This window comes from Typopeltis vanoorti, chromosome 1 (genome assembly GCF_054136105.1).
Source record: "Typopeltis vanoorti isolate ZY-2024b chromosome 1, IOZ_Tvanoo_1.0, whole genome shotgun sequence".
Classification (NCBI taxonomy): Eukaryota; Metazoa; Arthropoda; class Arachnida; order Uropygi; family Thelyphonidae; genus Typopeltis; species Typopeltis vanoorti.
This window is the reverse complement of record NC_143549.1, coordinates 166,737,987-167,026,344: the sequence shown is the minus strand read 5'-3', so window position 1 is coordinate 167,026,344 and position 288,358 is coordinate 166,737,987. Positions and strand designations below refer to the sequence as shown.

Below are 288,358 nucleotides of genomic sequence, written 5' to 3'. Positions count from 1 at the left end.
AATTTTAGTGTTGAAGAAAACAAGTCACTGAATCTTATTTGTTTATGTTTGAAGCTTTAATTTAAATGGATTATGTTTATTTATTTGGTCAGTTTTCCAAAAACAGAAAGAAACCTAAATTCAATCAATTAGCAAAATATATAAAGATTACCACTCAGATTTGCGGTTCTAAATCATTTGTGTCAAATGCCTGAGAAGCTGAATGAGAAATCGATAGCCACCTCTTAGTGAAATGTGGGGATTCTAAACATCAACCTTTCAGGTTGATAGCCCAGAGTCCTTTTGTCTTGTTTAATTTAGCATCTTGAACAAACATACTTCCCTTCGATAATAATTGTTAAATCTAATATATCAGAGTTCTGTTTTCTTTGCAGTCCATAAGCTCATTTGTTTATAAACGCATCAAATTCTCTTTAAAGTTGCGCTTCCATTCCTTTCATGTCGAATCTCTTCTTCAAGGAGAACTAAAAATTATTAGCTAACACTTTCTGTTCTGATCAGGTGTCACCTGACATTACAATCTCCAGCATGATACTGTAGAAAGGCGAGCACATCTTAAAGACATCCATCTTCGACAATTTCCAACTACTCACTGAAGTACATGCTTAGAAAAGTCTTCTTAAGATATCTATTGAGATTAAATCAAAGCGTAAAGATTTAATGCTATTCTAAACTAGTGCGTATATCACCAAGAATTGAAATTCTAACGGGAATGACCAGATGAATATGCAAATGAACTACTCTTGAAACATTACAATGATTAAAAGACCAAAGCTTCTTACGGAGGCTTACATTGGCAATGAGCTGAAAATAGCCATTTTAATTTGTTGATAACGCATCAACATTAAATCTTGCATCAGTTCGTGGAAAATGTCATTGTTTCTGAATGGCTGATAAACACTGAAGACGCAATAGGCGAATCATGTGTCAAGAAATCCAATTAACCTACTTCTTGATGGTGTTCAATAGAAGAAAGACGAAGTCATTTGTCTGTGATTAGACTCTTCGCAGATTAATCAAGTGAGACTCTTGAAGAGTGCAGACTAGGACGTCAAAGACCTTCGTCTAGCGTCCTTGAAAATAATTAGTCTTCAAAGTAGTCAGACATATGAGTTAATTAAGAACTTTCTGGTAAAATTAAGATTTAATTAGATGAAATTTTTAAAAGAATTGTAGGAACGATACCATTTTCTTGTTGTAAGAAAACTAAGATTACATTTGTTATATTTATATTAGACTAAAAATCTTTATGACTGATTATTGTGTGAAATATTGTACGCATATACAATACTAGGTCTGTTAACTGTGTGTGATATATTTCCTGAATGGTCGGTTTTCCTGTTTTGCAAGATAAAGAATCTGATTTTCCGGCAGCACTCGTACGAAGGCGACACGGTTGAATGATGCTTCCTTATGAGTAAGTCAACGGTGTTGGCAAACGCATCTTGCAGTGTTTCGATGCAAAAACGGTTTAACTGCTCAGGTGGTTTCTTTTTTACCTCAGGAAGCAGAACATAGAGTTTTTCAACGTTTAAAAGTAGATGAATATCAGTTAAGCATGATGATTCTTCAATTTTGAAAGACTTATGCTATTAGATTACTAATATTTTACGCATTTATTTATGGGAAACATGTTTATCAAATAAAGACCAGTAAAGTAGAACACTAAAAACTGTTTCTTCACCATATGATATTTCTATAAGAGTTTATAGAAAACATGGCTATGATTCTAAATCCTAAGTACTTCCAAGATCTAATTCATTTTCATTTCTTTTACCTCCCAAGAGGGAGGTAAAAGAAATTAAAACTCTTTATTGTAACTCTTTTTTTTTCCTGAATACGATATTGAAACGCAAGGTTTCAATAATGATTGTTAATCCCAGCCTACACTCCTTGTTTCTCGGCCATTCCAGGAACATTTAGGAGGTACATAGATGAAGAGAAGATGCATAAATGAAGTGAATGTAAGATTATAATCGCCGAGGATAATAGTTCTCAATACTTGTTATGACACAATTAAATTTAACACATTATATGTAAACTTTGTTATTTGTAAAAGATAAAGTGTTAATTCTTCTAAATAATTAGCCTGAAATGTATATTTATGTAATAACAGAGATGACCTCTAACCTTTTCCCCTATCCAATTTGAACGACAGCGTGCCCCCACACATATTACACACCACGACTTAGAAGATTCTGAGTTGGTATCATACGACTAACTGACGTGATAATCGATTCAGAAATGCGTGTTCTACTAAAGGAGTTCAAACATCATTAAAATCATTAAAATAAGATTTTATAGAAAATATAGCCAAACGTAAACACTTAATCTCTTCTAGAGTAACAGCAAATAACTATAACATTCTTTAACGCGAGAAAGATTTCCAGAATTAATACTAATATGTACTACTTTGTATACTACTAAGTGTCATTAGTTCGATTTTATTTAAATATAATTTCTGCATAATTATTATATTGCGTTGAATTCTATTATCATGGAAAGTTACAAAAACAGATTAAGAATATTTCGGCTAAAATCATCTTTGTGAAAAAGCAAACCACTGCTTTTATTGTTAGCCTTCATACTCTGCATGCAATATCCCCTGTTTTGTATTTAATTAGAAACTTGAGTATTAAATTAATTACATAGTATATTAACTTAATAATTAGTTAATTTAATTAAATGCGATTTAATTAGATTAGATGTTAACTTTACATTAAGAACGGATGCTCACTTACCAGAATGAAAACTTCTGAATTTCTTCAAAAAAGAACTGTCGTTATCTAGACTGTTATGTTGCAAGCACGTCGCGTTTTTTTTTTTAAATTTATCACCTGGAAGCAGTTCTGTATTTCATAATGCAAAGTAAGAGAACAATAAATATGTAGAACTTTATGTCGATGGATACAATCGAGTAATGTAACACGAATATGTTTAAAGCTAAAAGAAGCAGATTAACAAAACCCATGACAAAGAGTGTACCCCAAACAAACTGTGGATCGTACTCTTGGAATACATAATTACGAATGACCAAGAATACCTACCGTTACGAAGTCCAAATATGGTGGTTCGCTTTCTTCAAAAAATATTAATATTAGAAATATATCACAGGCATTTTTTAAAAATGTTAAAAATCATTTTCTTAAAAAATGATTTCATTTCTTATTGTCATCGGAGATTTTGTAGTTAGACACAGGATCCACTTGTTGTTAAACTATTATTCAAATTAAACGGAGATTGAATCCAACATTGTTTCAAACCGGAGTCGGGAAACTACCCTTTCTTGGCAACTCTTATGGAAAAGTATAAGTTTGGCATCATTTCAACCTGAATAGTATGGGGTCACTTCTGACAAGATCAAGATCAAGATAAGATAAGGAATCGTGACGTGGATGTGTATCATTATCAGATGAAGGTAAGTGATGTAGTTTGTTAGTGGATAAGGATTCGTGTTGTGAACAAAACAGGGGTAGAGTGAAAGGGGAAGTGATGTCAGTGTCCTGGATGTCTAAACATCCAGAACACTGACATCACTTCCATCCAGGACACAAATGTAGGTAAGTAAACACTGACATCCAGGACACAGATGTAGATAAGTAAATTATTTGCGTATGGTGTTATGGGTGATGAGTAGTGATGAGGAGTAACCTGCCCTGGGGAAATTCAAAATACTTTCAAGTTTCATGCAAAGAAAAGCCGGACGGACTGTCAGGAAAAGTAGTGATAAGATAGAGTTTGGAATTTCGCTGGGGGCCCCCTCATGTCAGACATCACGGGGTGTGTTTGGTTCGCTTAAAGCATTGTGGGTGTTTATAAAGGAAAGGAATCGTGATGTTATGTTTTTGGAAATTTCTGGGGAACATATGTCTCGGTGACATCACGTGGTGTTTTGGTTTCCCTAGGAATTGTGGGTGATGTTTTTGAGATAAGATATCTTGAAATTTTCCCAGGGTGACAAACATCTGTCATTGTCCTCAAGGTTTGTCTTTGGATGTGTATACATGAGAATACTAATTTTCCAATACAGTTTGGGGTATTTCTTTACTGTTAAACACTATGGGAATTCTTAGAGTAGAGTAGAGTCGATATGGCGGCAAGGTGTCGACCTTTTCAGAATAATAACTCAACCACACACATTAGATATGAAAAGTCTCTAGTGTATCCATGGTGATACTCTAATATATGTATCCTATGATTATTCTTATGAAAATAAAAAGTATTCAGTATTAGATTTGGAATTGCACTTACCAAAACATACGATCACAGATCATTGAAATTACAAATGTGACATGCTATGTTTAAGTTAAACAAAAAATATTAACTTACATACCAGAATATGGAATCTTGGAACTATGAAGGTTTTCTGAATATTCCAAATTGTTGATTTTTAACATATATTCATACCACAAAACACACAAATACAAGGTCTGAAATGCAGTTGACTCTTTTTCCTTATAGTTACTATATGGTTCGTTTATTTCCTACACTCGTGGTGGCTCAATCTGTGTTTGTTTGTTTTTTTTTACCCTCGGTAGCTCAATGTGTCTTATCATGGCTAATATCTGCCAGGGTCCCGTATTCACCAAATTTGTGTGTGTACTTGTGAACTTTTCTGACTGGGGGATTGGAATTCTCCTGGTTTTACTTGAGGATTTGGTAATACTTCACACACAAAAATCCAAACTTCACCTTTTTCATGACTCATATCCCCCCCCCCTCTGATGTTTTGCACGGTATTATCAGTTCGGGGTTTGAGTAAATGAGTAAATGAGTGAACTAAATGTTTACAGATAACTCAAACATTGTGAATAGATAGCATTAGACAATTTTCTAAAATAATTAATTACAGGATTCAGTTTCCCCAGTTTTTTAATTCTTTTCTACACCACCCACACATCAACATCAAAGCCACCCACATGCGAAAACATGTCTGTGAGTCATCTGTGCGAAAGTTTCATTTTGGAAGCTCAGAGTAAGGGTTAGGTAAACAGTACTATAAGGAAAAACAATCGAGTCGAGTGTCTTTTCAGTTACTGCAATTCGTTCATCCAGTGCAGCTATCATATTGTGTTGTGGTGTTTTGTGTCCAGTAAAGTAAAATAATGAGTGAACCACAAAAGTCTTTGAAATTTTCTTTCTTCAAAAAATAGTGTAAACTAAATATTGTGAAATATTTTTAGGTAATTACAAGTTCAGAATTTTTTTTCCTTTGTAAATAATATTTCAGCAAAATAAAATATGCATTTGTAAAATTTAATGAACAAAGATGTGTGTTGTTGTGTTTTCCACAGTGAAATTTTTACTCAGTTATTCAGTTTAGAATTTGATATTTAAATCCATAACTTATAGCTTAATGCAATTCTTTTTAATTATTGTAAAAAAATCGCTACTGTGAAATTAATGCCAGGAAAATGGGAAACCTGATTTCCTGTAATTAATTATTTAGAAATTTGTTTAATGCTACCTATTGACATTGTTTGAGTTTTCTGTAAACATTTTGTTCACACACTCAAAAATCCGACCTGTTAGAATTTGATGGTTTTACAGAGAGACAGCAGAAAATTTAAACATTACCAAACTGTTAAAAAAGCTTAGTGTAGAAAAGAAAATAAGGTACATTTTTCTTTTCTTTTCAAATATTTGTACATGATAAAAGTTTAAAAACATATGACTGGCAGTCGAAACTTTTTTTTTTCAAAACTTGACAACACATGCTATTCCATTAGGAGAGCGAAAAAAAGACAGATATGATAGCTAATAATTTAATTGTGTCTTTTGAAATGAATAAAGTACAAATGAATTTTTTTTCTTGTGAAATTTCTTGCCATAAACTAACATTTTTTTTTGAAAATCCACTCAATGAATTAAAAGTCTTATTTGTTCATGGAAGCCTTCAAATATTTCAAGAAACTTTGTCAACTCTTGGAAGCAAAAGGAATCAGGTATTAAATTAATAGCCAGAATTTTAGTGGATAATATTTCACTTGAAAAGTTATAATTTATCTATTATATATGTAGATACCTCCAAAAGACTAGAAAAAACAGTCGTACTTAAAGTACGACTGTTAGAATTTCGTTATTTTACAGAGAGACAGTAGATAATTTAACCCAACATGTTACTAAAACTCTTAACGAGATTGCTGTAGAAAAAAGGTATCATAGTCTGCAGATAAAATCAAGTGACTTGAGTGCGAGTCGAAACTTATTTCACAACATTACCACCCATTCATTCTAGTGTTGGGGGTATTAAAAACAGAGATGAAAGCAAATAACGGAATTGTAGTTTGGTGAATAAAGATGAACTGAAAAGTGACAATTTTGTTATTACATCTGTAGATACCTTCACTAGACTAGAAAAAAACAGTCGTACTAAATTCTAACAATATGACTTAGAATTTGGTTATTTACAGAGAGACATTATATATTTTAAGCCATCAAATTACTAAACTCTTAAAAAGTTTGTTCTAGAAAATAAAAAGGTATTGTAGCATGCAGATAACAAGTGAATCAACATGTATATATCAAATAATACTCACCTTTGGAAGAGAAAAATCAAAAACATTAACAAACTTAATAGCCAGACCCATTCTTCATTTAAATGATACCAAATGATGAAAACAATATGGGTAGGAATTTCAAAACTTTGAAAAGTTGATGAATTTCTTGCTTGCTGTGATCATAATTATTTATATGAAGGGTAAACATTTTATTTTCTGTACAATTTTCTTTCTTTCTTTCTTTCTTTTTTTGATGGTTGGCATTATTGCATATTGTTTTCAAGAAATATGGTAACCCTGCTTTCAAATCCATGTTAAATTTAATGTCTTAATTTTTGTTTAGTTAGGAATGCAAAAAAAACCGTTCATCTCATTTTTGTTACTTAAACTTACTAATGCTAAAGAAAGAAAAATAAATAAATTTCAGTTACATAAGTAAGTTCAGAGCTTTAGAATTAAAGTGCAACTGTTAACATTTGGAGATTTAATATCTCTTAAAAAAGTTTGGTGTAGAAAAAAGAAAGGTGTCAAATACTGTGCAGGTAACACCAACACAAGTTTGGGGAATGAGAAGACAGGATAAATGAATATTCATAGCAAGGTAACAAGAATAAATAGGCACCAAATTTTTTATGGTACTTTCAAAAAAAATGGAAGGTACATATTTTCTTTTCTTTTCACACAACTGTACATAATAAAAGTTAAAATCAAGTGACTTGAGTGCGAGTCTCCCGGAACAATAATAAGTTGGAGTTTCCCGGAACAATAATAATAATAATAATAATAATAATAATAATAATAATAATAATAATAATCATTTAACCCATACATTCTAATTTTGGGGGAATTAAAAACAGAGATCAAAGCAAATAATGGAATTGAATAAAGTACAAATGAACTAAAAGTGACAATTTTTGTTACTATATCTGTAGATACCTTTACCAGACTAGGAAAAACCAGTCGTGGTGAGTACAACTGTTAGAATTTGGTTATTTTACAGAGAGCCTGTAGATATTTTAACCCATTATGTTACCAAACTCTTCAAAAAGCTTGGTGCAGAAAAGAAGGTACATTATTCTTTTCATTTCAAACATTTGTACATGATAAAAGTTAAAAAACATATGACTGACAGTCGGAATTTTTTTTTCTTCAAAACTTCAAAACACATGCTATTCCATTAGGAGAATGGGGAAAAAAAGACAGATATGATAGCTAATAATGTAATTGTGTCTTTTGAAATGAATAAAGTACAAATGATTTTTTTCTTGTGAAATTTCTTGCAACAAACTAACCAGAAACTTTTTTTTTGAAACTCCACTCAGTGAATTAAAAGTCTTATTAGTTCATGCAAACTCTCAAATATTTCAAGAAACTGTGTCAACTCTTGGAAGCAAAAGGAATTGGGTATTAAATTAATAGCCAGAATTTTAGTGGAGATTATTTCACCTGAAAAGTGGCAATTTATTTATTATATATGTAGATATCTCCAACAGACTAGAAAAACAGTCATACTTAAAGTATGACTGTTAGAGTTTGGCTATTTTACAGAGAAACTTTAGATATTTTAACCCATCATGTTACCAAATTCTTAAAAAGGGTGGTGTAGAAAAGAAGAAAAATAATAGGGAAGCTGACATCCTGTAATTAATTATTTTAGAAAATTATCTAATGCTACCTATTGACAATGTTTGAGTTATCTGTAAACATTTCATTCACATACTCCAACCCCCAACTGATAATACCGCGCAAAACATCAGAGGGGGGGGGGATATGAGTCATGAAAAAGGTGAAGTTTAGATTTTTGTGTGTGAAGTATTACCAAACCCTCAAGTAAGACCAGGAGAATTCCAATCCCCCTAATCAGATCACAAGTAGACACAACAATTTGGCAAATACAGGTTGCTAGTGGATATTAGCCATAACAAGACACATTGAGCTACCGTGGGTAAAAAAACAAACAAACATAGATTGAGCCACCATGACTGTAGGAAATAAACAAACTTCATAGCAACTATAAGGAAAAAGAGTCAACTGCATTTCAGACCTTGTATTTGTGTGTTTTGTGGTATGAATATATGTTAAAAATCAACAATTTGGAATATTCAGAAAACCTTCATAGTTCCAAGATTCCATATTCTGGTATGTAAGTTAATATTTTTTGTTTAACTTAAACATAGCATGTCACATTTGTAATTTCAATGATCTGTGATCGTATGTTTTGGTAAGTGCAATTCCAAATCTAATACTGAATACTTTTTATTTTCATAAGAATAATCATAGGATACATATATTAGAGTATCACCATGGATACACTAGAGACTTTTCATATCTAATGTGTGTGGTTGAGTTATTATTCTGAAAAGGTCGACACCTTGCCGCCATATCGACTCTACTCTACTCTAAGAATTCCCATAGTGTTTAACAGTAAAGAAATACCCCAAACTGTATTGGAAAATTAGTATTCTCATGTATACACATCCAAAGACAAACCTTGAGGACAATGACAGATGTTTGTCACCCTGGGAAAATTTCAAGATATCTTATCTCAAAAACATCACCCACAATTCCTAGGGAAACCAAAACACCACGTGATGTCACCGAGACATATGTTCCCCAGAAATTTCCAAACACATAACATCATGATTCCTTATCTTTATAAACACCCACAATGCTATATGCAAACCAAATACATTACGTGATGTCCCTGACAGAAGCGGGCCCCAGCGAAATTCCAAACATTCCAAACTTTATCTTATCACTACTCATCACCCATAACGCCATATGCAAATCATTTACTTATCTACATCTCACAACAACAGCCATCCAGGACACTGACATCACTTCCCCTTTCACCCTACCCCTATTTTGTTCAGAGTGTTCCACCAATCACAACACGAATACTTATCCACTAACAAATTACGTCACTTATCTTCATCTGATAAAAATACACATCCAAATCACGATTCCTTATCTTTCTTGATCTTGATCTTGTTCAAACTGCCCCACCAATCACGACACATATCCTTATCTCTAATCACCACCCATAATTCCATATGCGAACCCAAGAAACAACGTGACATCATACACACAGATGGTCCCCAGAAAAATTCTAAACATTCTAAACTCATGATGTCATCAGATGCACAACCAATCACGTCACAATTCCTTATCTTATCTTGATCTTGATCTTGTCAGAAGCGAACCTCATACTATTCCCACTGACGAGTCCTCAACAAAGGTCGAAACCGGTCTGGGTAGTGACCTCCCCATAATGTATAATATCATAGATGTCTGCTAGGAGATGTGTTTTACATTATGGGAAATACTAAGGATAGTGGTCAGAGTTTACTACACCTTTACTACGAGTTTCCCCTGTCATGAACGGTTTGCTTACGCTTGGATCCGCCGAAACTTTATAGTTTCTATATTCGGCACGAAACTCTTGTAGTTTCTCTATTCAGCTTTGAAATAATGTTGGATTCAATATCCACTTAATTTGAATAATTTTCATCGCCGAAGTGAAGCCTTTTGGCTCTCTTTTTTCAGTTGTTAAACTGTGTTATGATTTCGAAATATGGTAGTATAATTTAATGAAGAAAAGTGCCTAAAAGGTCTCATACTGATAAAAAGCCTTATTAGGAAGTAGAAAAATAGATATTCACGATTAATTGAAATATCGTTTAAATCCATTCGTTTCAATATCCATTCAATGAATAACGTTTCAATGAATTCCATTATCAAGGAATTTTATTCCTTGATAATGAAGTGTCTTGCACTGCTCAAAAGACACGGACTCTGTTCGTGAGTTCGTATAATTGACTTTTATTAGCATATTTTATTAAGGGTTTCAGTGGTCTGACAATTGCTCCTAACAATTGGTTCTCATCAGAGAATGAAGTGAAAATTTCTCTTCGGTTCGAATTGTCTGCGTTCCAATCCGCATTAGGATTCGAACTGAGGATTCAAATGAGAGTAACTTTTACACGGACTTTTTTACTAAGGTTATAAGGTCATACTGCAATGACAGGGCTTTTCTTCCTGAAAAACTAAAGTTTTTCATTCGGCAAAAGAGGCAAACTGGCCGGAGTACGGTCACATTTAACAGACATAAATAGATTGACCTCAGAACTTTAGTTGCTTTGGCTATAATTACAACTAAATCTAAACACATACTGATTACACCCGAGATGTAGGATGGCAGTAGCTTGCTTCTTATTTTTAAATAGTTTGGAAGTACACATTATCATATGTAATACAGAGTGCCCAAAGGTCGTCATATATAGGGAAAATGGAGAAATTGTAACTAAATGTACCTTTATTTACAAAATATTCTCTACGTGTTGGCCACCTCTTTCTACACACAAATTCTTCTCTCTTAATTTTAAAAAAATTCTTAATTTTTCTATGTATGGAGACTTTTGGGACACCCTGTAGTTACACACACACACACACACACACACGCGCGCGCGCGCAATTAAATGGAAATTTACTGTAGAAGTGAAAAAATAAAAACTAATGAAATGAGAAAAATAAATTTAAAAAAAGAAAAATAAATAAGTGAATTCTCCCTTTATTCACAAAAGGATTACAATGTGTGCATTCTTGGTAATAAATGTGTACATTCCATGGTGGATTTTTCCTGTGCGATGGGGATTGGAGGAAATCCAGCAACTTTCACATGAGACTAGTTAACTCACCACTCAGATTAAAACCTCATAAATTCTCTTCATGTTTTAGACGAGATTCAAAAATAGATCTTTTCCAAACAAATCATCCGTTCTTCCGACTCAGTGAGTCATTGCTTTTATTTAGCATATCATGTTTATAATCGTTTAAGTAAATATACAACAGTTTCAGCTCAGTCTACTAGTTTTAATTAACCAAAGTCTCTCGGAAAAGATTAAAATGAATTAAAATTTAGAAACTAGTTCTACTAGTAATAATTTAACTATGAACAAATCCAACAATCACTGGCGTAAAAATAGCATCCTCAAGCAGAACTTATAGGAAATTGCCATTTATAGTCTGTCGATAAAAAGATCCCCTCTGAGACTATCAGTTTAAGAAGTGCAAATATGTGAAACATTTCCGGGATTTTGTCTTCCAACGCGCGGTTGTCATCAGGAAAATGAGACTATTTCGCGTCAGTCATTTTGAATATATCACTTGGGACTACAATATGACCTCAACTGCTCTCTTTGTCAGTCCCAGAGGATCTATCCCACAGAGCAACACATTTGACATTGCTGAAAGGTCTTTCTATATTGGATGCATTTTTTCAAGGCGCACTGATTGATAAGAAATGAAAGAGGCACAGGTGGCATAATAAGAAACCATTTTACTTCTGTATACTCCAGAAATCATGATAGTAAATTACACCAACCCCATATGGGAAATATACGCTGAACAAACACCAGTCTTTATACAAACAGATATCAGTGAGTGGTGAAATTTATGTCCACCTCATGCAAAGTTTAAATTGAGGGTTCTGGTTTGTCAATAAAATACTGAGATTAAAACCTGTCTGATATGTATAAATGCAGCAAAAAATGCCTGTAAAATCATTCATATATGATATTATGTTGGTGACCTTTTTATTGTCAGTAGTCAATGGTAACATAATTTCCTTTAGACATTAATATATTTTAGCAAAATAAAAAGTTTCAATGACAAAACATTGAAAAAAAAATATTTTTTTAATTTTTAGGATTTCAACATAGATTACTTTACCAGTTCTAATACATGGATAATCCATCTGCTTATTAAAAGCCTCCTTCGCTGAGTCGGCTTTGACGAATTCGTTTGGTTGGAAAGATCTAGGTTCCAATCCTGTCTACGACGCAAAGAAGCTCAATGAGGGTTTTTTAGTTCAAGGTGCCTTAGCCATCTCATACTGTGGAAGGGTTTTCCCTTCTCGGAAACTTCGCTTCTGTCAACCAGCAACCAGGAAAAAACTAACCACTAAAATTACTACAGTCCGGGTAGGTTGTGGGTGGTAGAGGATGTCTATAAGGACCGCAGATTATTACTATTGCATCTGCTTAATGGCTATTGTATAAGTGTCGATAACATGCTGATTTAAGAATTAAAATTAATCTAAGAATAACAGATCCAAGCTAATGAAGGTGTTACCAAACTTCAAATATTGCTCATAACCTAATACCTAATAACTTAACTCCAGCCTATTTTTTTGTTAATGTTGTTTTAAAAAGAAATTACGCGCAGTGTGTGTGTGTGTGTGTGTGTGTGTGTGTGTGTGTGTGTGTGTGTGTGTGTGTGTGTGTGTGTGTGTGTGTGTGTGTGTGTGTGTGTGTGTGTGTGTGTGTGTGTGTGTGTGTGTGTGTGAGAGAGAGAGAGAGAGAGAGAGAGCATGCCTGTGTACCTCTGCTCTCATTTACTAAGCAGTTTGTTCATCCACTACAAAAAATTTGAAATCAAAGTTCTTCCGGTTGAAGTGTAATATATAATATATATAATTGTTAAACAGATAAATGTTTTAACATATCGTTTTAGACTTATTGCATAATATTATTTTATGCACAGAGATCTTCGAAAATCCCGCTTGTCTACACTTAGTATACCATGAATCCACATTAATTATGCACACATTTTCGCCAGTGTCTCAAAAATGGGGAAAAAAAATGCATGCCATTACTTAGGTGATTCTTGCTGAGTAATTAAGTCAGCCTGAAGCTGAATTCGGATTAAAGACTGAGTGCAATATGATTTTGCAACCACACTTGCAAATTTCAATGACAATCTGCTGAACAGCAACACAGTCTAACATGATTATCGTGATGCCAAGGTAATCGAATGATTTCAATTTTTTTTTTCTATAGGACCTTTAAAGTCTCCTGATACTCATAATTCAGGTGACACTTGACCCGTCTCATGCCATCCCAGCCTAACTAAAGATCTTCCTTTTTCCATGACCTGTGATGGCCAAGTAACTCGAGGCTTATTAGAAATCTGATTACTACTACGAGAGGACGTTTAATCCTCTCTGCACTGTCTGCTATAGCTGTAAATTGTGCACGTTCTTGTGGCCTTTTTGCCTATTTTTGAGAGATGAATCCAAGTATCGGTGCTGAAACACTCTCTTGAAAAGTGTCTAATAAGGATTTTTCGCTTCCTACATGAGATTCAAGTCCAAGTCCTTTTAACCAAATGACATTGATTGGGCAACTGAAGCTGACACTTTGCCTAAATTGAAAATCTCAGAGAAATAAAGCCTTCTCTGTTCCAATAAACAAACTTCAAAAGTGTTTCCTAATCCACAATCGTAGCAATCAAGCGCTTTTAAACATTTTATGATTTTAGAAAAGGAAAAGTGATATAAATGGAATATCAATGAAATCTATTCATAAAAATCAAAGTTATCGATTGAGAGAGAGAGAGAGAGAGATGGACGTAGAGCTATAATGAAATTAGATTGTTAGAGATCCCTTCAACATTTCCATGTACAGTATTTATACTGGTCCAAAGTATTCTCACAACATTCAAAAATAGATTTTCTTCTTCTTCTTTTTCATTTAACTATTTTTTTTCTTTCTCGTTGATAATTCACGTCCAGAAAGCGTTCAAATTTTTTAAATGGCAACGAAGTGGGAAAGACCTGGTTCGAACCCGAAGTCTTCCCCACTGGAAAAGACTTTGATTCTTGCATACCAGTCAAGCTGAATGGAAAACACAAAGAATAATCAAACAGGACATGTTCAGCTGATTGCTTTTCTGTTTTCGCTTGTTTCTAAGCAATATCTTCGAAATAAGCAAAGCTGAAAAGGATTATAGATAAGCAATAGTAGAGTGAAGTAAAATATCTTTAAAAGCTTGCTTGTTTAATTTTCAGTCTTTTATTAAGTACATTATTGTTAAATAACGATATATTAACATAGCAAAATGGTAATTGATTTGATAATTTTACATAAGTGCAAAATTACTCATATTTTTGAGTGATCAAAGAAGAATTCTCTCATTGTTAGCGTAGCACTATGCAAAAAACGATCTGGAAAACATTTCAGTTGAATTTGAGGGGTGCTTTCACTGCATATTTACTGTACAGTAACGTATGTAGTAAAAGGCAAGATGAATAAAGCAGGATAAAAACAATTAGTGAGCAACATAATGTGAGATAATGCAATGCAAGAGCCCTCCAACTTGAATCGAATGTCGCAGCATATTTTTATTCTTTCAGTCACTGCAGTTGCAGCTGAACACAAGTTCAGCAAACTAGATTACTTTAAAAGTAATTTAGTTTAGTTCATTGTTTAGATTATATTTGGTCATTCAAACATATAATTAAAATGAAATATATATTGATCTTTAATTGACCATGATTTATAAACATCTAATACCAACAAATTTCTCCGACTGGACTGTTCGACTTCTTGAGGGCTTGTAAAGGTAAGAGAAAAAAAAAACTCCAAGTGGTTAGTACAGAGAAAATGGAGTAACACTATCGTATAAATTAAACATTAAAACAGAACGCGTACTGTTCTGTACTAGCCACTTTGAGTTTTTTTTTCTCTCTTACTTATAAGCCCTGAAGAATTCGAACAGCCCAGTCGGAGAAACTTGTTGGTATACGATGTTTATAAATCATGGTCAATTAAAGATCCATATATATTTCATTTTACTTTAAACGTATTTCAGCTCAAGAACGTCTCAGCAGCATCTAACCACCGGCTGATTTTTTAAATTAAAATCCAATTGGAATCTCTATTCAAAGTAACAATAACAGAACTGAAACGTGCATCCACTAAATCCAAGAAAGTCAGCGTAAACATTTATTTCTGTAGCGAATGAAATGCTTCCGATCTGAATTACGGTTATTTTGTTTGGTTAGTTTTTAAACTTGACAAAGAAACAAACAAATAATTAAAAATGCGACTGGATTTGAATTAATCATATCAAATAGTGGAAAATTCGTGATACTTTTTATGGGCGAACAAATATTTAGTTAACCATTGCATAATTATCACATTTTTTTTCTGAAAACTCAGAGAAATAGTCCAATAAAGACTTTGCATATAAAACCCCGGCATTAAAGGTAATTGGATGAAAACCTTTTGGGCAATTCATTCACGATTAGTGTACTACAAAGAACAACACCAGGAATGTAACCTGGCTTTTTTTTTACATTGTGTTCGATCTTCAGACAGACAGACAGACAATTACAAGGTTCTGTCGACGAACATCGGCATTTGCCTTGATATCCGAGGGGACTTGACCTAACAGGACAGGTGTCGGTCATTCTTTGTCGCGTACACTCGCGACACCACTACGCCCCGCTTTTTCTCTGTGGAGATGAAAACGTTTTTTTCATGTAAGAAAACGGCAGAAATAGGAAAAAGAAGGAAAAAGGAACGTGAAACTAGACTTAAAATCTCAGGAAAGATTTTCAATCACGAATTATGAAAGAATAATATAGAATCACTTAAGATAGTGGGAAAAAACACCTTTTAGTTAATTTCTCGTAGTTTTACCGACCATAATTGGACGACAGTTGAACTTCTGAAACTAAGTGCAGTGTAGCAAAAAAGCAATTAACCACCTTAGAAATGAAAAGGATCATTCGTAATTAAATACATTCAAGTTTAATAAAAGAAGGATCAGTATGCATTAAAAATTTTAGGCTAATCTAGACTGACATCATATTCATTATTTCAGGAATTAAAAAAAGCAGTTTTGTTTATTTAGTTATAACCAAACACACTTAGATTCCTTCATCTAGTTGAAATTGCTTAAACAACAATAGTTTGCGAGGAATTTACTGAGTATGAATTAAATCACTAAGAGTAAATTTGAATTGCTAGACATGCGTTGTCCATTTAACATGAAGTTTTAACTATTAAACATTATAGTTGTTTAATATGAGTCACTTTCATTATATCTGTCTGTTTGTTTGTTTATTTTTCTGCTGTGCAAAGTGTGCACTTCCATATGAGTGGTAATATTCATCTGAATAGCTTATAATGTTTTATAAACGTTCTTCTAGTCCTGGATTCGATTTGAATGCATATTTTTCCAACCAGAGGGCACATCCGTTCTTCCAACTATGCTATGAAGGCACAGTCATTAGCATAGTCTCTGGAAAGACCTTGGATTGATTCCCTTCTAGGCGAGAGGAAATTTTTAAGGCTTTTCAACTTAAGGTATAGAATAGTGTTTATTCTGTTCCTTCTTCTCACCACGTAAGCTTAGGTATTGAGTTGCTTAGAAAACAGGAAAATTGCCCAAAAAACATAATTACCGGACATAATTTATCCCAGTTAAATCAAAGCAAAGTTTCTTGATACTACTTTTCTTAAGAAGTTCTAAACCTAAACTTACTGTTGCATCATTAGTAGAACAGCTCAACAATATTTTACAATTTCCGATCAATCTATGAAAACTAATCTTTCAAATCTCTCAAGAAGTGTATTTCGCAGTTGCCGCCAAAGGTTGGTCGATTGGTAGATCCTCTGCTACTAATGGCTCAGTTAAGTAAGTTTGAGCGCGATTAATAGTTAGAAGGGGGTGGTTAGTAGTTGGCACACTCTCCCTCGATGAGTCTTTCGACTCCCTGGAGGTGTCAAATAATAATAATAATAATAATTAATTCACGACCTCTTTGAAATACTTCGAATAGGATTTATCTGAAGGACAAGTAAATAGAACTAACCGACCCCTACTGTGTCGGACATTAATAAATTCTTGAATGAATATTGTACTTCCTGTTATTATGAATCCTACTTAAGGAAGACACGCGTTTAAAATTTCATTAAACCAATACTTTAATGTGTAACAAAAGACAGCGATGGAAATCAGTGCAGACCACATTGTTAAAGGCCGTCATCACATGACATACTCATCAATATTCGTTGTACAGTAAAGATGTTTGATGCTGCGAGAAGATTAATTTTGTGAAAGAAACTTGACGACAGTGGTACTTATCGAAATGCTGTTATTAAATCAGTGAAAGACAAAGGCGTTAGGGTTACGACAGAGAGTGCTAATCAATCCTCCCCTCCTAGGTATTCGGGCGAAAGGCTAGCCGCTCCGACTCGTCAAGGACATCAATCACACTGCCAAATCCCAACAGAAGCATATAAATCAAAGGTGATTTATATAAAGGATCGAAGTTCTAACCATCAAGTTAGATATACTGCTGTGACAAAAGCGTGATCTATGGCTTCCTCCGAAACTCCACTTACCAGCAAGATAAACAAGAAACACAATGAAATTTAAACATTTTCCTTCAATATTCTGTTCTTGACTCGTCTTCTATGCATTCCTATGATGATCCTGGTTAATGCCAACGAAATAAATGTTGACGGAACTCAAGAGCAATTATTACGAGTTCACTGCTGACTTGTTACCGCCATTTATCACCAGATGACACATTATCCTACACTACCTATTAAATTAGGACTGTTTCAAAGCAGAGAGATTTCGGTTGCTCCGTTTGCGAAACTTAATATCCTTAAATCAGTTGTTCCTAATCAACGGATCACTTTTAAAATTTTTTTATGTGTGCAGATTCTTAAATGGGATTTCCAGTCACTGCATAAATATTAAAGGCTGCGTCATTGTGAAAATAACATTGGATTGCCCTTCAAGTAGAATTCTATGGACTGAATTTATTTTCCAGAGAAATGGTACAAGAACAGCTACTACTGTATGTTTAGTATGCAGTTTATAATATGCAGACAAATAATTGATTACTGATGAATACTTAAGACATCTTGATTACTTAAAAAAATTCATTGTCAAAGTGTGGGGAATCAAAAGTTAGTAAATATTACTTCGAAATGAAAATAATTAAAAATTTCGAATGTATTTGGTCTTGATTAATGGGTTTCTGAAATGCTAAATTACGGAAACATCTCCCTGTGCGAAGGGCGGTTGAGGTTAGTCAATAAACGCCATAAGAAACTACTTTATGGATCGATAGATGCACAGAGATGTGGCAGTAATTACTGTTTTGATTAAGGCAAGTATAATTTAGAAGAACAATTTAATTTTCTTCCATTCATGGCAATAACGCTCTCGAGATCGGATTTTAAAAAATTGGGGGGGACAACGTTATAAAATGTGCAACGAGCTGAACAATATTCAGCACCTGTTCCTCCTGACTATAATCGTAAATAACGCTTTTTTAAATAAAAAAATATAATCTGTTTTTATCACTCTATATCATATAATGTGAATGCCTCATTACGTCGATCATCGATGTCGCTGGCTAGTAGGATGATCTTCAGTGGCGAGATGACTTTGAATCGATCAGGAATCTATTGCTTAATCTACACTTTGAAGAGGCTATGGTCGTTATTCTACCTTATATTAAATTGTGGTTAAGAAAGCCATGTTCATGGGCCTTAAGCGCCTGCGAAATATTATTTTTATATTGTTATATAATGGCATCGATTCTCATATCTTTTAATTTGTATTTATTCTTTTTAGACATGAAAATTGAATTGGAGTACTCAAGCTCAATAGCAAGAAAATCAGTGTTTTACGCAGGCGAGTTTAAAATAGTCGTTCTTTCATTCGTTTAGTTTCATTTCATTGAATTCTTTCATTCGCTATTAGAAAGGATAACACTAGAGAAGAGACTTTTCAGAACTAAATAGTCCCAAGTAATTTGCATTATAATAATAGGAAGCCTTACGTTGAAACGTAATCGGCAGCATTTGAAAGAGTTTTACAAACATTTCGAAAGTTCTATACATTGCAAATATGTATCCAGTGGAATCAAGTAATAGTTTCCGATTCACGTGTAATTCACATTCTGAGATAAAACTTCATTTTCGTTCTGAGTACTCTTGTTCCGTCAATTAAGACATCAGAATGGAGAAAAATCTGGTTCAGATCGGATATCGCGATTTTGAAGGACAATGCGAAGTTACACGTTTTACGTGAATTATGTGATTGTATATTGAAAAGTATGGATCATAAGAGCTTCCCGATTCTTTCCCTTACCTTGTCCTGAACTGAACCCTCTAGATTTCGATCCCTAAGTTGGAAACACCGCTCCCTGGGAGATGCTTCCCTATTCGTGAATTTTTTGCTGAAGTTATCCAAATTATAAAGCCCATAAACAAAAACAAGTTTGTGGAGAGAAATACAAAATTTATCCAAACGTTGAGCAGCAGTAATAAGGCAGAATGAAGCTTATATTGAAGGTCTGTCGATGTATTCTGTCGCATAAATATATTTTCTATAACAACGGGAATACAATGTGCAGAATGAGCCTCGTATTTTAAACTCGAATAACGCAATCATTTCGATTTTTATATTGTTTAAATAAATCAAATGTAAGGAAAAAAATATTACTTCCGAGTACGTTGTTCGAATTTTTATACAACGGTTACAGGTTTTTAGTGGCCCATGTTCTGTACGACACCATCTTTAACTGAGATGGTGTCGTACAGAAAGAAATAAACTCTACCTGTGGCATTGCTACTTAGCTATCAACAGCTATGAACTAAGGTAAACGAAATCATCTTGGAACGAGTTTCAGCGATATAATTTTGATTATTTGATTTTGATTAATAATATATAATTATTAAGGGGGAAAAGAATATTAAGGGGAAAAATCGAAACTCGTATATAATTATTTATAGTTTACAGATTTGAAAACATGACTAAGAACAAAAAAAAAAAAAACAGTCGTCGAGAGTGAGGATAACAAAATGACAAAATGACGAAAACAAAATAACAGAAATATCGGTTAAAACAGGGAGAAATATTCCAGATACCGTTGATTAATAAGATAATTAGGCAATAAATGCACGAAATGAGAATCAAAAATCAATAGATTTCGAGCAAGGAGAAGCTCCTTAACGAGTATATAAAATTAATGTTAACATATCATACTGTATTTGTATGGTTTTAGTGTTTTATACTGTGATTATATTGTACTGTATAATCTTCTGGAATACAATATTTGTTTCCAAAACTTACATTCATTTTAAATCCCATCATGTATTACATTAAATACGTATTTAATTCAATACACAAATTTTAATTTAATGGGTTTTAGTGAGAAGAGATATTCTTCGAAATAGCCTACACGGTGTTTAATACTAATCAGTCGAATCTATCATGAAATGTTAACCCTCGTTTTCATTTGCTCACCGAATGTAAACACTTTTAATAAGCCAAAGAATACAAGAAATCTTCTTTACGATCCAGATGATCTTCAAAGAAAGTTATTAAATATATATATATTTTTTTTTTAACCGAAATCAAATTAGATGCTTCATTCAGCAAGCATGAAATGTCTTCTATCACTCCTATATCTATAGGCTACGTCTTAATCTAGACTCATATACGACATCCTTTCCCCATCGCTTTTTTTCTCTTGTAATACACATTGAGGTCGCCTATCAGATCAATACTTGCTCCGAAAGAAGCGAGAAATCAAGGACATTAAGAGGTCGTGTGAGAAAATGTTTCTTTGATGTACCAGAGAATAAGATTAATTACCTTGACGTTACCGAAAACAAAAGATGTGAATAACCTAAAGTCCGATGTAATGTTGTTGAATGTCCATTAAGGTTTTCTATTAATTTGGGAGTATTACTTGTATGATCAGTACATAATATTTTGCTCGTGTATAAGATGGGATTTGTCATAGTAATTTTTTATGTCAATCACACCTATACCACATTTGGTACCATGGATTAACTAATGGTAAATAACTTGGAATCCATACAAACAAAATATGAAAAATTTTCAAGTCATGTCAGAAACGTTTTCAAACTATTTCAAGACTCCAGTAGCAGGGGTGGTTGTGTTCACATCGGCGAATGAAATCACTTAAATTTTTATATGTTCTGACCGACATATTTGATTATTTTTGAATTTTCACTGATTATCAAAGAAACATTTAAGAAATACGAATGTTCCAATTTGAAAGATAACGAGCAGTATGGAGGAAATATTCCTCTTTTATGCTGAAAATGTAGTAACACACATACAAATTGATACGACAGACTTTTAGTAAAAGTCTAGGTAGTATATATATATCTATCTATCCACCCTAGTCATCGGACATTTGAAGTGATTTCAGAAGTTCCGGGTTTGATTTCAAGAGAAGAATTTCCGAAAAGTATTTAACCTAACCTAGCCTAATCACGTGCGTCAGGTTTATAACCTTCGTCGATGAGATTCATAAAAAATGAGAAAAAAAACCAACAGAAATTAAAAGTTGGAATCATTTTTCCGTTGTTGTTGTTTACTGTTATTAACAGCTCATCATTTTAACTATGTGCCGGTGCAATATCCATTCGAATGGCTAAAAGACGTGCGCAAAGATACCATTAAAAAAACAAATTATAAAACTTCAAAACTCCATATTTTTTACAGACAAGAAAAACATCAGCATACATGTTTGTCTTATTTTAATTATTAATTAAAATAAAATTTCTAGGAGAACTCTTTTCCAAAATCGTAATATAATTAGAAAAATACAGACACTCATTCTATCTTTTTTGGCTATCAGATAAAATATAAAAATTATAGGTATTATTTTGGGGAAATTCCCATGTCCTCTTAATATCTGTTATTTTTACGGCTATTTTTTGCCTGTCTTCGTTTAGGAATGTCCCTTATTTTAAATACATTGGCTCTTTACTCAAAAATCTTAGGGTATTATAAGTGTATTTTAAAGGTAAATATATGCAGATTAATACAGCAGAAGTGTGGAGCAAATACAGCAAACAGCAGAAATATAGAGAAAGAAGACATCCTAACTTCCAAACAAGGTATGTGCAAAATTTCTTTCTCTATTAATCTGCATATATTTACCTTTAAAATACACTTATAATACCCTAAGAATCCTTGAGTAAAGAGCCAATGTATTTAAAATAAGGGATACTCCTAAACGAAGACAGGCAAAAAATAGCCCTAAAAATAATATAAAAACTATATCTGAAAAACATATCTCGAGACATTACATGCATTTTTGGTATTTAACTAAATCGTTCGTGCTCGAGTTAAAGAAGCCTTTCTGCCTCAAACTATTTAACTTGGCAGGTTTTATTAGATTTTTATCCAACTTTCTCGATCTGCAGTGACACGTCTGGATCTCGCTTTTCCTCACGCGCTAGTTCTACCAACACAGCTAAAATCTTCGAGCACGTACAAAAAATAAAAAAAAGGAACTATCCGTACTGGACAGATATTTGATACTGGTTATCCGTAATCTACAGTTTCTACCTGAGGGAAAAGTCATGCTTGGCATCTTTAATCTAGGTTACTCTGAACACGACTTGGACGTTAGAGACAGCAGGGATTTTCGTTGCCCGAAGCGCTAAGCCCTCTTGCGTGTAGGATGAAATGTAACTCAGGAATGCTTAACCTTAACTATAAAGTCAGTACAAGTGCATACATATTCGAATTGTGCTAACTGCATATGCTACTAGAAATATAAATATAATTTTTAATATTCTCAATATTAGATAAATAGGATAGATCGAGAATTCTAAAATACGTTAGTAAGATCATCTATTGATTTTTGTTTGAGAATATTAAAAATTAGAATACTATAATGGAAATCACTGATATTGTATAATTATTACTTAATTGATATTATATATTACTATTAGATACTGATATTACTTATTACTATTACGTATCGATAGCACCTAACTATATTATTTGAATACATTTATGCATTTCTTATGATTATTCTAAAATGCTATTGTTCGTCCAAATTAAATTTCAAAATGACACACAAATAAATAAGAACGATCGTACTGCCATCTGCTGAACGTTATTTTTTGTTAGCACAATTTGGCTAGTTAGCATTTAGTGTTTTTGTATTGTTATTATCCTCATGGGCATGGCAAACCTGAGGTTTCTGATGCTGGACCATGCCTTACTTCATGTAATATAGATCTGTTATATTATCTGTAGACTGGTCCATCCTCTTCCTTCCTTGCTTCTTTCTTCTCTTATTTCTCCTTACCCCCAATGCTATTAGAGTATTCGAGGGCTAGGGGTGAATCGTTCCTATCTTGCTACGTCATTTCACCTATTGCAGCCACTGAAGGGGACAAGCTAGCCCCAATAGGTGCCGGTCCCAAACCCGGATAAATGGCGAGGGTTGACGTCAGGAAGGGAATCCGGTCATAAAACTTCACTGCCAGCTCTAGCTGTGATCAAATGAGTCGAAAAGAAAGTGACACAAGGGCTAGGGCGTACCCCTTAAGCGACGCACTGCCACATCGCCCTACAGCTGCGAGAAGTGGACGAGGACTACCGCTTCAAGGGCGGTTGCGGATAAAGAAGCGAGATAAAGAAGTGGAGAGAATGTTGCGAGTGGGAATGTTGAATGTTGAAAGCATGACTGGAAGGGGAAGAGAGGTGGCAGACATGATGAGGAAGAGGAAGTTGGACATTTTATGCGTGCAGGAGACAAGGTGGAAGGGGAAAGGCGAAGGAACTAGGAGACGGGTATAAATAGTTCTACTCTGGAGCAAATAAAGAGAGAAGAAATGGTGTCGGAATTGTGGTGTGTGGCAGAATGAAGAACGAAGCACTGGAAGTGGATAAGAGGAACGACAGGATCATGCGAATAAAACTGGGTCTTGGAGAAGAGCAACTCGTCGTCTTATGTGTATATGCCCCACAAGTTGGCTATACAGCAGAAGAGAAACATGAATTCTGGAACGTGCTAGATAAAGAAATGAGGGAAATGGAAGAAAACGAGACGATGATTGTTGGAGGAGACTTGAACGGACACATAGGGAGACAGAATAGGGACTGTGAAAGGGTGCATGGTGGCTATGGAGTGAAAATTATGAACCATGAAGGAGAGGGGATTTTGGACTTTGCAGTAGCGTTTGAGCTGACAATTGTGAACTCCTCCTTCTGTAAGAGCATTTGATAACATTTAAAAGTGGCAACAATAGTTCACAGGTTGACTACATTTTGACTAGAAGAAAACATCTTAACGCAGTAACAAATTGTAAGGTAATCCCAACAGATCAAGTGGCGCAGCAACACCGGCTGCTGTGCGCAGACGTTAGAATAAATTCGAAGATAAGAAACCTTTGGAAGCCATGGGAGGAAGAAAATTAAGTGGTTTCGCTTAAAAGAAGAGAGTGTGAGGAACTGTTTTAGGGAGAAAGTGTTAGAGAGGATTTCGGATGGACTAGAAAGTGCACAAGACTGGTGGAAACTGGTGGAAATTCAAGAGTAATTCTAAGTTGTGCAATTGAGGTGCTTGGTGAAATATCCGGAAAGATTAGAGAGTAGAAGGAGGGTTGGTGGTGGAATAATAATGTACAAGAAGCAGTGACGGCTAAGAGGAAGGCAAAGCAGAAGTGGGACGAGTCAAGAGTGAAAGAGGACAGAGAGGAGTACAGAGAGAAAAGCGAGAAGCCAAAAGAGTTGTTGCACAGGTGAATGCCATGGCATATCAAGACCTTTATGATCAATTAGAAACAAAGGAAGAACAGAGAAAGATTTATCGATTGGCAAAATCTAGAAATAAGGCATAAAAGGACATCGTACATGTGAGGCAGATCAAAGACTCTGGAGGAAGGGTATTGAGGAGGGATGTGGATATAAGAAACAGATGGAGAATATACTTTGAAGGGCTTTTAAATGAAGAAAATGCAAGGACTCACAGAGAAGATGGTGAGCCTAATGAGGCGATGGTGCAGAACATTAGTAAAGTGGAAGTGAAGGAAGCTATAAAGAGGATGAAGAATGGAAAATCTGTGGGCCCTAACAGGATCCCAGCGGAGGCATGGAAGGCACTGGGGGAAGAGGGAATTGACCTGCTGTGGGACCTGTTAATAAAGTTTGTAAACAGGAAAATATACATGAAGAATGGAGGGAAAGTACTTTTGTCCCCATCTACAAGCGTAAAGGGGATGCTCAAGACTGTAAGAATTACAGAGGAATAAAGTTGATGTCCCACACAATGAAAATCCTAGAGAGGGTTCTTGATGGAAGACCGAGGAAGGAGGTGGAGATTGCAAAGCAGCAATTTGGCATCATGCCTGGTCGATCAACGACAGGTGCTATCTTTGGGTTACAACAGATGATGGAAAAGTTTCGAGAGAAGCAACGGGAGCTACATCTGGTATTTATTTTTGATCTGGAGAAAGCGTATGATAGAGTGCCAAAGCAAGAAGTCTGGAGGTGTCTGAGGGAGAAGAAGGTACCGGAGAAATATGGCAGGTTGGCACAGGAGATGTACAAAAATGTGAAGACAACAGTTCGAACCTGCCTGGGAGAGACTGAAAGTTTTCCAGTGAGAGTTGAATTGCATCAAGGGTCAGCATTAAGTCCGTTCCTGTTTAGTATTTTGATGGAGGTGGTGACGGATGAAGTGAGAAGACTCACCTTGGACTATGTTGTATGTAGATGACATCGTGCTGTGTGTAGAATCAAGATAAGAAATGCCAGGTAAACTGCAAAGTTGGACGAAAGTACTGGAATAGTGAGGTATGAGACTGAGCAGAAGTAAGACAGAATATATGTGTTGCAAAGTGGATGGCAGCCAGGAGACAGATCTGGAGCTGAAAGGAAATGTCATCAGGAAGGTCAGTGACTTTAGATACTTAGGTTCAACAATGAAAAAGAATGCAGAGACTGAGAAAGAAGTGGGATGCAGGATGGAGGAACTGGAGAGAGATAGCTGGAGTGCTATGCGATAAGAGGGTGCGATCAATCTAAAAGGCAAAATCTACAGGATAGTAGTGAGACCAGCTATGACATATGCTATGGAAACTGTGGCCCTGAGGAAAAATAACATCAGCAGGATGGAGGTATCAGAGATGAAAATGCTTAGGTGGATGTACGTGTGACCGGAAAGGATCGTCTGAGAAATGACTATATAAGGGGAACGGTGAAAGTTACGAACTTAGGAGCAAAGATACAGGAGGCAAGGCTGAGATGGTTTGGTCATGTGATGAGGAGGGGGGAAGAGTATGTGGGAAGAAAGGTCATGCAGATAGATGTGCAGGGGAGGAGGAAGTGCAGACGGCCAAAGAAGAGATGGAGGGAATGGTGATGGTGGTGGAGGAGGACTTAAGGATGAAGAACTTGGATGTGGCCACAGCCTAAGACAGGAAGTTGTGGAGGCCCTCCACAAACAGCGACTCTACTTAAGTGGGAAAAGCTGCAGAAGAAGAAGAAGAAGTATTGTTATTAACCAATGAATTGTGGCAAAAAGGCCTATATTGATTAATTTAATTAAACATAAATTAATAAATAAAAAATAGGTAACATTTAGTAGAACTGAGCAAGTGCGTGGGGCATCAACGAAAACTGTGTGCTGAAAAGTTTTCTAAGTGGATGATTTTAGAAACTCCATCAATGAACACTTGTAATTACTTGTATTTTCATATATTTGCAAGAACCTGTATTTACTTTTGATCAATTGAAAATCTTTTGAAAATCTGAATTTCGAGGAGTTGTTATTAGAATCAAATTAGGGAAAAATTCTCCCATTATTTAGAATATCGATAAATATTGACAGTAAAATAAAGCCGTTGGCTTTATTAAATAATAAACAGCTTGAGGCTGTTTATTATTCGAAAATAACTCGAATAATGAGGAACCGAAATTGAATAACAAAATTGAATATCAGCAGCTCTGTTGTGGTTTTTATTATTTACAAATTTAGATGATTTTTTTCACTACGTATTTTACTGAAATTTTATTTATATAAAATATGGAAAGTGTTTTCTGATTGGTATGCAATAAATAATCGCAGGATAAGAGTACTAAATTATTTTCCTCATTGCTACGATGAAAAGGATAAAGGCATGTGTGGGTGTGGGTGGGTGAGAGAGAGAGAGAGAGAGAAAGATGAAAAGGAAGAATAATGAAAATGATTTCTAATTCCATAAATTTATCTGATGATTTTCATGATTAAAATCTTATTATTGTTGTTGTATTGCTTTTATCACAAGGTTTGCAATCAATGCTTTTTCATCATTTAATGACAAATGACATTGAACAAAAAATTATGCAGTATATAATTTCGAAGAAAATTTGCCATGTCATATTCGAAAAGTAATGATACAATTACTCATGCCATTCCCTAATTTATTGAATTAGTGATAATTACATGCCTGTGCCAACAATCATCATATATATGCCAGTAACTAAGATTTCAAATCGAGTGATTCTCATCTCTGAATATGTCTCTCCAAAATGTTAGATCCTACATAAACATGCATTCTTTGATCTTAGAAAATATCTCTGTCTTATTATTCAGAAGAAGCTACAGATTACAACTGATATAACCCAAACGAACTGATAGTCTATCTTTGTCATGTAGTCTTCATCGTGGAAAAATGGAAATAGGTCCTGCGGAGCGACGTTTATCTTGCACAGTATTCAATACTATGATAGTCGAGTCTGAGTTGAAGAAGCCTGGAATACATTATCAATCTTCAATACTTTACATAATGCATCTTTCAAGAGAGTTTCAAAGATATCGCGGTGTTTGACTGCTTACTCTGGTATTGCTCTTAATGACAAAAATCATTGCTGACATATGCGGCGGAATTTTGGAACTCCATGATGTCTACATTCTGGAATTTCCATGGTCTGAAGGCTCATTTAGACCATGGAAATTTGAAATTAAACCATTCCAGCATAACTATGCTTCATTCATTTAAACTCAACATTTGCGAAGTATCATAAGTGAATTCCAGTTACTTCCTGTAGTGAATTGTTTGGAAGCGTTTCACAAACAACTGCTATGATACATGCCCATATACTCTTGATTAAAAATAATTAAAAATAAGCGTTCTTTTAATTTTGAAAACGCACTGTATTACGATATAACAATAATTTTTGTCTTGTTCTGGAAATTACCCATTATTTTAAGAGCTGTTTACAAAATCGAGTTATCGAACCTTGATCTGTATTCTCTCCTAGTGCAATCGTGGAAAAAAAACCTCCTTTATATATAGAAGATAAGAAAATATTTTCCAATGGTAAAATATATATATATATATATATATATGTTTCTTTAAGTATTACGTCATATATAATGCTTTTTGTCCCGTCATGTTCCGTAGGTTAATGCTATTAGCGTTTATTTCAAAAATAAATTCTCGAATTTAATTTCGCATCAACTTAAGTTGCTTAAAAATATTTCAGCGCATTAAATCTATACAATTCATTCATGAGTAGAAAGCTATGAATGTTGATTAAGCTAGTTTAAGCATAAAAATTTGAAATTAAACCACTGTATTCAGAAAACGGCATTTTTATGGATGATAGAAATTATTGTCAAAGTGTCTCGTTCTCTGAAAAGTGCTGCCAGCTGCAGTGTTTTAATTATCGTATAACTGTCTTCTCTTATTCTCTCTTTCATCTGTCTGCAAAATCTGCAAGAGTTTTATTGTTTCGAAACAAATTTAATATTCACATATTGCTAAAACATTTTAGCAATGATAATTCATACGACTGCTAAGTTATGTCTACAAATAAGGTGCAGTAGCTAAAAGGCGGAGCTCCTAAAGAATTATTACTGTGATGGTTTAAGACGAACTACGTACCGTTAAATAGTCACAGAACAAAATATAAAAACGAACAAAACACTTTATTTGCTTGAGCAACTCTTTTAGTCTACTTTGTTGACAATCCCTAAAGCTATCAAAAAATCGTTCCAAGTTCTTATGGGACGGATGTTTTCCTTGTGATTTCTTTGATATTAGTAATGCATTGATCACAATAAGGATATGTCCGAAGGGTAGCATAATACGGACATCCTGGAGTTGAGCATGGTTCACTGATCCAAGAGGCTTTTCTCTGCCATGAATCTTCTCTTCGGACGTTCAACTCATGTTCATTATTGTTTCTTTCTGGTTGCTGCGGTTGTAAACTGCTCCTAGCACTAGTTACAGATGTTCTTCTTTGTGTCATATCCGTCCTGGGAAATGGAACGATTTCTTTTATTATTTCATCTGTCTTGTTGTCACCAGCAGCCATTGCCTTACGAGGTTCGTTAGTGTATATTGCTTCTTTCTGGGAAATCCCAGCCAAGAAGGGTCTAACACCAGATATTACTGTCTCATCGACTACACCCATGGCTAACTTTTTCCATCGTTCCTGTAGACAATCTTCACTTGTTTGTGACAGTTCTGTCGGTTGTGTTTCTTCTGAGGAACTGCTTTTGTTCTGGTGGCATTCTTGGCAATAAGGAAACGTATTCGCTGCAGCAAAGTGGGAACAGGCTTCATTTAAGCAGACAACTTTTTTATCAGACTGATTATCGGATTTTCTCTCGTTTCTTGTTTCTTCGTGCTGTCGACGATGACATTCGGAACAATACGGAAAGGTGTGCTCTCTCTCGATGTGTTCACTGCAGTTTTTATTTCCGCAACGAAAAAGAGATCTTCTTCGAGTTGAGGTATCTTTGGGTAATTCTTTGTTTTCGATGCCATTTACACACGAGAAATGCGCCTTTCCAGCTCCTATTAGTGTCAGGAATTCTTCGATTAAGCATTTAGTTTCTTGCAGCATTGATAAATGTGTTTCAGCCACAGGTATATTTTTGGGAGATGAATCTTCTGACAGTTCAATATTAGTCATAGCGAGATAATCCATTTTAATTTTATCCACGCGACTCTCTTCTTCTGCTGTCAAAAACTGTACTTTATAAGGCATACCATGTTTATCAGTCAGAGGAACCAACAACTTCTCAGAACTTCCCAAAGATATTAAAGAAGAAAAATCGTCTTCGTTATATCCAATCGACAAGGGGCACTTTATGCATTTTGATGACTCCCATAAAAGAGGAAAATATAACCCCGCTATATTTCCAAGTGCAGAAGGACAAGAGGGTGTCCTTTCGCTATTCGCAAAAACAAGTATTGGTCTTCGAAGAACATTAGACAGAACAAAGATGTGAATCGACTCCAGTGGATGATACACCACATGTTTCGGATGAATAGATATAGTAGATGGACTCGCCATTTCACATAGAAGTTTCCATTCTTCTTCCAAGGACACCTATAATAGAAAGTTTTATATATTATTTAAATATGTCTTAAAATGTATAATTTAAGTAATTCAGATATCTTAATCAGAAAATTTATATTTGTATATTCATTCATCAATTTTTACTAATTTCATGCTCAATTTACCCTATTGCATACAAGAAGAGAGTCCTACGAACGAATCCTACGTTTTTTGCCTTGAAAAAATACACAGTAAGAAATATACAAAGGAGTTATAAATCAAAATTAAGAAATCTAGCAAAATAACAGTCACGTGACAAGCATTCCATTTAACTAATTTCAAATATACCAACTAACACAGGATATAATTAATACATAGAGTGATGCATTGATAATATATTAAGATAATTTATCTTGGCAATATTAGGATATAAGGTATTCTAGGGCCATGAGTATTTTCGAATTAGATATCCGTCCTACATCACGTAACCCTGGAAGTATTTTAAACGTCATATAATACCATACTTAAGGAATAAAACTGTTTTCACTTATGCAAATAATACATTTATGTAATTATCACTTATGTTATACCTAACAAATTCTCATACTATTATTACTATTATTATTTTTACAAATATAATAACACTGTATTTTAAGATATGATAATCTATAATATTATTATATTATATAATAATATAATAATTACAGCAAAGATTCTTTCCAGGGTCGGTATTATGCCTATATTTAATTGAGATGTTATGTCCATTCTCCAGTCTCCTTTTCAATGTGCAGTATACATAGTAAATATATAATTATTAATCTATAAGTATTTTTAATATCGAAACTCGGCCTCGAATGAAAAATTTACAAAGAATTCTTGTAATGCAAATACTCAGAATGTCAAAACATACTTTAGGAATGAACGATAAAAAATAAGATATTTCCAGAAATGAATTTCTTATTTTATAAATGTAGGTTTTAGTTTTTATACAAAGCAGAGAACCATCGAAATCTCGAACTTTTATCTAACCTTCGTTATTTAGTACTGATTAAAGAAGTTTTGAATGTAATAAAAAAATCAATCTTATTTCTCCTCGATTTTTTGTTATCGTAATGTTTTGACTCATCTGTAGAGACTTAATTAATTTTTCATATCTGTATTTCGTAAATAAAGGAATAAATAAATAAGACAACTAGAAACAACAGAATTACAAATTTAGATAGCAAAATAAAAGTAAATCATCTAATTTTCCTCTCATATCTTCTTACTCGTTATTTGCTTATATTCAGTTTAATTTGCCTGCAGTTTGAAATTCGAAAATCGATGAATGCCACAGAGTAACACAAATTTATGATGTGTCATTCAGATTAAAGTCATCTGTAAACATTTTGCACTTCTGTCTCATCAAATAAGGAAAATCTAATGTCGTCACCGCATTCCTCAATGCGATGATGTATTCCAATATTTAATTTGTCCCTACTTTTGACAAATATCGCCCCATTTTGAACATTCTAACCTCCGTGACGCTAGATCGATAGAAGAATGAACTTATGGGATCGAATAGAGTTCGATCCACGAGAACAGTCAGTTCCGTAGTTAGTCAACCTTCGAAGCGGATTAATATTTTTCGAACTCAAAACTCGTTTTTTTTAATCCGCAACTTATTACATTCACCTGTAGAACTCTCAAGATTGCACAAAATAATAAGATTAAGATTAGAACCACCAGATGGCTGCAACTGTTGCCATACTGTCATCCGTAAATCTATAAATCGTCGGTAGAAATAAACTCAACCATGAAACGTTTCAGCAAGATAGTGCCGATTATTTTCTTTGAGAAATAAAAATTCATACAGGATTTATTTATTTTTCCTAATGCATTTCTACATCAGGAACATCATTTTCATCCAGCATCGCTTCTGAAGTGATGCTGGATGAATTTACACTCCGATTTATCTTCGATAACCTGTTTTAAAACCATTATAACAATTATGATATTACTAATCTCAATCCATCAGTATTCAAACGTACACTTTTCCACGAAATTCTCTGCGAGTAAAAACCGATCTCAAAACGAAGCCCAAATCACTCCCTACACACAAATCTACTTAAAATCAATTTTCTGTCACTTTTCTAACCATACATTCCTCACGTCATATCTATATATTAAATTAAGAGAATGATCTTATTAATTTTTGCAGGACTTCGCAGCTACAGTTGATAAAAGAAATTCCCCTGCGATTTAAATAACCCAAACAAATCTTCACTTCCCACTAGCATGAACATTGCTGAATTAGCATCCTAATAATAATTACTGTAGAGTACTAATGTTTGTATTTTGAATAACGCACGCAAGATGAAAGCGGAAATTGCAAATTTCAGGAATGTGATAGTTAGAGCTGGCGATATGCTAAACAGTGTACTCACATGAAGCCGAAATGGCATGGGAAAGCCTTAGTCCCAGCAATTATGGTAAATTATGGTAAATAATACTTTACGAATTCTGTGACTACATGTAATTTTATTTCATGGAATTACTTTGAGGCTTAAGTTGGTTTAGATTTAGATTAGCGTTTTACGTATATACAAACCAAATGGTAGGATTATTAAGAGAGAGAGAGAGAGAGAGAAAGAGAGAGAGGGAGAGAGAGAGAGAGAGAGAGAGAGAGATGTCATTTCGTAACTTTGTCATAACAACCAAATAGTTCCAAGAGAAGAGATAAAGACCTCTTTTATAGAAGTCAAATTTAATTGTTAAAATGCTACCGAAAGATAAAAAATATGTTATTTTTTAACTTTCATGTACTTAAAGGCCATCTGAATAAAATTTTGCATAGTAATGTTTCTGAATTTGAACGGGCTTTTCTATCTGTGTTCTTATGCAAAATACTTGTTCCACATAAAATTGGAATAAGAATGTTTATTTAAAAAAAAAATTACGAAGCGATCAAAGTAACATAGATTACGACCGACTAGTAGATTGGCTGGTTTAAAAATTAAAAATTCAGAACAGTAGACCACCTGGTAGGTTTCGGCTAAGGTTAGATGCACTGTCATTCAACTCAATGAACGGATAATCCCTCCCGAAAACCATGTCCATTTAAGATGCAGTTTAGGTTGGCAAACATGAATAGAATATTGACTTTCACGTCCTGAGCAATAATATACTAAAGAAGAATATCCTAAAATTCATAGTTGATTATAGCCAACATTACTTTCACATCTCATTACTTCCGCTGGACTAAGTACATTCTTCAACAGTACAAGATAAAAAACTTTCCTATGTTCATTTTATGTTAGTGAATATATTCTAGACCCGCTGAGCAGTGGGTCTAGAATGTAGAATAGATACAGTAATTACTAGCTGCACGTCATATCATAAGCAGTTCCAGATAGTGATTTATGGCAATGTTTCCATTACCTTTTTCTCAATCTATACTGTTTAAACTATTAGTAGTTGGGCACGCAGTCACCTATTATAGCGATCACTCCTCTGAGAATCAGAAAGCTCAGTTAAGTATAAACTAGAATGTAATTCTTCTTTCTTCTGTCACGTATAATTACACATTTCCTCCATTCCAGCATCCTTCTTCAAATTACTACGAATGTTACTAAGAAGTGTGCTCAATAAATTCACTGTTTGACAGATTTCACCAAGTTCCAAACATTTTACAAAGCATTATTACAAGGTTTTACGTCTGACATAGGAGAAGCGGAATAAATGAAGATTCCAAATATGTCTTGTAATTTGTCTTTTGTGAAAATGAACGCGAGATTGTTAATCTTCAAGACATGAGATTGCTGTTATGCGGTCGATATGATTATCCCCACATTCCCCATTCACACCTAATCCACTAGAGTATGTAATAAACTTTAATGAAACTGTACTAATAATGAAAATCACATCACTAGAGAAGCCGCAGTTGGTACGTTAAGTAATAATGAGTAAGTAAATATAAAGCGCGATTAATTTATTGACATACAATTTATTGCATAAACATCATTTAAATTCATCATGTTAGTTAACTAAACTATTAAAAAGTGTTTACAAATACCTGATGAATGGAGAAAAAATATCAACGTGCCAATTTTCTTTTAAAAAAAAAATCCAAAAACAGTGCTCAATCTATTACCAACCATCTTGAAAATCTATACAAAAAAACTTACTCAAGAAATTATAAATGAATTTCTAATATTAAATGATGCCCAATAACGTTTTAGATCTGGAAGATCCTGCACAGATACATCAATAGAAAATAACACTCCGGTTGTTGTTGTGTTTCATAGATTTACACAAAGTACTCGATAGTATAACATTACATGATATTTTAAATCTAATAGTGAAAAGAAGGAAAAATAAAAAAATACAGATGGGAAACTTTATCAAAGATATTTTTATAGATAATAAATATGCAATAAGCCATTGCAACAATGAAACAAAAGAATTGAAATAAAGAAAGGAATTGCACAGCATGATTCATTAAGTCTTCTGCTGTTTAATATTTTAATTGATGAAATAATAATAGAAAGATAAGAAGATAAATGAATAAAAAATGGATAATAATATAGTAAATCTAATCTAATCTGCTATGCAGTTGACGTAGTAATGGAAGTAGACAGAGAAGATAATTTACAAAGAGAAGTATTCCATTTGCAACAGATTTGCCAAAATATAATATGGAAATATCAAGAACAAAACTTAAACACTCACGACTAGTTGACAAACAATCAGGTATAAGCTGGAAAAAACAGAAAAATAATCGAACACGTGAAGAATTTTAAATAGTTAGAAACATACTAACTCAGAATGAATAACGAAAAATGAAGTGAAAGAGCAAATGCTTAAGGCAAACAAGACTTCTGGTAGTTTAAATATAGGGAATATACAATATAAGAAAATACAAATTTAGATGCAGCGACTAAGACGACACATATAAGTTGGACAGTTAAACATTACTACAAAAATGAAAACTCTTAAGAAAACTGCAGGAAAAACAAAATTTGATAAAATCAGAAATGAAAAAATTTACAAAAAATGTTTGCCTTATAACAAGTAAATGAATGGAGAGCAAGCAGGAAAAAAGGAATGGCAAAAGCATGTGAACGGAATGCAAAAATAAAGAAGAATTAGACAAATATAAAAATGGAAATCAAATACAAGAAGACCAATTGGAAGACCATGAAAACGGTGGCAGATGGATTGCAATAAACATTGTCGGAACAGTTCTGAGACCTAAGGGGAAGAAGAAGAAAAGGAAGAACATCGCTTATTATTGATGCTTGCGTACTCAAGCAGACAATGTATCAAAGTAAATACATTATAAATCACATAAATATGGCCCACGTAATGGAAATCTCGTGTTTGAAATGTATCCATTTTCCCCCAAACAAAAGTATCCAAATATAAATAATAGCTATAGAAACGAAGCACAATGTTTTAAAACGATTGTATCTGAAACAAAGAAAGAAACATACAAACAAAGGCTTAAGGTATGGTTGTCTTCCCAATGAAAAACCAAATCGGCAGACAGGTTCCAGAGCAAAAAATTATGCAAAACGGAAATTGTATTATTGTGTACCTACCAGAATATCAGCTTACATCGGCCACCATTAAAAGTTATTTAGTTCTTTTTGCCCCATTGTCTCAGTTCAAAAGAATTTGTAAGCTTCACGGTTGTCCAATTTTTATTTACTCCACTCACAATTTTAAACCTATGAGTGGTGGGTATACGAGTATACGTAAGATGCATTCTTCATATTTGCGAATTAAATTGGACTAAAAATAGGAGATCTAGAAGATACAGTCCTATACACGACACTCATAAGTACGGATAGATCTCCTATTTTGTTCTTGAAGAATAAGCAGAAACTATAGTTGCCATAGAAATCTTAGGTACTGAGATTTCTATGTTATTTTCAGTCGTCTTAGTTAAGCTGACTAACCTAAATATTATTTTATTACATATATAGATACAATGATATAAGAAATCGAAACTGGCAATGAAATAGAAAGTAAATTTAAATAAGACAAGTTCCTTACAAATAAGAAGTATCCATTTCATAAGACTGTGAAAAATTAGTGAAGGACGAAACTGAAATTCTTATAGGAAAGAATATTATAAATAATCCTAGCTTTAAAGACAACATTGTTTAATATGATTAATATGCATATAATATAGATAGTTAATAAGTAAATTAAAACAAATAAAGAAGAGTTGCTCACCAAATAAGGATATTAAAAAAAATTATCACACAATCCTTATCTTGGAGTACTTCGCGTCCTCATTAAGTAAAAAAATGGAATTTTATTTTATTTTAGTTGTAGTTGGGTAATTTGAAATATTATTTTCACTGAATCAATGTAATTTCTTTCTTCCACAACAGATCGTCACACGATACTTTTACAAGAATCTATTCATAATGAAAGTTTGCTATTTCAATCCTAGTTATATTCATGTCCTACCTTTCTATATAAGTACAATATATATTCATTGTTTACTATTTGTTTTCCTAAAACTTTCCGGAAAAAATTATTGAAAAAATTTCAGGTATAGATTTCCTTTGTTAATTTTATTAGAAAAATAAAATCAACTTTTTTCTGATAACTGTGGTGAATAGGATAAACCTTTACGAATGCGCTCTCTCTCTCTCTCTCTCTCTCTCTGGTCTCATAACTTTAATAGAAAAACATCCGAACACAGATGTATCGCTTGGTTTAATCGATTCCAGAAAGTGTTTGATAGATATCCACCTAAAATTCCCGAAGTAATACTACGAAACACAGTTTTGGAATAAGAGTCAATGCTGAGACTCGATGAGGCAATTTAAGAAATGCACTGTTCTGAAAGAGGGTTTCGGAAAATTGGTTGTCCCGATGATAACTGTTAATCAATGCAGTTTACTATTATCTATCCACTTCGATACATACTCTATTTACAGTATACTGCAGAATCTATCTTGTAGGATCAAGGGGGGTATTAGTCAAAGATAAAAAAAATTATCGATTTTAGCTCCGCCGGTAAAACTACTAATGAGTTGACCTCTCTTCATGCTCCGCTGTAAAAGGAGTAAATTAACTTGAAATAAAATTGCACAGAGGAAAGTAACATTTTATCCAACAGTGCTTGTTGACGGAAAAGTTACCGAACCATCTTTTAGAAGTATTTTTAATATCGATTCCATACAGAAGTAGATGACCCTTTAGCAATTCAGTGTTTTGTTTTGTGAGGCGCAAGTGAATAAAGGGACAGAAGAAATCTATTTCACATTTTTCTTGAATAGTTAGAGAGTGTGGTTATGAGGAAAATGATGAACGTTGTTCCAGAGAACAGACTTAGATGGTAGAAAACAGGCAGAGGAGAAGGAAGTTGGGTTCCTTTATAGTTGAACTGAAAAGTGATGTTGGGAATCGACTGCTTTTATTTTACAGGCACAACAAAAAGCGGAGGAATGATAGTTGCCAGTTCAGTCGAGCAGTGACCATGAAAGTACCTACAGAATATACAGAGTGCTGAAACATTGAGTCTGTGATAGATAATATAAAAAAAAACAGCTGAAGGAAGAACACCAATGAACCAAATTACTCTCCTATGGTGGACAGCATCTAGATTTTAGGGAGGTTTTAGAAGCACCACTCTAAGCATGTGAGCAGTATTCTAAGGATGAGATTTTTGATTTGTACAGAGTTACTAGCTGGTTGGGGGAAAAAAGGTATCGTCTTGAGAGAAAAAAAAACTACTTTTAAGCGACTATAGAAGCTAATGATATGATGTGGCATGTTTACAGTCTGAAAATAAATGTCAGGCTAAGGAGCTAGATCTGGTGATTTCTGTATTATTTTGGGTAAGTATAGGTGACTTGAAATCCCTTTTGCGAGAGAAAAAAGACAAGATTGCGCTTTGGTAGCAATGAAACTAACTGAGTTAACCTCTTTGCATTCAAGAATGGTTATGAAGATCAGAATTTAATGCCCTGGTTGCAGCGACCTTGAAGTTCCCGATTTCTAAGCATGATATGTATGGTTTCGCCAAATGAGCACGACAAGTGGATTGTGATATCATGAGCAAAGCGGTGGATAGGATTAGTTGCAACTGAGAGTAGGTCATTTGTGTATAGGAGAAAAGTAGTAAATAATAGAACAGAGATCTGAGGTACTCGTGCATTGGTGGAAAAACTCGAAAAGTGGGATCGTCCACCATGACAGAGTGATCGACCATAGAAAAAAGCTGACTACTCGATTGCAGATGATTTCAGATAGTCCAAAGGATGACTTACTAAAATGTTGGACATACCAAGAGCGATAACACTTTTTCCAAATTTTTCTATAGCACATATCCAGTTGTTGGCAATGTAGGCTAAGAAATTAGCCATAGATCCAGAGTCGCGGATTCAATAATTGTGGTCGTTGATTAATTGGTAGGCTTTTAGGTAGTGAAGTGTGGGTCCCACGCGTAAGCGTAAATCACGAAGGATAGTTATTTTGCATTTATTACATACTTTATCATAGGCTGAATTATGAAGCTGTGGTTCTTGTTTCAAGTTACCTACAGTATGATGAAATTTTTTCTTCTACATTTTTGTTTCTTCAAAACTGAGTTTGTTTTCTTTTGGTACATCTATTTTTTACAACATGGTTTGGAAAGTTGGCAGGAATTTTGGATGATATGAGGCACTGAACGCTGGTGAGGATAATCTCTGTGAGTTGCTCACAGCAGGTGCCTCGATCAGAAGAGTGGAAGAAGTATTACCATAGAAAGGAAGAGTAGAAGTTTCATTTAGCACCTTTATGCTACCAGAAGACACGATGAGAGAGAGAGAGTGAGAGAGAGGATATTATGTGAGAAACGAAACCAGAACAAGATTATTATTTACTGCTGTAAATTAAGGTAGCGCGGAATTCTAATTAGGTTTAGGCATGCTCTTAGAGCAGGGGTATCAAACTGGGGGCCACATGCGGCCCTCGAGCCGCATGTGGCCCCCAAACCAATTTTGGTAAGATGGTTAACAATAAGCGTTGTCAAGTGTCGGGGAAAAAATAAAATACTACAATTAAATTACTTAAAATTACTATAATTATATTATGCAGGTGTATATATATATATACCCCCAAAATATTATCATCGACATTTAAAAAATTTCCAAAATATAGACATTCACTCCCCCCCCCTCCCAAAAAAAATAGAAGTATTTTGTTTCAACACAAAAAAATTCAAACTAATAGGAGGTCCTGTAAATTTTTGCGATGGTTATTAATGAGACTTCATACTATTTTAGACTGCATAAATATTTGATTTGTTCAAATAATATTTTAATTTCGATTTAATTTGGTTTAAATGCTATATATTTGTAAATATTAATATAATAAAAAATATTCTTTATTTTTTTTTAAGTTGTCATAATCATTTATACTAATATTTCATGTCTTGTAATGACTTCGAATAAATTAAATTTCATTATTAATTTTCCAGTTTATTTTACTCGTGCTTTCATTTCTCTTCGATTCTAATTAGTGCAACTTTTTTTAGTCGAAAAAATCTTTGTGGCCCACTCCATATACACTTTTATGGCAAATGGCTCGCGGTCCAATTGAGTTTGACACTCCTGCCTTAGAGGGTATCACTCACACTGTATGGAGAATAGAAGAAGAAAGAAACTAGAATCGCTGTTTTGGAAACCAGGAATGGATTTGACAACTTCAAGCCTCTAGTAAGCATAGTTGTGGTGTTTCACTAAGCGATGAAGGTCACTACAATCTAGTAGGTCTAATTGGAATCTCCTCTAACTAGGAAGCTCACAGGGTACTACTGAGTCTCTTTTACGGAAACAAGAAATGTGGTGAGAAGGTGGAATTGCCATTTGACAAGGAACAGTTCTAAATTATGCGTCACATACCCATTAGATGACCACTACCAACTGTAGCTATTATAAGCTTTAAATATTTGCGCATATCTCAACTCTTGAGAGGAAATTAGCATCCAAATTCACGCTATTTAAGTTTCCTTAACAACTAAAAAATAGTTTTTTTTTCATTTATGTAGTTATGTAGAGGCAGTCTAAATATCCTTACTCAGTAAAACATTTCCACATTTTGCGTTTATACATAACCTCGTTCCATGTATCATAGCAAATTTTGCATTATGATTCACAGAACGAGGTTAACTAACCATCCAACTGAATCCTGTAATTGTGATGTGATTTCGACCATTTCTGTATTACTCAGCAGTATCAAATTTTATAGTAATATAAAAATGCATCTTCAGAAATAATTTTTGAGAAGAATTTCAAACAGCAGTTACCTGACCGAAGAAAAGAAACTGAACATAAATAAAGATAACAGCAAAGCTGCTATGTGAATTATTATAAAAATGTTTAGGAAAGAGGTTATGTTATTTTGAATTAAGGACAAAGTGTCAAGGGCTATATAGTTGGGAAAGATATTATGTCGATCGATGTGGCATGTTGCTTGTCCGATTTGTGTTTTGTAGGAGTGTTTCTGTCACACTTCCTGAAGGCGTTTAACTTCAGTACAAAAAAAAAAAAAACAGAAACAAAATATGTTTTTCTTTGGAAACAAAGGAAACATATTTCTTGTGTTTATTTTCTTCAAAGAAAACGCGTAAGGGTTTGATGTGAAAGAATTACCTTCAAAGAAACAGAAATCCGTCAGATGTTTTCTAAACAACGTCACAGAGACATCACTTGGATAAAAAAAATGTAAGACAACATCACTAGATTGGCTTTTCTACCGATGCCATCAGTCTTCAATGTGCACTATTTGAGATGAGAATTTATGGATCAATACAATTAAGAATAAATATCTTTATTTGAACAACTCAGTGACTGAAAGAAATTGCACAACTGATAATATTTAATAAATATTATACGAGTGAGGGTGATGAACTGTTAGTATACGAAGAAATAAATAACTCTTCAGAAGCATTTGAAACTGCTGTTACTAAGATCGTCGTCATCATAGTCTCTCTCTCTCTCTCTCTTGCTGTCGCTCTCTTTCTTTTCTGAAGATTCGTGTGTGTGTGACTTAGTTTAAAGAATAATATGACTTGGATTTAAAACAATCAAGAAGGCGACAAACAATTTTTAAATCTTATCTGCTTTATTGTTTTTTTTAATGAAAAACACTTATAATGTTTTTTAAGTTGTCGACTGGATTTGAACCTAGATCTTTCTAACTAAGGACATCATTGATACTATCTGAGCTACAAAGACTTTCGTCATTAGCTGAATCTCAAACAGTTTTGCAAAGTTATATTGTTGATCGAGTGGAAAGTGGATCCCTTCTCCAACTAATAGACTGACAGAAATGGCAGGAATGCTTATGAATATGTTTACGTTAAACATGAATTTCATGGTAGGGAGGGAAACACCACCCTGCTTACTGGAAACCTGAAGTGCCTTGAAAATATTTCGTTAGATTTATGGATAGGATCTAAGAATAAGATAACTCCAGAAAATAAGGAACACCGAATTTTTGCTGATTATATGGTTATAAAGAATTATGAAGGCATGTAAAATTAATTAATTATTGTGAAACATCAGAATGTATGGACTAAAGATGTAAGTTATGTCAAAGGTATCGAATACTAAGTAAATGAAACAAAATGAACTCTGTTATCTGACGGAAATTAGACAAGGCATTAGGGAAAAAATTGTACAGTCACTATCTTTTTATCGTGATATTTACAATATGAATGCATAATCAGAATACTATTAATTACTAATATATTGTCTCAAACAGAGATCGCAGGGAAGATATTTTCCTCAAGAAACTGAGGCATTTCTTTCCGTAAAAGAAAACACGCAAACCGGACAGAGGAACAAAAAATAACAGATATAATACACGGTATTCATAACCTTAGTTCCTCAACCATGTTCAACCAAACCCGAATATAATAATAATAATAAGAAGAAGACTGGATGATATCTGGGCGCAATTTTCTCATCATGAATGATAAGGATAAGGGTGCAGACCAAGTATCGTCCAAGTAAATTAGACGATAGTCATCCAATAACATGCCTACAAACTATGCTTAAGTTGTTCACTGCAATCAGGCAAATTCCATATGCTACTACTTATCAGATAATCAGATTTATCCGATTGAACAAAAAGGCAATTTTCAAAAATCTAGAGGAACAAAAGACCAGATCCTTATTAATAAAATGATTCTCAGATATTCGAAAAGACGAAAAACTAACTTAAATATGGCATGGATAGATTATAAGAAAACAGTCGATTCCCTCCCACACTCATGGATCCTAAAATTACTGCAAATATTTGGAATTAATAAAAACATATTAGTTCCTGGCTGCTCCTATGAAATCATGGAAAACAACTTTACTAGTTAATAATGAATGATTCGGAGATATTAGAATTAAACATGAAATTTTCCAAAGTGATTCCGTGTTACCATTGCTCTTCAACATTTTCATGATACCTTTGTCTATGATTTTGAAGAAAACAAAACTTGGATGTGAAATTCCTACATATAATATTAAAATTTCCCATCTGTTGTATATGGATGACTTGAAGTTATATGGAAAATCGACCAAAATGGAATTTGGTTTAGATAAATGAGCAATTTTGTCTATTAAACGAGGAAAAATTAATGACACTAGCAATTTTAATTTTGATCAAGAGAAATATATATAAGCAATTTCAGCTGACGAACACTATAAATACCTAGGAAAATCAGAAGCCAGTGACATTCTCCACTCGAAAGTTAAACAACAGGCGGCAGCAGAATACACCAAAAGAGTTAGAAATATTCTGAAAATAAAACGAAATGGATTAAACACAATTAGAGCAATGAATTCTTGGGCTATACCAGTGATCCTATACACAGCTGGCATAATAGATTGGATAAAAGAAGACCTGGACAAATTGGACAGCAAAACTAGAAAACTAATGATTATGCATCATGCATTACATCCACGAAGTGATGTTGACAGGTTGTGCCTGCCAAGGGGAATAGGTGGACAGGATCTGCTGCAAGTGAGACAGACTGTAGAAGACACTTAGCTTAAAAAGTTACATCGACAATAGCTCTGAGCAAATGTTTAATTACACAAGAGGATCTTCTAAAAGCAACAGGAAGCAAATCATATTACAAAAAGGAACAGCAAAATAACCGATATGTACGCTGGAAAAATAAACCCTTGCATGGCCAATTTCTTCGAGATACTGAAGACAAAACTGACGTGAACAAGACGTGGCAATGGCTACAATACGGATACATTAAAAAAGAAACAGAAGGATTTATTCTAGCAGCTCAAGAACAGGCGTTACAAACTAATGCAACGAAAGCAAAAGTTTTGAACATCAATAATAACAGCAAATGCAGATTATGCGATCAGAAAAATGAGACTGTAGAACATCTAATCAGTGCCTGCAGTAAGATAACTCAAACTAACTATAAATACCGCCATGATCAAGTGGCCAAAATAATTCAGTGGCATGTATGCAAAAAATATGGCTTTCCTACATCTGATAACTGGTGGTAGCATAAAATATGGACAGTATTGGAAAATGAAACAGCAAAAATTCTATGGGACGTTCTAATACAAACTGATCGACGTTTAGAACACAATAGGCCTGACATTACAATTATCGAACATCGACAGGTTTGGATTATCGATATCGCAGTACCCAGTGATAACAACATTAACAACAAAGAACTGGAAAAAATTACTAAATATCGCGATCTGGCAATCGAAGTTGGTCGCTATGACTTAAACACACCAAAGTCATCCCAATAGTTATCGGTGCACTTGGCGCAATTTCAAAGAAGCTATCTAACTATTTACAGCAATTAAACATCAACGAAGTGACCCCATATGATCTACAAAAAGCGGCATTACTCAGAACAGTCCATATTTTACGACGCTACCTGATGGACTATTCTTAGATTCTTGGGTAGAATCTGAATAGTTCTGTGTCACCCGTAAAATTGTTGTTTAAATAATGTTGTTTAAATCTTGTTTTGACTATGTATCAATTATATGAATAAAGTAATAATAAATAATATAATACTTAGTACTTGTCAAAAAGCAAATGCAAATGTCGTTTATCTAATGAATGGAACAGTTAATAGGCATTGAAATTAGTTTAGGAAATAGGCCGTTTTTAGCACTCTACACAAATGTACTGACCTGCGTCACTATACGAACATGGTGTGGAAAGTTCTGATAAACACCTAGAAAAAAAATGATATTAAAACAACTGATATAACCACAAGAAAGAACACACGAGGATATAAGAACATAAGTTAACTTTATAACTGTAGTACTAGTATGTTCTTTCTTGTAGTATATCAGTTGCTTTAATATCATTTTATTCTGTTTATCAGAACTTTCCAGACTTCCCCCTCCCCGTACGTTTGTAAGTTTAAAAAAAAAGTGTGACTACTACTACTATTACTATGATATTTTATTTTATCTATAAGAAAAACCAAACTATATATATATATGTATAGTGCTAATTATTTATTATATTAATATTTTCATTTAAAGTCATATTCCTAATCTTATTTTACATCCTATATCTCCTAAACATATACAGACAATAGTACAACGTAATGTTTGAATTGCCGTAATGAAAAAGAAAAATGCATTCATTACCTCGCTCTCCAGTTCAAGTTCTGTCAGTTTTTCTCTTTCCCATCTTCGGCGAAATTCCTCTTCCTCACAACTTTTCAAAGCATCCCATATAAGCTTTCGTATAGTGCAACAACTATCCGAAATTCCCCACATTGAGAACGATATGGCGTGACACAAGCTGTTGCCTTCTTCTACAGGAATAAAATATATATACAGTGAGCAATGCTCAATAGCACATCGCCAACGACAGAAAATCGTTAACTTCTCCGTATTTCAAAAGAAGTCTTTTAAAATTATTGATTTACAAAAAATAAAATAAAATCCTATCATTGAAAAAAGATCAGAAACGATAGAACTGAGAATTCGCGTCGTACACAATGATGATTTTGAAAGAATGAAGGACTTAAATATCAACTTTATATATAAATCTCTAACAGTTTTCATTTACAAAGTAAAGCGAGCTCACTACAATTATATTAACAATGTTAATAGCACATATGAACTTTGATGTACTTGCACTTTTTCGAAGTTAATAAACATTGAAAATATACATTTTATGCATAGCATGAACATAAATTAAGCAAGCTATCATTTTACTTTTAAAATATGCTGTTAGAATTCTATAGTAATGACTAATCTCTTGCTGACATCCTGTTAATCGGTATCTCTTTCCTTGCTTCACTGATATGTTTCGCTACAATATAATGAATATTCATACCGTTTGTTCTATCTTGTTGCTTATAGCAAATAACAAACGACAATAACCAAATACCACATTTTAATATTCTGAAAGTATCTAAATTGAAGAATGAACACTGAGAAGCTAAAAACAAAATGAGAGGGCGCTTTATTAACTACTTAAGCTAGTAGTGCTTAATTCATGGCACATTGTGACACAGACAGTATATAATGACCACTAGTCAAGCTGCCAAACCAAACTAATATCTCAAGTTCAAATTTGTAAAATAAATAAATTAATATTTAAATCTGGTTAGATTTATCATTTAACAATAATATAGTATAAAAATTTTAGACAAAACATTGAACTTAGTAAATTCAAATCGAAGCTAATTTATTGAAATTAATCTAAAGAAATATTTCTTCCATTTCGCGGTTTTTGAAATATAGGTTTTGAAAATTACATCTCGATTATTGTTGATGGTTTTCAAATAGATAACTCTTCAGAAAAAAAAGGGAAGAATCTTTATAAGGGCTTTTTAACTGAGTTAGCTGGTCTCATGGGTGAAAGTTTTTTTTTCCCTCGGGAAACTCGAGTTACTTCATCCGCAAGCATAGACGAACATACGTAATTAATAGAAATAAAACATTAACCTCACACAACTTTAGTTTGTTTGGTTTGTAAAACTAAAACAACCAACTGCGCAAAAAAAAAAAAAAAAAATTGCTAGAAGTAAAATATTATTAGCGAAGTTTTATATAGAGAAAACATGAATACATTTAGATTAATATATAAAGTATCACGGTGATAATGAAAAAATAATAACAAATAAAATAATAAAAGTGAAATTAGACATTAGTCGTAAAATCCCGTTCGAATAAATAAAAAAGAAGCTACTAAAACCTTTAAACTTCATAACTATTAATTTACACCATTTGTCTTTTTCTGTAGCTAAAAATTCAATAAAGATTTTACAATACTTACTGGGAACATAAGCAGGAAGCAGTTTACTAAACTTTGAACACCAATTGATCTGCTTAGATATCGTCAATGCTCTTTGGGCGCGATGATCTACAAAATAAGTATCACCCTCTAGAATCTTTGTATCCACAGATTTATCAGGAAGATTGAGAGTGTACTGAGACATGGTGGTCAAATAAGGTAGTTTTGTGGGATCATCATCTTTGAAATGGATGTCATTGCTAACGAGAACTTCTAAATATGAAGCCACTAGTGGTCTTGAATCCCAAAAGTTGCGAAGAGAAGATTTCGTTGTAGGATGCATTTCTGTCACCTACCTGAAAAAAAGGTTAATCATTACACACAGCTGTGCAAAAATACTAAAATTAAGCAACAGACTATTTTATTCTCAAACACATATATAATTCATAAATGGATTCATCACAGTACCGATGATAGCAAAAGCGAATTCAGCTTTGTCCCAACTGGTTAAATGAAAAAAAAAAAAAAAGTTGCGATTTAAAAACTATATATATATATATATATATATATATGAAAAGTTTTTTACCTTCGGGATAATATATATTAAGGATACCAAGTAATTTTATAAACTTGGTTTATTTTTTTTACTAAATTTGCATTATGGGAAATATTAAGAATAGCGATCAGAGCTTTACCCACCTTTACAACGAGTTGTCTTGGTGTTGTACTACCTTTAGACTTGAACTACGTTCAGGCGCAAACTTAACTGTTTTGCTTACTCGGGAGAAGGAGTAAAAAAAACCAAGTTTATAAAATTACTTGGTATCCTTAATATATATATATATATATATATATATAAAGTTTTTTAACTTGGGTATACTATGTTAACGATACTAAGCAATTTTATAAGCTAGGTTTTAATCCTTTTTTCCCAAGTAAGCTGTATTTATTTTTTACCTTCTCCGGAAACACTGCTCTAGAAACCAAAAGTGGAACTTTTTTTCAAGCCACTGCACGTCTCCAGTAATCAGGTTGGTGGTTTCGCACTGGTCAATGAGATTCAGCTCCCACCAGAAGACAAACGCAAACATTCATGCCCACGGCGTAATTCGAACTGTCAGCCCGTTGTTGGGTAGCGGATATACTCTCAGAGCGAACAAAAGTAAAATATATATATAACAGAATAAGTTATTTTAAAAAATATAAATAAAATACTAAGCAAGCAATTAATTTATTTATGCATCACTGTTGGCATCATATATGTGTTCAACCCTAGACTATGGTTTTGAGAAGCTATGAATTATTTCAATTCCTCTACTGCTTCATTCTTAAATAAAATATTTATCTAATGGTAAAGAACAATATAATGCCTTAATGTTATATGCGTCTGAACCAATTATAAAACTAGAACAAATTATAACATAATTCTGCCGACACATGACACTTGTTGTGTTATATATCTTCGGCCTTCTGTTGTGTAGGACCGACTTAAAAAATAATGAAATAATTACATTTTCGAAACAAGTTTCTTAATCAATCTAAGCCAAAGAGCAATGTAAAGAATAATTATGCATAATATATAAACTCAAATATCAGTAATCAGTGAATATTCTACGCCAGTGCGTGCCTAATTCGGGTGTCATATACAGAGTCCTCCGCTTCCGACCACATTTGTTCACCTTTGGAGAGTGATCAGTGAGTGTAAGGAGAAATCCAATCGGCAATCTTTATATGTATAGAACTATCGTTTAACTATACTTGGGTGAAATTCTTGCTAGATCTAAGAATAATAAGAATAAATACGTAAGAAATCGTAAAGATAGGATATAGATATGAAAGTGCATGAAACCAATTATTACTCGTATTCATTTAAAAGATTTAATTCCAAAATCTAGTGTCAATTTTCTATTATTAAATAAATTAAATATCTTCTTCTTAATTTATGTTGAATTTTCTCTTTTAAAGTCAGTATATACTTGACAGGAATTCAGTTTAATTAACTTCGAAGTAACTGTTCCTATTTATATCGTGTTAGGATTCAAGAAGTGTGAAATCAATTGCGAAACCTATAAGATTTTTCAAATGTTAAATCAGTTACTATTCATACAAGTAATTTACTGGTATATTTTCAAAGTCTGAACTCTTACAATTCTTCGAATGACAAGATCAGAGCTGATTATAGGTGTTTGTAAAAAAGTGTTTCAAATTACGCATTAACTATGTAATTCATCAATTCTTTTTATAGAACTGGCTTAAATGTAATTTAAACCAGCCATCTTACTGCTAAAAATGAAAAGTCTTAATTCTCGCCCTTTTGTATTTTACAATGATATATATTTGTTTTCCTTCCGACTTCAAGATGTGGTTAGCAACTTTTGTTTAGAACAGAACAGCCTAGTCAGTACGTAACAGAGTGAAAAACTATTGAAAAACTTTCCTTCCCTGAAGAAATGAGATTAATGAGATTCAGGCTCTAGGACTTTAAACTCAATTGTCAGAACTGGCGATGCTAGGTGCACATCATTATTTAGCAAGTCGAACCGGCTCCCAATTCACAAATGGATTCCTCACACCGACGATAGCAAAAGCGAATTCAGCTTTGTTCCAAGTGGCTAAATTAAAAAAAAAAAAGTTGCGATTTCAAAACTATATTTGAAAAATGCGCAGAATATTTTACCTTAGGCAGGCTGAATCACAGCGCATTATTATACTCCACGACTCTGCATATTATGAGACAGTCTTCCCTCCATATAGCTTCTTCATATTTAAATCTTCTAGGATATGGCCAAGACAGGTGGTCTTTAATATATAATAGGTAGCACGAAAGATTACCAGTACTGTGACCTGCACATGCGAGATTCCAGTCTGAAGTATTTAATTATCGCTTCAGTAGACAGACTTTCTATTATAAGATTTCATAAATTACGTATTCGTCTTGGAAAGGAGAGGTAGTTAGGCGATGATGTGACAGGTAGAAAATAATTCTAAAAATGTAATATAATAATTTTTGTCTTACTTTTTAACAAAATATTACTCGCCTTGTTTCTTATGCAGTTTAACAGTCTATGACACATGAATTTGCAAGAACGTACACAGATGCAAAGTCATTTTTATCATTCTGAGATAACGAATCTCTACGGGATTTTATATACGTTATCAGATAAACATTATTTATCTTCATTAATTGGGGAACTAATTATATTTCCATGGTGTGTGTGTGTGTGTGTGTGTGTGTGTGTGTGTGTGTGTGTGTGTGTGTGTGTGTGTGTGTGTGTGTGTGTGTGTGTGTGTGGCAAAATGATTGCAAAAAAGACGGCAGAAAAGAATAATACAAAAAGAAATCGAAATCATAAAGGTAATAGACAAAACATAATTAGAAAAATGTTAGAAAATATCCAGCAGATATAGTTAGGAGTATATATTAATACCTAGAATTAAAAACTTGAAATGAGTATTGGCAGTTGGAGTGATGACATTCGATAAATATTTATGGAAACTTTAAAACTTTATAGTGGCTACATGCATGCTTCGAAAGGCATGGTCAGAAGATTGAATTACAGATGATTGGAGTATAGCTCTCGTCGAACTAATTAATAAAACGAGAAATAAAACTGAACAGGAGAATTTAAGAGGAATTGTCCAAATTAGTGTTTCGCGAAAGATTTATGCAAATATACCAGAAAAGGCTAAAACTTTAGTCAAAGAGAAACTAGGAAAGAATAAATTAAATTTAGACCTAACAGAAATACTCAGATGACATTTTACTTTAAGACAAAGAGTCAAAAATGCATGATAATATAATGATAATCTCTGTTTAAGCAATGTTGATCTCTAAAACGAATATATTTCAATGTGTTACGACAAAAAATATCAAAACACTACATTTGTATAATGCATGCATAGAATCTTATACAGGGCGATACAGAACTTATACTTTATTTACAAATGAAATCGAAGGATGTACAAAAGAGTGGTTTGATGTTAAAGGAGATTTGAAGCTAATTGAAGTTTAGATGAACAACGTTATTAATGAAAATAATATTTTACCTGAGGTGAATGATGAGATATTAAGCCTAGTTCTTGATGTAGATGATATTATCTGGGAAATAAATTAGCTGTAAATATTCAAGAATTTTTAGTCAGTTAAATAATTGTTGATACAAATTTGATATAAAAATCAGAAACATAAAAACTTCACAAACAGCGAGAGGAAACCAAAAATCAACTGCTGACTATGAAGAATGTAGTTATATGTACACATACCGACCACTGAATTAGAAATTTGTAATATCTAGAACACATAGTGACACATGACCAAGTATTTTCCATATACGCGGCGTAAATGGCATTTATGTACATCTGCATAAAAACTTCTAATTCAGTGGCCGGTATATGTATAACCTATTCTGTAGTTCATATATTTAGCCATTCATTTAATTTCTTTTCATCACTAAATTCAATTTTAGTGGTAATAGGAAATTAAATATAGAAATATATAATAAAATAAGATCAACATGGTGGAAATGAGTTGAAAAAAAGGAAAAATTATATTCCGCGGGAGAAAATCAGATATCAGACAACGCGCAAAATAATTAATATGTGGATTAGAGAGATGTGGGATAGAAATAAAATAGCACATCAAAGACTGGAAATCACGGATATGATAATTCTAAGCTGAGGGATAAACGAATGGCAGGAAGGAAAATATCTGATAAACTTGGCATTATTAATATTCAAAAATGTGTAAGTATGGTCGCATAGACATTCAAACAGAACAGAACAGGAGGGGGGAGGAGAGAAGAAAATGTTTGAAGAGAAAGCTGGCGAAAAAAAATGACCGAAATGCAAGAGGCGCCAAATCGGAGACTTGATAAATAATAAACAATTTGGAAGAAAGTTGTGGATTAGGAAATAATCACGAAATCTTAATACCTGGAATATCCAGAATATATATTATACAGTTGATATTATCCTCTGAAATAAGTGCTGTATTTATCGATCTATTTATTGACATATTCGGTTTTTCGTTCTTCCCAGAGGAAGGTCTGTAGCATAGTCGCTAATGACATTCCCATTGAGTTAAAAAGTCTCTGGTGACAGAGGGTTCTTCTCATGAAATACAATTTAATACAATTTTTATTCAGAAATGCACAGACCAGTCGGAGAATAAATGTAGTTTATGCTCCACTCACAGTCTTAGTTGTTTGGGTATAATCTTAGGTGGGAGTTTCGACCACTGTCTAAGTTATTGAAGGTCTGAAGTGGCCTGAAAAAGTTCCATGTTTAGCATCTAAAGCAGCGTTTTTGGACTCTGTAAAAATATAATACATATAGGAAATAATAACGATAATAAAGGAGTGTTTTACAAAAATCGTCCTTGCACGGTATTAGTGTACTATGGGTTGAAATTTTTGTGGCAGGAGAGTCAGTTAAAAATTATCTAATCTTCGCTTACAAAATACGTATTCATAATCATTAACCATTCATCCATTCTTGCTTGTGATCTCGATTTCTGAATTAACTGTTGCTGAGAACGACTACACCAGTAGTAACAAATGATGCTACTGTGCTATTTTTAAATTTCATCCATCAGAGAGTAATGAAGTGAACGCTGTGTTTGTTAGAGATCATCGCCTTCTCTTGTAATGTTTCCAGTTATATTTCTGTCCTTGGCGCTGACTAAATAGACAAATCTTCAGTGTACATGCAAATAAAAAATGCAAATATCCCAAGAGAGCATACTGTTTATCACCTACTATTTTTATTCGGTAATGTTAAATTATTTCACACACACACACACACACACACACACACACACACACACACACACACACACACACACACACGCACACGATACAAGCAGTGCAGTTTTTAAGAACTACCCAACGAGCTGAATTATTTTTTAAAGAGTGGTTTTGTTCTACAACGCGCATAAAGATATTTCACTAATATCTACATTTGCAGCCAAACGTAAGGAATGATTATTACTAAATTTAATATTTAAGTTTCTGTTAATACGTTTATCCGTGTCATATCATTCGCTATTTTTGGCTGACCGGAGCTCAGTTTACTTTCATTGATGTTCTACTTTTTCATTGACCCAAAATTTTGTAATAAAATGCTTTTACCTGAAATGCAGATATTTCACACTTCGACTATGAACGATTTGTAATTGGAGTTACTCTTCAAGTGTCACATAAATTAGCTAGAGCTGTTTAGACTGGAACCAGAAGTAGTCGACTATCAACCTGTAGTGATAAACCTTTCCATTCCTCTGACTCGTCGAGTTTTTGGAAACTGTTGTCGTATATGGAACTGAAATATTCGTACCATTAGATATGAAATAATGTTGGAGGTGACATACCTGGAAATATTACAATACACAGATTAAAAATGAAGAAAATTCAATTCAGGAATGTTTTGATGACATGATTATAAGAAATGTTTTTCATGTAGCAATTAATCAAATTTTACTGCTTTATTTGGAAAAAGAATAAAAACTTTGTATGAGCACTTAGCAATTCTTATGCAGAATAAACTTCGTGCACTCAAAATCTATGACAAATCTTAAACTTATATCAAGAAAATACTTATTTCCAAACAAAACCCTGTTGTGGTTGTTGTTTGTGATTATTTTAAATCTAATACTATGAGGTAAGCATATCTTGTCCATTAACTGAATTATAAATAATATTATAGTAAATCCAATCTGCTATGCAGACGACGTAATAATGGTAGCAGACACACAGAAGATAATTTACAAAAAGAAGTATTTCATTTGCAACACATTTTACAAAAATATAATTTGTAAATATCAATAGAAAAAACCTAAAACACTTGTGATCAGAGGCAACCAATGAGGTGTATGAATTCATAAGTATTTAAAATTAATTTTAACTACTTAAGGATTCATATTAACTGGGAAGGAATAACAGAAAATGAAGTCAAAAAGCAAGCGCTTAAAGCCAACAAGATTACTGGATTGGAAAAACTTTTATTGGGATTATATTGATCAAGTGTATATAATAAACAACTAAGTTATACCAACTAGTTTCACCAACTAAGTCTGTTGGCATCTTCAGGGTACATAACTGATGTAAGGCACTAAAAAGTAAAAAACTGTTACAAACTAAAATCAACCGATACCAAATTTTGGAATCGGTTGATTTTAGTTATGTACCCTGAAGATGCCAACAGACTTAGTTGGTGAAACTAGTTGGTATAACTTAGTTGTTTATTACATACACTTGATCAATATAATCCCAATAAAAGTTTTTCCAGAGCTTTTTGGTCAAGAAAATTAAACGTTTTTTAACATTTTAAGGTTACTGGATGTTTAAACAGAACAATAGAGGAACATAAAATTAAATATTGCAGCTAAGACAAGTATATATAAAAGTGCAATAAGACCAGTTTTAACTTATGCATCTGAAACAATGGCTGAAACAGTTAAGATCAAACATTTAAACACTACTGTAGAAATGAAAACGCTTATGAAATTTAAAAAAAAAATTGATCAAATCGAATATATGAAGAAATATATAAAAAGTGTAATTCAAAAAACAAAATGCCAAAAGCATGTCAGCAGAATGGAAAAAAAAAAAAAACAGACAAATAGAAAAATGGAAACCGAGTATTAAATGATCAGTTGGAAGACCACAAAAACTGTGGAAAGAGGAACTGCAATAAACATTGTTACAGCAGGTGCGAGACCTAAGACAGAAGATGAAAAGCAGAAGAAGAAGAATTTTAGACGGGCTTTTAGCTAATTCCAAACAAACGATCAGTTCTTTATTTACAGCTCTGCAGTCGTATAAGGGGGCAGGAAATCCTTATTATCTCACCGAAAGCGTTGATCTACACAAATACAAACCAATATATCTCATTAAGTATTTTAAGTAATTTCTTATTTAATGAACTGGAACTTTTAATATTTGAATAACGCTGGCTTTGAAAACTGAATTCATTTAGCCTCAATTTGTCACTAACTGTCTGTGGTTTCCACGAATTCCACTTAGACACAGAATTTTAGGCCTTTAGCAAGTAAATGACTTGTATTACCAAATGCGATTCCATCACTTTGCGTATAAATCCCAGAAATTATCTAAAAGTCCATGTCTGATGTAAAGAACATTGTTTCTGGGTTAAATAAGCATGTGTTACTTTTAGTTGACCTAGAATACTGATGATGTGTTATAGATTTACAATTTTTGGACAGCCAATTACTACTCGGAAAAAAAATTAATTCAGTGTATAATTTGCTGCTACTATAGTGATAGCCTTTAATGTTAATAATTACATTTTTTCTCATATCTCGTTACAGAACCGACGTGTATGGAATGTGGGTTAATGTGTTTAAAAGTAGCAATCAGAATGTATAGTACACCAACTTAATATAGAAGCAAGGGTTAATAATGTATTGAAGCAATTCAATGGCCTGCGAACTGTGAACAAAGTAGGATCATATTATTATATAATGGTTCTTCTCTAGCACCCTCTCGTTACGTATGGGATATATACTAAAAATCTCGTGAGCAGTTAAGCTTAATTCTCCTGTCCCAGTAAGAATTATTGTCGGAGTACGCATCGCAACTGATCACCGTAACTGTGTGCACTTAGCCGCCATGACTTTTGGAACAACCTTTATACCTTTAACAGTGTCTCCTTTCCTAATCTCTCTAATTATTTCCACTTAAAGGAGAGAATATCAAGCAGTGAAGTACGTGCATAGCTTACTTACCAAACAGTTACCGTCACGCGGAAAATGAAGCCCTTCTCTTCTCTTTCATTGTGCTTTGCAATGCAATGGAGGTCACTCGTAACGCATTTCCGTCCCTACAACGCTAAACTAAGAAAATAAACTTACTGGTGGCGACGTTTGTGTGTGTGTGTGTGTGTGTGTGTGTGTGTGTGTGTGTGTGTGTGTGTGTGTGTGTGTGTGTGTGTGTGTGTGTGTGTGTGTGTGTGTGTGTGTGTGTGTGTGTGTGTGTGTGTGTGTGTGTGTGAGAGAGAGAGAGAGTTTCTTGCCAAAAAAGTGTCGAATTTCTACAGACGTAAGAAAAGGAAGAGGATGTTACCGTGCTTATGGAAGATTTAAAACATAAATTCTATTTGGAATGCAGCGCACTAAAATAGAAACAGATGACAAAGAATAAGATACGGCAGTTATTTTGCGAAATATAAAGAAAGTAAAATTAACTTAAATTAAATATTCCCAGTAGCTTGCACACTGATGAGACCACACCCCATACTAACTCAAATTACACTTCACACAGTTTCTAGGATAACATATCGCTAAGTGTCATCCACGACCTTTTTATTTCTATCTGCCCTGCGTGATTGATTGTTTTACCTAGAAAATAGCATTCTTCCATTACCGGTAATATGAAGCTAATTACATCCTCTCGTTTTAACAGTCATGTTTGCAGTGTATCTACTTTTCCCGTATCTCCAATTTCTAGAAATTTTGTAAAGTACCGAAAAAAAAAGTTCATTCCCTTAAATAAAAATTGTCACACGTGTTGAAACTGGTTATTTCGAAGGCTGGAATTTTTCCACATCCTCCGTTGCATACATTGATTGTTCATTTCATCTTCAGAAATCATTTATGTCAGCGTTCTCGACATATTATGACCTACTCTCATGATATATATATATATATATATATATATATATCTCACATTATCATTTTCCCCTGCGCCTCCGTTGCTCAGTCAGTATAGATGAACCCCCTTTGGTCGGAAAGACATGGGCTCGATTCCCGTTAGTGATGTGAGGAACTCTTTCGGGTCTCTTTCGACTAAAGGTGAGTTAGCCAGTCTCATACGGAGGTATGGGGGGGGGGGAGATTTCAACCGGAAACTCGAATTTTTCGTCTCCCAGAACAGGCAAATCGGCCCGTGAACACACACATCTCCAGACATAGGACATACCAGGAGGCATAGGACTAACCACCTTATCCTCGATGCGGTAGCGGTTAAATGAATAGAAAACCCTAGACATCGCAAGGTAAAAGAACATATAAAAAAGGAATAATTTTTCATTCGTGATGCATTACAATGTTATTGTACACAAACAAAAATATTGGATATTAACTAACACACACTACACATTATATGTGTAATGTTCCAGAATTTAATCGTTCTGATTAAATTCTGGAAAGTGAACAAGGAAGTGACATAAAAATATACTGTAATGAATGCCTTCTAATTAAAACGAATTCCATGATGTCTGCTGTACAATAAAATTGTTAAATTGTTTTCATTATGTAATGATAAAGAGACACAAAATATATTCTCTCCCTGGCTGGGAATTTAAACTTAAAGTTTGAAAATATTCTCCTGTAACCTACATGCAATTAATTAGGTAATCATTAAAATACATAATTAAAAATTTAAACATTTTAAAGGAATGCTTTCTTATTGAATCTCTTGTGTCAAGGATTCAGTTTCACTTTAAATGTTACGTGAGTGGTTTTTGTGAGTGTTTCTGCATGACTACATCTCAACTCCGCATTCATTATTAAGAAGAGAAAGTTTTCCAAAGAGCTGAACTTTCTTGTGAAGTGGTTGCTAGTGCAATAACATAGCCTCTTATTTCTTTATAAACTTTGAAAGAGAAAGGAAATAAAAGATAAAAAGGAAAAAAAATACTATATGTATGTAATAAATGTCATGTGTTTCTTCTTCAAGGATATCCACGTCAAGATATCTCATACTACACTAATGAGAGTTCATCTCTTTTTGACTCTGTAAGAGTTCTGCATATTTGGTGATGTTCTCGGATAAGCCATCCAAAAATATTTGTAAATTACAAACTTTTCAGCGCAGTATGCGTTAAAATGATAAAATCAAAAGAGTAGTAGTAGAGTAAGTTGATGGCTGTCATCACCTATTGGTACTATAATTGATCGAATATGTATGTTCTATATCATGATGATGATTTGTGATATTAGTTTTCATAAAAACTAACATTTACGGCAGGAGCTAGTATTTTTTCATACTGGGAATGTCTGCTCTTCTTCACTGACTCACCAGTCTCTATCGTGTAGCACATGCTGTGACGTCTACTCGAATAAAAAAATCCATTATGGATAGCATTACCTCGAGTGTTGAAAGATGCGAATGCGAGACAGTTGTTCGTATTGTCAGAAATCTTGTCAGGGCATTCTTCTTCATTTAAAAGACTTCGTATACTTTCAAAAAAAGCTAGGTAGGTGATCGTTTTCATACTGTAAATCGTTTTCATAGATGACTTCACGTCAATCCATAAACACTATTACGAATTACTGTAAATCAGTAAATACTGTGACTGACTATTCGGTAGGAATGCTTGGGTTTTTTTTTTTAATTTCTTACTGGATTACATTGCTTTACAGACTATAAGCCAGTGCTATCATTACTAAAAGAAGTCCTTTTTGAGGAATGTGTACTTGAGCAGAGTCGTCGTAATCGTAATAAAGAGCCGACATCTTTAGGGGGAAATATGCGATTCGTTACAAAAATTGTAAGAAAATACGAAAATGTATCATCTAAACTGTCGAGCTGAGACACGGAGTAAAATAAAATGTTAAAGGTGTGGCCGGTGTTACAAAGCGAGAGAGAATCTGATTCAATGGAAGCAGCATTTGCTCAAGCTCTATACCCGTTCTTGATTTATTTCTGTTATTATTATTTTTATTTACTTCTCGAAGTTTTCTGAATAATGTCATGCTATACTTCTTTGGATTCTTCAATAAGCAAACAAGAAAACTTCTTGTATGATGAAACCATCAAATAAGCTTATAACAAACACAAAAATGCATGTTAAATTATCAATAATTTTTTATGCAACTCGGAGCTTCGCCATATTTATACTAAAAAAAATATAGATATAAATTGTTTTCTATAAATCTCTCTCTCTCTCTCTCTCTCTCTCTCTCTCTCTTTCATTCATTCTCCAGATTCTACAAATTGTTCCCCTACCGGTTGCGACATAATAATTTCCTCGCATCTGCGAAAAAAAAATTAATGAAATTAATGGTTATATTTTCTAAATAGCACTAATTCATCCCCTTATTTTCATTCAATACACCACAATATACATGTATTTTATGCGATTTCAGAACTTTGAAGTTCGATTACTAAGTATAGCTTGCACACGTCCACTTAAAATTAAGAGGACGTGTGCAATAATCCACACATGTGCGTATGCATTTTTTTCTATTCCTATCGCGATTTCTATAATTGTTTAAAGTTAGTAACATAATTTACTTTTATTGAATTTTGTAATTCACCTATATCTAACAATATCTTACAATTAAACTTACAATTCAATTTTAATTTTCGAATCCAGTTTTGCGATTGAAGTTTTGAATCCACTATCATCTGACACTAAGAATAGGAAATTATTATTCTTATCTGACCATTAATGGATAAGAAATTCTTTATTTGCGCATTGAAAAAAAAATGTTAAAACCATTAGAACTTAAAGTGCGAAGTTTTAGATCCAACAACGCGTTACGGAGGATAACTTGGCTTTAAGAAAACAGTAAAACTAATTCTGGTAATGAGAGAGTGCTTTGCTTTTTGTTTGTGATAATTACATCCACCGACGGCTGTAAACCTATCGAACATGAGCACCATGAGTAGGCTAAGCATAAGATTTTTTATGTAATTCCCACCCACAAAAGGTTGGGAACTGTAGAACATTAGAACCACGAATGAACTGAGAACTTTTTTTATAATATTATTTATTTATTTTCTATTTATTTATTTTCATTTATGTATTTTTAAAGTATAAAACCCCAATTTCTAGTTTTAATAAGCAGGATAGTAGTCTCACACCAGATGATCAAAATCATTTACTACTTAATCCTGTCTTCTTAATCTCCTATGTCTTTCTATGTGATGAGTTGCCAGTTTTCCAGTTTTCTCACCACTTTCATTTGGCAAGTCTTTATAGAATATTTCTTGAGTCTCAGAAGACATTCGCACCCTGCTCTATACAGCCTATGAAGGCGCACAATTTTGTTATTTAAATTAATAAAAAATGTAAATAATAAGTAAATAAAATTACCTCATTCATTCTTCTTCTCTCCCATAGTCCTAAATGGTCCTTTGGGTCATTCGTAGCTGGTAGATGATGTTCTTGTTATCCTCCTTCAATCATCTCGGTCTCTTGCTCTTGATGTCAGTTGACAAAGGGAGGAATTTTTCCATTTTTTGATGTTATTAGTATATTTTAATCGAGGTCGGTCCATAACCCTTGATCCCGGAACGATTCCTTGTAGCGTTTGCTTTGGAATGCCATTAGCCCTCTCCACATGTCCGAACCATTTCATCTGTCTTCTTCTGATGACTGTCAGAATATTTTCCCTTTTTTTCCCGTCTATTAAATTAATCAGTTTTCGAACATTTTCATTGGTTTCGTGAGCAGTATAGGGAATTCTCAAGTCTTCTGTAAGTTTTTATTTCAAATGACAGGAGTCTCCTCTCATGTTCCCTCAATAAAGTCCAGGCCTCACAACCATACAAGAGGATAAAATTCGCCAAAGTGTCAATTAGTCTTAGTCTGGTTGTGATTGCTATTCTGTTATCTCGCCACAATGGTTTTAACTTCTGTAGCGCCACAGTTTCCTTAGCAATTCGGTATTTAATGTCGATTTTGGAGTGACCGTCTTGACTCAGCGTGCTTCCTAGATAAGTGAACTTATTTACATTCTCAATTTGTTTATTATCTATTTGTATCTTTAAGGATTCAATGTCTAATTTTGAGGTTATCACTGCTTTTGTTTACATTTTTAGAAAATTATGGAGACAACTACCGTGTTTGAGTAAAACTTTAGTTTAATATAAACCAAAATCCACATTCGACGTGCCTACCTTTATATTAAGGTCATCTTCTGGAGCATATACAGAGAAACAAGCTGCACTACAATCTACATGGTTTGTTACATGGATTGTAGTGCAGCTTGTTTCTCTGTATATAGTATATATTCTCCAGAAGATGACCTTGATATAAAGGTCGAAACGTTGAATGTGGATTTTGGATTATATTAAACTAAAGTTTTACTCAAACACGGCAGTTGTCTCCATAATTTTCTAAAAATGTATTCGGATCACCGTAAGCCTAAAAGAAAGGATTTATGTATAATCCATATTTTTTTAATGTTCCGAAAATGTGGCTGGTTATCTCTTGTAATTCTTCTTCACTTTCTGCCAGAAGATCGATATCGTGTGCAAAACGTAAGTTGTTTATTCTTAGTCTGCCAACTACTATTCCAGTGTCATATTCATGAAGAGCTTCATCTATGACATATTCCAGAAAACAATTAAAAAGAAGAGGGGACAAGATACATCCCTGTCTTACCCCCGTTCTGCGCTGAACGGTTCACTGCTGTAATTTTTAATTTCAATTCTCATATCAGATGACGAGTAAAGAGATTTAATAATCCTAATGATTTTACTTCATTCATTACATACCACATTAATAACTTAATACAATAACGAGAATTTAATTATTAATAATTACGAGACAATTAATAAATAATTAATTAATAATAAATAAATACTGCTTTATCAATAAGTATTTGTTGTATTTGTCGTCGTCATCGTCTTCCTATCCAGGTTCTAGGCCAAGTGGCCTGTTCCGGACTGAGTCCATCTTCTTCTTGGTCTTCTCCTATTCCTGGTTCCTCTAGGATTATAAGTTAAAATCTTTTTGGTAATCTTTCTCTCTGCATTCTTGCTATGTGGTCTAGCCAGTTTTTCCTATATTTGATCATTGAGTGCTATGGGATTGATTTTAATATTTTTAATTATTTCACTAAGTTTTTCTGTTTACCTAAGAAATTTCATTTCTGGTGCCTGAATTCTGTATATCCCTTTCTACGAAGGTCCATAATCTCACTTCCATATAGTGGTGTAGGTTTGGCTATGTTTTGTAGACTATGAGTCTTGTATGTTTTCTGTACGTAATTAGGTTTAAAGGTTCTGTTAATTACTTCAGTGATTTTTATAAGATTTGTCATCTTAACATCAATATCTATTTCATTTATGTAAGATAGTTTATAGCCTAAGTATTTGAAGTTATTTACTTGCTCAATTATTTTATTATTCATTACTATTTTACTTCAGACAGGGTTATTTCCATAAAAAGCCATGACTTTAGTTTTCTCCGTTGACATTTCTAGGCCATATTGTTGTATAATATTATTTAAATTATAAATTGATTTCTGCAGTTCGTCTTCAGTCTTTCCAAAGATGATCTGATCACCAGCAAAGAGTAGCGTGTCTATTTTTGTATGTCGATTAATTTGGAAGCCGCACGTATTTATTCTCTCAATTTTCGATAATATTGTCCATATATATGTTGAATAATATGGTTGATAAAAGACAGCCTTGACGGACTCCTCTATTGATTTCCACTGAGATATGGTATCATTTTGCATTATTACTATTTCATTATTATGGTATATGTTTAATAAAGCATTGTATAGATGGTTTGGAATGTGATATTCCTTTAAAGTTTCCCATAGTTTATTTCTCAGAATTTTTGTCAAATGCTTTTATATAATCAATAAAAGCTATGTTTGTTTCAATATCGTATTCTCTTTGTTTTTCTATACTTATTTTTAAACTAAAATCTGAATCTATACATGATCTTCCCTTAGGAAATCTATTTTTTTCTTCTCCCAGCTGTCATTCTATATAATATATTAATCTGTTTGTTAACATTTTTGCATAAATTTTGTATCCTGTATTGAGAAGTCTGATGACACGACAATTATTGCAGTCTGTTTTTAGACCTTTTTTTATGATTGGAATCACTAAAGATCTACCATAGCTTTTGGGGGATTTTCCCTCTTTATATATTTGGTTTATACATTTTAGAAATCTGGTGTTAAATTCTTTCCCAGCAAATTTAATAAGTTCTGTATTTATATTATCCTCTCCTGGTGATTTGCCTGTTCTACTTTGAAAGTGTTTTGTTATTCTTCGTATGTATGTAAACTCATCTATATTACTGATGTTATATTTCGGGGTTAGCCGTTGCCCGCGCGGTTAGCCTAGTGGCTTTGCGCTTCGCAACCATATGCCTGGGGAAGGAGTGTCCTAGGTTCGATTCCCGTCCACGACGTGAGGAGCTTAAGGATCTTCTTCAGCCATAGCCAAGTTAGCCGGTCTTGGGCGTCGGCAGCAGGGTTTTTTCCGCCAGTTTATCTGGGGTTTTTCATCCCGCAAGCAGGCAAACCGGCTCCGTGAACACACAGGTTACAGTCATAAAAATACTTACGGCAAGGAAGGCAACGGGAAACCACCTTGCTCATAATCATCTCTCCCTAGAATGGTAGCATATAGCTACCCTCCCCCAGCCGTATGGCAGATGGGAACCAGAAGAAGAATATTTCGGGGAGGATTCTTGTATCAAGGAGTTATCTTGCTTTAGCTTCTGGAAATACTCCTGCAAAGTTTCTGGTTCGATTATATCGGTCTTTGTTCTTTCTTTTAAATCGCTATTCATTTCTTTGAGGATTCTATATGTATTAGGTCTTTGTAATGTAAAATCCCGTTCTAATTTTGCTATAAAATTTTCATGCATTTCTCAATTTTTTTCTACATACTCTCTTTACTATTGCTCTTTTCCTTTTATATTCAATGAATGATTCATCATCCGTCTATCTTTAGATGTAGCCATTGTTTATATGCTGTCTTATTTTTTTTTTCAATTACCTGTTTGAACTCTTCGTCCCATTGTCTTAGACCTCTACCTCTTATCCATTTTCTTTTTTGCACCCAAACTCTCTCTTGCAGCATTTTCTAATATATATTTGATGTTTAACCATTCTTCTTCCACTGTCCTGCTTTCCTCCATTTTACTCAACCAATCTCTAATTCTATTCTGATAAAAGTTTCTGATATTCTCATCATCTAAGAGTTTAATTTTATATAGGTCTGTGTTTCTATTTTCTTTTCATTTGTTTCTTTCCTCCCATCTTGGTTTCCACTTAATTTTCCCTACCAGTAAGTAGTGGTCAGACTATCTCTGCTCCTTTGTATACTCTAGTGTCTATGATCATATTTGATAATTTCATATTAACTATTATAAAGTCTACGATGCTTTTTTGTATTCCTTGTCTGCCAGGTAAATCTGTGAATATCTTTATGTTTAAAGTACAAGCAGGTATTGGTTATTCTATAATTGTTGTATAGAGTAAATGCTCTTAATCTCTTCCTATTATTATTATTATTGTTGTTGGTTCACCTGTCGGTCCTATATTGGGTTTATATCTTTCGTTTGCAACTACATAAATTATACATTAATAAGTTCAATATTCTACATTCATAACTCAGATAGTCTCTGTTTCTTACACAAAATATGTAATTCATTCATAATTTCTATTTAATCAAACCTGTTAGTCCTTTTTTAAAAGGAAAAAAAACAGAAATCGGTCCTATTTACATTTGCATTCTGAAGATGTTTCAATTGATCGAAGGATTGGAGAGGGGAAAAAAATCAAATAAAAGAATGAAGATTCGAAGTATTTGGTGAATTCTCAGCATGTTATCCATTGCATCTCAACACATTCCAAGAAATGTGTGGAATGTGCAGAACTTTAATAGTTCATTCCAAGTCGACCATTAGTTGATGTCAAGTGAAGTATCAGTTTACAAAGGCAATAAAAAATACCAAACACGATTAGAAAGTGTTGTTTACTGAAAATACACAATATAAACGAGGAAACCTTGGCAAAGAAACAAAGTACGTAATAAGTAAACAGAACAGAAAATCTACAAATCTTTACAAAAATGATGTTTTGATTTATTGAACGAGTTGGCTTCATTAAATAATTATTATTTTGACAAATCATCTCTTTATAATAATTGGATAGGTTAGAAAAGAATCACAGTAAATTACCTGTAACAAACAATATCTATGGTATTATAATATTTAGAACTATTGCACAATACAGAATGTTAAATGTGGGAAGTTATAGACTTTATGTTCCCAATTCTAATCAATTAATTAAATATAACAACCATTGGTAAAACATAACAATGTAGGGAATGGATCTCGATGCGAAATTCTTGAATAAAAAAAATCATCACTTAACAAAATCTGGAGATGAACAAAAAGTGATAAAGCTATCTATCTTAATGACAACAACATAAAGGAGCTTCATAAAACTCAAAATAACTGCAGATGACTTGTAGGATATGTTGAATTATTTGCATCGTATTTTAATATGCATGAGTTTTTAACGCCGATAGGAAAAATCGTGCGACATCTTTTTTTCAAAGGCTAATTCATTCTGTGATGTACGACTTCGAATTATGGACTAGAGTTAAGGAAAATGAAAGAGCTTTATTAATTGCTGATGCACGCATCGTACGACCGACTTGTTCTTACTCTTAAGAAGTTTTGGATGACGATAAATCATCTCTATGTGACCCTCCGCTTCGCAATGCAACTATTCACTTGTCATATGCTAATTCTATTTGACTTCAACATATAATTTTCACATTTAACATTCTGCATTTAATTTATGTTTGACTTTGTGAATAAATCACTGTTGCATATTTACCTTGTTTTATAAATGTTCGCCTATGCGTCATTTTAAGCATTAAACACACACTGTTTACAATGTTTTGAGTTTTCGATATCAAATCTACTTTTGATAAATATATTAAAAATGTTTTCTGTACTTGGAAATTCCCTTAAAAAGTTTTACGCTGTAGTTTAGTAGCATTGGTTTCATTTTCCCCACTTAATGTCGTTGTTGTTCTTGATCTTATTTCACCGTTCATAAAATGTGATAACCACTTCTACGATATTCAACCGACTGAGGAACGTTAAACTTTTCCTTAATGCTTTTGTAGCCTGCTCTAGTCAGATATCCAATCGTGTTTATGTGTTTGGAATGTGATGGTGATGGTGGAGAGCTGCATCCATTAGTTTTACAACTACCAGCTGTTTGTTAAGTTGATACTTACTGTTTAATGGCAGTTAGCAGAGGCGATTAAAATAACTCATTCTATAGTGTGTGTGTGTGTGTGTGTGTGTGTGTGTGTGTGTGTGTGTGTGTGTGTGTGTGTGTGTGCGCGCGCGCGCTTGCGTGCGGGTGTGCACACGTTCCTGTTTGTAATCCTATATAATAATTACAACCCTGAATTTTTTTAGCATGCCATTACTTCTAACCAGAGTTGTATCTTAATATTGTTGTTCTCCAGTGACCGTACACGTCACTTCTAATAAAAACAAAAATTAAGTAAATAATTCCGGAGCGAAGTTAACTGAGATAAATAAGTAAATGAATAATCAAAAGAATAGGGATTTCGAAATAGGTCTGGTTTCTCCAGAGGTCATATTACTTAGACGAGGTCGTATTAAAACCTCTGTGGAATAACAGCATGGTCTTCTTTTGGAATGAGCTGGGTTCAAAGGCAGCCTAGGATGCGGAAAACATTTTTAAAAGCTTTTTGAAATGAAAAAGGATAAGGCAGGTTAGACATTTGAATAAAGAAGATTGGAGACTTTTTCTTAGTAACTGGAAGTGTTTTAGAAACAAAAAAAAAAAAAAGAAAAGACAAGCTATGTAAGAACATAACGGAGTTTATGTATTCTTGAACTTGTTACTTACTTTGGCGAATGTCTGAACAATCTTAATCATCTGTCTTTCTCTCTCTCTCTCTCTCTCTCTCTCTCTCTCTTAAATACATAGCTTGGTGTTCTCATCTTGTTCTTATGTTTTAGGAAACTTTGGGTTATTACGCTGTACTATTTTTGATTTTTTTATAGCTCATCTAATTTCAAATCAATATAACATAGCAGGCTTATTTTGTCATGTATGCTGCTTAGCAAAATAAGCATGCTAATGTTCAGTTGATCTGGGATACTATTTATATTATTTTTAAATTTTCATTTTTCCTTTATTTGATGTATAATGATATTTTAATTTCATTCCGTATCATTTTTTTTTCATATATAGGAGTGATACATAACTGTTAATTTTAAGGAAAGAACAACGTATATTATTATATTAATTAAAGAATTTTAATTAATACTTCCAATATTTAGTAATGTTACATTACCATCTTCAGGGAACATAAAAATTAATGAAATGTGCACGCAGGCATTAACACTGAGCAAAAATGCCTGAAGAAAACAACTGAAGTCAGTCCTAAAGTCCTAAAGGCCATCTAGTGGACCAAATTGGGTATTAATCTTGTCTGTTTGGGCTGATGTTCTAAGAATGCAAGCCTCCCATATTTGGGGTAGTCTCATGCATCCAAATTTATTGAGGTTTGGGGAGTTTCTTAAGGCTGAGATTGATTCTAAGAATAATCTCTCATATTTAAACTTGCTGCGGTATAGTAAAGAAGCTTTCTTCCAACGTGGTTTATGGCAGGTGTCCAAGGCATGGTCAGCAAGTCCTGAGTGGCTATAACGGTGGAAACAAATATAATTCTCATGTTCAGATATCCTGATATTATCAGTCCTACCTGTTTGGCCATAGTAAGACAGTTTACGACTACAAGGGACCTGGTAAACTCCAGGTAAGTCTAGAGGAAGTGGCTGGTCCTTGGGGGAGCGGATAAGAGATGCCAATTTTTGATATGGTTTGTAACAAGTTGTCAAGTCATATTTTTTTTAGGATTTTTGTTAACTTTTCAGACGTACCACGAATATAAGGAATACTGACAGATTTAGAGTACTCCTTGTTGTGGAGGGGGGAATAACTGGTTTTAATATTTTTTGGATTTTATGGGGGTTGTATCCATTGGCTACAAAGGCGTTAAGAATATGAATAAGTTCAGTAGTATGGGCATTGTTATCTGAACTGATTAATTAAGCCTTGTTATATAAGGTTTTTATAATCCCATATTGTTGGGAAGGGGGGGATGGTGTGAACGCTGGTGAATGTATGTGTAGGTTTTTTGTAAACTGAGAAAGCCAGGGATCCATTAGGCTGGCGTTACGCCACCTAATGGGTCCCTGAACATTAGGGATCTGATGTTATAATGATGATTAGAACATCAGCTCAAACAGCCAAGATTAATACCCAATTTGGCCCACTAGGTGACACCCTTTAGTATTCTTCAGAATACTAAAGGGTGCCACCTTTAGGACTGACTTCAGTTATTGTCTTCAGTCATATTTGTTTAGTGCCTGAGTGCACATTTCATTAATTTTTATGTTCCCTGAAGATGGTAATGTAACATTACCGAAATATTGAAAGTATTAATTAAAGTTATTTAGTTAATATAATAATTAAAATTAACAATTATGTTTTCATATATACGAGTAGAAAAGTTTTTGATGTCTCACACTTTGATTAATAGATAACTGGGTAGTTTTTGTTCCCTATGACTTGTTTTTATATTATAAAGAGTTATAATATTTATAATAAATGTTTATAATAAGACTATAATCAAGAAATGTAGCAAACTAGAAATAAATAAAAATTTTATTGAAATAAACTGAAAGCAGGCCTAAAATCTAAATTAGGGTGTCAAATTTGAAAAGAAAATAAACTATTATAACTAGGTTAAAAATTCTGAAAACCTTATTAATTAGTGTTTCATTATAATACATAAACTAACGAAACATTAAACTAATGTATGAAAATAAAATAATATTATTATTTTATTATCAGTAAAATAAAATGAATACCACCTAGAATCGAAATCCAAAATAAAAATCAGCATTAGAATTTAAAACATAATGTTCATCTGAGTTCATTCTTCCGATATAAACTGGAAGCCACTTTGTTGACTTTGCATTAAACAAATGGGACAATTAAAGGAAATTTAAATTTAAAAAATGAAATGCCGTCTCCCTCTCCCCCCCCCCCCTTTTTTTTGTCAATTCCAAGGTCTTGGTTGTTATTGTTTTTCTCGAAATGTTTGCAATGAGTGATGGTCAAAAAAAAAAAAAAGAAAAGAAAAGAAAGAAAGAAAAGGAAAAAAGAAGAGACGTCTCCTTCAACTGCACGCGATGATGCAAATGTTTGTGCATTAGCTGTTGTCGTCACCTGCAAGCTGAACAAATCTGCGTTAGCTCAGCCCCAGTACTGTTGCGGGTAAATTATGGTTACTGTCACTAACAGCAAACAAATCGAGGACCCAACAATACAATTCTTCGCAATTCCCAGAGTTTCGAAGGAAAGACTGCAATGTTGCCACAGTTCCATTTAAGACTTTAATGGAGTACTTTCTTGTTTAAATGAAGATAAAGTGGTCCTACTTGTATCTCTAATTAGCTTTCTCCAAATCTCACTCAATATTCTGTTCAGTATAAGTTGCAGTAAATAACCCTATTGAAATCACGAAAAATAAAATTTCGCATTCATTCGGGAGTTCTTTACAGTGAACCAAGAGGTTCGCTCTCTCTCTCTCTCTCTCCTTTTAAACTGAGAATGTTTCTTGAAGTTATTTCTTCGTTCTTAATGATTTCCGAAGAGGAAAAAAAATATGTCACGGTTTAGTAGCATCAATATAATTCCAATTTGATTAAATGCCCTTTTAAATCCTTTCTTCTAGTTGGTTGTTATTTGTGTATTATGCGAACTCTGAAAAAAAAAAAAGATATTCATGCAGTATGAATGCAGTTATTGTTGATTATTCCACTCTCGAAATCAACTATCCAATAAGTCTCCTCAGCTTTTCAATCAAATATATAGAACATTTTCAAATAAGTTCTCAATTCTTTTATGACAAAATTACCATATTACACAGGAGCATATACAGGATGGTTAACATAAGCTGAATTTTCTTAAGGGCGTGTACCACTCTGCCAAATTTTTAGTATACCAAAATGTATACTAAAACATATTTTACACTGATTAATCACTGAAATTTTGACACACAGGTATTTTCAGTACATTGATATTTTTGAATATTGATCACTAATTACAGATAATCGTATAAAAATATTAATTTAAAGAGTGTTAAACCTCTCTCCTTGGAGAAAAATCAAATTCCATATAACCCGCATTCTAGAAAAATATGCATATTTATATGATAGAAAGAATGCTATAAAGTGAAAATCTCACCTTATTTCTTGCTTGAAGCGATAAAAGCGTTTTATTCAACCCGTTCTTACTAGTAGTTATTTACTATCAAATAGCAGATATATAATACATAAACTCCTCGCAATATTAATGACTGAGCTCATAATTACTAATGTTTATTAGCATAGCATCTAAATGGATCTACATTTGTCAGACTGGTTGATGACCAGAGCCCTTACTCTTCAATCAACACGCTGTGGCATGTATATTTGTAAAGGTCTATAGGTGGTCGAAGGTTTCTTCTTCCGGAGTGAGACGAGCACACACTCCGCTTACTGGAATTCTGAAATCGCTTGGGGGGAAAATCCATGTTTAATCTCTGGATCGGAATTCCAGAATTATTTAATCCCTAAACAATCCACAATACTAAAATTATTAAATGTGCTACAGATAACAACATTTTGTGAATGAGATTGACATTTTAAAAAATAGGAAGGTCAACGAATCGTATGCAATAAAAAAAAAAAAACGAAAGTTTTTCCAACAGCTGCTAAAATGGACTTTGATTACTAACTTTATACATCCGGATCATTTGTATCATAACAGATTGCTTGGTTCCTTTCTTACAGAGAATTACAAATCTCCCATCATCGTAATGATCAAATTACAGACCCACAAGAGGTATGCGAGAAACTATAAGCATATTAAACGATAAATTGATATTATTACTAATTTTCTATCAACAATCGTCCTCCAAATTAGGCTTACAAATCTACAATTTAAAAACGAAAAGAAAAAGGATTTCTAATGGAGCTTTATTTCAATTGGCGAAGTTTCCAATCTGACCCAAAATTGATCCCAAAGGAATGCGGTATAGTTATGGATATAAAAATATGTTTTACAATTAACTGATTTTGGAACTTTATAATGATGGACAACTCTTGGTGTACACAGCTAGTTCATCCTTTAAAAAACTTCAACAAATCAAATGAAACTATTCTTGAAGGGGAAAACTGTTACTTATATGACTTTATCTCCATTCAGTTGAAAACACGAGAATTGTTCAATGAGGTTTCAGTTAATTTATCCAGGTTTTTAATTTGGAAAGTGTCACTGGATTTACTTAATTTCTTAGTTCACTCAATTTCACAATGAAGGCGTTGTACGATTAACTGCTCATACAAGGCTTCACAGCGCAGTCTGAAGATTTGCGCTGTGAAGAATTCCTTCGGCTGAATGGAAAGGTCTCGGTGTAAATTCTATCTAGAACTGTAGAACCTTTACAAATTTGTGCTACCACCTGCACATGAGTCCAACTAACTGACCTTCATTGAGTTAGTCAGGTTCGTGTGAAAGGACTTTTATCTCCTGGAAACTGGCTTTTAACGACAAACTAGACTAGCCAAAGACCACATCGTTAATAAAGAAATGTACATCCTTTTCTGTTCTTGTCATCTCTAAACAGAACCGAACATAAAGAGTTCTAAGCGCTACAATTTTTGCTATTTGATCATATCATCTTAGTAGAATTCTTGAAATAATTCTTTAAGAATATCAAACCATGTAGATATTGCTAGAATATCTTCAGTTTCATTATGTATACAATCATTCAGATAAACCCCCATCCAAAAAAAAAAAAAAAAAAAAAAACCTGAAGAATTCTACTGATGAAGATCTCTGCTTCATCTATCTAAGTTCATATGAAGTAGGTGCTTGAAAGACTTATTTTTTGGTTAGCTGCTTCTATGCTGTCTGCATTCATCCTTTAATGCAATACAGTCGGTTGAGAAAGTAAATAACAAGTTAGTCTGACCCGAATGAAACTTACATCAGTCACTGTGAAATATTAATCAGACCTCGTTATCAATTAATGCATTCACGTATGTATTACTCATTTCACTTACATATTTAAAAAGTGTCTCTACAGTAGAAACATTGCAATAAAGTATTGTATTGTACTGTATCGTGAGATTCAGATTTTCACCTTTATTTATTTTCATATTCAGCACAATCATCATCATCATCATCATCATCATAACGTTAATTACGAATATAAACCTGATGATCTGTTCTGGTCTCATTTTTAATCATTACAATAGTCTCTTTTGAGACTATTCTAATGAATTTGAATATAAACAACTAATAATCTAATCCTCAATAATATGAAGAATCGTTGACAAAAAAAAATAAATAAATAATAAAAATCTTTTAATATATGTAAAAATTATATTCACAAAGAAAATAAATAAATTACCCAAAAAATAACTAAACCTTCCCTTCAAAAGTGACCCTTACTAATAAGCTTTGCTTTCTTTTTTTTGTGTCCAATGATGACTGTCATCCAAACCCGTTCCTGCAATTTAAATCTAAAGCTAATAAACTAAACCTAAGAAGGAAGCAGAGATAACAAAACAGATAATTTTATTTATTCATTTTTAGCACAGGAAAACATTTCTTTGATAATAAGAGAAGAAGAAGGAAGAAAAAAAATAAAGATTTCTAAAAATAATAAAGAATTGGAATTGTTTGGTGTGGTTTGGGAATTTGCTTTGTACATGTAGTTAAAGGAACCGCAATATCTGAACGGGTGTTTCCGAATGCGTGAGAACAAATAGGTCGATATTTCAATATTTATTTTTTAGCAAAGTTGAGTACTTGAAGCGCCTACTCCAAAATCTTGGCAGATGGGAATCCGTCCGAAAAAACGCTGCAACTTGTCAGCATCCAGTTTTAAGATTTTAACTTTCAGAAGTTTTTCGAAATTAGGGAAAGTCAGTGACCAAAATTCTAGAAATACCAAGTAGTATTAAATGTGTACATTTTCAAACTGAACTTATTAACTGTTCTTGGAAATGAAAAAAGAATTGACAAAGTGAGTAAGATTGCTTTTCAAGACATAATCTTCTTTGATTAACAGAAAAGTTATATTAATTTTAGCTTCGAAGCAGGAACCAACTAACTTAGTCACTGCTATAATCGCAAAGCAGGTCCTTATCATGCTTTTAAGGGTTGAAAATGGCACGTGACTCACAAGAACTGAGATTTCGTGAGTTCTGGAATCAAGTTGCCTGAAATTAGTTAAAAGAAGTTAAAGACTATTAACAAATAAATCGAAACCGCAGAAATCTACCCAGCCAGATAGTAACTTCCAGGTTGTTAATTCCGTAGAAGAAAAATTTAAATGTCTTATTCTAGTCATTAAATTAGAACTTTTTGGAGACGGTTTTATGCTATAGTTAATTCACTTGTTAGAAAAAAATCCGGTTATTATTAATCTCCCAAATAAGTAAAATCGATCTTTGAACATATACAAGAAATACGTACAAATAAATACTGGTTAGGATTAGGAACACCATCTTAAAAGGCCATGCACTCAATCTCTGGATTTTTAAAACTTTGGTAAAATCATTTTGCACGGATACACGGAAAGGCAAAAACGTTGGGATATAGAATTTTGAAGTTCTACTGACGAGAACGAGTAATTGCAATATGATATTTTACTTTTCAATGAGACGCCTCAAGACAAAAGAATACTTAAAGGTATAGAGCTAACCAACTTATCCTTGAATTATGGTTATGAAAACCAAGGATACTTGGAAGATCGTGGACACTTAAGTGCCTGTTAGAACTTAGAACCACTGAAGATGATCATGATAATGATGAATTTTAATTGGGTTCCATAAAATATTTAATTAAGAAGCCATTGAGAATGTACTTTGATTTATAAATAAAGTGAATGTTAATCAATAACTGTATATTCTCTAAATGATATGTAGCCCTTAAGCAAAAGTTCCTATCGTAAAGCCATTTATTTATACAACTTAATTTATATAATAATTCATGCTTAATATAAAACAGAGCGTATTAATGTTAAAATTTGTCTTCACAGTTTATAAAGGTACTTTATTTTTTATTTATTTCAAAGCAATAATAATAAATTATAATAAAAAATACTGTTATTCTTTACTAATATGACTAACATTTTAATTTAATTATTAAATAAAATAACTATTTGGATTAAATACTAAATACTTAATAATAATAAATTAACTATAATAATTTTAATAAAATAATTCATGATTAACAGATCTCCAGAAGATATGTCGTTTTCTGGTTCCTGAATTGCTTAGTCAGTTTATAGCGCAAAATAAGCGATAATTATAGTCGAGTTTTAATTATTGCTATCATATGATAGTAATAATTCAGATGACAACTGTGCTCAAGAGTAGCTGTTACTGAAATGTAGTCGTCGATTCGTTGCGTTAAAACAGAAATAAAGTCGTCGATTCGTTGCGTTAAAGCAGAAATAAAGTCGTATATGCTTTCATAGTAAAAGTAAAAGGCACGTTTATTATTAAAAATAAGACTTTTGATTGAAATATTCGTTTATATTATATGTGCTCTCAAAGTGAATAATTTGTTGGCACGAAGACTTGTTTCGCCTTCGCATTTAGACTATAATGCCCTATATAATAAATAATTTCTATTGAACATAGAAAATCCCACAAAACGAGCAACAGAAAAACAGCCTGCTATCACCTTTCGCGTATGTGTTTCAAAGTGTCTTCACATACCAAACAAACAGAAGCATTCTATAAATGGATACTTTGACAGATTTTAAACATACTAACAACAGCCAATTTAAAAGGCTCTTATCTACCTTACCATACTGTCTTGTGTTCGCCAACCGGCAAATAGGGTGGAAAACTTTACTCATTTGTAAGCTGGGTTCGAAAATAAGAGGCGGCACTATAAGTGCATATTTATTTTGAATAATTTGATAGTTACGCAACTGACACCAGTAGCCGCCTATCATAGCGTGGTCAGCAGTATATCAAAGTTGATGACCAAAATTTCGATTCGTCCATAAATCAGTAGTGATTTATAAGTCTCGCCCTCTCGTGAGATTTGGCGATGTGATTGATGACGTGTTTGGAAGAGAGGGAGCGGTCTTGTGCACGATTGCGAAGGATTCAATTGATTAGCAATCTTTCATTTCCCACCTTTCTTGATGTTTTCCCCTATTTCAGGATTCAACTACTTGTGATTTGGAACAAGCAGCATACAGAGATGCGTTTTTCCCTAAGGTTCAATTCAGAATAAATTGCTTCGATATATTTCTTTAGTTTTTGTCTTACGTTATGAGAAAATTTAAGATTTTGCAATTCAGAATAGCCAATTTAATTTAGTGTTTATTTGTGCATATGAATATTGCGTGCCAAATGTACACCGCACATGTTTAGGTGTTGAATATTTGACTATTTTATTTGTCATTAATTAACAAACTGGAAAAGAAATAAATTACAACATCTCCAAAATATTGAATGTTGTTTATTTTCATTCCATTCAATTCGATATTTTCATCCTTTCATAAGAAAATGGAAGAACAATATATATATATATATATATATACAGGGTGTTCGGGATAAATTTGACAGTTTCGTAAGGAAAAAGAAAATCTTCTTTGTATCTATTAAATTTAATGAATTGACAAAAAAAAATTACAGGCAGAGTTAATTACAATACTATCAACAAGATTTACTCAAAATAACCACCATTAGCATCGATCACAGCTTCAATTCTGCTTCGGAACCTCGAACAAGCTGATGCTACAGTCTCCCTGGGAAGGGCCGCAAAAACTGTTTTAATTTTATCCATTAACTGGGCTTTTGTATTACTGGAAGTGCGATTGGTGTCTTTTTCAACTGCGCCCCATACAAAATAATCCATGGGGTTAAGGTCTGGGGAGTTTGGAGGCCAAACATTTGGACTGGTGAAGTCGTAGAAATTTTCAGACAACCATTTTTGACTTTTCCCAGAGGTGTGGCAAGGGGCCGAATCCTGCTGCCATACATACGGCCTACCATTGGCTACCCTTGTTATCCAGGGCTTGACTACAGTTAGCAACTCCACGAACAAAGCCCGAATTCCAATGCCAGGGTTCTTCAACACCTGTTCCTGCAGATTTGCGAGGAATTCTGCTGTACGAACGCAATCAGATCGTCTGCTAGGGATCTTTCTTCTTGCTACATCCTCGTAGTCACCATTGCAAGTCTCTAGTTCATGCCTGATTGTTTTTACTGTATTCAGGGAGCATTGGGCAGCAGTCGTAATATCCTTATTTTGATGGCGGGCACGAATCATCATGATACAAGTTATTCTCTTCCATGATTCAGGTGGGTTCCAGCTATCCATCCTTTCTGACATCTTGTATATGAATGAAGAAGGGTCCAAACTTTTAAATGAAGAGAAGTGTGTGTTAATACATGTAACTTACGGAAAAATATAATTAATTATAAATATGTCAAATTTATCCCGAACACCCTGTATATATATATATATATTTTTTTTTTTTTTGAAAATTGATACCGGTATCATTTTTTATTGCCAAGCTGTTTTAAAATATTATCAACGCAAGAGGGCGCTTCAAGCTTTACTGGCAAGGATTCTTCCAAAAAAAAAAAAAATACTTAAAAGGTTCGATTGACATTTATTTTAAATCACTCCATTATATCATAACTGCCAAATGCAATATTCTAATTGAAAGAAGTCCGTCGTCTTTCGTCCGTCCAGAGCCGCAAGTCACGTTGGGTAAATAAGTTATGTATTTTTGTCCTATATTTATACTTACATTTGTGTGTGTGTGTGTTAAGAAGGTTATTCACTTATTTATTAAGTATCAATATGCTGAGGACGGAGAGGTACTGCGAATCATACGTTGCCGGTCCATACACCATATCCGCACTCCAGCTAGAATGATGAGGAAATCAGGATTTAAGATGTTAGTAATGAAAGATACTGAAACGCAGATCATTTGAGCAATCAAAGTTTCTTGAATGAAGAAAACAGAGTGCACTCTCATCAGCAAAACTGCAGGTAGATTTGAGGTTAATGAGAAAAGGTCATTAATGTGTTGGAGAAAGAATGTAGGTAAAAGCAAAGTATAGGAAAGAATTCATCATGTTATGATAAATTCTTTCCTATATGATGATTAAAAGAACGACAGAAAATTGGCAATCCATTCACAGAGGTAATGCTAGAGGTCATAATGGCAGCCTGGGAAAAGAAGAAGGCCTATAAGATAAAATATGAAGAGCAACTATATGAGTTTCACCGAAGTTTTCCATTTCCTATGTCCTGCTGTGCAGCGAGATCGGCCAAATACCTTTAGAAACTACTAAATGGTGAACCTGCAGATAGTAAACATATTGACTTTTAATGACACCCTTCTCCATTATTTCGAGAGCATTGAGGTAATGGCAACAGGATGATAGTTTGAACGCTGACTTTTATAAGGACGTGCTTACTTCCATGATGATGATGGGTATCTGCTAGATGAGAATGACAGCTTGTATATGTGATGTTTTAGTTTTGCAGCAGAAGTTTATAACAAATTGAGGCATGCCACTGGACCAGGAGATGTTAGAATCTAGATCATTGAGGTATTTTTCTGATACTTTTCTGTCGAAAGATCAGAAAACATGAAGTTGTTCGTGCTAAACTGGGAGGTGATTTTCCTCGGTCGTCAAGAGGTCAGCGTTATGCGAGGAATTAGAAGGTTCGACCAACTTTTGAGCAGGGGGATGGGATATTTTATTTGATTTGATGCTTAGAAAATCTAAATTGTGTTTTCTGATGACATTTAGTATTAGTGTTAATATTAAGTATTAATATTAATACAAAAGCTGAGGTTTTTGATATGAATAATTGAAGGTGTGCTGAATTTTTATCTTGTAATCTTGGACCGACTCGAGATCAAAAGGAATCATGGCCTTCATTCCAGCAGGAATCGTTTCAGATATTCAGTTGAAGAAAGTGTTTAGGTCAGGAGAAAGGAAACAGTAAAATAGGTCAGTTGAAAAGCGCACGGAGAAATTTTGGAGATCATCCCAAGGAATACAGGATGAGATTGACTGGAAAATAGATGATCTGTGGAAAGTGACAGGTGCTTATTGCCAAGAATAGATAGAGGAGAGCTGACATCTGTGGTGTACTTGAACAAAGAGAGAGAGAAAGAGAGTTATTATTATTATTATTATTATTATTATTATTATTATTATTATTATTATTATTATTATTATTATTATTATTTGACAAATCCAGGGAGTCCAAGGACCCACCAAGGGAGGGCACATGCTCTACAACTGAATTCTCCACCATTCAATCACCAACTGACTGCAACTATACCAACGCCATCTACCGCCGACCAACCACCACTGGTATTTCCATAGACAATCACAAACATCCATTCCCATGGCGGGATTCGAACTCGCAGCCTTTTGGCTGGAGAGCGGATACGCTATCCACCCGGCCAACCTGACCGGCAAGTTAAGGGTAGGATCAGTATGTTGGGAGAATGGTGAGAGCTGTCCGATATTCAGGCTGGTAGGTGAACATTCTGTGTCAAATCATTACTTAACTGACAACAATTAATTCGAGTTCCCTTATATCTCTGAAGTAAGAGGAGGAAAGCCAGTTTTGAATTATATGTATTGAAGTCTTCAAGGAAGATGATTTCACTGCTTGCATAATAGACTGGAATGTAATTATGCAAGCAGAGGCATTCGAAATTAGGAGAACAGTAAAGACAGCGGATAAGAACAAGAAATTGCGAAAACTCATGAGGTAGAGCATATCATAAAGATGTCATTCGTGAGTTAACAGTCTCTAGCAGTAGAATGTCAGATCAGACAAATACACAAATCCCTCCCTAGGAAGGAATCACGCTAATATATTCGTAGTTAGAACAGTTAGGATAGTTTGTTGTAATTTTCGCTGTATTTATGGTATTTTTGTGATTTCAGTTCTTTTTTTGTGGGTGACTTTTAACCGTAGTGTTTCTGTTGTTTATTATCCTACCTTTCATAGGTGGTAAAGCTAGAAACTTAACAGAACCGGAGCACGCAGTTGTGAAAGGCATGGATATGATTGTCTCAAGGGAAATGCCCAGAATTCCGGTGCGAGTATCCTCAACAGTTTCTAAACTGTAGACTACTACGCCCGCATTACCTCTAGGCACCATTCGGCATAGTAAGTAGTAAGATTATCTACCAGCTGGTCTGTTTCCATCTGCTTGAGTTCTGTGCACTGTTTAGCGGCTAGCCTGCGGAGCAGCTTTATTGCTGTAGCCTCGAATGGAAAGGTCTTACCTTCCTAGTTAATAACAGTGTGTTTTGCATGCCACATCGGTACTGTTTGTCTATCAAGGCCATCATCGGTACTGTTTGTGCGAAGACAGGAGAATCATAAATCGGCGACTCTGCTACTGACATGAAACACGGCAATAGTCATGTTTCATCTCAAGAGCGGTAAGCAGTATGCCTCCAATACCCATTTTAAGCAGACCCCGTTATGAGAGTTACCTACGCTGTAAATGTCTAGTTAACATTTCCTCCAACTGGGGAAGATATGTTGCTTATACTCGTCGACTCGTTGCGCCAACTAGAACTTAGAACCAAATTGTGAGACAAAATATCGGGAAAAGTATTGCGACGTCAAGTATTGAAATTTTCTGAATGCATAACAGAGATGAAAACTGATTATTTGGTCGAATATTTTTATGCAGTTTAATAATCAAATCATTCCCTTAAATTAGTAATTCCTCTAATGCCTTCTGTTCTCGAAGAAGAGAAAAAAAAAAGAGTAGCTGGCACTCTTCTATTTAACTCTTTTATTTTTGAAAATCATTAGACAGTTGTCTCCACCTATTACCCATGGCTGAGATTGAGTACATATTCCCATAGTACTAGAAGAGAGCTCATTACCTTTCTTCTTTTCAGAAGAAAGAATACATTCTTTTTTCTGAAAAGAAAGAATGTATCAATCGAATTATTTCGGTTTTTTGACCACATTTTTATTAAAAAAGACTGTTTTTTAAAACTAAACAAGTACTTAAAAACAAACCCGACAAGTTTCGTTAGTCGTCAGACTAACATCTTCAGGGGTAAAGATAACTAACAGTTTAAAGCACAAACTATAAGAAATTACGAGAAAAAAAGTTCATTTGTTGATATTATGAACATCAAAAAAGTTCGTTTAAAAACCGAATAATAGATCTATGCAACCGTTAATGCGTCAAATAGCATTGTTAGCTGGAAACAATGCTATTTGATGTCGCGTTCTGTGGTTCACTTTCACTCTGTCCGAGGTCTGAACTGGGTAAATTTTTAATAAACGCAGACCGAACTTGATTTAAAATTAAGCCTTGATTTTTGTTGCATTGTGTAGGAATTTTAATCATAGTTGTTGCCTCTTAATTTTCTTGTGAAACAGTTTTTATCAATGTAGGACATGTTTGTTCTGTCCCAGAGTATATCGTGACCAGTAAAAGCTGTGTGAATTGCTAAGTCAGACTTATTTTCTCTCTTTTTTTTGTATGTCCTTTCGATGTTCGATCATGCGGATTTCTCCCGATCTCCCCGTCTGGCCTACGTAGCAGATGCCACAGGAACAGTGAATATTGTAAACTCCTGGTATTTTCATTTTGTGATGTGGAGGTTTCGGAGGATGAAGAGATTTTGATATCTTTTCAAGTGGTAGGAAAGTTACTTTTATGTTGTACTTGAAGAAACGTTTGGCTAATTTATCTGTGACATTCTTGATATAAGGAAGGGTAACTGCGTTCTTAAAGTCTTGTTTATTTAAGTTTCTTGTAGGTGCTGTATTGAGAATTTTCTTAATTAATTTAATTTTGAACCATTCGGTTGTAGGATCTGTGTTAAGTATTGTATTTCTTCTTTCCGCTTTTCTTCTCTACTGGGGATGCTGTATGCTTTATTCCTTAAGATTTTTATGACGCCTATTTTTTGCTTGGGGGGGGGGATGAGGTAACATGAAGGAATCTTCCTGTGTTTGTCGGCTTTCTATAAATGGAAAACGATAATCTGTTTTTTTATTTCATTTATTTCTATAAGGATGTCTAGGGATGGAAGTTTTTTTTTTATTTTTTCTAGTTCCAGAGTAAATTTTATGTTAGGATGTAAGTTATTAAGATAGTCTCTTTAAATGCAGTCAGTTCTAGTGTGTTTCTGGCCAAATGATGAAGATATCGTCCACATAGCGGAGCCAAATTTTTGTTTTGATGTGCCAGTTTTATAGAGCATTATTTTCAAAATTTTCCATGTAGGGTTTGCTAGAGCTGGTGAGAGGGGTAAACCCATTGCTAGTCCTTCTTTTTGTTCCCAGAGTTTGTCTTGGTACAGGAAGAACGTGTTTTTTATGCAATGTTCGTAGAGCTGTACAATGTCTGGTGGGAAGAGATTTTCTAGGATGTTTACTGTTTCATTTCTTGGAATCTTTGTGAAAAGGCTGACCACATCTAAACTCGCTAATATGTCTGAAAGATCGATGTGTATACTTTTACTTTCTCTATGAAGTCTGTGCTATTCTTAATGAACGATGGTGTTTTTCCTATATGTGGTAAAATCAAGTTTGTAAGGTGCTTTGCCAGATTTGAGGTAGGAGAGTCCCTTCCATCTTAGTGGTACATCTCGTTTATGAATTTTGGGAACTCCATATATTCTAGGTTTGATTGTAAATTAGTGGGTGTTTGATTGTAAATTTCTTTTTGGTTCCTCAGACCAATTTATTATATTCTTGATAAGTTCATAGGTTTTGTTGTGAGTTCACCAAGTGGGGTCTCTGTCTAATGCTGTGTAGGTGTTGGAATCTTCAAGAAGGCTTTTCATTTTTTAGTTATAATCTTCTGAGTTTAAAATTACTGTTGCATTCCCTTTGTGTGCTTTGATTATAAGTATGTTTTTGTCTGATTTGAGTTTATTAAATACTTATTTAGTTTTAAAAAACAGTCTGTTTTAATAAAAATGTGGTCACGAAACTGAAATAATTCGATTGAACTTCTTAACCACAGAAACCCCCCCCCCGCTTGATTTTAGAAAGAATGTATATTTAGGCATAAGACTAAACCACCTTATATCCTATAATTATTGCTAATTATAGGATATAATTAGCCAGTCTGAGAAGGTCGTGTACCATTGAAGGTGTCTGTAAGTATTGCGATTATTATTAACGTATTATTTATGTAATACTGAATAAAGAAAGAAAGAAAAGTATCTGATCTCCACTGTTTTTGGTCATTTAACAACCTTCTTAAAGTCAAGAATAATTTTGTGTAAGTTTAAAAAAAAATATTTTTAAGACAATTTTTATACAACTACGCTGCTATCTTTATGCAGGATTCAAATCCACGGCTTTTTCAATATGCACGCAGTGTTTTATCAACGAAAAACTACCAAAGCAGATTTTTTTTTAATATTTTATATGGTATTTAATAATACCAATAGTGCGAGCACTATGGCCTGTTGATTAGATTTTTATGCGATTCGCACCCAAGAAAGGTTATAAGCCTATAATATATTAAGTACCGCGAATGGACTAAGGGGTTTTTAAATCATTTTATTTAATTTATATTGAGCCTCCGTAGCTCAGTCGGTATAGACAAAGTGGGAAAGACCTGGGTTCGATTCCCGTCCGTGACGTGAGAAACCTTTATTTGGTTATGAGACCGGCTAACTCGACTAAAGGTGAGTTAGCCGGTCTCATACGGAGGTAGAGTTTTTTCACCCCTACCTCCGTTTGGGAGACAGAAAATTGGGTTTATCGTCCCCCAGAACAGGCAATCCGGGCCCCGTGTACACACACAGATTACAGTCAAAAATACTTAAGACCCAGCCATAGGCCTGATTCATCTGCTATGCCCGTCCTGAGCCCAGATAAAATTAGGGGGGGTTTGTGATGGTGCCGTATTTCTCCGTAAAAGGGGGCCTCACGACCGTTGTATCATTATCATCATCATCATCATGCCTATTAAGGATTTAGGTCTAGAGTGGCCTGTTCCGGCCTTAGAAGTCATCGTTGAATCTCTCAAGAGGACGTCCTGGTTTTCTTTTTCCTAATGCTTGTACTTTAAGGTTTGTTTTGGTAATATTTCTGTTTTCATTCTTTCAACGTGTTTCATCTATTTATATTTATATTTTTTAATTTTTTCTATTACTGGTTGTTGGTTTAATTCTTTCATAATTTCTTCATTTCTTTTGTGATCAAATAGGGTATACTTTGCAGTTTTTCTCATAAACTTCATTTCATCTGTTATTAATCTTTGTTTGTCTTTTTGTTCCAAATTCTAATTCCAATTCTTTTAAGTGGTGCAAAGTTTTTTTTTCCTATTTCACATTCACCTTTCTCAAATTTTCCTATGCAGGTCTCATTTGATTTTCACCATTCTTTATTAATCTCTCCTTTCGCGGTTTTATTTAGATTTTCTTTTGTTTTGGAATGACTCATTCCGTATCCCAGACTATCCATCATATACATTACAGATAATTTCACTGAAGATAAACTTCAATGAAGGTTGATATTATGCATCTCCATTAATTTTTTTTCGAGTCGTCTTAATTAGATGATTTAAATTAATACGAAAAATTAGGTTCTAGTTTAGGTTGTTGCGATAATTAATAATTTTACTATACAGAATGCATTTCTGAAATGGCACTTTTTTGAGTTTATTCGATCATTTCTTTATTATTTTTCTCCTTCATATGTATGATAGTAAAGTAATTGAGCCTATCAGTAGGATTCCTGAGAAAGGTGATATTATTTCAATGCAATTTAATTATGTTAGACAATTTCCTGGGTAATTAGGAAGAAGAAATAAATAGTCCTTTCTTAAATAATGTTTGACTTCTGTACTTTCTTATCCTATTCCATAGTTTATACAGAGACAGATTTACTTCGCTGTATGAATCTTCATCCATTGTTTATCTCTCTTTTAACCTCTGTGCTGTTATACTGAAGTTTCTTATTTATAGCTTAGATTTCTGTAATTTATTGCTTGCCAGATTACTTCGAAAGAATCTGCGCCATTGTTCTTCTGTATGATGACGTTTTTAATTTTGGTTGCATTGTATTTCTTTAGCGCTAAAAGTAAACGTATAACAACTGCTAGCATAAAAAATCAATGTTTTAAGAATATCCGCATTTAACTTTGCCAGTGTTTTTTTTTCCTTTATTATGAATTCTGCTTCTGTAAAACTAATACCTGAAACATTAGTCACTTAATACTTCATCAATAAAAATTATTACTTAACATAATAAACTACCTCTTTTTTTGTTTTACCATTGGTTTTGTCTTCAGTAACCGAGGCTATTTTACAATAAAACGTTTTAAAGTAATTGAAAAATGGGAAATGAAGTTCCTTGAGGTAATTGATAAACCTTGTCCAAGAAAGAACAATTTAAACTGCTTTATTTTTTCTTCTAAAGGAGAAACAATTTGTTTTGTCTAGACACAAGAAGAGTTTTTTAAATTCTCCTAGGATCTGATATACAAGCCACAAACGAATAAAAGAACGAAGGAAAATGGCAAGATGAAAATTATGATAAAAGAGTTAATACAATTTTGTTAATATTATTAAATCCTAAAATTTATATATGAAAGGGACACGACATAAGAATAGAAGGCATATTTCATCCTCAATATGTACAATACTTGATCTCTCAATTCCTACAATACTTTTGTTTTCAACAGTACATATACAATAATATTAAGAAATCAACGAAAGCTGTTTTTTTTTTCTTTTTATTTGCATTTGCTGTTTTAGAGTTAGCGATCGTTTTCAAGATATTCAGGATTCAAATACTTTATACTGAACTGTATGATGTTTTCCGTCCAGAGTTCTGAAAGTATTTTAAAAAGAAAAATTAATAAACTTTACTTTAAACGTTTCGATCCTGTTTCAGATACATTTCCGCTATTTTGACACTGAAAACGAAATTTATTACGCAGAAACCGTATATAAAAATACACTGCTTGGAAAGACGTTAACGGACACCACCTGTTAGTAAGATACCTCATGCCATGTAGCGAGTCACGTGTTTGTAGCAGGTATAAATTAGAGGAATATGATGCTCCCAAGTCAGTACAACTCTATTCTGGTGAAGTAGCATCCAGAAGGGAACTGACGGAGTTGAAAGGAGAGTTATGATGGGATGTTATTGCTTCTGATCGCTTTTGTTAAGCGAGCAAAGGTGTAGTACAAATGTATGCGTATTTAGGCTTACTGGTTGATTTACACTCATAATAAAATTTAATGAAATGAATACAAAACAAAGAGAAATAATTAAACTGCAGGTGTAATGGTTCCAATATTTCTGATGATATTTCAGAAATACAATGGCAAAATTGTAATAAAACACACAAAAACACACACACAACTAATCTTTTAGTTATTGTTTTATGTATATTATTACAATTATAATATTGTATTTCTGATCATGTCTCTGTGACAGAGACGAAATATTGGAACGATTAAACCTCCTGTTTAATATTTCTGTTTCTGTTTGTGCTGTGTTCATTCCATTAAATTTTATTATGAGTATCGACACACATGCTATTCTCATTCTCACCCTCGCATCGAGTATGGACTTATTTGGGATTTATGTAACTTTAAGCTTTCAGAGATATTAATGAGATTATATTTATTGAAAATGACAATAAAAGCCATCCTATTTAGTGCAGTAGATGGTGTTTCCGTTTTTCGACCGGCCTTGGGTTGAAACTGTGGAATGAATGTTTACGAATGTTTTTAAGGTAGATGATTTTCACCTCTTATGCAGGACCACAATCCTACTTGCCGGAGTCATGAGATGGCTGGGGAAAAATGGCGACTAAATAAAAAATATTTGGTCTCTAGAGTATTGTTTAGGGGACTATCTAATTCTGATAGCCACCCACGGTACTAATGTTCGACAGGTTTACAATCTTTCGTTGGTGGAGTTGTCATATAAAAATAAAACTGAAAAGGTATTCGATGCATTTTTATTAATAACGTAGTAAACAGCTTTCAAGCAGTTCTCGTTTACATGAAAAAATTAGAATGTGATTGTAACTGAAACATTTCGTAAGTCATGAACAGTGGAAATAAAGAGGAATTTTTATCCTAAAGTAAAGCTGCCGAAGGATAAGTGATGGCGAAATTATTCTCGAAATCTTGTGTAATGACTTTTTTTAAAGAAAGCATTTTGCTGATTCAGAAATCTCACAATAGGCGAAAGTTTAAATTTAATGGAATTCAGCTTACTACACGAAATTTTAAAGATGTTATTTAAAATGGTTTAGAAAAATCATAAGGCTCGAAAACTGATGAATAACAAACCTTATAAAAGCATGGGATGAAACGCGTAATTGAAATTCTTACTACTCATATTTCGCTCCTTGATATTAATAATGAACATAGCAAGACGTTTCATTGCAAAGTTATTTTCATGGGAAGGCGCTACAAATCAATGGAATTAAGAATGCTTACGTAATCTGAAGGAAAATAACTGATTTAATGTAGTAAAAAAAAGAAGAAGAAAGCACCGGATACCCTCTAAAAATAAAACTTTCGCCAAACAGAAAGGTTGATTTTATAAAGATAATTTTTCATTTAAAAAAAAAAAATTACAATATTTTGCTCCGTGCTGCCCGAGTTGCTGTAATATGAGATTGTTCCGTTCATTTCTAATTCTAGTTTTACCTCTGTGAGACAGCTTCGTTTATGAAATACTCTCTTATTACAGAATCAACTGAGAATATAAAAACGCACTACATGAAATTATTGGCGCCTGAGGTTACACAGAAATGATCACTTCAGTTTGCCGTGTGCGAAATCCGACTTCTCTTGTTCAGTCAGCATCAGAATATATATGAAATGCTGGAGGTTTATTGATCCGTAGTGGATGCCAAAAGAAGGATAAAAAAAATTCCCCAAAGAGTTCGACGCGGTTACTTGGCATATTTATTGTGCCTTGTCGTGACACTTAATGACATCTGACTTACCAACCTTCGTGAACTCTTTGTTTGGTGCGATTGCTCTTCCTCTACGCCGTATTGTTAAAATGTCTTAGGAAGGCTCGGTCCTAAAACCACATCAATTACTTGTTCCGACTAACAAAGAAATCAGAATGCATCAATTAAGAACCCGTACATCACTTTGCAGTGTTCTTATTATCTGCATGTTGTTTAAAATATTTACGAATGCATTGTTCACCGGACTTAACAGAGAACACAGTATTAATGGCATTATTTTCTAGTCCGTGATGGGATTTTATATGAAGACTCGAAAAATATATACAACTATATAATAATAATAAAAATATAACGCCATGATATAAAAATATCTTATTAAAGAAAATAACTGTGTTTGGAAATATATATATATATATATATACATACTGCTTTCCATAATAAATTAACGAAAATGATAAATTCTAACTGAAAATAAAGTAATAAATATTATATCTTTTTTAAAGAAAATTAAGATTTCTTTCTATTAATTAAAAAAGTATTATAAATGCATGTCAGAATCATTTTAAAAGTCCAATATTGATAAACCCTAAAGAATATTCACAGAAAATTAAAACAAAATTTAGAATTAAAGCAGCCAAAATTAGATGAAATGTATTGACGGGGGTGAGGAGAGTTGTACAAAAAAAGTATTGAAGAAAAAATTATTTTACAGATAACCAATGTATGGTTATGAATGAAACAATTACTTTCAGATAGGTGGAAGATCAATTTCATCTCCTGGTGTGAGGCTACCTCTCCGTTTACTGGAGACCCAAAGTGGCTTGGAAAAAATTCCATATTTGGTTTCTAGAACAGGGCCTCCAGACTAAATGAAATATAAGTAAAACATACAATATATATATATATATATATATATATATATATATATATAATTAATTAAAATAGAAAAAATCTTTGACTCACTCTCGGTACGATTGTATCGTACCTTTAGTGAGTTGGAGTCGCATAAATAAAAATTAAAAAAAAAAATGACGACATTTTCACTTTTTCAAAAAACTTAGCAACACTGGATTCCATTAATCATGTGACTAACAGTTTGTAGTGTCTAGCGTGCTTCATCGTTCTAGTAGTGCTGGCCTCATTTATTCCAAGAACCCAAAATTTACGGTCTGAGAGGAGAAGATGCAAGTCTAGAAGAACGGGAGTGAGAGAACAATACCTAGCCGTATTTTTAAATTTCTTGCAATACCAAATGCGATACAGTGTGACGTCGCTCGATGTCGGTTGGAGGATGACAGCTCTTCATCGGATATTTTTCGCAAAAGTACCCTTCGCAGTTGCGTGGATTTTTGAATGTAGCGAGCAGCGTTGACGGATTATCAACAATATGCATTTCTCTGCATCTCAGAAACAGACCTTGGATCAATATCCAAAGTCTGTTCTGATACCATTCTTCTTTTTGGGGAATTTATAAGATCTCATTTCATGATCTGTGTGGGAGCAAAGTGGTGGAACCAGCTTTCACCAATGGCAGCATTTCGTTGAAGTAACTGCAATGGAAGATTAGAATTATGGCCCGCCGAAGCCAATAAATGAGATTCATTATGACAGCTTGTTCGCAGGTCTATTTGTCTATTAAGCAGCATGAAAAATCCGTTTCACTTACGAAAACCTGTGCATGACTAGCTAACTCAGCTTCAGTTGAAAAATCCTTATAAAAGTTCCTAAATCCGAGGCTGCGAGGATATACCTATCCATGTCGAATCATCATTGTGCTAATCAGTGATGTCTGTTTTTTCGACTTTTAAAATATTTTTCCATCTTTTGATGGAAATAGATGAAGTCGCCCGTAAATGTGAGCCGATTATTATTACTTTTTTATTCAGAATTCATTCACAGTACGTTGACAAAAGTTATGAGCATTCAGCCACAATGAACTGTAGAAATGTCGATATATGCAAGGACTCATGTTTCAATGTAGGCTCATGGACTCATATTTCATTGTGTAGCGAATATATGCTGTTACCATCGTATTTTTGTATTCTGTAATAACAACTAATTACAACCCACGTAATTGTAAGTTTCCGAGGGCTTTATAACATGAGCAAAATAATTTAAAGATATATTTACCTTAGCAGATCAGTTACATCCCAGATGCCGAAAAAAATACTCAATGTGAAAAGTTTTTTACCTTGGGTATAATATATGTTAAAGATACCAAGTAATTTTATAACCTTGGATTTAATCCTTTTTCCCAATTAAGCAAACAGACAAGTAAGTCAAGTTTGCGCCTGAACGTGGTTCAAGACGCAACACCAAGGCAACTCGTGGTAAAGATGGATTAAGTTCTGATCACTTTCCTTAGTATTTCCCATAAATGTACAACACATCTCCTAGGAGATGTGTAGTGATCCCTACCCATAATGTATAACATCATACATCTCCTAGGAGATGTGTTTTACATTTATGGGAAATACTAAGGAAAGTGATGTACTTAATCCATCTTTACCACGAGTTGCCTTGGTGTTGCACCGCCACCACCATCATAAGTCTTGAACCACGTTCAGGCGCAAACTTGACTTACTTGTCTGTTTGCTTACTTGGGAAAAAAGATTAATGTGAGGTTATAAAAGGTTATAAAATTACTTGGTATCTTTAACAAAAATACTCAATGTTCACACTAACTATTTTTATTTATTTGTTTATGAGATATCCGCAAACCAAGGACTGCAAACATATCATCTTAGGTGGTATCTTCATATTGAGCGATCGCAATTATGGATCTATCCATAATACAACACTGGGACTAATACTGCACAGGGGTCCCAAGAACCAAGTGAAGGGAGGGGGGGGAGTTCCCATATATTTTGACTGTAGATCCGTGCGTGTGTTCATGGGGCCGGTCTGCCTGTTCTGGGGGATGAAAAACCCGAGTCTCCGGGTTACCCCCCCCCACACACACATACCCCTATGAGGCCGGCTAATTCAGCTTTAGTCGAAAGAGACCAGATAAAGATTCCTCACGTAATGGAATGGAATCGAACCCACATCTTTCCGACCAAAGGGCTTCGTCTATACCGAATGAACTACGGAGGTTCTGTAAACATACATATAAGCACATTAATATTAATACTGTGGATGTGCAAAGGATTACATAACCTTTTTCAACCAATTCAGGCCTTCATTAAGCTAGGTGATAGTTTCACAATTAGTTCCACCTAAAGACATTCACAACCATCCTTGTCTAAAATAGGGGTCGAACCCACTGCTGGAGAACATAGATATCCATTAGGCCAACCAGTCCAACAAAAACAAACTAGTCTAAGTAAAGCATTTTGTCAAAAAATAACAAATCTTATTAACGTCTCGGTTAATAAGATTTGTTATTTTTCAGCATTAGAATTCCAATTTAGGCAACGGAGAAATTGTAAATTTATATTTTAATATAAGCACACGCTAAGAATGCCATTATTTATTAATGTTATGAATCACTAAATATCAAATTTCTCGGAAATGATTCATACGGCGTGCATCCTGGTCATGTTTTCATATCACTCAACAGTCATTGAACAATATTTGGCAAAGCATCTAAAAGCATATCTAAATATCATTACATAGTCAGTGATCATTTATGTCTAACCCATGAAGTCAAGGATCAATAATTTCTTTCTGGAAATAATAAAGTCTTTTAAAATACTTTTTTTTTCGATGAGCATTATTATTTGCATGCATTCTATTCTCTAATTAGTAATTTTTATTTCATCTCAATTTTAATCACTAAACTAAGTGATTTTATAACATACAATGAACCATAATATATAACGGCTCTTTCTATTCTTTGCGAATTCGACAACAATTATTTTTTCTAAAGTTATGTCTCACCATAAAATTCCTTATAAAGAATCAATCCTTTATCTTAGAAGATTTATTTTATTTAAACGAGACTGAAAGGTAACGACCGGTGATTTCACCGTTTCACTCTCTGACCACTATTGACTTCTCGCCAAACATTGGTTACAATAAATAGAGATAGATTCAAGGTGAATAATAATGCCCACATTGGAAATCGTATGTTGCAAGTACGTTTTACCTAAAGAGTGCTTTGTTATCCTCCGGAGTTGGTTACGGCAAAGATTATTATGATTATTATTATTATTTTACGAACTTTTTAATGAAATTTCCCCTCATTATCAATACAGGGTATAAAGCACAGTGCTCTTTGTGAATCTACAAAAGAGATTTATATTGAGAATAAGTGTGGATTGTTAACTGTTTCGGGAAAAAATTAGAATCTCTCTCTCTCTCTCTCTCTCGACCTATTAAATATCCATCCATCTATCTCTCTCTATCTATCTAGCTATCTCTGTCTCTTATAGCTGAGTAGTTTCCAAGGGAAGGAAACATCTGTAAATGAAGTTCCGGAAAGTGAAGTCGGTCGGATCTAACGGAGCACACAGACTCATGTCGCCTGTCGGAAGAAATGTGTAGCTTGCTGTAATACACGGGAAATTACCAATTAACCTTTCGGCTGACTAGTTAAGTCTCAAGCCTGTAGTAAAGGAGAATTGAGTAAGTTAGGAGGAGAAGAACCTTGTTTTCTTACTCTTTTCTTTCGAGTTTATGAGGACGGGGCTGCTTAAAACATTTTCTCTTTGACACAAAATTACTTATAAATTTTAAAGTTAGTCATCACTAATGACAACATTTGCTTTGCCCTTTTCCCTTTGCTCTCTTAGATCTCAGTTCGAAAGTTTCGTTAAAATATTTATCAGCACTCTTCTTTTTTCGGTAACTTTCGTAATGGCCCACTGATGTCATTCGAAAACAAACAATAAATATGCACAATGTTAACTTCATACTTTTTTAAGTAATTTAATATATGTCCAATTTTGAAGCTTGTGAAAATAATTAGGAATTTTGTGTTGCATCCAATCATACCAAAGTTATCTACTAGTACATAACGAAAGATCTCCGCATGATTACCCTGACGAAAAGTCAAGTAAGCATGAAACATATCGAGAACAGTGGGTGAGTGACCTGGATTTAGCGAATGCAATGCTTCGCTTCCTCTTGGAGTTATGGAAATAAGTCCTCCTCAGAATGATGAGACTATTTTCGTTATTAGAAAATTGCTTTTTGAGCAACTTTCTAATAGAAAAACTAAATCTATAGAACCTCGTTTTTTAAGTAAAAAATAATTTTCTCTAATAATTTATTAGAATAATACTCACTATCAATAAGCTGTGATTATTTGCAGAAGTTACATCATAGAATGATAAAACACACTAGGCAGTTAAGTTTCAACATGTCGAAACTCAATGTTTTCTTGCGGTTCTTTTGTGAATTAGTTAGTGATCTCATGTAATGAATTTTCTGAAATGCCAATGTATAGAATATGCTAAAGAAAGTTTAGTAAATGTGTCAAAGAAGCACTTAAAAATTCTCATTATGCCAACTGTAAGTAAGGATAGTTGTTACTATTATTCTCATTTAATACAAGTCTATTTCTTCACTTGTAATTCTATGAAAATATCAGTAATAGCAACGTCCTTTGTTTAAAGACACCTGAGTTCCAACCGGTCTGGGATGAAAACTTAATAAGGACTTTTGAAATGAAGGTGAGTGATTAGCCGGTTTCATACGGTGGCAGCGTTATTCGTTCCAGAAAATCGGATTTTTCTTCCTGAAAACAGGCAATGGCCCAAATGAACACAATTAACAGACATAACACACTGGTATCATAATCTTACTTACTTCGGCCGAAATTCAAAACTGAAACAGCATTTAATGAAAAATGGTGAAATGAAACAAAATATTGCCATGTTTGTTTAGAAAAGTAAGGTTTGTACTCTCTCTCTCTCTCTCTCTCTCTCTCTCTCTCTCTCTCTCTCCCTTTTGTCCATTTCCTAGCAACTGGCAATGCAATTATTGTCTGGTCAATGGAATGCTTCAAATATTTCAAATTCTTTAACTGATAGCTGCATCTTGTAAATTTTGAGATGTTTTTAAATTCACTTTTTTTATTGATCTAATAAAACTCTGATTTCATAAACGCAATTCTGCATACTTATTCTCCTCGAATGCTGGGATTGTTTCTTATTCTACACTCGCAAATAGAGAATAATACGGTTCGGGAGAACATCCTTTTACAGTATTATTCGAAACAAAAGATTACTTTTTTCCCTTTTACAATTTCATATATTGAAAAGAGTTATACTAAAAAAAACATACCGCCTGAAACTAAATAAAAAAGAAAAAGAGTTCCTTTTAAAATATTCCTGGTAAAAGCAACAGTCTCGGCTAAAAATTCTTATCCATCGAACACACCGTTCAGATGTGTGGAATTACGAACTGATTAAAACTTAGACTATGAGTTTAGTATTTCGACGGTTAATTACGTGTGTTCTCTAGCTGGTTGGCGGTATGAAATACTCCAGTTTCTGAGCTGGGAAACTATTCTGTTGCTGTATGGGATCAGCTAATTTAACTTCATCTGAAAGATCATTTTCATAAAAGTGAAATTTTTCGCATCCTAGACAGGATTCGAACCTGTATCTTTCCCATCGATGTGTGCCATCGATATCCGCTGATCTACGAATATGAAGGCTCAATTTGTGCATGCTGGAATTACTTCGCTTGTCAGTTTATGCACGACTTCCAAATAAGGACCTATTCGCTGTATTTCGTGCATAATAATTCGTATTTTTCACTTCATGATATGCATTGGTACAAAATATATATGGTTCTATTTTAAGTCAGTTTAAAATTATGTTCATCATTTGACATCAGAGTGCTCATCAAGAAGTATAGTCGCTGATCTATCAGTTTCGCCAAAAATATGATATGATAACTCACACGTGCAGGGAATTTGCAGACTGCAGGGTAAACTAATTTAGATGGAAATTTATTGTTTGTAAAGCTTAAACAGAAATCTGGTTAACAGGGGCGAAAGGACACCTGTAGAGAACAAATCTAAATAATTTTGTCTGTCCCTTCAAAGACACCTATAACGTAGGAATGGTGTCTTTGAAGACACTATTTGCTTATTTGAAGACACCGTTTGCTTATCATTTATCTCTCAGATAGATGATAAGCAAACTCTAATGTTATTAATGATTTTGTTGACATAAGACTCGGTAAAGCTATTAGCAAGGAAGGTTGACTTCATGTGATTCATTTTCTGAGACTGTAGCTTCTCATTGCTCTAAAGGTTCTAGATTTTGACAAGGACGATGAAAATGTGAAAGAGCATGAATGTAAAGTCGAATATGGATTTTCTTTCTAAAAACGAAGAAATTAAGGTTACCATCTGCTTGAATCTAGAATGGCATTAGATTATCTTCTTCTTCTACCCCAAGAATGAAATGGATACGATGTTGGATCGGATTATGTCGATCTTAGCGATGAACTCTTGGAGTTCATTAAGGGAACCATAAAGATATCATCCACATATCTGTACCATAAGAACGGTTTAGAAGAGATGATGTTCAATACCCGTTGTTCAAATCTCTCCATGAAGTAGTTAGCAAGTTTGAAGAAACGATAAGACTACTCATTTCTATACCTGGCAAAGCTTATTTTGGCACGTGAAATAGCCGGAGTGAATAACAGAGTTAAAGAGGCAAACAATAAATATCACGGGCCTGCAAAATTCGAGTCATGAAAAGTTATCTGGAAACTATTAACTGTTTCTGATTTATTTTTGACCGTTGATTCCAAATATCTCTTCCATTTTTCTCTATTACGTAAGAATTTTTCACGAAATGGATCTTGGATCTCAATATTACAATAAAAATATCTTTAAAACGCAAAGTAAAATAACAGTATTAAAATTTCCGGTAAACATTTTTGGAATGAAAGTATTGGAAAAAAAATTTAGTTAAAGTAATTAAAGACTAATCTTTAGTACATACTTTATATTTTGTTGTGGTGTCTTTTTATTTTACCTTCAAAGCTTCTTTATGAACTTTTTCTGTGAAATTCTTTTCACGGGTCGTCACTGTGCAACATCCAGCAATAGTCCGCCATCATATTGACATTTCACCTACCCTGATACCTTCTTTCCATCTCCTTGATGTCTTGGTGGAATTGCACTCCTTGCTCTTCGCTGACAGTTCCCAGATTCTCAGGAAAGAAGTCTAAATGAGAGTTGAGAAAGTGCACTTTTAAGCTCCCGATTCCTTGAATTTCTGCTTCCACAATAATATTATAGTTGGGGTCCTTGTGATTTCCTAAAAGTTTGGTCACCATCTCTTTCAAAGCTTTCCACGCTTCTTCTTGCCATCTTTTTTTCAAACAGTTTATCCTTTATAAATTTCCTGATGTCCGGACATAAAAAATACCTTCTTTCGATTTTGCTGTAGATAATCCCGGAAATTTTGCACAGATGTATTTACGACACTCTCCTTCTTTCAACAAAGCCTTGACAAATTGCTTCATCAATCCCAACTTTATGTAAAGCGGGGGTAAAAGGATTTTTTCGGAGCAAACAAAGTTTCGTGTAACACATTTTACTTCCAGGTTCTAATGTGACTCTTTCTGGCTATTCCTTCTTGATCTAATGTTGCTCTCGATCTCGGCCGTCTCACTCGCACAAAAGAGGATACACTAAATACCGGTATTTAGTGTATCCTCTTTCTTGAAGCCATTACAAGAACCACTTTAAACACAGTTCAACGAATTTTAACGAATGACATCAACACTATTACACGACACTACGTAAAAATATTTTTAAAAAAACCGCAAACACATTAAATTAAATCTTCACACTAACTTAGAAAATATGCCGCCTTTCAGAAATATGATAACCTTAGTAGTCAACGACTAAAGTTCAACTAAAGAATCACAGAAGAAAATGTAAGCGTCTGTGACAACAGAAAAGTCATCCGTTATCTCGGCGAATCAGATTCCAAGTAGCCACCTGCACTTTTATCTGCATTCCTCCGTCCCTCCCTCTCCTATCTTAAGAATGAAAAGTTTCGTGGAAATTTCTTTATTTACCATAAAAAGTGACTTCATAAATGTACTTATACAACTAATTAGCTGTAAATAAAGGAGAATGAAAATAAACACCAATGCACTGAATTTAAATCCAAATACTACTAATAAAAACAATAAAATTAGAAATTGGGTAAAATTGGTGGGTGATGAAATATTTTTACTATTTTTTCTGAACTCTGCACCTAAAAATCTATAAGAATCAATTATTACTTCTCAGACAACTTTTCCATTTCAGGCCTGTGTATTTGCAGAGCCTGGGGAAGTCTAATGTGTCATCGAGGGGAACACTGGTGAACAAAAACACACTATCTAAGCTGAACAGAAGATTCCTGGAACGAAGACGAATCTCTGATATCTTTTGTTTCATTTGATAACTGTTCTTAATAAATAAACGGGGTTATTTCCTGAGCATCGAAATTAATTTAGGAAGTGTTTTACGATTTTGTATTTCTTGTAATACACATGTTCAAATATTTATTTTTACCTAACCAAATGAATTTTTCGAAATCTATAAATGCAATTATGTGTTTTAAATTGCACTCCCTTTTTCTTTTTGTTCTAATAATTTTTGATATAATGCTGTACAGAATTTCTCCGAGAATAAAATCTCTTCAATACTTTGAAATTTTGTTTTCTAACATTCTGCTACATATTTTGTAACAGGAATTTAAAAGGCTTATACCTCTACAATTTTTAGGATCAACTTTCTTACTTTTTTTGTAAAATGAAATTACTGTTCCTATCATTTATGGACACTTCGTACTTTTTTTTATAAAAAACAGAATTGGTATTGTTTTAACATAATTAATAAAAATAATTTGCTTAAAATTGTAGCCCATGAAACCTTATAGAAACATTTTAGTTCATGTTGTATGGTGGTGCTGGTTCTCAGAAGTTTCCCTCAGGGGGTCCTTAGACTCATTGAGGAAAGCCTTAAAGTGAAAGCACATGTAACAGTTTCCTAGTATTACTTTATGAATCGTCTGTTGATTAGGATGTTGAATTATGCTAATAAGTATATTAACTACATTAAATTTGCAAAAAACAATCAATAGCTAAACAATATTTCACACATACACATAATATTTCATTCAAGACAATTTCATAAATATCACAAATAAAGGTCACAAATATACGGTTATAATGATATATATATATATATATATATATATCATTCCGTTTTCAGCTCTTTGACCTATCAGATTATTATTACAATTTGCTCAAATGCGGAAACATCCGTCCTATGATGTAGAGTAGAAATTTTAATTGGTTTCCGGTAATCAAGCAGTTGTTGGTCAAAAAATTTCTATACCGGGGTCCGTTCATCTTCCTGATCATCTCGTAACATTGCCGCAACCATCGTTGGCCATATGCATTGTCTTTGTTGTTCAACGTAACCCTACTATAAGGTGACATTTGCTTAAGAGAGGTAAACGTTAATGTAAAACAAACCTGTATTTTGATTAAGGATATTTTCAACTAAGTATTCTGAGTGTAAGTCACAATACTGCACATTTACAAATTATCTTTGGATGCCTTACAGCATCATAAGACGGATTCTGATCGCCAACTAGAGGAGCTTTCTCTAGACCTTTTTTTTTATTATTATTCAGACTGTTCCAGAGTTGATCGATCTTTGTTGACTTTATCGACCATAGAATTCACACTATATCAAACATATCTCATATTCACACTATTTCGGCTGTAATCTTCTTTAGGAACAAGAATACGCTAACTCAGACGGCATGAATCCGTAATACTCGCGCTGAAGTCTTCAAAATCAATAGTAGCGGAGATTACGTGTGGAAACCGGTTATCTATTATCTACTGATTCCACAATTCGATTTGGGCTAAAATAATTATTTCCAAAGATGGTAGATGATTTACATTTATTTTATCAGTAAATTATTTTCTACTGTAACTTTATTCATGTTATCTATTTTGGGTTGACACACACACACACACACACACACACACACACACACACACACACACACACACACACACACACACACACACACACACACACACACACACACACACACACACACACACACACACACACACAAAGATCATGAGAAGATCCGTATACAGCTTCCGTCTATATTCTTTTTGCAATAACTAGTAATCCCGATGTGTTCAGTTTCTAAACCCACTTAGCATTTCCATCATCCTTGGCTATAACTTCAAAGAGACCACCCTTCCTTATTGCCGAAGGATAAATCACCATACTTATTTAGTGCTTGTTCGAAATTAAAAACTGTTAAAATCGCTTCTCACATCAGTTAAGTATTCGAAATATTCTTAAATTGACGTCTTCCAGCAAGATACTAACTGAAGGTCAAAGTGTAATATTACAAGTGAGTAACAACAGTATAAATGAAAAACAAACACTTACGTGTTTATTTTTCATTCATGAAGCAAATGAATTAGTAACCGCAAGTGAATGCAGACTTTTATATAATTTACTTAAGAGAACGTCGCAGCAGATGAAGATGACTTCAGTACCATTATAGAGCCGAAATGTCACTTTCCATTTGTAGTAGTTGTTGGCAGATGTTATCGAACAAACGGATCAAACTCAAACACCTCCCAATAATTAAGGGGAAAAAAAAACTGAGTGGACTCCAAGGCCAATATAGTTTGCACAGCACTCGGCATCAAGCAGTTCCTTGTTCTCATAAATCTAATAAAATCATAAAATCGATTGCTAAACTGAAGGTTAAAGTCTCTGGGGAAAAAAAATTATCGCTGTTCTTAGTAAAGGTCATTTATATTTGAACTCCGATTTCACGTCTGACAGAAAGAAGTGGGCTGAATCAAATTGCTGTTCTCAGAATCTCATCCCGCCTCAGCTTTAAAAACTTGTGCCCACGCATCAATAATACAACAGCCGCACTTCATTTGAAACTTCAACGATATTCATGAGTGGTTTGATATGGTTTGCCGTTTCCGTAACTTTTATTTTATTCGATTTTGATCAAAGAGGTCTGTGACACAGAAAGGGAAAAAAGTGAAGGAAGCTATACCAAAAAAAAAAAAAAAAACAACGAAATAACTAACATAAATGTAATAAAAAAACATTAAGTTCTTTTGGCTAAATGAATTTAGATGGCATATATATATGTATATATATATATATATATATATATATATATATATATATATATATATATATATATATATATATATATATATATATATATATATATATATATATACTGACTGAGATCCGAGAATTAGAACAAACAATTAAATTTATTAAATAGGCAACATGTTTCATCGGAGTGGCAGACTTCTTCAGGCGTGAGAGAACATAAAAAGCCAATAAAAAATCTATAAAGAAGCATTGAGTCACTATAAAACTATAAATTATAAAACTATAAATTCGACTATAAACCCCGGTTAACTTTGAACTGGAGCTACAGTCCGTGTTAAAGTTCTATTGTCAGACACCTGTGCGCGTGTGGCTTCACGAGTGCGCCAATATCTGACAGCAGAGCTGAATGAGTCCGGTAAATTGTAGCTGAGGTTACTGTTTATATGAAAAGGGTCCATGACAATTTCTTTAGACTCGACTATGCGGCGTTCTACCTCGTCGTGGAATATATGTGAAGGTTTGAAGTTGTTCTCCAGTTTATCTCATGTTGGCGGCCGTCATTATTTGTGTTAAATAATCATCTAAATGAAAGAATCCAAATCTCAAAAAAGTGTTAATATTACAATTGTACTTAACAAGATTTCTGATGCACGTTAAAATATGTTCTCTTCAATGAACCTAAAGAATAACCAAAAGAGCGTATTTCTACTGATCCATAGAAACTGTTACACTCCTATTCTTTAATAGGAGTGTAACATTTAAATGTTACATTTAAGTAACATTTAAGAGTTAATTTTTTGTTAATTAATAATTAACAAAATAATGTTAAATTTAACATTTAACATTTAAAAGTGTAACATTTAAATGTTACGCTCTTATTATTTTAACATTTAAGTTTCTACACCCGCCAAAACACAATAATTAGTGAGGGCTTCTGCTTATCAGAATCCTCATTTTCATCCGAATTATGACTAGAATTATTTTCATAATAAAAACATTATTATTATTATTATTATTATTATTATTATTATTATTATTATTATTATTATTATTATCCGAGCTCTCCAGTGAGTCAAGGACTCGTCGAGGGAGGCTATAAATCACCCAAGCCTGTTGTCATATCTTCCCTTAAATTCATTCACACTAGATGCACTCACTACCCCTAAAGGCAAACTATTTCACTTACTCACTGCTTTTGTGAGAAAAACTTATCTCTTACCCTTTTCTTGACGGCAAATAAATTTAACTTCCATGAATGTTACCGTGTTCTCTCCCCACCTTTCATATAACGAAATATTTCATCAGACGATATCCTATAAAACTCATTTAGAAGTTTATAGACTTCTATCATGTTACCCCTCTTTCTCCTGTTAACCGGAGTCTGTAATCCACATACTAGCAGTCTATCCTTATAATCTAAATCCCATAATCGATATAATCTTTGTAACTCTACTTTGCCACCTTTCCACAGCTTCTTTATCCCCTTGGAACCCAAGAGACCAAATCTGCTATCTTCTACAGAATTGTCGTATTCTACTAAATCTGAGAAATCGCTTGATAATGCAGCCACAGTATCTATCTCCTACATTTCAAGTAATTCTCTTCAGTCAAACAATCTTCAATTATTGGACGTGTCATTAAATAATTCAATAACCAAAATGCAAAATCGAATCTAAATGAGAATTGAGTATCCTTAATCTCAAACTGATAATCACTGAATGTCAGTAAAATCCATAATCCGCTGATAGAACCGATCACAGACTGATCATAGACTGATCATAACTCCTACGGTGCAGAAAGAGTTCAGGATCAGTTAGTAATAATCATACTCTCTAAAATACATATAAGATTTTATAATAATGCTGTATTATTACCACAATAATATCACTACTTATCCTATTCATAGCTTTGCTAATGATATTACTCTCCCTTCATCCTACTCATTCGACAAATCATGCAGTGCTCAAATATCCCAAGCTTTAAGCTAATCCTCAACCAAATGTCTGAAACATCAATATCCATACCATACTTCAATGAAGCGAGGTCAATCTGGTCACCTTCAATGCCCCCAAAACGCAATCCTGTCTTTTCTTTCTCAGAAGGATTCTCAGCTCACCTCCCTTTACCCGCAGTAATATACAGGTCACCAGACTCAATCAGAACTCTCAGCTTTGACTTTGAATTTTTCTGAGACCAGCTGATGTAATTTAAAACAGTAGGAGGCCTCTGGGTTTTGTATAGCTTAGCACCTCAGCAAGTCTAAATCCGGCCCTGACTGGCATTAATAACTCCAACTTTTCTTCATCGAATCATTTGTTTCCTCAGCATTTAAAACACTAAGCATTCTCTTCCATTCAATATGTTATTGTTCACCCTAGATACTAACTCTATATATGAATCCCAAACCCTACCATCTTTAAAATATTGCTTACATGTTTGAGGTGGTGAATCTAAAACCTCTCGAAAAATTCTCAATGCAGCCCAAAGGAGAATAATTTGGCTCATAGATGCTCATCTCCCAGACGCACGATGTTTCAGCACTGTGTGTGTTCTAGTTTTCTAGCTTCTATGGCGACCATCATTCTTCCACAGTCTGTAAGGACTGTTAAAACAATAGCAGCAGCACCTGCCCGGCATCCCTTTTCAGTGCAATTGTAAACACACGGAAGCTTCTTTTACTCTCTCCAGAGGACAGAGATGGATGGAATACTTCATGAGGAACATCCTTCCTCATGAAGTATTCCCAAACAATGACAACCTGTAATGCTTCAAGAGAAATGTCAACAAACTTCTTTCTCAGTCCTCATACACCCTTGCACCTCATACACGGCACTGATTTGCTTATAGATTCTTCGACCTCTCGTATATGGAATAAATAAATAAATATTCCTATTCCCTCAGCCATACGGCTGGAGGAAAGCTAGATGCTACCATACGAGGGAGATGATTATGAACAAAATGGTTTCCCGTCTCCTCCTTGTCGTAGTATATTTATGACTGCAGCCGTGTGTGTTCACGGGACCGGTTTGCCCGTTTTGAGGGATGAAAAACCCTCTACCTCCATATGAGACCGGTTAACTCACCTTTAGTCGAAAGAGACCAGATAAAGGTTCCTCACCTCAAAGAAAGGAATCGAATCCAGATCTTTCCGAACAAACGGCTTCGTCTATACCGACTGATCTACGGAAGCTCACTAATAATAATAATCAGTCTGAATAGGTAATATTTATCCTCAGCAATATTCTGCTGTTGAAGCATTCGGCATGAAAATATATCGAGTAATAACATTGCAAACAGAGGGTTGCAAGCAGTTTTATAAAATAACAACAACAACAACTATAAATAGTAATTAGTAGTAGTAGTAGTGGTGGTGGTAGTAGTAGTAGTGGTATAAATGCCGTTTCTGAATTTGAAAATATTATTATTAAATTATTCATTAAGCGACAAATGACCAATAGTGTCTGTTTTCAGTTTTTCGATCAGTATTAATTATTCCTACACCTTTAAGGAACTCCTATCAAACGAATGCATAACTATTCCACACAAATTTATGCACGATTTCCTTGTAATGGAAGCATAAACCAATCATCAGTTCGCAATTTTTGGTATTTTGTGAATACAAATTCATTATATTAAGTGAATAAAAGTCATGAAATATAAGCAGGTCAACCACCCTAGGTAATGCATATTTTCTGGTTTTGTCATTCCGCAATAATATGAAAAGTATTTTGAACATTAAATTAATTTTTAATGTCTCAAATTCCGTAACAGGGAAAAGTCCTTCATTCTGTGTGATCGCGAAGTGATGAAATTGTTACTATCGTTTTTTTTTCATTGCTTTCCATATGTTCCAAATGTTCATAAATTACGAAATATGTTTGTAATAAATGATCTGTAATGTGCACTACTTTAAATAAACTTCTTATGTCACTGTCATGCTTCTCAAGAATTCATTTTCATCTCCATCCAACATCCTGATTTCTAACCAAACATTGCGGCCGAATTTAGCTTTCCCTATTGTATACACGCGACCCGCACCTTTTGCTTTGAGCGATGTAAGTGCATTGCTCCCTAGAGATTTCCAAAGAATTATATCGATGGATCAGCTAGAAAGAGCTGTATGTGTGGTGGCAAACCCTTATTGTATAATTGTTGACATACCTGATGACCTTCTTAGTGACTATGGCATTTCCTTCATACCATCGTCATGGCAACATTGCTTCCTTTTACACACACACACACACACACACACACACACACACACACACACACACACACACACACACACACACACACACACACACACACACACACACACACAGAGTGAAAGAGAGAGAAAGCATGATTTACTTCAGTAAGTAAGGGAATGTTATTGGATAATGGATTTCATATGTATTTGTGCTGTACTTCGTTAATACACTATACCAACAATTCAGATGGTGCATTTTTGTTTAATCCAATGGTAAAAAAAATGTTACAGATTATTGCACAATCATTCAATGTTATACCCTATATGATGTACGAGTATATGCTTTCTTTCAATGTATACGAGAAACACAAGAAATAAGTCATACTATTTATTTAAGACCTTATATTTAAAACTGAATATTACAGGCCATCTTCAGTGGTGACAATAGTTAATTACAAGGTAGAACAAGATTTAAAGAAAGTGCTGAGACCTTACTTCATAGTCGGAACTTAAATCGAAACTACCACGTCTCTCTAAGATATGTGAAAGTCTTATTCTAATCACACATCAATATTTTTTAAATAGCTAATGAATAATTAATATTAAAGTTTTCCCTCAATTATTGCGTTATTTATTGTATAACATCACATAGCTCTTACTTTTTCAAATCAATCCATTGTTCGTGTTCTACTTTTTAATTAATTATTGTCGTACTGATGATGGCTTCTAATATTCAGGCTGAAATATATGGGTTTAAATAAATAGTGTTACTTATTTCTTGTGCTTTTAGTGTTAATTGAAAGAAGCTTCTCAAGGCACAAGTATCTCTTAACCAGTGATGTATATGATTAAAAAAAAAACTACTTATAAATTCATAAATAAACTTGTTATTGTATATTTGTAAAGAGATAGGTGCCTATGTAGACTTGCTTCAATGACTACTTATGCAGCTCTGTGGCAACGTTTCGTGCTTCCACAATACTAAACCACCAAAAGAAAGCTCGTTATAGATTCGACTCTAGCACCTACTAGAAGAATTTTTTCTAAATCATATATTTTTAGCTAGTTCCCAAGTTATTCGATCTCTAGAGCAATAAAGTAAGTTTTTTTTTTAACTTCGCATTTCAGAAAAATTGACAAAGAATTCACAATACTTCGGGCAATACATCTAGTTAGAGTTTATAATTTCAAAATTTATAATTTCAGTTATCTGCCATATCGCTCCCTAAATCAAAATCATTTGTAGCTGTTTGCTCAACTATCAGTGACGACTGAGGACGGAAACATTTTAACCCTAACTGACTTTCCAAAAGTCAGTTAGGGTTAAAAGATTGTTTGGAGAATAAAAGACATTAGAGGATTATTTACTATATTTAAGGCAATGAGATGAAGGTTTTGAACTCAATAGAGGTCAGAACCAATTGTCGATGCAGTGAACATTGAAAAATCCAAATAAAAGCAAAGGGAAATATAATAATATTGTTCAAAAATAAATAAATAAATAAAGACAAGATGTGGATTGGAGTGAAATGATGTGTACGAGAGAAAGAAGAAGAGGAATAGGGAGGTAAGAAATGGTGCACATGAAGAATAAGCAACCAAATTAAAAAAAAAAATCTGCAATAAGAGAATGGAGTGATAGGAGAAAGGCGAAGTACTATCTTCTCTTCATTTCTTTAATAGCATTAATGAATAACTGCAAAACTCGTGATCGTTAGCAGTACGATAGAAACACAAGGAATACAAAGGAATAGTGAACCGATTTTTAAAAAAATATATCCTGTACGCCACTTGAGAGTAATATCTTCTTCCTTTCCAGTAACAAACCTAGTGGCTTGGTCGGCCTTTTCCCATCTTTTCAAAGGCCTTCAAGTGATGACATTAAGGGAGTATTCATACAAAGTAGACTTTTTTTGTTGTTTTTGCTTTTGTTTTTACTTTTTCTTTTTCTAGGGTTGAATTACACCTTACCGGCCGTTATGAATCAAATACGCATCCGCATACGCTTCGTATCCATCATATATTTCATTGTTATAACAATGGTATTACAATTTTAATAAGCACTTCGCATCCATGATAACGTGAACGTCTATAGACGTCTTGGCCGGTTCAATATATAAAACATAAAATTGAGAATGAATTGAGAATTAAGTTCTCGGCCTAACAATGAAAAAACGAATTTATAATTTCAAAATTATTTTTATTTTTCAGCATAATCTCCCTTAAGACTAATACATTTATTCCAGAGATACTCCAGTATCTCTGGAATAAAAGATGATTTTTTTTCTTCTGCAAATCGGTTCTTTTCTGACGAATTTTTTCGTCTAGTCTGTTTAAAAGATCGGAATAATATTCCCCGGTTAATGTTTTACCCTTTTCAACATAATTAATAAACAAAATACTTTTAACATCCCAAAACACCGATGTCATGACCTTTCCTTCTGATGGAACCGAATTTGTCTTCTTTGGCGCTGAACAACTGGCTTCTGTCCAGTTGTTCAGCGCCAACTGGAATTTTGTTTTGACAGCTGTTTTTATTCTGGTGTGTAACGGTGATAGTAATAAATCGACAAACAAAATCTGTTTTATTCTTGTTAAAACGCTCCAAGCACTGTTCCGAGATTTTCATGCGGGTGCGTTTTTGATCTGCTGTGAGCAAGCGCGTCCACCAATCTTGCTCAAAGCTTTTTCATTTGCAAATCTTCATACAAAATACAGGGTGTTCGGGATAAATTTGACATATTTATAATTAATTATATTTTTCCGTAAGTTACATGTATTAACACACACTTCTCTTCATTTAAAAGTTTGGACCCTTCTTCATTCATATACAAGATGTCAGAAAGGATGGATAGCTGGAACCCACCTGAATCATGGAAGAGAATAACTTGTATCATGATGATTCGTGCCCGCCATCAAAATAAGGATATTACGACTGCTGCCCAATGCTCCCTGAATACAGTAAAAACAATCAGGCATGAACTAGAGACTTGCAATGGTGACTACGAGGATGTAGCAAGAAGAAAGATCCCTAGCAGACGATCTGATTGCGTTCGTACAGCAGAATTCCTCGCAAATCTGCAGGAACAGGTGTTGAAGAACCCTGGCATTGGAATTCGGGCTTTGTTCGTGGAGTTGCTAACTGTAGTCAAGCCCTGGATAACAAGGGTAGCCAATGGTAGGCCGTATGTATGGCAGCAGGATTCGGCCCCTTGCCACACCTCTGGGAAAAGTCAAAAATGGTTGTCTGAAAATTTCTACGACTTCACCAGTCCAAATGTTTGGCCTCCAAACTCCCCAGACCTTAACCCCATGGATTATTTTGTATGGGGCGCAGTTGAAAAAGACACCAATCGCACTTCCAGTAATACAAAAGCCCAGTTAATGGATAAAATTAAAACAGTTTTTGCGGCCCTTCCCAGGGAGACTGTAGCATCAGCTTGTTCGAGGTTCCGAAGCAGAATTGAAGCTGTGATCGATGCTAATGGTGGTTATTTTGAGTAAATCTTGTTGATAGTATTGTAATTAACTCTGCCTGTAATGTTTTTTTGTCAATTCATTAAATTTAATAGATACAAAGAAGATTTTCTTTTTCCTTACGAAACTGTCAAATTTATCCCGAACACCCTGTATATACTACATGTTCTTTTGAAATGCCTATTGTCTCAGCAATTTCACACACTTTGACTGTCATCCAATATATATCATGCACTTGATCAATAATTTCTGGTGTTGTTACCCTTTTTGGACGTCCTTCACGTGGATCATCTTCAAGGCTGGTATGGCCAGGTTTAAATTCGGCATCCCATTTCTTAATTATCGAAAACGAAGGAGAAGAGTGCCCATAAACTTTTATGAACTTCGAATGAATTTCTTTTGGCGTTAAACCTTCTTTTATAAAGAATGTTATAATACGATACTCAATTTTATCCATTTCAAGGGATACTGACGACACTTTTACTTCAGACAGCTGTATAAAACAAACTACTTGATAGAATGACTTGCAATTTCACATGGATGCTTTTGATAGATATACCAGCTTAGAAAAAAAAATCGTGCCGATAGTGTTGCTATCTATGTTCGAGGCCGAGAACTTTTCAGACCATCTTCGTATAAATACAACTACAATGGAATAACTCTTGAAAATTCAAAGTTACAATCCACAATGTTTTGCTATTCTATGCTGTTTTTCCTGAATGTTTCATATTCACATCCATTACAATGAATATAAGAATAATATTTGACCCATAACAAAAAAAAAGAAAAGAAAAGAAACATTGAAACAAATTCACTAAAAGATGGATGTTGAAATATGATTCCAATCTGTAAAGTAATATATATGCTTCTGATAACAGAAAACGAAATATATAACAAAGCAACATACCAAAACACAATCTAGACATCTGTCAACTCCAAACTAATACAATAGTATTAATAGAAGTTTTGTTTCGAAAGGAATTAGTTTCCATTTTTTTTCGAAGTATTCAATCATTCATTTCAGTCTGATATATTTTCAAGGTTCATATCCTAATCACATTATTTTCTGCCCTGACTCAATCACGCTTTACTTTCTCCATATTGGATGTGGACAAAAATAACATATTCAAATCATAGAAATTCATATGCCTGAAGAAAGAAAATAAAATTCTATGAAATGAAAGATTGCTGTTATTATCTAGAGACCAATATCACACACACACACACACACATGTTTGCGTTTGTGGGTATATACAATCAAATAAAAACTGTTTCATTGGTACACTATTTCAATGAAGGAAATGAAATCCAAGACACTAACAAAATTTTATTTATATTTAATTCTCTAAAAAATAATGCTCATAGGAAATGTATACGACAATGACTAAACACAAGGAGAAAATTATTTTCTTGAAAAGGTAGGCGTGCTGAGCATTCTAGTAAGCATCAAACAACCCAAGGAAATTCCTTTTTAAGATCAAATATGTTAAACCGCAACTTTGTAATTTTTTTTTCAAATTGGCATCTTTATAATAATTATTTTTTTGAAAAATCACAATCTTTTAAAATAAAATTTTATAAATCTGCAAAAGGATCGCATTTCTTAGTTATACACTTAAATAAAACTGCGGTCACTGTAAAATGACCAAATAGCATCATAAAATACTTCCGAAAAACTATTTATGTTATTGTTATTTGCATATTTTGAAGACAGTGTATTGATCGTCTGCCTCACTTGCAATGAAAAAAGAAGGAAGATATAAGTTCATATATAATAAATTTAGTTTAATCCTTTATCCAAGTGTGAGCAAAGAAAGTTTGCGCCTGAAAATATCTTCAGGACTGTGGTAAGGTAGTACAACACCGGGAAATTCGTAATAAAGGTGGACCAAGCTACCATCACTCCTATCTTAGTATCTCCCATAATGCAAAACACATCTCCTTGCGGATATGTATAATGTTATGCATTAAGGGAAGGGCCACAACCCAGACTAGTTTCGACCTTTATTGAAGTCTCTTCTCAGAGAATCCATGTGTAAATGTTTGCATTTTGTCTCATAGCAGAGTAACTGTTATATGATATCTCTAAGAGATATCATATAAATTGCTGTGATTTACAAATCCCATCTGAACAGACAGAAGTTTGTAATAAACTTTCTTAATTTTCTAGAATACATAGAAATTTCATAAATAGCAAAGTGTAGCTCTTAATCGCATATTTGATTGGTGAATCATATGGTATATAATTTAACACGAAGTAGTTCGATATCCCACTTTTAAAGCTTTTAATAAGAATTTGTATTAAATATCTAAATGATATTTGAATGTAATTTACTGTTTTATTGGAATCTTAACAAAACTTCAGTCTAATATTTGAAAGTGTAATTTTCAATGTGCTGCCATCTATCGGAATAGCTTAAAGATTCATTAAAAAATATGTAATTTATTCTTCGTTTTTCACAACCATTAAAATAGATATAAAAAATTGTAATAAATTCCTATCATGATGCAGATTTAATACCGTAAAATGTGCTGCTTAAGCAATAAAATCAAAATAAAGACTTGGAAGAAAGAATTCGACTTGTTTAATTTTCACCTTCAGTGGAGATTATCCTATATCCTAATATAAAGGCAACGATTGCTTCCTACATGACAAGTTCGTAGGCTAAAATAAACCAAATAAGAGAAATCAAATGATCCAAAAAAAAAAAAACTAAATAATCTCGCACCAAAGATTTCAGCATAATCTTGAGTTCTAAAACATTCTTCGGGCACAGACTCGAAACCAAACATCAGATTTAAAAAAAACGGAACTTGAGTATTCTACCAAAAAAAATAGCCTTTCTGTTTACAGATTTATCTTGCTGTTTCAACAACTTCTTCATCTTTTTTTTCCCTGTGGTTTTAGCAGGCCCTTGCGGGCCAAAACCTCCCAAGTACCCTTGGATATCCTGACGATTATTCCAGGATAGGATAAATAGTTCTATGCCTACAGTTTGTGTGTAAATTGCGTGTCCCACCCACACAGACAGATAAGTAAGTCAGTTTGCGCCTGCACGTAGTGCAAGTCTGTTGCATTGTCTGTTTTCTTACTTGGGAAAAAGGATTAAAACCTAGCTTATAAAATTGCTTGGTATCTTTAACATAGTATATACCCAAAGTAAAAAAAATTTTCTACATCTTACTCTCATCCTGAGATTTTTATTTAATAAGGTCAAAGCACCATGTGGCAACTTGTTTAGGTAAAATTTATAAGCTCTGCATTACATCAATCTTGGCATTTTTAGATCTGGCTCCCACTGACGAGACCTCAATAAAGGTTGAAACCGGTCTGGGTAGTGGCCCTTGCTTTTAATGCATAGCATCATACATCTCCGCAAGGGCATGTGCTTTGCATTAGGGAAAAATACTAAGGAAAGTGATCGGAGCTTACACCACCTTTACCACGAGTTGCCTTAGACTTGCACTACGTGCAGTCGTAAACTTGACTTACTTGTCTGTTTGCTTATTTGGGAAAAAGGATTAAAACCTAGCTTATAAAAGTGCTTGGTATCTTTAACATCATTAATGATATATATATATATATCATTTATGTTGTCGTATGTTGACAAATCAATTAATTTTTATATAGTAGAATAGTGTGTGATATACATTACAATTCATAGAAAATAGGCAGCAGGCAGGCTGATTAAGACGAATTGAGATCATTGAAGGGGGGGGGGGTAATCACCAATATTCATTGATACTAAAATGAAACTGATAGCCTAATAAAAAAAAAAATTGTAGCTGTTTTTCCGAACTAGAATATGATTAAATAGCTATAGTTCGCCCACCGATTAGAGATCCTTCGACACTTCTGCGCATCTCAGAAAAAGGAGAATCCATTCCGATAATAGGGTAATCCGTACGTAGAATCCATTCCGATAATAGGGTAATAATAAACAACTCATCCGTACGGGATGAGTTGTTTATTATTACCGGTCGGAAAATTAACTTCTCTTTTATGATTATTGTAGTTAACTATGTTGCTTGTATAACAGTTGGATAATTTTACCTATGAAGCACGTGATTTCGCGTGTTGACGACCAATTCGGACGTCCTTCATTTGTTTCTCCCCTTCAGCATGAATCGACTATTCTTGGAAAGACGCGAAGCAGGGACCTACAAACGGTGGGCGAACTATATCAAGGTTCATCTATGCTGCAAGATGTCATTCAGTAATAACAAAACAGCTGCCAAACTAATATTCCAGCTCATTTTTGTCAATTAAACGTTGTAATCAGAAAACATATTATTCCTACTGTACTAAAGCATACAAAATAATTACGTTACAATTACTACCAGGAGACAATTCCTTGTGGGATTAATTACAATTAATCCCACAATGAGTTCAAGGAGACAGAATTAGAATTCTGTCTCCTTGAATAAATATTTGGAAAGATACAAAAATCCTGTGAAGGCACCGAATTAGTTCATATTTCGAATATACAGTTTCGTGTAATTAAATATTTGCAGATAGTTTGTGAAGATCATATAAACGTAAAGTTTAAAAGATGACGAACACACTACCCCACTACTTTTTTCTGCATTTTGGTCAAAAAAAGATTGAAACAAATATAATGATAATATTCTCTTAGCCGATAGGCTAGCGTCTTATTGTACTTGTCAAAACTCATTACTGCAAGCTGTGCTGTGACAGCGTGTATGTTCCCAACAAGCAGTAACATTCGGTCAGGAAACAAAAGACAACAATCACATGTTAGAATTGCACTCTGACAGAAAAGTACTGCATTTCCTATGGCTAATAACCTAGAATTAGGCGCAGTGTGATCTGTTCTAAACACAAAAGCAGCTCGCTTCACAGGAACTCGCACACGACACACAACTTTTATTTATCTCTTTCGCTTCAGTAAGACATGTGGCAAATGATTGATGGCTTCAAGTAGAATACACACAATTCCGTAACAATAATAACCACTGTGTTCACTTTTCAACTGTAACTAGCTATGACAAAGAAACATGGAATGCAATAAATGTCAAAGAAATCTATAATATAATTTTAACAGAAGCTCAAAATAGGTCGATTCAAACAATACATACAGCGCATGATTGGTGTTGTGTTTTTCTTGAGAAGTGAATTTTAACAGAAAATTAAAAAAAAAAAAAAAGAGTAAATCCAATTAAGTAAAAACTAAATGATAATCATTTATGTTTTGTGCACCTATAAGCAACTTTTTCCATGATACCAATATAATAAATTGTATAAATCAAGTGGATATTAAATCCAGCATTACTTCAAAGCCGAATACAGAAACTATAAAAGTTTCTGTATTCGGCTTTGCGCGGACCTTATAGGAAACATGATCGCTGCCCAAGCGTCCAATATACGCCTCCCATTGGTCCCTTTTGATGTCAGTAAATAATAAATATTTAGTAAATATAAATTGTTATTTAGATATGATATTCAATAAAATTCATTATTTTAATCTATTACGAATTTAAAATTACTTGAAATGATTAAAATTACAAAAATATTGCATTAAATATTTTAAAGCATACAGCATTTTAAGGGAAAACAGTTTGTCGCTTTTATAATTTTGAGCAGTATATTTCCCATGTCTGAATACCACTTTATCTATTGCAAGACCATATTCCAATTAAGGATATAAACCTTTAGAGCAGGACAAAATTTAATCTATTGTACCGAGACCATTTAATTGTGAGTTGCAAATATAATCCACTAATTCCATTCTGTTGACCTTTAACTTACTAAACGATCCTGTCGAATGCAGTGAGTTTATTCTATACTTGTGAATAAAGCTGGGACTTTGCCTTGCATAAATTAACAAACTATTCTATTTGAGAGGAAGACAAAAAGACTCCTCTTAAATGAATATTAAATTATTCTCAAATGGCCCTTACAGATAACAACAGATGTTACGTAGATTAATTACTCAACAGCTGAGCATCTCTCCTGTCCTGTCCCTTTAACAATTAAGATAATGCATTCATATGCCTCTCATTCACCTGACCAGTAGTTTTCCCAGTAGGTAAACAAAAGTAATATCTCTGGTTTCCTCCTGTTGAATAATCGAAAATTAGTATGAGTTTAAGTTGCACATTTATCAAATTTAGAATATGATTTAATCTCTCTTTCTGTCTCAAAGTTTGGCATGTTTCTATGTGTGTGTGTGTGTGTAAAACACCTTGTAGCTTTATTATAATCCTAGTAATAACTTAACACACAATAATTACTAAACGCAACGTGCAATATATATATATATATATATATATATATATATATATATATATATATATATATATATATATATATATATATATATATTATGAATATTTCAATTTTTAATTTAGTGGTTTTAATTTTGAAAATAACGCTTTTGATGATTCTTTAATAATTAAAATATATGAGCAGTTTGTTTTTAATTAAATACTTTATTCCATTAAGAATTGAACTATACATCATTGATAACTTTAAATGGCGATTTTATATAGAAATGCCTATTTATTTATAATAATGGATATGTGGTTGTAATAAATTTTAAGTGGATATAATTTGTTCCGTAAAATAAATATGTTATACGAAGGAGTATTCACTGCCTATCAATCATTTCATAGTCAGGTAATTGCTCTTAACGAAAATGTCTTTCTTAACTAGAACAACAATCTACAAACTCGATTTCAGGTGGAATTCTAAAACTACGACTGACTTCTGAAGATAAGAATGTGCTTATCAGCGCTTGAACGCTATTGTTTAATAGTTGGATTTGTTCTCTAAATAGAAATATTAGTGAATTTCCTCCTTTAAATGGCACATAATCTATATTCTTCGCATAATACTCGAATAATTTATAGTAATCAAGAAGGAGAAAATATCCTGCATACTTGGAGTCTTTTGTATATCAAATTAGGTAAGCAAAACGTAATACAATGAGACGCGCACTCGGAGGAAATTCCAAATCAGTTCAAAGCGAGAGTTAATGAAGCTCGCTTACTTTGCTACAAAAGCAGTGTTTAAGAGTGAATTTATTTCAGTTATTTATTCCTTACTCCGCATAGAATGAGGTCATCGTGCGAAGATCGTCCAAGAATCTTAAACAGAAATGAATTTGCGTACGTGCTCAGAAGCCATGTGAATAATCAAAATGCACACATAGAGTCAGCATTCCTGTCTGTTCTAAATATTCCAGGTATTCTGATTTCATTAACTTTCTATTTATTCGCATATTTTACACTGTTTGTACTGCTAAGAATGTTTTTAAAGTTTAGAGTCGAAAGTTTAGGTTACCTTTGTATTATAATTCTTACTTTTCTGCTGTTAAAATTATCGCATGTGTGTGTGCGTGTGCCCTGGTATAAAGAATGAATCTATTTGATGGACTCGGATGAAATTTAGTTCCTGAAATGCAGTACAAAAAACACAAAATTTAAGCTGATATACCAATTAATTTAGAAATCCATTCATATTTAGAAAAAAAAAACATGAATGGATTTCTGCACTGTTTTTATATTTTCAGTAAAAAATGATTTTATAACTCTACACTTGAAATAGAGCTATAAAATCGCTTTCTTATCACAAATATTTATCATCTTGAGTTATGTTTCTAAAGAAAAATTGACACCTGTGATGATTTCAGGTCAACAAAACAATATTTGTTTTGTTGTTCCGAAAGAATGAAGAAACCCTTGCTTACCAACAACAATATTGTTTTCAAAGTAAACAAAGTATACGTATTTCAACATTATCATTCTGAGCAGTTTCATCATTCCTTTAAAGACAGAAAAGTCATAAAAGTGAATTGTTGGTTTCATAAATACCATAAATTCTTAAAAAAATAAACTTGTTTATGAACGCTTTTGAGTTTTTAATAAATTGTTTGCAGTTACTTTTTGTTTACTTAACAAAATACAAACCGTTTAGGTTTCACCGGAAGAAATAAAATTGATATAAATTTCACTGATTTTTATTGAAATAAACAAAAGTGCAACTTATTACTTAATGTACTTTTTGAGAGTACTGCTACCCTTAAATAGATACTGCGGCTAATCTAATTCTATTCTATTATTCGATTCGAAAGACTGCCGTAATATTTGACTGAAAAACAAAGAAGTTTTAAATGATCTTTGATACAGTAAAACAACGTTGCTGCTTTTCTGTTTATTATTATTATTATTATTATTATTATTATTATTATTATTATTATTATTATTATTATTATTATTATTATTATTATTATTATTATTATTCACATAATTGATACACAGACAAAAAAAGATATCATTCGAACAACAATTTCACTGGTGATTCAGATTCTATCCAATAATCTAAGAATAGTCCGTCAGGTAGCGTCGTAAAACATGGACTGTTGCAAGTAATGCTGTTTTTTGTAGGTCATATAGGGTCACTTCGTTGATGTTATGTTTAATTGCCGTAAATAGTTAGATAGCTTCTTTGAAGTTGGACCAAGTGCACCGATAATTATTGGGATGACTTTGGTGTGTTTAAGCTACAGTCGGCCAACTTCGATTGCCAGATCTCGATATTTTGTAATTTTTTCCAGTTCGTTGTTGTTAATGTTGTTATCAGTGGTTACTTCGATATCGATAATCCAAATTTGTCGATGTTCAATAATTGTGATGTCAGGTCTATTGTGTTTCAAATGCCGATCAGTTTGTATTCTAAAGTCCCAGAGAATTTTTGCTGTTACGTTTTCCAGTACAGTCTCTATTTTATGTTGCCACCAGTTATCAGAAGTAGGAAAGGCATATATTTTTGCATACATGCCAATGAATTATTTTGGTCACTTGATCATGGCGGTATTTATAGTTAGTTTGAGTTATCTTGCTGCAGGCACTGACTAGATGTTCTACAGTCTCATTTTTCTGATCGCATAATCTGCATTTGCTATTATTATTGATGTTCAAAACTTTTACTTTCGTTGCATTAGTTTGTAACGCCTGTTCTTGAGCTGCTAGAATAAATCCTTCTGTTTCTTTTTTAATGTATCCGTATTGTAGCCATTGCCACGTCTTGTTCACGTCAATTTTTTCCTCGGTGTCGCGAATACATTGGCCATGCAAAGGTTTATTTTTTCCAGCGTACATATCGGTTATTTTGTTGCTCCTTTTTGTAATCGGATTTGTTTCCTGTTGCTTTTAGAAGACCCTCTTGTGTAATTGCTTGAAGCTCAAGAGCTATTGGCTCAGAGCTATTGTCGATGTAACTTCTTAAACTAATTTCTTCTTCTTCCACAGTCTGTCTCACTTGCAGCTGACCCCGTCCATCTATTCTCCTCGGTGGGTACAACCGGTCAACATCACTTCGTGGATGTAATGCATGATGCATAGTCATTAGTTTTCTAGTTTTGCGGTCCAGATTGTCCAGGTCTTTTTTTGTCCAATTTATTATGCAAGCTGTGTATCGGATCACTGGAATAGCCCAAGAATTCATTGCTCTAATTGTGTTTAATCCATTTAGTTTTGTTTTCAGAATATTTCTAACACTTTTGATGTATTTTGATGCTGCCTGTTGTTTAACTTTCGAGTGGAGAATATCATCGGCTTCTAATATTCCTAGGTATTTATAGTGTTCGTCAGCTGAAATTTCTTTTATGTATTTCTCTCGATCAAAATTAAAACTGCTAGTATCATTAAGTTTTCCTCATTTAATAGATAAAATTGGCGCATTTATCTAAATCAAATTCCATTTTGTTGTCCTGACTGAAAATACGAACTGGGTTCAATAAAGAGCTATTTGCTGGGCTGATTTTCCATATAACTTCAAGTCATCTATATACAACAGATAGGAAATTTTAATATTACATTTAGGAATTTTATTATTATTATTATTATTATTATTATTATTATTATTATTATTATTATTATTATTATTATTATTATTATTATTATTATTATTATTATTATTATTATTATATGTACTCTTCACAACTCTGTTCAACATTTATATGCACGATATTAATCAGCTGCCTCTCAAAGGCAAGATCTTTCAATATGCAGACAATGCAACTATAATAATCATCCATAATAATGCAAGCATAGCCCCAAAAAACACATACAGCATGACATAAATCTGCTCATAGACTGGCTCACCAAAAACTCCATACACCTAAACTCAGATAAGACAAAATTAATGATATTCAGAAATCCACTGACTCGACCAGTTGATGACAAATATATAACCATCCAACATCCACTTTCCAACATAAAAAACACAGAAAACCACTACATCACTCAGGTTGAAACAATACGATACCCTGAAATTTACTTTGATGTAGATATGAACAATAGTCACATAAACCATTTACAAAACAAACTCCGAACAATAACTGATAAACTCTACAGGTTAAAAGATATAGTTTCTGCACGCCTAAAAACACTAATATGTTGTTATAGCGTACTAAGATACGTTATAACAATGTATGTTTTCTGTGCACCCTACAAACTAATTAGATTAATGTCGTCACAGAACAAAATGATAAAACTGATCTTTGGGAACAAAGAGACAATAACAACTTTATAAACACTGCAATGTCAGAACACAAAATACAGACAGCAAAACACTTATGTCACTATGCAACTTTGTTAAAACATTATTTTGATGCCAACTACAGGACAATTAGAAATACATACGGTATAACAAGACCACAGACAACTAATTATATCATATATAAATACAATAATCACTATGAAAAGGCCATACGAAGCTTCTACTCCCAGACATGCTAAATAAATTACTTTTTGAGTACGCGAACCTTACAAACTACAATAACTGGAAAAGAGCTCTAAGGACATACTATGAACAAGAAACACGCACCCTAAACGCCTTACAAACTTAATGAAACGCAATATATTAGTTCAGGCTTTCCAGTTCAGCGATGTATCAAGTTCCAAATTATCGTGTGTGGGGTGCGTGTGTGCGTGAATTTCTCAACCTACTGCTGTAGTGTGAAATTAGATCTATCAAACATCAGCCTACTACCCAACACAGCAAACAAACCAATAAATAATAACTAACCGGTGTCGTCATCAGATAAGCTTAATAAATAAGCTTCGAGCACGAAAACTGAGAAATTACATCTCAACCAAGATCAACAAAAAAAAAAGAAAAATATATATAAAAACTGCAACTACTGCACTTACATTTAAGTGCAGTAGTTGCAGCACTTAAATACACTAAATGAAAATTGTAAATATATATAACTAATTGTTAAATGAATAAATGCTGTAAAAGAAAGCAATATTATTCAATCGCAGAAACAATAAATTACCGATTACAGTAACTATTATTAATACAATTATCAGAAAAAAAGAAAAATCTGTACGATTTCGTTGTTACGAAAAAAAAAAAACAAAAAAAAACAGAACTAAACCTGTTGTAAATATGTATTCAGAATATGCAATCATAATTTTAATAATAAAAAGGATTGAATTTAAAAAAATATGTAATAAATGTATGTACGTATCATATGTAAGTAGCACATAATGTATGTAATTTATCTGAGAAATAAAAAACGTTAAAAAAAAATATTTTAATTACTTGCGAACCAATAAAGGCTATAAGGCCATTTTATTATCCCAATGTGTTATGTCTTTGTTCATCTGGACTGTTTGTCTGTATAACTGGTTGAAAAACTCGAATTTCTGGGAGGGGAAAACTCTTTTATAAAAAATGGTTTCAAATGAACCACTGTATAATAAAATATCACAAATGCTGATATCCAGTCTTCTGATGTTTGCCATTAAGCTTCAGCACTGTAGTTCCTTTCAATTCATTGAAACAATTTAAATAACAGCAAAATATTGTTTGTTTGTTTTTGATTACAGGTCTGGTAAAAAAAAAAATTCCACAATTAATTTCTTAACAATTTGAATAACTTTTCACTGATATTTACCGCTTTCAAAACAGAGAAATTATTCTTTTTTTATATTTGTTTATAAAAATCAGTTGAAATAAATTGGAAAAATCAAATATAAGTTTTACACATCAGAATTACAATAATAAGACAAAAATTCGAGTCATGTGAAGAAGACAATTTGGAGTAATTTCCTGATGCTGTTTTGCTCGAAAGCAAAGGTCAAGAGGACGATGAGTTGGAATCGGCTACTGTCGACTCACTTTGCAAGGAGTCGTGTGAAAAAGACAATTTGGAACATTTTCCTGATGATGCTCTTTTACTCGAAAGCAAAGGTCAAGGTGACGATGAGATGGAATCGACTATTGTCGACTCACTTCACAGGGAGTCATGCGAAGAAGACAATTTGGGACATTTTCCTGATCCTCTATTGCTAGCAAGCAAAAGTCAAGGCGACGATGAGATGGAATCGAATACTGTCGACTGAAGTCGAAAAGGGACATGTGAAGAAACAATTTGAAATATTTCCTTGATGCCATTTGCAAGCAAGCAAAGGTCAAGGCGGCAATGAGATTGAATCGACTATTGTCGACTCAACTCGCAAAGAATCATGTGAAGAAGATAGTTGGGAACATTTTTATGATGCTGATTTGCTCGAAAGCAAAGGTCAAGGTGGTGATGAGATGGAATCAGCTACTATCGACTCACGCCTCAAAGAGTCATGTGAAGAAGACAATTTGGAACATTTTCCTGATACTCTTTTGCTAGCAAGCAAAGATCAAGACGGCGATGAGAAGGAATCGACTTCCGTCGACTCATTTCGCAAGGAGTCATGTGAAGAAGACAATTTCGAACATTTTCCTAATGCTCTTTTGCTCGAAAGCAAAGGCCAAGACGGCGATCAGATAGAATCGACTACTGCCTACTCAATTCGCAAAGAGTCGTGTGAAGAAGACAATTTTGAGTATTTTCCTGGTGCTATTTTGTTCGAAAGCAAAGATCAAGAGGACGATGAGATGGAATCGACTACTATCGACTCACGTCGCAAAGAGTAATGCCAAGAAGAAAATTTGGAACATTTTCCTGATGCTGTTTTGCTAGCAAGCAAATTTTATGACGGCGAAGAGATGAAATCGGCTACTGTCGAATTATTTCGCAAGGAGTCATATGAAGAAGATAATTTGGAACATTTTCCTGATGATGCTCTTTTGCTCAAAAGCAAAGATCAAGGTGGCAATGAGATGGAATCGACTACTGTCGACTCACTTCACAGGAAGTCATGCGAAGAAGATAATTTGGGACATTTTCCTGTTTCTCTATTGCTAGCAAGCAAAGGTCGAGGCGGCGATGAGATGGAATCGACTGAAGTCTCAAAGAGACATGTGAAGAAGACAATTTGAAACATTTCCTTGATGCTATTTTGCAAGCAAGCAAAGTTCAAGGCGGCAATGAGATTTAATCGACTATTGTCGACTCAACTCGCAAAGAATAATGTGAAGAAGATAGTTTGGAACATTTCCTGATGCAGTTTTGCTCGAAAGCAAAGGTCAAGTTGGCGATGAGATGGAATCGGCTACTGTATACTCACACCTGAAAGAGTCATGTGAAGAAGATAATTTGGAACATATCCCTGATGCTGCTTTGCTCGAAATCAAACGTCAAGGTGGCGATGATATGGAATCGACTACTGTCGACTCTCTTTGCAAGCAGTCATGTGAAGAACACAATTTGGAACATTTTCTTGATACTCTTTTGCTAGCAAACAAAGATCAAGATGGCGATGAGAAGGAATCGACAACTGTCGACTTACATCGCAAGGAGTCATGTAAAGAAGACAACTTGTAACATTTTCCTGATGCTCTTTTCCTAGCAAGCAAAGATCAAGGCGCCGATGAGATGGAATCGACTACTTTCGACGCACGTCGCAAAGAGTCATCAAAAAAAAAAAAAAAAAATCAGCTAATTCATGTGAAGAGGACAATTTGTAATATTTTCCTGATACTCTTTTGCTAGCAAAGAAAGATGAAGATGACGATGAGAAGGTATCGAGTACTATCGACTCACTTCGCCAGGAGTCACGTGAAGAAGACAATTTCGAACATTTTCCTGATGCTCTTTTGCTCGAAAGCAAAGGCCAAGCAAGCGATGAGATAGAATCGACTACTGTCGGCTCACTTTGCAAAGAGTCACAAGAAGAAGACAATTTCGAACATTTTTCCTGATGCTCTTTTGATAGCAAGCAAAGATCAAGGCGCCAATGAGATGGAATCGACAACTTTTGACGCAGGTCGCAAAGAGTGATGTGAAGAAGACAATTTGAAACATTTTCCTCATGCTACTTTATTCAAATTCAAAGGTCAAGGTCACGATGAGATGAAATCGACTACTATCGACTCACGTCGCAAAGAGTCATGTGAAGAACACAATTTGGAACATTTTCCTGATGCTGCTTTGCTCGAAACCAAAGGTCAAGGTGGCGATGAGATAGAATCGACTACTGTCGACTCACTTCGCAAGGAGTCATGTGAAGAAGACAATTTGGAAAAATTTCCTGATGTTCTTTTGCGAGCAAGCAAAGGTCAAGGCAGCGATGAGATGGAATCGACTACTGTCAAGTCACGTCGCAAAGGTTAATATGAAGAATACAGTTTGGAACATTTTTTCGGGTGCTCTTTTGATAGAAAGCAAAGGTCAAGGCGGCGATGAGATGGAATTGACTCACTTCGCAGGGAGTCAATTCCATCTTTCGAACAGTTTCCTGATGCTCTTTTGCTATCAAGCAAAGATCAATGCGGTGATGACATAGAATCGACTACTGTCGACGCACGTCGCAAAGAGTAATGTGAAGAAGCAAATTTGGAATATTTCTCTGATGTTCTTTTACTCGAAAGCAAAGGGTCAAGGTGGCGATGAGATCGAATTGACTATTGTCGACTCACTTCGTAAGAAGTCATGTGAAGAAGACAATTTGGAGTATTTTTCTGATGCTGTGTTGCTCGAAAGCAATACTCAAGGGGACGATGAGATGGAATCTACTACTGTCAACTCACGTCGCAAAGAGTCATGTGAAGAAGATATTTTGGAACATTTTCCTGATGCTGTTTTGCTAGCAAGCAGAGATCAAGGCAGCGATAAGATGAAATCGACTACTATCGACTCAAGTATTAAACAGTCATTTGAAGAATACAATTTGGAAAATTTTCCTGATGCTCTTTTACTAGAAAGCAAAGATTAAGACAGCGATGAGATGGAATCCGGTACTGTCGACTCACTTCGAAAGGAGTCATGTGAAGAAGAAATTTTGGGCATTTTCTTGATCCCCATTGAATCGAATACTGTAGAATCATTTTGCAAGGAGTAATGTGAAGACACAATTTGGAACAATTTCCAGATGATGCTCTTTTGCTCGAAAGCATAGGTCAAGGTGGCGATGAGATGGAAACCACTACTGTCAACCCACTTCGCAAGGAGTCATGTGAAGAGACCATTTGGAGTATTTTTGATGCTGTTTTGCTCGAAAGCAAAGGTCAAGGCGGCGATGAGATTAAATCGACTACTGTCTACTCACGTCGCAAAGAATCATGCGAAGGAGACAATTTGGAACATTTTCCTGATGCTGTTTTGCTAGCAAGCAAAGGCCAAGGCAGCGATGAGATGGTATCAAATATTGTCGACTCACCTCGCAAGGAGTCATATGAGAAAGCAAATTTGGAAAATTTTCCTAATGTTATTTTGCTCAAAAGCAAAGTGTTGATGGCGATGAGATGGAATCGACTAATGTCGACTCACTTCGCAGGGAGTCATCCGAAGAAGACAATTTGCGACATTTTCCTGATTCTCTTTTGCTAGCAAGCAGAGGTCGAGGCGGCGATGAGATGGAATCGATTAATGTCGACTTATGTCGCAAAGAGACATGTGAAGAAGACAATTTGAAACATTTCCTTGATGCTCTTTGGCAAGCAAGCAAAAGTCAAGGCGGCAATGAGATTGAATCGTCTACTGTCGAATCAACTCCCAAAGAGTCATGTGAAGAAGATAGTTAGGAACATTTTCCTGATGCTGTTTTGCTTTAAAGCAAAGGTCAAGGTGGCTATGAGATGGAATCAGCTACTGTCGACTCACGCCTCAACGAGTCATGTGAAGTTGACAATTTGGAACATTTTCCTGATGCTGCTCGAAAAAACCAAAGGTTAAGGTGGCGATGATATGGAATCGACTACTGTCGACTCACTCTGCAAGGAGTCAAGTGAAGAAGAATATTTGGAACATTTTCCTAATGTTCTTTTGCTAGCAAAAAAACGTCATGGCGGTGATATGGAATCGATTACTGTCGACTGATGTCGCAAAGAGACATGTAAAGAAGACAATTTGAAACATTTTCCTGATGCTCTTTTGCTAGCAAGCAATGATCAAGGTGCCGATGAGATGGAATCGATCACTTTCGACGCACTTCGCAAAGAGTCATGTGAAGAAGACAATCTGGAACATTTTCCTGCTGCTTTTTTGCTCAAATCCAAAGGTCAAGGTGGCTATGAGATGGAATGGACTATCGTCGACTCACGTCCCAAAGTGACATATGAAGATAACAATTTGGAACATTGTACTGATGCTGCTTGCTCGAAAAATCAAAGGGCAAGGTGGCGATGAGATGAAATTGACTACTGTCGACTCTCGCCGCAAAGAGCCATGTGAAGAGGACAATTTGGAACATTTTCCTGATGCTGCTTTGCTCGAAAACCAAAGGTCAAGGAGGCGATGATATAGAATCGACTACTGTCGACTCACTTCGCAAGGAGTCATGTGAAGAAGACAATTTGGAAGATTTTCCTGGTGCTCTTTTGCTATAAAGCAAAGGTCAACACGGCGATGAGATGGAATCGACTACTTTTGACGCACGTCGCAAAGAGTCACGTGAAGTTGGCAATTTGGAACATTTTCCTGATGCCCTTTTGCTCGAAACCAAAGGTCAAGGTGGCGATGAGATGGAATCGACTACTGTCGGCTCACCCCCCAAAGAGCCATGTGAAGAGGACAATTTGGAATATTTTCTTGATGCTGCATTGCTCGAAATCAAAGGTCAACCTGGCGATGAGATGAAACCGATTACCGTCGTCTCACGCCTCAGTCATGTAAAGAAGAAAATTTGGAACATTTTCCTGATTCTCTTTTGATAGAAAGCAAAGATCAAGGTGGCCATGAGATTGAATAGACTACTGTCGACTCACCCCACAAAGAGTCATGTGAAGAAGGTAATTTGGAACATTTTCTTGATGCTGCTTAGCTCGAAACCAAAGGTCAAGATGGGCATGAGATGGAATCGACTAGTGTCGACTCAATTCGCAAACAGACATGTGAAGAAGAAAATTTGGATCATTTTCCCGATGCACTTTTGCTAGCAAGCAAAGGTCAATGCAACGATGAGATGGAATCGACTACTGCCGACTCACTTCGCAAGATCTCATGTGAAGAGGACAATTTGGAACATTTTCCTGGTGTTCTTTTGATAGCAGGAAAAGGTCAATGCAGCGATGAGATGAAATAGGCTACTATCAACTCACGTCGCAAAGAGTCATATGAAGAATACAATTTGGAACATTTTCCTGGTACTCTTTTGCTAGCAAGCAAAAGTCAAGGTGGCGATGAGATGATATTGATTGCTGTCGACTTACTTCGCAAGGAGTGATATGAGGAAGCAAATTTCGGTCATTTTCCTAATGCTCTTTTGCTCGAAAGAAAAGTACAAGTTGGCGATGAGATGAATTAGAGTACTGTCGACTCAAGTCGCAAAGAGACATGTGAAGAAGACAATTTGTATCATTTTCCTGATGCTCTTTTTCTGTCAAGCAATGGCCAAGGCAGTGATCAGAAGGAATCGACAACTGTCGACTCACTTCGCAAGAAGTCATATGAGGAAGAAAATATAGGACATTTTCCTAATGCTCTTTTGCTTGAAAAGAAAGGTCAAAGCAGCGATGAGATGGAATCGACTTCTGTCGACTCATGTTGCAAAGTTACATGTGAAGAAGAAAATTTGGATCATTTTCCTCATGCTGTTTTTCTAGCAAGCGAAGGCCAAGGCAGTAATCAGATGGAATCGACTACTGTCGACTCACTTTGCAAGAAATCATATGAGAAAGAAAATTTGGGACATTTTCCTAATGCTATTTTGCTCGAAAACGAAGGTCAAGGCAGCAATGAGATGGAATCGACTTCTGTCGACTCAAATCGCAAAGAGACATGTGAAGAAGAAAATTTGGGACATTTTCTTGATGATGTTTTGCTCGAAAGCAAAGGTCAAGGCAGCGATGAGATTAAATCGACTACTGTCTACTCACTCGCATGGAGTCATATGAGGAAGAAAATTTAGGACATTTTATTGATACTGTTTTGCTAGTTTTTCTAGCAAGATCAAGGCGGCGATGATATGGAAACGATTACTATCGACTCACTTCGCTAGGACTCATGTGAAGAAGACAATTTGGAACATTTTTCTGATATTCTTTTGCTAGAAAGAAAAGGACAAGATGACGATGAGATGGAATCGACTACTGTCGAAATAATTCGCAAGGAGACATGTGAAGAAGACAATTTGGAATATTTTCCTGATGTTCTTTTAATAGCAAGAAAAAGTCAATGCAGCGAGGAGAAGAAATAGACTACTATCGACTCTGGTCGCAAAGAGTCATATGAAGAATACAATTTGGAACATTTTCCTAGTGCTTTTTTGCTTGAAAGCAAAGGTCAATGTGACGATGACATGGAATCGACTACTGTCGACTCACTTCGCAAAGATTCATGTGAAGAAGACAATTTGGAACATTTTCCTGATGCTGTTTTTCTAGCAAGCATAGGGCCATGCGGCGATGAGATGGAATCGGCTACTGTCAACTCACTTCGTAAGGAGTCATATGAGGAAGAAAATTTTGGACATTTTCCTAATGCTGTTTTGCTCGAAAGCGAAGTTCAAGGCAGCGATGAGATGGAATCGACTTCTATCGACTCAAATCGCAAAGAGACATGTGAAGAAGAAAATTTGTAACATTTTCTTCATGCTGCTTTGCTCGAAAGCAAAGTTCAAGGCACAATCGACTTCTGTTGACTCACTTAGCTAGGAGTCATAAGAGGAAGAAAAATTTTGGACATTTTCCTAATGCTCTTTTGCTCTAAAGCGAAGATCAAGGTGGCGAAGAGATGGAATCGACTTCTGTCGACTCGAGTCGCAAAGACAAATGTGAAGAAGAAAATTTGGGACATTTTCTTGATGCTGTTTTGCTCGAAAGCAAAGGTCAAGGCAGCTACGTGATGGAAACGACTACTGTCGACTCACTTCGCAAGGAATCATGTGAGGAAGACAATTTCGATAATTTTCCTGATGCTCTTTTGCTAGCAAGCAAAGGTCAATGCGACGATGAGATGGAATCGACTATTGTCGACTCACGTTACAAAGAGTCATATCAAGATGACAAATTGGAACATTTTCCTGGTGCTCTTTTGCTCGAAAGCAAAGGTCAAGGTGGCGATTAGATCGACTACTGTCGACTCACTTCTCAAGGAGTCATGTGAAGAAGATTTGGAACATATTCCTGATTGTCTTTTGCTAGCAAGCAAACATCAAGGTGGCAATGAGAAGAAATTGACTGCTGTCGACTCACTTTTCAAGGAGTCATATGAGGAAGCAAATTTCAGTCATTTTCCTAATGCTCTTTTGCTCGAAAGGAAAGTTCAAGTTGCCGATGAGATGAAATCGACTACTGTCTCCTCAGGTCGCAAAGAGACATGTGAAGAAGACAATTTGGATCATTTTCCTGATGCTCTTTTTCTGTCAAGCAAAGGCCAAGGCGGCGATCAGATTGAATCGACGACTGTCGACTCACTTCGCAAGAAGTTATATGAGGAAGAAAATTTGGGACATTTTCCTAATCCCGTTTTGCTCGAAAACGAAGGTCAAGGCAGCGATGAGATGGAATCGATTTCTGTCGACTCAATTCGCAAACAGACATGTGAAGAAGAAAATTTGGAACATTTTCCAGATGCACTTTTGCTAGAAAGCAAAGGTCAATGCGACGATGAGATGTAATCGACTGCTGTCGACTCACTTCGCAAGAAGTCATGTGAAGAAGACAATTTTGAACATTTTTCTGATGCTCTTTTGCTCGAAAGCAAATGTCAAGCTGACGATGAGATGGAAACTTCTACTGTCGGCTCACCTCGCAAGAAATCTTGTGAAGAAGACAATTTGGAACATTTTCCTAATGCACTTTTGCTAGCAAGCAAAGGTCAATGCGACGATGACATGGAATCGACTACTGTCGACTCATGTTGCAAAGAGTCATGGGAAGAAGACAATTTGGAGCATTCTCCTGATGCTCTTTTGCTCGAAAGCGAAGTTCAATGCGGCGATGAGATGGAAATAACTACTGTCGACTCATTTCGCAATGAATCATGTGAAGAAGACAATTTGGATCATTTTCATGATCATTTTCATTGCACTTTTGCTAGTCGATGCGACGATGAGATGGAATCGACTACTGGCGACTGAAGTCACAAAGAGTCAGGTGAAGAAGACAATTTGGAACATTTTCTTGATGCTCTTTTGCTAGCAAGCAAAGATCAAGGCGGTGATGAGATGGAATCTACTTCTGTCGACTTCGTTCGCAAGGAGTCATGAGAAGAAAATTTGGTACATTTTCCTGATGCTCCTTTGCTCGAAAGCAAAGGTCAAGCTGGCGATGAGATAGAATCGACAACTGTCGACTAACCTCTCAAGGAGTCATGTGAAGAAGACAATTTGGAACATTTTCCTGATGCAATTTTGCTAGGAAGCAAAAGTCAAGGCGGCGATGAGATGGAATTGACTACTGTCGACTCACGTCGCAGAGTCATGTGAAGAAGACAATTTGGAACATTTTTCTGTTGCTCTTTTGCTAGCAAGCAAAGGTTAAGGCGGCGATGAGATGGAATCCACTATTGTCGACTAACGTCGCAAAGAGTAATGTGAAAAATACAGTTTGGAACATTCTACTGATGATCTTTTACGAGAAAGCGAATGTCATGGCAGTGATTTGCTGGAATTAACTTATGTTAATATCCCTGTCATGGGACTCACTAATGAGTGAGGAAAAGGAGATGATCTTGATGCTCTGAGAATAGTGAATGATGAACTGCTTATCGATGGTTCAAAAAATTTCCATTCTTTGGAACCTGCTCATCTCCTGATTCTTTTATTAATCAGTGTTATTCCTGTATTTCCATTTTTATTTTTTCTCTTCTTATCATTTTAAGTTTCTTCCTATTTTTATTGCATTGGTTTAATTCATCTATTGGGTTATTTTTTCCCCTAAATTATTGTTACATATAAATTATTTTAGCATTGTATTTGTTTTTTATTTATTATTATTGTTATTTAATTTTTATTTGTTAGTTTTTGTTGTTATTATTTATTTTTGTTTGTTGGTTGTTAATATTATGAGTATTTGTTTGTTATTATTATTATTATTATTTATAATATACATATATATATATATATATATATAATATTTATTCGTTAATAAATGCATGCATTTATAAGCATTCCATTTAGGCTTTTATTTTTGTAGACAGAATAAGCTTGCGCGGCAATAATTGAGCTTTGCGTTGTGTATCGAAGTCCGATGCTTGCTCCTCTAGTCCCTTGCTCTCCAAAGTGTGGTACCCGTACCCCAGAGGGTGGCGAGCCGATACGTGAAGGTATTTAAAAAAGTTTTATATTGATAGGAAAAAAATTATGTAAAGATAAAGAATATTACTTTTTTTCATCAATTAAACATATATCTAATATAGACAAAGACGTTATAAAGATCCTGTAAATTTAAATTTGCGAGTAGCGCACATTGGGCGACTTTGCACACATAATCATCCGTAGCAAAGCTGTCATGTTTTTTAAAACTAGGGAGTAAATCTCTTACTTCATATCATTGCCATTGTTTTTGTAGAGCATCCTAGTGTTGACAAGCCCAACTAGAGAAGGAAAATTGCTTAGTTATCCTGCTATGTACAGATGACACCACAGTTCTATTGATTATTTGACTGTTATTAGTAAGTTTAACGATTTTTAGTATATATTGTTTCTGTGCAATTCCAACACCTGTTTTTGCGTACTTTTAGGTTTACACTAGAAATGGTGAATTAATATTATCAAAATTGTTTACATTTTTTAAAAGTGTTTGATATTGTCAATGGTAAATGAATTATATTTAAATTTTACAAATTAACCCTCACAAAATGGATAAATGGTTAAAAAAAATTCCTCCAAAGAAACTCTCTCAATCAATTGGGGGTATGCGCTATTTATTTTTTCTATCTTGTGGGTACGCGATCAAAAAAGTCTGGAGACCACTGGTCTAGTCAAAGCTACCTTGGCTTGCTCGGATGTAGGGGCTTCCAAGTCCTCGCAGCAGCACTGCAATTTCATACTCGCGCATAGCCATTTCCGCTCCCTTCACGTCGTCTTAAACACAAGGCGTATGCAGTCAAAGTAGCTCTAGCCAGCCTTTACAAGTGTGTGTGTTGCTTGGGAAAATTAAGTTACAACCAACTTTTTATGACAATGTTATTGACCAGTTCATAGAGAAAAACCGTAGGGTAGAATTTGTATTCAAGTAGCTAAATTGAAAAAGATAGAATATCATTTGTAAAATAAATGTTGTATTTGTATGATTAAATGTACATAAATTTTTAAATATATAGTTTTAAATGGTCAGTAATTCATTATTCCACTAATCAAACTCCCTGAATAAGAGCAAGCGTGAATTTCAAAACCAGCATTCGCCCCTGGTTACGACCTATGAAAATGTTCATAAAGGTTCTTGAGCACTTAAACATGTATATCTCTCTCTCTCTCATATAACGTCTAAATCAAAGCATGAGACAAGTAGAGGGAGAAGTATTGAAAAAAACAACAAACTAGACACAAATGCCATGAAACTATAATGTCAATGATAAACATAATAAGAAGTAATGTAAAAATCGAGAGAACCTTCTAATAATTAATAATTTTCAGTAATATTTTTCAACATTATCTATAAATTTCAGATTTTTAGCTATAATCAAAAATATCGCTAGAGAATTCATCACCTATCTTCAGTCTTAGCCATTCTAAAATATTCTAGTTTCATCTATGGAAATTAATATTAAAATTCTGGGAGGTTCTAAAGCGAGAGTGATTATTCAAAGGATTAATTGAGGAGCTAAGTACAATATGACTGCCTATATTTTCCATAGTAAAATTAAATCTACCTGCCTATTCATAATTTGTTTGCGAATGTGTCATGTGATTGAAAACTTATGCGACCGCAAGCTCAAAAGCAATCATCCTCAATAATTTATTTTAGACATCCTCATTATATTTGATTGTGTTGTGATAAACAGACCAAACAGAGCTTTCAAATTCTAAATGACCACACGATTAGGAACAATAAAGGAATTTGAGTGAAATAAGTTTTAAAAATTATAGTGATGTTTGTAGATGAAGCCGATTTATATAAACACTTTGTTGATATGCAAGCAACACTCCTGGACGTCACAACGTCTATATGTTAAGGAGAAATTAACAGTAATTTTCCTATCCCTGATACCTAAATGTCCTTTCTAAATCCTACTACAATTTTACTTAGACGGTACGCTTCATTCCTCCTCTTCAATCGATCAACCTTGTTAGTGTTTCAGATATTCCAAATTTCAAGATCTTTCAGAATGAATATCTTTAAAAAATTATCTTCTTGACATTTCCAAGTTATGATAACTTCATCATCGTTATATCTTCTGCGGTAATCTTAGAACATCCTCAAGAAATAAAGAGGATACTATAATATTGCCTCATTATTACATATACGAGAATAACGTCAATGCCTTTTAAATCTATTCTGGTATGCTTTCTTACAAGAAAAATTTCAAGAAAGACTTCATTTCCCTTACCTTGGATCAGTGACGCACTCATGATTTAATCTGGTGGGGGGGGGTGAGTTCAGTAGACGATTTGAGAATACACACTACGCTATGACTGAGCATCTGCAATGATCGCCAATGCGTGATACCCGTGATCTCCTCTGGTCCCGGCTCGGGCAAACAAAGTAGCGCTCGGTCAGCCCGAGCAATACTTCGTTCGCCTTGAGTTCACAGCGGCCGTGATTATCGAGAGCTATAGAGTATTCCCATCTTATGTGACCGCTAACTCATAAGTAGTATAGAAATAGAAGACACGACACAACATAAATAAAAAAAAAGAATTTTAAATAGGAAAAGATGTTTGGAAAATTTTTCTAGTGTGTTTTTTCTTTTTCTTTTCGCCCCCCCCCCAGAAATAACAAGATCGCCAGACAGATCAAAAGAAGAGGATAATCTCTTTAACAGATGCACCACTCAGCTTACTTCAATCACTTTTTCATAAATATTATCTTTTCTGTATGTTGTCTTTTTTGAGAGCTTGAGAAGTAAAATTTTCTGAATGGCTTCCAACCTCTCTCTCTCTCTCTCTCTCTCTCTCTCTCTCTCTCTCTCTCTCTCTCTCTCTCTCTCTACTTTCCTTTAAGCCTGAAAAATCTAAGTAAGCTGATCAATATGCAGTAAAACAAGTTCCCTTACATTGTGATTCCTGAACACAACTTCTTCTAGTTGTTCAAGAAAAACACCAAGAAGGTTTACTTGTTACTAATTTTACTAAAACCTTTTATCACATTAAATTTTATTAAGGTAATCGAAAATAATAGGAATAAGAGATAATGTCAAAACCGGTTTAAAAGTTGTTTACACGCTGGATCTCAAACTGAAAAATGAATAACAGCTATAGCAGTTTTCTAATATTAGATTATGGTGTTCCACAGCGATCTGTCCTAAAATCAATCTTATTTAGTATGCAGACATACACACATGAGATATTCCCGCCTCCACCCACATATATTAAATAATAGTATATATTCTTTAAAACTAATAACAAATAAAAATAAAATAGAGCTAATTTGGCCCTAATTATTTTTTTAAAACAGGTAAATAGTCAATAATTATTCTTCAAACTTTCACTGATAGTGAGACTAAGCTATAAATGAGTCGAGGCTTTTCAGGGGGAGAGAGAAAGAGAGAGAGAGAGAGAGAGAGACGATCGCTGCCATCTTGTTGCCTTAAACCCTACCACTTCCATTACTGTCTGTAAACTAACGAGTTCTATGGTAGATTTTTTTAGATGTGAGATTAAAAAGCGAGTGTTGTGGGAGATCCTATTTTGGAAGTGGAAGTGGTCAAAGATTGGCATAGAAAATGTACATCTATTCGGTACTAGAATGGAACCTAAAACGGTTTTTCTTCGCAAATCCTGACATTTTGAATGCAAACATCATTTCTAGATGCCTATTAAACAGCCAACTCTTTCAAAAAAGCAACAAATTGATTTCTCACAAATAAATGTACTCATAAAAACAAAATATGTAATTTACACTTACGAAATGCAATATGCAAAACTAACTTATACGATAAAATATTTTAATGATTAGAATTGTAAATTAAATTCAAATCATAATTGCATGGGAATAGAAAAACTTGACATCATAACCAACTTAGTATTAAACATGGATTGTAATTTAAGTAGGAAACCTCACTTTTCTAATCTAAATAATGAAGTAGATGTAATGTATAATTAGACCTTATTTGCATAGATTCTTTAACTTAAAAATGTTTCAATTATTAAATTCCTTACAGATTCAAAGCACACTAGTAGTACACCAAGCATCAGTGACAAGATCAAGATCAAGATAAGACAAGAAATCGTGAGGTGATTGGTTGTTCCAATGATGATGCCATTGTGTGCGTGACGTCATGCATTTGGAATATTTGGAATTTTTCTGGGGAACATGTGTGTGGGTGACGTCACGTTGTTTGTTTTTTCGCATATGGAATTGTGGGTGATGGTTGGAGATAAGGATTCGTGTCGTGATTGGTGGGGCACTTTGAACAAGATCAAGATAAGAAATTGTGTTATGGATGTGTGTTGTTATCATATGAAAATAAGTGACGTAATTTGTTAGTTGTAAATAAGTGACGTTATTGTTTTGAATAGAAAAGGAAGATATATTTGTGGATGAGGATTCGTGGTGTGATTGGTGGGACAGTTTAAATAGAATAGGGGTAGGGTGAATGGGGGAAGCGAAGTCAGTGTTATGGATGTGCGGTGTTATGAGCTGTAGATAAGTAAATGGTTTGCATATGGCATTATGGGTGATGGATAGTGATAAAATAGTGCATGGAATGTTTGGAATTTCGCTGGGTGCACCATCTGCAGGGACATCACGTGGTGTGTCTGGTTCGTGTAAGCCTTGTGGGTGTGTTTTGAGATAAGGAATCGTGACGTTATGTGTTTGGAAATTTCTGGGGAACATATGTCTCTGTGACATCATGTGGTGTTTTGGTTTGCTATGGAATTGTGGGTGATGTTTTTGAGATAAGATATCTTGGAATTTCCCAGGGTGACAAACATCCATCATTGTCATCAGGTTTTGTGTTTGGTTGTCTATAGATGGCAGTACTAATTTTCAAATATAGTTTGGGGTATATCTTTCCTGTTAAAGGCTATATGAATTCTTAGAGTAGAGTCGAGATGGCGGCAGCGTTTAGACCTTTTCAGATTGAAAAGGTCTAAACGCTGAAACAATATTGAAACAATTCAATACTGTTTCAAATTCATTATTGGTTAAGCACTAACAAATTAAGACTAACCACCTTATCCTACAATTATGCCTAAGAAGGCCATTCTGGGTAGGTCGTGAGACTTACACTCCCGTAAGTACATGAAAAGAATCCTTTCATTCCCTTGTAGAGAGTAGACGAGGCAGTTTTAGACCTATCTAACTTTTGGAGACTGAGTGGACAGTCAATCTCCACTGGTAGTCAATTTTGCAATTTTGAATTCATAATTCAAAGATATTGCTCTCGTTTCTTTAACAATGAAATTAATAAAAGGTTTCCTATTTTTTTGTATAATATATTAATAATAGTTACTGTAGTTGGTAATTTATAGTTGTGGTTGAATAAGATTACATTTTTATACAGTGACAATATATCATGTATACAGTATTTATAATTTTTGCTTTAATGTATTTAAACGCTGTAACTACAGCACTTAAATGTAATAAATGGAATTACTAAAATAAAGAACCAAAAGGCTTCTGTTCGGCGAACCGAATCTCTCGATACTTAAATACACAAAATTTATAAAAATCATTTATGAAAAATTTATAAAAATCCGACGTATCAAGTTCCTTAGTATTGAAAGAGAGTTGTTTTTGCTCTCTTAAGGTTTCTACCTGGTCTCTGACAAAAACCAACTAGTTTGAAACAGTTGTCAGGCTATTGAAACCTTATCAAAATGGACCAATAGGAGGAGAATATACGGATGCTTGGGATAGCGATCGTGCCACTCGTAAATGCCGGCGAGTGTATTCGCATAAGCTCTCTGGTCAAATTTCATATGAAACTTTTATTTTATAGTTTCTGTATTTGGCTTTGAAATAATGCTGCTAATAAATGGATTTTTTTCTTTGTGATGATCTCGGTTCAGATGTAATATCTCAGCTAGTACACTCGAAGCTTTTTATTAAGCTTATCTGAGGATGATAACGGTTAATTATTGTTTATTGGTTTGATTGCTGTGTTGGAAGTAGGCTGATGTTTCATAGGTCTGATATTCCCTACAGCTGTAAGATAAGAAATTCATTCACGCCCGCGCGCGCGCGCGCGCACACACACACACACACACACACACACACACACACACACACACACACACACACACACACACACACACACACACACACACACACACACACGATCATTTGGAATGTCATGATGTGTCAGTGAACTGAGAAGCCTGAACGGAAAGCCTGAATAATAATAATAATAATAATTATAATTATAAAATATTACCCACCACATTCAATGACCGTGACCATAGGTGTTGTGAAGGAGAATATGTAAAACGGCCATTTGCCAGCCTGCACGTTGAATGTGATGGCATCGACTGGAACACGAATCACCAAAAAACATTCAGAACCAAGGCTTACAAGATGGGTTTCCATGATAGGACCAAAATATTCAAATCTGACATTACCTGAACCAACTTGCAGCGCCGTCTGCAGTGGTGCAAAGAGAGTGTAGATTGGCACGTGGGAGCTTTAAAACTGTGTTATGGAGCGAATAATCACGCTACACCCTCTACCGAGCAAATAAGTGGGTATAGCGAATGTCTAGTTAGCAGCTTTTACAAGATTGTGAAACATAAACTACGAAATATGGAGGTGACGGCATCATGGCATGATCGTGTTTTTCCTGGTTTGGCCTCGGACCTCTATTTGTGGTGCCCCGAACATTCGACTCTGAGGGGGTATCTGAACATCAATGCAATGCTTCCTACTTTGTGACGTTTCAATGGAACGGACCATTTCAGGAAGACAATGCACTGTATCGTAAGGTTGATACTGTAACTATATGATTTGTGGACATGAACGTCAGCACACTTCTCTGACTTCCACAGATCCCTGATCTCAACCCTAGTGAACATCTGTAGGATGAACCGTAGTGTCGGGTGAAGTTATTGACGTCTCTCCCACACCTGTCCAAGATCCCATTATATGCCTACAGGAAGAAAATCCAAAATTACCATTGATTATTTTTGTAAGCTTGTGGAAATTATGCTCAGCAGGATTACTGATGTCATCCGGGCAGGAGGTACCATATCTTATTAATCCTACTACACATCCAGGGAAACTGAGCACTTTATGAGACGGCTTTTTACATATTGCATTATCTCATGTTCTGCTGTTTTAATTTGGTCTTGTGCAGGGGCATGCCAAGGGTATTTACTTCCCGGGTACAAACTTTCATCAGCTGCCCCTAATACTGCATTATATAATCCAAATTAGATATTAGCTACATATAATGTCGCTCTATTAATGTTGTTGCGGGTTACCCTCGGATTGGCGCGGCCCTGGTCTTGCGTTTCACTGATTTCTCAATTCTCTGTTATTTCTACAAGATTACCTTGTGGAAAGCGTTGTAGCAAACTTCTTAAAATCACAAACTTCTTAAAAATAAATTACTACTAATAAATAAACAATAAATAGTAGACCTATGCAGCTCACTGGAAGCAGGTAAAATTCATAGGATCTTTTCTACATACTTATGGGATTCATAATATCAACCAATGCACTATACAACACTCTTCCATGAAATAAAAGCTGACCTAAGCCTAGTAAATATGCACCAGAAAATATTGATAACCTGAGCCATAATTCCAGTACAGGCTATACAACGGATATGCAATTGTCTTTCTACAAAAATGCCTTCCTGATAGAATTATCAGCTATTTTCCTTCGATCACATAGAATATTCACTGAAATGGCTGAAAGATGCCGGTTTGTAAAAGTAAATTACAGCATAGAGATGTTACTAAATACCACATCACAAGCAATATATGCAAAGTTTCAAGATCTAGTTTTCTTATACCCCAGTTCCAAGAACAAAGAAGAGGAGAATTCATTCTAAGCACAGTTTTGCACAATATATTCCGACTTCCAATAAGTTCACTCTACAAAACGTTTTCTTCAAAGTGCACCATGCATTTTTGCTGACCGAAACGTGAGTTGTGGGAAAAGGCATACCGTTAGATGGCCCAATCGGTCACTTTTTGTAACGAACCAGAAACACTTTACAACATGATAATTTATTTTAAAAAATCGGAAGAAATCTGGATTGTCATTGAACAATGAATGCCTCAGATTCCAATAATAAGTGAAAATGTAATATTTGGCTAAATGAGAAGAAGCTAAGTAGTGTACAAATAATTATAATTATTATAACTTGTATACTAGTTGGTCATACAGGTGTCACTGTATGTATGAAAGAAAAGATAATGAAAATATCCTGAAAATATTCCTCAATTCGTTCAAGGTGGAATGAGGAACTCTATACTTTTGAAAAAGTTCAATGTAGAAGAATGGTAGTTCTTATAAGTTCACTTCCCATCAGACTAAAAAAAGTCAGTTATCTAGATGAATGAACAGATGAACTTGTGTGTGTGTGTGTGTGTGTGTGTGTGTGTGCGTGTGTGTGTGTGTGTGTGTGCGTGTGTGTGTGTGTGTGTGTGTGTGTGTGTGTGTGTGTGTGTGTGTGTGTGTGTGTGTGTGTGTGTGTGTGTGTGTGTGTGTGTGTGTGCGTGCGTGCGTGCGTGCGCAGGCGTGTGGGGGGGGAGAGAGAATCTCTCTAAAATGAATCATCAAAATCAGTTAAGAATACAATTTCTGGAAGCGAACTTCAAGAATTCCTAATGTGTGAATAAACAACAGTGTGCTAAAATCTTAACAATTTATATTATTAATAGTAGTAAAACAAATAATAGAATGAGCCTCCATAGCTCAGTCAATATAGACGAAGCTCTTTGATCGGGAAGCCATGGGCTCGATTCCCGTCAGTGACATAACCTTTATCTGGTCGTTTTCCACTAAAGGTTAGTTAGCAGGTCTCATACGAAGGTAGAGAGTTTTTTCCATGAAACTCGTGTTTTCGTCCCTCAAAACAGACAAACTGGCTAGTAGAACACACGCAATTTACAGACAAGAATACTTAGATGCATAGGAATAACCACCTTATTCGTATTACGGTTAGGAAATCCAAGGATACTTGGAAGGCCATGGGCGCTTAAGTGCCTATTAAAGCCACTGATGGATAGATGTAAAACAAATAGAATAAGCATACAAAACTGAATGCAAGTAAGAATATAATTATTGTTGGTAACTAATCTTATGTAATATGAAGTATGTAATATGAAGTAGAAAAAAAAAAATCAGAAATATATCATTGGCTCCTGGATTTCTTGCTCCAATCTGGTCCCCTGTGTTTCTTGGGGTTGTGGAAGTGGTGGAGAGGATTTAGAGACGAGTGACCAAGATCGTGAGTGGCCTGTGGAATATGCCCTATGAGGATACACTGAAGGTGTGTAGATTGCAGAAGTTGGTTGATAGAAGAAAAAGAGAGGATATGATAGAAACATTTAAGTTGCTTAACGAGTTTTATAAGATAGATGCAGGGGAAATGTTTCAGCACTTGGCTAGAGGGACCAGAACAAGGGGTCATCCCTGGAAGTTGAATAAACGTGTGGTTAGTAGGAGTGTGAGGGCTATGTTTTTTGCTTGGAGAGTGATGATTGAGCTGTCAGCGTCAGTTGTGAGTGCTTTTTCCGTTGATGGGTTCAAGGAGAAGTATGATAGAGTGGGTCTCTAACGAGACTTCGGACTCTATGGAGATGCTTCTATAATAATAATAATAAGAAGAAGAAGAAGAAGAAGAAGAAGAAATGCTTTAAGTATAAAATATTTTTTTAATGGTCAAACGAAAGCAGAAATAAACTTATTAAAAAAAAAACTTATTATAAACCAAGATTTCAAAAATTACATAATTGTAACAAATCGTAATATTCCTTTTAGAGTAAAAACAACTGTATATATCGTACATATCATTTACTATTTCATATTGGTTTAATTAAATAGTTTCAGTGGAAGTGGCTCTTGCAATTATCTGTGCTATGCCGCCAGAAGTTAGACTAAATTTCAAGTCTGGTCGCTGACTGGAAGAACTTTTTCTAAGCCTTTCTCCCACCAGTTGCCGAGTTAGTCGATCTCTGGCACGGGACAAGTTTTTTTTTTTTTTTTTCAGAACTCGGGTTGTTTCCCGTAAACTCAAGAAAAGCGACCGTAGAACCAACAGTATTTCAGATAACAACGTATCCTGTTAAGTTTAGGTACCAAGATTGCAGCACTTGTGTGGAAGTCTCGTTGCGTCATGTGCCGCTTATAATCAGTGATAGTCTTGGCCCAGTTATCTCTGATCGGATACTGTTTTTATTTTTATTTGACTTTTATGACTCAATGACATTATATATATATATATAACCAAGTTTATAAAATTACTTGGTTATCCTAATATACAATATCCCCAAGTTAAAAAATTTATTACATCTATATCTCCTCCAGAGATTTTTATTAAAAATAAAGACACCTTGTTGCAATTTCTATAGGTAAAGGTGATAAGACTCCGTATTACTAAAACCTTGGTATTTAGGGTCTAGCTACTCACTGAGGAGACCTCAAAAAAGGTTGAAACCGGTATGGGTAGTGACCACACCCATAATGCATTCTAGTGAGATGTGCTTCATATTATGGGAAAATACTAAGAATAGTGATCAGAGTTTTACCCACCTTTACAATGAGTTGCCCTGGTGTTGTAACATCTTCAGACTTGAACTTTGTTTCAGGCGCAAACTTAATTGTTTCCATACTTGGGATTAGGAGTTAAAATAACCAAGTTTATAAAATAACTTAGTTATCCTAATATACAATATCCCCAAGTTAAAAAATTTATTACACACACACACACACACACACATATATATATATATATATATATACTACTATATATATAGTAGTGCAAGACCAAGGTAACTCATGATAAAAGTAGAATAAGCTCTGATTACTAATCTTAATATTTACCCATAATGCAAAGCACATCTCCTGGAGGAGATGTATGATGCTTTGTATTAAAGGCAAGGGGCCACTACCCAGACTGGTTTCGACCTTTATTGAGGTCTCATCAGTGGGAGCCAGGCTAGAAATATCAAGATTTTAGTAATACAGAGCTTATAAGTATTTTACCAGAACAAGTTACCATAAGGTGTTTTCACCTTATTAAATAAAAATCTCAGGAAGAGATATAAATGTAGAAAGTATTTTACCTTGGGTATAATAAATGTTAAAGATACCAAGCTATTTTAAACCTGTTTTTACTCCATTTTCCAAGTAAGCAAACAGAGAAACAGTCAAGTTTGCGCCTTCACATAATGCAAGTTTAGCTGACCCTGCAGGTAATGCAAGTTATTCTACTTTTACCATGAGTTACCTTGGTCTTGCACTACCTGCAGGGTCAGCTAGACTTGCATTAGTCTAGCTGACACTGCATGTATATATACAGGGTGTTCGGGATAAATTTGACAGTTTCGTAAGGAAAAAGAAAATCTTCTTTGTATCTATTAAATTTAATGAATTGACAAAAAAACATTACAGGCAGAGTTAATTACAATACTATCAACAAGATTTACTCAAAATAACCACCATTAGCATCGATCACAGCTTCAATTCTGCTTCGGAACCTCGAACAAGCTGATGCTACAGTCTCCCTGGGAAGGGCCGCAAAAACTGTTTTAATTTTATCCATTAACTGGGCTTTTGTATTACTGGGAGTGCGATTGGTGTCTTTTTCAACTGCGCCCCATACAAAATAATCCATGGGGTTAAGGTCTGGGGAGTTTGGAGGCCAAACATTTGGAATGGTGAAGTCGTAGAAATTTTCAGACAACCATTTTTGACTTTTCCCAGAGGTGTGGCAAGGGGCCGAATCCTGCTGCCATACATACGGCCTACCATTGGCTACCCTTGTTATCCAGGGCTTGACTACAGTTAGCAACTCCACGAACAAAGCCCGAATTCCAATGTCAGGGTTCTTCAACACCTGTTCCTGCAGATTTGCGAGGAATTCTGCTGTACGAACGCAATCAGATCGTCTGCTAGGGATCTTTCTTCTTGCTACATCCTCGTAGTCACCATTGCAAGTCTCTAGTTCATGCCTGATTGTTTTTACTGTATTCAGGGAGCATTGGGCAGCAGTCGTAATATCCTTATTTTGATGGCGGGCACGAATCATCATGATACAAGTTATTCTCTTCCATGATTCAGGTGGGTTCCAGCTATCCATCCTTTCTGACATCTTGTATATGAATGAAGAAGGGTCCAAACTTTTAAATGAAGAGAAGTGTGTGTTAATACATGTAACTTACGGAAAAATATAATTAATTATAAATATGTCAAATTTATCCCGAACACCCTGTATATATATATATATATATATATATATATATACATGAGAAAAAACTTCCAACACACACTGCCATATTTTTTTCAAATGTACAACAACCGAGTAAAAGCTGATCACCACACACACACACACACACACACACACACACACACACATATATATATATATATATATATATATACTTTGTTTGCTTACACTTGGATAAAGGATTACTAAATATATAATTCATAGTCTAACCAAGTGAGAAAAAACTTCCAACACGCACTGCCATATATACTGCTGTAATATATGGTAAACAATTAGTAGGAAAATGGTAAACGTACATGTTCTTGGCGGGATTCAAACCCTAAAGCGGATACGTTAACCACCCATCCCACTGTGGAGATTGAACTTCCCACTCAGTCTCCAAAAGCTGGCGAAGCCTTTTAACTCTATCTAAATAAATCAGCTAACGCATCTTAATCCTATCTAAATAATCAGCTGACGGCTGATTTATTTATTTTCATTTTTATAAATAAGTAAAATCATAACATTACAGAATAAATAAAGAAAATGTCGCCTGAAATTTTGAGATTTATAGAAAACACAATTGAAAAGAGAGAGAGAGAGAGAGAGAGAGAGTGAAAAAAAAAACTGTGAACGTACTGCAGACGGATATTTCTAAAATGTGATCACCCAGATTAAACATCCATGAATTAAAAATTTTAATATCATTTATAGGTTTATTACATTTTTCCAAAGTTTCAGGATAAACAAACTGAGATTACTGTGTTTCTTCCTGTACTAATCGATTTCTTCAAGTCTGCCATCTAACGGAATTTATGTTTGCGACATGTGGTTGTGTTTTTGAATGTGGAAATTGGAATCGAAAAGCAAGTGTATTAATTCCAGCAGAAATCAGTTGTTCGGCGGTATTATCATTTAAAATAAAAGTCAAAAAAAAGTAAGCGTCACGTTCCTTCGAATGATGGGATTGTGGTAATTTTCACTTGTTGATAATTGCTATGTACTGTATATTTATAACCGATTAGCGATGACAGTGGTAATATTAGCTCATAATATTAATGTAATCCTGAAATTTGTCTTTTGGCAAAGTAGCATGTGCTAAATACAGATATGACATTCATATTATTAAGTGGCCGACATTTCGCTTTAGAAAATGTAATTCAAACAGACATTGAGTCATTTGAACGTCAATACTGCATATATATATAAATATGTCCAAACTCCTTAAAATCTCTGCCACAACACGCTACAAAAGTTTTCTACCTCATTCCGACATATTCATACAGAAAGAGAAGGTTGGAAGGAAAAGAAGGGAATCTTTCAAATCTGATGTTTCTACTGAAAGATTCAAGACGTTGGTGAAGCGTGTTATTCTAAAATCTTGACATCTCCTTTAAAATGAGCTCCTTCCGAATAAAAGAGACGTACTAGCATATAGACTTTGAAGGATTATTTATTTCATCCCATCCTATATAATAGGATGAAATAAATAATCCTGATATGCTATGCACATCTGGGCTTATGGCCATGTGATTTAGCATTTGCTTTATCTTGAAAACTGTGTGCATTTTGGTGTAGTTGTTCATTTGTTGTTGTTCAAAAGAAAATATATGATTTCATTGCCTTCTAATATTTCAGTTCCTTATTGCCTCATATTAATTTTGCTGTGTGTGTGGTAAGATTATATTAAATTCTGAAGGGGGGAGCATTCACTCCCCTGATTTCTTGATCAGAGAAGTGAATTTGTGTTATACTTTTGAGTTGCAAAGTAGGAAATCTTAACTGGACCTGGACGCTCGACATATGTTGTTCCAAGCGTGCACCGTTTAAAATTGTACGCATTCATCACTGCTATTATCTGTGAAATGGGCTTAGAGACATGTGATTACTCTTTCTGTTTAACAAACCTCTCAAGCACTTCTCCAAAGTCAGACCATGTAGTAAAATACCCAAACAAACTTTTATCATCTGTGAGAGCAGCACTTTTTAATTGACATTTGCTAAATTACCTGTGATTGGCCTGTGGATGAAAATCCAATGGTACCAAACTGCAGCATCATATTTTTGTATATATATTCTTTTTTAATGTTGATTCTGTCCATGAGAGGTTATTCAGCCAGTAGTACATCAGTATTATTATTATTGTCATGTGACACCTCCAAGGGCTTATCACAGGAGGGTACTCCACTACACACACACATCTCCCTTAGTACTTAATCCTCCAACTTATATTGAGTTGTGTATCACAACTCAATATCTCTGCTACTTAATTCTCCAGCTACACAACACCATCCATTAACAACAATATTATTTTTTGCCTATAAATGTTCTCATTGTTGATTGTTTGTATGCAAGATGAAAAAGCCAACTTTTCCACAGGGAAAAACCTTGCTACCTCTATATGAGAGGTAGCAAAATTTCTTGAGTTATCAGAAAGGGGAGTGAGGAAAAGAAGCTTCTTAACATTGGGTTTGAAGACCTACAGATTGTACTCTTTAGGAAATATGTAAGAGGAAAGACTATTCCACAAGAAGACAATAGAAGGAATGAATGAAGAATGGATCCGTGAGTTTGGAGATGAATTGTAATGGATGCACTATGTGTAAGAGGGCATCCTTCGAAGCTAAGAAGGGGTGACAGTTAGGTTTTTCTCTCGTAGGGTAGTGCGTGATTGGAATGGATTGCCACTGGACGTTGCGAGTTCAAGCAGTGTGAATGAATTCAAGAATAAGTATTAATATAATTATTAATAATTATATTAATACTTAAATTATTAATATTAATAACCCTCAGCACATGTCGCTGTTTTCGATCAACGTAAACCATGTTGGTGCGACTTTTGTGTCTCGGAAGCATCGGAAAAGAGCTTATTAAATGATGTTTTTATTGAATAATTAAGCTGGCATTCACAGAGCACATTGTTAATACATTCCAAAACATGGTACAATCAATAACAATAGCAAAAAAACTATTTAAATAATTGTTTAAACAAAGCATCGGAAAAGCGCGAAAAAGAGTGAAATTTTTTTAAAATTCATATCTCCGCTTGTAATAGACCAAACCCTTGTTTGTTTTATTTAGTTTTGTAGGTAAATGTATGTACATTAATGCAAAATTAATGATAAAATCGTTTCTTTAAATTACAATAATTATTTTGCAATTGAAAGTTGCTAATTTTATAGCAATCATAAAAAAATTGGTATAAATGCATGATTTTTTTTATTTACATGATTTATTTAATAAAAATATTCATTCAAAATGTATCATTTACGTTACTCGCAACAGATTGAATGTTTTGATTAGTACGCAAAACAATAATGTTCAAAATATCATCCGTTATAAGCAAGCTCCATGAGCCTAATGGACAGCGAATATTTAACGCATCTCCTGATGAAGACAGAAAATATTCGAATATCGGATGATCAACGACCACATGTTTCCAGAGCATTTGAAGACCACTTGTGACCATTCCTACCTCGAATATAAGGTCTTCGTCCCACAGTTGGAGTAACTGGCCCCTTGAAGTTCTCTTTGTCTTCTTCGCCGCTGGAAAAATTATTGCTTTCTTCTTCTTCTGTTTCTAAGTGTTCATCTTCTTGTACTTTATCATCTTCGGACGTCTCGCTCACGGACAAAATAAACAGCCTTATTTCAATTGCAAAGAGCCATTTTTGGAGAGCTAAAAATTTCGAAAAATTGACATTTCTCAAAAACTTTTTTTTTTTACTAAAATTGCTATAAAATTTTTTTAACACTTACCTCACCCTTAGTAATTTTTTCACAAAAATATCACCAGACAGTAAAAAAATGAAAAAGAGCACAAACTCAATATTTCATTTGACACCCGTTCCTCATGTCGGTGAAACTTTTTTTTGTCCTTCAGCAACTCCAAGGCCTCTTTACACCTGAAAGGATAAACCAAAACTAATGGACTACCAGCCTACATTGTAGCGCTCAGCCTAAAGTTTTTTTACTGCTATCACAGATGGTGCTACCTGTCCCATCCTAAAAGATATTACAACCGATAGTTTTCGAGTGGACAAAAGAGTCCCACCAACATGGGCTGAGGGTTAATATATTATTATTAATTAATATTAATAATTAAATTATCAGCTAATGCCTTTTTATTCCCATGCATACAGGAAGTAGGTGGTGCCATATTATTAATATTATTAATTAATGATTATATATTAATATATAATTAATAATGCCAGCCTGGTTGGCCGAACGGTTAACATATCCGCTCCAGCCAAACGGCTGCAGGTCTGAATCCTGCCATAGGCATGGATGTTTATGATTGTGTGGGAAGTACTATTGGTGGTGACGGGTGGTAGATGGCATTGATGTAGTTGCAGTTAGTTGTAGTTGGTGGATTGAGTGGTGGAGACAGAGAAATGTAGAGTAGATGTCCTCCCTCGATGAATCCTTGGACTCCCTTGAGGTGTCATGTAATAATAATAATAATAATAATATATATATATATCTCACACACAAAAGACCACAAAGCCTATAGTAAATTCCATGAAAATATTTGTAGAAATTATAAGCAGCAGAAACCACATCTGTGGATGAAACAATATGGAGTAAATTAGGAAGAAATTGGATCATCGATCAAACTAATTTCCCTCTTTCTTGTATAATGACACCTGTGGAATATCCATAATAACTAGAGAATAACACATATGCCACAGTAACATATATTTTAAATTTTATTATGTAAATATTTCTTCTTATATTATAAGACATCAGTACAATTATTGAACAGCAATAGGAATTGAATTAGAAAACAGTATAATTTATTTTGCTGTGGCATATGTGTTATTCTATAGTTAATTGCCCTCTTGTGTACTGACTCAAATATTTTTAGAGTACTGTTTGGGACACCAGCCCAAATACAATAACAGTACCCACTGGTTGGGATTAGTGATCTGTAGTCAGTATCAAAGGAGAAGTAATGCATTAATTAGTGAAAGAGAAAAACTAATGGGGCTGCTTAAGGGTCAGGGCCAGTTGATTGAGAGGAGATCTCTCTCCACATCTCCTTTCAGGAATGAGAACCAACTAGTTCTTCTGACCTAATGTTCAATCCTCACCTTCACGTGATGTGCCCTGTTAGTAGATATCTACTGGGTTCTAAATGAACGAGGATGGGCTGGCAATTTTGGAGTTACCAAACTGTACTCTCTCTCTATTGGCTATAACTTAAATGGACATGATGGCACAACATGAGATTTCATGCTGGCTAGGGTGTCGCCCAGCTAAACAAGTCCCCTGCTGTTTTCGTCAGGGAACCAGGGTGAACAGTGAAAAGTCAGCTACTGGAATTCTTCTTCTTCTCCAGCTCAATATCTAGGAGAAGAAGAATCAGAAGAAATCAACATTAGAAGAACTCAGTTCTTCTGGTTTTGAGTTTATTAGCAACCATCAACATAACGAGTATTAATGGAAAGGAAATTGATCTGGCAGAAGAATTGGTAAAGTACCACGTGGACATATTAGCATTACTGAGACGAAGACGGGAAAAAAAAAAAAGTGATCTTACTAAATGAGTATAGGATGTTATTTTCAGGTAATAATGATCAAGGAAAGGAAGGAGTAGCGATAGCATTCAACACTGAGCATGAAGATAAACTTCTTGATTGGAAGTCAGTTTCAAGTAGAGTTATGTAGGCAAAACTTCGAAATGGAGATATGGATATTATTATTATTATTATTATTATTATTACGGGTATCTCCATGGAGTCAGTAGACTCATCGCGGGAGACCCAAACTAGCAAAACAATATCTGTCATATCTCTTCTTGAATTCATTTACAGACGAAGAGCTCACAACTAAGTCAGGCAATGAATTCCACTCATTCACCACCCTCCAGGCAAAAAAACTTGCTCTGACACCTTTGCTAACCACACTCTTCTTTAATTTCCAGAGATGACCTCTTGTTCTTCCATCACTATCACACAGCTGAAACATTTCCCCTGCATCAATCCTATAAAAACCTTTTAGTAATTTGAATGTTTCTATCATATCCCCTCTTCTTCGCCTATCAACCAATCTCTGCAATCCACAAGCTCTCAATCTATCAATGTAGGGAGCATTTTTTATATCACTCACCAACTTGGTCACTCTTCTCTGAACCCTCTCCACAGCCTCCTCATCTCCAAGGAATCCAGGTGACCAGACCTGAGCACAGTAATCCAAATGTGGAAGTATCAGTGCTTTATAAAGGGGAATAATAACCTCTTTATCTCTGGATGTCAGTGTGTTCCTCAACAACCAAGTAATCCTATGTGCAATCTTGGACACCTTAGCAATGTGTCCTCTGAACTTCATCTCCCTATCTACCAATACCCCTAAGTCCCTAGCCTCATCAATCTCTTGGAGTACCTTTCCATCGATGTAGTACACAGCTGGTAATCTTTTAATCCCAAAATGCATGACTTTACACTTTTCCACATTGAACTGACATCCATTTTCTTTTGATGAAACTTATTTGTGCCTATGGTCTCACATTTCTTCCAAGGAAAAAGTGGAGAAATTTTTTGAGTCATTACAACAGGCAGCTGACATAAAGAAAATGGAAAAGATCCATCCATAACGAAGATGGCCACATTACCGTCAATTGCAGTCTTGAAGGGAGATTGTAAAACATAAAGAAAATTCTGTCAAGAAGTGGTGTGTATATATATATATATATATATATATATATATATATATGGAACTATAAGGCAGGTGATTATGGCAAGCTTAGGAGGATGCTGGAATCTGTGCCAGCATAAAATCCTGCAAGCGAAGGAGTAGTAATGCAGGAAGATAGTTAAGGGGCATCTAGAAGAAGCAATATTAAATTGTATACCTAAGGTGAGTAGGGTTAATCAGGTAGGAGTTAGATGGATGAGTAATATCATTAAGCATGTGCTGCAGAAGAAGAAAATGCTATGGAGGGTATATAAGAAAAAAGGTGACCAAGCTCATGAACAGTATAAGGCTCAGGCAAGAAGGGTGACCAGTATGGTAAGGAAGGCAAAATCATATTACAAAAAGAATAGCTGAGCAGGCCAAAGGAAATTCCAAAGAGTTTTTTCGCTACATGACAAGTATGAGGTAGAATGACTATTGGAATATTAACCTTAATTAGTGCTGATGAGGTGACAAAAGCAGATAAAATAGTTGAGTTACTGAGTGACCACTTTGCAAGGGTATTCAAGTGAGGTTACTGCTGTGACATATGTGACAGTGACTGATGTGGGAACAGAGGTTGATGAATTGGAGTTTCTTAAGATATTGCAGAATCTCAATGTAAATACAGTGGTGAGATTAGATGGGATATCAGTTTGGGTTTTTAATTTAAGTCTCAGCTATGGTAGAGTTCCAAGGAAGCGGAAAGAGGGCAAAATTATTTCCTTCATAAGGGAGGTTCTAAGACTGGAGTACAAATTATAGTCCAATCAGTATTTCATGTGTGGTAGTAAAAGTACTGAAAAAATTGGTCAAAATGAGAATTCAAGAATGGGTGAATAAAAATATGATATTATATGAGGGACAACAGGATTTTGTGAAGGGTCAGTCATGCCTTAGTAATTTACTAACTTTTTATAATAGAGTAACAGCTGAGTTGGATAAAGGGAATTGCTACATGATGATTCTGCTGGATGGATTTTGCAAAGGCATTTGACAGAATTATTATTATTGTTATTCATGACACCTCCAAGGAGTCCGAAGACTCATCGCGGGAGGACACCTATTGTACAACTTTTCATCTCTAATAATAGATTTAGTTTAATCCTTTATCCCAGTGAGAGCAAACAAAGTTTGCACCTGAAAATATCTTCAGGACTAAATATATATATAGTGTTGTACTATCTTATCCAGTAAGTAGTGCAACACCAAGGCAACTCGTGGCAAAGGTGGAGCAAGCTACCAGGCACTTCTAACCCAGTATCTCCCATAATGCAAAACACATTTCCTATGTGGATATGTATATGTATACTGTTATGCATTAAAGGGATTGGCCATCTACCCAGACTAGTTTCAACCTTTATTGAGGTCTCTTCAGTGGGAGCCAGGCCCAGAGCTGGAGATACCAGGCAGAAGCAGTAGCAAGTCATCTGTGCCTATGGGAGTTGCCAAAAGGTTTATCACCTTTTTTAAAAATTACTCTGGATTTAGAGAAAGATGTTGAAAATTTATTTATCACTAGGTTAGACTATAATAGATTTAGTTTAATCCTTTATCCCAGTGAGAGCAAACAAAGTTTGCACCTGAAAATATCTTCAGGACTAAATATAGTGTTGTACTATCTTATCCAGTAAGTAGTGCAACACCAAGGCAACTCGTGGCAAAGGTGGAGCAAGCTACCAGGCACTTCTAACCCAGTATCTCCCATAATGCAAAACACATTTCCTATGTGGATATGTATACTGTTATGCATTAAAGGGATTGGCCATCTACCCAGACTAGTTTCGACCTTTATTGAGGTCTCTTCAGTGGGAGCCATATAGCTTGCTCCACCTTTGCCACGAGTTGCCTTGGTGTTGCACTACTTACTGGAAAAGATAGTACAACACTATATTTAGTCCTGAAGATATTTTCAGGCGCAAACTTTATTTGCTCACACATGGATAAATGATTAAACTAATTTTATTATACTCTAACCAAGTGAAAAATAAACTTCCAACATCTTTCTCTAAATCCAGAGTAATTTATTAAAAAAGGGTGGCATTTATTGAGGTCTCTTCATATCAGTATGATACGAAGAGACCTCAATAAAGGTCAAAACTAGTCTGGGTAGTGGCCTTTCCCTGAATGCATAACATTAGAAATGTCCGCAAGGAGATGTGTTTTGCATTTAGGCGATACTGAGATAGGTGTTTTTGGGTCTTGCTCCACCTTTGCAACGAGTTGCCCTGGTGTTGTACCACCTTACCCCAGTCCTGAAGATACTTTCAGGCGCAAACTTTGTTTGCTCACACTTGGATAAAGGATTAAACTAATTTTATTAAGAGTATCGTTAGTTTACTGAGTTTTCTAATAATATGACCAGCAACATAAAATAAATATAAATCTAATATATATGTATTATAAATCTAATACATATCTAATATATATGTATTATAAATCTAATACATATTTATTATTTATACCTATGTATAAATAATAAATCTAATACATATGCAGTTTACTAAATAGATTCAAGAACTGCTTATTCAGATATTGAATCAGTATGATATTTATGGGCAGAATGTGATGTGTAGGTTTAATAAATCTAAGCGTCATTAGATAATTTTTCTGATACATCATCCTGAACATACAAGACAGAGATACTGTAGTTTTCTTATTAAGGGAGGTCATGAACAAAAGTTTTAGTGGATTTGATATGTTCAAATTTTTGTTGAAAAATAATTCTGTGAAGCATCAGATAATCTCTGTGAATCTGTTTTGAGTATCTAACTTTTTGAAAAGTATGTTGGTCTGATAGATGTAGCATCACCCTAACTTCATGTATTGATGTTCCTTGTATATGAAAGAGTGCTACTAACTCTTTTAAAATGAGCAGATATGTGAAGAGAAGATTATTATTGGCTTCTGTCTCAAGATTATTATTGGCTTATCTATTAGATTAAAAAAAAAAAAAAAAAATTCAGCAAAATATAAGCAGCTAATAAAACATCCTTTGACAAAATATTTCCTTTCATTTTTGTCTATTCCAAGAATTGGGTTTTCTAAGAACTACCAGAACAGGTAAGAATGTTTGCATATTTTGGAGGAATACTTGTAATTTCTTTGGTGAAGAATTCCAGATTGAAAAAATGTCAGCTGGGTAGTTGAATTATAGAAGTACAGTGGAAAAGATGCTTAGGATGTGCTTGTCAACATCCATTTTTCCATTTATTGGCTGATGAGATCCGAAAACCAAACATCTCAGCTCACCCTCCCCTTCCTGGCCAAATTAAGAAATCTCCACATTGACAAAAGGTTATTATGATACTCCTGAAACTTTTTCTGTAATGGATTTTCTCTATAGTATTGATGGTGTCTCTGGCATGCCATATAAGTCAATGACATCACCTAATATATGCTATCCTCTCCAAAGTGATCATAGTCTTATTATAGTTACAGCTAACTTAGGAAGCACAACAATATATGACAATATATGAAATTTTATTTATTAATGGATAATTCATCATATCACTGCATTGAGAGATCCAACACATTCTTCTTCTTCTTCTTCATGTAGCTTCCTCAGTGAGAAGGTGCAGCACCATGTCCTTCCAGTTCTCTCTGTTAGTGGCTTTCCTTTTTGTTTCTGTATAGCCATGTGATCCTGTCCATGATCTTATATCTTCAAGTCATGTCCTTCATTTTTTGCTTCTTGATCCTTTTCCCATAATTTTTCCTTCTAAAACTGTTAATATTCTCTGTCCTGCTGAAACTCTCAGTACATGTCCTGCTAATCTCATCTTTCTCTGGATCATTTCCTGTAATAAAGATCTCTGTGTTCTCATTCTCTGTAGGACATCTGTATTTGTCACATGTTTTGTCCATAGGATTTTCAGAGCTCTCCTATAATACCACATTTCAAAGATTATCTGTTGCCTTATTCTCTTCTTGAATATCCAGGTCTCACTTCCATATGTGAAAATTGGCCACACTAATATTCTTATCATTCTTTTCTTTGTCTCAGTACTCACAGAACTTCTGAGCAGATCTTTATTTTTCCAGAATGCATCTTTAGCTATGGCTGTTCTTATTTTTATTTCTTTATCTTGCTTTCCATCTGCAGTAAAGTAGGTGCCTAAATATTTGTATTCTGTTGTATGTTCAATTTTCATATTGTTTATGAATATTTCTGGCTCGGATCTGCTTTCTTCTGAGATTTTCATAAATTTGTTTGTTTGTTTTTTTTTGCATTAATATCTAATCCAAATTCTTTACCTTCTTCAATTAGTAGCTGCAGTAATTTGATTAATTTGTTTTTTCTGCCATTAGAATGGTATCATCAGCATATCTAAGATTGTTGTATTTTATACCATTGATACTAATTCCTGTTTTTTGTTTTTCAATCTTTTTTCATCACTGTCTCACTATAGATATTAAATAAATTTGGTGAAAGGATACAACCTTGTCTAACTCCTCTTTTTATTTTCGCTTCAGAAGTCTCAGAGTTAACAGCTGCATTTTCTGTTTGGTGTAAATCATTTTTATTATCTTAAGTACATGATCCTCTATGTCTAATTTGTGTAATATATTGAACATTTTTTTATGTTTTACATGGTCAAAAGCCTTCTGAAAGTCTATGAAGCATATGTAAATGTTCTTATTTCTTTCAAGCGCTCTTTCTATTATTATTTGTAGTTCCAGGATAGCATTAATGGTTCCCATTCCTCTTCTGAAGCCTTTCTGTTGTTCACTCAATTCACTGCTTATGGCTCTTTCAATTTGTTTGTTAACGAAGGTTAAAATAATTTTAGATGCATGGGATTGCCAGTAAAGGTTGGTTGATTGGTAGAGCCTCTGCTACTAATGGCTCGCAAAAAGTTAAGCTAGTTTGAGCGCAGTTAGTAGGGGAACCAATCGTTCGATGCTGTTGGCACACTCTCCCTCGATGAGTCTTTGGACTCCCTGGTGGTGTCACATAATAATAATAATATTAGAATTACTTTGTAGATAATTCTTTTCCGATTGTGAAGAATTTATGGAGACAAAAACAAACATGTTGGAGTAATTACTTATAATTATGAAAATAACATTCGGCATTTCAAGCCTCCATATCAAGGTTATCATCAGGAAAACATACTCAGGACACAAGCTACATGACACTACACAAAAGTAAGATAAATCTAAATGTTTCATTGATCGTTTACTATAGCCTGACCTCTAGTACAAACCAATAAAATAAATAAAAAATTATATAAGTATAATAATATACAGATGACAAAAAAAAATCTAAATAAATAAAAATAAAGTTTTATAGCAGATTAAACACATCTCTACAGTCCTCTTATATTGGAGTTCTGCCATCATGTTCTGGATGCTATATAGGTTGCAGATTCTTGGAATTATTAATCCATCATTCTTTTAGATTCGTATGATGTTTCAGCATCTCACACTTGAACTTTCTTTCAAACCTTAAAAGAATTCTTTCTTTTAAGGTATAAGGGACATGGTACCTTTCCAGAATCATCTGGAAAGGTACCATGTCCCATATACCTTAAAAGAAAGAATTATTTTCCTAATATCAAAAATATCTGAAGATTTTATAAATAATTTATCCAATATAGGCTTATTTCCTTCTGGCATTGCATCTCCCTTTTCATAAATATTTTGTGGCTGAAACCTCATAAATGCTAACTAAAGAACATCCTCCAGATGTTAAATATTTGACTTATATACTGTTTCTCTTTTCAGAAAAACTATATAAATAGATTGAAGGAATGGCATCAGCACTTTTACTCTTTCTTTTCACTTTTTTTTTTTATAAGGGGATGACATTTTGTCATTTGGAACTCATCACCAACAGAATTACAAGTCTAAAAGACTAAGTCAGTACATCAAAGTTTATCAGCAGTCTTCTGTTCTTAGATCTGCTCATCAGATAACATCTTTCAGTTTTCATTATACAGAATGAAAACCAACACAGGAAACAAACATATTTGTTCTACATCCCACCATCATCCTTCTCAAAAAAATGTCATCAAAACTCAGGTACATTGAGCTCATGGTTTATATTCCACAGAAGAACTTCAGATCCACTCTTCTAGTCAATGCCCATAACTTCCAAATGTAAAGATCATGAACAATTGTAGCCTTCATTCTTTACCTCTTCAAAGAAGATATCCATACGATGTTTATTCCATATATTCAGAATTATGCAAGAAAAGTTACCCAGATTCCTATGTTCCTTAAGTCTACAAGAATGACTATTTACAAGTTACTTTCTATCTGATTTAACCCTGTGGAGGTTGCGGTCGAAAAAATTGCAGCGGAGGTCGCATGTATCCGAGAGATACGTTCATTACTAGTATGTGTTGAAATGCGATAAAACTTTAAAAAAAAAACACTGCAAATATAATACATGATGGTTTATTTGTTTTCAACCTAGAAATTAATAAACAAAGAAAAAAAACTAAACCTATACTATACTGACGTTGGAGTTTGCAGTATCTGTTGGATACAATTTACCATCAAATATCACTTTCACTTTCGCATTAGATTCTATCATTCTCATCATCAGACTCAAGTAACATTCACCGAATCTCTTCAACATCTGATGGATTATCCAATCGATATATTTTTCCAGCCATTTTCAACGGTAAATAATAATAAAAAAAAACAACTAAACCAATACTATACTGACATTGGAGTTCACGGTATCTCTCAGGTACAGTTTACTATCAAATATCACACATCTCTACATGTTAAACCAAAACTGACCTCAAACAGCGTGGAATATCACTCGTAATATATGCATGCTCAGCTAGTCATGACTTCCAAGCTATACACTGGATATGTGTAAGAATATTTATAATAAACAATTTGTTTGTATCTGTCAGATCAGCCACGACCTTCGCAGGGTTAAAATTGAGACAAGTTCAATCCAGTATCCATGAAAAGTTAATCAGGTTCCTTGTTCTTGCAGACTTCATTATTCTCGTACATGGAAGTTAATATAACTATATGCTTAGAAATAATAATAATTAAGATACCCAGATGCTAGTTGGATCAGGTCTTGCACATTATGCAATTTCTTCCAGATCCAAGATCCATTGGAACAGAATTGAAAGTCCTTCATAAAAGCTATTGTCTACTATAAAGAGTGTATAAAACAAATTGAAGTTGTGTTATGTCAGCCTTAAAACAAGATGATTCTCTTAAACTCTCCCAATTTTTGAGGGTAAAATCCCACACAGATTATTATTTTTTTTTTAATATCTACCTGTTTTATTTCTTTGGATATTAATTACATGAGACTCAACCTTAGCGAACTTCTTCATAAGTTCTCCAATCTCTTCAATAGTGAATTAATTGATGGGGAAATAGATTTAAATGAGGTGGAACTGGTACAAAATAGATGACGTCGAACCAAATGGCAGGGAAAGTTCTGCCAAAGATTCTGATTGTGATGAATCCGTTAAAGAATTCAATTTAAAGAAATTAGCAGAAGGATTGGACTTGGCAACAGAGTTATTTTATGGATAAAGATCTCTCAATGGAGTGCTCCGGAAAATTCACGAGACAGTTGGATATTTGTTTAGCTCCGTATTATGAACTTAATAAAAAATTGCAGCATAGTGGTAAGCAAGGTCTTATTACTGACTTGATAACTAAACCAGCCGAAGTATGCAATGAGAATTATACTAATGATGTCCAAGAGATTTCAAGTGATAACGTTCGGGCACTCGTAAATAAAGAACATCTACGAAATGTTAGTTTTGAAGAGAGTGATGACGATTAAAATATGCACTTTATTTTATTTTGCCTAAAACATTTATGTATTATGTGCATTGAAGTTTACGTACAATTTATAATTTTTTATAATTTTATACTATGTATTTGTTTCATAGTTTATATGTTTTCTTAACCTCCCAAATGGCCAGGACGTCTATAGATGTCCAGCTAAATCTGGATATGATTCAGCCCACTTGTTGACAGAACAGGGATAAGAAGTGCAATTTGACTGTCATGTCCATTAGTAGGTGTGATAAACCCTCACGCTGAAGAGAGAACAGTTAATCAGATTATCTCACATTCATAGTTTCCTCTCAGTTGCCTGTAACAAGAAACACACTTTCTTTTTCTATGCTGGATAACTGGATCTTAGTTATATTGGATAGACTAAAAATATCAAAATTATTTATATTTTTGTTTTCTCTTTTTATTGTACAATACAATTTTAATGTCTGGACAAAATAAGGATCCTTGCATAATTTCTTGGAGAACCTATTTCGTTTTTAATTTTTTTCTAATCGCTTACTCGACAGAACATTTTCTTTGTTCTCGAAAAAATTAATTCACGATAATTATTTGAAATTTTAATTTAAAAAAAGAAAAGAAAACCGGCTGCCGACGTTCCAGATTATATTATTTTTGTTCAAAATCATCGAAATCGAATAATACTTCACAGATTTCCTTTAGGACATGCTTGATCGACTTTGCTTTATAGAGAATAACATGAAATTCTTTAATCATATCACTAAATTTTTTCTTTATATAGTAATCTACTGTTCTTTGTACTTTCACTTCTTGGTTTCCTTGTATAATTGGTCATTACAAAATGAAATTAACAGTTATGATTTAAATTTATATGTATATATTTTCTGCATAATTCAGATATTATACTCCAATTTTTAAAGTAAGCAATACATTTCCTTATAAAAAAAAAGTAAAACATGAAGAAGCAGTTGACAGTTTTAATGTGTGTATAGAATGGGCTAAGCAGAATGATACGTCATTCCACAAAATTTTATTGCTAATGCAGCTCCGAGAAGAAGCAGTCGAAAAAAAGTTTAGCTTCCAAGAAGCAAAAGAAAATCAGTGAATTTTTTAAAAAGAAATAAAAAAAAACTTTTTGTGTTATTTTGTGAAACTTTTTTTTGTGTGTTGTGTACAAGAAAGTGATATTTTTTACGCAAATTAAGTTATGTACTGAACTATGCAATTTTATTAAGTCAGAATCCTCAACAATACAGGTAAATACAAACTAAATATTTTACTAAAATAAACTTGTGTACTGTACTGTATTATTTCTTTAAGTTTTATATTACAGTACAGTAGCATTTTTTCTATCAGTTAATTCATTCATTTACAGAATTAAATTGATGTACCATTAGAATCTGATTATTTTTGTCTTAAACGCTAGTTATTGTTGCCTCTTGGGGGGAAATTCGGTAATCCGAACTTTTCGCTAATCTGAACGAGCGCGGTTTTTATTAGTTCGGATTAGCAAGATACCACTGTATATGATTTTCACTGCCCAGTACCAAGCTACACAGATTATTAGAGGTACCCTTAGTGACTCAGAAAAGTTTAATGTGTGGTCTCAAGAGCATGGTTCTGGATTATTGAATCCTTAGTCATCCACAACACCAATGAACAATAGGTTAACAGTTTTTTGTGATTGTTACTGCAGTTGGTATTAGGGATAGAAAACTATCATCTGATTACAGAGGATTGAAGAAAGGTGGGGGCTGTTTTGGTACTATCAGTAATTTTGATAAATATTCTTATTTTATGTTTCTCAAATGATGAATCATTCTTTAGTTGTTTTTAAATGACCATATGCAAGTAACTTAAGTATGATTTTAAACATATAGTTTGCTATAAAAAAAAAGTTTAGTATCCATTAATGGCATTTTACTTTCACTAAAAATGAAGTATTTATGTAGTGCTTTATCTCCCTTGTGTGTTCTCTTATTCTTTCTTTCTGAAATTCTGTGACCTAATGTTTGCATTTTCTAATCTTTAGGTAACTCAAAGAAATTAATCTATTTCTCTGAAAGTTGAGCTTCAGGACAACTTATTTACATTACTGTTTGAAAAATGAGCAGTGAAACAGATATACCATTGATACAGAACAAACAAGGATTAAAAAGAGAGGCTGAAAATGAAACGGAATCAGTAAAGAGGTTAAAAGTTTTAGACAAGGTAATTATAAAATATATATTTAAATTGCTACCTTAGTGATATCATGAAAATGATAAATACCTTGTCATTTTATATTGTAATGCTCTGTTTATATTCCATTACAATTCAGTATTTTGTGCGTTCCTGTTTACACGTATGTAAATATCCTAATGGCAAAACAATTGCAAATATCTTGAACCAGAAATAAACTAAAATAGCCTATTACTAATTACTTACTGAATGTTTAATTACATAAATAGGTAAATGGCCAGGTAGTTATTTCAAAATGGAAAATTCTGCTGGAAATTTCACATATTTTATGCAATTTAATAAGATTAAGTTCAAGTTGTACATTTTATTTCATTTTATTTTCAGACATTTAATTCAAATTATAGGACTTTTGCCTAATATACTAAAAGTGATGTTATTTATTGTTGTTCTTGCAAACATACCATATGCATGATAGCATAGCTAATGTACTTAATGTTGTTCAGTGAGAAAAAACATTCTAGCAGTGTAATGGGAGCAGTGTGCTCTGGTGTTTTTTGACCTTGAGCATGCACCAAGACTTGTAATATGAAACAGTATATAAATCATATTATGATATTCAGTTTATGAAGTTCATTTCTGAGAATGCCTATGGTAATAAAGCTCCACTTTTTTTTCATCATGAAACTTAGCTGTGATTTTTATAAATTATGAAATCAGAAAATTGTGTTCTTAGGATAAATTAATTTTGATAAAAAATAAATAAATAAATAAAATACTTTTTCATCCTACAAAAAAAAAAAAAAAAAAAATCAACATTTTTGTTCAGAATGCCCAAGAAAATAAACAAAAGAATAAAAACAAAACAAAAAAATTCCTGTTTTATAATTGCATGTTTCTTAGGGCTCTTCAGTGTAGCAGCTGGGACTTGCTGCTTGTAATGACAAGTAAGAACTAGGACAGATCCTTCGCAACGTTAATGAGATCAATGAAAACAGGGAATTCAGCTTAATCCTAGCAAGACAAATCTTATGATTCTCAAAGGAAATACAACGGGCGCTTAAAGGTCAAAACTATATAACTGAGAGGAGACCTCCACATAGCCTTTAAAGGAATGTGGAGAACCGATCAGTGCTTCTGACCTAATGTCTAATCCTCACTTTTCGAGGTGCACCCTGTTAGGTGTCTACCTGGATACTGAACGAACAAGGATGGGCTGGCAATTTGGGATTTAGCTGACCAAATTGTATTCTTATTAGATTAAACCAAAATATCAAATGATGGTACAACATGACAAAATTTCATGCTGGCTGGGGCATCATCCAGTTAAACAAGCACCCCCCCCACCACCACCTTTTGTTTTTGGCAGGGAACCAGGGCAAACAGTGAAAAGTCAGCTACTGGAACAAATCCTAAAACACACCCCAACTCAACATCACCAGAGTTCAAGATCGGTACTATCAACATAAGATGAATTGCAAAGAAATGGAAGAAGCTGAAAAATTGGATAAGTACCAGATCAGGGTGAATGAAACAAAAACAGCAAAAACTGGTGAGATCTTTCTGAGCAATAAATGCAAAATGTTATATTCAGGCAATGACAATCAAGGAAAAGAAGGAGTAGCAATAGTATTCAACTAAATATGAGGCTAATCTTCTTGAATGGCAGGCAGTCTCAAGTAGAGTGATGTGGGCAAATATGAAAATGGGAGAACTGGACAATGAGACTTATTTGTGCCTATGGTCCCACAGAAGGTTCTACTAAGGTAGAAGTGGAGGAATTTTGGGAGGCTTTAGAGAAAGCAACTAACACAGTGAAAAAGTGGGTCCTTTTTCACTGTATTGGGGAAAAAGTTGGGGATCTAAATAGCAGAGTAGGAAATGATTGTCAGACATACAAAAATATATTGGAAAAATTTGGAGAAAAGAGCAAAGCTAATAATAATGGCAAATACCTTAATTTCTGCTCAGGACATGGTTATTACTAACACAATGTTAAAACATAAAAATGTGTACAAATTCACATGGAGAAAAGAGGCAAGGAATAAGAAAAGTCTCGTTGACTATATTGTTGATAGGGATGTTTTCTCCCTGGTACAGAGGATTTGAAAATAGAAGTGATCACCATTTAGTCTTGAGCAGGATAAAATTGAATTTCGTATTGAAAAGAAGAACATGTAAGAAAGTTTTAAAGCGAATAAAAGTTGAGCAACTCTCAGATGTGAACTGTAGACTAAAACACACAAATATTATTCAAGAAAAAATGAAGGAGTTTTAGAACAGGAATCAAACCTTGGAGATTCAGTGGCAAGCACTGAAGAAAACTCTGATTGATTCAGCCAGAGAGGCATTTGGTGAGGTTGTCTGCAAGGATAGAAAAATCAGAACTCCATGCTGGACACAGGAAGTTAAAGAGGCAGTGAAGGAAAAGAAGAAAGCATATCAAAAGTTCCTGGCAAATAAGTTAGCTTGTGCTTTTAGAGAACACAGAGACAAATGTAAGAAAGGTAAACACTGTAAAACTGGCTAAACAAAAGTCATGGGAGGACTTTGATAAGAACATGGAAAATAAATATCAAGAAATGGCAAGATATTCTGGAGGTTGTTGAAGAAATCTCGGAAATGGAGGAAAGAGTGCTGTAAAAGGAATTAGAGATGATAAAGGTGACATGAAAACAGGAGAAAAAGATATTCTTGAAGTATGGAGTAATTACTTCGAAAAATTGCTAAATAAAATAAGCAGTGATGATAGCACAGTGGTAAAAAACACTGACCAGGCATAGTCAGGAATACATATCCATACTTGAAGTAGAAGAAGATGCCATCAAAAGCCTGAAATGTGAAAAGGCAGCAGGAGTAGATGATATTCGATCAGAAATGCTCAAGTATGGAGGTATGAAAGTCTTCCAATGGCTTCACTGCATAGAAAGTGAACTGTGGAGTGGCTTCACTGCATAGTTCTGAAGGCCTGGACAGAGGGATGAATTCCAGATGATTGGAGTAGAGCTCTCATAGTACCCATATATAAAAAGGGAAATAAAACAATGTGAGAATTACAGAGGTATTTCCCTACTGAGTGTTCCTGGTAAGATTTATGCAGGGGTGCACCAGTAGTGTCCAGCACCTGTGTGCAAAACTTTAGTTGGCACCCCTATACCTCCCCCCTCCAATTAAAAAAAAAAAAAAAAAAAAAAAACTTTATAAAAACGTTATTTTTAATATTTGATGCCAATAAAGTTAGTATTTCATTTTGGATTTTATCTCCTAAATAGGAGGGCATGTTTTTAAAGTCAGGATAATTAGCTACACGTCACGTATGTTCCGATATAAAAGGATCAAACTTTTCTATCATCTGAATGCATTTTAAAAAATTGCCATCGTTGTGATTGTAAAGTTTATTACTTTTACCACGAAGCACTAGATTTTGTTTCCTAAAAACTGTACTGCAAAAATTATTATTTTTATAACTTCATACCAAAGTTTCCTTTCGCTATCTAAAACTGTTTGTTGCAAATGATCAATACAAGTTTTATATTTTAAGGATGTTCTGTCCATTTTTTGTAATTGTTCAAATGATTTAAATTTTTCTCATGACGATTCAGGTACATTGCAAGATGTTGCCTATATTCTGCAGATAACAGCAGAATATAGAATAAAGTTAAAAACTGTAGCAGATTTTCTTATATATGTTTAGAGCTAATGTGAGTGTGAACAAGATTAAACAAATTCAAACGTGCATCATCCTGTAAACAGTAATACCCACGCAAGTTCACGTTTTTACTTGTTTACGCTAAACTACTTGTTAGAACTAGGATCAGAATAAAATAAGATCTTAAGGAATAATAACAAATAAGTGATTATAAATAATTTGTTTAAGACAAATCTATAAAGTATAATTTAAATTTAAACAAAAATGGAATTTATTTTGATATAATTAATGAATAATATTTTTTTTTAAGTATTTACTCCTCGCCTGAAATCTTTGATACCTTTACTATCTTGGCACCTGTGTGCATCACACACATTGCACATATGGCGATGCGCCCTTGAATATATGCAAGTACTTGAGAAACTGTAGGAAAGGATTGTGGAAGAGAAGCTTGGTGAAGAACAAGCTGGATTCAGGCCAAATAGAGGCTGTCAGGATCAAATTTTTACTTTACAACAGATAGTTGAGAAATCATGAGAATATAACAAAGATCTGTATTTAAGTTTTGTTGATCTGGAAAAGGCATATGACAAAGTGCCAAGAGAGAGAGAGAGAGAGAGAAGTTATTCGAAAAACTCCAATTATATGGTGTCCGTGGATCATTATATCAAGCAATACTTGAGTTGTAAGCCAGCAGTTAGAATGGAAGTACAGGAAGGTGGGTTAATATTAAATCTGGTGTCAGACAAGGATGTACATTATCCCCACTGTTATTCATTATCTATATGGATCACATTATGAAGGAAAGTGGTATTAAACCTGATATCAAAATTGGAGACGTTAATCTCAGCTCTTTGCTTTATGCGGATGATATTATACTTCTAAATAAATCCGCTACAAGTCTACAAGATTCCCTGACTAAAGTGAATAACTGTTGTAATAGATATTGTATGACGGTCAGCATTAAAAAGACAATGAAAATAGGCAGAGACATTGAAAATATCAACCGCATTGTGAATGGGGAACCTATAGAACAAGTTAAACATTTCAGCTACTTAGGCACGATTTTTTAGTGAAGATGGTAAATTAAATATGGAAATAGGCAACAGAATCAACAAAGCTGGTATGGTAGGAAGTCAACTGAATAAATTTATATGGAATAAGAGAGAAATTAGCAAAACACTAAATTAGCTATATACAAGACATTATTCAAGCCAATTTTAACTTATGGATCTGAGAGCTGGGTCAGAAGTAAAACACTAGACCAAAGACTAGAGACTGCAGATATGAGAGTCCTGAGAAAGATTAGAGGCATGAACAGATAGTATCAATGGCAATATCATATTAAAAATGAGGATATTAGGAAAGAACTTGACATTGTCAGCATCCAGGAATGCGTTAGCAGAGATATTCTCAGGTGGTATGGTCACTTAAACAGAATGGGAGCAGAAAGATTAGTAAAACAAGTGTTCTCTGCCAGGTTGGCAGGAAAAAGACCCAGAGGAAGACCAAGATATAGGTGGATTTATACAGTAAAAAGTGCCTTAGAAGATAGAAATATACGATCTGATAATATTGGAGTCTTGACAAGTAACAGACTGATTTGGAGGGAAATTGTAGATATACTATTAGATATAATAATATAATAATAGTAGATATAATAATAGTTGGATGAAATTAGTAATGATGTAATATTTCGTGTAATGCTATCATATCCTGTACATCCCTAGAGGCTATATATATATTAGGAAATTGATGATGATGATGAAGGAAATACAAACAGGAAAACTCCTGATAAACAAGTGTATCTTAATGGAGAAAGAATTGGGAAAGTCAGCAAGTTTGAATACTACCTGGAATCCATAATTAATATGAAGAATTGCTGTTTAGAAGATGTGAAGAAGATTAGGAATGTCTAAAACAACAGTCAGAGATTTGTCTAAAATCTGGATGGATTGATCTGTCTCCACAAGGACAAAGTTAAGATTCTGAATGCTGTTTTTTCGACAGCGACTTATGGATGTGAGACTTGCATGGATGTCAGACTTCTGATAGGAAAGTGATAGCTGCTTTTGAGATGTGGTGTTACAGAAGGCTTTTGAAGATATATCTGAAAGGCAGATAACTGGATGGGTGCTTTGAAAGGATTGATAGAATTTTAAAGTTCCTTAAGGATACTGACAGAAGAAAGTTGAAATACTTTGGACATTGAAATGATGGAAAGAGGGCTTCTCACACTAGTAATAGAAGGTAAAATTCCTGAGAAAAAGAGGAAAGGTTAGAACTTCAATGAGATGGATGGTGTGTCTGGAGCACCTGATCTTGAGAGAGTTGAAGCTTCCAGAACATACAACAGGACCACCTTGAGAGGACTGGCATGGTACATCACTGAGCAGCCATATGGCATCTGATGATGTCCAATGAACAGATGGATGAAGTAAAAGGAAGAATGATTATGGCAAAATAATATTGACAAATGCCAGTGGTATTGAAGATGACTGAAGCAGGCAAAATAGTTAAATTACCTGGTGCTCACATTGCAAGTATATCATCCAGGTGAAGACTTTACAGTGAGAAGTGTATTACGGGGCGATGTGTAAATAGAGGCAGATGAACCAAAGTTGAATATAGTTATGAGATTAGGTGGGTATATCAGTGAATCTCTTTATAAGAATAAGCTAGAGAATTGGCACTGTCTTTTACCAGATTGTTTTATTTAAGTGACAGCTTTGTTTGATCAAAAGGGAGTAGAAAGGGAAAAATAGTTCCATTGAATAAAGGTGGATAAAGTAACAGTTGGATAATAGTAAATGCTGTACTATGATACTGCTGGATTTCATGAAAACTGTCAGCATTCTCTACATGGAACTCTGCTATATAAATTGCAGCAAATTGGGATGGATATAAAAGCTGGTGATATGGATGAGATTGTGGCTAATGTAGTGATATTGGAGAGCAGATGATTCAGGAATAGAGTCTAGGAGAAAATCAACCAGTTTAATTGGTCCCAGAGGCCATTGTTATTTAATGTGTACATTAATGATATAGGAAATGATCTGAGGGGAAATATTCAGTTGTTTGCAGATGATGCAAAATTGGATAGAGCAATAGTTAATAGAGATGATTTGGAGATTTTGCAAGGTGATTTAAATAGACTAACAGTATGGGGCAAAGGAGAAAGTAAAATGTAAGGTTGTGCATTTTGGAATGAAAAGATTATCAGCTGGGTACTACATTGATGGAGCTGACTGCAGGAGATTGATGTTGCTAGGGTTCTGGGGCATTGCAAGTTAAAGTTCTAAGGACACATTGCATAAGTTGCTATAAAAGCTCAGGGTTATGTGGTTATTTATGAACACTGGCAAGCAGACAAAGGCAGTTATTATATCTCTTTATAAGACCTTCATAAGGCCCATCTGCAGAGGCATAGCTAGAGTGGGGGGAGGGGGGGGGCTGTCCGCCACTGGTGGCACTTTGAACATTTTTGAACTTTTGCAGTTAATTCTAAAATACAGTCTCGAGAACTCAGTTTCAACTATTGTAATACTCCAGCGAATTTTCCTCACAATTGTTGTAAGAAATGCTAGTCATGAGAGAACTTTTTCTAAATAAAATAGATTAAGAATTACCTACATTATTATGAAATAGACTTTGCCATTGTCATTGATGATTTTGCTAACAGAAAAGCAAGAAAAATAACATTTTAGAATGTTGAAATTAAAGTTTTACTTCAAAAATAAACATAGTGTTTTAATTTATTTCCCTATACGTCGTTTTGACTTTTTGTAGTATTTTTGGTGTGAATTGAGAAGGGTGGCAAAAGCTCTAGCTACACCACTGCCATCTGGACTACTATTTCACCTGGTCATCTGGATTTCTTGGAGATGATCCAGAGGTGAGAAATGCCAAAGATGGTGGCAGGTCTATGGAATATTACTTATGAAAATAGATTGAAGATATATGGGTTACAAAAATTGGTTGATAGAGGAAGAGTGATGGAAGCAGTTCCTTCCAACTTCTATTCTCTTTGGCTGCAGTTCATCAGCTTTCATCAATAACACTCCCCCCCCCCATTCTTTTCTCTCTCTTGGTGTTTCCCGAGCACACTATACCCCTTACATTCTATCTCACTAACTATATCATCTTCCGTTAGCCATGTCTCACTAATGCCAATAACCTGTGGCCACTTGATACATAACTGCATAACTAGTAGGGAAAGAACTATGAGTCATATTTGGAAATTGAGCAAGTGTGTAGTTAGCACCAATGTGAGGACTAGATTTTTTGCTTGGAGAATGGCGAATGAGTGGAATGGCTTGCTAGGTTTGTTCTGGGTACCTTGTCAGTAAAAGTGTTCAAAGTTCAGCATGACAGATATTGTGCAACTGTTGGTTAGTGCTTGATGAAATGAGTCTCTCTCTCTCTTTCAGTGAGGCCCATAGTGAAGTTTGCAGAAGGTGAAGATGCCAGTGTAGTATAATAATAATATCAGCCTTCAGCATATTGTTAGTATAGAATGGATTATTAGATGGTATTTCTGAGACATCTTATTTCAGCTATGGCAACCGCTGGCATTAATAATAATATTTTGAGACTTCTTTTAAAGAGGAAAAAAATCCCAACACTAAACTTAAAACTAACATTTCTATGACATAAATATAAAGTTATTTTATTATTTATTTATTTACTTTTTTTAAAATGGAAAATATAACACGAAATCTTTATAAAAAATAGAAACATTTCTGCCATTATTCCCTAAATGGTTGATATTAGACCCAAGGAGGGAGGGAGTTATAGTTGGAATAATCAAATGTACTTCAAACAGATATGACAACAGTTTCTTTTCTCAAAATAGAAAATTAATAATTCTGATACTGAAATGTGAAATACTATCTTTTTAAAATTTCAGATCATTAGGAAATTAGACTAAAAGCAATTACTTACAATTCATTACTGTGATTGCTTTGTGGAGAAAGAGTGTATTTGGAATACCTCAAAATGAATGCATTTTTAATTGCTTTTCACCATTTGGGACTTAGCTGACCAAATTGTACTCTCTATTGACTTAAACCAGAAACACACATAATGGTATGACATGGATGTGTGTGGAGCTACCAGATTTGATAGATACTTTGCTATCTATCAAAGTTGGAGATCAAGAAATCTCTCCCCAATACTGAAATTCTTTTAGTATCGCGGAGAGATTTTATGAATATATGGAGCACTGGAAATCCACAAAAATGATCTTCCATTATGTCCAATTATAGAAGCTAATGGATGTTTCAATGTTAGTGATTTTTTTAAAATTCTTATGGTCAGTTAAAGAACTTTTTGATAAGTCATTACTTTTATTATGTGTAGGACATGTGAGATCATAGTCCAAGGCTACTTAGGCATTGGAATCTTCTAATAGGATGTTCATTTTTCTTATGTAATCGTCCATGTTCATAACCACTGTTACATTTCCATCTGCTTTAACTATTACTGTGTTTTAATCTCGTCATAAGTCTTTAAGAGCTGTCAACTGTAATTTTGGGATGTTTCTAGGAGGTAATTCAGTTTTGAGTAATAAAGCTGAAGTTTGAATGCTGATGTGGTCTGCAGAGTCTCATGGGAGACGGTGTATTCCCTTTTCAATGTGGGCTGTAATGTCCACTTTTGGAATGTTTTCTGGGGATAAGGCAAAATTAAAACCTCTCACTAAGATTTTCTTTTCAATGCCAGATAAGACTTTAGAAGAAAGTTTAATTATCATTTTTCATGGTCTAGATGTTTTTCTTGTTGAAGCCAGTTAAATTTTTTAATTTAAGTATGTTTCTTTTTATTGTAAACAATGTAGCTTACAGCAAACTTATCGTGATCTAGTTTTGAAAGCTCTAATCTAGTGGCTGAGATACATTCTCTTAAAATTACCAGTTCTATTTGGGATCAGACTGGTAGATTTAAATTCAGTTGGCTATTCCTTGAAACATGCAAAACACTATATCATTGCTCTAATCATAATTGAATAGGCAACATACCTATCTCCAAGTTTTGGGGAGCAATCCCTCTTATTATTTATTATTATTTTTAATTATTTTATTTATTTATTTATTATTATTATTTATTTTTTATTTTTTTTAATTATGCAACTATACCTGGCCTGGTTCCCTGGAAATTTAATAGCATTGTCTCCTGTTTTGACTCATTATTGTGTTAATATTTTGAATGTTGTAACCAGTTCTCTCTCTCTCTCTCGAAGTAGATATTTCATTAAAACTGGTGCTTTTCTTGAATTAAATCTGAAACTTTACATTATTTTTCAGTATAACACACACACACACACACACACACACACACACACACACACACACACACACACACACACACAGCCAGTAGTTAAGTTATATCATGAGTCTTTCCTGATGAAATTGCATCTTGTTGACAGAACCTTATCTTGCTGCTCTTGGCTTTATTTTCTGGCATAAACTGATGTCCTCTTACAAATGTTCCTTCAGTTTCAGAAAGGGAAGAAGAAAATGATGGGATAGGCTGCCCATTACACAGCCCACACTTGACATTGAAATCACACAAGATGATAATGATAAATCTCTGCAGTCATTTGGGCATGTGTGAAGTGGCATATTGCTATGTTGGAGGAAGCACTGCTACGTGTCAGTAAATAATCTTCACTGTGTTTTGTTTTACAGCAAAGCACTCAAAGTTAATGTGGTGCTATTGATTATGAATTTTGAATGTAGTACATGATCCCAGAAGACAATGAGCAGCTCAGCTCAAATATACATCCTGACATCAACCAGAATACTGGTGTACACTCATCTCTTGAAATAACTTACCAGAAAATCCTGCATTCAGAAACTCAGTCAGTGCATAATGTTTCATGTTTATTGCTATTATTTGTGCATTACTCTACACGATGTTCTTGACTATAAATTCAGTGTACAACATTCACTACATACCAGAACTCTGAAACTTGACAACAGAGTATAAGAAAGCCTAATGAACGGGTTCAGTATAGTTCACACCACTATGTGAGTTTGTTTCATAAAAGTGTTTTTCAGGGTGTTCTTGTAATCAGAGACATTGATATATATTCCTGCTTGTTAATTACAATTTGTCAAGATTTTGTATATATATATAAAATGAGATTTGTTAATTCATCATCTAAAAATTTCTCATCACATATCATCTAGGGTGACTCTGAACCTGATAGCCTTCCTTGTGTTGTAGAAACTAAAAGAAAAAAATTGAAAAAGATGGCTATGCTACTCTGTTATTCAGGAAAAGGATATCTAGGAATGCAGAGGTAAAATAAAATTTAACTTCTTACTGCTTTATGACATATAGACTTATACTGGGAGAAGTAGATAACAGTAAAGAACTCCAGACTAAAACAATTTTTATATCTCCTTTTAAATATATCTTAATAACTGTGAATATCAAGTTTAGCACCACTTAATAATATGGCCCTTGCAGATTATAAATAACAGTGGAGACAGTCATGTCTTACTTTATCTTAACATCAGTTCATGTTTCTGTATACATCTTACCATTCTGACTGCTGATTTTCAACTTAAACTAAAAAGACACATCAGTCTTTTTAAAATATTACATTTAACTATACAAATTTCTTTGAAACAGGTTTCCTCTTGGTGCTTTTTGAGATCAGCAAAGCTTAAATACAGATTTTTAATGTGTCCCCCATGCTTTTCTGACTAGTTGTCATATCTTAAAACTATTCCTAGTAACCCTTAGCCATATATGAATTATGAAAGCCCTACTCCATCTGAAATTTGGCCTTTTAACAAAACCTTGTAAATTATGCATTATAACTACAATTTTTATACTTCTGTACTTGAGCATTCTTATCAGATGTCATCTCCAGCTGTCTTTTCACATTTCAGATTTCTAAGCTTTTTTTTTTTTTTTTGGCATCCAATACCCAAATATCTTCATACCTGCATTCCTCTCAGATATTTCCTATCAGTGCTTACCTCATTCAATAGATGCTTCAACTATTATTTCAGACATCCAGAATATCTGTCTTTAGTTTCTGTGTCTTCTTTATTATCTCTGATTTTTTTCAATATTTTTCAATATATATATATATATATATATATATATATCCTCTTTATTCTTAGAAGAGTTTTCCCATCACTTTTTATGCATAACTTAACTTTCTTTATTTTTCTCATTTCTCATTAATAAGTCAGTATTCTAGATATTTTAAAGAATGTTCACTTCTTGATGAAAACTTGCAAATTAATTTTGTCTTTTGGATGCCTCTTTAACTTCTTGAGTTCATCATGAATCTCTGATTTTTTTTTTTTTTTTTGATCCTTGCATAGACAACTTAACATGCTTCCCTGACTAGGTCAACCAATGTTTTCTTCATATTACTACTGGATCTCCAGAGTTTGATTCTAGTTTTCAAACTCATTCACTTTCATCTTCCAATATTTATATATATGAATCTACAACTCACATCTAGAAGTTACATATGTATGTCTTTTCTTTTCCATGTAGTATTCATTTTTATCCTGCTCAACACTAAGTGTGATCACTTCCAATTTCAGGTAGTGGAAGTTCCAATACATCTTAGAACTTGGACCAATCTGTAAACCCCCACTGTCAACAGTAACATGATCAGTGGGTCTATTCTTTTTTGTGTGTGCATGTTCTCTCTCTCTCTCTCTCTCTCTGAAGTCACACACACATTTTATTGGAACATGGTGTTAGTATTAATCTATATTAATATTAACCTATTAGTAACATATGATATTAATAATAAATTAATAATGTATCCCAATCAGAAATCTAGTTAAGGTACTTATTGTTATTCTTAGCTGTTCCCTTTTCTCCAAATTTTCCCAAACCATTTGTGTAAGTCTGAGTTACAGTCTTGGCCAATTTCCCCTTTTGAAATTTGTCCACATGAACTCTGCTTCAGATGACTATTCTGTACAAGTATTAACTTCTTTTTTTTTTTTTTTAAATAAGACCCACACAGGAGAGGGGCCCAAGACCTATGACACAACAATGCTGTATGTGGCCAAGTAGATAAAGGAATTTATTGATATGTATTTTCGAAAAGCTGGGAATTGTAATCATTGAAGAAAACAGTATAGGGAGGACTGTTCTGAAGAAATGAAATAAACAGAATAAAGGAGGAACATTTGGTGTTCATATACATAAAAGAAATTGGAGGAATGGTAGGGGCAGTTCAGTGGAGCACCATCCATAGAAATATTTTTAGAAAAAACATAATACAACAAAAAGAGCTCTATGAGAAACTGCTGGAGAGAGAGTCAGTGAGAGAGAAAGAGGGCTCATCTATTAAGCAAATAGTTCTCACTCCTGAATAGAATCTTGCATTCTGAGAAGGGAATATTAAGTGCACCACACCAAAATGTGAGAAGAGTATTTTAAAGTCAGGTGGATTTGAGATTTATGAAGTAGTAGAGGTAGTATCAGGAATAGAGCAGAGCAGAAGTGTGTTGTTTAGCATGAAAAGCAATACCAAGCTTTTCAGAGGCTGAAGAGGCTACAGATGTAATGTGTTTGTGTCAAGCTAGGGTAGGTGTGAAAGTCAACCCAAGTAGAGAAAACTGATCCCTGTTGATGAGCAGAATATTTTCAGAAGTGAACATGGTCTCTTCTTGGAAATAAAATAGGATTGTGTTTTGGTGGCATTAAAATTCACTGGGTTATTCTCACTCCACTTGAAAAAGGAGATCACTTGTTTAAAGAAGATCTAAAAGTCTGAATCACCTGAGCACTGCAAGGTTATGAAAATGAAGAATTGAGAGTACTGTCATTAGCAAAGCTATGAATAGGATTAGATGTCAAAGAGGAAATATATTGATGTATAAGAAGAGTATAGTTGAAAGTGCAGAGCCCTTGAGTACTCAAGTTTTGAGGTCTGTAAGTCATAGTGCATATCATTAATGTCTGTATTGGTGCCTTGGTTGCTGGTGAGATCGATATAGAAGTGTTTTTTATTAGAAGAAATTTTGGTATTATTTGGTTAGGAGGAGGTATTTTTTTATTTTTTACAATTTTTGTTCTATTTTTCATATTTTTGGTGATTTTTTTTTACCTCATATAAATATTAAACACTAATATTTATATGACCAACAGGGACTTTTGCGCATATCTCCTACACAAGGGAGTACCCCTTAAAAACCACTAACTCAGACTCCCTCTAGGCATGACCTGGCAGAGCAAGTAACAGCAGGATTATTCGCTGATTGGGAAGGCTCCATGAGACTCATAAGTAAAAAATTCATGTGTGTACAGTATCGTGTTTGAGGAATTTAAAAAAAAAAAATCTGTGTAATTTAAAATTAAATTAAAATATATTTGATAAATTTATTTTATACAATTGAGGATAATAATTTCCCAGACTTTTGGGATAGTGGGACAGGACTGGGGCGACTCGTGGTGAAGGTGGAGTAAGTTCTGATCACTTGCTTTAGTATCTCCCATAATGCAAAGCACAACTCCTTGCGGATATGTATAATGCTATGTAAGTTCAAAAGATGTTTGAAAATCAGGCGCTCCTCATTTTGCATGCCTCATCAGGCTCGTTACAGTCGGAAATTATCAGTTCTATGTGCTATCTTGTGGCCACCTGTGAAAGCTGCTTTACTGCTGTATCCTGAAACAGCTGCTACTTGCTTCCTAGCATGTTGAGCATACCCAGCAAGACCTTTATCCACAGTTCTTGTACTCCCAGATTTCTTTTCATATGCATTGCATTATTTTGGAGGTGTGAAGTGACTACTGCCACTTCACACCTTCAAACAAAAAAAAGTAGAATGGTGATATTTCACCAGATAATGAAAACCTACCACTGTGAGGCATTTCCTCTATCTAAGGAAGATGTGCTTTTAAGATAGCAACACTCATCTTGCCACAGTCCTATTTATGGAAACAGACCATACCATGAGAAGGTAGGATTGATTTGGCTGGAAAAAGCTATAGATTGTGCAATAATGAACCCAGTATGTTTTCATTTGATATAATTCTTCAGAAAAGTTGAATGATTATATTTCTGCATGAAGGAAAAATATAAAAATATTAATGTTTTTTTCATTAAATAGCTGGAGAATATATAAGGGGTTATATCCATTTAAAACTTATCACTGTTGTAATGGATAACTAATAAGAAAAAAAGCTTTGCAATCATGCATGCAAATAAGCTTTCTTGTTAGCTGTCTGCTGAAAAATATGTTCTCTTTAAAAACATCTAAGTTTGTAATCTCTTATTAACATATGTGTTTATGTTCACATGCATGCATGACACATTTCATTTAAATTATGAATGAGCAACCATAATTTATTCATTCATAATCTTTTTATGTATATATATATATATATAGATCTTTTATTTAAAACAGATGTTTCATTTGGCAAAACTTGTCATCACTGTATTTTGTCTCTATGCACACATTGGATATAAACCTGTTATTCTATACATCTTAAGTGATCATTCTGGACCTGTAAGATAATTATTCAACATCAAGTTTGAACTTATCATTAATACTAAGAAGAATGTACAAGCAGGACTAATATAAAATGCTGTGTTATTTCATCTGAATGGAGAGGTGAAATATTCAAAACAAAAATTAGAAGGAAAACTCCCAGAGAATAGAGCCTTCCAGATAATTTAGAATGCTGCATCCTCTGGGCTTAGCCAACTATAAAAAAGTGCATTTTAATGACTGATCAACTTAAGAACCTATCAAGGCAGAAGAGCCTATATCAAACAGATGCCATGTGGGTGGGGGTGGAGTCAGGATACAATAATTTGTTGATATTCTCCTTGAACTGTTGAAGATTGTAGTCCTTTGGAAATGCTTCATGAGGGAGATTTTTCCACAGAATTGAGGTGGAAGGAATGAAAGATGACTGGGATAGCAGGTTTGGTGAGTATGCAGTTTGACTGTAAAAGGATCCCGAACAGCTGTAGTACGCGTTCCTGTAGATCTGGCAGAAATATGAGGCATAATGGATGCTACTTCTACTGAACAATAACCATGAAAATATCTGTAGAAGAGACACAGTGCAGAAACTGATCTTCTATAGGAGTGTTTCTCAACTTGTGGTCCGTAGGCAGACCTTAATTAAATAAATATATATTTTTTAATTATCCAAACAAATTAAAATTGAATAAGTAAAAATTATTGAAATCAAATGGAGACTTAAAAAACCAACAAATAGCATCAGAATGTTCAAAGGCAGAAGCAATAAAACTATATTGTAACAAAACCAGCCAGCCTGGCCGGTCAAGTGGTTAGCCTGTCTGCTTGAGGGTGCGGGTTCAAATCCTGCCGTGGGCATGGATGTTTGTTATGAATGTCTGAAAATACTAGCGGTGGTGTTTGGTGGTAGATGGCATTAGTGTAGGCGTGGTAGTTGTGGTTGGAGACAGAAAGTTGTAGAGTAGGTTCCCTCCCTCGATGAGACTTTGGACTCCCTGGAGGTGTCATGATAATGATATTGTTGTTCATTTCACCCCTCTTTTATTACTCATCATTCTGGCACTACAATAATTTGTAGTGGCATTCTGGCACTACAAATTATAAATTACAGGCGAATAATAAGGGTGAAGTGAACAACAATATAGTTTTATTGCTTCCACCTTCCCTTGCTGTTTTGTCAGATTTGTAATGAACATGTGTTATCCATGTTCTAAGTGCTAAGTGATACTTGGACAGAGTGTGTCATGAGTTAATCCCAGTATTTATATATTTTTCGGAAACGTTTTTTAATAATTGAAAAGTGGCTTAGAACTAGGACTTTGAAAAGAAGAGCAAGTGAAACAGGTGATGCTAACCCTAATTGTGATACATGTGTTGTAACGGCGAGTAAATCTGATACTATTAAAGTAGAAGAAACAAGCAATTCAAATAAAAAATATAGTAGGAAATATAACAGTTCATATTTGGAATTTGGGTTTACTTGGTGTGGAGATGAAAGTGAACAGAAACCTTAATGTGTTTTGTGTTATGAAGTATTGTCAAATGAGTGCACGAAACCTGCGAAACCCTGACATTTAGAAACATTGTGATGTGAAAAATAAGCAAATTGGGGGGAGGGGGAACAATTTCAGCAGCTTAGCAACATTAAATCATGGGAAAGATGTAGTTTCGGCCATGGGTTCGATTAATAGCAAGGCACTGGAAGCATCTATCTCTTAAGTTTGCGCATAATGAAAATGAAAACCTCATTCTATCAGGGAAACTTTACTACTTCCAGCTATAAGAGATGTGGTAAAAACTATGTTTAGCAACACGTTACTAAAAGATGTTGATTTGACTCCTCTTTCAATGACACTGTAGGTCGCAAAATTAATGATATGGCAGGTGACGTAGAATCTCAGTTAATCAAAAGAGTTAAGAAGAGCCCTTATTATGCGGTACATATAGTACATATAGATGAGACTATGCATTTTACAGATGATTTGCAGTTAATATGCTACATAAGATATGCGCATAGTGACGATATTCTGTTTTGTAAAACTATGTCATCCCGAACAACTGGAGAAGAAATATTTCGCCCTCTCAATAATTACATAATACACAAAGTAATCCAGTGTGGAAAATGCATGGGCTTCTGTTCAGATGGAGCTCGTGCCCTTACAGGCAGGCATAGTTGGGGGTTGTTTCTATGGTCAAGGAAGTGGCTTCAGATATGAATCGGCTATATTGTTTCATACATAGGGGAAGGTTGGCCTCCAAAGGTATGCCACTGGAATTTAAAACTGTGCTATACAACGCTATAAAGCTAGTTAATTTTATTAAGGCTCGATCGCTAAATAACAGGTTATTTTCAGTATTGTGCAATAAAATGGACAGTGGATATATACAACTTTTGCTTCATTCTGAAATTTGACGGATTTCCAGGGGCAAAGTACTAACAAGCTTATTTCAATTAAGGCATGAAGTTTTATTGTTTGTAAACGAATAATTCTAATTTTACATCACTCCTTGGTGACGAAGCATGATTATCAAACACTATCCTATCTTTCAGACATTTTTTTTCGAAATTAAATAAACTAAATCTCTCTCTTCAGGGAAATTCTTTAACTGTTCTTGATGCCTACGACAAAATAAAGGCATTCGAGAAAAAAAAAAAAAAAACTGGTGTTGTGCATTGGTTATGTAAAAGACAGATAATTTGCGCAATTTTCCAACATTGGAATCCTTTTTAGTTGAAAATGATCTTTTTGCTGATTCCGAGTTTCTGGAAAGGGTTTGTGACCACCTCAAACCTCTGAAACAGAATTTTGAAACATATTTTCCGAATAACTTTTATAAGAAATTTCTGTGGGTTCGAGATCTATTTCAGACTTATAGTCACCAGGATGACCTTTCGTTATCTAAAAAAGAACAGTTAATTGAGCTTTGAAGTGACAGTGGGTTTAAAATGCAATTCCGTGATCTTGGTTTGGCTCGATTCTGGATCTTGCCTTTAGTGAGAAGTGAATTTCCCGAATTATCTGAAGAAGCAGTGAAAATCATCATGCAGTTTTCTACAACCTATCTTTGTGAGAAAGGATTTTCATCGCTCCTTCAAATAAAAACATAATACAGAAATCGTCTTAGTGTGTGTGTGTGCCGATCTTCGACTGAAGTTGACCAATATTGAGCGAGATATCCAGCAACTCTGCAAAGGCCGAGAAGCTGAACCATCTCATTAAAAGTAAGTAGTAACATAATTATATCATATTATTTATTTGGACTACAGTTTCCAATTATTCTTGTTACTGGTTTTGAAATTAATCCATTTCCAAAATCTGTGATGAAACGAAAGTTATGCAAAGTGACATCACGGTGATGCTCAGCTCTGCTGGCAAGGAGGATAGCTGTCCACGTCCCATTTAGCGAAGTTCTGTATCTCGTGCGGGAATATGCAGCCGAGGACACCGAATCCGTCGCATGCAGACGACAACATCTGTACGGTCATGGATTGTACAGAAACACACATCACAATGTAATGAATACAAGCAGCACACAGGGCTGATATAAATAAAACCACCACACGATTAATGAATCTGCCAGATTTACGATGATCACTGTTGTGCCTCTGGATAAAACAGGACGGATATAATTAAAACGCCCATCATAACACGACTAGTACAAATTGCATGCATACAGTATATACAGCATACGGTCGCTGGTGGGAAAATGCGCCCGACCACGTGGATGGTGGCACTTTGCGACTGACATTGTGGGTTGGACTGTTTATAGAAATCGAGAATGACCTCACATAACAGGTTGTCCTAAATTTTTGCTGGTCATGGAAAACTCCTGAGGGAAATAAGGCAATTCGTATTGGCCAGAAGTGTGTGTGTGTGTGGGGGGGGGGGGGATTAATCACTTTGGGATATTCTGAGTGAAATTTTTGGGTATATGTAGGGAATGGTTTGGACAGGACAAGGGATGTCATCCATGATGGAATCCATGGATATCAAATTTGTATTCAGTATTATGATGAATGGAGTAAGATAAGAACAACATTATTTCATCATCTCACAATGCACTTAGCGAATGGAACAGTTTACATGTCGCAGATCGAATCAGAGGATGCGTGAAGATAAAAGTTGTTGTGGGCTACCTTCATGAGTATGGGCAGATAAATGGGGATAACATATAAAATATAAAAGTTGATGTGGGTAGATGAATGGGGATTAAAGATAAACGTCGTTGTGGGCAGATGAATGAAGATGTCAGTGGGACGGCACTGACAATCCCCATTCTTTTGCCCATGGTACCAACGCCGCTGAAAATGTTGTTGTGGGGTGAACTAAATGAGTGTGGATAACATATAAAATATAGAAGTTGCTGTTGGCAGATGAATCGGGGTATCAGCGGGACGGCGATATACCCATTCATTTGCCCACAGCAAATTGGAAACTGATACACTTTTAATCATTTACTTCCAACTTAATTATGTTTCCATATGTATTTGTAAATGTTTATGTATAGGTAAAATGTTGTATATGTAAATATAATATGTAAATATTGTATGTGTGTGTGTGTGTATATATATACAGGGTGTTCGGGATAAATTTGACATATTTATAATTAATTATATTTTTCCGTAAGTTACATGTATTAACACACACTTCTCTTCATTTAAAAGTTTGGACCCTTCTTCATTCATATACAAGATGTCAGAAAGGATGGATAGCTGGAACCCACCTGAATCATGGAAGAGAATAACTTGTATCATGATGATTCGTGCCCGCCATCAAAATAAGGATATTACGACTGCTGCCCAATGCTCCCTGAATACAGTAAAAACAATCAGGCATGAACTAGAGACTTGCAATGGTGACTACGAGGATGTAGCAAGAAGAAAGATCCCTAGCAGACGATCTGATTGCGTTCGTACAGCAGAATTCCTCGCAAATCTGCAGGAACAGGTGTTGAAGAACCCTGGCATTGGAATTCGGGCTTTGTTCGTGGAGTTGCTAACTGTAGTCAAGCCCTGGATAACCAGGGTAGCCAATGGTAGGCCGTATGTATGGCAGCAGGATTCGGCCCCTTGCCACACCTCTGGGAAAAGTCAAAAATGGTTGTCTGAAAATTTCTACGACTTCACCAGTCCAAATGTTTGGCCTCCAAACTCCCCAGACCTTAACCCCATGGATTATTTTGTATGGGGCGCAGTTGAAAAAGACACCAATCGCACTTCCAGTAATACAAAAGCCCAGTTAATGGATAAAATTAAAACAGTTTTTGCGGCCCTTCCCAGGGAGACTGTAGCATCAGCTTGTTCGAGGTTCCGAAGCAGAATTGAAGCTGTGATCGATGCTAATGGTGGTTATTTTGAGTAAATCTTGTTGATAGTATTGTAATTAACTCTGCCTGTAATGTTTTTTTGTCAATTCATTAAATTTAATAGATACAAAGAAGATTTTCTTTTTCCTTACGAAACTGTCAAATTTATCCCGAACACCCTGTATATATATATATATATATATATATAGATGTTGTAAATGTTGGTAATCCCCACATACATTTTAAAAAAAATTACATAACTTGGTGGTCTGTAGAATTGTTTTAGGCATTTTACTGGTCCTTGGGCTTAGAAAGTTTGAGAAATGTTGTTCTGTAGGATGTTGCTGAAGAGAGTCTGAACAGCACCAAGAATTTTTAGAGGTCTTAGGTTCACCAACCCATACATGAGAGCAGTATTCCAATATTGGTCAGGTTTGGGATTTGTACAGAGTAAGTAACTGTTTGGTAGAGAAGTACCTGACCAGACAAGGATACCAAGTTTTTTGGAAGCTGTTGATATATAGAAGTGATATGATTGTGCTGGGAAAGGTTTGGAGTAAAAGTCACTCAGAGGAGAGGTTTGATCTTGACTATTTGAGCTCATCATCATGAAAAGTAAGCAAAGAAGAAGATCCGAGGTCTTTTTTACCAGAAAACAAACAAAACTGCATTTGGGAAGCATTGAAGTTGACTAGGTTGCTTTCAGCCCAATTAAGAATCAGTGTTTAGAGCACTTATTATAGATGATCTCAAAGCATGAGATGGTTGAGAGCTGCAAGGCCTGTCATGTGAGTAGGATGAGTGGAGTGTGCTGTCATCAGCAAAACTGTGAATAGGGTTTGTAGTCAATGAGAGCAAGGTCATTTATATAAATCAGGAAGTGGGTGAGTAAAATGGGAGGAAAGTGAGGTGAAAACACCTGACATCATTACATGTAGGGAGAAAACTGGCGATCCATTTACACAAAGATAAAAGCAATCTGAATGATGGTAACTTGTTGAGAAAGCCTTGATGCCAGAGCCTATCAAAAGCATTGGAGATGTCAAGAGCAACAGCACAGGTTTCTCCACACCTTTCCATGGAATGGGTCCATAGGCAAGTAGGTATCCTATGGATATGGAGTGGCAAAATCCATACTAATAGTCAGTAATCAGATTGCAGTTCTCAAAGTGTTGATGAAGCTGACTGTTGATAACCTTTTCCATCACTTTAGAGAAAACTGATGTAAGAGCAATAGGTCGATAACTTGATGGTAAATAAGAAAATTGGTTGTATATGGGCTTTCTTCCATGCTGAAGGGTGGATGCCAGCTGAGTACAGTTTAGTGAATATGTGATAAAAACAGGTGTTAGAGAAGCAAAGAAAAGATGTAATTTGCCAATTGTTATCTATGTAGGAGTTGGAAGAGAAGAATGAAGTCAAGACATCAGCTTTATCTTTAGGTGATGTTGCAATGCTACCATTAGGATGAGATAGAGGAGAAAGTGCAGATGGACAAACATTGTGCTCAACAGTCTTGGGACCAGAAGGCACAACTGTCAGTAGTGCAATCCATGAGTTTTCTACATTCAAAAGTGAAATAATGTTTTCACAATAAGAACAACAAATTAAGTATGACATGCATATTAAGCATAAATTTATTGTACAAGCATATAAAAAAGTTTCTTATAAAAAATATAAAAACTCTTATAAAAAAAAAATTCAATTTTTATTTCCAATACATTCTCATCTGACAGAATATGTCAAATTCTTTCCTTGCTATTTTTATCCATTGTTGAATGATCTCTCCTAAGCAGCTCCAAATTAACATGGAGCTTGTCAGCAGTTGACCTACAGCAAACAATTTTTTTTATTTTTTAAATCATCAACAAAGCATTAGTTGGGCTTGTTGATCAAATTCATTTATGGAAATCCTCATTCACATTTGCTTGTTAAAATTAGTATTGTACTTAGAGCATTTATCAAATGCTTTAATTTTTCTGAAACTGTCTGTTAGATATTTCTAAAACTCATTAATTGGATCTCTTTCATTCAACTGAAATCTAATTGACAATTTCCCAATTTGATTCTCACTAAATATCATTTGAAGATCAATATCTGAAGTCCACTGTTTCTTATCAGGTACTCAAGCCAGCCACCTGCTTTCTATTAATTATTTCAAATTTCTCTAGAAAGCTTCTTTTGGATCAGTTGGAGAATAACTTCTGTACTCTAAATATCCCTGAACTGTTTGTTTCATGAAAAAGTTGTACAACACTTTGTGTGTGTGTGTGTGTGTGTGTGTGTGTGTGTGTGTGTGTGTGTGTGTGTGTGTGTGTGTGTGTGTGTGTGTGTGTGTGTGTGTGTGTGAGGGAGAGAGAGACTTGGGTTTGATAACTGTTGAAGAGCTTTAAATATGAAGTTGGTATATTTACATTTTTTCTGGAGTTCTGCATATTTGCATCTTTCTTTTTTGGTCTCAATTTGAATCACTCTTCTTGAAATGATTAACTAATGCCTCAGTTTTAAAACAGACTGAAAACTTGATGCTCCATTGCGTGCTTAAAATCTACCAAATTTTAATAATTCAGTATCAGTTCTCTGGCATTTTTGGTAATATACTATATATATCATAATGTATGTCAATAAATGTTTTGAATCTATCTCCAATACCTTTAACAAATTTTATTGCATCACCAACTGATAGTTCTAATCAGTGTTTAGTACAGTGCTGCACAATTATTGAAGGAAATTTTTCTTTTATTAGTTTGATAACTTTACTTTTACAGTTCACCATAAGTTATACCATCACACATGACACAAACTGAGTCAGATTTTAAATAGTTTCCATCAATCATGCAAAGAATTAAATATCCCTTTTGCAGTAACACTTTTCAGTTCAATTAAATCCAAAAACAAATATATGTCTGAGTTCATTCCACTGTCTAGTAATGCAAGTTCATTTGTACACGATAATTTGTTTAAATAAAGTATATTTATTTACTTGACATGGTTGATTCTTTACTGAAATTTTACTGCATGACATAATTTTATTAGCTAGATTTTTTCTCATTTCATCATTAATGTGGTTGAAGGTGTTAATACTAGCATTACTTTTACCAAAATAGTTAACATCATTGTTTGCCCATTCCTTACAAACCTTCATGCACATCTTCTCCAGTCATTTATGTCAATTGTGCTTTGCTGTTAGACGTGGATACGATCAAGAACAAAAAAAAAGTCTTTGACATAGCCTCTGTAATTAACCCTTCAATCGTTTTCTCACTTGTTTTTATAAAATAAATATTTATTTAACATGTTCATGATGAACAGGAACAAATAAATCATCTCATGTCCTGCCTTGAGGCAGAACACAAGAATTTGTTGCATGCTTCATATTTGCATATCCAGTATAGGTTAGTACTGAAATGGAAATGGCCCTACATAGTGAAAAGTACCTTCTACTTGCATCATAAGGCACAGATGCAAGCAAAAACTAAAAACAGCTGTCTTTAATTAGCATAATTAGAGATAGATGGAGTAAAAATGACCATCTGCAGTGAAAAACATCATTCAACAGACACCGTACTGCATAGTTGCAAGCCATACAAAGTAAAAGTTTTATTGTAGTACTGAATACACTATCCGATCAAAAATATCCAAACTCATCCCAATTCTCATTCCAATATTAAGGCATGAATATGAAGTTATTCTACTCTTTACTACTATAACAGCCTTCAGTCTTCTAGGAATGCTTTCCACTGGATTTTGATATGTTGCTGCAGTTATTCCCTTCCATTCTTCCAAAATACCATTAGTGGGTCACTGATATTGGGCATTTCATCCTGGCTTGCAATCAGCATCCCACAGTTTGATGAGATTGAAATCAGGGTTTTGTACAAGCCATTTAAATTCTTCAACACCCATCTCACCATTCTTGCACAAACCTCACTTCGTAAGTGGGGATAATGTCGTGTTGATATAGGAAAGGAGCTTCATCTTAATGTTACCATAAAGTTGAAAGCATTGAATTGTCTAGAATGTTATAGACTCAAGTACAATTATGATTTCGCATCACTGAAACTGGGGGCGGAGGGGTTTCCAGCCCTTACCATGAAAAACAGCTGGAGACCATGATCCTCCTCCACCAAACGTCACAGTTGGCACAATACATTCAGAAGGTAGTATTCTAAAGACATTTGCAAAACCCAGACTTTTCCATCAGACTGCCATGTAGTAAAGCATGATTCATCACTCCGGAGAATACTTTTCCACTGCTCCAGTCCAATGGTAGCGGATTGTACACCACTCCACCTGGTGCTTGCTGATGTTAAGCTTGTGTGCAGCTGCATGGCCATGGATATCTATGTTCTTCAGCTTACAAAAGAGTTATGGTGCTGGCAATTCATTGCAGAAGCATTTTGGAACTCAGCAGTCAGTGTTTCAACTAAGGACAGGCACGTTTTGCACCGTGTGCTTGAGCACTCGGTAACCCTGTTCTGTGATTTTATGTGACTTACCAGTTCAATTAGGAAATAATTGTGCCGTTTTGCTTCTAGGCATTTCTACTTCACAATAACTTCACTTATAGTTGATTACGGCAGCTGCAGCAGGGCAGAAATTTCCTGAACGGAGTTGTTGCAACAGTGGCATCCTATGATAATGCAACATCAAAAATCACTGAGCTCTTCAGTACAAAGCCCATTTTACTGTTAATGTTTGTCTATGAAGATTAACCATGTGCTTCCTTTTATACCTGTATGAGCCATGGTTGTCATGTATATAGCTATATTCACTACAAAGGGGTGTCCAGATATTTTTGATCAGATAGTGCACAGTCTTATGTTATGCACAGCTCACATGAGACAGTATGGCATGAACTTGTTAGTGTATAAACATCAAAGTAATTGAAAATTCGAAAAATAGTTATAAAGATTTATATAGCAATTATCTTAACAATAGGCATAGCGTAAAATGCAAATTTTGTTAAATAACTAAACATTAAATCTATAAAAAATTACTACCATTCCTACCATTCCAATTTTAAAAAACACTGATCTTAATTATATTGACTGTCATAGTAATAATGTGAAATGATAGTTTTGTTTTAATGAAACTACTTTATAAAATTTACTTTAGGAATCCTGGTGTAAAAACTGTTGAAGAAGATCTACTACAAGCAATGCTAAAAGCAGATGTTATATCTCAAAACCAGTATGAAAGTCCACAGCAAATCAGTTTCCAACGAGCTGCAAGGACAGATAAAGGAGTATCAGCTCTCAGACAGGTTGTATCACTGAAGCTGCCATCATTAAATTCCTTGGGTGACATGGTAGATAATATAAATAAACATCTTCCTCCTGAAGTTCGGACTATTGGTAAACAGTTTTTTAATGATAATAAAATTGCAAAAAGGCATGTTATACTTTTTTTTTTGCTACCTTTGAGTATAAAAGTTGATTTTGATTTGCACAAGAAATTTTTTCCTCTACTGTAGCAGTGTACTGTTTTTTCATAAGCTATTCACAACATCTACTTACGAGGGTGGTCTGAAAAGTTCTCAGCCTAGCAATGAAAAAATGAATTTATAATTTCAAAATTATTTTTATTTTTCAACATAATCTCCCTTAAGACTAATACATTTATTCCAGCACCATTATCCCATCCCTGTAGTGGTTCTCAGTAAGATCTGCAAAATACCCCTCTACAGCTACAATCAGCTCTTGATTCGAAGAAAAACACTGACTAGCGAAGAAGAGTTTTAGTTTTGGGAAGAGATGCAAGTCAGAGGGAGCCAAATCTGGGGAATAGGGTGGATGCTCCAATAATTCATAGTGCAGATTCCTTAATTTTCCCATTGCCAAACCACCTTTGTGGTCAGGTGCATTGTCCTGATGAAAGATGATTTTTTTCTTCTGTAAACCAGGTCTTTTCTCATGAATTTTTTCATCTATTCTGGTTAAAAGATTGGAATAATATTCCCCAATTGTTGTTTTACCCTTTTCAAGATAATTAATAAACAAAATGCCTATAGCATCCCAAAACACCGATGCCATGAGCTTTCCTACTGATGGAACCGACTTTGTCTTCTTTGGTGGTTTCTGTCCACCAGTTTGACTGCTGTTTGGATACTGGTGTGTAATGGTGAATCCTAGTCTAATCCATTGTAACAAATCAATGCACAAAATCAGTTTTATTGTTGTTAAAACGTTCCAAGTACTGTTCAGAGATTTTCATGCGAGTGCGTTTTTGATCTGCTGTGAGCAAGCGCTGTGCCCATCTTGCACAAAGCTTTTTCATTTGCAATTCTTCATGCAAAATATATCCTACGCATTCTTTTGAAATGCCTTTAGTCTCAGCAATTTCATGTACTTTGACTCGCTAGTCATCCAATACCATATTGTGCACTTGATCAATGATTTCTGGTGGTGTTACACTTTTTGGACATCCTTCACGTGGATCATCTTCAAGGCTGGTATGGCCACGTTTAAACTCAGCATCCCATTTCTTAATTGTTGAAAACGAAGAAGAAGAGTGCCCATAAACTTTTATGAACTTATTGTTATTTTGATCTAATTGCCTGTGGTGCTCATGTAAATAAACAAGAGTTTAATATGTGTCTTTTTTTTTATTTATTTAAACATATGCTTAATTTGGTTGTTTGTAGCATGTCTGTTATGCCATCTCAAGATTTACAACAAATTCAGAGGACAGAATTAAATCCTGATAATATTATTTTTCTTAATTAAAATATTAGTAAAGATAATTTTTAAAAAAATTTAAATGAATACTCCACTGTCTCTTTGAAGAAAACAGTTCATAAATTACTATAAAAAAAAATTAAAAAAAAAAGGTACTTCTGGCCCAAAGAAATTGACAAATTAAAATCTGGTCATGTTAAACCATTCCATATTTATGGGGCACCTAAAATCCATAAATCCAATATTCCCCTGTGTCTTATAATTGATAGTGTAGATGGTAGATGTTAACTCACTTGCTTCTGTCACTGGGAACTTCTCTTCTTTTGTATTTTAAAAAAAAAAAAAAAAAAAAATTACATCCTTTAAAATTCAGACAATAATGGTTAGTTTTGATATCACTTCTTTATTTAGTCATATACTACTAACAGACACTCTTGATTTATCATCATCATCATCATCAAATTCCTGCCATGTACCCTCAAGGGGTGTACAGGATATGACAGTACTACATGAAAAAAACTACATCATTACTAACTTCCTATCTACAATTTTCCTCCAAATCAGTCTGTTACTTGTCAAGACTCCAACATTATCAGATCTTATATTTCTATCGTCTAAGGCACTTTGTACCGTATCAATCCACCTATATCTTGGTCTTCCTCTGGGTCGTTTTCCTGAAAACCTGGCAGAGAACACTTGTTTTGCTAATCTTTCCTCTCCCATTCTATTTAAGTGACCATACCATCTGAGATTAGCTCTGCTAACGCATTCCTGGATGCTGACAATGTCAAGTTCTTTCCTAATATCCTCATTTTTAATATGATATTGCCATTGATGCCATCTGTTCACGCCTCTAATCTTTCTCAGGACTCTCATATCTGCGGTCTCTAGTCTTTGGTCAAGTGTTTTACTTCTGACCCAGCTCTCAGATCCATAAGTTAAAATTGGTTTGAACACAGTCTTGTATACAGCTAATTTAGTGTTCCAACTAATTTCTTTCTTATTCCATATGAATTTATTCAATTGACTTCCCACGATACCAGCTTTGCTGATTCTGTTGTCTATTTCTATATTTAGTTTACCATCTTCAGTAAAAATTGTGCCTAAGTAGCTGAAATGTTTTACTTGTTCCACAGGTTCTCCATTGACAACTCAGTTGACATTTTCAACGATTCTGCCTATTTTCATTGTCTTTGTCTTTTTATTGCTGACCTTCATACCATATCTATTACAACAGCAATTCAATTTAGTCAGAGAATCTTGCAGACTTGTAACGGATTTATTTAGAAGTATAACATCATCCGCATAAAGCAAAGAGCTGACATTAACATCTCCAATTTTGATATCAGGTTTAATACCACATTCCTTCATAATGTGATCCATATAGATAATGAATAACAGAGGGGATAATGTACATCCTTGTCTCACACCAGATTTAACATTAAACCATCTTCCTGTACTTCCTTCAATTCTAACTGCTGACTCACAACTCAAATAAAGACTAAGTATTGCTTGATATAATGCCCCATTGACACCATATAACTGCAGCGTATTGAATAGCTTCTCTCTTGGCACCTTGTCATATGCCTTTTCCAAATTGACAAAACTTAAATACAGATCTTTGTTATATTCCCATGCTTTCTCGACTATTTGTCGTAAAGTGAAGATCTGATCCTGACAGCCTCTATTTGGCTTGAATCCAGCTTGTTCTTCACCAAGCTTTTCTTCCACAATTCTTCTCAACCGTTTCTCAAGTATACTTGCATAGATCTTGCCAGGAACACTCAGTAGGGAAATACCTCTGTAATTCTCACATTCAGTTTTATTTCCCTTTTTATATATGGGTACTATGAGAGCTCTACTCCAATCATCTGGAATTCGTCCCTCTGTCCAGGCTTTCTGAACTATGCAGTGCAACCACTGTAAGACTCTTATACCACCATACTTCAGCATTTCTTGTCGAATATCATCTACTCCTGCTGCCTTTCCACATTTCAAGCCTTTGATGGCTTTTTCTACTTCAAGTATGGATATGTATTCCTGACTGCATGCCTGGTCAGTGTTTTTTATCACTGTGCTGTCATCACTGCTTGTTTCATTTAGCAGTTTTTCAAAGTAATTACTCCATACTTCAAGGATATCTTTTTCTCCTGTTTTCATTTCACCTTTATCTTCTCTAATTCCTTTTACAGCACTCTTTCCTCCATTCCTAAGCTTCTTCAACAACCTCCAGAATATTTTGCCACCTTCTTGATATTTATTTTCTATATTCTTGCCAAAGTCGTCCCATGACTTTTGTTTAGCTAGTTTTACACACTGTTTAGCTTTCTTACATTTGTCTCTGTATTCTGTAAGAGTAAAAGCTGACTTATTTGCCAGGAACTTTTGATATGCTTTCTTCTTTTCCTTCACTGCCTCTTTAACTTCCTGTGTCCACCAGGGAGTTCTGATTTTTTTATCCTTGCACACAACCTCACCACATGCCTCTCTGGCAGAATCAATCAATGTTTCCTTCAGAGTTTGCCACTGCATCTCCAAGGTTTGATTCCTGTTCTCAAACTCTTTCATTTTCTTTTCAATAATATTTCTGTATTTTAGTCTACAGTTCACATCTGAGAGCTGCTCAACTTTTATTCGCTTTAAAACTTTCTTACATGTTATTCTTTTCAATATGAAATTCAATTTTATCCTGCTCAAGACTAAATAGTGATCACTTCCAATTTCAAATCCTCTGTACACTCTGGTGTCCTGCACCAGGGAGAAAACATCACTATCAACAATAACATAGTCAATGAGACTTTTCTTATTCCTAGCCTCTTCTCTCCATGTGAATTTGTGCACATTTTTATGTTGGAACATGGTGTTAGTAATAACCAGTCCATGTCCTGAGCAGAAATCCAACAGATATTTGCCATTATTATTAGCTTTGCTCTTTTCTCCAAATTTTCCCAAAATATTTTTGTATGTCTCACAATCATTTCCTACTCTACTATTTAGATCCCCAACAAGGACCAACTTTTCCTTTTTCATTGTGTCAGTTGCTTTTTCTAAAGCCCCCAAAAATTCCTCCACTTCTACCTTAGTAGAACCTTCTGTGGGACCATAGGCACAAATAAGTCTCATTGTCTAGTTCCCCATTCTCATATTTGCCCACATTACTCTACTTGAGACTGACTGCCATTCAAGAAGATTAGCCTCGTATTTTGTGTTGAATACTATGGCTACTCCTTCTTTTCCTTGATTGTCATTGCCTGAATATAACATTTTGTATTTATTGCTCAGAAAGATCTCACCAGTTTTGGTCTTTTTTGTTTCAGTCACCCCTATTATGTCGATCTGGTACTTATCTAATTCCTCAGCTAGCTCCATTTCTTTGCCATTCAGGCTTCTTACGTTGATAGTACCGATCTTTAACTCTGGTGATGTTGAGTTGGGGTTTGCTTTCAGATTTGTTCCAGTAGCTGACTTTTCGCTGTTCACCCTGGTTCCCTGGCGAAAATAACGGGGGCCTTGTTTAACCGGGCGACGCCCCGGCCGGCATGAAATTTTGTCATGTTGTACCATCATTTTTTATTTTGGTTTAACCAATAAGAATACAATTTGGTCGGCTAAATCCCAAATTGCCAGCCCATCCTCGTTCGTTCAGTATCAAAGTAGATACCCAACAGGGTGCACCACGAGAAGGTGAGGATTGGACATTAGGTCAGAAGCCCTGGTCGGTTCTCCGCATTCCTTTAAAGGCTATGTGGAGGTCTCCTCTCAGTTATACAGCTTTGACCCTTAAGCACCCCACTCTTGATTTAATAAAGTCTAACTTCCATCTTGATATCTTTAAATTATTCAAATTTACTATGTATGTAGGTTACTTTACTTGGAAAGGAAAATCTTCTACAAAAAAAATTTAACGGTACTGCAATGGATTCTTGCCAACTTTTATATGGAAAATTTTAAGAACAAAGTACTTACAACAGCTACTTTTAAACTTTTAGTCAGACTACACTATGTAGATGGTGTGATTGCCATTTGGTCCCATGAGGAAAGACACTTGGATTCGTTTCATAAATTGTCTTAACAGCCAAAAACCCATCCAAACTTCACTTCTTTAGAAATAATATCAAAACTGTCTGCCTTTTCTTGACATGTTAGTCACTTGCCTTTCAGATGGTTCACTATCCGTTTCTATTTATAGAAAGCCAACATAACATACACTCGAATATACCTACGTAAACAATCACATTTTTGTCAGTCCAACAGTATGGAATCCTCAAAACACCAACTCATGGAGCCAGGACTCTTTTTGTCACACTTTTTTAGCCAGTGGCTACAGCTCTTACAAAATATTAGATGCCTCCAAATTCACAAATACAAAACACCATTCCTATTCAGTATATCGAGGGCACATCTGAAAAGATAGCCAGAGAACTGATAAAATATAACCTTCAAACCACATGTCAAATGAACAACTCTGATCTGCTCTTCTATGGACAAATTCCATCTTCTATCAAATCCTGGAGTGCCCTGTGATTGAGACTTGGCCTAATATGGACAGACAGGAAGATCTGGTGTTAACATTTGCTACCATTATTATGGCAAGTCAGAACTGACACACCATTCTATGGACACCCCTTCACACAGTATTGGATGGAAGACAACCTGTGCTATACAGAAGTCATTAAAGACTATAGAAATTATTTTTAGAGTCAGCGATTGACTATGAAGTATTCTCTTAACCTTAACAAGTATGGCTACATTAAACTGCCAAAAATTTGGGAGAAAGTCATTGTAAGATCAGCTTCAACACAGCAATTGTAATAACTTGTTTTATACCAATTTACAGAGTGCCAAATTAGGACTTTTTATTTGTTGAATACAGTTTGAATTGTTTCACTTATTTATTGTCAACATATCTTTCATCAAGCAGCATGTGACAGAAGGAATCCGAGGTCAAAGAGTGTTAGATTTGATTATGGTATCATAGGGCATTTTGCTTAAAGACGTAACCTCCAGACAGACAATGATCATGCAGTACTCACTTGGGAAGTGTCTAAGTTTATGAATTGTTCCATTCAGAAAAGGTTACATGCTGAACTACAAATCAGGAAATTATGACCAACGGAGGAGTATGCTGAGTTCAGCACAGTGGTATCGGTTGGGAATCGGCTGTATGGGAAGAATATCAACAACATATGGGAAGCATTTAAAAAATACTTTGTTAGATCCTAAATGAAGGAATCTTGGAAAGAAATCATTCATTTAGGGTCTAACATAAAAAAATTGCAAACATAGAGAAATACCTGCACATCAGTTGTAATTAAAAGTGAAACTTCCTCACTTTATGTAAAAATTTGTGTTCTTTATTTAAGCACCTTATATTTAAGCTATTGTTATTAATTTCAGATTTCATTTTGTTTGTCTTAAAAAAGAGGGATAACGTGAATTAAATTTAAGCCTTACTTAAGCTATGTAAAATTAATTGTGAGTCATCATAAAGCTGTTAAGTATTAATTCCTGGAAGGCCTAAAGTTACACACGTACAGCGTAACGCTGGCGGGTATAGCTTATTCAGAAAATCATGTAACCATGTATTCCATGAATCAGCATCGTAGAAACGAAGGATAATTAGTAAGGATCGTGTGCAAAAAGTTGGCATATAGACAGCCAAAATAGATGAGAAATATCCAGACAAACACGTGGTGCAGAACGACTCAGAAAAAAGTCGGTAAGGTGTAATTGCTCTAATTTTGTGTGAATGTTCATTAGAAGAAAGATTGTTTACGATTGTGAAATTTAGAACTTTAATCTAAGGAACTCTGTGAACAGTCTCTAATCAGAAAGTTAACCTCGTTTGTGAGTAAGAAGAATTGTTTAGGAGAGATCTTTTGTAACTTGTATGTGATAGGATTAACTTGATGCGATATGAAAGGTAGAATTTAGTATCTTAGTAACTTTAGAATGGGTGATAGTTTGTTCTTACGAGTAATACTGCTAGAAGGAATTTAGCTAACTCATTATCATTTGATTTATATCCCAATGTGTAATTACTGTGTTTAGCTTGCCTTATTTTTTAATTAGTTCGAATGTGTTAATTTCTTAGTTCGAGTTTTTATTTAGTATTGAGCCTAATTGAGTGTATGAATTTTGTATTGTGTTTTAGATATTCCAATAATAAACATGTCATATTTTCCTGAACCTGAGTCATGCCCGATTATGATTCCAAATTACCACTTATAAAAATAGAACCAATTTTGGCAGGAAGAATTTAGAGAGTGAATATAAAATATAGATTTTAGGTCATGACTGCAATAATCTGAATCTATACGGCAGTTAAAATAAGATATTGTGTAGGTAATCTTCAGACTCTAGTATTGTATCCCTGAGCAAGGATCTTTTCGCTATAGGATACTGGCTGGCGCAGCAAAATATAAATTTGCCAGTATCCGAAGAGGAAACAATCCTAGATATAAAAATAAGATTAAAGTAAGAGAAAAAAAGAATAAATAACAAAAGATAAATATATAATAATAGAGCAGCCGGTAGGATTTTGATAGAAGAAGGTTTAAGTAAGAAAGGATAGATTTAACTAGACAATTAATTATAAATAAAATATAAGTAAACAACAAATTAAATATAGCAACCTCGATATAACAATGCCGCAGCCGGTAGGATTAATTGAATAAGGTTTTAGGTAAGAAAGGATAGATTTAAGTAAACAACTAATTGAGTATAAAGATATAAAAAAGTAGAAAAACATAGATATAACAATAGAGCAGCTGGTAGGATTAATTGAATGAGATTTTTTAAATGAGAAACAAAACTAATCAAGTAACTAATTAAATATAGAAACATCAATTTAACAATGGTGCAGACAACAATAAAACAACTTTTTAACAACTTAAATGATGCAGTATCAGAATGTGTCCTGAGAGTTTGATGAATAAATAGGGTAGGAGTCAAATGGATGTGTAATCTTATTAAACAAGAAATTTGTAAGAAAAAGATGATGTAGAACGAATACCATGTGCATAAGGATGATGTGCATTATGAAAATGATAAGCAACAGGCTAGAATAGTCACAGTTGTACAGAAAGCTAAATCTGAGTATTAAAAGAAACTGGCTCTGCAAGCTAAAGACAACCCACAAGAATTCTGTTGATATGCTGCAAGTAAAAGAAAGAATGAATATGAAAGAATAACTCATGTGAATGCAGACGGGGTGAGGGGACTGATGCAGAAGAGGTTGTTCATCTAATGAGCAGCCATTTTGCTAAACGCTATTAACCTGGTATATGCAACATGGAGTTGCATATACCAGGTTAATAGCACCACTACCTCTTCACTGAATGAAGAAACTCAAGTGTATGAAGAGGAGATATTAGAGCTGTTGCACAAACTGAATAAGAATTCAGCAATATGGACTGATGGGATATCAGCATGTGTGCAAAAAGAGTGTTCAGCTGAACTGGCTATTCCTTTGATCAGGATATATAATTTGATCTCAGAACAGGGAAGTTCTGCAGGAATGGAAAGAATGCATGGTAATCCCATTATGCAAGAGTGGTACTAAGTATCTCAGGAGTAGTGGTGAAGATTTTGGGAAAAATTGTTTAGGATTTGCATTCAGAAATGGGTTGACAGTGAAGCGAATCTTTTCTTTGCAATGAACAGCATGGGTTTACTATGGGAAAGTCATCTTTTAGCAACTTGCTCACATTCTATAATAATGTTACCATTGAACTAGACAAGGGGAATGGATACACCATGATACTTTTGGATTTTGCTGAGGCTCTTGACAGAATACAGTATGGAAGACTGTAGCATAAACTGGAGAATATGGGTTTGGATTATAAAATATTAGCGTGAATAAGAGAATGGCTAACTGACAGATATCAAAAAGTGGTATACTGGGGATCTGAGTTTGCAAGATTTAAGGTAACTAGTGGTGTACTACAAGGATCAGTCCTTGGTACACTGTTATGCAATCTGTCCATTAATGATAATTAGGAATTATAGTCATCACAGAAGTGAGCTGACATAAAGGAAAAGAATTGAAAACAGCAAAGTAAGAAATGCTTACCAGACATAGAAATGTTTTGGGAAAATTTGGAGTAAAGAGCACAAAACTAATAATAATGGCAAGTACCTGATGAATTTCTATTCAGTACATGGACTAGTCATTACAAACACCATGTTCAACATAAAGATATGCATAAATTCACATGCAAAGAAAACACAAAAAAATCTTTGACTGTTATTGTCGATAGCAATACCTTCATTCTGGTTTACACAAGAATATACAGGGGATTAGAAATAGCAAGTGATCACTATTGAAAAGAAAAGTGTGTTAAAGTTTTAAAAGGAATGAGTGTAGCAGTTTCAGAGGTAAAGTCAATTGTAGGTTCACATACAATTATTATTATTTTATATTATTTTTAAAAATATTATTTTAAAAAAAAAATGAAAAAGTTTAAAATCAAGAATCTTGAAGATTCATTGGCAGATGCTGGATAAAACATTGATTTAGCCAGAGAGGCACATAACGAACCTGTCTGCAAGGATAGAAAAATCAAAACTCCATAGTGGATTCAAGAAGTTAAAGAGGCAAATGGGAAAGATGTATTAAAAGTTCCTAGTAAATAGGTCACATGGTGACCTATTTACTAGGAACTCATCTTTTATTTTTCTCCAGGAGAATACAGAGAAAAATGTAAAGCGATGTATAAAAGTAGCTAAACAAAAATCATGGGAAGACTTTGGCAAGAATATAGAAGATAAATATTAGGAAGGTGACAAAATATTCTGGTGGTAGGCAATTGAAAAAAAAAGTGTAGAAATGGAGGAAATTGCACTCTAAAATGAATTAAAGTGCTATATAGAACTGGCAATATTCTAGACGTACAAAATAATTACTTTGAAAAATTGTTTAATTAAACAAGTGTCAGAACAGTGTTAGAAAAAGTTAACAAAATTGTGAATTGTGGAAAGACAGATGAAGTAGGTGATAATCAATTAGAAAAATGCTCAAATATGGATATATTACTGTTTTATTTTACAGTGGTTGCACTGCATAATTTAAAAGGCCTGGACAGAAGGTTGAATTCCATATAATTCGTTATGTAATGGCAAGTGGTGTTCTCTCCTCAGGTCTGTCTACTAATGCATATATTTCATACACCATCTTTCTGTTATTATTATTATTCGTTATTCGTAACACCTCCAAGGAGTCCGAAGACTCATCGCAGGAGACACCCACTACACAGAATCTCTACTACCAATCACCCACATCAACGACATCTACTGTCCACAACACCAATCACCATAGCTAGTATTTTTTGTCTGTAAATTGCGTGTGTTCTGAAGGGCCGATTTGTCTGTATGTGGGATGAAAAACCCGAGTTTCCGGGAGAAAAAACCCTGCTACTTCCATATGAGATCGGCTAACTCACCTTCAGTTGAAAAAGTCCATATAAAGATTCCTCCCGTCATGACGAGAATCGAACTTAAGCCTTTTCTAATCAAAGAGCGCAACGTACCATCATTCTTCCAATTGCGCTATGGAAGCACTAAAAAAAAACAAACAAATTTATTAACTCAAATCAAGGAAGAAAAGAATGCTACAGTACTAATGTTGCATGACAACCTAGTCGGTCATCCTTTTTTTTACTTAAGATGTTACTTTTCATTGTACAAATCCCAAAACTTCTAAAACTACTTGATGCTATCTAGATGAGAACAATTCAGCTAATTAATAACCCCTTTCTTGCATTTTCTCTCCAGCCATTATCTCACATAACATTGTCTTTCCAATACTCCAAGTACTGTAGCAGAACTGTATTCATTCCCCTCCCCCCATTTCTGCTAAATAACAATACTATAATAGCATGAGCACTGGCTGACATCCATTTACTGTTCAACAGATTCAGTTAATCTATTGGTTGACCCTGCTATTACTCCCACTAATCTTTCATTCCATCTAGCTCTTCTCAAGAACAGCATTCCCCATATTCCCTCAAGACTATAATCTCTGCCTCTTCAGAAAGAACTTCAATAGATTCCTTCTCTCTCTCTCAACCCCTGCCAATTCAATGCAACCTAAAAAGGGGGGGTGGGGGGGCTTCTGGCTTGGAGTGTGAGTACCAGATGGTTTTATTTCACATGAGCAAATTATAACTTTTGCTTAAATTAATTGCACTACAGGAATATGAATCTTTAGTGTAAACAGTACCATTATTTGGTTGATAATTATAATCTTCTAACTTGTTGGAAGTGTTGAATTATAGCCTCCCAATTTTTGATGTAAGTGCGTCTTTTCGAGGTGGATGCAAAATATTTGTTGCTCTCATCAAAACCATGGCTAAACACAAGTACTAGTTTGATCTTTCCAGTTGCTGCACCATGATTTATTGGTTTTGGTATGGATTTAGTTTAGCTCCTAATATACTTGATGTGCAGCTGTTTACATAAGCAGTAATCCTCTTGACAAACTATAATGATGACATCATCATCAGCAGCATTGGCTAAGATTCATGCCTTGATAAACTGCATACAAAGAACATGCTTCACTAAGTAGTTAACTGCACAGGAAAGACTATGGCAATTGTATGAAGAAGGCCAGATAGCTGACAGTCTTGTTTTAATTTTCTGTTATATGGCATAGATGTTGTGGGTCTGTTGTTTATTTTTGTACAGAAGCATATACCAGAGCATAACACTTTAATAATAAGTGATGCAGTGGCCAAAACTCTACACTTTCAAGCAATTTGACAAATAAGGTTTTTTGAACCCAATACAGCCAAAGGTTTCTCTTAGCTAAGTGTTACAAGACCCCATTCTTTCATTGTAAAGTACTTATCATATTTCTGATGTGCTGCAGATTAATATTTGTATGGATCTTATAATAAAATCATACACATGTTAATATATATATGAGTATTTAATTCAAAAAATACTATGACAGTTGTGTAAAGAAGACCAGATAATGGACAGCTTCATTTTATTTCTGTATATTGTGACATTGATGTGGTGAGTGGAATATATAGTATCGTGATAATTTGAATGATTTTATAGTCTGTATTAACAATGGAAATTAGTCACCAATTTTCCATTTTTTTAGACCCTTTTTTTCCTTTTTTTTTTTTTTTTTTTATGGAGGAGAATAAATTTATGGTGATCAATGTTGTCATTCCACAAGTTATTGTTTTGCGGCTTCCATGTGCAGTGTAATTGTAACTCTGTCTTATGCTGAATGAGAAGTAACTTTCACTTAACAGTAAAATTTGCTGTTGGTGATATCAGTAATATTGTCAGCTTTGTTCATGTTTTGTTAGTAATGCACTAAGACTTAATGGGGATCTTCTATGATGCTTCCACTGTCTACTCTTATAGTTCAAAAATTAGTTCTTGTATGTTGATATTTCTGTAATGAGATCAGATATCTTGTGGATAATACATCTATGAAGTCTATGTGCTTGTTGCTTACAGTGAATTTTCTTACAGATCCAATCTTTAACATGAAAGAAGATGATTCAATGAGCCAGCTGAAAAATTATCATTATCATCAAATTCCTGATGTATGCTCTCAAAGGGTTTATTATCACTATTACAGGATAATAATGATAGTACTATATGAAAAAGTTATACCATTACTAACTTCTGATCAACAATTTTCCTCCAAATTAATCTGTTATCTGTCAAGACTAATATTAAACACTTAAACAAAATGGGAGAAGAAATATTAGCAGAACAAGTACTCTTTGCCAGGTTGGCAGGAAAAAGACCCAGAGGAAGACCAAGATGTAGATGGATTGATACAGTAAAAAGTTGCCTTAAAAAATGGAAATATAAGATCTTATATTTCTAAAGTAAAGAGTTAAGATCACCAATTTTGATATCAGATTTAATACCACTTTCCTTGATAATGTGCACCCTTGTCGCACACTTGATTTAACATCAAACCATCTCCTTCAATTCTAACTGCTGACTTGCAGCTTAAATAGAGATTACGTATTATTTGATATAATGTTCCATTTACACCATATAACTGGAGCGCTTTGAACAGCTTTACTCTTTGCACCTTGTCATATGCCTTTTACACATCAACAAAACTTGAATACAAATCATTGTTATATTCCTAATATTTCTCAACTATTTGTCTTAAAGTGAAAATCTGATCCTTACAACCTCTATTTGGCATGATTCCAGCTTGTTCTTTACCAATTTTCCCTTCCACGGTTGTTCTTAGCCATTTCGCAAGTATAGTTCTTTATTTTATTAGCTTTGAGCTAATAATAATGCAAATTTTCCCAAAACATTTCTCTATGTCTAGTAATCACTTCCTACTCTGTTGTTTAGATTTCCAACAAGTATCTTTTCTTTTTCATTGAGCCAGCTACCCTCTCTAATGCCTCAAAAAATTCCTCCATTTCTTCCTTAGTAGAACCTTCTGTGGGACCATAAGCACTAATAAGTCTCATGGTCCAGTTCCCCACACGAGTAAACAGTCTGATATTTGCTCACATCACACTACTGGATATTGCCTGCCATTCAGGATTATCCTCATTTTTAGTGTTGTATACTATAGCTACTCCCTCTTTTCCTTGATTTTCATTGCCTGAATACAACATTTTGTATTTGTTGCTTAGAAAGATCTCACCTTTTTTTGTCTTCTTTGTTTCAGTCATGCCTCTTATGTTGATCTGCTACTTATTCAATTCTTCTACTAGTTCCATTTCCTTTCTATTGATGCTTCTTATGTTGTTAGTACCAATCTTGAACTCTATTGATGTTCGGTTGGGACCTGTTCTGGGATTTGTTCCAGTAGCTGACTTTTCACTGTTCACCCTGGTTCCCTTATGAAAACAATGGGGAGGGCCCTTGTTTAACCCAGCATGAAATTCCGTTATGTTGTACCATTATTTTACATTGTGGTTTAAGCCATAATGAAAAATTATATTTACCTCAATCATAATGCTGTTTCTTAATATCAAACATTTGGGTTGCTGTTTATGTTAGGTGTCAAAGATGCTTTAACTTCCTGGATATTCAAGAACAGACATCATAGCTTACTCATGCGCCAGACACAGGGGATCAATCCCTTAACAAAACAATGAACCATCAAGGACAAGAAATTATATTCATTTTTTATCCATATATTACCACATGAGTAAGCAGTTTGTTTTCATGATATAATGAGATACAATTTTGCTTCTTGTCTGTGAGAAATTTGGCCTGTCATCAGGCAGAAATCAAATTTCATCTGTCAGAAGAAGTTAGTCATCAGTGGGAATTAGACCTGTGGAGATATGGTGTGTTATCTTGATAGTTCAAGATTAGTTTGAGCTCTTAGTGTTGTTTCTGGCATTATCCACACTTCCTATGCCTTTAATGAGTTTCATGATATTTATTAGTACAGTTTTAAGATTGCAAGAGTGTCTTCCGTTACTTTGTTCAGAAAAACCACATTTATTCTGCAACGTAAGTGTAAACGCAACTGCAAGTGAGAATTTTTGTTCTGCACAATAAATTTTAAAAATTAAAATATTTAAAATTTCAACACTATGTAGTACAGTAGTTATTTTTGTTATCATGAAATAAATATTTCATTGATTTTTGTTATTTTTAGCTATAAGAAGAGTTACCAAGTGCTTTAATTCTAAAACGAATTGTGATGCAAGGACTTATTCGTATATGTTACCTACCTTTGCTTTTGCATCCTCTAATGAAACTACCACAGAAGAATATAGAATTCCAGGTTAGTAATTGTACTTCTTCCCATGCCCTGATTATTTTTCTCATTTTTAATCTATATAGCCTCCAATCAAACCAACTACAGTTATACCCTGAGTTACGTAAGTAATGCGTTCTTCCATAAACCTTTACATAAGTCGAATTTATAAATTACATACATACAATAAAATGTTCAATAGCTACTCATACCACTTTCTTACATTAATTTTTTTGCCATTAATCAGATATTTTTCATTTTTAGGGTGATTAAAAAAAAATTCAATCATAAAAAAATTTATCAATTGTATTTGAATAATATATATACTGTAAATCTGAATGTATGAAAAATACACAATATAAAAGAATATAAAAACAAACTGAAATATTCACTTTTCAAATAAAAAAATGTCTTGTGACGGCTAAGTTGACTGTTCTGAGGAATGCTGTTCTGCGGGAAGTTTTACCCCTTTTGATGTTGAAGGCTGAAGGTAGTTGGGGTCATCTGAGTTGTCATCTTGACTTTGTTGTGAACAGCATCTCACAAACGTGTCTAGAGTAGATTTTTTGGTCACATGCTTCTTGTCCTCATAGATGGCCTGGTAGCTAGACATATCGAAATAGATATGGCAACTAACATTTTCAAACTGCTCAGTGTTCGGATCCATCGATTCTAATTTTGCTAACACCATGTCTATCAAGTTAAAAACCTCTTCTAGTCCCTTCATTGTAAATTTCTATATGTCTGGCAGTTCAATCGGCTTAGTATTTTCTTCGGAATTTTGGAATGCCTCCAACTGAATAAAGGTCATCATTAGTTAGGCCTTCATCGTGACTCAAAAGAAGCTCATTAATGTCACCATTATCCACTTCCAGCTCTAATTGCTGTACCAATTGCACACACGTCTCTGTCCCCTGCTGTAATTCTTGTGTCAACTCATCACCTGTATCAGTCATTGTTTGCTCTCCTTCCGTGAAACACTTAAAATTATGGACACCATTTCTGGGCAGAATTTCTTCCACACAGCATTCATTGTTGTCTGCTTGATTTCATCCCAAGCCACCCCAATGTTTTTGATAGCATTAAGGATATTATAGTTCTTGCAAAAATCATGTAGAGTAATGTCCTTACCACTATCAATGGCCTTGGTTGCTTGGGAAAACGTTCACCGCAGATAGTAGGCTTTAAAGATCACAATAATGCCTTGATCAATAGGTTGCAATAGTGAGGTAGTTCTAGGAGGAAGGTAAACAACTTTTACGTCAGGATAAAAGTCATCCAACTCCTCTGGGTGACCGTGAACATTGTCCAGAAGCCCTTTAAACAGGATTCCTTTCTTGGCACAATATTCCTTCACCTGGTGAACAAAGTGGTTATTGAACCAGTCTCTGAACAGTGCACATGTAACCCAAGCCTTGGTGTTGGATTTCCAAATTACGGCAGCATACTTGTGTCAGTGTTCTTAAAGGCGCACGGTCTCTGGGAATAGTACACTATAAGCGGCTTAAGTTTTAAGTCTCCTGAAATGTTGTCGCCAATCATAACAGTGATCCAATTTTTTGTGACCTTGAATCCAGACTTAGATTTTTCCTCTTTTGCAATAAATGTCTGTGTTGGCATCCTCTTCCAAAACAGAGCTGTTTAATCAACATTAAATATTTGCTCAGGCAAATATTCCTCCCTCCTCAATTATTTCTGTCAGAAGTCCGGGAATAGACTTGCTGCATCTGTATCTGTACTTGCTGCCTCACCCGTGATTTTGATGCTATTCAGATTTGTATGTTTCTTGACACAGCTTTAAATGTACTCTCCGTGTCCGTGATGCCATCCTGCGCTTTTAAATCCTTATATAAGGACATAGCCTTCTCCTGGATAATCAGTAAACTTAATGGTATCTGCATCTGTGTCAGATCATCGTTCCAGTGAGACAACAATTTCTCCATTTCTGATATCAGTATACAATGTAAACTTTATACTTCACTATTATGTTCACTGTTGAAGTAGGTCGATTTATTTCCCGAGCTATTGTTGATAGAATTTTCCTGCCTTCATACATACAATTATTTTCAACTTTTCTTCTAAAGTAATTGCAGATCTTTGTTTTTTAGATTTATTACCAGTGCATTCGGTTTTGCATTTGCATTCCATTTTAAGGATAAAAAAAAACAAGGAAACTAGCAATGATAACAAGTGACTGAGCTAACCGTATGAGGCATCTACTACTGTACTGCAATAAGGCTGTCAAATGTGTTCATATGCGCTAGTGGATTTATTACGTAACTGCGAATTTACTTAAGTCACGTGTTATGTAACTCAGGGTGTAACTGTAACTGAAATAAATAAAAATAAATAAAAAACCTGTCACTGTCCAACTGGTGTGCCAAGGCAGTCCAAAAATATTTGGCATCTCTCAAGAAACTTGAGACGAAAACTAGCTACGGACTCACCCTACACTACAGCTCACAATATATGCAAAAAAAATAATAATAAATAAATAATATTAAAAAATCCAATTTCGAAAGGCCAAGTGAAGGAAACTTGCCTCCTACCCAAATGGCAGTTGATCCTTCTGCTTGCTTTGAAGGTCATTCTTTGCAGTAGTCTCTTCAGAGTGTTCTTCTACTCTTCTATGCTTCTGCTGCTCTCACATCCAGATGTTACCATCAAAACATCTCCCAAAGATAAGACTCACTCCTTTGCATCATCATCCTTCTTCTTTATCAACTCTTGTGATTTTGTGTGTTAAGGCTTACATGCTACGAGAAACTTGTTATCGATTCAGACTTAATGGAATGAAACAGCACTGAGAAAGGAATAAAAATAATATTTAATTCTTCCAATAATGCATCTCAGTCACTGAGACATCATCAAGGGGTACAATATAAGACTTGTAACACACACACATAAAGGCAACACAAACTAAATGAAACACGTGAACAAAAGACTGGTCCTAACTAGCTGGGGCACTCTCTGGGCAAGAGCCTAGGATGTAAACTGGGATCTCAAAGTATTAGTGTTTCCCATATTTTGGGAACTTTAGTGCAACCATATTTATTCAGATCAGATTGATTTCTGATAGTAGCTGCAGATTCCAAAAATAGTCTTTTTCTTCTAAATTTCCTGTGATGGAGCATGGCAGTCTTTTTGTAATTGATTTTATGAGCTGTATCTAAAGCATGGTCTACAAGGTCCGAATAGCCATATTCATGACTGCAGATGTATTTTTTGTGTTCTTCCATGAAGATGTTGGCTGATCTTCCTGTCTGTCCATAGTAGGACAACTTGAAGGAATATGGCACTTTATATACTCCAGGCAAAGAGAGAGAGAGAGAGGAGGGGAGCTCCCCTCCTCTCTCTCTTTCTCTGTATCTTTAGTATAAATATAGAATAATAGTTAACAGAACCCATCAAGCGTGGGTTCTGCTCTGTGTTGCTATTGGCATTTTCAATTTTACATGCTTTGTTTTTGAAAGGAGTAAAGTAATTCCTGTTGGGTTGTACATATTCTATAAACAACAGTAAGAGATAATACAATAAACATATTTACACATTCTCTAGGTTTAACCTTCAGTAAAAGGTCGATGCGTTAGGTGAATGATAATTTCTGCTGCCTCGAACTTTTACATTGCCCCCCCCCCCCCTTCATGAAAAATTTTTATGCATTGAATAAATGGATGATAATTTTTTATTTATTTATTTATTTATTTTTGTTTCTCGTGTCCCTTAGTCTCTGATCATAAATTCTCTGGGTTGGGTAGTACTCAGTTTCATTGGCCATTTGCAAGATAAGAAAGCACTCAGTCCACCATGTGGGCTCTCTTCTTTGTGAAACGGGTTGGGACCCATATTTCTTAGATTTAATGTTCAATTTGTTTCCCAGATAATTGCTTTCTACCTTACTCCAGACTCTATTTTTGTTCCCTTTCTTTACCCGTGGTTTAGCATGATCCGGACGTGTGGGATGTCTGGTGCTGATCCCCTTCTCTTTTTCAAAAAAATGTTTTTTCATTGTGCCCTTAGTTTCTGCAATCTCTATGTCTTCCCCTTGATTTGTTTCCATTTTCACACTCGAGATGTGAAAAGCCTCTTTTATTTCTATATACAGGGCACCTTCATTCTCTGAGGGACTATTCTCCTCGCTTTCTCTTTCAATTTGACTCACCTCAGCATTTTCATCCTCCCGATTGTTGTGGTTATTTATACTTCTATATTTGCTGGCCTTGTCAGTTTGAAATCCCTGATTATTTCTTTTAACCCATTTAACTCCCATCAGAGAAAATTCCTGGATACTGAAGTTGCATTGGAACCCATGACGTTTTAAAAATCTGTCCCGAGTATAACTCGGTTCCCTTGTCTAGAGGTTTCTGGTAAAAGTAGCAACTCAGGCATTACATTTAACTCGAGACTGGGCAACCATAAGTTTACTTGTAGCTTGTTTGGAGCATAAATAGAGGAGTTTGTGATTCCACACAGCTTCACCGGTTTCCTTAGCTTCATTACACAATCGGATACTCTGGATTTTAACTTTCTGAACAGGGATCCCGTTATCACCGATACTTGGGATCCAGTATCCAGTAGGACTTCACACTGTATTCCTTTTATTCTGCCTTGAACTACGGTCAAGAGTTCAGTGTGTTGCTTCCGACTTTCTCTCCTAAATCTCCTCAGTAGGTTCGTGGGATGGCGGCTAGTGTCCAGCACATTTGTTTCAAACTGCTTACCTCTATAGACTCTTTCTTTATTCTTATAACAGTATCTGGCTATGTGCCCAAACTTGTTGCAACTATAGCATTGAGGTACTTCCCCTCATTAGCTACTCATTCCTGACTGGAGGTCTATGGATGGCCTTGCTCTGATTTCTTGCAGCTGCTTGGACACAGAGTCAAGTTTATCCATTAGGGGTTGAATTGCCCTTTCTGCCTCTCTTTTTATCATTGAGTGTATCTCTTTATTTGTGAAAGAGTCTGTACCACTTGAGGTGATTACTTCATCCCTTTCCATTTTGTTAATCTCACTTGCCTTACTTATGTTTTCATTTTTCTCCATTTGCTGTTCCTTCATCCTCCCCTTTAAACTTTCAGGATTCTTTTTTCGTTTTTTCATCTTTCCCTAAATCAATTTCTTTAGTGATAACGTGAATTTGATTGGCACCCGATGTTGGATAAAAATAGCCTAACCTTTCCTTTACCGCTGGGTAGCACTCATTTAATGTATTAATTTTCTTTTGAACGCTGTTTCCCTGTACTCTTCCCTTATCCCTAATCTAAATTGTTGAAACATCACCCAGTCTAAACTCCTATCATTATCTGATATACTAAAGCTGTTTGCCAAAGTTAGCAATCTGTTATAAAATTCAGTCACGCATTCCTTTCTCTCCTGAGTGCATTTCTGTAATCTCCAGAGGTTTGGACCTACGCTTCTGACCTTTGAAAACTGGGCTATTAGGGTTTCTTTAAACTTCTCTAATTGCAAAGTGTCTCTTAGTATGGGGGATGAATACAGGAAGTTTTTTGCCCTGCCAATCAGTTTGCATCTTAGTATTATCAGAAGCTGGAACTCGGACCACTTGCCAATGTTCCTTAATTCTTCAGCAAACCTGAAAAAGGACAATACATCATTGTGATCCTCTCCAGGGAATTATGGGCTAACTAGTTGGGGATTAATTGTACGAAAAAATTCCCTGTCACCCATTGTGTTGGTACTTGTGGCTTCTGAGTTTACGTTATCCACATTCACGTTAAAAAAATTTTCTTACAGAATTTCTATCTATTCAAATATTTCTAAAGTTAATACACTTATTATACACTTTGTTGGCCTGATCTGATCCACTCTTCAATTATTGTGGATTTTTATCCTGTCGACTGCACCATTGTAATATTTTATTGTTTTCGTTCTTCTAATATATTATGTTCTATGTTCTATTGTTTCCATTCCATTTATATTCAGTTTATACTCTTTTTCTTAGAATTCGCTCGTGGTCCCTTTACATATACTACCTTCAGTGATTCAGTACTTCTTATACCTGAGAACCATGGATATTTATATTAATTTCTGACTGTGCCTCCATGTCCCAAGATTGGTACAAGAATTTATGAAAACTTCCAGAAGACTATGAATTAACCAAATTTCAACATCTCAAAAGAAAAAGTCTTAACAGTCATGGCATTTCTCTCTAGTATGATTCTAGTGATTACCCGCTTACAGGCTTGATTTATTTCAGATCAATGCATTGCGATGAAATAAGATCAGTCAACAATTTTTTGTAAAATTTCAAAGGACTTATTTAATGAATGCTAAGTAAGAAATATACAATACAAAAGGTACATTGGAACTATCCTCTGTTTAATCTCAAATCAGTCAAATTCATGCAGTTTATCTAAATACCTCTTATAACAAACATCCCTCTCATTATTCCGTTAATTGATAAAACTTTTCTAAGCTAATATCTCACACGTCAAATACCCTGATTCATTAAAATACATGTCAATCCTTTCCGGTCACTCAGTTATCTTATATTACTTAATTTATCACATGAATTTTAGTACCTTAGTTTAAACTGCATCTATATTATCAGAACATATACATTAATTTATCAATTATATCAAAACACTTAATTATTTACAAGTTACAGATCACTCTTAAAACCCATGTAACTCTTCAGGAATTAGCTATACTCCGCTCTACATAACTATTAATTTCTATGACAAAGAGTGCATTAGTTATTCTCTGGCTATCCTATAAATCTCAACAGTCAGTTATTATATCTTTCTTACAGCATATGTAACTTATAACAAATGATATCACGCTCACGTGAAGTGTTCTTCTATTGATGCATCGGCTATTTCTATCAGTTGCGGTGTCAGATGTTCCTATTTTTTGCTCCGGGCTTTAGGATCCTTAACCTCGAAGTTCATGTAGTACCAGCGGCTTCGGCGGGTCAGCAAGTGGGGTGCGAGGGACAACTTTCCAGTGTGGAAAACTCGGGCGAGATTACGATAGTCGGCTTTTCACAGACTCTGTAGGAGCAGAATAGCATCTGGATGTTTCGTCTCCCTCCGTGTTCACCGCGGGACATCCGTGCTTTTAGACTCGAATGGCTTTATGGCAGATCGACCTTCGGATTCCTTCCATCAGATTCTCTTCGCATCTGGGCAGCAACTCCTCCTGGTTCACTCACTAAGTGACTGTCTCTCTGGGTGTCGATTTTTATCACTCCCCAATTCCTCACTTATATCTCCCTCATATTCCATGCCTTGGGTTCAGTTTTGGATCTCCATTACAATATCATGTGATAGCTGATTTCTTGAACTTTCGCCGCTATCTCCTTTCATGTTACTAATCCGATACTGGATTCTGAAACTTTTGCTGCTATCCTCTCTTATGTTCTTAATCCCATTCGGTTGGCCTGCAGAACTCCTGTTTGATTTCACTCGTTCCTTTCTGCTCGGACCTTGAAGGCCACCTGTGACTGACTATGCAAACAGGAATCAAACAGCTTCCTGACTACTCCGTGTTGCCATTGGCATTTTCAATTTTACATGCTTTGTTTTTGAAAGGAGTAAACTAATTCCTGTTGGGTTGTACATATTCTATAAACAAAACTAAGAGATAATGCAATAAACATATTTACACGTTCTCTAGGTTTGACCTTCAGTAAAAGGTCAATGCGTTAGGCAAACAAAAATTTCCTCTGCATCGAACTTTTACAACAGTATGTACAGTATTATTTTTCACATTATGTACGATATACATATTATAAATTTAAATGATTATAAAAATAAATTATGAAGATGAGAAAAAGATTAGAAAGGTTAGAAGTCAGTCGTAAGTCGACTGCCAAGTGTACATTTTTTTTTTTCCCCACCATACTGTTTTAAAGTTTGGTCTGCTACTGACCATAGATAGTATGACACAAGTCATTTGGAGTTGAATTGAACATATATATATATATATACAGGTGTCCCTTGATTAAGGCGATTAATTAATCCCTCGGTGTTAGTGTATATCAAATATAATTATCAATGGTAAAAATTACAATTCGTCCATGATCGATTACTCTATTAATTACTCATTTATATATGGGACTCTTTTAGGAAAGAAAAAAAATGAATTCGAAATAAATGTTTAATAAATGCTTGTACCTGCATTAGTTACTGCAATTTTTTTATCAAAAAATGTTATCAAGGGTCATTTAAACAGTTAGTTTTTTCTTAACAGCATTAATTCTACAATAACAAGCAAAATGACTCTCTAAACCTTGACAAACAACCATTCTTCGATTAGCATCTGGATCCGTATCCATTACTTGCTTCTTAAGCGATTCTAAAATGCGAAATATTCCATTCAGTTCTTTGATTGTTATCTTCTTTGAAACCTCATCTTCACATTTAATTTGTTCGTTGTCTTCATATGTGAGTTGGTGTTCAATTTCGAGAAGATCGTTTTCACTGAAATCTTTTGAATTTGAATCCAATAATTCTTTAACATCTTTTGCATCAACACCATCAAAACCAAGGTCTTTACCAATTGCAACAATTTCTTCAACCACGTTGTTCATGGGATTTTGAAAACAACCTAAGTCATTAGTGCATTCTGACAAAAGGTTTTTCTGAACAGCTCTCATGCAGCTAGAAGACACTTGCTCCCACGAGTCATGAATGTTTTCAATTGTGTGTTTAATGTTAAAATTTTTCCAAAATTCTTGGACGGTAGACGCATTTTCTCCTGAGATTGTCTTTTTAAGAAAATAGCCTTTGAAAGTTGCAATGATACCCCTGTCCATGGGTTGTAGCAATGATGTCGTATTTGGTGAAAAAAATAAAACTTTCACATTCTCGCACACACATCATTAAGAGAGTTTGGATGACCAGGTGCGTTATCATCATCATCATGATGCTTTCTTTCTTTCTTTCTCTCGGTCAGGAAACACTCCTTGAGGCTTGCATGTTTTTTGCATATTAAATTTAAAGGCTTGTTAATTAAAACATTGATTAAAACTTGCCGCATATATAAAGGGATTGTTGCAATTAATTTCGCTGCATCAATCAAATTCTGCGTTAAGCAAGGGATATCTTTATATATATATATATATATATATTTCAAAAAATAGATTTAATGACTCCAAGACCGAGATAACATATAAAGATTTTAATGATAAATACTACTAGTTTCGGCATATAGCAGCCTTCTTCAGGTATTTATAAAGGAAAGGAATACTAATAAACATTGAATTATTTAAACAAATTTTGAAATGTATAACAACCGAGTAAAAACTAATCGCCACATATATATATATATATATATATATATGATTAGAAAAAATGTTTCATCTGTTTGAAAAATTGTTGAAATTTAATAAATAAAGAATTAGCTTTCTAAATACATATGCTTCTTTTGTTTATCTAGCTGGCTGTATAGAAGAAGTTAATAAGGTTCTTCAACTTTATAAAGGATCACATAATTTTCATAATTTTACCTCTGGAAGGTATATCTTTTTTCTTTTGCATTTTTGATATCTGTTAATGTGGAATTTACTGACTAATATATATGAATATTAGAGTGCAAAAAATAAAATTGCTATTAGCGATTTTTTTTTAATCAAAGATTTAACATTCCTTATAACTATGTTATTTCTTAGTGAATAAGATATGCTATAATTTGGTTTTCTTAACTTACTTAGTTACTGATGCACCTTTTATTATTGCAGTACCATATTATTTATCTTTTTTTATTATTATTATTTATTTGTGTAGTTCTAAAATGTTGTTCTATATATCTCTTAAAAATACATAAAATACATCTGTGAGCAATTTATTATATCTGAGGCTGTTGTCATAAAAGGTCACAGGAGAAAAATACTGCAGTGCAGTTCATATATACTCTCTTGGTTTATATTCTATTATTTTAATGCGAACATTTGACATTTGCTGTTTGACTGAATATAGAAACAGTGTTTTTGTGACATTTTGTTGTAAACAGTGATGTGTTTGTGTGTCATTTGAGTAAGCATAGTAAAAGTAACAACATTTTTATTTATTCTCACAAAACTCTGTAAGCCTGTGTGGTATATAAGTATCAGTGTGGGGCAAGCTAATGAATTGGATTATTCAGAAACCCTGCTGTAGAGTAGAACCAAATGTAGAACTTTTGCAAGCACCTCCAAGCCTCCACTAAAAGAGAAACAGAGATGTTGTCCACCCAACTAGATTGGATGTTGTTATACTTCTTATTCAGACAGAGAGAGAGTAGCGTACAGAGTTGCTGATTCTAAAAGGACGTTGGCCAGTTGGGTACCACAGTCCTGTACATAGGTTGGTGTTGGATTGGTCTGAATAGTAATATACAATTGTTTGCTTATAGTACAAAGTTAGAATTGTGATGATGGATATTTCTGATACAGAATCCTTGCAGGCTGATCTGAGAAAACCAGTTCTCTAGCAGAGTAGAGAGAGTGAATGGCGATTTACTGTTGCTAAATGCAAGGTTAGACATTTTTGATTGAGGACATTGTAGGCAGGGTATTCTATTAATGGTAATTTGTTGCTGGTAATCAGTGAAACTGGAGAGCTTTGGTTGGTGGTGGATAGAGTTAAAGTTTAATCCACATCACTAAGGTGGTTAAGTCATCACATCTGATTGTAGTCACTATCACAGTTCAAGAGAACACTGGCACCTAGGAAGGGCCGTCTTAACAAGTTTGAGTACCGTGGGCTAAAAAAATTTGGCACCTTAATCACATTGGATTGAGCAATATTTAAATAATACATATAATTAATTAAATAACTTTCATTGCAAAAACTTTTATTTTAAAATATATTGACATTGCACATTTTTATTTAATTCAACAATATTTATAATATAATAAAGGTAGTTTATTAGTATTTATAAAAAATGCACACAATAGAAAAAAAGCTACTTGGTTCTTAAGCGCGATCAATGGCACCCCTGAGCTATAGCCCATTTAGCCCAATGGATAAGGAGGCACTGTTCCTAGGAATAAAAGGAAATTATTCCATCTATGCAGGGCTTTCATATTACCACATCTTGAATGCTGTGCTTAGTAGTCATGACATGGTCATATGAAACTAGTCTTGCTTTCAAAGGAGATAAAGAGAGTTAAAAAGATTCGGTAGCTGGTAACTAAGATGATATCATGGTGGAATTGTACATATGAGAATAGATTGAAGGAATGTGGTCTTCAAAGACTGAGTAATAGATGGAAAATGAGGAGATCTTACGAGTGAGATTTTAAAGCTCCTGGCAAGTGGAAAAAACTTAAGGTCATCCCTGAAAACTGAATAACAGCATGGTTAGGAAGTATAATTAGATCCAGCTTTTTTTGTGTGTGTGGTGATAGTATAGAACATGCTTACCAATTAATGTTGTGAATGCACCTTTGGCAAATGGTCTCTAAGAAAGAAATATAAGTATTTTGCACACTGTGTGGTTTGGAAGTGTTCTTAGTGAGTCCTGAATTCCTTGTAGGAGCTTGTGTTATAATAATAATTTACTTCCCATTCCAAATGGATTCTTTCTTTCATTCTCAACTGATGCAAAATGGACTGCTGCTTTATCTAAAAAAATATAATTTAATTTAGGTGGATTGAAATTAGAATGGAAACTCTTTGTCAATTGGTATACCTAGCTGCAATAAAATTTGAGCTGGCCTACTATAAACTAACTATTTATTCTCTTAAATGTACATTGGATTTATTTTATTTATTTATTTATTTTTATTTTTTTTTTCAGTGTTAGTTCCACTTGTGAAAGGATGTAACCAATAATACATTAGCTTTGTGGATGGACTGAGGTTAGATAATCTGAGAACCCTACTGGAGACCTAATTTGAAACTTTTTCAAGCCACTTCAGGCCCCATTAAATAGTATTATGATGAAATTTATCTACCACTTCAAAATATTCACATACATCCATGTACATGGCGAATTTAAATCCACAACTATTGGTTGGTTGGAGAACAGATATATTATCCATTCAGCCAGATCAGCATTGTTCTTTTCAAACTAATTGTTTTCTTGACTGACTGGTTTTGTTTGCTTGGTAAAGAGACTTGTGCTCAAATCCATCCTATGAGCAGAGGAATTTTTCAGACTTTTTTTCTTTTTTTTCCTAATGGGATAGGTTAGACAGCCTTAAACAGAGATAACAGAGTATCTGTCCTTTTGGAAACTCAAATTTTTCATTCTGAAAACAGGCAAACTATCCCATGAACAGATGTTACTGACATTGTAGACTATGGAGAAATTATTAACCTCCCAACCAGTTGGTGTGGATGAAATAGTCAGCTCTCCCTAGCTTTTTTCGTAGATCAAAACTTCATCGGCATTATGCCTTTTATCATGCCATTACTTTCCTCAGCTTTTAACATTATGGCTATTAGTGGATTAACTGTTCCTGAGTGACCTTTGTGTCCCCCCTGTCTTTACGTCTATTGTGTTGCTTAGAATTTCATTTACTGTCCTAAGTTATTTGCCCTTTTTTGCCTCTAAAATGATTTATTGTGTCTCTTCCCAAAAATTGAAACGAATTTCACATATGCGAAAAAAATCAATCCTGAAATGACCACCGATCAGTCTTTGCAATGAATCTATTTAGTGATAGTAAATTTGGTGTATTTTATTCTACAAATCAGTGCACCGAAAGAGTTGCACTGATTGTTCTTTCACTTTACTTATAATATAGAAACAATTTTTTTTGAATTTCTGAATTTTCAAATGTTTGCTTTGAAAATATTATGTCAAATATTTATATTTTTAAATAATATTTATTAAAATAAATATGTCCTTTTGCTTTTGTTTCTAGCCAAATCGTATTATATAGATCATCACATTTCAGTTTTAGAAACAATTTTTTGTTTAATACTTTAAGACAAAATAAAAAAAAAATGTTAAAATGCTAAATTGCATTACTCGGTTTCTGATTGTGAGTCTTTTTGGTATCAAAAATTTATATCCAAAGTTATTTTAGCAGTGATTCTTCGCCTTCATCTTTTATTTATTTATTTATTTATTTATTTGTATTATGCATATTACGATAATATCCTGTGCATATCCTCGTAGATATGTTGATAATATAATATGAAAAATATCATATACGGAATGATTCAAAATTTTTGCTCATTTTGAAGATTTTCTAATGCTTCCCCCCCCCCTCCTTATCCTGGAACTCAATTGCGTAACTACTCTAAATTTCTACAGGTTTGAAAGCTTTTCTAGACAGTATTCAAAATCTATTACTTCATTTTATCATTTTGACAAAAGATATGCGGCAATCAGATTGTACCGTGAAGCTTCTAATTCTGTACTATTTATTTGCAATCTAAAACCAGCTGTTGTACTGTCTGCTGAAATTGTGATTTAGAAATAATATGCTATGTTTTCACCATGCAAAATTGTTTATATGCATACCACACAAAAGAAAGTTCAGTAGTATTATTTTTGTTTGTTTTTCTTTAAAAAAATCTAAATATTACTTCTGCTGCTGCTGGAAGCTATTTCTGAAATAATCTACGTCTTATAAATACTTGGTAATATCCTCTTAGCTGGAGGAAAAGCTGAAGGCTTATTACTCTCAGTGCTATTGCGAAAGAAAAGGGAGAACACTAAAGTGCCTCAAGCTGTATTGCAGAATACATCAAGAATGTCTTGTTTCCTTTTCGATTGTTGATTACAGATATCCTAACAGAAATACTGACATTTCATTTATATGCTTATACATTATTTATGCCAAAATGATCAGTTTCACTTTTATTATCGAAAAATTAGAAATTATTTCATACAATTATCTTGAAAAAGAGGATTTGAATTATTTTCAAAGAAAAGGTGCATATGCATTTCATAATCTTCTTTTTTTTTGGGGGGGGGGGTATAGAACTAATCAATCTGTGGATATTTCAGAGAATTTATTTCATAAATCGTTCGCAAGACAACTGTTACAAACGTAAATCACTTGGGGAACATACCCATTCATTTTAGTGTAAAATAGTAGCAAAAGGTTCAGTTACTTTAGATATCTAATCTAGAAGAAAATGTTATGTCTGCTGATATTAGAATTTTACGTGAATAATTTTTCTGACTTGATTTCACCATTCATTATAATATAACTAATTTCCAGATTTTTTCCCTCCTGCAGACTCCATGTTATATGCCGTGATTTCTTCTTTGTACTACAAGGAAAAAAAAAATCAGATAGCAGAAGAAAAATATGTAGCATTTTCTTTACGACTGGCTGAATTTACAATGTTCTTTCTTTGTGTTTTGAAGAGAAAGTACAAATGACTTTTTTCTTACTATTTTTGCCATTATAACATCTGATTATAATTATAAGAGTGACATTTTACCGTTTTTCTCCCACACGAGAAACAGAAATAAGGTAGTAATAATGTAATAACATTGTTGATTCTGTCAAACTTCATTGTAGCAGAAATTTTTATTACAAAACTTTGTAATATTTATATATATATATATATATATATATATATATATATATATATATATATATATATATGTCTATATATGTAAATACATATATACATATGTATATATATATATATATATATATCTCCAAAATAAGAAATTTGGAACCCATATCACATCAATGTTGAGTGTTGGCAAGGTGAAAATGTTCACGTCATTATTTATATATTTCATTTATTAACTAGAGAGACTATTCCCAACCCCCTGTGTTCCGGACTGGTAGGCCGGTTTCCTTGAATTCTGATGACTCGAAAGGGGTTTCCTCCCCACGGCACCCAACCACCTGAGTTCGGACTGGCAGGCCTGTTCTCCTTGAATTCTGATGACTTGAAAAGGGGGTTCTCCCCTGGCAACTACGGTGCCCCCCCCCCCCCCCAGTTCTGGACTGGTAGACCGGTTCTCCTTCAATTCTGATAACTCGAATTTTGAAGACTCGAAAGGGGGTTCTGACTCCTTGCACTTAGGTTTGCCCCTGAGTGTCGAGTCTTCAAAAGGGGGACTCCTCCCCCCCGATGATATCCCTACTTCCCAGTTATCTGGGATATACCTGTATAGACTTATGCATGCTAAATGCTCATTTCCAAGTTTCTGATGTCTCCATGGTCCACTTATTTAATATACAGCATTTTTTTCATTACATAATAGCGGATATTGTACTGTTGTTTCTACTCTATATTAGAATGATGCCATTTTTTGTTTGTTTTGGCTTGTGCCCATGATTACTTTTAATCAGGTAAATATTTTGCAGATAGCAATTTTCCCATCTTCCATTTATTTGTTGAGCTCAAAGGCTTGTTACTCACAGTTACTTAGAAACCTGCTTACTGTTTATGATGGGGTAGTTCATCCATCTGCATTATCTCTTATTTCTTTAAATTGCATGTGTTCTTCTGGCCAGTATGCCTGTTTTTCAAGGTGAAAACCAGTTTTCAGGAGAGAGAAAAAAAAAATTCCTTCAGCCTCTGGATGAAATCGGATACTCCTTATGAAGGTTCCAGTATGAGACCATCATCCTGCTTGTGGGATGCTTTTGGAGGATTAATAAAATTCCATGTTTATTCTCATAAAAAAATAAAAATAAAAAAAAAAGCAAGCATGTTAGCAGTACACACAATGTCTTGTCCCAACTGGATGCAGGACCCCATTAATTTTTCCTGTAGTATTCCTAAAATTAATTTTAGTGTGATATTAACTAAAACATATTGAAGACTAATTAATATAATGTCTACTAACAGAATTGATCTTCATTGTTCATACCTCATAAAAGGATCTTTAGTATTTGAAGTGAGGAGAAAAGCTAAGTTTTATATTATGATATTATTTAATTTTGTTGTCTCTAAATGTTTAGAAATTTAGCCCTTTTCCTTATTTTCTTTGATTATAGAAATTGAGTCAGTATTAGTCTACAGTCAAGTACTTGGAAATCACTCTCTACAACATGATGTTTGCATTTAACCTTATGTTATGGTTGAACAAATGCATCATCTCTAAGTTTGTTATCCTATGATAACAATTTCAAGGATGTTCATTGAAAAGTTGGTTGATATCTCATCTGGTCTTTGCTATTAAAAGGGCATCAAATGTTTTTAATACTTGGGAGAGTAACCATCTAAGAACACATGATACCATCAGCATTTCAAATTTTTTTACTCTATAGTATAGTGTATCATATCTTATTATAATGGTATCATTATATGGTATTGAATTCACTCGCTGTAATAAACAAACAAAAAATCTTAATGTCACTGCTGTACTCAGTTAAATTCAGTATAAGTAGACCCTCTACTAGAACAAACTGTTTTTCTGATCCCTACAAGTTGCTTTTAGTGGTAGTAGGCATATGCTGTTTTTATACCTGTAACTAAGCTAACTAAAGTTAATTAATTACAAAAACAGTTTTGAAGCAACCTTTTTTAATCACCAAGCTCATTATTGGTGGGTTTGATAAGAAGCTCATGATAATGAAAATTTAATTATTTTGGACTAATCATATAGTTTTATCTTGTACATCCTTTGAGAGTATGTATCAGAAAATGGAGTATTTGTTAACTTTAACAATTAAGTATTCTTATAATAAAATTTGCTGTTGGTTGTGCATTGGCTTATTTATTTATTTAATTTAGAAAGGCAGAAGATCCAAGTTGCAGAAGATACATTATATCATGTGAGGTAAATTTCATTTTATGTTGAATGTTGATAACTATACTCTCAGTAAAACTGAATTTAAAAAAAAAAAAAAATAAAAATTATATATACTATATTTGCTAAATTATACTAACACCAATAATATCGAAAACAAAAAAGAAATAAGTATTTTTAATGAAAAAACTATAAACATGTGAGCATTCCTTTAACCTGAATGATAACTGACAACTCACTAACTTGTCATTGCCATACTTGTTTTATCCATTGCCATAGTCAATGTGTTCTGTATTGACAGAACATACTGAACTGCATTCCATTTGATTGCAAGCTATTAATTATACAGAAATTTTGATATATATTGTCTTTACATCTTGGTCAGTTTTTCAGTGGTGCTACTCTTTTAGATACCACAGCAATAGTGTCAGCAAATTACAGTTTTTGTGGAGTAACTCAGGAGGGGGGGGGGGAGTTCTGAGTGCAATTTTTTAATATCCAGTTAAGAAGTTTCTTTTGGTAAAAAGCTCCTTAATAATAAGAACAAAATTTATAAACAGGTAGAAGGTGCCTCTATGGATTCTCCCCTCTCATCCCCCCCCCCCAAATTTTTTATGGAATATTTTGAAAAACAAGCTCTTGACTCAACTCCTCTCAAACCTTCTGTCTAGTTAAGATATGTGAAAGTGTTCTTTATTTGGCCTCATGGTCCAGACACATTAGACTCTTTCATCTCTCTCACCTCAATAGTCTTCGCCCTAGAATCCAATTTACTATGGAAAAAGAAACTTATAATGGTCTAGTCTTTCTAGACATCTTGGTAATATGCCTACCTATTGGTGACTTTCTTTTCAGTATACAGGAAATTCATTCACACACTTTACTATCACTCCTCTCACCAATATAATTTTTCCCTTCTTTAAACAATGGAAGTAGTGCCTTCTTCTACCTGTCTACCAGAACATGCTATCACTGCTATTGACTTAACAGTTTGTTTGCCATCCCTATCCTGCTGTTTAAATGGAAAGTAAAAGATATCTATGGCAATAATCATTTTCCTGTGATATCCAATCCTACACAGACAACCATGTATTTCATCACTGATGTCATGATGGAAAATAAATCAAGGCTGACAGATATCTTTTCGTCATTACCAGAATTTGATTCTGCAATAGTCAGCTCCTTTCCTATCACAGAATGAATAATACAAACCACCACAACTACAGTACTGACGCTATCAAGTGGGTTTCCACTTTTCCCAAACCATGATAAATTCAGAATGTACAGTAGCCAAGAAAGCCCAAAACAAAACTTGGGGTATCTTCAGCAGATACCCCAACACAAAACTTGATTGCTTTCAGACAGCAATCTAAGCATGATTTCAGTTGACATCTTCTATTACCACAACAACGAACACCAAAGAGGTCTGAAACAAAATCCACAAAATGAAGGGAAAATATTCCATCTAATTCTTTGATCCTGGAACATAAGGTTCCCTGAATATTAATCGAAAACTTTTTATCAAAAGATAGTTTACCTAATGGCAAATCATCAAACAACAATTCACCATACAAAAATTCATTGAAAGCATAATTTTTTTTGTAAAATATAGTTTGTCATAACAATACCTAACATTAAGATGCAGATGACATAAGTAGGTGGTCATTGAGACTTAATAATTATTTTGTTGTATTTTAGAACATTATTCTGTAAGTGTACCTGTCATTTCATAGTGTGAATAGTTTTATCTACACAAAAAATTTTGTTCTAATTTTTGTGCTGCAATAATGGTCAGATTAAATTCTGACCATTATTGTTGTGAAAATTATAATTACAATCAATAAATTTCAATGTAAACATTTCATTTTTTTTCAAAGCAAATTATCAATATCATTTCAAAACTTTTTTTTTTTTGCAAAATTTTCCAGTAAAATTGAGACAATTGTATTCAAAACTGAACTGTGTAGACAGCTTCTTATATATTTCCCAAATCCTGAAGTATAAATTTCCACTAAGTTAAGAGTTTTTGCAATATATAATTTTAATGTGTTGTCACCCTTTGCAGCCCTCAAAATAGTTAAACCTGAAAATTGGAATAGTTCCACAAATATTTGTTAGTGTATTTACTTTCTACAATAGAATTGTTATAGATTATGTCAAAATATTGATATCTAGCCGCCCTCCCCCTTTAACAGAAACAATAAGCCTGTGTGCATGAGATATATATTTGAGACATGCTAAGGATCCTACATTGTGGTATATTTCTATCATCTGCAAGGACAAGATGCTGGATAGTCCTGTCCATTCTTCAAAAATACCTGTGGCATAAATGTAAACAACAAAATTACACAATAACAACAGTAATAAACTAATGAAAGTGCAGTCATTTCATACTGAAAATAACAGTACATTGTCAGTCTGTAGAAACAACAAGCAAATCAAAGAACAAGAATATAAGGTCCATGCAGCAATCAGTTTACCAATTAAAAATGGTTGCTGCAAGCTGAATATTAATAAATAATATTAAAACTATTTTTGATGTTTACATAAAATGAGAATCTCCCAAACTTTGGGGGTGGGGAGAAAGAGAGAGAATCATTCTGATTCAGGTTAGGGCAATGTGAAAGGGACATGGTCAACTGGGGATGGAATAAAAGATCAGATTTCATAATTGTAAGAAAGACAGTATGTATGTTTTCCTGATTGCTATAAATACAGGTCTAATTTCATGGAAGGTTTTTCTTTACATTACTGTATAAATGTCATCGAGAATATTTAATTTTCTCTGCAGTTATTGAAAGCACTTGGTGATTCACAAAGAAAGCATCCCTTTGTATGGTATATCACAGGAAGGGAGGATGCTTTGTCAGAAAGAAATGGGATAGGGGATTGAAGACTGGAAAGCATAGTGCTTTTAAAATCTGCATACCTTAATAAAGATATCTTTAAAATGGATGCAAAATTATTCTTATCAGTTTGAGTGGGGGGGAAAAGTTCCTTGTACATTCTAAAAAGTAATATAAATAATAAACTGGCAATTATAAGCAATGCAGTAGATTATAAATGAAATAGAGTTCTACATAATTCTGCTATTAATGTGTATTACAATATACAGTATCCATAGTGCAAGCCAAATGATAGGTTTTAAACTTGTAAATATTAATAAATTTTATTTATATTAAGCCAGATTTAAGAACTCCCCAAAGGGTATTAGCATTAATAAAATGTTTTTTGTATTATTGATGCATAGGCTGACCATATGTCTCGATTTGACCGGGACGGTCCTGGTTTGAAGGTCCTGTCCTGGCCGATTTGTGAATTGTTCTGGGAAAACATATTATTACTATTGCTATTGTGCATTATCATTAGTGGGAGGAAAGTAAAAATAGAAAAACCAATAAGTTTATAAAAATAACGATGCTGCAATGTGTAGTTGATCTGCATCAAGGCCTGTTTGATTGTGGCTAGACCACTACTAACTATGAAACTATGCACACACAGAATCTATACAGATGTGCCAATCACGTGTCCATGATATAGTATCATGCGTATTTACAATGCTGTTTGTCCATTCTAGTAGTGATTCAAGTACTATTCACGACATGAACTTGACGTGTGCCAAGAGTGTTTTGCTTTAGTTTATGTTAGAATTCTGCTTTGTTCCTATCCCTGTCATGCCTAAAAGGAATTGTAAGTTCACCGATGAACTACAAAAGGACTTTACTTTTCTTAAGAGATATTGTGATGAAGTTGATCAGGTGCGATCATTGTGCCTCAGTTTTCTCTGTAGCGCATGACGGGCGGTCAGACATTAAAGATCTTGAAAGTGCTAAGCATAAAGCTGATTTGTTAAAATAATCATTAATCTCATCAACATTCATAGACTAAAAACTAAGACCCGTGCTTAAATGTACAATTATTTTGATGCCAATTAAACAATTTAAGTTAAAAGTCAATATTAATATATTTGTCATACCAGTTATTGTCTTGTATAGAAGCATCCCAGTTTGGGAAAATCAAAATATGGTCAGCTTATTGATGCACCTTTTTTTTTTTATTCCCAAACATACTAAACCTATACTGTGTGAATAACGTTAAAATTCAAGATAATCAATGTAAGAATGTTAGCTATTCGACGTTGCACATTTTATAAACTCAAAGTTGTAGCACGAAACATAATTTCTGCATTCTTTTCAGCAAAAACAAAGGAACTAAATAAAATATTTCGGTAATTTTTAAGAAATAAGTGCTTTTTTTTTTTTTTTTTTCAGGAATAAAAAAATTTACTTCTAGGATTATCAGATGTCACAATTTTGAAGTAGTTACAACCTTTTTTTTTTTCTCATGCTTCCAAAATGAAATTCATGTTTATATCTCTTGTTAACAAATAAAATAACCAAAATGTAAAGCAAAAAAATTTAAGTATTGGAAGCAGATTTCTTATACAGAAAATGCAAAGTTAAAGGTTTAAGTGGTCTGAAGTCGTGACTTCTTTACAATATGATTAATCTTTTAAATAGCCCTGCCATGAAGCGATTAAAAGTCATTAATGCTAATTGCATGATAAACAGAAGCTATTAATGAAGTTTCCTTGAAAAATCAAACAGTAGTTAACTTATTTCATCCCTTTCATTCAGCTAGGCATTAGTAAATTTATGACTAATATCTCCAGGGATATTGTTTGAAATTAATGACCCTAAGACATTATTACTTGGTGAAGTTATTTACATCACAGATCTATATGTGAATCTTTATTTGTAAATCCATGTGTGTGTGTATTGGAAATTAAAAAATGTATTATATATCACACATATCAAACTCAAAGCAGATATGCTTTGTTATTAATTAATTTTGCCATAAAGCACATCTAAAATCATCTTCAGGCAACTTATACAGAAAATATACATGGAAAATAATGGCATCACAGTTATTCCAATAAAAACTGAAGTTATATTTCATAAGCAGATTTCACTCCACAGTTTTGTGTGTGTGTGTGTGTGTGTGTGTGTGTGTGTGTGTGTGTGTGTGTGTGTGTGTGTGTGTGTGTGTGATTGTCACCAGTGATAGGTTTTCTAAACTTATAAGACACAACATTTTTATGATCATTATAAAAACACAGTGTTGCAATGAAATAGTTTATATAATGGTAATTATTAATATCATGATATGTCTGACAGTGGGGAAAAAATCTCTTATCTGAATTAACTGGCTTAATTCAGATAAGAGATTTTGCTGGATTTTAAACCAGCATCTTCAGAGCACAACAAGTAACATTGACTATCGGAAATCAAATTGTGGACAAAAGACTATTTGTAGAGTTGCATTACCCATTTACAACTTGGAAGTTTTCTTTGCCTGTAAAGTAATGGTATACTGACATCACTGCTGCATGTTTGATATAAAGAGTGTATTTAGTTCTTACCTTAGTTATAGGGATTATCAAAACAGGTATCAAGTTGATCTATTTTGATTATACTAGAATATAATGGATGCTCATCCAAAAACAGTTGGGGATACTTTCAGGGAAAGTTTTGCCCAAGATTGCTAACATCCTCTTACATGCCTGAATTCCTGGTCATAAAAAGAAAATAAAAAACTATTAAATTCTTCTTATTGAATGGCCATAAGTTTATTTACAAGAGACCATTCAACAAAAAACTGAAATCTGCTTTACTTCAATATTAACCACTTGCAGGAGGACTTGACATCCATTATGAGGTCATCCAGTTCATGCCATACAGTGAGAGATGATTAAAGATCCCTCACCATATTCCATAGATCAACTGCTTTACTTATTCGATGGAAATTTTCTCTGAGATTGAATTTCTGGAATCCTGGCAAAAGGTAATCCAAGTAAGGATCCAGAAATACCAACATATTATTACCCAGTTGCTCCAAGTTTATGCAAAATCTTGGAAAAAAAATAGTTAACTTTCAATTTTTATGGTTTCTAAAGTACAACAATCCTTTTTCCAAGACAAAATTCACTTTCTGGATTCTGTTTAAAATGTTTATTAACTGGCTTATATTTTGCTGGATTTTCAACCATCATCTTCAGAGCACGACTGCTTGATACAGTACACATGGCATTGAGTAATGGGAAATCAAATTATGAACAAAAGACCTAAAGTCATACTTTAGCATGCTCTAATGTTGGGTTGAAGTTAATTTTAAAATGACTGTCTCCAAAATTTTTGGCAGATTAATGCAACCCATACTTGTGGAGGTTCAAGTGTAAAATAGCCATTGCCAACTCTAAAAATAGTCTTTCCAACTTGTAACAACTTCTGTGTAGCACATTGGTTTTCTTCCATCTAATTCTGCGAAAGGGAAGTTCTACAAGGCATTTCTGGCACCTATCCATTTGTCTGCTTTTCAGTATATGATTTCCTGAACAGAATTCTGTAATATATCTCAAAAGCAGCTATATTTTTCCTATCAGACTTCTTTATGTTCCAAGTCTCACATCCATAAGTCACTGTTGGAAAAACAGCTGCATCAAGAATCCTCGACTTTGTTCCTATAGCTAAGTCCATTCTTCCAGATTTTAGATGAAAATCTAAAATCTGACTTGTTTGAACCATTCCTAATCTTCTATCTTCTGAACAGCAATTCTTCACATTAATGATAGGTCCCAAGTACTTATACTTGCTGACTTCCTTAATTCTTTCTCTGTTAAGGTACACTGTTTCTTAGGAGCTTTCCTGTGTATATATTTCCTTTGAAAACCATGATTTTTGTCTTGTTAGGATTGAGTTGAACTCTTCTGTTAATGATCTCATTAACTTTGTCAAGGATTCGTCCTACTTCTTCCTTGCCATTATAAAGGAGTACTGCACTAATCTATCTTCCACATATCCTAATTCCTGGGTTAAACCCCTCCAATGCTAGACACATGATGTCTTCAGCATAGATGCTAACAGGTGAGGAGAAATTATGCAACCTTGCCTAACTCCCTTGTTAACCTGAAGCCAATCAGTTATTCAACACCTGTTCTTGCTGTGGCTTCATGCTCGCTGTACATAACTATCAACCTGATAACATGTTGAGAAAAAACTCGTTATTTTCGTTATCTCCCACAGTTTCATAATTAAGACCACAGTCACACAGTTTTGAACATCAAAAGCTTTGAAGTAGTCTATGAAACACATCACCATAGAGAGTCTAAATTCTTTATATTTTTCAATGATCTAAGGCAAAGGATCTGATCTCTGGCGCCCTTACCCTTCCTAAAACCAGCTTGCTCTTCTGGCATTTCTGCCTCAATCCTATTTAGAATGATCTTTAATAAAATCTTGCTTGCATGAGAGGTTAGACTAATAGTTCTTGCAATCCTTCATATCTCCCTTCTTGTGTAATAGTATGAAAACAGATTTCTTCCAGTCTCTAGGTCATGATCCTGTCTCCCATATCCTTGTAATCAATCTATGAAACACTGTGATTCCTCCATCTCCTGCGGTCTTAATTAACTCTTTTGAGATTACATCTGCTCCCAAGGCCTTATAGCTGTTAAACTATTTAATTGCTCTTTCAACCTCATGCCTAAGTGCTTTCAAGTTTCAAATTGAAATTTTCCTGATGAGAGGGCTTCTTCAAATTTTCCTTATCCTCCATGCTGTACAGTTCCTCACAGTACTTTTTCCATCTGTTTTTAATTTCTAGTTCTTCTGTTAGTACTGCTTCATTCTTGTCTTTGATGACATTTAATTTGGACTTAGATTTGTGCTTTAGATTATGAACTAAACAAAACATCATTTTATAATTATGCCTCCTCATTAGCATAAAAGTTTTCCTTATTATGATGTTCTGCCTGATGGCTTTTCTGACTTCTCTATGTAATCTCTCATGTTCTTCAGTCCTTGCGTCTTTTTGTTTCTTCAATCCTTTTGATCAGATCCCAAGTTGAATTTTGTATCTATTGGTCTCTTGCTCTTCTAATTGGCTTGACTTTTAAAGTTTCAGAGTTGCAGTCTTGCTTTGGCTCTTGCTAGCTGATGGTCAGTACCACAGTCTGCTCCAGGACAAGCATGCTTAATCAAAAATTCTTATCTTCCATTGTTGGAGAGCCAAGATGTAATCAGTCTGAACCTTGACTTATAAGCAGGTATTGGTAATGACTGATCTGTTAGCATGGGCAAATGCCAATAGTTTTTCACCATGGGTGTTACATTCACCCAGATTAAACCAAACATTCTGCACTCAGGCCTAACTCTCATGCTCTTTCCTTATTTTGCATTGAAGTCCCCTAAAATAAAACAGTCTGTAGATTTTCATAGAATTCCACACTATTCATCAGCCCTATCTATGTGGAGTGCAAAAACTACCACAATTGACACATTGGTAGGATGAGCCTTAAGTCTAATACAAAGTATCCTGTCATTAAGGATTATAACCAAGAAGAGCTCTTGCCAGAACTTTCCTCAGTACCACAGCTACCATATGATACTAAATAAACACCTAGCTTGCAATCCTTTTGAAATGACTTCCATTCCATCTGGACTCTGTAATTCCCATGAGTCAATTTTATACCTCTCCATCTCTTTACAGACAACATCAAAAGTACTCGTCTGTAGATCCCATGTGCCTGTAATAATGTAGCGAACTGCGCCATTTGTAGTAATTAAGATTGCACCCACCATTTTGTTATACGTTCTGTATTCTATTTTTCATACTTCCACTACCCTGCTTTGTCTTTGTTTTCTCTTTACTTAATTATTGTAAATGGTCAACTGCCTTAACTATCAGCTGCCACCATCTATTTATTTCTACTATATCTCATTTCCCGCACTATATTCTAACAAATTTATTTGTTTTACGACTACACCAGTTAGACTATATATTTAGTGTGAGAGTATAAGATCTTAAATCAAAGCAGATATTGTTTATATTCCCCGCTTATATATATCCTTACTTTAAACTAGTTGTGGCTTAATTATAAATCCCATAAACTTCTATCTTATGCAGGTTTGAATTTTTTAGGATAGTGTATTGACAGAATTAGTCCAATGTGTTGTTCACATACCATTTAATTCAAAAGGAATTATTTGCAGAATGATTCACATATATACACACAATGTCATTACAATACTCTTGCTAGTCTCAATTCTTTCTCATCTAATTCACAAACATTAACTGAATATAAAACATACTTTGGTTAAGCCTAATTCAACGTTAATATACAATATCTCATAAATATAGACACTTGTCATACATTATTGTTCAGTATTATAACTACTTACAATTATTGTTCAGTACATAATCTTTCAGATTAACCTTATGTTCACACATAAGTCTTCTTTTTGCCTTTCTTTCCGCTTGCTGACTCGTTCCTGTTTTCCCGCTAAATTTCTTCCTTCTCCGAGTTGCCGACTATGCCTTGCCCTATAGGACCCTTAACATTGCAGCAATGTACAGCTCCTTAAGACAAACGATGCTTCTCTTTCACTTCCGACAGCAAACTTGGCATGATGGGGACTCAGGTAAGAGAAGGCCTAAAAAAATCCTAAGACAAAATTTCTTCCTGGTGACTTGCCTTATATAGGCCCAGACCTCCATTTGTGTATGCACATGTCTCTCGAAAATGGTCATGTATCGACCTTCAGACATGCTGACTTCGTTCTTCACGCATCTTTGGAAATTTCCATATATGGCAATTCTCAAAATTCTTCACTAATCTTAGCATTAGACTTAACATTACTTAATAGCCTAACATGATTACATCACACCACATTATTTTAACAAAGGTTCAATATAATATTATTGCAGAAAAGATTATTTCAGTCAAAATTTAACAATTCTCTGAGTACGTTCTCCTAAAGAAAAAACATATAAAAGTAAACATGATAAGCTGCGAAGTCGCACATCATGAGAGATTTGACACGCCCATGTAAAATTTGCCTCTAAGGTGAACTTTACATAGGCACAATAAGTAAAGCACATGCTTTACCTCTGTATTCCTCATTCACAGTAACAACACTGACGTGTTGGAGACTGTAATCTCAAACAGGGCCTTCTACCTAAGCCCAAAAGTAGCTCTGATTACTCTGCTCAATAGTATCCCCATCTCTTTACAGACAATATCAAGAGTTCCCATTTGTAGAGCCCATACGTTCCATGTGCCTATGTAAAGTTTACCTCCAAGGTTATTACCTTCTGTATTTCTCATTCACAGTAACACTGACATGTTGGAGACTAATATACTTCTCAAACAGTACCCTCTGCCTAAGCCTGAAAGTAGCTCTGATTACTCTGCACAACAGTCAATGCAGCATGAGATGTATTATAAGGCACAACCATATTAGGAGTGAAATCACTGCAGGCAAAAAGTGGTAGAATTACAGAGGCCCTTTCCACATATCTGAGGGGTTTTGGTCCCATTTCATCCCACATTGTCCAGGTGAGTTGGGACTTCAGTCTACTAGGTGAGGCAAATACCTGGGAGAGAAGGCAGACTCTCACTGCATAAGACAAAAAGAAACAGAAAAAATGCACATGGGATTTATCCCTTCATTCCGGTTGTTAATACCTTCCGCAGTGATGGCACTAACCTTTCATGTACCAGCGTGCTTGCTCATAAAGATGTACTACCTAAACAAGTGCAATGCTATTTCTACATTCCTTGAATTGTGTCACCTGCTGAATTCTACTATAGGCATGGGTAAACACTTATGAAAATGATGAACATCATTGCCTGCTATGAGACTGCCTCCACTTACTGGTGGCCAAAAGTGGTTTGAAAATGTTCCATGTTTGGTCTCTAGAACAGTGTTTCCAGATTATGTAAACAATAATGATAAAAATCCTTAGCGCATTCATGATGCTAATATACTATATGTTCACAACCTTTTATGGATGAAAGTCATAAAAAACAAAATATAGAAAAGAAAAATATCATGCATGGGTCTTATTGTGAAATGCGAAAGTCTTCATAAAAATTTAATAGATGGATGGGGGGTGGACAGTGACACATGGTTCAAAAACATGAATGATTGACCAGACCTCAACTATTATTATTATTAATAACATACGGGCACCTCCATGGAGCCCAATGACCTTAAAGGTAAACTTTTCATAATCTATCCACACAATCTATCATACCTCTCCTTGAACCCATTAATAGACAAAGCACTCACAACTGACTCTGACAACTCATTCACCACTCTCCAAGCAAAAAATCTAGTCCTCACACCCCTACTAACCACACCTCTATTCAATCTCTATTTCTCTATATTTCCTTTTCAGCTGAATTCTCCTTTATTTGCCAGACCTACCTGTCCAATTGTTACCCTGCTATTGTTTTTTTCTCCGTTCTTACATCTCTCTCTCTCTCTCTCTCTCTCTCTCTCTCTCAACAAGTAGACTATATTAATGGTAATATAAGTAATGCTGTTACTATTCCTTATATCTGGGGCACCTCAAGGAAAAAAATAGCTAGAACTCTAAATAAAAAAAAAATCTGTCTACTGCTTTGAAACCTCATCTGAAGCTGACTGCCCTTATCCACTCCTATGGAACCACTTCCTCCCTTCTCTGTTCCATGTGCTTACATGATTCCTTGTTCTTGCAAATTCTTTTTATGGTCAATCTGCCTAGATGAACAAAGAAATACATTTGCTGCCATGACTATGGTTAATCTGGTCTAAGTGATCATGCTTTGGATATTTTCCACAGAATCAAAGGGGAGTAAAAACTACTGTGCTTTGCTGCAACAGATATAAACTTGAAAGACTTTTCTTAAAATCATCCAGCAGCAGAGTTGTTAAACTTCCCAAGATTTGAGAAACTTTAATTCTTAGGCTTATAGTCTCATTTTTTTTCCCACTTACTGTTTCAGTACTCTTTTATGTGTGCTTTTACAACTTTGAGATTGTATCCCTGATGATGTCGGTGTGATAGAAATGAAATACATGGTTTAATAAACTTGTATTTTATTGTTCTTCTGTGCTGTATTCATGCCATTAATATGAGTTCAAACTAGCACTGAAACCTAAATATTAGACTGCTTTTTAACCCAACCAGCCTGATTGGGTTAGTGGAATTGTAGATCTCATCTCCAACACTATCAGACTGTGGGTTTAAATTCTGCCATAGGCATGGATATTTGTGAATGCCATTAGTTGGTAAATGAGTTTGTGGGTGAGGGGAGGCCCCTTGGCTTTGCTTGATAGATTTTGGTGAGCAGCCAAAAACTCACCTTTCTTGGTGGAATCCACATTAGGATGGGAAGGAATGTGCTATAACATGATCCTGGAGATGTCACAACATTTGCACTTTTCTTTGAGAGACTTCGGTTCAAAACCCTATCTGGGACGTGAGGAAGCTTTATAAGGCTTTTCAGCTGAAGGTGAGTCAGCTGGTCTCACATGTTGGTAATGTTTTTTTTTTCCTTTCCTTTCCTCACAACTTAATATACTAGTCTTGTAGCTTTAGTTGCTTAACCATAATCCTAATGAAATAAAAAGTCAGTTTTAAAATGAATCTTTTTTTTTTAAGTAAATTTTGAAGTCATTCATCTAAGCCTTTGGCATATGATATGGTTTCTTTGAATTTACAGTACCATTCATAAGCTTGAGGGGAAATTAGTCATCTTAGGTTAAGAGTTGATCTGATGTGGAAAGTTTTTGTCACTTGATTATAAGTTAAATGAAACTTACAAGAAATTACATTCTTGTTTAATCCATTATCCAAGTGTACACAAACAAAGTTTGCATGTGAAGTATCATCACTAGGCTACTTGTGTATGGAGGCCAATGATTTCACATTAATTGCATTGGTATCCCATAATGCAAAGCACAACCTTTTGGCCATGTATACTTTGCATTGTGGGACTGAAGAGACCTCAATAAAGGTTGAAACTGGTCTGGATTGTGGCCATTCCCATAATGGTTAGAATACACACCTCCAAAAGGGTGTGTACTTTGCATTATGGAATATTAAGGCAATTAATGTGAAATCATTAGCCTTCATACAAGTTGTCTAGTCATGAAGATACTTCACACACAAACTTTGTTTGCTTACACTTAGATGAAGGAATTAAACAAGAACATAATTTCTTGTCATATTTAATATAACTTATAACCAAGTGATAAAACTTTGAACAACTATCTCACAGCTGTGGGAAATATGACTTCTGCATGACTTCAACCTTGATATCTCTTCTGATTAGTGGTCTTTCCCATAATGCAAAGCATTATGGGATACCAAGGCAATTAATGTGAAATCATTAGCCTCCATATACAAGTATCCTGGTCATGAAGATACTTCACATGCCAACTTTGTATGCTTACACTTGTCTAATATAGTTGATCTGATGTGTTGCTTTGTACCGATTGTTGATGATGGTTTCTGTGTGTTGTTATTCCTGTTGGAGCAAATTACCCCAGCCATATGTACAATATATTGATAATCTCTTGCCACAGAAGTGATGATGTTGCATAATTGGTGTTATTGTTCTGTATCAATTGTTTTCATTAAATGAAAAAGCAAGCCTGCTTAAGAAAGCAAGAGATGTGAAATGGTGATGAGTCATTCTTATTCTTAGACACTGAACTGGATTCAGCTTTGTTACTTATTGGGATGACTGAAAAATATGCAGTGTGTAGGGCATGTTCCTAAATTGCAGGATAGAGATGTTGTCAGCATAACTGTACCAGACTTCCATTTGAGATAGCTTGTTGTGACAGATTATAAGTTATACAGTATCTGCTGGATAACCTATTATACAAGGGTTGATCTCCTAAGAGTATTTTTTAAACTGCTGGTTTCGATCAGTTAGTGGGTCATGAAATCAATTCAGTGGGTTCCTTACCAACATTTTTTCTTTTTAATGAAATAGAATAAAAAATATCATGATGGATCTCACAGATTGTGTACCTTTAACACGTTCGTGCCAGGTGGTGTTGCATCCCATGTTTTGCTTTAAGCAGGAACTTGCTTGATGATACATTATGTCCCTTCAGAATTGAACAGGTACGTTTTACGTTTTTAGAAAGATTTCAATATATAAGAAATAATGCAAGTATTGATTAAATTTTATGTGTAAAATTAGTATTGGTGTACTTTCTTAATGATACAGAAAATCTCAAATGCAATTTTGATTTTAAGTGTGTGTGTGCATGCATGCATGCTTGCTTGCTTGCTTTACATAAATTCTTTGCTTTCTGCTACTGAAAATTTGAAAGAGGGTGTTATTACAATATATTTACTTAGATTCTGTGTTTTGCACTACAATAAAACTGTTTTGCTTGCATTTATGTGGTATCTTTGAAGGATGAGTTATTTTTCATTATGCAGAGTTGTTTTCATTCCAGTTTTCTCCAGTTTACATTAGTTTTGTGCTGTATTTAGCAATACAATAAAGCTGCTTGTTTTTTTCTTGAATTTGCAGTGTGGTGTCTGTTGGAGGGGTGGGGGTTCACTATACTGGGAGAATTTCATTCCTCTCTTCCTAAAGAATAGGCATAGTGAAAAAAAAATTGTTTATTCTTGAGAATGAAAATGAATCCTATATTTCATGGCAAGCACATTTGCATTAAATATTTCCTAATTTCTGTTTTTTGTATTATTTATTTTGAGAGGGTTTTTTTCCGTATGTTATGTTTAAATGTTAATAAAATCATAATTTGATATTAACTTGTATGTATGCTTTATTATATGTATTTTCTGAAACATGTGTCAGTTTAATACACACACACACACACACAGTATGGCACCAAAAAAAAAAAAACAGTACTGAACTTTTACACCCTTCAGTGTGCTATAAGATATTCTGGATTCAGTACTTTTTTTGCACCATAATGTGTGTACTGGATCATAATATAAAATGCATTCCTTATTGTGGGCCTCAGTCAAAACAGTTGGAAAACTATGTCCTGAGATGTATGATTCCTTTATCCTTAATATATGAAAATATAGTTAAAATAACTTTCACAGCTCCACATGTAACAAAAATTATTTAGAATCTGGTATAAAATTCTGTATAAATTTTAGTTACATGTTTAAGCTGTGAAAGTTATTTTAATATGTCCAGTGCATATATTCCATTAAAACTATTTATGAAAATATAGTGCTAATTAAATGCAGGTTTGTAAATGCTCCTAAATAGATATGCCACTCTATGGATTCTTCTTTGTAGATCACTAACAATTTGATATTATTCCAGCATATACTTAATTTTAACTTTATTTTTTAATGTTATGGCATTGTTGATGGTATTCATTTTCTAATTTAAATGAAACCCTTGGTATTTTCATTTCACTTGTAGTGTACAGGGCCATTTGTGAAAGGTGAAATGGAATTTGTTCTTATTAAAATGAAAGGTCAAAGTTTCATGCTTCATCAAATCAGGAAAATGATAGGCCTTGTCATTGCAATTATGAAATCTTTAGCAAATGTAGAAACTTTGGAAAAAACATGGAAACTGGAAAGGGTTAGTAGATATTTATTTTCATTTTAATTAAATTTTAAGAATGATAGGTGACTAGATAATGGCAATCTGTAAATAGAGAATTTTTAAGTAAAAAGAATTATACGTGAAAAAAAATTTTTTTTTAAGTATAATTTCATTTTTGATGAAACAAATAAGATTTTAAATAAATGAAATTTCAGATCCTTGTTATATTCCTGTGATTTCTCAACTGTCTAAGAATGAAAATCTGATCCTGACAGCTAATCGGCCTGAACCACCCAGCATGTTCTTCTTTAAAATGAGTTTCCATTGTAATTCAATTGTCGTGCTGATTCTGTGGCAGCATTTATTTATTGAAAATCAGCCATTGTAATTATATTGACATTTTCATATGTTACCTTTATTCTTATCTTTAGGAATGCATGATGTCAAAATTATTGCACCTTCAAATAACTAAATCCTCATTTAACTAGCCCTTGAAAGGGTTAGCATGTCATCTGACTTCTAGCGCTACAATATGTAATAGTACATTGAGTTAATTGTACCTTCATTTATCTAACCAGATAGTAATTTCCCAAAACTGCTAGATAAGTTGAGAGACCACTGTAGTTTGCTAAATCTCTTAGCATTTGAACAAGAAAAGCATAGCATTAGGCTTTCTGTTGTCTTCTGCAATAGTTATTTTTATTTTATTGTACTTATTTATTTTTTGAAATGCATTGTGAGTGAGCAGTTCCCAATGCAGTTTGTGTATATTTCATAGAACTTCCAATGAGGTTCTATGAAATATACACAAAGTGCATACAACTATTAGATATACCTAAGAAAATTAGATATAATTAACAAGATAGTAACTTATTCTTTTTACAAGTAATTACTTTTTTGAGAACCAAGGCCTGGTTCTCAAAAAAAGTGTGCCAATGCACTAAAAGAAAAAACTGCATTCCACAAATGACTCAAAACCAAAACTCCATCTGCTTAATCTGCCTGTACTGCAGCTTCCGGCATCTGGAAAAGAATCATCACTAAATCCAAATCAGATCTGGAAAGGGCCAAATGGCAGTTGAGCTTTCTGGTCTCTTGCAAAGGCCATTGGGTGCAACCTTTTTTCACCCAGGTTTCCACCACTCACATCCAGATGGTATTGTTGTCACCTCACCTAAAGACATGCCAACTTACTGGCATCACTCTTCTATGCTAGGAACTCTCTTTATGTCATCCATAGTCTTCTGCCAGAAAGAAATCCAAAAAATCCTTAATAACTTTGAAGACAAACAAGGCATCTAGTCCTGATGGTATTCCACCAATTGTATTAAAAAAACTTGTGCACCAGAATTAGCACCTATCCTGTATCATCTCTTTAATATATCCTATTCAACTGGCATATACCGAAAACATGGAAACACATCTGGCCCATCCCAAAGAAAGGTGATAAAAGTCACCAAACAAACTTCTGTTCAATTGCTCTCGCATCTGTTCTCTTTAAAATTATAGAAAAGGTCACCAACAGCCAACTCTTGTACTACCTTGAGACCTACTAACTAATTGGCGACCAGCAGTGTGGATTCCATCACTCATGATCCACAGCCGATCTAGCTTTCACCATCTACCTCTGGACTCAAGCCATGGAAAAATTCAAAGAAACTCAATTAGTTGCTTTCAACATTTCAAAACATTTAATTAGCACAGGGGCCTGTTTAGCAAACTGCCATCCTATGGCCTGTCTTCACACTGTAACAGGATCACCAACTTTCTCACCGGTTGCTCACTACGTGTCATGGTGGATGGTTTCCTCTATTCAGATTCCCCCACCAATGCAGCATTACCTCAGGGGTTCTGTACTTTCACCCACTCTCTTCCTCTTGTATATAAATGACCTGTTCTTACAGACTCCAAATCCTATCCATTGTTTTGCTAATGACAGTATACTCTATTCTTCCTTTTCATTTGCCAAACCTTGTAGTGCTAAATTGTTAGAATCCTGAAGATCCACTGTGATCAAGTGTCCTGAACTCCGATCTCCTAGCTATATTTCATTGGGGCAAGGACAACCTTGTAGACTTCGATTCCACCAAATCTCAAGCTTGTGTGATCTCCCACAAGAATGAGCTCGCATACCTTTCCCCTAACTTTCAGTAATACCCAGATATCCATACACGATCAATTTCTCTTCTGGGAGCGACCTATACCTTTAACCTTTCCTAACACAAATACCTTCAACAATAGTTTCTGCATCTGCCAAAAACCTTGGTATACTTTTTTGCACAAGACACTACTTCACAACTACTAACTCTACAAATTACAAATCCACCCTACCACATTGCTCGATTCTATCCAGAAGAGAGCACTTTAGTTATTTAATGATCCCCCTTTCTCATATCCACTTCATTCCTTCTCGTATAGCTGTTCAGTTTTTGCCTTATGCCTCTTCTACTGATACTTTCATGGAGAGTGCTCTTCTGAATTGGCCACTATTATTACTTCTCTTTCCTCCAGAATCATAAGAACAGGAGCTACCACTAACCAATACCCTTTTACAGTCCAGCTTGGAATTCATCAAACCAACTTCTCTGCCTCCTCTTTCATTCCATCTGCTTCTGTTCTTTGGAACAGCATCTGCCACTCTGCTTTGCCCCAAAAAATACAATCTTTAGTTATTAAAAAAAAAAAAAATTAAACAGATTCTTCCTCTCTTGTTATCCTTTTGCCTCACACCTGGCACTGATCTGCTATAAGTCTTGTGTGGGTCAGATATTAAAAAAAAAAAAAAAATGCATGTGAAGTATCATCATCACAACTAAACTACATGTATATAGAGACTACTAATTTCACATCAGTTGTTGCCTTGGTATCCCATAATGCAAAGGTCAGTACCAAGACTAGTTTTGACCTTTATTGAGGTCTCATCGGCAGGAGCCAGAACCAGAAGAGTTAATGCAGACGTCATATATTTCCCATATACAAGTGGTAAAAAGGTGTATCATCTCATTATTAAAATTATCTGGATTAGAGATAGGTGTAGAAAGTCTACATGTGCAGTCTCTGCACAACTAGACTACTTGTATTTAGAGATTGGTGACTTCACATCAATTGCCTTGGTATCCCATAATGCAAAAGTCACTGTCCTGGTGGGCTGAGTGGTTAGTGTATCCATTCTCCAGCCAAAAGACTGCAGGTTTGAATCCTGCCAACAGCATGGATGTCTGTGATTGTCCTACTAATCATAATTGGTTAGCTTGTATGGTAATCCATACAAGACGTGTTCAAAAAAAAAGGACTGAACTTTTGCTATAAAGACTTTATTGCGCATTTTACAACATTTTAAGTGCTGTCCCCTTCAAAGTAGCCACCTCTACTGGTGATACACCATTCCCAACGTTTCTTCGTTGGGAATGGTGTATTTCAATGCACTTTCTGTGATGGCTTGCAGTTCTCTTATCGCATTTTCTTGAATCTCCTCTATGGTTTGGAAAACAGGAAAAAGTCTGCTATGGCTAAGTCCAGAGAATAGGGTGGATGGGGCATAATGGATGTCTGATGTTTTGCCATATAACTGCATATGATGAGTGATGTTGAGCCGGCACATTGTCGTGGTGCCACATTCAAGTCTAGTTTTCCCACAATTCAAGCCTCTTCCTGCACACAGCATCCCTCAAACACACTAAAACTTCCTGGTACAACTCTCTATTTTACTACCTGACCACATGGTACAAATTCATAATGGACATCCTTTCAAATCAGAAAATACAACCAACATCACTTTAATATTTGACCTACTCATCCATCGATGCTTAAACCACTCATAGCACTGTGTTTGGCTCATGCAGTCCTCCCTGTATGCTTTGTTAAGCAATTGAAATGTCTCTGTAAAATTTTTACCACGTTTGCAGCAAAATTTCACACACACACACACACACATGTTGTTCTTCAAGCCCTGTCATTGTCGCTTTGTCACTAATCTGAAGAACAGCTTGTGCACACTCATAGCAGAACTGGGTAAATGGCAGTTTGTTGTCAAAACCTGCCACTATGTGCACTAAGTAGCAGCAGCAGCATGCTCTGTGCCGGTTGGTGTGCTATTTAAACAGTCCGGTCTTTTTTTGAACACCCCACCCCACCCCCTTTTTTGAGAAGGGGGGTGTAAAGGTCAATACCTAGATTTGACCTTTATTGAGGTTTTATCAGTGGGAGCCAGACCTAGTAGAGATACCAAAGTTGAATTAATGCAGATGTCATATATTTTCCATATACAAGTAGTAAAAAGGTGTGTCATCTTATTATTAAAATTATCTGGATTAGAAATAGATGTGGAAAGTTTTTTCACTTTATACAAGTAGCCTGGTCATAAAGATACTCCACATGCAAACTTTGTTAGCTTACTCTTGGATAAAGAATTAAGCAAGAATATAATTTCTTAGCAAGTTTAATTTAATATTCAATGAAGTGATAAAAACTTTCTACATCTATATCTAATACAGAAAATTTTAATAATAACAGAGAAGTTTAATAATAACTTTTTACTTTTTGTACATGGAAAATATATGACTTCTATATTGATTCAACTTTGGTATCTCTTCTTTTTCTGACTCCCACTGGTGTGGTTTTACACAGATGTGGGATCTGCTGAAGTAGTCTCAATTACAGCATCTCATTAGATACTTGCCTATGGTATGACCTCTACTGATGTGGCATTTATCAGAGTCCTTTGTTGGATGCTTTTGCCAGTTACTAAGTGGAACTACTGCTGAATATCTTTGAGTAATCAAGAGTTGATGGGTTAAAATGATCCTTCAGGTAACTCATTAAAGTTTGAGTGATCTGGGGAATTGCCTAGTTTTTGAAGATGACCTTTTACTTACAAAGGTCTGGGTAATGGCTTTTCCCATAATACACAGCATTATATCCATCCAAAAAAATCTGTGCTTTACATTATGGGATACTGGGATACTAAGGCAATTGATGTTATAGTCATCAACTTATATATACAAGTAAACTAGTCGCAAAGATACTTCACATGCAAACTTTATTTACTTACAGTTGGATAAAGGATTAGACAAGAATATAATTTCTTGGCATGTTTAATGTAATTTCCTGTCAGTTGCTGACAATGAAAAACTTTCTAAATATGTGAAATTTTTTTATTGTTCTACAGGTTCTCCATTCAGGGTACAGTTGCTGTTTTCATTGTCTTTTGTCTTTTTATTGCTGCTTACCAAATTTATTACAGCAGTTATTCAGTTTATTTAGGGAATCCTGCAGATCTGTCTAGATTTCTTTAGAAGTATAACATCATCTGCATAAAGTAAAGAGTTGATGCCTCCAATTTTGATATCAGATTTAATGCCACTTTCCTTCATATGATCCATATATATATATATATGAAAAACAACAGTGGCGATAATGTACACCCTTGCCTTACACCTGATTTAACATCAAACTGTCTTCCCGTTCTTCATACAGTTCCAACTGCTGATTTACAACTCAGATGTTCTTGACAGATAACAGATTATTTGGATGAAAATTGTTAATAGGAAGTTAGTAATGATGTAATGTTTTCATGTAGTACTATAATAATATCCTGTACACTCCCTGAGGATACATATTAAGAATTTGAGGATGATATAGACTACATATTGCTCAGTATATGTCCATTTATACTATTTAATTGTAGTGTTTTGAACAGCTTTTTCTCTTGGAACCTTGTTATATGCCTTTTCCAGATCTAAAAAACGTAAATAAATCATTGTTGATATTCCCATGATTTCTCAACTGTTTGTCTTAGAGTGAAAATCTGATTCTGACAACTATTTGGCCTGAACCCAGCTTGTTCTTCTCCAAGCCTCCCTTCCACAATTTATCTTAGTCTCTTCTCAAGCATTCATGCATAAATCTTACCAGGAACACTCAGTAGAGAAAGTCACATATAATTCTGACATTACTGTATTGCCCTTTTTGTAGATAGGTACTATGAGAGCTGTACTCCAAACATCTTAAATTCAATCCTCTGACTACGCCTTCTGAATTATGCAATGCAGTTTCTGTACTTCTGTGTGGGGTGGGTGGATGAATGTGTATTTTTATATCTTTTCCCTCCACATGCTCTGAGTAATTAAAACTGTTATTCAAAATAAAAAAAAAGCACCTGAAACTAAACTCATAATTAATCTTGCACACAGGTTCGTATCCCAGGATATCTCCTAACTTCTAAATTAACTTTAATATTCCATTACACCCATTAAACCTATTTGAATACTACTAAAAACTATATCATTTCTTCATCATCACTACTTAACTTGCTAACACATTGTAACCAAAATAAAATCTTTACTAATTATATGAAGAGCCAAAGGCTTCAATTCAGCGACATGAATTTATTTAAGTTAAGGGATATTTACATCCCATATTGTTTCTTAGCCGAATAAGAAACTCAAAGAGTTTCATGCCGAATATAGAAACTATATAAAGTTCGGCGATTCCAAGCGTAAGCAAATACCTGGATAGTGCAACACCTGACCCATTTGGTAGTGCAAACTGAGGCAACTCATATTAAGGGTGGAGCAAGCTCTGATCACTATTCTTGGTATTTACTCATAATGTGAACTTAGCTCCTAGGAGCTGTATTACTGTTCTACATTATGAGAGAAGGTCACTACCCAGACCGGTTTCAACCTTTATTGAGGTCTCATCAGTGAGTAGGTAGACCTAGTTAATACCAAGTTTGTAGCGAACAGAACTTACATCCCTTCTATGAGAATTGCCAAGAAGGTGTTCTAATAAATTACTAATTATACGAAGAGCCAATGGCTTCAATTCAATGATATGAACTTATTTAAGTTAAGGGATATTACATCCAATATTGTTTCTTAGCCGAAATAAGAAACTCAAAGAGTTTCATGCCGAATATAGAAACTATATAAAGTTCGGCAATTCCAAGAGTAAGCAAATACCTGGATAGTGCAGCACCTGACTATTTGGTAGTGCAAGCTGAGGCAACTCATAGCAAGGGTGGAGCAAGCTCCGATCACTATTCTGTGAACTATAATGTGAACTTAGCTCCTAGGAGCTGTATTACTGTTCTACATGAAACTCTTTGAGTTTCTTATTTCGGCTAAGAAACAATGTGGGATGTAATATCCCTTAACTTAAATAAGTTCATGTCGCTGAATTGAAGCCTTTGGCTCTTCATATAATTAGTAAACATTTCTTATGTTTTTTTACTATGTTTACATATTTCTTTGTTATAAAAATGCTTAGGTTCCACTACATATTAATTTAAAGGAGCTATGATGAAAATTTTCATTTCTTGTTTGTTATTAACATGTTTATTTTATTTATTTATTTTTATTTTTTAGTTGTGATTTCCTGTTGTTGTAACCAAAAATTATACTTGTATGGTTTATGTCTAATGAATTTAGAGGTGTATTTTAGGTGGACATACCTATAGCTCCAGGGCTTGGATTAATGCTCGAAGAAATTCATTATGAAAATTATAATCAAAGATATGGAGAAGATGGATTTCATGAACCTCTTTTATGGACAGGATACCAGGTATAGTTCTCTGTAAATTTTTTCTTATTTAATAAGGGTGTGTTTTTCATTCTTACTAAACAAATAGTCTATGGAACGAGAAGGAATGTATCTTCATGTCATGTTTTCATAATATTCTATATATTTGAAGATAATGCATTTTTGGTTCAAATTTAAGTGATAGTTATATTTAGATGGTTTTAAATAACTGGCAATTATTACTTACTTGTACCTGTGATAACATTCAGATCTTCAGGTAAGCACAGATATTTCTTTTTATAATAATATTATACTCCAGCTTTGCTTGTTATTTTTCTCAGTATTGTAAAATTTGATGGTCTCTAATCATTAACAGTGCTTGCTTGCAAAAGAATTTTGAAGAGGCAAAGGTGCTGTTGAATGGATTAAACTTCATTAATCTTTGAGCAGTAAAGTAGCATGTATATGCCACCATGCTTCTACCCGTGTGTGTGTGTGTGTGCGTGTGCGCGTGCGTGCGTGTATTGCATTGCATTGCATACCCATTTTAGTTGGGTGTGCTGTCATTATGCAACCTGCACTACAAAATTCATGTCAATTTGACCCCATTTTTATCAACGTATGAAAGTTTTAAAAGTGCATAGTGCATTAGCGGTCATGTTAATTTAACCAAATCTGTATAGAGTGAGGGAACAATCTGTTTCTTTTTAAATATATTATAAAACAGTAATGAAGGAAAATGCTATATTTGGTTGGTATACCTGAATTATTCAAAGGTGTAAATATGTGAACCATCATTAATAAGTCATGTGAGACTGGGAAATGTAAAGGAAAGAATAAATATGAGTAGAAATACTTTCATTAATGACAAATGAATTATTAATAATTGACATTTGTGATATGTGATCCTATTAAGTCTAGACATGAATAAGTGAATGTTTATGTCATAATTTAAAAAAAAAAAAAAAAACTTACAAGGAGAGGGAAAGAGATTTGTATGCAAAGTATAAATAATTAACCAATCATAAACAGCCACTATAGGGAGAGGCTAATCCAATGAACTATTAATGTTGATCAGGTAATTCATTTAGGTGTGGCAGGAATACATGTGGTTTGATGGAGCAGCAAATCATCTTGTAAAATTTGTTATGCATGTTATGTGTATTTCTCTAGTTTATGTATATTTTGCTTTGTTTCTAAGAATTTTCATTTGCTTACTGAGACTTAGTATACATTTTATGCAATAATAGGATACATAATACTCAGTCATTATCTTATCCATACTTTTGAGAATCCTACTTTTTTTTTTTTTTAGTGTTAGCGGCTCTTCTGTGTTATTAATAGTAGATATCTCGCATATGCTAGTATTATGTTGTAGATAACAACTTCTTTTAATATACAGAAGTATTCATTTTTATTCAGGAATAGATAATTTTTACTTCATCTGTTGTTTTCGAATAAATATGTCCCTATACCATTAAAAAAACTTTCTAGCCTCGACAGATGCTATACTGCACAAGCAAGAAAAACAACTAGCTTTGTTTAATGCATGGAAAAACACTCTGCTCTCGCAGATTACGCTCACTACATGCTATTGTCTCAGTGCTCACCCTGCCTTGCTTTCTGGACAGTTTAAAACCACTGGAATGCTAAGAATTTCCCCTCTGTGCCATTTGTGTGTCTGTTCAAAGGTGTATGTATTTGTGACCGCACATCCGGGCTATTAAAGTGAATGTGATGCAATGTTTAAGCATCGAAAAGTGTTTCTTCATGAAGCACTGTGTTTAATTTTGGGAATCACACAAAGCTGGGAAACAATTAGGGGAGTTTTTAACAGGAATAAATGCAAAAATATAATAATCAGTGATGTTGCTATTCCGTGGATGTGCACTGCACACCTAGCTTGTGTGTGTGTGTGAGAGAGAGAACATCAAATTTTAACTACTATAGTAAAGCTGTAAATTTATGTTAGCAAGTTTTTGCAGGGAAGTGCTGTTACCAATTCCAGATTTTTTTTCTTACATTTATACACTATAGAAAGTGAGATATATATTTTTAACTTACCTCTCAAAGGATGAATAACCACCTACAATGGAGAGTAGAACATTTGTTATAATATTGCAACTGATATTCATTTCAGTTGTTGATATGTTTATCTTGTTTACCCTTACAAGCTCAATGGCCTGTCGCGGCAAAGTTACTTGCATCTCTGAAACCTAATTACTGCTCAGGGTAGTTAATCCATTATCATTACTTACCATTATTATTAGCTTTGCTCTTACTCCAAATTTTCCAGAACATTTCTATATATGACTGGCATTCATTTCCTGCCCTGCTGTTTAGATCTCCAGAGGCCAGCTTTTCCATTTTTCTTTTTCAACTGCTTTCTCTAACAACTCAAAAAATTCTTTCACTTCTTTCTTAGTAGAACCTTCTGGTTGACCATAGGCACAAATAAGTTTCATTGTCCAATTCTCCAGTTTGAAATTGGCCATAACTTCTTAAAATTGCTTGCCAATCAAGCAGTTTATCTTCATGTATGTTGCTACTCCTTTCTTTCCCTGATCAGTTTTGCTCAGTATCCTATATTTATTATTTAGCGTGATGTCACATGTTTTAATCTTTGTCTCAGTAACACTAATTACGTCGACATGGTACTTCTCTAGTTCTTCTGCCAGTTTGACTTTTTTTCCATTGATATTTTTGTGTTGATGATGCCCATCTTCAATTCTTCTAATGTTCTGTTCCAGTATCTGACTTTTCACTGTTCACTCTAGTTCCCTGACAAAAACAGTCTTGTTTAACCTGGTTGACATCTCTGATGGCCTAAAATTTCATCATGTTTGTTTCAGGTTTAAGCCAATACAGAATACATTTTGATTGGCAAAGTCTCAAATTGCCAGCCCTTCTTCATTTGTTCAATACCCAGTGGATTAACAGGACACATTAGCAGTCAGTCAGTTATCTGACTTTGACTGCTAAGCAGTCAAAGTCATTGATCTGATTTTGATTTATCTGACTTTGACTGCTAAGCAATCCCTTGAGCTACTAGCTGAAATCTTTTTTTCAGATTGCATTAACAAATGCAAATAAATACATGAGATATTAAAATGAATGACTGATACAAGCATGAGTCAGAACCCTGTGTATATCACTAGGTGATAGATCTTTATCACCTGGTGAAGCAAATACCTTACTTAAAGAGGGCTGATGTTATGTTTAGCAAGGATTCTGTTTCTGTCTTGCTTCTTTTCCTGCACCCTTGAAGAACCTGCCAGATAGAAATCCAAAAGTTTTTCCATGCAGGGGTACCACAGTAAAAAGGCATGCCTGCCAGATAGTGCACGAGACCACATCTGATGGCAACACATCAGAAGGCTGTAGCCACATATTTTCCAGATCATGCTTAGAGGGGATTCTGAATAGTGATATAAAGGTGACTGTTGAGGTATTGATGTGGCAAAGAGATTGGGTGCTCTCTGTATGGACAACATGTCTAAGTATCTAAAATCATCACACCACGTCTTTCTCCTATTTTCTTCATCATCATCATCATCATCATCAAATTCCTGCCATGTACCCTCAAGGGGTGTACAGGATATGACAGTACTACATGAAAAAATTGAAAAAAATTACATCATTACTAACTTCCTATCTACAAATTTTCTTTATTATTATTATTATAATATGAGACCTCCAGGGAGGGAGTCAAGGACTCATCAAGGGAGGCTATAAATCGCCCAAACCAGCTATCATACTTCCTTTAAATTCATTCACACTAGATGCACTCATTATCCCTGAAGGCAAACTATTCCACTCACTGTTCTGTGATAGAAAACCCTAGCTTCTATCCCTTTGTTGACTGTGAATAAACTTAACTTTCATGGAGGACCTGATTTCTCTCCACACCTTTTATATAACGAAAAATTTCATCAGATGTTATCCTATAACACCCATTCAGAAGTTTATAGACCTCTGTGATATCACCCCCCCCCATCACCTATTATCCAGAGCCTGCAGTCCACATACTTGCAATCTGTCCTCATAATCTAAATCCCATAATCCGGATATAATATTTGTAACTTCTTTGCACACTTCTCACAGCTTCTTTATCATCTTGGGACCAAATCTGCACACAATAATCCAGGTATTGTGTTATCAAGGCCTTATAAAGAGGCAAAATTACTTCTTTATTCTTACATGTCAAGGTTTGCTTCAACATTGCAATTATCCTCTGAGTTGTATTTGCAACTTTTGCTATGTGACCTTTGAACCTCAAATTCCTATCCACCATTATACCAAGATCCCTTGCCTCATCACTTTCTTGTAGCATAACCCCCCCCCCCAATATAATATACTGCTCAAAATCTCATCACGTCAAAGTGCATAACTTTACACTCACTAACATTAAACTGCCAGTCATTTTTTGTTTGCCCAAATGTCCAGCCTGTTCAAATCATATTGTAAGCTGAATATCAGTAGCATCCCCAGCTGCCCTGCCTATTTTTGCATCATCACAGACAATTGCACATCTCCTGTTAGACCCTTCCTAATATTATTAATTTATAGATACAACAATAGCCCAAGGAGTACCTCAAGTGGTGTACCTTGAGGTACACTACTGGTCACTTTAAATTTGGCAGATTCACACCCACTATATACCACTTTTTGATATCAGTCATCCACTGATCCAAGTCAAGAGTTTATATTCCAATTCCATATTCTCCAGTTTATGCAACAGCCTTTTGTGTGGTATCCTATCAAATGCCTTAGAAAAATCCAACATTATCATAGTTCGTAACATTGTTATGAAATATGAGCAGATTGCTAAAACATGACCTTCCTTTAGTAAATCCATGCTGCTCCTTGCAGAGTATAACTCGTCTCCGTATGTGAGTTCTTACCAAATTCTCTAAAATTTTCACTACCACACCAGAGATACTGATAGGTCAGTAGTTAGACACATCAGTTTTTTCACCACCTTTATACAATGGAACTATCATACATTCCTTCCATTCCTGTAGTATCACAGCTGAGACTCAAGTTATACCAACCTTTGAAAGGCCTAGCCGATTCGGTTGAACATTCCATTAGCAAACGTGTTGATATTCCATCTGTCCCTATATACAATTCCTATCTAGGTTATGCAACAGCTCTTCAACTTCATTTTCCTGCACCTCTAAATCTTCATTCAATGTAGTAGCAGCACTGTGCACCATGTTACATACACCTAGTTGATATATCTTAGAAAAATGAACACTCATTAATTGAACAATCTCATTAGCTTCTGACACTAGAGTACCATCTGCATTTAATCAAGTTATTCTTCACATTAATTCTTTCTTTTGCTTGTGGCATAATGATAAAATTCTTTTGAATCGGCTTTAGCTTGCATTGCCAATTTCTTTTCATACTCCGATTTAGCCTGAGCTCTATATATTTCATAACTCCTCTCACTCTTATTCTCGTGATATTCTTTCTACATCATCTTCTTCTTGTGGATCTCTTGCTTAATAAGGCTGCACATACATTTCACTCCCAACCTATTTATTCTTCGAACACTATAGATGCATTCAGATACTTCCTCATTTAAGCACTTTTTCAAAGATTCCATGCATTGCTGACAGCAACTGATACCATGTGATCAAAGATAGTATTCTCCTAAGTTGATCATAATTTCCAACTTTGTAGTTCAGCATGTAACCAGTTCTAATGGGAACATCATTACAATTAGATACTTCCCAAAAAAGCACAGCATGATCACTATCACCAACTGGTGTTAAAATAGCTATATTCTTAACAGAGACCCCTTCTGATACTATGAACAGATCCAACTCTCTTTGACCTCAATTTTTTTCTTTCCCATTCTGCTTGAGAAGGTATCTCGCAACAATTCAATAAATTCCTCTTCATTTTTATCATAAGATTTCTCTTCTATCCATTCAATGTTTGGAAAATTAAAGTTACCCATAATTATCACTCATTTAGTACCCATAAAGCTAAATTGGCGATGCATTTCTTCATCCCCTGCAACTGAGCCGCCAGGTCTATAGCAACACCCCACCGCATATTTCATTTTGTTATCCTCCACTCCACACCAGATAGCCTCAAACTCACCGCTACATGGGACATTGTTATCCTCATTGTTTTGTAGCTTTTCTACTCTAACCAGGATTAGTCATCTGATATCATTAGTTGTACTCCTCCTCCTCTTTTATCTCTTCTGTCATTCCTAAAAAGGGTATACCCATTACACTTCTTTCCAGTTATATATGATTCTGATAGCCAGGTTTCACTAATGTCAATAATCTTAAGCCACATCGTATTCAATAAAGCAACAAACTCAATCCCTTTGTTTCTGATGCTCCTGGCATTTGTGTATAGACATAATAAATTACCACATAATCTATTCTTATAATTAGATATGCAATTTATTTAGCCTTAAGCTTTCTCTTTTCCCTTACCAAACATATTCAAAAGGTCTGAACATATTCCAAAGCATATTTTTTACCCCTTTGCCAGAGACATAACCATGTTTGAAGCCATTCATATCTTTAGCATATTTGCATACCATAGCTGAACTTTCACCACATTTTTCCCATTCCTCACTTGATGATCTAGTTTCCCTGACTCTCTGCATTAGGTCTCATGCCAGCAAGTAAATTTTCCCTCTCCTGATTCCAAATGAATTCAATGAATTATCATCACCAAAATAACCATGAGCAGAGCAGAATAATAATACACAATTGTAGTGTGTTTTGTAACACTTGGATTTGTTAGGCTCATCTGATGGCAAAAATAAACACATGAAAAATCAGGTGCAATTCATTTGAAGCCTTGTTTTGAAAAACATTTAAAGTGGATCTGAAGACTTCATCCTTTCCATAAATACTACCTCAAATGTACATCCTAAAGAACTTGAAATCGTTATTAGTTTTTTATTATAGATGAGATCATTGAAAATGATAAAGATGCATAGGACAAGGAAAGTTAAGAAGAAAGTTTTTTTGCAATCTCAATTTTATTTTTTAAAAAAAGCAATGTTCAATGCAAAAACAGTCATTGATAATTTAATTTTGAACTCCAGACTGGTACGTGGTCCTTATTATTATATTTTCATAAAATTTTGCAGTTAATTATTTCACAGTCATCATCATCTAGGCACTAAACAAAGAAGATTAGTTTACAGAAACATATTTAAAATCTTCTAAAACTTCAAGACATGGTTGATAATATATCTTTGAGAGAGTGTAAAAGAATGTTATTACTGTCTTGTAAACAAGATTATCAAATAGTGCTTAGAATGAAAAATAAAATCATGAATAATTAGATGGGTGTGACAAGTCAAGATATCATAACAGCTTGCTGTTTCAAAAAATAACACACACAAAAAAAAATTCTTAATATTCACATTCGCATTAATCAAGCTATGCAAACCTTAATTCCGATTATTTTATTCCTTTATTTTAAATAGTATATTACTTAAAGTACTAATTAGCCTAAAAATTTTATCCGTTTTCTAGTAGTATATATCTTTCAAGCAAAAGATATTATTTAAACCAGCTATTATGAATATTTATCTGTTATGTGTAAGTGCAATTCCTGTTTATACACCCTAAATAAAATCAGAAAGTTTGAAAATTCCTGCACATATGTGAGTCACTTCATAAGGTGTGACAACTGTTTATTTTATTTTTTTTTTTTTTTTTTCAAAAATCATAGGAACCCTGTACCCTGTCATACCAAATAGTTGCAAAATAAGTATTCATTCAGTGGCAGGATGAATTGCAGTTAATGTTCCATATTTGTGTACACAGAAATGTGATTGGCAATAATTAAAGTACATGATGATGAAAGGTACTGAACCATGAAGGAATCAACAGAGCGTATACAGATTTCTAGAGTTTGCAGTGCTGCAAATTTTATGACAGGACTTAAAATTGCATGCGGTCGCTGTCTGATAGATGCCACGTTTACTTAACTTAGGTACAAGTTTATGAACTTAGAAGATCTCATCTAGAACAATTTTATTGTGAAATGACAACATGTTTAATGGCATAGTTGTAATCAAAGAAACACAGAAAGAACCTGTGAACTTTGATATCAAACCATAGTGATCTGAATTGCTGTCATCATCATCATCCACAGACCATAAAAACAGTGTTCAGCAGAATCTGCCTACAAAGTGGTGATCATTTTCCAAGATTACAATATCAAAGATATTCTTATGTATCAACCTAGGTTCTCCAGTGCCACCTGCATAATACTATTTAGAAAAAATTATCAAGAATCATTGGACAGTGCTCTCACCTTACATGGTAATAATGCTATAACCCATTTAACAGACTGTTATGAACCTTTACACTCATTGGGGATGAAAGTGTTATGTTACATCACCCTCTCTAATCACCTAACTTTGATCATCTGACTGCAGCTTGATTCTCAAATCAAAGTAGCCACTATATGGAAAACACTTTGCGGAGAGGACATTTGAACAACAGTTCAGCACATTGTTACACTGATCAGCAGTCCTCATCGTTGACGGCTAACTGTAGATAACTTGGACTTTAATACTTTGTAATTCCACGTTTGTTCTGTATGTCAAAATGGTCATGGTTTACAATGAGTTTATTGTGACAAAGCCAGAGCATCTTATAAAACATACTTTTGGCTTGTTTCCTTCTTTCAGTTTCTGTACATCAGCAGTTTAGAACATTTGCAGCATATTGTATGTTTGAATGCAAACTGCACATACACCACAGTTTACATTTACCATCTGGTGGCATCATTTGCATCTCCTTTTCAGATTCCACCTACTTAATTTCCATGTTACCAATATCAGCCAAAAATAAGCATTTGCTGTGAGTTGTGAAGTGACTTAGAACTGAAATAAATTTAGACGCAATGAATTCTAATTATTAATGATATTTTTATTTAGGATATCATAGACAATTTTAAAGAAGAATATATATATTCAACTATATTTGATGCTGAAAAGAATGACAAATCGTATCCTTTGGCAGTTTTTGAATTTTGACATTTGAAGTGTTATAAGATAGCAAGTATTCTGATTTATATGAACTATATATCTTTTTATATGAACTTAACAACTGAATGTAAGTTAGCCATTTCATATTTAATTTAGGTGGTAGTTTCATTTAAGAAACTTGGTCCTTGGGATTAACATACAAAACTAATAAGTTGGCTGGAGAACAGTGACTGAGATATAATATATTTGCTTTTTCTTAATATTCTTAAACAGCCTGTTTAAAGCCTTGACTGACCATAATTTTATCTGCTTGTGAAAATAATTCACAAGCAGATAAAATTAAGAGCACGTGTGTGTGTGTGTGTGTGTGTGTGTGTGTGTGTGTGTGTGTGTGTGTGTGTGTGTGTGTGTGTGTGTGTGTGTGCATGCTACAATAAGAGCTATAGTAGTCAATTCATTCAAGATTTGACCTTCTGATCACCTTTTATATTTACTTGCCCTTCTCTTACCTTTGCATATTTTGATTTTGAACGATTTAATCAACCTTTTTGAAGTACATTTCTCCGAACATTCAAAATAACTTTGCTCTCAGTTTTTTTGTCACTTTATCATCTATAATTTTATTTGTGATAATAACTCCTCTGTTACTAAGTTTGCCATGTTTTCTTCTGTATTCTTCTCAAGGTAAGAGAAGTTTGCCTAATTTTACACAATAACTTTGTTACTTTTTTTCTCCTTGTGGCTGGTCCTGGTTGGCCAAGTGGTTAACGTATCCACTCTCCAACCAAAAGGCTGCAGGTTCGAATCCCACCATGGGCAGGATGTTTGTAATTGTCTGTGAAAATAGTAGAGATGGTGGTTGGTAGTAGATGTTGTTGGTGTAGTTGCAGTTCGTTGTAGTTGGTGGATTGAGTGGTGAAGACTGAGAGCTGTAGCATATGAGCCATTTCTCGATGGCTTGTTTCATAATTTAACTAAGATGAAAAGCCAAACGGCTATTTTTTTCTGGCGAGGTTGATATAAGTTAAGGGGATAAAAATCCCTTATTGTTTCAAGCCGACGAACTGTCAGCTTGTGTTGAACTTGTGTTGAACTGTCAGAACTGTGTTTTACATTATGAGAAAATATCAAGAACAGTGAGGAAGCTTGCTTCACCTTTGCAACGAGTTGCCGTGGTGTGGCACTACCAAGTGGTCACTTACGCTTGGATACGCTGACAGTTCGTCGGCTTGAAACGTTACAGATCGTAGTGTTCGATCTTAGTTTCGCTTACTGGCTGAAAAACAATAAGGGATTTTTATCTCCTTAATTTATATCAACCTCGCTAGAAAAAAATAGCCGTTTGGCTTTTCATCTTAGTTATACTATGTTATAATGTAATATAGTGACACACCTTTCGGTCAATCGTACAGCAAAAGTATGTAAGTTTTCTTCACTTAAACTCTGATATTAACTAGGTCTAGCTACTCACTGATGAGACCTCAAAAAAGGTTGGCACACCTTTCGGTCAATCGTACAGCAAAAGTATGTAAGTTTTCTTCACTTAAACTCTGATATTAACTAGGTCTAGCTACTCACTGATGAGACCTCAAAAAAGGTTGAAACCGGTATGGGTAGTGACCTCTCCTCATAATGTAAAACAGTACTACATCTCTTAAGAGCTGTGTTTTACATTATGAGAAAATATCAAGAACAGTGAGGAAGCTTGCTTCACCTTTGCAACGAGTTGCTGTGGTGTGGCACTACCAAGTGGTCACTTACGCTTGGATACGCTGACAGTTCGTCGGCTTGAAACGTTACAGATCGTAGTGTTCGATCTTAGTTTCGCTTACTGGCTGAAAAACAATAAGGGATTTTTATCCCCTTAACTTGTTTCATAATTTTTGAAGTTTGGTTCATATTTTCAAACTTTCATTTTTCACTTTCTTCTGGGAATATTTCTTTTTAAAAGTTTCTTAAAATTTGGCAAGAACATGGTGCCAGTAATGGCAATTCTATATTCAGAGTAGAAATCTAGCAGGTATTTATCTTTATTGTTAGGTCTGCTTTTTTCTCCATATTTTTCCAGATAATTTCTGTAAATTTTGGACTAATTTCCTACTCTACTGTTTTGTTTATTATATCGGTTACTATTAAATGAATAAAGAAGTTTTTAGTACTTCAATGGGAGTAAAGTCATGTTATCCAGTTTCTGCCTGCATAATTCTTTTTAGACAACCTCCAGTTCTAGAGGTTTATCTTAACGACATATGTTAAGTATTATAGTTACTCGCTTTTCTCTGAGATGTGTTGTCTGAATATGTCATGTTATATTGCTCTGCTTCATCTCAATTAACCTGAATTGTATCAACATGGTATATCTGTTATTCCTATGCTAAATCCACCTCTTTACTCTTGATAGGATTCATAATAAACAATGTGCATTCTTTCATTTAGTTACTTTTGAAGTGTGTTATTCCTGTGGATGGTTTCCCCCTGTTAACTTTGACTTTCTTATGAAATACTGGGGTCTTGTTTAATTGAATGGCTCTACCCACTTGAGCATGATTTTTTTTTTTACTGCTGTACTAGTGTAATGCATATCTTGGTTTCAGTTGATAAAGAATGTGATTTGGTTATCTATATCCCAAATTACCAGCCTCCAGTGCTCCTTAAAGGCTCTGTGGAGGTTGGTCTTTTTTTTTTCAAGTAATCTCTCTCTCTCTCTCTCAATATGAGTTGCTAAAAGGAAACAAAAATCTAAGGTAACTGTTTTTTCATCATCATCATCAAATTCCTGACATGTACCCTCAAGGGGTGTACAGGATATGATAGTACTACATGAAAAAAATTACATCATTACTAACTTCCTATCTACAATTTTCCTCCAAATCAGTCTGTTACTTGTCAAGACTCCAACATTATCAGATCTTATATTTCTATCATCTAAGGCACTTTGTGCCGTATCTTCTTCTTCTACTACGCGTTATTCCCGCTTCCCATGCAGGGTCCGCGTGTTACTTTAGATGCGACTTCTTGTTAGTACTACTCCCAACCGACTCGTCGCCTGGTCTGCCGCTGGGGGAGATATATTTTTGACTGTAGAGGCGTATGTTCATGGGGCCTGTTTGCGGGATGAAAAACGCCAGATAAACTGGCGGAAAAAACCCTACTGACCACGCCCAAGACCGGCTAACTTGGCTATGCCTAAGGAAGATCCTCAAATTCCTCACGTCTACAACGGGAATCGAACCTGGGACACTCCTTCCCCAGGCATATAGTTACGAAGCGCAAAGCCACTAGGCTAACTGCGCGGGACACTTTGTACCGTATCAATCCACCTATATCTTAGTCTTCCTCTGGGTCGTTTTACTGCCAACCTGGCAGAGAACACTTGCTTTGCTAATCTTTCCTCGCCCATTCTGTTTAAGTGACCATACCACCTGAGATTAGCTCTGCTAACGCATGCCTGGATGCAGACAAACTATCTGCGGTCTCTAGTCTTTGGTCAAGTGTTTTACTTCTGACCCAGCTCTCAGATCCATAAGTTAAAACTGGTTTGAACACTGTCTTGTATACAGCTAATTTAGTGTTCCGACTAATTTCTCTCTTATTCCATATGAATGTTTTTTGTCTTTGGGAATCATTTTTATAATGACCCCACACATGAAAGGTCACAACACAGTAATGACAAGTGTGGGTTGGTGATTAAGGAGAGAGAATTATTAATGTTTCTTAAAAAGTTTGGAGATTGTACTCATGGGGAAAATAGTATGAGAGAGAGATTGTTCCAAAGAACAGATGGAATGAAGGAAGATAAGTGGATGGCGGAATGCAAACCTCAAGTCAACCAGAGGCTCTAAACTTCCCTTCCATAGTTTCTTTTGAAGCTATCATTTGCTATCTCTATCTTTTCCCAAATTCTAATAATCGGTCTAGACAGTGAGCTCATCCTTCTTGGGAATTTCAATGTCCACAACTCAAATTATCTTCCTGCTCCAATTCCACTGATTAAGCAGGTAGGCATGCTGAGGTATTCAGCAACGACCTAACATAGATGATCCATCTTACCAACAACTTGACATCTTCTTAACAAGCTCCCATTCAAAATATGCTATGGATGTCAGTTCTCCACTTGTTAACTCAGGCCATAACCTCATCCAAGTTTCCTTCACTATAGAACAACCTTCACCCAGCTATTCTCAGTCTCATGTCCTCTAGCAAGGGTGCCAAATGGGATGATTTATGACTTCCTTAGCATGGCTTGACAGCTGCTGCTTTTCGCCTGATCCAAATACCTACTTTTTGCAAAAGGAGTAGAAGTGAGATTATAAACATACGCATACCAATGGAGAAGGATAATGGTAGTTCTGGTTCTGAATATTGAAACTTTACTGTCATTTGTTTGGTTTAACTGAGTCCCTTTATCTTAATCACCTCTCTCTCTCTCTCATTTCTGTGATTGGAGGTATGTTCTGGATATTGCACAGCTTTAGCTAGTTTTGGTATTTTTCTTTGTATAAAGTACAATACCATATTCACTACTATTACCTATTTCTTCTGAAATGGGGTGATAATGGTCAATATGATGTTGAAGGTCTGCGTCACAAAGACACAGAGCAGCTTACTTCAATTTTCTGTCTTAATAAATTCATTAAATTAACCTGGTTGGCTGAGCAGTTAATGTATCCACGCTCAAGCCAACAAGCTACAATTTCAAATTCTGTCATGAGCATGAATGTTTGTGATTGTCTTTAGGTAGGAAATGGAATTTCATCACCTGGTATGAGACCATCACTTAACTTATTACAGATCCGAAATGGCTTGAAAAGATTCAGCATTCATCATCAAATTTCTGATATGTACCTCAGAGGGTGTACAGGATAATTATGATAGGTCTACATGAAAAAGTTATACCATTACTAACTTCCAATCAACAATTTTCCTCCAAATTAATCCCATCTGTGTCAAGATTCCACTGTTATCAGATCTTATGTTTCTGTCTTTTAAGGCAATTTTTACTATATCAATCCATCAACATCTTGGTGGTCTTCCTTTAGGTTTCCTGGCAAAGAACACTTGTTTTGCTAATCTTCCCCCCCCATTCTGTATAAGTAACCATACCACCCAGAGATTAGCTTTACTAAAACATTCCTGAATGCTAGCAAGAACTTTCTTAATATCCTCATTTTTAATGTGATATTGCCATTGATTAGTGGAGACTAATCATAAAAGATTAGTGGAGTCTGTTGACTCCACTAATCTTTTTCAGAACTTGCATATCAGAGGTCTCCAGTCTTTGATCAAGTGCTTTATTTCTAACTCTCATATCCATAAGTTAAAATTGGTTTAACACTGTTTTGTATACAGCTAATTAACAGTGGAGATAATCTTTTGACTAATTTCTTTCTTATTTCATATAAATTTATTCATCTGATGTCCTACCATACCACTGCACTAAAAATTGTGCCTAAAGAGCTGAAATATTTTACTTGTTTTATACATTCAGGATATAGTTGAAGTTTTCAATGTTTCTGCCTATTTTCATTGTCTTTGCCTTTTTATCACTGATTTTCATACCAAATTTATTACAATAGTTATTCAGTTTAGTCAGGGAATCTTACAGATATCTGCTGGATTTATTCAGAAGTATTGCATCATCTGCATAAAATAAAGAGCTAAGATTAACATAGCCAATTTTGATTGCAGATTTAATACCACTTTCCTTCATAATGTGATCCATATAGATAAGGAATAGCAATAGAGATAATGTGTACCCTTGTTGCATACCTGATTTGACATCACATCATCTCTCTGTAGCTCTTTCAATTCTAACTGTTGATTTATACTCACAATAGACTATGTATTGCTTGATGTAATGTTCCATTTACACCATATAACTGTCGTGTTTTGAAGAACTTTCCTCTGGGCATTTTGTCACATGCCTTTTTCAGATCAACAAAACTTAAATACAAAACTGTTATATTTCAAGATTTCTCAACTCTATCTTAAAGTGAAAATCTTTTCCTGACAACCTCTATTTTACCTGAATCCTGTTTGTTCTTTACCAAGCTTCCCTTCCACAATTGTTCTTAGCCATTTCTCAAGTATAGTTCTATAAATTTTATGAGGAACACTTAGTAGGGAAATACCTCTATAATTCTGACATTCTGTTTATTTCCCTTTTTATAGATGGGTACTATGAGAGGTCTGCTCAAATCATCCAGAATTTGACTCTTTGACCAGGCCCTCTGAATTATCGAATGCAGCCACTGTAAAACTTTTATATCTCCATATTTGAGCATTTCTAGTTGAATTTCATCTACTCCAGCTGCCTTTCCACATTTCAGGTTTTTGATGACTTTTTTTACTTCAAATATTGAGATGTATTCTTGACTGCATTCCAATTGGCAGTTTTCTACCACTGTGCTGATATTGCTTGTTTTATTTAGCAGTCTTTCCAAGTAATTACTCCAACCATCTAGAATAGCTTCAGTTTTCATTACACCTTTATCATCATCTTTATTTTTCCTCCATTGATAAGCTTTTTCAATACCCTCCAGAATATTTTGCCACCTTCCTAATATTTATTTTCTGTGTTCTTACCAGTCTTCCCATGACTTTTGTTTAGTTCTATACAGTGCTTTGCTTTCTTACAATTTTCTTTATATTCTCTAAGAGCACAAGCTGACTTACTTGGCAGGAACTTTCCATATGCTTTCTTCTTTTCCTTCACTGTCTCTTTAATTTCCTGAGTCCACCATGGAGTTGTGATTTTTTTTTTTTTTTACTTACTTTTTTTACTTTTTTTACAGGCAACTCACGGCATGTCTCTCTGGCTGAATCAATTAATGTTTTCTTCAGGGTTTGCCAATGAATCTCCAAGGTTCAATTCTTGTATTTGAGTCTACAGTTCACCTCTAAAAGTTGTCCAACTTTGATTTGTTTTAAAACTTTCTTACACACTCTTCTTTTTAATATGAAATTCAGTTTTATCCTGCTCAAAACCAGATAATGATCCTTTCCTATTTCAAATCCTCTGTGTCTTGAACCACTGGGAAAACATCGCTGTCACCTATAACATACTTAATGAAATTTTTCTTATTTCTTGCATCTTCTATCCATGTGAATTTGTGCACATTTTATATTGGAGGAACATGATGTTTGTAATAACTAATCCATTCCTGAACAGAAATCCAGCAGGCATTTACCATTATTATTAGCTTTGAGCTTTTCTCCAAATTTTTGCAAAACATTTCTCTGTCTGGTAATGATTTCCTATTCTGCTGTTTAGATCTCCAGTAAGGACCAGCGTTTCCTTTTTCATAATTCCTCCATTTCTTCCTTGGTATAATCTTCTGTGATACCATAAGCACAAATAAGTCTCATTTTCCAATTTCCCATTCAATTTTTATTGCCTGAATAAATATCATTTTGTATTTGCTGCTCAGAAAGATCTCACCTGTTTTTGTCTTCTTTATTTCAGTCATTCCTGTTATATCAGTCTGGTATCCCAGATTTTGTGTTTGGTCTCTAAAATAGGGTTTCTAGATTATGTAAAAAATAAGAAATGGAAATATATATATATAATATTAACAGGGGGAAAAAACTCCTTAGCCTATTCATACTACTAATCTGTGGGTTCATAACCTCTCATAGGTGAGATTCACATTAAAAATAAAAACATCCTGCAGTATTTTTAAATGCAGTTCTAGTAAAATTTGTTGAAATATAGCAATCTGAATTGCTCAACAAGTTTGATACTATTGTGTTTTGATATGCTGCAATTGTTTTGAAATTATATCCATTCCTACGAATTTGTCGGAAATCACTATGTGAACAATAAGGATATGTTAACAATTACCATGCCCAAATACTACAATATGGAGGTCTGTTTTGTAAAATAATACAATATGGCATAAAATTTCTGTATACAGTACAGTATGTAATAAATAATGAAACATGAGCAGGGGTCAACAAATTATGCAAAACCCTACTTGTCATGCAAAAAAAAAATTTACTCACTCAATATCCTCCCCCCCCCCTTTTTTTTTTTTTTTTTTTTTTTTTTTTTTTTTTTTTTTTTTTTTTTTTGATATATTCCAACAAGTCAATAGGAGTTCCACATTCATCTGCAGCTAGCAAAATATACCCACCACATGCAAGTGTGTAAGCATTTCTGTCGAGCCCTGAACATAAGTATTCAATTCTCCTATGCATTTACCAGTAAAATAACCTGATGAAAATAAATGTAGCAAGAGGAAACGCTTCAAAAGCTGCTGCTTTATTAATTAGACATATCATCAGCAGAGGCAGGGGAAGCTATGCAATCAACAACAAATTCTTCAAATTCAAGAATTGCTCCAAAACAGTCTAATGATGGTTCATCAGATGCATAATGTATGGGAGATCTGGGCTCATATTCAAGGAATGAGATAACAGCTGGAGTTGGCTTCTTTAAAAATGCGTATATTATGCCTGACTTTGTCTGCATCATTTTGTATATACCTTGCTAAGTGTCTATGTTGGGATCTGTTTACTCAAACAACCAAATTAACAGAGGCAAATCTCTCTCTGCCAGTTTTCTCACTTTTAACTTTTTAAGGATTATGCATCCTCTTCTTGATCTGCTTTTTCTCTTCTGGCTTTGTTTGAGAACTTCTCTTCCACAGCTTCCATCAAATGTTCTACATCTTCATTGTCAACTTCTAACTCTTAAATCTTTAGCAGCATCATGGAGTTGAAAACCCAAACCATAGGATCCAATGGAAAAACACCAAACTCTTCTACATAGATCCTTATATAAACATGAGCATTTATATAAAGAAAGTGCTGAAGCTTTATGTCACAGACCCAGTTTAAACGATAATGACAGTCTTACTATCCATAAAGTCTATTATGTTAATAGTGCTTGTAAAGCTTTGTCTTTGTTGAATTCTGTGAGTGTATGAACATATTTTCAGCAACTCCTTTCAAGCACTATTCATACACTCTCCTGTTACCTCACTCCATGCTATATCTATATTATATTCCTTTTTTTCTTTATAGTCTCTTAGGGTTTCCTTACTCTCGGTAGCAATGATTTGCCTGGAAGATAGCAATAATCCTCTAACCAGTGGGTTACAAGAGTTGAGTTAATAATCAATGGATGTGTTAATGGGATTGCCATCATAAGTACAAGTGGTTATAAGTCACATCATAAGTCAAGGACTGATTATAATGAATTATTTATAATGTATTACTTTTCTGGAATAATAAGTGTTTGGATTCAGATATTGGAGAGAATTAGCTAGGTTTTATGAATATTTAAACTGATACTGGGGTGCTTAAGGGTCAAAGCAGTATAACTGAGAGGAGACCTCCACATAGCCTTTAAAGGAATGCGGAGAACCGACCAGGGCTTCTGACCTAATGTCCAATCCTCACTTTCTCGTGGTGCACCCTGTTGGGTATCTACCTGGATACTGAACGAACGAGGATGGGTTGGCAATTTGGGATTTAGCCGACCAAATTGTATTCTTATTGGTTAAACCAAAATAAAAAATGATGATACAACATGACAAAATTTCATGCCGGCTGGGGCGTCGCCCGGTTAAACAAGGTCCCCGTTGTTTTCGCCAGGGAACAAGGGCGAACAGCGAAAAGTCAGCTACTGGAACAAATCTGAAAACAAACCCCAACTCAACATCACCAGAGTTAAAGATCGGTGTTATCAACGTAAGAAGCCTGAATGGCAAAGAAATTGAGCTAGCTGAGGAATTAGATAAGTACCAGATCGACATAATAGGGGTGACTGAAACAAAAAAGACCAAAACTGGTGAGATCTTTCTGAGCAATAAATACAAAATGTTATATTCAGGCAATGACAATCAAGGAAAAGAAGGAGTAGCCATAGTATTCAACACAAAAGATGAGGCTCATCTTCTTGAATGGCAGGCAGTGTCAAGTAGGGTGATTTGGGCAAATATCAGAATGGGGAAACTGGACAATGAGACTTATTTGTGCCTATGGTCCCACAGAAGGTTCTACTAAGGTAGAAGTGGAGGAATTTTTTGAGACTCTAGAGAAAGCTACTGACACAATGAAAAAGGAAAAGTTGGTCCTTGTTGGGGATCTAAATAGCAGAGTAGGAAGTGATTGTCAGACATACAAAAATGTTTTGGAAAAATTTGGAGAAAAGAGCAAAGCTAATAATAATGGCAAATACTTGTTGGATTTCTGCTCAGGACATGGACTGGTTATTACTAACACCATGTTCCAAACATAAAAATGTGCACAAATTCACATGGAGAGAAGAGGCTAGGAATAAGAAAAGTCTCATTGACTATGTTATTGTTGATAGTGATGTTTCCTCCCTGGTGCAGGACACCAGAGTGTACAGAGGATTTGAAATTGGAAGTGATCACTATTTAGTCTTGAGCAGGATAAAATTGAATTTCATATTGAAAAGAATAACATGTAAGAAAGTTTTAAAGGGAATAAAAGTTGAGCAGCTCTCAGATGTGAACTGTAGACTAAAATACAGAAATATTATTGAAAAGAAAATGAAAGAGTTTGAGAACAGGAATCAAACCTTGGAGATTCAGTGGCAAACTCTGAAGGAAACATTGATTGATTCTGCCAGAGAGGCATGTGGTGAGGTTGTGTGCAAGAATAAAAAAATCAGAACTCCCTGGTGGACACAGGAAGTTAAAGAGGCAGTGAAGGAAAAGAAGAAAGCATATCAAAAGTTCCTGGCAAATAAATCAGCTTTTACTCTTACAGAATACAGAGACAAATGTAAGAAAGCTAAACAGTGTGTAAAACTAGCTAAACAAAAGTCATGGGACGACTTAAGCAAGAATATAGAAAATAAATATCAAGAAGGTGGCAAAATATTCTGGAGGTTGTTGAAGAAGCTTAGGAATGGAGGAAAGAGTGCTGTAAAAGGAATTAGAGATGATAAAGGTGAAATGAAAACAGGAGAAAAAGATATCCTTGAAGTATGGAGTAATTACTTTGAAAAACTGCTAAATGAAACAAGCAGTGATGACAGCACAGTGATAAAAAACACTGACCAGGCATGCAGTCAGGAGTACATATCCATACTTGAAGTAGAAAAAGCCATCAAAGGCTTGAATTGTGGAAAGGCAGCAGGAGTAGATGATATTCGACCAGAAATGCTGAGGTATGGTGGTATAAGAGTCTTACAGTGGCTGCACTGCATAGTTCAGAAAGCCTGGACAGAGGGACAAATTCCCGATGATTGGAGTAGAGCTCTCATAGTACCCATATATAAAAAGGGAAATAAAACTGAATGTGAGAATTACAGAGGTATTTCCCTACTGAGTGTTCCTGGCAAGATCTATGCAAGTATACTTGAGAAACGGTTGAGAAGAATTGTGGAAGAAAAGCTTGGTGAAGAACAAGCTGGATTCAGGCCAAATAGAGGCTGGCAGGATCAGATTTTCACTTTACGACAAATAGTCGAGAAAGCATGGGAATATAACAAAGATCTGTATTTAAGTTTTGTCGATTTGGAAAAGGCATATGACAAGGTGCCAAGAGAGAAGCTATTCAATACGCTGCAGTTATATGGTGTCAATGGGGCATTATATCAAGCAATACTTAGTCTTTATTTGAGTTGTAAGTCAGCAGTTAGAATTGAAGGAAGTACAGGAAGATGGTTTAATGTTAAATCTGGTGTGAGACAAGGATGTACATTATCCCCTCTGTTATTCATTATCTATATGGATCACATTATGAAGGAATGTGGTATTAAACCTGATATCAAAATTGGAGATGTTAATGTCAGCTCTTTGCTTTATGCAGATGATGTTATACTTCTAAATAAATCTGCTACAAGTTTGCAAGATTCTCTGACTAAATTGAATAGCTGTTGTAATAGATATGGTATGAAGGTCAGCAATAAAAAGACAAAGACAATGAAAATACTCAGAATCATTGAAAATGTCAACTGTGTTGTGAATGGAGAACCTGTGGAACAAGTAAAACATTTCAGCTACTTAGGCACAATTTTTACTGAAGATGGTAAACTAAATATAGAGATAGACAACAGAATCAGCAAAGCTGGTATTGTGGGAAGTCAATTGAATAAATTCATATGGAATAAGAAAGAAATTAGTCGGAACACTAAATTAGCTGTATACAAGACTGTGTTCAAACCAATTTTAACTTATGGATCTGAGAGCTGGGTCAGAAGTAAAACACTTGACCAAAGACTAGAGACCGCAGATATGAGAGTCCTGAGAAAGATTAGAGGCGTGAACAGATGGCATCAATGGCAATATCATATTAAAAATGAGGATATTAGGAAAGAACTCGACATTGTCAGCATCCAGGAATGCGTTAGCAGAGCTAATCTCAGATGGTATGGTCACTTAAATAGAATGGGAGAGGAAAGATTTGCAAAACAAGTGTTCTCTGCCAGGTTTGCAGGAAAACGACCCAGAGGAAGACCAAGACATAGATGGATTGATACGGTACAAAGTGCCTTAGACGATAGAAATATAAGATCTGATAATGTTGGAGTCTTGACAAGTAACAGACTGATTTGGAGGAAAATTGTAGATAGGAAGTTAGTATTGATGTAATTTTTTCATGTAGTACTGTCATATCCTGTACACCCCTTGAGGGTACATGGCAGGAATTTGATGATGATGATGATTAAACTGATACTATTAATATACACTGCTTAGACTTTTGTTGCGATGACTGCAGCAATCCTATGGGATATACTTTCCACAAAGCATACAATAGCAATCAATGGGAATTTTGAATCATTCTTTCTGTACGCATATAATGAGATTCTGGACTGTTGTGGAGCAGACGTCCCTTGACCTCACCCGATGCTCAAGTTCATCCCACAAATCTTCAGTAGGGTTCAAATCAGGACTCTGTGGAGGCCATTCAAGTGTGGTGACATTTATGTCTATAAACCATGCCGTTACAGCAATAGCCTTATGACAGGTGCATTGTCTTGCACAATGGTCAAGTTCATAGAAATGTCACAAAGTAGGAAGCATTACTGTCCAGAATGTTTAGATATCCATCGGAGTTCAATGTTTGTGGTGCTCTGGTTTGGCCTTGGACCACAAACAGAGGTCTAAGGCCAAAACAGGACCATACCGTCACGACACCACCTCAGAATTTCATGGTTTCGGTTACACAGTCTGGTAAGAGATGTTCACCAGGCATCTGCCACATCCATCCATCTGCTCAGTAGAGGGTGTAACATGATTTGTCACTCCATAACACAGCTTTCCAAGCTTCCACATTCCATTGTACATGCTCTTTGCACCTTAGAAACCCATGTTGTAAACCTCTGTTCTGAATGTTTTTGTGCAAATTTGTGCTCCAGTCAGCTGCAACTCAGCATTCAATGTGTCAACCTAGCACTTGCAGTCAACTCCCTAGGCTTCCATCTCAATATGATATCACTAATTGTTTACCTGGAATGGCTCAATTTTCCAAACAGATAGGCAATCAACATGGCATTCTATCATTTCCCTTGTACATAGTTGCACTGACTTAGGAGCATCGTATGCCTCCAATTTATACTGGCTGCAAATATGTGACTCATGACATGGCTAGCATGATGCCGCATGCCAATGAGCATCTGTTGACTTCTTTCCAAGCAGTGTATATCATAATGTATAAATGAATTTTTCTTTTTATGCAGAAAATGAATTTACTTTTTTTTTTTCCTTGTAAGATATTTTTATCTTCTAATTTTGGAATGAATTGCTTTTAAGAAGCGTAAAATTCAGACAACCAAAATAGTATTTGATTTGCAGATGCTATTTACATGTTAAGAAAAAAAATATTCACAGTAATTTGCAATCTTTAATTACATTCTCACAAACTTGGCTTGTTAATATATTAAAATCTAAATCATTTTGACTCTTAATTATTGTTATTTTTTTATGTTTGCATACTTTATGTTTACAATCTAAAGCTGTTTATTCTTAGTACATAACCAGTATGTTGAATTGGTTGAATACCCTCCGTTATCATAATTTTGATGTCAGACACTCAGGACCACCAACAGAATTGATAAAAGAAAAGGTATGTTTGACTGGTATTTATTCTTTGTTTGTGTATTATTAAGATATAAGTTGTTTATAGAGAAAGACTCTCTCAGAACCAAGTTCTGTCAGTATGTTTGGCTGAGACATCAAGTGAAATGAATGATTTCATAACTCACAACTGTAGTACATGCAATGATTTGTAAGCACTAGTTAAAAAAACTACTACTGAAAAGTTTTATTTTGTGTGCTGTCCAGATTCAAATCTTACTGAATTGACTTATCCTTTTTCATTCCTCATTAACAGACTTTCTTTTGCCCTTTTATGATCTCACCTATTGAAGGTTCTAAACTTATAGTCCATTAATCTGTAAATTCTGATCAAGAAAGAGCTAACACAATAGTTTTTTTTTTCTTTTTTTCCCCCCAAAACTCCAATAAGCAGGTTGGTAGATACAGTCTTACACTAGGCATTGAAATTCGTTTACTGCCTGAAGATATTCGCAAACATCTACAGTGGATTTCAAATCCACAGCCTGTTGGCTGAAGAATAAAAATGCTATGCTCTGTTATATAGTGAAACCTGTGGAGTATTCTAAACTCGACATTCACACATAAACCACCCTGATTAAATTTTTAATAAGTAAATATTTCATCCTAAGTATCTTAGGACATCATCAGTATAGTTATTACAAACAATACTAGGAATAACATACACTTAGAGCACATGCTTACAATGAAATCCCACTATGCGTGCAGTAGCATGTTATAGAATTAAATTAACATATATCTGATAAAAATTGGATATAATTAGAAATAAATTCAATTAAAATAACATAACATAAATTTATTTAATACAATTGAGGATGACAATTTCCCAGACTTTAGGGTGTAAGAACTTATTACGGTTTAAATTGGGTCTGTGACATAAAGCTCCAGCACTTTCTTTATATAAATGCTCATGTTTATATAAGGATCTATGTAGAAGTTTGGTGTTTTTCCATTGGATCCTATGGTTTGGGTTTTCAACTCCATGTTGTGCATGGCCAGATTTGTTTGCAGTTTGATAAGATGGATATGGTCTTGATGTTCAGGGATGTGTTTACTAATAGATCTTCCTGTCTGTTCATAGTAAGACATCTTACAGGAACTTGGAACGTCATAACGACAAGGTAGCATCAAAGGTGAGAGTTTGTCTTTAGGAGAAGGTAGCAAATTGTAGATCTGGTTGATTGGTTTGTAGATAGCAGCAGAGATGCCTTTAACATATGGTATGGGAGTCCTACGGGCTTGTTCTTGTCTTGGTTGATGCATAGATTGATGGTTTTTTTTTTTGTTTTTGGATTGTATCCATTTAGTATGGCTATATTTTTGATGATTTCCAATTCTTGATTTAAAGATTTTTTGGAGGAACAAAATCTGTGTGCTCTGGATACTAATGATTTTATGACGCCATATTTTTGAGGTGGATGCTGAGCCGCTGAATTGTGAATGTAATGACCAAAAAATTAGTTTACGATAGAAGTGGAGATGGAACCATCCTGTTTTCGTTGGATGTAAATCAAGATAGGAGATACCTTGTGATGATTCTTTTTCTAGTGTGAATTTGATGCAAGGATGAAGATTGTTGATCATATCTAGAAATGAGTATAGTTCTTAATCAGAATGACTCCAGACTGCAAAGATGTCATCAATATCATAGCCAAATTTTTGGTTTAGGTCAAGCGTGAAAATTTTTTCTTCGAAGTGGTCCAGAAAAAGGTTGGCTAAGTTTGGTGATAAGGGAGAGCCCATTGCTGTTCCTTCCTCTTGCTTGTAAATTTTTTTTTTTCATCTGAAGTATCCAGATGTAATAAAATTTGAAAATTCCACAATATCGATGGTAATTTTTGAGTTAACAATTCTATTATCGACTGATGGGGAATATTAGTGAACAGGGAGACAATGTCGAAGCTAATTACCATATCTGTTTCTGACAGTTGAATGTCTTATTTTTGTGTGAAACCGTGGAATTTTTAATTGATAAGGCTATGTAGCCTATGAGAGGATGGAGAAGGTTAGACAAAAATCTTGATAATTTTTGAGAATAACTTGAGAATCCACAATATGCCTGAGTGGAACATTGTTTTTGTGTAGTTTAGGTAAACTATATATATTCTAAGAGGCCTAGTATGGTATGTTCTGAGTTTTTTAATGATTTCTTGAGCTGTCTTTTTGTAGGATCATAATCAAGTTGGGTGTATGTATTTCGATCTCGAAGTAATAAATTCATTTTCTGGTTGTATGATTTGGTATCTAAGACAATAGTGGCATTTCTCTTGTCGGCTGTGGTGATAACTATGTTTTTATTTCATTTTAAGGAGTTAAGAGCTTTCAGTTCTGATGGTGGGATATTCAAGTTCGAAGGTTTGCCATAATAAATTACTTTGGCTACTTCGAAACGAAGTCTTTTGGTTTCCATATTGGACAGATATTTTTTTCTACAGTTTGTCCCTGAAGATATTTTCAGGGACAAACTTTGTTTACTTACCCTTGGATAAAAGATTAAACGAAATTTATTAAAATCTAACCAAGTGAAAAATAAACTTTCAACATCTTTCTCTAAATCCAGAGTAATTCAATAATAAGGTGGTACACCTGTTGGCAACTCCTATAGGTAAATATGACCTCTCCTATTAGACTTGGTATCTCCACGTTTTGGGTCTGCCTCCCACTGACGAGACCTCAATAAAGGTTGAAACTAGTTTGGGTAGTGGTGCTTTGCATTATGGGAGATACTGAGTCAAGGAGTGATAAGAACTTGGTCCACCTTTACTCGGAGTTGCCTGCTGTTGCACTTCCTTACCTCAGTCCTGAAGATCATCATCATCATCATCAAATTCCTGCCATGTACCCTCAAGGGGTGTGCAGGATATGATAGTACTATATGAAAAAAATTGCATCATTACTAACTTCCTATCTACAATTTTCCTCCAAATCAATCTGTTACTTGTCACTACTCCAACATTATCAGATCTTATATTTCTATCGTCTGAGGCACTTTGTACCGTATTAATCCATCTATATCTTGGTCTTCCTCTGGGTCGTTTTCCTGCCAACCTGGCAGAGAACACTTGTTTTGCTAAAATTGTCAAGTTCTTTCCTAATATCCTCTTTTTTAATATGATATTGGTATTGATGCCATCTGTTCACGCCTATAATCTTTCTCAGGACTCTCATATCTACGGTTCTCTAGTCTTTGGTCTTATGTTTTATTTCTGACCCAGCTCTCAGATCCATAAGTTAAAACTGGTTTGAACACTGTCTTGTATACAGCTAATTTAGTGAGAATTAACTGTATACAAGTTAATATCCGACTAATTTCTCTCTTATTCCATATGTTATTCAATTGACTTCCCATCATACCAGCTCTACTGATTCTGTTGTCTATTTCTATATTTAATTTACCATCTTCACTAAAAATCGTGACTAAGTAACTGAAATGTTTTACTTGTTCCACAGGTTCTCCATTCATAACATAGTTGACATTTTCAATGATTCTGCCTATTTTCATTGTCTTTGTCTTTTTATTGCTGACCTTCATACCATATCTATTACAACAGTTATTCAATTTAGTCAGAGAATCTTGCAAACTTGTAGCGGATTTATTTAGAAGTATAACATCGTCTGCATAAAGCGAAGAGCTGACATTAACATCTCCAATTTTGATATCATGTTTAATACCACTTTCCTTCATAATGTGATCCTTATAGATAATGAATAACAGAGGGGATAATGTACATCCTTGTCTCACACCAGATTTAACATTAAACCATCTTCCTGTACTTCCTTCAATTCTAACTGCTGACTTACAACTCAAATAAAGACTAAGTATTGCTTGATATAAAGCCCAATTGACACCATATAACTGTAGCATATTGAATAGCTTCTCTCTTGGCACCTTGTCATATGACTTTTCCAAATCGACAAAACTTAAATACAGATATTTGTTATATTCCCTTGCTTTCTCAACTGTTTGTCGTAAAGTGAACATCTGATCCTGACAGCCTCTATTTGGTCTGAATTCAGCTTTTCTTCCACAATTCTTCTCAACCGTTTCTCAAGGATACTTGCATAGATCTTGCCAGGAACACTCATTAGGGAAATACCTCTGTAATTCTCACATTCAGTTTTATTTCCCTTTTTATATAGGGTGTCCCAAAATTCACACAAGAAGTAATTTTGATAGAAAACACAGGTTTTTAATTAAAAATTGTAATTTCTTATTGATTCATAAAGTATACAGTATAGGGTTATGCATGGAATAGCATATCAGGTAAATGGCCTCCATGGCTTTGCTGGCACATACGCACTCTTTTGTCGAAATTTTCCATGACAGTTTTGTATAAATGTGGCTGAATTTTGTTGATACAGCGCTCAATTTCCTCCTTCAAGGCATGGGTGGTCGTGGGCTTGTTGGCATAAACCTTAGACTTCAAAAAACCTCAAAGAAAAAAGTCCAATGGTGTTAAGTCACATGATCTGGGTGGCCAATTCTGATCAACAAAACGGGAAATTACACGGCCAGGAAATGACTCATGCAGTAATTGAATTGTTTCTCGGGCTGTATGGCATGTGGCACCGTCTTGTTGAAACCACATGTTGTCCACATCCATATCTTCCAATTTAGGCACAAAAATTGGATTATCATGTTGCAATAGCGAGCAACATTAACTGTTATTGCCTTACCAGCCGCATTTACTAAGAAGAATGCACCGATGATGCATCCAGCCCAAAAGCCACACCAAACAGTGACATGTTGTGGATGCATTTGTTTCTCAACAATCACTCGTGGATTTTCTGAACCCCAAATGCGACAATTTTTTCGATTAACGAAGCCATCAAGATGAAAATAAGACTCATTGCTGAAGATAATTTTGTTTGAAAAATAAGCATCCACTTGTTGTTGTTCCATAATCCATTCAACGAACTCTCTTTGCTGTATGTGGTTAGTAGGCTTCAGTTCTTGAGTCAATTGAACTTTGTAAGCATAAAGATGCAAATCTTTCGTGAGAATACGCTGTAGAGAGCTTCTCGAAATGCCCAATTCGAGACCACGATGCCGAATTGATCTTCCTGGACACTCAGCAACACTCTCACGAACTGCTTCGATGTTTTCTGTTGAACGACTTGTTGAAGGACAGCCAGAGTGTATAAGATCACTAATTGATCCAGTTTCCTTGAATTTTTTAATTAATCTTTTCACAGTTGATGAAGTTAAATCACTATTCCGACCATATTTTGTACGAAAATTGCAAACTGTAGCTGCCAAACCTTCATTATTTTTAAAATATTGCTCAACAATGAAAAAGCGTTGTTCTTTCGTGTAGCGCTCCATTTTTAATAACCCTGAACTGTCAGCTCTCATGCGGTCTTTTTTTTTCTCGTTGGCAACACTTTACCGCACAAATGGCGCTAAATTTAAATCTTGCGTGAATTTTGGGTCACCCTGTATATGGGTACTATGAGAGCTCTACTCCAATCATCGGGAATTCGTCCCTCTGTCCAGGCTTTCTGAACTATGCAGTGCAGCCACTGTAAGACTTTTATACCACCATACTTCAGCATTTCTGGTCGATTATCATCTACTCCTGCTGCCTTTCCACATTTCAAGCCTCTGATTGCTTTTTCTACTTCAAGTATGGATATGTATTCCTGACTGCATGCCTATTCAGTGTTTTTTATCACTGTGATGCCAGAGTACTTTGCCACCTTCTTGATATTTATTTTCTATATTCTTGCCAAAGTTCTCCCATCACTTTTGTTTAGCTAGTTTTACACAGTGTTTAACATTCTTGCATTTGTCTCTGTATTCTCTAAGAACACAAGCTGACTTATTTGCCAGGAACTTTTGATAGGCTTCCTTCTTTAACTTCCTATGTCCACCATGGAGTTCTGATTTTTCTATCCTTGTAGACAACTTCACCACATGCCTCTCTAGCTGAATCAATTAGGGCTTTCTTCACAGTTAGCCACTGAATCTCCAAGGTTTGATTATTGTTCTCAAACTCTTTCATTTTTTCTTCAATAATCTTTGCGTATTTTAGTCTACAGTTCACATCTGAGAGCTGCTCAACTTTTATTCGCTTTAAAACTTTCTTACATGTTATTCTTTTCAATATGAAATTCAATTTTATCCTGCTAAATAGTGATCACTTCCAGTTTCAAACCCGCTGTACACTCTTGTGTCCTGCACCAGGGAGAAAACATCACTATCAATAATAACATAGTCAATGAAACTTTTCTTATTCCTTGCCTCTTCCCTCCATGTGAATTTGTGCACATTTTTATGTTGGAACATGGTGTTAGTAATAACCAGTCCATGTCCTGAGCAGAAATCCAACAAATATTTACCATTATTATTAGCTTTGCTCTTTTCTCCAAATTTTCCCAAAATATTTTTGTATGTCTCACAATCATTTCCTACTCTGCTATTTAGATCCCCAACAAGGAATCAACTTTTCCTTTTTGATTGTGTCAGTTGCTTTTTTGTAAAGCATCAAAAAATTTCTTCACTTTTACCTTAGTAGAATCTTCTGTGGGACCATAGGCACAAATAAGTCTCCTTGTCCAGTTCCCCATTCTCATATTTACCCACATTATTCTACTTGAGACTCACTGCCATTCAAGAATATTAGCCTCTTATTTTGTGTTGAATACTATGGCTACTCTTTCTTTTCCTTGATTGTCATTGCCTGAATATAACATTTTGTATTTATTGCTCAGAAAGATCTCACAGTTTTTGTCTTTTTTGTTTCAGTCACCCCACCATGTCAATGACAATTGACAAGTCACCATGTCAATCTGGTACTTATCTAATTCCTCAGCTAGCTCCATTTCTTTGCCATTCAGGCTTCTTATGTTGATAGTACCGATCTTTAACTGTGGTGATGTTGAGTTGGGGTGTGTTTTCAGATTTTTTCCATTAGCTGACTTTTTGCTGTTTGCCCTGGTTCCCTGGCGAAAACAACGGGGGCCTTGTTTAACCAGGCGATGCCCCAGCCAGCATGAAATTTTGTCATGTTGTACCATCGTTTTTTATTTTGGTTTAACCAATAAGAATACAATTTGGTCGGGTAAATCCCAAATTGCCAGCCCATACTCATTCGTTCGTTCAATATCCAAGTAGATACCCAACAGGGTGTACCACGAGAAGGTGAGGATTGGACATTAGGTTAGAAGCCCTGGTCGGTTCTCAGCATTCCTTAAAAGGCTATTTGGAGGTCTCCTCTCAGTTATACAGCTTTGACCCTTAAGCACCCCAGCGCAAACTTTGTTTGCTTACACTTAGATAAAGGATTAAACTAAATTTATTATATTCTAACCAAGTGAAAAAGAAACTTTCAACATATGCTTTGATTCTGGCATTTTTTGAAATATTAGAAATTTTTGAAATTATATCCGATTTTATCAGATATATTTGAATTTAATTCTATAACATGCTACTACACACAGTGGAATTCTATTGTAGCATGTGCTCTAACTGTATGTTATTCCTAGTATTGTTTGTAATAACTATAGTGATGATGTCCTAAGATACTTAGAATGAAATATTTACTTATTAAAAATTTAATTCTTGTGGTTTATGTGTGAGTCTAGTTATGAATACTCGATAGGTTTCACTATTACATACTGTTCAATATTTTTGTATGTCTGACAATCATTTCCTACTTTGCTATTTAGATCCCCAAGAAGGACTAACCTTTCCTTTTTCATTGTGTCAGTTGCTTTCTCTAAAGCAAAAAATTTCTCCACTTTTGCCTTAGAAGCTTCTGTGGGACCATAGGAACAAATAGGTGACATTGTCCAGTTCCCATTCTGATATTTGCCGACATCATGCTACTTGATATTGCCTGCCATTCAAGAAGATTAGACTCATATTTAGTGTTGAATACCATAGCTCCTTCTTTTCCCTGATTGTCATTGCCTGCTCAGAAAGATCTCACTAGCTTTGTCTTTTTTGTTTCAATATGGTACTTATCCAATTACTCAGCTAGCTCCATTTCTTTACCATTCAGCCTAAAGAAATGGAGCTTGGCCATTCTGTCATGTTGTAACACCATTTTATTATTATGGTTTAAGCCAATAAGAATACAATATGGTCGGATAAATCCCAAATTGTCAGCCCATCCTCGTTCGTTCATTATCCAGGTAGATACCTAACAGGGTGCACCACAAGGAAGATTGGACATTAGGTCAGAAGTCCTAGTCGTTGCTCTGCATTCCTTTAAAGGCTGTGTGGAGGTCTCCTCTCAGTTATACGGCTTTGACCCTTAAGCACTCCTAGCTTACTTGCCTGAACAAAGTTTTTTTTTTTAATAAACACATCCAGGTGCCCTCTGAGACCTAGGTTATAGAGGGATTTTAATATGCCATATTTCCAGGCTGTGTCATAAGCTTTTTCCATGTCAAAGAAGATAAACCAGATGTTTTCTCATTTCAGGAAAGAATCTCTTATAATAGATGTTTTTTAATAATAATAATTTATTAAGAGAGAGAGACCTCCAAGGAGTTAGAGACTCATCAAGGGAGGCCACATACTACACACTGCTTGCACCCACAACATCCAATGGCAATCCATTTCAATCACGCACTACCCTCTGAGAAAAAAATCTAGCCCTCACACCCTTCTTGGCGGCCTTCATTCTCAGCTTCCAAGGATGCCCCCTCATTCTTTCCCCACCCTTGTAGGGAAAGAATGAGATTTCCATCAATTGAAATCTTGTATGATCCTTTCAGAAGTTTATAAGTCTCAATCATATCTCCCCTCTTTCTCCTGTTTACTAGTCTCTGCATTCTACAAATTCTCAATCTGTCTTCATAATCAGTATTCCACAATCTTGATATCATTTTTAACACTCCTTTGTACTCTCTCTCCAATATATCAGAATCACAACGGAAACCAAGAGACCAAACCTACGCACAATAGTCCAAGTGAAGTCTTATCAACGCCTTGTAAAGAGACAAAATAACATCCTTATCTTTACATGTGAACGTTCGTTTCAGCATTGCAGTTATCTTTTGAGTTGTATTTGCAATCTTTGCTACATGTTCCCTAAACTTCAACTTCCTATCTGTTAACACTCCAAGATCCCTAGCCTAATCCCACCAATATAATACGACATTTGATATCTAATCATGCCGAAGTGAATAACTTTACATTTACTCATATTGAACTGACACCCATTTTCCCATGCCCACAATTCTAGCCTATTCAAATCATTCTGCAAGTACTGCATATCAGCAGCATTCCTGATTACCCTACCTATCTTTGCATCATCAGCAAATAGCTGTATGTCACTTGTGAAATCTTTCCCAATATCATTAATGTACAGATTGAATAACAGTGGACCAAGTACTGATCCTTGTGGTACACCACTTGTTACCTTAAACCTTGCAGACTCACATCTCCCGTATACCACTTTTTGATATCTGTCAGTCAGTCATCCTCTTATCCATGCTAATATTGTATAAATCAAACCTATTTTCTCCAATTTATGCAAGTCTACCATACTGTATTCTGTCAAAAGCCTTAGCAATATCAAAAGTATCATGGTGTATTCATTCCCCTTGTCTAGTTCAATGGAAACATTGTTATAGAATGTGAGCAAGTTGCTAAGTATGACCTTCCCTTAGTCAACCCATGTTGTTCATTGCAAAGTAGAGATTCACTGTCAACCCATTTCTGAATGCGAGCTCTAACCAATTTTTCCAAAATCTTCACCACCACTCCTGAGATACTAATTGGTTGATAGCTGGATACATCTGTCTTTGCACTACCCTTGTGCAATGGAATTACCATACATTCCTTCCATTCCTGCAGAATCTTCCCTGTTCTGAGACTCATTAAACAGCCTGGTCAAAGGAATGGCCAGTTCAGCTGAACACTCTTTTAGCACACGTGCTGATATTCCATCAGTCCCTATTGCTGAATTCTTATTCAATTTGTGTAATAGTTCTAAAACCTTGGCCTCACACACCTGCATTTCTTCATCTAGTGAAAGAGGTGACATGTGAGCTCAATGTTGCGTTCCCCAGGTTGATAGTGTTAAAAATATTTTTATATGTAGGTATTGTAAATTGTTTGATTTGTTGAACCTCTCTTATTGTACTTGTTAAGTGATTATACTTAATACTCAATATGTTTTCTCGAGCTTGTTTCTACCTTTGCTATCTCTATCGATTCTGATTAACTTCTAACTACTTTGTGGCCACTACTATAATTGCTCGCATGTGCAAACTCAGTAGACAAAGAAATTGCCTCAGGCTAGAGCCAAATTTCTTTCTTGCAATTCTGGAACTCTATATTAGAATTTGGAAAAATTTATTTGTTGAAGCTGCGCCATCCAAATTCTTAGACAAGAGAAGCTTCTTTGCCAGGGAGTTAATTCTCAGAATGATACACTTATCAATAATCAGGCAATTAACATTTCCAATTACAAAACCTTATGCCTAAATTTTTCCCTTACTGCAGTCGTAGCTATCCCCGACTATTGATTCGCTCAGGTTCTATTTTAGTGAGTGGTGCATTGCGATTTCAGATCAGGCAATTTGTTAGGTAAAAAAGTATCACTTTATTCATCACACTAATACAATACACAATTACTAAAGGTTACTTAATTAAGCTAAATCTCTCCTACAAGTTAAATGGGTTAACAGACATAACCTTAATATTCCTAATCTTTCTCAACATTAGATAATATCTGCAACTAATTTAAATTACTGACTCCTTCCTACAACATTTGACAATCCTATACAAGCATTTACCTTATTTAATTTCAAGATATACTAGGCTATGACATACATTAGTACATTAATTCTAAACTATACAATATCTCATTCTCAGACATGACACAATTTACAGATTGGTTAAATTCTAAAGTCCTGTTTCAATTCATGTAAGTCCAATCACTGAGCATATACATTATTGCTTTCTAACTCTTTCTAGTATACAAAGCAATTAAAAAGTTCCTACATTACCGAGTAACTAGATCTCTCTGGTCCTTTCTCTCGATCTTTCATAAAATTCACACAGCTTGTTACCTTCTCCGAAGTGGGTGAAGCTGCTCTGCCAGGATCAGTCCACGTGGTTCCGCATGTTGTTTCAGTCTGTGCTGACTTTTCTGCCGTACCGATGATTATGCTTGCACTGGATCGCTATCTGACCGCATAGCTACCACTGGACATCGTTCTTCTCGACCACGCTCACGTACTCCTCCTCCGGGAATGACTGGAACAGGAATCCAAGGGAGAAAAAGGCAAAAGCCCTGAGTTGGCGTTGCCAAGCTCTCTCTCTCTCTCTCTCTCTCTCTCTATATATATATATATATATATATATCGCTTCCTGAGCTGTTCTCCCTACTACGTCACCTTTTTCGGCTAACACCTAAATCTCTTGCACTCGGTACCATTCTCTCCTTGCTGAGTTCTCCATGGGGACTTCCCGCACGCAATTTAGTCTTTGAGTAAGTGACTGCCTTGGGTCACATTTATAAGCCGATTATCTCATTGTATATGTCGATCTAACTTTCTCATGCTAACATAATTTTCATTAAATTTCAACCCTTGTCGGTTTTACAAGGACACATAACAATATAATACATAGGAGCATAGGTGTCCAACAGCAGGCCCGTAATGTGATTTTGTGCGGCCCGCGGCAGGATAAAAACTATATTAAATTATATGTATTATCAATTTAGCTATTAGTTTCGACTGCAGATTTTCTGATCAATATACTAGTTGTATTCATTATTTCTGATGACGGAAACAATTTATATTCTCAACATGGAATCAAAGTTGCTTTAAAAAGATTACTCAATTTATAAAATCTACTGCTTCTCAGTGCTCCAGAGCATCATTGAAAGTCACTTGCTCTGCTCTGGTTACAGTGATCAGTTTCAGAAACTGTTTCACAGTTAAAAGTGTTATTGTTGCAGTTTGTGTCCCCTGGTCAGTTACTTCAGCCTTTGTGTGCTATGAGTAAGAAACGTAAGATCTGTGAAACAAACAGTTCATTTCAGGAGAAATGGAAAAATTAATTTCTGTTTATAAACAATAACAACAACAAAACATAGTGTCTTATGTGTTTGCAAGTATTGTCTGTGTGCAAGGAATATAACCTCAAACGCCACTACATACAGCACCATGCCGCTAAATACCAAGAATAATTTGGACAAGTAAGTACTAAAATTGTACATAATTTGAAGAGAAAGGTTAGTGCTCAGGAATCTATTTTTACTAAACCAACATCAATACAAAAAAAAAAAAAAAAGCTCACTCTGGCATCGTTTGTTGTATGTAAAACATACAACATGTATGTGTGTTAAAAAAAAAAACAAAAAAAAAAAAACAGAAATATGTAATTAAATTTAATTTAACAACTTATATTTAAATCAATCAAGTATTTTATATTATTCTTGCAATAGTAAAATGATTTAACAAATATAGTAATTCAATACATATAACTATTGCCTCGAAAAAATACAGAGTTTATTTTTATTTTAAGTTCTGTCTAAAAATGTGCGGCCCGTGATGCAACCACTCTAGGAGAATTTACAATTAAAAGACTATTCTGTTTTTTTCATTAAATTTCACTTATACCTATATACAAGTATTTTTTCAGAAATGTTGTTACCTGTTAAATCTGAATGAAATATTTTTACAATAAAATTAAACCTTTCATTCAAGATTTGACAATAGCTTTTAACAAAATGGGCACTCATTAATTGAACAACCTCTAATGCATCTGTAACCCTCACGTCATCTGGATTTAGAAGAGTTATTCTTTCATATTCATTTTTTCTTTTACTTGCAGCATATCGATAGAATTCTTGTGGATTGCCTTTAGCACGCAGAGCCAGTTTCTTTTCATACTCAGGCTTTGCTTTACGTACAACAGTTGTGACTATTCTAGCCTACTGCTTATAACATTCATAGCAGACGTCATCCTTATGCAAACAGTATTCACGGTATTCCTTCCACATCATCCTTTTCTTACAAATTTCTTGGTTATTACACCTTCATTTGACTCCTACTCTATTTATTCTTCGAACTCTCAGGACACATTCTAATATCGCATCATTTAAGTATTGTTTAAATGCTTCCCATGCACTGTCGATATTCTTTCTATCCAGCAATTGATCCCATTCCACTGAACTCAGTATACTCCTCAGTTGGTCATAATTTCCTGCTTTGTAGTTCAGCATGTAACCTTTTCTGAATGGAACATTCATAAACTTAGTCACTTTCCAAGTGAGTACTGCATGGTCACTGTCACCAACCAGAATCAGAATAGTTACATCTTTAACTGAAACACCCTCTGACACTATAATCAACTCTAACACTCTTTGACCTTGAGTTCCTTCTGTCACATGCTGCTTGAGGAAGTTGTCCTGCAACAGCTCAATAAATGCATTTTCATTCTTCTCATGAGATTCTACTGCTGCCCAATCAATATTTGGATGAATAGTCTTCCATTAATTACTTTTTTCATGCTCGTCTTTTCTATTTGGTAATGCATTTCTTCATCACTGGCAACCAATCCACCAGGTCTGTAACAACACTATGTAATTTTGTTAGATTCCACCTCACACTAGATGGTTTCAAACTCAGTGCCACATGAAATATTGTTAGTAGTAGTACTAAAATCATAGGATTCAACTCTAACTGGATTCAAGTCATCCGATATCATTAGCAGCACACCCCCCTCCGGTCCTATCCTTCCTAAAAAATACTGTACTCTTGACACTCGATACCATTTAGTATGTCTGATTCTGATAGCCAGGTCTCACTAATACCTAAATCTGAAGTTGCAACATATTGACTAAGGCAACAAACTCTATCCCTTTGTTTCTTTATAATAGATATAGTACTCATATATTGGAGAGAAGATCATTTGCTTTCTAAATACCAGAGAAATCTGGCATCAACCATTTTCTCTATCTTAAACAGCTGGTCAGAGCAGTAGGTTGATAATTATTTGCTTGTTCTTTTTTTTAAGGTTACGATGTGGTCAGCATTCATTGTAAAGAATTTATGAAGACAAAAACACACTTGTTGGAGTAATTATGAAAATAACAATCAAACATTTCAACCTCTGTATCAAGGTCACATCGGGAAAATATAACATATGCACAGGACACAAGCCAAATGACACTACACAAAAGTAAGATAAATCTAAATGTTTTGTTATCTTTTACCCTAGCCTGACTTCTGGTGAAAAATAAATGAATCAATAAAATTATAATTATACATAAATATAAATTAACATTTTTTTTTTTTTACGTATAAGTATATAAATGTTTTATAGGATGCTATTATAGGTTGTGGATAGGTCCTCCAGATTCTTGGAATTACTAAACCATCATTCTTGTTAGATTCAGATGATGTTTCAGCATCTCAGAAACTTCGTTGAACTTTTTTTTCAAACAGGTTTTGGTGCAGTGTTGGTAACTTTCCATTTGATTCTGTGACATGTTTGAAGTGCATAGTCTGACAGGCCTGTTTTACCATAGCGGAGGAATTTAATGTGGCGTTTATGTTCATATTTTCTTATTGGGATGGTGTGCCCTTTTTCCCTTATGTAGGGTAAGTTGCAGGTGCACTGAATTTTGTAAACCCCTTGGTGGGCAAGGTAGGAAATGGGGAAGAAAAGGGGATCTTAGGATGAGCTTAGTATACTTTTTAATTTTGCAGGAGGCTTGAAGGTTGCCTTAATGTTGTATTTATGTATTGTTCTGTTTTTTTCTGATATTCCCCTAACGTATGGTATTGTTATTTATATCACATCATTACTGTCGGCTATTTCAGTTATTTTAAAAAATCTGTCAGCTGTGCCATTTATTTATGTTATATATCTCTGTAAAGAGGTTTGTTTTTACACGAAGTGTTAAGTAATTCCATAAGAATTCAATCCACTTGGTGCAATGACTTTTAACTTTATAAGAATCTAGAAAATTATTGACTTGAGATGAAAATAAAAAAAAAAAACATATACATTTAATGAAATGAAAACATTATATACATTTTAAATAAAATTACATAACTACAAAACTAATTAGATCCAAGACCTAAAATAAGTCTACATTTTAGAGATTTCCTTATCTTAAAAGAAGAAAATCATTCACTCTCTGCCTCATTCTAATACTGTGTTGCTTAACATATACTTAATCATGTCTCTCAGACTGAACATTTTGTTTTCGCAACAAATTTCTACAAACGACAAGTGTTCATTAGTCAGATAGTGAATGATCTTCTTCTTTTAAGGGAAATCTTTAAAGTGTGGACTTATTTTAGGTCTTGGATCCAATTACATTTATAGTTATTTATGTAGTTTTATTTAAAATGTATAGAATGTTTTAGTTTCATTAAATGTAAGATATTTCTTTTCTGGAGATACAGAACTACCTCTTCATTTCCATGGAATTGTTTTTTTTTTTTTTTTTTTTGCATATATTATTTTTTCAATCATCCTATTTCACTGGAGTATAACTAATCTTGCCTCACACAGTTCAATATGATATACAAATCACCAAATTTTTTTTTACCAGAGAAAGAAACATTTTCTTTTTACTATTTCATAAATAAAAGTATCAAGGTAGAGTTCTTCGTGTTAAGCTATTTATAGTTTCAGATTTTACCAATTCCGTCTCTTTTCCAATAGAATAATAAATATACCCAGTGTCCTTTAGACATGAAACTTTCATATAGCGTTTCTTCAAACGTTGAATTAGAATGTTTACTCCAATATCTTCTTTTATTTACTAATCACTTATTGACAGTCTCAACTCTTCCAGTTTAAAGATTCACAATGCTATGATTCCTTTTTGGAATCTTCTATTAATATTCTCCTGGCTGTCATTTCTTAAAAACTTCCTAAAAACAAAATTCTCTGGTCACCATTCTCAAATTTCCAATCTCTTTTTTTCTTGTTTTCCTCACTACCCCGGTGCCAAACGCTGTATGTCAGCTGTCAATCACTCATAAATCTCCCCGATGAGCATGCACACTTCATGTAAATGGCTAGCGAGAAGTTAAGTAGCAATGGCTGACACATTATGATTGTTAGTGGAAAGAGAATGTCTTTACAAAGAATAAGATATCTCAACACTTTAAAATTATGAAATACATTAAGAAGACTGAAATTATTATAACTCTCAAAATTTAGTAAGTACATCAATTTCAAATGCTTTACATTTCATTTTTACATATCAGTAATGGGCATATCACAGGTGCCGATCATGTGTTACAAAATCAAAACTAATAATATGCTAACATAGAGAAATAATTGTAAAAAGAATCATAATTTTATTTGAATTTTTAATTTCATAATTATGATTTTTACAGTATTATTATGGATGATCTTGTGAATGTTTTTTGTTGTTGTTGTAGCCAACTCTGTAGCAACAGCCTTATGGATTATCAAAAATAAATCTTTACACAGTCATTGTTGATTATAATCAGCAAGGACTGTATAAAATTAAATGTTTCAATTAATTAATTGAAAGCACCAATAATAGGTGTTGTGATACTTTTAAACCCAGAAGTGGCATTTTGAAGAAATTAGAACATTTTCTTAGTTTGCTTAAATTGTGACATTGCAGTCACATGGTAAAAAAAAAGTTTCAGAATTGATCTACAAATTCTATCACCATGACTTGCTCAGAATGTGACACTGAAAAAAATGCTAATTTTCATTGACTCTTTTGGCATTGTTTCTCTTCTGTATTTGATTATTAATAAATTTAAGTGTAACCTTCTGTTGTATTTTTATTTATAATGTAAAATGTTTCCTATGGTGGGAAAGTTTGAAAAACACTGGATTCAACACATCGATTTTGTGGAATTGATTTTCATAATATAAGGTTACATAACTTAAATAATGGTCTCACTATGTGAAAGGTTGCCTACTTTCCTTTGATACACAGGTGTCTGCTTAGTACAAATTTTTTGTTGGCACACACACACACACACGAAAACTGATTTTACAAAGAGTACTCCCCCAGTTAAGTGTAATTTGACATTGCCTTTCAGCCTAGTACATACATTAAAACACATAAGATGTTACACGATAAGGTAATAAACATTAAAAAAGAAATACGAACTCTGTATTTGTTTATTTACTTTTTTTTTTTTCAAAGCACACCAAATTGTGACCCACTTATTTATGTATTCTCTTTTTGACTAATTGGTTACAAACATGAAGCTAAATCTTCAACTTTGTTCCATCTTATTGTGAGACAACCAGCACTAATATGAAAAAAGACATTAGGAAAGATTTTGTAGTCATGTGGCACAGGAAAGAGGTACTCAGAAAATATGCTTTGTATGTTTAGGGATTGTGGATTTATGATTAAAGGAAAATTTTAGTAATTTGGTATAATTCCTGAACTGGTAAATTGTTTACCTAGCTATCATATACCCACAAAGAAAAAGTGATGTTAGCAAGATTTGATTACAAAACTCCGATCATTGAAAAAGGCAAATATGTTGTTGGCTTACACATATTTAAATTAAAATGCATTGAATAGTTGTGTTTATCTGTTTTATTAGCAAGTTTTCATTTAAAAGTTCTTCAAATTTATTAACATGTAATTTACAGTTATTTTCACATATTCATTATTGCAATACCATTTTATTTATATAATTATTATCAAAAAGAAAAACCTGTCCCTATTGCTTCGCAGTCATGAAAATTCATTTGACTTTTGTTCCAGTTAATTGTGGTGTGCAGCCTATATAAAGATTACTATCACTGACTGTATAAACCGTATTAAAAATATATCCAGGACTAAAATGATGTATTCACTTTGTTTCCAATCAAATTAATAACTGTTAAAATCGAAATATGCAGAATAACATTCTATTGGATTTTGAGCATTTGTATTATCAAAAGTACATATACCACAAAACATCCTGATATACTAACAGCCATTGTTATATTGACATGATTGGTGGTTAACATGTCCTTCCTAAGGATGAGCGAAACTGCTAATTGAGGAGTGTAAATTCCATCCAAAAGCAGCTATCGACCTGTCATGAATGGTTGGTAACATGGAACTTTTTCAAGCCATTAGGCCTCCAATAAGCAGATAGGCAGTCTTGTGGGAAACAGTGAAGTTCATCCTATGTAACACCTAAACACATTTACAAATATCTGTGATTTGCATTGAAGTGATGTCAAATCACATTGATGTGATTTGACATCTGGTTGCATTTCAGATTACAATTCTGACATTATAAACCTTACTGGAATCTTCTGAGATATTGAAATGCTAAATACTCCAATGATGTGATGAAATTAATATGGCACCTTAGTCCTATAGACAGATTCAAAAGTCTGTATTGCCATCAACTATCCAAACAAGCAAGTTGCAAGTACATTTTTGCTTATCCCTAAGATGCAGCATATTGTTGATTATGTCATAACAGCTCTGGCTGTTAGTGGAGAGTATATTTTTAGTGTACCTATACTCTTAGTTGTTGCTTTTCGTATGGGGTCCTCCCCCCATTCCTCAACCATCCCTTAGGATTGGTTGAGCCCCTCCTAATGAGGGAATTAAGTATGTATTTTATGACTGTAAATCTGTGTGTGTTGACAGGCCAGTTTGCCTGTTCTAAGGGATGAAAAACCAGAGTTTACAGGTGAGAAAAACTCTCTACCTCCGTATGAGACCAACTAACTCACCTTTAGTTGAGAGTTCAACTGAATAAGTTAAACCAGTTTGATTTCCATCATGGACAGGAATCGAACCCAGGTCTTTCCAACTAAACAGTTCATCTATACCAGGGGCGAATGCTGGTCTTGAAATTCACGCTTGCTCTTGTTATCATTCAGGGAGTGAGAGGTGTGATTGAGGTCTGATTAGCGGAATAATGAATTACTGATCATTTAAAACTATATATTTAGAAATTTATGTACATTTAATCATACAAATACAACATTTATTTTACAAATGATATTCTATCTTTTTCAATTTAGCTACTTGAATACAAATTCCACCCTACGGTTCTTCTTTATGAACTGGTCAATAACATTATCATAAAAAGTTGGTTGTAACTTAATTTTCCCAAGCAACACGCACACTTGTAAAGGCTGGCCGAAGCTCACTGGCTACAGCTACTTTGACTGCATATGGCCTGTGTTTAAGACGACATGAAGGGAGCAGAAATGGTTATGTGCACGCATGAAATCAGAGTGTTGCAGCGAGAACCTGAAAGCTCCTACAACCGAGCAAGCATCGGCCTTCGATATACAATGCAAAACTTAATTATTGCTGCACAAGCTTAAGTCTTCTGTCTACAAAAATAAAAGCCTAAATGGAATGCTTATAAATGCATGCATTTATTAACAAATAAATATTACTTCTTTCTCAATTAATAAGCTTGTGCAACAAGCATGGAGAATTCGCCCCTGGTCTATGCTGACTGAGCTACAGAGGCTCATACTCTTAGTAATACTAGTTCTAAGAATCTAGCAGAATGTCAAGTTCTGTATATTTTGATTATCACTTAGGTACAAAGTGTGTGTTTATCCTATGTAGAAAAAAGTGTCTGGATACTAGTGCTATTTAGACAATACTGCATTTATTGCAAAATCAATGAGTGTGCCCACCCTTGGCCACAATTACATTGTACACTCTCCTTGGCACACTTTCAATGAGATGCTGATAACCAGTTGCAAGTATGCTTTTCCTATTCCGCTTGCAAAGAGAATTCTATGTTCAGACATAGAAGTGTCATTCTAACCCAAATCTGACGTTCACATTCATTCCAAAGGGCCTCTATAGGATTGAGGTTGCAGCTTTGAGCTGGCCTCTCCAAATTCTGTACACCCATATCCTCAAACCATGTCGAAATGGAGCATGCTTTATGCACAACATGTTGTTGTGCTGAAACAAGAATTGTGCCGTCACTGTAAAACTGGTAAAGTACAGGCAATGCAGCATTGTCTAGAATGTCCCAGCACTTTGTGGCGTTCATATTTCCATCCACAACCACCAACAGCCCAAGTTCATACACCATGAGAATCATCCCCAGACCATGACACATGCTGGCAGTTCACCTGGCATATCCCAAGTGAATGGTGTCTGCATATGCCTAGCAATGACCATTGGATTTAAAAACAGTGTAGTGTGAGTCGTCACTCCATACCACTCATTTCCAGTGGTCTGCGGTCATCGACTATGTTTTTTGCACCAAGCAAGTTGCTAATTCGTATGAGTTATTAACAGCTTGTATGAAGTAGCTAGGCCATAGAAATTTAACCTGTACAGTTCCTTATGAATGGTCTTTGTGCATACACCCCTGTTCACTCCTGCAATTCCTTGGTAATGATTCGTGCAGAGGAACGATATCACTCGCAGACAACATATTTCAGAGCTCTTTTGTTCCCTTTGTGTCAATTGATGTGGCCTTCCTGAACATTTCTTGGTAGACATAAGTCCCTCAGGTTTCCATTTATTGATATGTCTTGAATAGTTGGCCATGCGTGTTGCAATTTGTCTGCAATTGCACACACGAACAGGTTGCTGATATGGTACCCTATAATAACATCTCGTTAGAAGTCAGTAAGCTCAACACGCATGACCATGTCTCACGAGTAGATGATATACAGTACTGTACAATGTCTGAGGAGCTTACCTGCAGTTTTAAAGGAATTCTGATATACATGATCTATTGCAGTGTTCTATTTTGGTTGCAGAATGGAGTGGTGTCCAGACACTTTTTTCCACATAGTGTATATATATGTGGGGGGGGGGGGAGCTGAAAAGTTCTGATAAACACCTAGAACAAAAATGATATTAAAGCAACTGATATATCCACAAGAAAGAACACATCTTAAAACTCTTTAACCCCCCTCCCCGTGTTTTATCAAATTTGAATAATTTGCTCTTTTTCTTTTAGGATATATAAGAAGACATGTCAGAAGTTTTAAAGAAATTTGAAGACAGACACAAAGGTGCAGGACATCATCAAGTTTTTCATGCTGCAAGAAAGTCCACAACTGAGATGTTAGGGGACTGGGGCATCTTGAGACAATAGATGTCCTCAGGTCAGGAGGATTCCATAGCGATCACACCTGGAAACATTGATGCAATGCATACCTTGATGAAAGATGACTACCAGCCAAAAACACTGCAAAGACTTGGGGAATATCCAGGGAATGAGTTGGGTTCATTATCCACCAACATCTGAACATGCAGAAGCTCTCAGTAAAGTGGGTTCCCAAATGTTTGAATTCCAACCAAAAGAGAACATGGGCTGTCATCTCAAGGGATTTTGAGAAATCAGGTGCAAATTTTTTGGTTTGTAATAGACTGTTGATGAAACATGGCTGAATTACTATGACCCAGAGGCCAGATTACAGTCAATGGAGTGGCATGGGGACACAAATGTTCTCCACTTCCCAAGAAGTCCTGGATTCCAAAGGTCAGCAGGGAAGGTTCTTGCCATTGTCTTTTGGAATACGGATGATGTAATTTTTATCAAGTACCATCAAAAAAGATGAAACTGTTGCAGCAACAGTTTATTCAACACTCTGAAGGAGGTATGGAAGGAAATATGCTGCAGGAAATTGAGCAGAGGAGTGTTCTTTTGCAGGACAATGCACCTGCTCACACTGCTCATGTAACGCAACAGACAATCCTTAACTTGGACTTTCAATGTCTGCTTCACCCATCCTATTCACCAGAACTGGCCCCATCTGACTATTTCCTATTTCCAAATTTAAAGAAACACTTGAAAGGAACAAAATTTAGCACAGATCATGAAGTCATATCTGCAGCAAAAACAAGTGTGTAACACTTCGTGGGTAATATGTAGAATAATGTGTATGTCCACACCAACCTTAATAAGATATAGTACCTCCTTTTGCTGTGATGACTGTAATAATCCTGTGGGGCATACTTTCCACAAATATACTATTGTGTGGCAGACACCTGGCCCCCATGATGCACCAGTTCATACCACAGATGTTCAGTAGGGTTGAGATCAGGGCTCTGTGGAGGCCAGAAGACTGTACAGTTACACCAGCAGTCCTATGACATGGTTCATTGTCCAGAATGTTCAGATACCTCTTGGAGTTTAGTGTTTGTGACACCACAAACAGAGGTCAAAGGCCAAACCAGAAGAAACAGGACCATACTATCACACTGCCTCTGAATTTCATTTGGGGTTATGCACTCTGGTAAGACATTCACTGAGCATCTGCTCAGTACAGAGTGTAGTGTGATTCATCACTCAAGCTTCCACGTCTCACTTTACATGCTTTTTGCATGTAAAATTTTCACACAGAAGACAATGCTGCATGTTGGTTTGGTTAATGTAGTGCTTGCATATTACAGTCTTACAATGTTGTGAGCCTCGGTTCTTGTGTTTTTTTTTGTTTTTTTTGTGCGTGCACGCATGCAGATTCGTGTTTTAATCTATGTCTGGAACTCTGCAATCAACATGTCAGCTGTTACATATTAACCTTCGTAGCACCATACAGTCAAATTTAGTTAGTCATCCACTGCAGGTAGCACTCACAGTTGGCTCCCAGATTGTTCATCTAGGAAGGCACAATTTGTCAATAGTTTGCACCTGCAATATGGCATCCTATCACAACATCTCTTTCAAACTCTGACAGCATCATATTCCTCCAGTTTATACTGGCTACAGACACATAACTCGTTACATGGCACAATGTACCTTGCCTGTGGGAGTGTCCATTGACTTCTTTCCAGGCAATGTATGTAATAAGTGGTTTTAAGGATATAGTTTTGAACATTGCTGTAGGTGTAGCTGTATCATTATTTTTATCATAAATTTAATAATGATAAAAATAATGATATGGACAAATTTAATAACCTGGAAACCTTACTCTGAAGGCTTCCAGTAATAAAGCAAGTGTACAATGGTTTCCATAAATTGACAAAAAAAAAAAAAAACTGTATGATATCAGTAAGTAAATAATTTAATTCAGTAATAAATGGGTCCATGAAGACCATAGTCAAAACAATGTGGTCATCCCTCATAGCAATGTCCAGGAGCTCAATTGGTAATAACTATTGCTCCTGCCAAGCTCTACTAAAGTCCTTTAATGTTTTTGTGGAGAGAGGTTGAGAGCAGTAACACATCTACCTAGAGCATCCCATACTTTCAATATGATTAGAGTCAGGAGGCCTAGCTGGCCAGTCTAAATACAATCACGCAGATGATTATTATAGTCTTGTAGGGCAAATGGCTCCCCTATCACACACACATATCGATGAACATAGTTTCTGGACCTTGTCTCTGTAAGTTGCAGCATTCATGGTTCCACTAGGAAGCACATACAGGTTGGTACATTTAAGGAAAACCATCCCACTACCTCCACCATAAATATCCCTTGTTCTCTCTCCAAATTAGAGTATACCTGGTATACTCTAATTTGGAGAGTATCTAAATCGCTTTCTAGTGCAAATCGGGACTCATCTATAAACAATACTGATCCTCCTTGGTCTTGGTTCCAGTTGATGCGGGGATAGGGGGCATGCAGACATTCAGTAATGTATAGTTCACTTTCTTAAAACCTTCTGAGCACTAAATACCAATGTTACTATACCCAGCACAAGGTCACATCATACCTGATTCAGAATAGCACTCTTGTTTCAGCAAGCAGATAATCAGAGATATCAGTCTCTCACTGAAGTTGTAGCCCATGGCCTGTATCTTATCTCTAGGATACTGTTTGTGTCTGTTAGAATTGGTTCCACAGTCTATGAACCTCAGAAAGGCTTACATGCAACTGTTTGGCCATCCTCTAGTCTTATGATGGCTTTCAAATTGAATTCATCAGATGATGAATTCAGGTGGCAAGCAGCCCCATCTTTGGGATCAGGAAATTATTAATTTGCTGATCCCAAAATATATTGTTCTCACTGCGGACACAATATAGAAAATCACTCCCAAACACCCATTTTTATGCTGTGACATTTGCATATGATAACTAGTGTTGGCATCACTTTTTATATAATATACCTGACGTTCATATGTTTTGGTTTTCCTTTTCCTGGAGTTATCTCAATTTTTCTCTTTGTTCCTTAATTTATGGAAACCAGTGTATGAAGAAAATCATCTCCACAGTGTGGTGAAGTTTTTAATATCTCTCTACACACATAATTATCCTATTAGCAGTCTCATTCACAGAGTGAAGATGGAAATAATAGAAAACTAGTTTGCCCAGTTAATAAATGATAAATAGATTATAAAAAATTTAATATTATGTATGTATTCAATAAAGAATTGAAATGATTTTATTTATTTTCAGGACACTAATTTAGACACCTCCCATGTGACTGAGAAAGAAAATATATATAAACCTCATGCAGAGAATGATATATTGGAATCTGTTAAAAATCAAAGATAGAATAAAGTTTTTTTTCTTGGAAATCAGCTTTTGAATGTTTATATCACTATTACATAAATCAGTACCATTTGAGGGTTTTTTCTTTCTAACATTTGAAAATGAAAGGAGCAGGGGGTATACAAGTAAATTCAACAAATCTATTCATCAATTGAATGAAACTTCACTTTGTCTGAGAAATCCAGTTTCCATCTTGAATTTAATTTTCCTATAACTTTTCTTAAGAGTACAATCACCTCTACAATGAACTCAGACTACCGAAAAGGCTGAACATAAGAAGTCCCACAGCCTCAACTGAAGGAAAAATACTATAGAAAACTTGTCATTAAACTGTCTGTGGTCCCTATAAGTTTACATGAAATTGATATTCAATCATCTTTCAATATAGCAATCTCAGTTAACAATGAATATTATTTTCTCAAGCATTGCCACTGAGGCAAAGATTCATTGGGAAGCCTCATTCATGAGTGATGCACCTATAAATGCCCCACCTTTGCAGTATTTCCTTTAAACACCAAACAAAAATTCTAGTTCTTACATAATTTCCAGGGGCAATTTCTTGCTATCTCCCTTTCTTCCATGAATTGAAAAAAAAAAAGCATGTTTTTATTGTATTCTCCCTTTTCACCTGCTAGCTAGCCGCTGTTGTCTGCACCATTGTAAATATATGTTATTTTTTATATATGGTGATAACTTTTTCTTTATAGCTTTACTCTAATGCGCTTTTTCTCTCTTATCCTTTCTCATTTACTCTACTGCATACTATGATTATCCACCTTCCATATTTACTAGTCGAATGCCTATGAATACTGGAAATTTATTTGTCAGACTGCGCCACCAATATATCATTTAATTGGCATAAGACTAAATAAACTTCCGGTAGATTTCCCTCTCTCTCACGAGCGAAGTTTCTTTTATCAATGTTTACTTTAACAGTCGTGGTTCATAAGTAACTGAACTGCGTTTTTCTTGCCTTAAAATTATTTCCTGCTCACAAGTTTGATTTATTTAAGAATAGTGCAGTTGTAAAATAAAAGATCAGGCAGCACTCTTTTAACAAATAATTAAAACACATTTATTTACAAATTATACATGAATTAAACAATGGGGAGATTGCTTTCTCTATCCATTTATAAAATCTTTAGCATACATTAGAACCTTTTTACTTTAACACTAATTAACTTCTTTAACTCATAATCTTATTTATTCTCCGCTTACAAAATTCATCTTATTAAACTTCTAGTTTACTTGCAAAGAGGTTAGCTAACTCTCTGTTAAGTTATCTTTACAATTTTTATATCAACTTCCAATATGCCATATTGATACTTCTTACTGCTATTGACCAAATTCTTAAGTCTTTCTATAACATACTATAAGAGGAAATGTACAAAAGTATGGAACTTACAAAGGCTCTGTATCGCACATTCAGTCAAATGTCTTGCACAAAAAGTTCTAAGGCAATTCTTTCATCTCAGATCTTGAGCTTCCTCAGGGATGTCTGGCTTCAGTAATATCTCATCGGGAAAATAGCGGGCTGTGAACTGCGACCTTCATTCAGCTCCAGCAAAAGGTTGTTTTCCCACGGTGAAAAGAAAAACTACCGAGCGAAGCCGCCTCAGATAATTTACATTGCCTTTTCTCCTCTGCTTTGGCTTGTCGAAAATGCCTGGACGACTGCCATCTCCAATAGCTCGAACTGCCACCAACTCTCAACATCCCTCTCTCTCTCTCTGGCATTTGGAAGTTGGGAAGCCCCTTATACTCCCCTCAGTCTCCTTTTATTTTGCAATCTCATGACCATGCATTAAGGGTAGTAAACCCGAAGAATTTGGCATGACTCTTTCATCTTTTTAGTTTAACCCGCTCTCTGTTCTCCTCCATACAATCTTTTGATTGTATTTTTCCGGGTGCAGAAACTTGTCTCTAAAACTAGCGGACCTCTTTGATACTTTGCTTCTCCTTTCGGGACCGTGGAAACTTCTCTAAACCTAGTGGCACTCTTAGATACTATCTTTAAAGGTGTTAGTGCAGTAAGCACTAAACTAGTAAACAACTTTTCCTGCGCTCTTACACATAACTATATACATATACAAAGTTCCCCTGGGAAAGGCATTGCCTTTGTTTTTGACGTTAAAACAGTAAATATATTCACTTCCCACAGGATTAACTACATTAATAAAATACATACATACAAACAAGATTATTTTTGTAACAGTTCACATGAGACTTGACCTCTGTAAAAAAATCGATGTAAAGCGCTTTGGTATTTTTAAGCTACATCGAGATTTTACAGAACCATTCATAATCTTGGTCACTTGCCTCCTCTCCATCACTTTGGCAACCTTAAAGAATTCATATATTATTTAAAATTACTCATGTTTACTGTATGTGTGCTGTGTTGTGCACACTTTTGATGTATCTTTACTATTTACACACTGAGTGGTAAGTAACTTTACTAGAGTTCAATCCAAATGGTGCAATGACTTAACTTCATTCTTTTTAGAATCCAGGAAATGATTGTCTCAAGCCCAAATAAAAATATATACATTTAATGAAACTAAATAAAACTATATACATGATAAAATGAAAGTAATAACTATAAACAGTTTGGATCCCAGTCCCTTCTAAAATAAAATTATATTTTGAGATCTCCTTTATCTTAGTGGATAAATTCATTCTCTTGCTGACTCATTCTATTAATTTGTTTTCCATGCATTTAATCCACCTACCACACTGAACTTTTTTTTTTCCCACAACAAATTCCTATAAAAACAGTAAATGTTCATTAGAGTCCTTTATCAGACCTTTTCTCAAAATAGAAAACTTAACATCCATGTAACCATGCAGAATTTCCTTATTTAGCATATACTGTTCCATTCATCCTCACTGTTTCACTGAATATAAATAATCTTACCTAAGGCAAGAAATTACAAGAAACAAATTCTTTACCAGAGGGAAAAAATATTTTACTATTATATATGAACAAAGTGTACCAAAGGACACGCCTCTTCATTAATGTCACTTTTACAGTAACAGATTTCTCTAATTCCATCACTTGTTCTGAGAAAATGATCACCAGTGTCCTTGAGACAGAAGAAAACATTATTTATTATTTACTTGTTGACAGTATCAACATTTCCAATCAAAGGATTCACCTTGCTCAGATTTCTTTTCAGAATCCTTCATTTGGTACATTCCAACTGTTAATTTTTTTTTGTTTTTTTTTTTTCCCCCAAAGACTGCTTAAAATAAAATTCTCTGGTCTGTGTTCTCAAACTTCTGCTTTCTCTGTCGGCTGTCAATCAACCTTCTTGGTGAGCATGCATACTTGTTCAATAAGCAAGAAGTCAATAATGACACATTGTCATTAGTGAAAGGAGAATGTCTTCATGACAGATATCGCTGTTCACTTAACGATTGCGAATTAGAATAAAGAAGTATTGAAATTATTACAATTATCAGATATCTGGTAAGCACTTTAATTTCAAATACTTATCATTTTTTACATATCAATTTCTCATCAGACACATCACAAGTGCCGATCATGTGGTTACGAAACGGAAACTAAAAAGGAAAAAAAATGTACAAAATGTATTTTAATTCCTAAATATTTATCTTACATCTAATAAAACTGCACCTGCTAGCTAGCCTCTGTAACTCAGAGAGATGGCCTGTTCTCATAAGTGGCATACCATACACCTTTCACAATCTTGGTCACCTGCCCCCTCCTCCTGCCACTTGGTCAGCCTTAAAGAATCCATATATGACTGGCTACGTGGATTCTTTAGGTGACAAAGTATTCAAGATGTCCTATCCTATCCTAATTTACGCTCATGCGTAGACCTACACATTTTACTGTGTAGGCATTCAGAACCAAAATCC

The 288,358-nt window shown here is 34.5% G+C and overlaps 2 protein-coding genes across 4 annotated transcripts; one reads left to right on the top strand and one right to left on the bottom strand.

The window, feature by feature from the left end:
- Window positions 1-29,048: 29,048 nt before the first annotated feature.
- On the bottom strand, window positions 29,049-50,738 carry LOC150110621 (tumor necrosis factor alpha-induced protein 3-like). The gene is made up of 4 exons (XM_090395310.1): window positions 50,709-50,738; window positions 46,704-47,013; window positions 45,062-45,231; window positions 29,049-30,479 (listed from the first exon to the last, which is right to left on the bottom strand). Exons 2-4 carry the CDS (start codon window positions 47,002-47,004, stop codon window positions 29,142-29,144), a joined length of 1,809 nt encoding a protein of 602 aa, XP_090251436.1. The 5' UTR covers window positions 47,005-47,013; window positions 50,709-50,738; the 3' UTR covers window positions 29,049-29,141.
- A 77,087-nt stretch (window positions 50,739-127,825) lies between these two features.
- LOC150110620 (pseudouridylate synthase 1 homolog) lies at window positions 127,826-284,502 on the top strand. 3 transcript variants are annotated; one of them, XM_090395297.1, is made up of 12 exons: window positions 127,826-127,844; window positions 156,526-156,704; window positions 167,514-167,626; window positions 182,232-182,470; window positions 197,412-197,540; window positions 206,919-206,997; window positions 214,130-214,175; window positions 229,408-229,572; window positions 236,980-237,099; window positions 245,996-246,066; window positions 260,008-260,092; window positions 284,381-284,502. In XM_090395297.1, exons 2-12 carry the CDS (start codon window positions 156,600-156,602, stop codon window positions 284,477-284,479), a joined length of 1,251 nt encoding a protein of 416 aa, XP_090251423.1. In that variant the 5' UTR covers window positions 127,826-127,844; window positions 156,526-156,599; the 3' UTR covers window positions 284,480-284,502. The 3 variants fall into 3 exon arrangements, with proteins under 3 accessions (XP_090251423.1, XP_090251404.1, XP_090251413.1); XM_090395278.1 differs by lacking the exon at window positions 127,826-127,844 and adding an exon at window positions 140,874-141,000; XM_090395287.1 differs by lacking the exon at window positions 127,826-127,844 and adding an exon at window positions 140,917-141,035.
- Window positions 284,503-288,358: the final 3,856 nt, after the last annotated feature.

Excerpts from the sequence above, each read along its gene's own strand:
- LOC150110621 (XM_090395310.1), bottom strand. The coding sequence starts at position 47,004 with ATGCATCCTACAACGAAATCTTCTCTTCGCAACTTTTGGGATTCAAGA. Across the intron at positions 45,232-46,703 it reads GCTTCCTGCTTATGTTCCCA|AAGAAGGCAACAGCTTGTGT; the intron begins GTAAGTATTGTA and ends TTATTCCTGTAG. Across the intron at positions 30,480-45,061 it reads AACTTGAACTGGAGAGCGAG|GTGTCCTTGGAAGAAGAATG; the intron begins GTAATGAATGCA and ends TTTCTATTATAG.
- LOC150110620 (XM_090395297.1), top strand. The coding sequence starts at position 156,600 with ATGAGCAGTGAAACAGATATACCATTGATACAGAACAAACAAGGATTA. Across the intron at positions 182,471-197,411 it reads TCCTGAAGTTCGGACTATTG|CTATAAGAAGAGTTACCAAG; the intron begins GTAAACAGTTTT and ends TGTTATTTTTAG. Across the intron at positions 197,541-206,918 it reads AGAAGAATATAGAATTCCAG|CTGGCTGTATAGAAGAAGTT; the intron begins GTTAGTAATTGT and ends TTGTTTATCTAG.